Here is a 288,358-nt window from a genome sequence, read left to right on the forward strand (position 1 = left end):
AACAATGTACGTGTGTACCACTTTAGCCCTCTCAGCCGAATCATGTCAATATAGCACGCCTCGTAAAAAACTGCCTGCATATTGCTTCACCCCGATTGTGACGTATATCCCTTCAAGCCAATGAGAACTAACCCCTCCGGCCTCGGGTTGGGTGATCCGGCCATTCTCGGGGCAGGGGGGTCACCCCCCCCTCTCGGCCCACCCATTGCCTGAATGTTTCGTCATCTGGTCATCTGTCACGTAATACCTCTCTCTGAAGACCCTGCCACCCCTCTGTACGCCCCAATATGACGTTGTTAGTCGAAGTTTATCCCTCACCCAACCACGTGGCCCATTCCATTCCTCTCCAGCCCCCCCCCCACCTTCCCCCTCTACCTTGTATGCCCCTACCTACCCTACTCCCTCCCTCCCTTTCGGTCCCATACTACCCTCCTACCCCCAATAAACCATCGTGTGATAGCGAGCACGCAGCTTGGCTTGCTCTCCCCCCCCACGCCTCCCCTCCCCCCTCCCCCCACCCCCAACACATGTACACGTGCTTTATATGTATTGCCTCAATGTTTTTTTTTCCTGTGCCTTTTCGTACCAGAACATAATAAATGTTTCTCTGTATACTATTCTATACATGCAAACACGTGCAATCACAGGCATCTGAGCCTCAGCCCCCCCAAAACCACCCAGCCCCCTCCTCCCACCACCACCCCTCCACCTCGATATAGTAAAGACATTTACATTTTCCCTTTTCCCTTGCATGCATCTGCAACAATATTGAACAATATTCTATTTTCCTTCATGGCAGTATAAACATTTGGTGTTTCTGAAAGTTTCTGAAGTACTATGAGGCCCTGCAGGATTTATCTCCATACGTGAATTATCTCCCCACACCTGTAAACGCGCCTGCTTGCATGGTTGATATGCTAAATGACATAGATTTTGTTTGTTTCACTAGTCAAATTGGTTGTTACCGTAAATGATCTCCCAAGGTTCAATGTACTCGTTGTGGGCCTTCTCCCAGATCGAATTTTATCTCCCCACACATATATACACATCTGTTTTCATAGTAGTTGGTCAAGAACAAACTAAAGTGCTATACTTTGGTGAGAAAAGATGGTTTTATCCAACCTCCATACCTACAAACCTTCTCCCCACAGGGTACTTTTTCTCCCCAAAAGCAAGTAATCTCCCCACACCTCAAAACACCTGTTCTCGGGCTTGATGTGACATATGATATTGCAATGACCTATTTCAGTAATAGAAATAGTTAGTTATCAAAACTATGGGGGCTGTCGAAAAATTTTTGGGGTAACTAATTTTTTTTTTCAACTTTGACCCTCGATTGTGCGGTAACCATTAGGCCTAGGGGGGTGCCGATTGCTCTGTCAGGTTGTAAATTCTTCCTCTTTAGCCAGAACTTATTGATTTTCCCCTTGGTGAAAGTCAAAAAAACACCCCCTAAGGCTCCAGTGGCAGATAAGCCAGATCGAATTGCGGTATTTTGGGGTTAAATTTCCCGGAAGTAACACTAGAATACTGTGCAGAAAGCATTAAATATTTCTCACAATCTTACAGGTGCGGGCTCCAACTGGGTTCGTGGCTGAGAGGAAGGTTACACCAGGGAGCGAGGAAGACAAACTTACACCCAGTACACAGTCCTAGGTCTGTTGGATTAATATCTTCTATAGAGACGAATAGGACACTATATATTATGATTTGCTCAGCAACCAGCTTACTCCTGCATATTGCATACAAAATGTAGCATCATAGCCATATATTTTCTTGCCTGCTCATTCGTCCCGCGGTGTCGAAACATAGTAAATTTACGGTGGAGCGACAGAGAGCAAGGTGACAAGTTTAAATAAGTAGCCCCCTCACTCAAGTGTAAGGCAGACACACTCTGATTTACCACTTACACTAGCCCACCATGACCCCCCTAAAACTCTGCCATAGCCCCCTTGGGGTCCGTGACTCACTGTTTGGGAACCAGTGCCTTACACCCATAAAAACTGCCTAGCTGCAGACACACAGTTCCTTATTTGGTGTGGGTTATTTTTAATATGGAATTTTAATTCGGTAAAGGGTAAACAACCCTTTTACAATGTCTACCATAGAGTGCAGCCATAAAATCCTATAAGTCCCAAGGACAGTAAGTTATCATGGTTTGGTTCAGGTTAGGTAATGTGGGTTTGTGTTGGCTCAGAATAAAACACGGCATTTGTAATACCCCTCACTCAAAATAGTTGAATTTCCTCTAGACTTCCCTGAAAAATGGAGGCTGCTATACCGACCCTTTTATGAAGACGGTACGGTGATTGTTGTCACGGAAGCAGCTAATTTCCGAGGGAGTTTACAGATGAAAATATGTTTAGAACAATAGCTTTTATATTTTAGGCTTTTTTTCCATGAGTCTGGGGTAAAGGTAAAAATTTATCGACAAAACTATAGGTAGCAGCAACATTACTTGCAAAAGCATAATGAACAGAAACTCTGAACCTGACAGTAAAATATGTAGGACTATACTTTAGTGTTGCCCTCGGGAGAGCATGGTATAAAGACTAACATTTCCAACAAATTTTCTTTGTTGTGAGCAAAGCACACACACACACACACACACACACACACACACACACACACACACACAATAATTTAATGGTAGCAATGATCAGATGTCTCCATCTGTCTATCTATCTAAATATATTTTGTGTGTGTGTGTGTGTGTGTGTGTGTGTGTGTGTGTGTGTGTGATGGTTGTATTTTACATGGAGTTCATTTGCTTACTCTGAAATAAATCTGAAAAATATAAAGGTTAAAAAAAATAACACCTCATCCAAGAGAATGGCGACATGCTGTAAACTTTCTTTTCGAGGGAACTTTATTCACCATAGTATCGAGTATATGAAGAGCACGCCTTAATAGAATAACATGGTTACATAAAACTTGTTCCATATAAAAATCAAAATCGTCACTAGATCTTCACTAGAAAAGAGTACTACTGTAGATGCATAATGAAACACGTTGGAGTTCCAAAGTCACTGGCATCTCTTAACAGAAAAGCAAACAGCATCAACAAAAGATTCGAACCCTACTCACACACACACACACACACACACACATATATATATATATATATATATATATATATATATATATATATATATATATATATATATATATATAGGGGCGGGATCCCACTGCAACCTAGCACGTCCCCGGGTGGCTGACAGGGGAACGCCTCGTAGACATAAGAGGTACCGTTTTAGATGGCACGGATCATATTGCCCGTTATTGATATACACGCATATAGGGCTCCACCGAATATACTGAATACGGTGGCACAAAAAAATACATCCCACTAGAAACTACAAAGTGCTTAGAGAGAGCATACTTCCGCTAATGCCACTGCCATTAAAATGGAACAGGATCAGGATCCATGGATATAGAATCCAGATCCGGATCCCCCCAAAAAAATTTAATAATTTCTTTCTTGGTCCAAGGCCCACCTTCCAACAAAATTTATTGAAATTCGCTGAGAACTTTGGAGATATTTTGCGGGATATTCCGGATCCGGATCCGGATCTGCCCCAAAATTTAATAATTTCTTTCTTGCCCCATGGCCCATTCTTCCACAAAATTTCATCTAAATATGTTCATAACTTCTTGATTAATTTCGGATCCGGAACCGTGGATATAGGATCCGGATCCGCCCCCTAATTTAATCAATTCTCTCCTGGTCCAATGTGCACATTTCCACGAAATTTCATTGAAATTTATTGAAAACTTTTGGAGATATTGTGCGGGATACTCAAGTTCTGCATCCGGATCCGGCCCACATTTAATCATTTCTTCCTTGGCCCATGACCCACCCTTCCACAATATTTTCTCAAAATCCGCTTATAACTTTTTGAGTAATCCTGCTAACAGACAGACGGACAAACAGAAAAACCAACAAACAAACCAATGCCGGGTAAAACATAACCGCATTGGTGGAGATAATCATGTGGCTAGGAGGCTCCAGTAATTGTCACAGTCCCTCCAACGAAACATGATTTCCACTGATAATGATTTTGTGGGCGTTCCGGTTGGACAATCGTATATTAACGGTCCAACTGCACTGTCTTTTGAGCATAAAGCCAGTGTACCAAAGAAAGTAAGTAGGAAGTAAGTAGGCACTTTCTTGCCAAATAAGTGACCGGGGCATTAAACAAAATGAAATCCGTGATAATCTACACGTACAATGTAATAAGACTCACAAAAGATAAAACACTTGTTAGCTTAATGATTGCATTAGGAAACAGTAGTTTGGATATTACAGGTCTGAGTAAGAACCGGAGAAAAAAATTATTCAGCTACAAGACAGCAACCTCCTATTTTATTATAAATGAAAGAATGACAAGATTGTAATGTATGATTTCTAGTTAACAGAAATTATGCGGAGAACATTACCAAATTCTTTGGTGTGTCTGACATAATAATATACAGTGTTATCTGACTATACGAAATATACATCCTGGATAAACCACAGGTATATGCACCTACGCCTCAAATTACAAATGATGGAATAAAAACATTATATGACATCTGCAAGATTAAGAAAGTAGAACATTTGATATACTATACGCATGGGAAACTTCAGTGCATAATTTAGCAAATCGGACAATGGAGAAGCATGTATGGGATAATTCGGCGTAGGAAAGAGGTGAGACAGAAGTGAAATTGCGCTAAATTTTGCTGAAATGTATAACATGAAAAATGAACGCAGTCTTCCACAAAAAAAAAAAAAAAAAGAAAAAAAAAGAAACAGGGAGAAAATGAAGAAACAAAAAATAAAATCAATTTCGTTGTAGCAGAAACCAACATGATCATTAAGGTCACAGTTACCAACAAAGAATATATAAGAAATGACCATAAAATGGTGGCTTGCACAGCCAGATTATATTCTAGAGGTGAAAGAAAGAAACTGATTAAAAGTACAAAGATATGTCCAATAAAGGGTAATTGGCAAAAAGTTTCTATTTATTTTGAAATAAAGAACTGATTTCCGGCTCAAGTTTATGCTGAATGTCACACTGACGTGTTGAACGGAAGCAAAAAAAAAAAAAAAATAGTGTTAAGAGAATCAACGGTGGCAGGAGGGACAACTGATATAACCAAAGTCAACATGTAATAAAAAAAAAATGTCATCAAGCTCACGAAAAGAAGAAATGAGATGAAAACAGAAACAAAGAAAGATAAAACAGGAAGAGCAGAATTAAATATGCTTATCAACAAAAGACAGAGAGAAGAAAACAAAGGAGAAACATGGATCTAATCAAAGAAACCACCAGAAAAGGAATAAAGCCTGAAAGAGGTCCTATACACAATGGTAGGAGGAAAGCAACTAATTTTATATATATATATATATATATATATATATATATATATATATATATATATATATATATATATATATATATATATAATGAAATTGCTGAGTAAAGAGAGCTGGTGAAAAGTGTTTAAGAATCTTTCAAAGTACTGTATGCATCAAAGACAAGTGTTCCGATAGCTAACTCTTCAGATGACAAGTGAAATACCAGAGGTAACACAAGATTAAGTAAACTTTTCTAGTAATTGTCTGAGAACAGGGAAGAGCAGAAGAGAAGATGGAATAGTAGCAGAATTGCTGTTGGATGCAGCAGTAGAATTTCAAAACTGGTTTACCCATTTCTTTTTTACTCATTGTTTAAAGAAGGATAAAAATCCCAAAACATGAAATAATCCAATAATTTTATGTTTTATAAGAAAGGTTACTCAAAAGATGCTAGTAATATCGACCTATTAGCTTATGATAAGACATTTACAAATTCCTCACTAAAATCTTAACGAGCAGAAAGACAAAAAAAAAAAAAAAAAAAAAAATAGCCTCATGAGCAGCCAGGATTCCGAAGCGGGTATTCGGTTACTGACCATTTACATTCAATGAATCATTTGACTGAGAAAACAACAGAATATCAAAAAACGATACCGTGTTTAGGTTTTGGCTAACAATAAAAAGCTTTCGATTAAGTGGAGTACATAGCAATTAGAAATTCATTATGAGAACAAAGACTAAACAAGAACAATGTAAAAACATATACAGAGAGGGAACTGCTACAGTAAAGGTACACACAGACTCAGACAAAAAAAAAAAATAAAAATTGAGATAGAAGTGCATCAGGTACAAATTCACCAATATTGTTTACGGCATGCCTTGAAAGTAGTTTCTGAAAGACAGAATGAGAGAACAAAGGAATGGACATAGATGGAGAAAACTTACACCATTCTAACTGGCAGATGATTATAACAAAATCTCCGGAACAGGAAAGACTTTGCAAGATATATTGAATGACCTAAATAGGGAGTCTCAAAGTAGGGTACAGATCATTCAAAGTAAAACTAAAGTAATATTTAATCCAAATACACCAAAGAGCATTATCCAAATAAATGAAGAAGTCTTTGAAGATACGGAAGAATAAAGTTATTTGGCGCAAACACTTAAACTAATGAAATACTATGAAAAAAATAAAAAGAAACATGTCAGTTGGATGCAAAGTTTCCGGTAAACAATGGGATGTCATAAATAGTTGGTTACCAGTACGTATGAAACAAAAAATATATACCGAATGAAGAATCCCAGCAATAACATAGGGTTGTGAGACATGGAAACTGACAAATCAATGTTAAATAAATAATCCGTTCTCAACGAACAATGGGAAACTCAGAGTTGGAGATACCTTTAAGAGACAGGAAGAGATCAACTTGGGTGAGGGTGTTGACTATAGCCAGACGATATAGAAATTATAAAAGAACAGACATGGAGGTAGACAGGTCATGTAGCAAGAATAAGGAATAACCGATGGAGTAAGAGGCTGACTAACTGGACTCCAAGATATTTTAAGCATACTAGAAAGAGGCCAGACAGGGGGTGGAGACAAGAGATACAGAAGTTTGCAGGCAAAACGTGGCAGAGATTGGCTCAGGCAAGGAATTCGTGGAAAATGTTGGGGGAGACTTCCGTTCAGCAGTGAACTTACAATGGCTGATGATGGTGGTGATGATGATGATTATATCTATCTGCCTATCTGTCAATCTATCTATTTATTACTCTATCAATATACATACATACATACATAGAGAGAGAGAGAGAGAGAGAGAGAGAGAGAGTTTATATGTATCTGCCTATCCTTCTACTATCTATCTATCGGTCTATCCATTTGTCTTATACACTCCCCGCGAGCTGTCTCATCTTGCATTATTTAAGGTCATTAATTATACCCCACCTCACCCGTCAGTCCATATTATGTTTTCCCTGCCCCCCCCCCCTCTCTCTCTCTCTAATTCGGGTTTTAAGGCTACAGGGTTCGAAAACACAATTGTACCAGCCATCCAGTGAATCCCCTGTAGGCAGCGAGAATTAAAGGGAAAAGCAGAATGGAGTCCTTAAAGTGTATCGAAGTAATAAATCGTTCCGTATAAATTTCACGTTTGGTTTGCTAACATACGAATGTTTTTCTATATTGTGGCTGAAACAGCGTGATTTATTTTTTCCAGGTACGAGAAATTCCTGTGGTAAAATGGTTAAGACGGCAGAGAGAGAGAGAGAGAGAGAAAGAGAGAGAGAGAGAGAGAGAGAGAGAAGTGGTTTGGAAAGGGGGAGAAAAGAGAATACAGGTGGAAGAACAGAAAGGAGGATGAGAAAGAGTAGAGAGACTTCTTCCCTCATTCACTTTCACTCCCTCTGCTATCACTTTTCTTTCATTTATATTCTGCCTCCTTTCTCTTTCTCTTCCTTCTTTATTGGTTTTCAAGTCCTTCCATCTCTCAGTCTGTTCTATCCAATGTCTTCTTGTCTTCAGTTTGTTTTTTTTTTCTCTTCCTCATTTTTCATCGCTTCCTATTTCTTACTTTTCGCCAGTAATCATCTTTCCCACGTGTCTACACTCCTGTTTCTCACTTTTATCTCTTTCATGTGTTTCTTTACTCCCCTTTTTCCCTTCCTCCACCTAAATCTTTTGTAAGCCATCTGTCTTCTTCCTCCTCCTAAACCCTTTATTTTCCTTTTTTTTCCGACTTCCCTCTTCCCCTGCTTTCTCCTGTCCTCTCGCCTCCCCTCTGCAGTCTTATCGCTTTCCTCTCATCCACTCCTCCCTCTTCCCTCCACAGCTACGTCTACTCCATTACCAATATTCTCCTGAGAATGATCTGATTATCCGCCCCAGCGATTCGTCTCAGAGTTTAAGTTAGTCTATTGGTGGACTTGGGTGGCTCCCTATACCGCCTCTTGGATTTATATTTTATTTTTATTTACTGTATTTTTTTTTTTTTTTTTTACTCTTGATATGTAAGGATATTTTTTCTTCCTCATTTATTGATGCAAGTTTTCCCAAAATTAAACATTTAGTAATAACGTTCTAAAGGCTTTCTTAACATAAAAAATAATTATTAACATATATATAACGATTGCCAACCTATCCCTCAATTAGTTTCCCTTAAGCTGAATAATCTTGGTGAGTTGTTAGAATAATATGCAAGCAGATAATAGTTATCGTACTGAAGGGGTTTCTGGGAAATGTTTCTAGTAATATTATCAAGCCTCTCCCACACTATTAAAAAGACTTCACTCTCAGGAATATACTTTTGAAGCCATCAGATATAAGAGATAATGGAGGTTGTCTCTAACCCCTTCAATACGAGTCTCCCCTAAGTTGAACAAAAATGTCTAACGCTAGAGAGAATATCTATCTATCTATTTACCTAGGCTGCTTCCCCCAAGGAAAGGGAGGTAGCCGAGACAGGACGACACACTCCCCAATTACTCATCCATTCAAACACATTTATTCGCATCTTAGCCCCAAAGGGGAGAACGGACAGATCCTCACCGCACCACACTGCACAAGGGTCAACTGCGCAATGCAATCAGTCACATCCGCAGCAGGGCCCGACAGCAGAGCTGGTTTACCCCTGCCACATCATAACAGACTCATCCCCTTACCCGCAACTGACCTGAAATAGCTGATCAGACCAAATGAGGGAGAATATCCCCTCAGGGCTGCGTCATCACTTATTCATTCACAATTTCTCTCCACCCATTTCTGTCATGCACAGCCACTCTTCCTTGCTCAACACACATCCCTCTTTCATCCAGTGCTCTCTTCACACTGTCCATCCATCCTATTCGTGGTCTTCCTCTCAGCCTTACACCTCTCACATCAGATCTAGTTATCTTTTTCACCAATCGCTCATTATCCATTCTCTCCGTATGCCCAAACCATCGCAACACCCTCTGCTCAACTCTACCAGCCATCTCCCGAACAACTCCAGTTCTCCTTCGCACTTCATCATTCCGCACTCGATCCATACGCGTCACTCCACACATACTCCTCAGACACCTCATCTCCTTTACATTCAAACTTTTCCTCTCTGCTACACCCATATTCCATGTTTCAGCCCTATACAATGCAGTCGGTACCACAACACCTCATACAGCCTTCTCTTTACATCCATTCTAAGCAAGCGACATCTAAACACTTTTTTCATTCCTCCCAGCACCTTTCCTACTTCATTTATTCTAAACTTCACTTCTGCATCTTTTCTTCCATCCACAGCAACATGTGACCCTAGATATTTAAAACACTCTACCTCCTCAAGCAACTCGCCATTCAAAACTATATTCATCCCCCTACCATCTACCAACCTCGTACACTTCATCACTTTACTCTTATTCTCATTTACTTTCAATTTCCTCCTTTCACACACCCTTCCAAACTCCTCTACCAACTGTCTGAATCTCTCCTCTGAATCAGCCACCAGTGCGGTATCATCTGCAAACAGCAGCTGCTTCAGATTCCACTCTCCACCATCAACATTCACCAGACTCAGACCTCCACCTAAAACTCTTGCATTCACCTTCCTTACAACACCATCCATGTAAATATTAAACAACTAAGGCGACATCACACATCCCTGTCGCAGCCCCACTCTCACAGGAAACCAATCACTCACAGCATTTCCCACTCTTACACACGCTCTACTATTTACATAAAAACTGGTAATGATACCGGTAATGATACTGAAGATTTTTTACACCTTTTCAACCCAGAGGCTTCCCTACGCTGAATAGTATTATCATCCGGTAACAGTAATATTACAGAAGCAATGTCATGGCATGAACAGTTTAAAGGAAAATGATTATATTATTTCACTGCGGGAGGTTTACAGTATGCTGAACAAATTCAGTGGGCAATGGAAAGAGAAAATAATTATTATGTCCTGCTTCATCACAAGCAAAATTTTACTCAAGTTATATTTTGTCTTTTTACATGTACAGACGAACTACTGCTTAAGCGAACATTATTGTGAGGAAGGAGCTAAGGAAGGCTATATAACATCCCTCCATTTCAGAAAGAGTCTTCTGAGCTAAGCAAGTATCAGGAGGCAGAATATGTAAAGTGTACCGTAGTGTCCTCTGACTAAAGGGATAATCTGATACAAACTTCGTCATCGTACTGTCGTATGATGCGATATGTAAAACTGGTCTGACAAAAAGTGGGTGAAAATGAATCCCTCAGGGCTGCATCCCAGGCATCACAACAGACTTCGTAGCACCAAATTGCAGCTTCATTTTGACGTTGTTATGGTTGTTGTTATGGCCCAGGGCTCATCTGAAACGTGAACCGGTGAACTGGAAGCTTATGTTTCACCACCATCCTTGAGGGGGTAGGGAATTAGTACAGGAATCTTTGTGTAACCAAGTAGTGGAATAACTTTGTGATATCCGTGCCACCACGTCAAGGCAGCAGGTTTGTCTTTTTATTTGATCTGTATCCCTGAAATATTGGCACAGTTTACTCCAGACTCGTACAAGAGGTTAGAAAGATGAAACAGGCATATGGAATCGCTGAGGATGAGACGTTACGAACTCTCCAAAATAACTAGAAACACAATCCCTTTAGCCCAAGACAGTACGTGCTTAACCGACTCACTTTCCACCCCTAAATAATCTCCCTCCACGTTAACCTCTTCATTCCTTCTTATTTCTTTTTTTTCTTCTCAACTTTCCTCCACTTCCTTTCTTCCCTTTCCCTTTTACTTTCTTTTTCCATTGTTTCTTTCCTATTTGCTTTTTTATTTTATTTTATTTTCTCATTTCTTCGTTTCTTATCCTTTTTCGTTTTCTGTTATAATTTTCTTGTATTTTTGTTTTTTCGTTTTTTCTTCATTTTCCTTATTTCCATCGCTTCTCGTATCGCATTCACTATCCTCTTCCTTTCGTCTCTTACTCAACACCATCGTCATACTCCATTTTCCCTCAACCCCAATGTCTTTCCTCAGCCTTGTTTTTCGTTCTTTTCTCTCTTTTCTTTCATCTTGTCTTTTCAGACATCAGTCTCTACTTTCCTTCATTCCTCTTTTTTTTTTCTTCCCTCCTCCCTTTGCTATCCTCAATTTCTTCCTTCTCCTTTTGTTTCTTCCACCTTTTCTCTTTTTATTATTATCTCTTTAACTTTATTCCTTTTTTCTTTCTCCTTCCTTCACTGTTATCACTCTATTGTGCAATCCTTCACCTTTACTTTCTCCTTATTTTATCTTCTGAAACTTCTTTTTCTAATCAAGTTTCATGTGACCACTTTCCTCCACCCTGCATCATCATCCATCTCCTCGACTGGTTTTCAGCATTCATAAATATTCTCAGTAATCCAGTCAAGTTATGTACTCCAATGCGGAAGGGACAAGCAGTTAAAAATATAAAGCTCTATTAGTGGAATAAGAATATTAAGCATTGTGTGTCAGCTAAAAAAATATTACACAACAAGTATATTGACACAAGGAATCAAACTGATAAAAATACGTATGATAGCTCTTGTCAAACAGCAAAAAATGCATAAATAAATAAAATAAAATAATAAAGCTAAGCAAAAAAAAAAAAAAAAAAAAAAAATTGAAGCCCATGATGTTTTTATCAGTAAATCCAGCTCAAAGGAATTATTTAGCTATATCAGAAACTAGAAAGTAGTAACACCAACAACTGACCCACAACTCACAAATAATGTACAGCATACTGATGATGAAAAAAAAATGGCGAAAATTCTGAACACTTTCTTTGCATACGTATTTACAGCTAAAAATAGACTCCATTTCTTCAGTTTTTCCTGCTAGGGAGAACAAGATATGACTTGCCACTGGAAAACTTAAAGTGAATTTAACATTGGGGCACGATAAAATATCTCCATGCATTCTGAAGGAAGCAGTGCGTAAAATATGTAAGCCATTAGTCGACCGATTCAATGACTCTCGAAGAAATAGTAAGGTGCCTGATGAGTGCAAACTGGCAAATGGAACTCGTAGAATGGCAAAATTAGCTACAAACCGCAGCCAGAGATTATCAGCCAAGAAACTTATCTTCAGTGGTGTGCAAGTTATTGGAAACTATTTTCAGTGACAAGTTTGTTAAACACCCATGGGAAAAAAATCTCAAAAAAGATTCACAACACGTTTTCTGGAGTAATCACTCTAACCTTACAAATATCTTCGATTAAGCTATGATATGTTCAGCATTTACAATGAGACCAGCTCTATTAACTTTGTGTATCTTGATTTCAAAAAGATTTGATAAACTTCCCGATTAAAGCCCACTTCAGAAATTTAAGATGCATGGGTTCAGAGGCAGTGTGCCGTGGTGGATGGATAATTGGCTTATAGGACGTAAACAAAGAGTCATAATGCATGGTAAAGACTCACACTAGGAAGATGTTACAAGTGGAGAGCCACAAGGCCCAGTATTGGTACCTATTCTGTTTTTAGTGTATATGAATGGTATAGATCATGGCTTATTCTGTAAAATTTCCAGATTTGCTGATGATACTAAAACTGAAATAGAGCAAAAACATGTTTACAGAGGCAGGCAATTCAGACTGACCTCGACTGACTGTTTATTTTAGCCCAAACATGAGAGATGGGTTTTATTATTAGTAAACGCAAAATGCTGTGCATTGGAAATAGAAAGGAAAAAGCCTGGTATACTATGGACACTCCTCAACAAGATAATGTCAGTCGTGAAAAATCCCTAGGAATTATGGCTACAAATGATTTTAAACAACGCAAACAGTGTATGCAGGTTGTTAAAAAAGCTTGCAAATGTATGGGATTCATTGGTAGAACATTCGAATACAAATATAAAAATTTCATAATCTTTTATAATTCTCTAGCACATCCACACTCAGAGTACTGTGCTCAGTTCTTGTCTCCTGATTACAAAAATGATATCGAGAAACTTGAGATGGTGCAACGAAGCTTGACTAAGATGATTCCTAGACTGAGAAATAAACCATCTCATTACATTAACTAAATGCCTGTTACGAGAAGATTTAATTCAAGTATTGGAAATATTAAAATTACAGAGTAATATTATTGTCAATAAATATTTTACAATAGATCGCTAAAAATATTACTAGAGGCAATGGGTACAAAATTATCGTCAAACGGTTTCAGTCACATGAAACTAAACATTCATTCATTAATAGAGTTTATATGAAACAAACTGTCCTCCAGTAATACAGCACTGACCTTTAAAAATCACTTGAATAAATATCTGTCTTCAAACTCCCGGCTAAGTATGTTCACTCCAGAATAATACCTTTCTGCGCTATTTTCAACTTGCAGTTTATCTTCTCTCTTTCCAGATCCTGCAGGATACAACAGCAGAACAACATCAGTAAACACTCTTGACTTAATATTATTTTCCTTATCAGTTAGATATTGCATAACAATATTTCTTTCCCTCTTTCCTATAAATTTTCCATGGCAGCTTGCTTATGCCGCATGGTGGTCTTTCTCACTACTTCCTGCCGGTTTCAAATGGAGGGTTTGGTGGGTGGCGGGGAACTTTCCTGCTTTACAATCTTTGTTCTTAAATGGAAAGTAGTTTTGTTAGTTATAACTGTGCCAATACTAAACAGCCGTGAAATGACCAACAGATTTGTCGCTGCTTTCCTTTGTACCTCTTTGTACCATCCACCTCCTCTGCTCCCCTTCACTTTGCTTATTTGCCTCTCATCTCGTCTTCCTTTTCCTTATCTTTCCTCCTCCCTTCAGTAATTTTCTGTACTTTTTTTTTCTATGTTCTTTTTCTTCTACTGCATTCTCTGCTTATCCTCTTTTCTTTATAATTTCTATTACGATCCTCTACATATCACTTTGCTCCTACCTTATCTATCTTTTCTTTGGTCTGGTCTGTGCCTTTCCGGGTATCATCGCCTTTCCTCTTCATATACTCTGAACCTCTCTCCTTTTTTCTCTATCCAGGTTTTTCCTCTCTCATTTCCTCCAAAAAGAAATTTACCTCATAAAATATTGAAGCCCAAACCACACCACCTGATTAGATACGCTTCCAGAGAGAGAGAGAGAGAGAGAGAGAGAGAGAGAGAGAGAGAGAGAGGAGAGAGAGAGAGAGAGAGAGAGAGAGAGAGAGAGGAGAGAGAGAGAGAGAGAGAGAGAGAGAGAGAGAGAGAGAGAGAGAGATTGAGATTCCCCATTCTTCCCTCCAAGTTTGCCATCCCCTCCGTAGTTTTTAATCCACTCTTCCCTTATAAACCTTCTTTGATTTCTGCCCATCTTTTCCTGTCACAACATCTCTTCTTTAGGACTGAGGCAGGATGGGACCCTAAAGGCCACTTCACAGCTGCACGGTTTACTTAAACACTTGTACGATAATCTTGCTGCCCAGGTATGATGCCGTCATCACTCCACGATGCTCCCGTGCGCGCGCGCACACACGCACACACACACACACACACACACACACACACACACACACACACACACACACACACACACACACACACACACACACACACACACACGCTGGTTACTCGAAAAAAATTTCTTGTGATTTCACTTTAACTCCATCCTTTTGTTATATTTCGCTCTATTGTGTGTGTGTGTGTGTGTGTGTGTGTGTGTGTGTGTGTGTGTGTGTGTGTGGAGAAGCTGAGTGAAATATGTGTATCAGTGAGACAGACAGACAGAGAGGCAGACAGACAAACAGAGACAGACAGACAGAGAATGAGAGAGAGAGAGAGAGAAAGAGAGACAGACAGACAGACAGACAGACAGACAGACAGAGACAGAGACAGAGAGAGAGAGACAGACAGACAGAGAGGCAGACAGACAAACAGAGAGAGAGAGAGAGAGAGAGAGAGAGAGAGAGAGGAATTCTTAAGAGTAAACTGTGTTTTGTGGGGTGGGGGGATCTATATACATTAAATGGAAAGTATAATACGTAATTTGTGGCTGGAAGGATGGATGCCTGTAGGCTGTTTCTGTGTGTGTGTGTGTGTGTGTGTGTGTGTGTGTGTGTGTGTGTAAGTGTTTGGTCCGTGCTGCGTTTCTGCGTGCATATCTGATAGCCTGTGGTGTGTTTGTTTAGGCGCATAATCTCCCAGCGCATACAAGCAGCCTGGAAATGTTGTTTACCCCAGTGAGTAAGTGAACAGTCAGCAAGGAGACACCGAACGCAGAGAGGGGTTGGGAGGAACCAGCTAAAAATGAACTGCATCTGTACTCAGTATTTTAACGAGAAGCAGATTGGAAATAAACTAAGAAATTTTCAGATGAAAGAGGAGCATTCAACACATTTGAAAGAGCATTAGGGAGAGAAGTAAATGTAGGTTGTAGAGTGAGTAATAAGCAAGACATAGATCATGAGACAGCTAGGAAGAGTTGGAATAGGAAAGGAATCAGTAGAAGTGTATACATGGAGTTTGCAGTTGCTGTACTTGCCTCATGTGACGAACAGTTAGGTGGGAGAAAGTATATGAAGGAGAGGGAGTAACTGGGAAAATTAGGGAATATTACGCACTTTATGAAAGCAAAAAGTGCACAGACGGGGGAGACTGAAACAGTATGGAATATGCAAAATGCGACAGGTGGTAGTTGTAAAAAGCAGAGCGAGGAACAGGCAGCAAGGAGCAGCAGACTGGGAGTACAAGCAATAGTCGAAGGAGTAGAAACTAAAGAGACACAGATTCATTTTAGAGGAAACTGCAGGGAGCAGTATACATGCAGTGTACGACATAAGAGTCATAAAAGAACAGAAAGTGGCCCGAGCAAATGACATCTGCATTTCAAATCACCAGCGAAGGAAGGAAGAGGGAGGAGTGCAGACTATATATGTAAGCAACATCCATCAAGCACTACTGAAAATCAATTGAGACATACAGTAGCTAGAAGGGAGTACGGATAATATATGTTCTGAGACAAAATGGTGCTTGAAAGACATTTGGACCAAGAACATCTCTCTCTCTCTCTCTCTCTCTCTCTCTCTCTCTCTCTCTCTCACCCCTTAAGTGGTAAGACCGCTTACTTTCACGCCTTCATTACGATCACGCCATTATAGGTTTGCGTGGTTCAGTCAGTACGTCAGTCCGTCCGCAATTTTTTGTCCGCCCTGTAACTTCCACATGCATAGACAGATTTTGGTATAACTGCAAACAATTGTTCTCCATACCATGACGCTGGGTCGCGCCAAAAAATCAGCCATTTACTCTCAAGATCAAGGTCACACTAGGCGCTAAACTATGTCGGGTGCTGTCCGTCTGCAATTTTGTGTCAGCTCTGTAACTTTCACATGCACGGACAGATTTTTTTTTATAACTTCGTACAACTGTTCCCCATACCACGATGATGTGTCGCCCGCATCAACCAGCCATCTACTCCCAAGGTCAAGGTCATACTTGGGTCGCAAACAAGGTAGGGTGTTGTCATACTGAACAGCCATACCTACATTCGTGTCCGTGCAGTAACTTCCACATGCATGGACAGATTTTGATATAGCTTCATTGAATTTTTCCTCATACCATGACGGTGTGTCTCGAGGAACAAGCAGCCATCAGTCCCATGGTCAATTACATATGAATGGTTATCATCCGGAAGGGGGCTATTATTGCATGGCAATACTGAATGCACTCGTTATTTTTTCGTTTAATATACTTAGAATACTGACACCTATCGCTGTGATAGATTTTCAGTTGAATTTCATTAAATTATTCAGTAATTATTTTATACTTTGCTCCTGCCACTTCAAGACGATTTTTTTTAATAAGGAAAAAGTTTAGCTCTAAATCTTCAAAATATTTGCAAAACTATGTGAAAATAAGAAAAATAGAAATGCGGTTATGGTGGTGGAAAAATGATTTTCTGTGCTGTGAATATTTTTTTGGGCGAGTGCGAGATCGTGGAAAATATGAATCTGTAGTGTAAATCTGTCTAGTTTTATTCCGAGTACACACACACACACACACACACACACACACACACACACACACACACACACACACACACACACACACACACACACACACACACACACACACACTGAGACAAACTTTCGCCTCTGAATTTCACTAAAATACTCTCTCTCTCTCTCTCTCTCTCTCTCTCTCTCTCTCTCTCTCTCTCTCTCTCGTCCTCAGTACTATGGCTCAGAGCAAAGTATAAATCCAGGCTTCAGTTATAACCCGGAATTAAAAACGGGCTTCTATTATCGGGCGTCGAATACCAGGACGTGCAGAAAGAGAAGGTCAGATGAAGACAGGAGTAAGGTGGGTGGGAGGAAAGAAGGGACGAGAGAACTGAGGAATAATACATAGTAAAAAAGAAATACAGGATGGCAATGATGCAAGTGATGATGATGATGAAAAGACTCGAAAGATGGCATGTGGGGGAAAAAAATAAAATAGGAATAATAAGAGTTCATCATCTTCCCAGCATTATTACCCTTTTCCATATCGTCTTTCATGTATCCCATTTTTCTTTTCCTTCCACTAATATCATCTCCATCATTAATGTCGTCATCGTAAGCGTGTGAAAGAACATGGGAGGGGGAATAGAAATTACATTTTGGGAGGCTTTATTAATACCCAGTTCATGACACTGTAATTTTTCTTCTTGTGTGTGTGTGTGTGTGTGTGTGTGTGTGTGTGTGTGTGTGTGTGTGTGTGTGTGTGTGTGTGTTTTACCCTTTTTATAAAAGTAAGGAAGGGCAAATTTGATGATGATTAAGATTAGATAAAAGCTGAGAAACTAACTGGAAGAGGTGCAAGGCTGTGGGGACGGGGGGAATCCGAAAATGAAATCGAGTTCTGGGATGGAGAGAGAAAGAGAAAGTGGGTTATGAACTGGAGAGGGGAAACCTGATGGCGGAGGACAGCATGCCGGGAAGGCAATTCTTTTATGGCCACCCCTTTATATGTACAGTATATATATATAGATAGATAGATAGATATAGATAGATACATAGATAGATAGATATGTACACACACACACACACACACACACACACACACACACACACACACACACATACACACACACACACACACTAGCAGGGGTACCCGGAGTTGCCCGGGTTACAAAGGCGAACACTCTAATCCTATTTGTTCAAGTTCAATCCTTCTTTCTACTCCACAAAAACCATGTACCTCTTATGCTTTCGAAGAAGGATTATAAGAGGTCCAGGAACTTTCTATTTCAGCTTTCACAGACTAAAGCACTGTATATGTGCGCACTTTCTTACTATTACCTGTGACCTCAGATGACCTCCGACCGATGACCTCAAATGACCTCGGTCAACCTTACATATTCTAGGCCCGAACTAGAGGCTATGTGAGTCTTCATGTCAAAAATTGGGCTCCTGGGTCATATTGTTAGAGCGTGTAATACCGGTGACCTCAAATGATCTCCGACCAGTGACCTCAAACGACCTCGGAGGTCAACCTCACAAACCCTGTGCCCGAACTGCAAATCATGTGTGTCCTTATGCCAAAATTAGGCTGCGGGAATACCCGGCGTTGCCTGGGCCAAAAAGGAGAACACACTACCGGTAACCTTCAATGACCCTAATCTAAATTTTGATCCCCCCCTAAAACCATCCATGGGTCACCCTGATTCAGAATATATATGGGTCTGAGGGTCTCTGGCCCATGGTTTGGTGTAAGATGAAGACAGTTACTTACGATGATTATATTTTCTACTGGAATTACTGCAACAGCTACCAACGTTTCCATTACCACCACTGTCACGCTCCCCCACCATTAGCACAGTCACTACCACCACCACCATCACATCCACCTTCAACACCACAGCCATCACATCCACCTTCAACACCACAGCCATCACATCCATCTTCACTGTCATCACCATCAAATACACCTTCAACCACCACCACCAATACATCCACCTTTAACACCACCGCCAATTCATCCACCTTCACAACCTACACCAATACATCCACCTTCACCACCAAAAAAATTTATTTCCATTTTCACCATGGCCTGTCTCCTTCATCACCACCATCATCACAACCACTGTCAGCCTTAATCTATCAACAAGCAGTGTAACATTTCCATCAGTTACAGGTCACTGCACAGACAGCATTAAACTGCCATTGCCCTAATGCATCGTCACCTTCATAATCCTCTCTAACTATAATAACCAAAATTATTTCCATCATTATAAAAAACACTGTCACCATCACCGCAATCATAGCCATCGTTATCGATATCAATCACTACTGCAAGAACTGTTAGCATGATTATAACTTTCGACATAACCACCCACCTGCCTCATTACAACTGCTATGAAAATGATCAACATTAACATAAATTAACCAGTAGGACTATAAAAGTCACTGCAGTCTCTAAGTTGATATCTACCAACATTCGATCAACCACATGATGATAATAATGCATGTACGAACTGAAGTATCTTATCGGTTCCGTTTGTGTGTGTGTGTGTGTGTGTGTGTGTGTGTGTGTGTGTGTGCGTGCGTGCGTGCGCGTGCATGCGTGCGTGCGTGCTGGCATCGGTAGAGAATGCGAGGCGAGAACATCTGCCAGCAAATGGGAGAACATACGCCAGCAAATGGGAGAACATACAACAGCTTCCACTGTAAAAGACCGTCATTGCCAGAGATTCGAACCCGAGATCCTAATTACATGCACATCGCGAGACAAGCGCGATACTCCTGAGCTCCCGTACCTCATCCTCTGGTGATTATTTTGTTACTGCATAGTGTTGCTCCTTTATTTTGCCATATTAGGACTGTAGGGACCAGGGATAATAGACACTCTGTCCTGACACTTAAGGCGTCAGTGAACAGCCTGTCTTCCCTGATGCCATTTGCCAACAATTATTTTTTTTTTAATTTACTTACCCGACAAATATGTGGTTGGGAGGGGAGGGCGAGTTGTGGCCGACGTGGAGGTAAACAGAGACAAGGAAACATGAAATGGTGGAGGTTTGAGCGTGACAATAAGGAGGGAGGTGAACAGTTATTATGCTTCCCTGTTTCACTGTGTATCACTCACGGTAATTGAGTTTTTGTGGTGTGGTGCGGGTAATTATGCAATGATTCAGGATGCAGTGTTGGCTCATCTGGAAGAGCTTGTTTACACAAAACACTAATATAACAGGCTTTTGGTGTCTGTTTTTGTGCACAGACTTGGCACACCGTCCCCTGAGGTTCAGCAGCCCTCCTACTTAGCACACTCTTTGCTGTCAGTATACTAGCCGTTCATCTTGAATACGCAGTTCATTGAACTGTGATTGGATAGCCTACACTTAACACAGTTCACCGAATTTATGAAATTCAGTCGGATATGGAAAAAAAACTGTTATAAGTATTTCATATGTCATAAATTTAATTCCTTCTTCAAAAGCAAGATATTTTCTTGCTTCACATTAATAATTTTTTCTTCCTATTACCATTATCATACTTTATTGTTATAGGAAATCCTTGTTAAGAGTACAGTGGACAAGATCTGACCTTCACTTAAGCTGGCCTCCTAACTCTTGAATGGAACCGGGTTCAGACCACTTTTCGCTTCTAGACATAGCTACTGGATTAACTGAGCCACTAAAACAACAGAACATACTTCTGTTTTTCTTGTCCACTCCCTCCTACAGCAAATGTTAAGGTTACAAGTGATAAATAAGTGGTTATAGACAGTGTTATTTGATCGTGCTTTACATGGTAGCACTGTTCATTTATTGACTGATTTTTCTAAGGGAAACGCAGATTCATCGAACACATTTCATTTTGATTAAATTTATTTATGCATATCTACTGCACATGCGTCTACAAACCAGAAAAATATCAAGGGCTTTAGGGCTGAAGAGAGAAGATTCCACGACCTGTGCTCCCCTTCCTGTTCATTTCACTTCTTTTAATTACCTACAGATTTCTGGGCAAATGTGGACGCGTGCATGGAAAAGTTTGAGAGGAGTGAGAGTGTTTTAGATTGGAGATATGGATGGAGAAGTAGGGAATGTGAAAGTGGATTAAGCAGTTGGCGAGTGGGGTGTGCCAGCAGAAGTGAATGAGAATGGTAGTGCTCCAGTGGACATTTGTGCGGGAAAGGGGTTGGTGATAGCCAATACTCTCTTTAAAAACAAAACATTCTACAGGTGTATGTGGCGAGTGATGTGAAGCGTGGGTGGTGAACCAAATGAATGGAAGGCAATGACTGGTTATGTGCGTGGATGAGAAAATGAGAAGGTATGTTCTGGATGCAAGAGCATACAGAGGTTGAGTGAGTGGACTTTCTGACCACACATGGGTTTGGTGAAAGTCGAGGTACAAATGCGATGGAAGAAGAGAAGGAAAGTAGGGCAGGAGAAAGTATTCAGTACAAGGAGTGAAGAAAGGTTGCAAGAGAATTTTAAAAAAAATAAAAAAGCAGAATATAAGAGAGAAGTGGAGGAGCGATTGGGTAAATATGACTTAGCGCAGATGGGGGAGGTGGAAGGTGTGTGCAGGATATCCACAAAGCAAATATGTGCAGTATTTGAGGGTGTGTGGGGTGAGGAGAAAACGAAAGGGGTGAAAGGAACAGCATGGCGGAATGAAGAGGTGAAACAATCTGTAGCATAAAACAAGTAAGCATTAAGCGAGTTGATGGGGAGCAGAGGCATGGAGGAAGGTGGGAGACGGTAGAAAAGTTATATATTGAGAAGAGAGAGGTGAAAAGATCAGTACGTGGGAGTAAGAGGAAACTGGATGAGGAATTTGGAATGAAACTGAGTATAAAGTGGAGGGAATGTGAGAAAATGTTTGGGTGGAGGTAAAGGGGATTACAAAGGGTGATAAAGAAGGTAGTAAGGGGTTGAAAGATAAAACTGGGTAGATTGATAATGGGTAAGGGAGAAAAAGTGAGCAGATGGAGAGAACACTTTATGGATTGTTAAACATAAAGGAAATATGTAATGCGTGTATAATTGAATGGGGAATGGCTGAAAGAAGGAGGGAGATAAGAAGGGAGGAAGAAATCAGTAGAATGGAAGTAGTGAAAGCAATAATATGAGTCAAATGGGGGAAAGCCCCAGGAATTGATGGAGTACGTGGTGAAATGCTGAAGCATGAGGGAGAGAGTGTAGTAGAATGGACATGAACAAAGTGCAAAATGACCTGAGGAGAGTAGAGTTCCGGTCTATGAAAGTCAGGTATAATTATTCCCCTGCACGAAGGAAAAGGAGAAAAAGAAGTGCATGGCTATCATAGAGGCATTTGTCTTTTTAGTGTGATAGGAAAAGTATATGTTAGGATACATATTTACAGAGGGAGGGAAGTCACAGAGGAATAAAATAAAGATGGGCTGGGAGGATTAAAGAAGGGAAGAAGTTCTGTAGATCAGAAATCCATCCTAAGGTTTTTAGTGGAAAAGTTTCCACGGAAGGAAACGAAGGTGTATGTGTCTTTCATGGTTTTGAAGAAAGCATGACATATTGGATAGACAAGGCATGTGGAAAATATTAAGAATTTATGAACTAAATGGGAAGCTGTTGAATGCTGTGAAGAATATGTATGAGGGCACTGAGACTGCAGTGCCAGTGGATGATGAAATGAGTGAAGTTTTCTATCTGAAAAATTCACTTCAGTCATATAGAGACTGAACAACCATGTCTTCATGGTTGTTCAGTCTGTATATGAATGGAGTTATAAAAGAGATGCAAGGTAGGGCAGTGGATGATGGAGCAACCGTAACGAGAGAGGACAGAGTTTGCAAACATCCTGTTCTGTTGTTTGCAGATGATACTGTATTGTTAAGAGAAAACGAAGGGGAACGGCAAGGCTTGGCGAATGAGTCTGGGGGAGTGTGTGAGAAACGAAATCTAAAGGTGAATGCAGGGAAGAACAAAGTGGTGGTCTTCGTGAGACAGGAAGTCTCTGATTGCACAGTGAGGTTGGATGATGAGGAAATGGAAAATGTACGTGCAGTATTTGGGTAGTGTGATGAGTAAGGATGGAGGTTTGGAGGGTGAAGTGCTTGAAAGCGTACAACAGGGAAGAAAGGTTGCTGGTTCTTTCAAGACAGTGATAAGAAATTGGGAAGTATGCATGGAAGTAAAAACGTCGCTGCTTGGTAGTACAGATACCGTGATACCAGCTCTAACGTATGGAAGTTACACTTTGACCTTGTTGGAAGGACACAAGTCAAGAGTGAGAGCAGTGGAAATTGGTTACTTGAACGGAGCATGTGGAGTTACAGGGAGAGAGGAAATGAAGGAACGTTGAGGTGTGGATGTGATAGCATTAAAAGAAATGCGCTGAGGTAGTTTGACCATGTGGAAAGGATGGAAAGCGAGAGACTAACGAGGAGAGTGTATGTGAGTGCGTAGGATACAGGGAGGGGGAGACCGAGGATATGATGGAGAGATGAAGTAGACAGGCATATGAAGGAGCGGCGAGTGAGCTGGGGGGAGGTCATCGAAATGGCGCAGAACGGGGTGAAATGAAGACATTTTGTTTGTGGCCACCCCTCACGTGATTAAGGCGTTTGGCTAAAGATAGATAGATAGGCAGACAAACAGATAATATATTTATGCCTGTCATCTACAGTATGGTCATAAAGGCAGATAACTACAATGAGTTAAATATTTGAGGAGGGAAATTCTGCGACCTCCAGGCTCATTCAACTGTTCTGTTTTTTAGGGAGTTGGTTAAAAAGCGATTTAAGCCCATGGAGTAGATAGGGGTCAATATGGTAAATAATAGTGTTGCCATATCTGAACATTCAAAAAAAAAAAAAAAAAAAAAACGTTCCTGAAGACATCCTGGTCCATCTCGACACACAATTTGGCGCTATGTAACCTTACAGCAGCCTTGATAATTAATTTTGCATGTTTGCACAACATTTTATATATATATATATATATATATATATATATATATATATATATATATATATTTGTTTCCCAAGTCGAAATTACCTTAGTCTTGGCTTTGCAATAATGGGAAATTAGTTTAAATTAATAAAACAGCAATACGACAAAAAAATCAAACAATACACACACACACACACACGCACGCACACATAAATATAAATAAATAAAAAAATATAGACAGATAGATAGATAGATAGATACTCGTCTATGAACAGTTTCTTATCTGTTCTTTTTACAAATACCATGTTTGGAACACTGCAAGACAATTAGCTAAAAAAGTCCGGATTCTGGTTCTACTTCTTCAATAAATTTAATTTCTTTTATTAAGTTTTTAATTATAAGCTCAGATTGTAATTATCTGTCATCAAACAACGTTGTTACTTGCGAGGATTGAGTTACTGTAGAGTGATATTCGAATGTTTTGTCATGAGTGGCAAAAAGATTCCCACAGGCTGGAGTTTGAACACATAACCCAGAAGATCGAAGTCTACGCCCAACTATTCGTGTGCTTTATTCTACGTGCAGTTCGTCTCTTACGGAATAATTATTGCTTACAGGTGCTGTCTTCCATAACTGTGATTATCCCCTGGTCATGTATTGGTGTGGCAACACTAGGGCGACCTGAATGATGACCGCTGTCTGTTGTACCTTCATCCCGAAAGCGCCTAATCCACTTTTCTGTAATTCTGCTTACACAGAATGTTTGAACTATCTGTCCGGGATTCTTTCCTCCTAAACAGAGGTATATCATGTCCTCTCTCATCTTCCCGGTAGTTGGACGCATGCTGTTATGCCTTGTCCATACCAAGGTATACTGTATACTAGGTCTGCCTGACGTGTCGTAATATGCAACGGCGAAGCAGTCATCGCCTGACCGAACATAGTTCACATTTCGTCTCTCTGGCGCAGCAATACTCGCAAATGGATGTTAAGGCTTCGGAATTTCCTGGGCTCATTTATTATGTTATCTCATCAGCAGCAGATATGATGCTTGAGGAAAGTCAGGCTACCCAACTACGAGTAAGAAGCTGTGGTAGAGCTCTCATAATGTTCCCAGGTTACACTTCATCTTCGGGCAAAACAGGGACACGACTTTCGTCTTTCGTTGTAAGCGCAACAGCGTAAACCAAGGGAGTCGAAGACCCTTTTTGAGGTGAGATAGCTACATGAGAGGTGGAAGCCAAATGAAAAAAGTAACAAGATTACCGGACTAACATGTTTGGTTGCAGTCAGAAGAAATATCAAAAGCTCATCTGCAGTCCCCTACGTATTGTGAGCGTTATCTTGTGATATGTTTATAGGGGTACAGGAAATTGTATTTTTAATCCTCTGGCTGAGAACTGCCCATTTTGTAATTAATTCCACTAACGTCAGAAAAAAAAAAAGGGGGGGTACTAACAATGTTGATGCTAAACACCACGTTGTAATTGCACAACGAACACGTGAACCAGGGAAGTTTTGGCAAACAATCCACTTTCGCAAATGGAACTTTTCCGTACGAAGTGGTCAACATTATAAATGATTTTTATATACAATATATGTATATAGAGAGAGATAGATATCACCGATCATGATGATGATCGTGGTTACACTTGGAAAGCATTGAAATGGTAGTAAAGAAACGTTTTATGTGGACGGATAACTAAGCGCTCATCAGGGTCAACCCCACGCCCCACGAGGCGACAACTGTGAAGCTACAGAATGATTATCTGGGGCAGTCGGAAGGATAACATAGCACAGTTTATATAAAATTTAACTGAGAGTTTGCATTCATTATTAATAATTCCCGTTATTGCTGCTTATTACGATTTATGAATATTATTCTGGACAAAACTACTTATGGAACTTTGCTTACATAATTCATCCATTAATTTTCACACACATTTTAAACTGAATTAAGAAGAATGGATGTGATTGTGTACCAATCATGTTGTTTCCTTGCCAGAATAATATTGATTTTATAATTTTTTTTCCTTCTGTACAGTATTAGCATCACTTCTACTACTAGGAATGTGAGGTTGTTAATCTCTCATCAGACAACTGGACACCGATAATACAAAGCGTGTGAACAGGTAGACATTGCTTACCGACCGTGAAATGAAGGCTATACAGGCAAAATATTCAATGTCTACCGTGACACTGGATCAAATATATTCAAAAGGAGAGCGATTCCATGATCGAACTTGGACTTTCAACCGTGGCCCTCAGCTATGTTAGAGTTACATCAACATCTTCCCATGTCTACAAGCAATTATGTTCCCAGTTTCATTCATGAAATATTTTGTTTAAACACACACACACACACACACACACACACACACACACACACACATATATATATATATATATATATATATATATATATATATATATATATATATATATATCAAACTTCGCCTCAGTAGCCTACTTTTTCGTCGTCAGTAATTAAAATACACAAATAAAACATCAAGGAAATGAAACAGGCTCCAGAAGGCCAGTGAAAGGATGGATGTTGAGACAAAAGGAGACCGACTTCAGCGTGTTAACCTCAGACGTTGGGGGCTTCCCCTGGAAAGCAAAATTGTGTGTTGGTATCCACAAGAATGTAATTAAACTACACACACACACACACACACACACACACACACACACCGTACGTAGGAGAATAAGGCTTTTGAGTACAGTCAGAAACTCTAGTATAACAAAAGCCAAAGCATCCACCTACGAATGCGTATTGCTGGCCATGACTACAAAAATCATAAATACTCTGGCAAACTGGAGGCATGTCATAACAGCTTCGAAACAAGAAAGTCATAGGATTCCGCCGTTTACTCCTACTAGGTTAAATATCTCGCTAGCATTCAGAAACCTGGTCAGGAGTATTGTGATGGTGAAGATCATTGAGTATTATATGTCCTTGAAGAATTTCTAGTGGTTATCATTTAAGTAGCCGTTCTATTTGTTGAGAGTGTGACAGAAACTGGTGAGCAATGGAAAGGCAATGAAAAAGTTAGAGAGTACATTTTATTGCAAAATCCTTCTGCAACTTCACCAAAATTATTAACAAACAAGTCATATATCCTGGGATACTGCCCACAAAGTTTGGATACAGTTTGACCATTGGATTTTGTTATGTTTTGGGAAGAGAGAGACACACAAATGCACAGACACACACACAGACAGAGGTAATTACATTATCGCCTCTCTAGGTGGACAATACAGTACTTAGAAGTAAGTGGGAGAAGACTGCATGAGGTGCTTAGCTGCTGTGTCCTAGAAGCCTTCGGCGGGTTAGTCATCCACTATCCTGGGATACAAGGTCATTATGTCATCTAGTTTCCCATTGTTACCACCTGTGTACCTATTTTACCTACGAACCCACAGTTGATCGATAAAAATGTGGGTCGAACGGCACCAGCTGCCTGCACCGGGATTAGGACCCTGACACTATCCTGTAGACAACCTTGTGGCTAGCAATGATACCACTCACCTCAACTGCACATCTTTCTGTTAGCAAAATAACAGACTTCTACGAAGTTTCCTTCTTTCTGCAAAAGAAAAAAAAATGCTTAGCATTAGCACCGTAACTGAGACATATTTTGAAATTATAATTCATATTTTTGGTTCAACTGAAGGAAATTTACATAGTTGAAAGAATACGTTCCTCTGTGACACACCTCCACATCCACGCAACTTGTGCCAGTGTTTACCACCACCAGAGTGGAAGGGTGTGGCCTTGGCCAAATGGGTGAAAATTCAGGTCATATGCACAATTTCCGCCATGTCTCCATTCACTTGTATGTAAATGGTCTTTCTCAGCTAAGGTCATCTCTTTAATCTCTTTTTTTAAGGAACATTTAATGCCATCATTAGAGGACTCAGTTTCACTAGTGGGAAGCAAATGGTGGCCATAAGCTTAATGACTGGCACTTTTTTGTTTCTCAAATGGATCTTTCTTATTCAGAGGAGAAAGCAGGGCTAAGAGATTACAAATCTTCTTCCAATTACCTTTGAACAAAAAATAATTCCTAACTCAACATTCGTTTCTTTACTAGGTGTCTTGACACATAAAATTTTACAGGCTTGAAAGTATAGGCGGTAGAAATGACAAACTGGGGAAAATGGTTTTACAGTTAACCAGCTACATAATAATTATGGTACATGAAGGGCTGACTGTAATGGTCGACTCTTGTATAAGAGAGTCAGAGAGAAAAGCAGTGTGAATGGAAGACAGATAACGAAATAATATAAGGACACCAAGAACAAACGGAAGTGATGAAGGAAGGAGTTAAGTTTTGATGAAAGTGCGAGACTAATTAATCATGAAGAAGATTCTGCCGAGTTGAGAAATGGATGCATTGGATTTCTAAAGCAATAAAAGTGACAAGATTATTATTTTCATCTGGATTAATGTGTAACAGAGGAGTGATGATAACTAATGAATATGCATTTCATATTAGGCAGACCAGGCAAGGAAAAAAAAAAAAGAAGAGAGTTGGTGCGCACCAGATGAAATTCGACAAAAAATATTCTCGCTGCTGAATTAATTTCATTACACGGGGAATGTTCGTTACCTGATGAAAGGATTTAATTTAGGGAAATAGAATTTGGGGAGTTCAGGGTGAAAAGCGATTAAAAAAACGGATTAACCTCTTCCATACGGTGACATTTATTATGCCATATACTTGCTACCCTGGAACTGTTCCAGTCACGTGAAGTGAATTTCTTAAACTGGAAGGGTTGTATACAGTCGGTGTCTATCAACCTATCTATCTATTGCCAAACACCTTAATCCCATACTGTGTGGCCACAAACAAATCGCCTCCACGTCGCCCTGTCCCCTGCCATTTCACTGCCTTGCTCCCAACTCACATCCCCATCTCTTATATACCTCTCCACTCCATCCCTCCATCTCATCCTTGGCCTCCCCCTTCCCCTCTCCCCCCTCCACCTCACTCACATACAGTCTCCTCGTCAGTCTCTCACTCACCATCCTCTCCACCTGGCCAAACCATCTCATTGTGTTTCTCCTAATGCTTCCTATCACATCCACATCCACACCACGACGCTCCTTCACATCCTCATTTGTCAATCTATCTCTCCATGTGACTCCACATGCTCCTCTCAAATAACTCATTTCCACAGCTCTCACTCTTGACCTGTGTCCCTCCAACAACGTCCAAGCTTCATTTCCGTAAGTTAGAGTTGGCATCACAATACTGTCATGTAGTAACTTTTTCACTTCCATGCTCACTTCCCTGTTTTTTATTACTGCATTTAAGGAACCAGCAACCTCTCTTCCTTGCTGTACCTTTTCAAGCACTTCACCCTCCAAACTTCCATCCTTATTCATCAAACTACACAAGTACTTAAACGTACTCACATTTTCCATTTCCTCATCATCCAACCGCACTGTACATTAAATGACTTCACTTCTTTCGAAGATCGTAAATTTACTCTTTCCTACATTCACCTTTAAATTCCGTTTCTTACACACTCTCCCAAACTCATCCACCAAGCCTTGCAGCTCCCCTTCGTCTTCACTTAACAACAAAGTATTATCTGGAAACAACAGTACAGGGAGTTTCCAAACACTGCCCTCTCTCATTAGGGCCAGTCCAACATCCAGTGTCCTATTATGTATCTCTTTTATAACCTCAACCATATAAAGATTGAACAGCCATGGAGACATGACACATCCCTGTTTCAACCCAACCTTCAAATAGAAAAATTCACCCAGTTCACTATCCACACGCACTGCAACCTTAGTACCCTCATACATATTCTTCATAGCATTGAACATATTTCCCATCTACTCCATATATTCTTAATACTTACCATAATCCTTGTCTATCCAGCCTGTCATATGCTTTCTCCAAATCCATGAAGGCCACGTACAGTTTCTTTCCCATCTCTAGAAACGTTTCCACTAAGAATCTAAGAATGAATATCTGATCTACACAACCTCATCCCTTCCTAAAACCTCCCCGCTCTTCTCCAACTAATTCCTCTGTTATATCCCTAACTCTGTCAATAAGTATCCTACCATATACTTTTTCTATTACACTGACAAGACAAATATTCCTATGATTACCACACGCTTCTTTTTCCCCTTTTCCTTTATACAAGGGAATAATTATACCTGACTTCCAATCCTCTGGGACTCTACCTTTCTCCCTGGCCAATCCTCACATCTTCCACATCCATTCTACTACTCTCTCTCCCCATGCTTCAGCATTTCACCATATACTCCATCAATTCCTGGGGATTTCCCCATTTAGACTTTCTTCATTGCTTCCACAATTTCCATCCTACTGATTTCTTCCTGTCTTCTCACCACCGTCCTTCTCCCAGCCATTCCCCAGCCACTTATACGTGCATTAATTTCATCCTCTATGACCAACAATTCCTTAAAGTGTTCTCTCCATCTGCTCACTTTTTCTCCCTTCTCCACTAGTAATCTACCATTTTTATCTTTCTCTCCCCTACTAACATCATTGCCACCCTGTCTAACTCTCTTTACCTCTTTCCAGGACATTTTCTTACAGTCCCTCCACTTAACACTCAAATTCCTTCCAAATTCCTCATCCACTCTCTTTGTACTCTCTCTTATTAATCTTTTCACCTCTCTCTTCCTTTCTACATATAACTCTCTCTTCCGTCTCTCAACTTCTTCAACGCCCCTATTTCTCATCCATTCATTATATGGTTTCTTCTTTTCTGCCATAGGCTGTCTCACCTCTTCATTCCACCATGCTGTTCCTTACACCCCCTTTCGTCTTCTCATCACCCCACTCACCACCTCACATACTGCACATATTTCATCTGTGAATATCTTGCACACACCTTCCACGTCCCCCATCTGCTCCAATTCATATTTACCCAATCGTTCCTCCACTTCTCTCTTATATTCTGCCTTTTTCTCATCCTCTTGTAACCTTTCCACTCTCCTTGCATCTACTGCTTCCTTCCATCTTTCCCTTTTTTTATTTCTCCATATTACTTGGACCTTGATTCTGACCACCACTTGATGGTGGTCAGAAAGTCCACTCCCCCAGCCTCTATATGCTCTTGCATCCATTACACACCTTCGCATCCTTTCATCCACACACACACATAATCAGACATTGCCTTCCTTTCATTCAGTTCATCACCCACCTTTCTCATCACTTGCCATGTATACTTGAAGATCATTTTGGGCCTGAAGAGGGTATTGGCTATCACCAACCCCCTCCCAACACAAATGTCCATTAAACCATTCTCATCTATCTCAGCATGCACACCCTACTCTCCAACTACTCCACCCGCCTTCACATTCCCTACTTTACCATTCATATCACCAATCGAAAACACTCTATCATTCCTTTCAAACTTTTCCATGCTCACTTCTACATTTGTCCAGAACTCTTCTCTCACTCTGCTTGCACAATCATTGGGTTGGCGCATACACGCACACAATTGCCTGCATTTGTAGTCCAACTTTCAATCTTACCCACACAATCCTTGAGCCAACTGATCCATACTCTCTTATATTCTCCTTCCATCTGTTACTCACAACAATACACACTCCTTCTTTTGCCCTCTCACTCTCACCTACTGCTGCACATATACCCCATCCATACTCCCATTCTCTCACACTCTCACCTTGCCGTTTAGTTTCAGTTAATCCACATACATCCACTTTCACACTCTCAAGCACCTGGACAAACTCTCATTCACCTCATCGTTTGCACCCCTTACATTCCACGTCACCATCCGTATCATGTCCTTTGTTCGGTCCTCAGTCGCCATCTTTTGGTCAGTCCTGGTCCGAGGCTTCTTGATCATAATTTTAGTTAGTTGTTTTCTGGGGAGGGGCACTAACCCTCAGCCAACCCACTTGCTGTCACGTAGGGAACACGTGTCGTCTGTTTATAAGGTTACCACATTTTTTTTTTTTTTTTATGTGCTTGACTCTGGGCATAGGCTTCTCAGCCTGCTCCCAAGGCCCAGTAGTCCTCCTACATATCGTACACCTCTACATGCTTTCTACTCGATGAAGAGTTACCCTAAAACGAGGTTTCCGTTACATTAAGGTGAAAGGTGCTAACCTGACTGAAATCTAAAAGTAGATCAAATGTATTTACAAAGCCCAGCAACACTTCTCCCAAACTTTGTCAAGACATTAAAATATCAAACCAGCATAGATGTCAGTAGCTATTATGTGGTGTGTTATGATATTTTAGTGTTCTGACAACTTTAACCTTTACTCATTACCTTGATGTTTGGCCGATGTCCAGATCGGATCAGGTACTATTGAGATAACGCCACGTCCTCAAGGTTGACCATGACCCTTGATCTATCTCCTCCCCAACTGAATAACTTCCCACATCCACACACAATGTGTTTACTGTTTTATATCAAGATCATATTTAGTATTAATGATGTATTTTGCCAACATATAAAGCACAGATAAAAAGTTACCGATACAAAAGATAATCATACTCCACCTTCAATGGCTACGCTTTCAATTTCGCTAAAGATTTCATTGGTTTGAAATTGCTGTTGTTGTTGTTGTTAGATTTTTCCACCTGACAAAGTCAGAGTAGGAGCGGGCCTGTGGGCCCGCCAGGGAAAAAACTGCAGGTGAAAGGCAGAGGACTAGCTGGAGCTAGTCTGGACATTATGGTGTATCAGTATAGCTCAGACGACATAGTCAAGGACGGCTACGTCATCGGCGTGAGTCTGGTTCGTGGCAAGAAGGCAGTCAGCGTGGCGGTCGTGAAACTGATGGCGGAGAACGTGGAGGCGGTAGAGGGAGTTGGTGACGTCAGAGAAGTTGGCCTCTTATTAATGATCTTGATATTCGAAGATCTGGTCGATTGAGAATGACTCGAGATGGGTGTGAGTCTTCTCTGATGGTGGAGGGAGGTGGGCCAAGACGTCCTGATGGCGATCGGCAGGGGTGTTGGAGGCAGGCGGTGGAGACACGGGATGGTCTGTCTCCATCTCAACAGGTGGTGGAGGTCTGCCTTTCTTCCCCTTCTTTTCCCTCTTCTTCTTCGGCTCGCCGTCAGCAGCAGGTGGTGGAGTCGAGGGCGGGAGGTCCTCTTCTTCCGGGAGGTCCCCATCTTCCCGGTAGGTGGAGAGGATGGGAGAAGGATCCCTTTCCTTGGCTACTGATGGTGAATGGCGGGAATCTTCAGTGGGAGCTGGCTGGGCAGGCTTGGTGCGCATTGCAGTGGCGAGGATAGCAGTGGCAGCAGTTGCCCTGTTTAGGGGTGTCGACCTGCAGCCTGATCCACGGTGTTGTGCGGGGTCTGGGAGGCTGCAGCTTGAGGGTGCAACGCTCCTGACGAGGGGCAGCATGAGAATTGCGGGCAAAGCACTGCGGGGTGACAATGCGCGGAAGCCTGTTCTTCTCAAATATCTGTGTGAGAACGAGCATCGCCGCCTTGTCACCACCGCACAATGCTCGTGCCGTCGCGATGCACATGGTGACTATTGTGTCGATCTCCCCAGTGCACCGAGGATCCCTTGGCTGACGATTCCGAGCCGAGGGACGCTGCCGTGCATAAGCAGAGCCCTGCACAGCTGCACCTCCCTGTCCGGCAACGTTAATAGCCTTGGGACCCTTCGGTGCCTGTAGGAGATTGAACACAACAACCTCTCCCTCGCGTAACGGGCGTTTCCGGCCCCGTGAATTGGTGACATCGATCCCCAGGCGGTGCACAAATACATCGGCTCCGGTGTCCTGGAGCCGAATGAATCCGTACCCCGCCCTAGCGTTGTACCATTTCACTGTGCCAGAGATGGTGTGGGCCCGTAGGGGCTGGGAACCCCTAGCCCCCCTCAACGGATCGAAGGCTGGAGCAGGTGGAGAGGACGGAGATGTTGCTGCCATGGCTGCTGCACCGGAACTAAAATTGCTGACTTAATTGAGTTTACGTAGTGTAAGACTGAGTCATCATAACAGATGGTATAGAAACAATCTCCACTCATAGTTTCGTTCAAACAGACCTTCCCTAAACTACACAAAACTGTCCACGTGTGGTAAAAACTAAAGTAAAAACATGTCATCATATTGCAGGAGCTCAAATTTGTAAACAGAAATTTTATGGATAATTCGATGACTGGATAGTGTGCTACTGATTACACTGCTGAACAGGAACTTGTGTATATTTCATAGTTTTCACTGAGTAATTTCTAGTTTGAGGGATTAAACTAATTCATATTCCTGGAATAACTTATCAGGAAAAATGTATCTAAATCACACACACACACACACACACACACACACACACACACACACACACACACACACAGTTCAGTGATGGTTTCTATATATGCAGATAAATTGAGAGGGATTTTTCAAACAAGAAGTGTGTAATAACTCCGTCAGTGTGGTAACGTTCATTTATATTACATTCTTGTCATCACCATTCAGATAATATTATTCAGCTTTGTGCAGGGGTTAGAAAGAACCTCAAACTATGTCATAGCTATAATCGTCAACTCCACTCCATTTAAACTCAACAGGTGGCGGCAAGATTAAATTATAGAAGACATCATCGTAACAAGAGGGTTAACGAAACTGCCAATGGTATTTTACTGAAAAGGTGGGTGTACTGATGAATTAAAGGTTTGTTTGATCACATCACCATCAAAATATTCTTGTTAACTTCAGATGGTTTAATTCAAATTGAGGGAGTCTTTTCGAGATTCCAGGGTTTGGTAATACCTTCCCAAATTCATTTATTATCGGAAGTTTCCCCCCAAAGGGAACATGGTTGTTCGTAAACAAGAGGAATAAAATGATAAAAGACATTACCAGACTAAGTTGGTAAAGACGATTTTCAGCTAACTTCTCTTATCACTGAAGCAGAGAACTTCAGAACAGCAGAAGAGAGGATGATCGCCAAAGGACACGAAATAACGATTTTTGTATTATATGTGTTTTTGCATCCTTGATAAAATAACTAATGTGAGTGGGAGGAGGAGAAGGAAATCGAAAAAGAAGTGGAGAAAAAAGGTGCGAGGATATGTATACTAAGTCAGGATGTGTCGTGGGTAGAAGGGTCGATACTGAATAGGTCCTTTCGCTGAATACACCCCTCACAGGATACGCTGTCAAGCAATATGTAGATAAATAAATATTTATACACACACACACACACACACACACACACACACACACACACACACAGAGGGGGGGGTCGATGTGAGGACAGGAGGGTCAAATAATTGTTTTTCCCCTTAGAGTCCCTAGCTCTTCGTTGTTGCTGCGTCACTTTCCGTTTCAGTATTGCTGTTAGTCATTGTGTATGTTTATCCTTTCAGTCCGAACAAGTAATAAAATTCGTTCTCTTAAAGGTTTTGAATATGTGAGTCCTTCAGCCCGAGGACCTGTATTTCTTTTTTCTTTTTTTTCTTTTTTTTTTGACTATTTTTTGCCCTTCAGACCTACGTTTTTTACACTTTTTCAGTTTGAGGTTATGAATTTCACACCCCTTCAGTCCTAGGCCGTAATTTTTTCCTATGTTTCCAGTTATGATTATTTTGCCACTTCAGCCTTTGGACGTCATTGTTTTTCCTTTCTGTTTAGGTTATTCGTTTTGAACCACTTCACCTCGTGGATTTCATTTTGTTTTGATGCTGCCTTTCAGTCTCCTCACTACTGCATTCTGTTTATAATGCGGTTCAGTATTTTCTGTGGTGAGTCTTGCCATTAGTGGTTATGCATGTGTCATTGGCTTAGTAGTATCGCTGTTAACAATCAAGCCTTCAAACGAAAGGAGAAGGATGGTATCATTATTGTTCTTGTGTCACTGGATACATTACTGATTTATATCTGTCTCTCACCCGTCTAGCAGCAAACTCTCATTTGGTTTCTCTCCAGCTCTATAATGCCAGTGTTAATCATTACTCCCAGTCCTTCATGTATGCAACAGGTCTACTTTAGAGCTCTCTTCCTAATTTTCTACTGTATTTCCTACTGCCTATGACCTCCAGTCTTTCAAACGCAGTGTCCAGTAATCTCGGACGGATCTTGGCTCTCTGTAGTCTTGTTTATATTTTTTCTTGGAGGGAACAATATTGCGGGCTTCAAGCCTTTTGGTTCCTTCTTTGCATAAAAAATTGCTGGTAAAAATGAACTATTTAATAAATGCATTTCAGCAACATTCTTCAGAGAGTCATTCACTGATTTATAATTGAGTTGACAATATTGCATAAACGCATAAATAAAACGCATTTTGTTGGACACTGGTAAAAATTTTACCAAAGAATAACAAGCACATAAAGGCTAATAATAATACCAGCCAAATTGGTTGGTATATGAAAATCACTAAGTGAATGTAACACACACACACACACACACACACACACACACACACACACACACACACACACACACACGCATTATACACGTAGTTCCTATCCCCTACTCTCGTTTTTAAAGGCCCGACTGTCAACAATAATCTCCCTTATTCTTTTCTCTGTTTATATTCCCTCTTCACCGTCTCTTTTCTTACTCTTCATTATTATCCATTTATTGACTTCTTGATCACAGCTATAGTAGTCATAACAGAAGTTATGATGACCAGACCTGTACCGAATTAATGGTGATAATGGTGATCAACTTCTTCAGAAATCCTGTGTTCGAGGTTCTGAGAGTGTTTGCAGCATTATAAGATTTGTGTGTTGTTGCCCCACTACACTGAACGCTGCTGGACTACAAAACTAATCACCTTCATGCCTTACTTTTTAGGTTAGGCTTGAGATCTTCATTTGTCCTCAGGCCATGATCTCTTTCCCGCACACTTTCGCAATTTTCCATTAAACATATATTTTCTCACATTTTCATATATTTTTCAAACATTTCCATTACACTTTCCCAGGCTCATAATTTCCAAAACTCTCGTCTTTTCTTCATATTCATTCATTTTTTCACTTTTTTTCCTGTGCATAAAACTCAATCAACTTTCCTCCACTCACTCTTTACCGAACACACTCGCCTCTTTTCCCTTCAGTATTAGGTACAATAGTCAGCCAATAGCCTCTGTGATTCACGTTCTCAGTCGTCCTTGTTACAACCTTTCAATTCCACCGAATAAATCTATGAATATAACAGTTATTGGATTATGACTGGGGCACTCCTTCACTAATACTATTTGGATGTCGTCAGTTTCTCCGAAATTTGAGGCCTTAACCCGGTTTTTTTTAATACACACACACACACACACACACACACACACACACATATATATATATATATATATATATATATATATATATATATATATATATATATATATATATATATATATATATATATATATATATATATATATATATATATATATTACACACAAGATGAACAGAGGAAGGAAAAGCAATTCAGACAAAAAAAATATCTGTAGTTTGCTTGCAACGACCTCTGAAAATGACCATGAGGAAAACAAAAATGTAGAAGGAAGTTGGAATGATGAGGAGAAAATTAATAACACAGCATACAACAGCACACATGCAAACAGTTCATGAATGACTATGGAAACAGACTACCACTGACTAAGGAAGGACAAGAGCTGCACTAGAAGGATTGCTGCCACAAATTACCGTATACTGGAAACAGGGAAACAAGAAAAAAAAATAAACTAACAGTAATAAACTGGCATATCTTGTGGACAGGTAAATGCAATGGGAAACAAACGGTTAACCACAAATGTAGTATTAAATTAACATATTCGGTACAATGGAAAACTGGGAAACAAATGGTTATGTAAGAAGGCAGCTAAAGCTTACCATGTACTGTATACACGGAAACTAAGAAACAAATGGTTGAACAAATTATCATGTACTGTTCACAGGGAAGCTATGAAACAACTGATTACACAAGGAAAAGAAACACAGGGTAGTATAAATTAGCGCAAAGTATGTCCCAAGCTTAATTTTCCAGCGGCAAACAAACTGTGATACCCACAGATAATTAGCAACCCCTGCTACAGAGCATGTGTTATCTCCCCATGGTCAGTTACTCCACCCCTACCGGGAAATAGGAGCATGGCTTTATAGATCTTATCACAGACATGTAAAGGAGGGTGCTGGTTAACTGCAGGATCAGTTTAGACTTTTACTGATAGGGAAACGCTTTTTGTCTAATGGTCTGGTATGACATACTTGACTAGTATTGGTCTACTGATCTTTTAGATGCAAAGTTTCTTCGCCAAGGAAAGAAAGTGTTCCTTCGAAATTAAATGGAATAAAAAGCTCATTGTTATCAGAATGGCTAATTACACTGTCTCTTATTATCCTCTTACCTATTACCATGTTACTTATTACCAGCCTCACCATACTGCCAATACAAGTGGTGCTTCGAGCTTATTCTTGCATCAAGTTAAAGAATAATTGTAATTACGGCTTTAGTTTACTGACATCAGATTTCATTCCCATTTTCTCAAGATACATGCCGAGATAAAAGTAGGAGTAGAGAACGAAGGAGGGAAAGGAATGAGTTGGTAAGGTCGTGGAGATCGCGGTATACCTAATATCCCTGGTAAATATATAAAATTAAAACATTTAAATGCAGATGAGAGAGTACAACAGAAGGAATCTTGATGTAAAAATCTTATGTTCATTTTGAACGGAAATTTTTAAATAATGATTTCTTGTGCTCGTATTCCGGCAATTTAGTCTGTAAACAGAGTATCTATAACATAAATACAAATGAAGAGAAAATACTTTCTGCAAATATGTAAGTGATCCCAGTAGCAGCAGATTACAGTGAAATGGAGTGATGTTTCCTTTCAGAAATACAGGTACTCAAAGCTTACACATAAACTGCAATTATCAGTTTAGATACGATGCAAGGCAATATATTTCGGTAAGCCACAAACAAATCCCACTTTCACAGAGTATATTCTATTTAATAATCCTTTTATTACTTCTGTCCACAGGGAAAATGAGTTTTTAATCAGCAACGTGCACAAATACAGTTACCGGTATAAGTTACCAAAGTGGCAATTCATGAGTTACAATATTGAACAAAATAACTATCCACGTAGTCAGTAAATAACTGCTAGAGTTGGCTATGAATAATAATGGTAGTAAAATCATGAAACTCACTTATCATCCCTGTATGGGATATCAGCTTTTACCAGTGCATCACCACTAACATTTCCAACACGACATTACTCACCCATCATCAGTACCGTAATATTTTGCCCGTTCAGCCAGAGAACATATTTTTCTGTTCCTGTTAACGTCAGATAGTTGCATTATGACCTGGAGGCCCATTAGTAGTGAAGGGATTAATGGTGGATGTTATCTCAGTCCTTTACTTTGAGAAAGTCATTTTCTCTTAGAATGAAAAAGCATTCGCGAGCCAAATCCTAATCGCCCGCCGGAATATGCTGTTGGCCAAGTCCAAGATTTAGGCCATATCTTGATACCCTGAAGGCTTCATGTTGATAGCTTAAGCCGTACATGATTGTGCTAAAGGCGGTCGATAAAAAGTAGTTGACGTTTGGCAGCAATTTTGGTGACCTTGTCATTGAGCGCCAGTGTCCAATTTCGAACTTGTCCAAGATTATGGCCATATCATGATACCCTGATGGCTTCATGTTGATAGCTCAGGCCGTTCATGAGATATAATGGTGCTGAAGGCCGACGATGAAAACTAGTTGACCTTTAGCAGAAATTTTGGTGACCTTGACCTTGACCCAAAGTGCCCATTACCGAACTTCTCCAAGTTTTTGGCCACATCTTGATACCCTGAAGTTTTCTTGTTGATAGCTCAAGCCGTTCATGAGATATAATGATGTTAAAGGCGGTTGATAAAAACTAGTTGACCTTTTGCAACCAATTTGGTGACCTTGACCTTGACCCCGAGTACCCCTTTTCGAACTCGGCCAAGATTTTTGCCATATCTTGATACCTTGAAGGTTTCATGTTGATAGCTCAAGCCGTTCATGATATAATGGGAACACACACACACACACACACACACACACACACAGGCAGGCATAAACATCATCACTCCGCCTTCTAAAGGCGGGAGATAATAACTCTGCACAGAGACAGCATGGGTATACTGAAGTGACGGCATTGTAGGGAGAAGGTTAAATACTCCATCATGATAACAGATCAGTCCTTGTCTGTCTGATTAATTACAGCAGACAGGTAAAGAACATCTATTATGTGCGGCACGAAACATCTTCGACCACGGTCACAGCAGGTCTAAACACGTGGATCTGTCATATCATTCTGACGTTTTGCACTTCATATCCACAAATCCCACCTTACTGCAGTGTGGATGATAATGAATTAAAGTTATCCCGGCCACTGTGGTTGACAAGTTGCATTTTCTTTTTTTTATGCAAGGAAGAAGGAACCAAAGGCTAGGAGCCCGCAATAACAGTTCCTTCCAAGAAAAAACAAAAACAATACAAAGGAGAGCCACATTTAAGATCCGTTCATTTCCAGATGCCTGGACACACTGCGTTTGAAACATTGGAGGTCATAGGAAGTAGGAATTACAGACCCCGTTAAACCGAGGTTTGGCTATCGCTAGGAGGGGTATGGTGCAATTTCTACCCTGATCGTTAAGCTGGGTTATCGCATCTTTGGGTATCGTATATCGAGGTATTATTGTATATATATATATATATATATATATATATATATATATATATATATATATATATATATATATATATATATTGTTACGGAACAGAGAAAACTGTCCCACAAAGTTCCAGGTTCAAAACAAAAGAGTTAGGTAAAATTACAAGTTAAAGTTTCATGCTCAAACTAACAACTAAACATTCAGGACTCATAAGAATAATGTAATGGCTAAAAACACGTTAAATATATGGTTAACTGCAATAGCCTCTATTAACACGAAATTAGCAAGTGTAAATTTATCTAAGTCAGCCCTGATAAAATGAGAAAACCGGCTAATGCTCAGTGAATGCAAGATATATCATTACAGATACAAAATATTATTAATAATGGCTGACACCCAAAACACATGAATCACAAAAACCTTACTAGGCCTAAGAATTAACACCTTATGCTACACAGTACAAGAAAAAATGCAATAACAGTTATACTCAAATTACACAGCTGCTACATGGTTGGAGACTTCCTGAGCACTCACAATAATAAAAACTGTACAGGGGAGGACAGAGATGTGAGCAAAATGAGGAGTAGATCTAAGTGGCAATTAATGCAGAGACTGAGCTCATTATATAGGGGCCGGCAGAGCTTGATACAACTTGTAAGAAGGACGCACAAATGAAGCCATAGGGGACAAAGAGTTGACAGTCCTGCTCTGAACAACAGAAAGAACGACTTACTCTACTATAAGGGTAGAAGGGGGGAGTGAGGTAGAACACGCTCGTGATCAAACATGCAGCATACTGTACGTTAGAATTACACAAAGGATGATGAAATCATAGGCTATGTAACACCTCCCCACAAAGAAAAAAAATTTTATGAAGGAAATTTATTACTCTAAAACAATCTATAGTCTAGATAAGCAATCTGCAATAACATTTTCTTTCCCCTTGACAAGTTGTATGTCTAATGAATACTCCTGAAGAAGTAGACTCCATCTTGTCAATCTGTGATTTTTATCTTTAAACTTACTAAGGAATTTCAGTGGGTTATGATCGGTATAAATGACTATGGGGTCAAAACCAGAACACAAATAAAATGAAAAATGCTGTAAACCCAAAATCAAGGCCAAAAGCTCTTTCTCAATAGTTGAGTAGTTCTTTTGAGGTGGAGTGAACTTCTTATTGTAATAAGATACAGGGTGTTCAATACCCTGATCATCCTCTTGCAGCAAAACAGCCCTAGCTCCTGTATCACTTGCATCAACAGCCATCTTAAAAGGCTTAGCAAAATTTGGAGTAGCGAGCACTGGCTGACTTAATAGGATAGCTTTAAGTTTGCTGAAAGAGGATTCACAGTTATCGGTCCAGACAAATTTAACTCCCTTTTTCAGTAGGTCTGTAAGTGGTGATACAAGAATTGAAAAGTTAAGAACAAATCTCCTGTAATAACCTACCATTCCCAAAAATCTTTGTAGCTCTTTCCTACTTTTAGGTCTGGGAAGATCACTTATAACCTGAACCTTAGCTCCTGGTGGTGCAACATGTCCATCACCAATTACGTACCCAAGGTACTGAACTTTAGCTTGACCAAACTCACACTTTGATAAATTAGCTACAAGATTAGCCTGAACCAAACGCTCAAGAAATTTACTGACATGGCATAGGTGATCTTTCCAGTTGTCACTGAAGATTAATACATCATCAATATAAACAACACACCCTGCCAAACCCTCTGTTACAACATTCATGAGCTTCTGAAATGTGGCTGGTGCATTCTTCATACCATATGGCATTACAGAACATGCAAAAGTCTTTCCTAGTGTTACAAAACATGAGATCTCCCTAACACGTTCAGTCATAGGTACTTGCCAGTATCCCTTTAACAAATCAAACTTACTTATGTACCTAGCCTTTCCGATCATGTCTATGCAATCTTCCACGCGAGGGAGAGGATAAGTGTCTGTTTTGGTTATCTGATTAACACATCTGTAGTCGATGCAAAGCCGCTGTGACCCACCTGGCTTCGGGACTAGAGTGACAGGAAAACTCCACTCGCTCTGACAGGGCTCAATCATCTTGTGGTCCAACAGGTAGCCAAGCTCCTTCTGGATGAGAGGAACTTTCACTGGGTTCACACGGTAAGGAGGCAGTTTAATTGGCTTTGCGTCTCCAACATCGACATCATGCATCAACACAGTGGTTCTTCCTGGAGTGGCACGGAACACTTGCGGGTACTCCTGCAGTAATGCCGAAAACTCCTGCCTTTCCTCGGGAGCTAGATGAGAAAGCTTAGTCTGGAGATCAATCATGATATCAGGATTCTTCCCCAAACTATCACTCAGGCTCATGCTGCATGGGAGAACTTCACTTGCAGACTCGGGTGGAACAGCTACAGTGCAGACTGGGTTATTTTCATCCCGCCTGTGATATAATGTTAGCATGTTGATGTGACAAAGTTGCTTGTTCTTTCTACGATCTGGTGTGGCGATGACATAGTTGACATCACTGAGTTTCTTCTCCATGAAATAAGGACCACTAAACTTGGCTTGAAGAGGTTGCCCATGCACCGGTAGAAGAATCAAATCCTGATCTCCTGGCTGAAAGTGGCGTAACCTGGACTTCTTATCATACCAAGTCTTCATCTTCTCCTGAGCAGCTCCTAAATTCTCTCTCGCCAGCTGTAAAGCAGTGGACAGCCGTTCTTTGAACTTCATCACATACTCCAGCAGGTTGATGTCATCTTCCTCCGACAGCCAGCATTCCTTGAGTAGCTTAAGGGGTCTTCTTACCTCATAGCCAAACAGTAGTTCAAAGGGTGAGAAGCCCAGTGATTTATTTGGAGTTTCTCTTGCGGCAAATACAACGAATGGAAGACCTTTATCCCAGTCTTTCTGATGTTCCAAACAGTATTTCTTGAGCATCGATTTGAGTGTTTGATGATATCTCTCCAACGCTCCTTGGGTCTGGGGATGGTAAGCTGAAGAAGTGATCTGGCTGATGCCCAACTCTTTCAGAGACTGCTTGAATACATTTGACATGGAATTACTTCCCCGGTCTGACTGTACCTCCTTGGGCAGACCAAACTTTGTGAAGAACCCTAGCATTTCCTTAACCACGTTCTTTGCTGAGATATTTCTAAGTGGAATGGTTTCAGGATAACGAGTAGCCATATCAATCAGGGTCAACACATAAGAAAATCCTGAAGAAGTCTTAGGAAGAGGGCCCACAATATCCACCAACACACGGGTGAATGGCACCTCAAGAGGAGGAATGGGAACTAGAGGTGCAACCTTTTCGGTCTGATTACACTTCCCCACAACTTGACAGGTGTGACAAGACTTACAATACCAGGAAACATCCCTGAAGATACCTGGCCAGTAGAAGTGTTTCAAAATGCGTGCCACAGTCTTCCTCACTCCAAGGTGTCCTGCCAAACTGGAATCATGAGCCACTCTAATGATATCCTGCCTACAAACATGAGGGATGACAACTTGATGTACAACCTCCCATTCACAGCCGGCTGATGCTGTTGGGGGTCTCCACTTTCTCATAAGTACTCCTGACTTTATATAATAACAAGTAGAAGCACCGGCTGACTCTTCCTCACTGCAAGCAGAGTTAGCTAGACCTTTCAACTCAGGGTCAGCAACCTGCAACTCAACCAACTCTTGAGGAGACAAATTATCAACACTACGCGGTACTGACTCATCTGGTGAGTGGTCCAAATTAGCAAAAAAAGTGTCGGCTAGGATAACATCATCATCATCGTCATTATCCTCTAAGTCACCAGTAACTTTAGACTTAGCCCTAGTGACAGCACATGCAGGGAACACATCAGGGACATCACAATCCTGGGCCGCAGCCACTGGCTCACTAGGCAACTGAGGAGCTGGACACACTTGACTTCCACCAATATCATTTCCAAGTAAGAAAGTTACACCTGACATTGGGAGTGTCTCAACCAACCCAACCATAACGGAACCATTAACAAAACCAGACTCTAAATTCACTCTGCACAGAGGGACAGAGAAGTAATTATTCCCTACACCTTGTAAGATTACAGTTTCATCAGAGGAATTAACATTAGAGCCTAGAACACTGGTCAGCATAAGGGATTGGCAAGCACCTGTATCACGATATATTTTAACTGATTTTCTGTCATTATTGTCCAGAGGACTGACAAAACCATCAGACAGGAAATTAGCACATGAACTCTTGAGAGTGTCACCCACGTTACTGCTCAAAAGAGGAGCTCCATCATGAGAATTTAATTTACCCCTCAAAGCAGGTTCAGTTAACTCAGTTAAAGAATTCTGGGAACTCTCAAGGGTGGACACTAGACCAATTGACTGAATATTTAAAGACTCCTTTTTGTTCACATCACGCTGTCTCCTGAAACATTTCTCCGTAGTATGACCAAGCTTACTACAATATGTACATTTACTTTTCTGAAATCTAGAGGTGAAGCTGGTATTATACTTCCTGAGAAACATCATCTTTATTCTCTTTCCTGTTACCTGTACTCTGAGTAGAGGCAACGTACTTACTCTCAGCTTTCCTTTTTTCTTTAGAATATCTCTTGTGAGTGAGAACATATTCATCAGCTAAAACTGCAGCATCAGACAGATTATCTATTCTTTTCTGATCAAGATATAGGCTTACATCATTATTAATACACCTTTTGAAGTCCTCCAGCAAAATCATCTGCTTAAATTTACCAAAATCAGAATCCACATTCTTAGAATTTAACCACTGCTCTAACAGATCTTCTTTGATTTTTGCATACTCAACATGGGATTGCTTATCTTGCTTATGAGTTGTCCTAAATTTTACTCTATAGGCTTCAGGAACAAGTTCATAGGCCTTAAGAATCAAGCTCTTAACTACATCATAATTATCAGATTGATCCTGAGGCAAAGATGCATAAGTTACTTGAGCTTTACCGGTGAGAACAGTTTGAAGGAGTACTGGCCAATACTTTTTGGGCCAATTAAAACCTGTAGCTACCCTCTCAAACAACTGAAAATACTTTGTTAAATCAGATTCATTAAAAGGAGGGACAAGTTTAACATTTTTAGCCACATCAAAATCATCAGAGCTAGATGATCCAGTTCCACCTTGTTTCATGCGATACTCATGGTCTGCCTGAATCCTAGCAAGTTCAATTTGTGCCTGAGCCTGTACCTGTGCCTCCTGAATACGAGCCTGAGATTCAGCCTCCTTAGCGTTTGCCTGAAATTCAGCCTCCTGAATACGAGCCTGAGACTCCGCCTCCATAGCTTGAGACTCAGCCTCCTTAGCACGTGCCTGAAACTCAGCCTCCTTAGCACGTGCCTGAAACTCAGCCTCCTTAGCACGTGCCTGAAACTCAGCCTCCTTAACACGAGCCTCCTGCAAAGCTAGCTGTAACTTAGCTATTTCAATCTGCGTTTGCTCATTTGGAGGATTTACATTAAACAAGCTTTTATTAATCATGCCAACAATTTGATCTTTAGAATGATGAGAGTGAACTGTAAATCCCAATTGTTGAGCAACAAGCTTAAGTTCATTCTTTGTTCTGTTTTCTACATCACACACTGTTTGCACATTTGACAAAAAATCTTTGGCTTCATCAAGCGTAGTAATAGTAGACATCATGAATAAATCACAGTCACAAAATATCAAGCAATATCCTTATGAAAATATCCTGAATATCCTGATAAGAGGTTGCCAAATTTATGTTACGGAACAGAGAAAAGTGTCCCGCAAAGTTCCAGGTTCAAAACAAAAGAGTTAGGTAAAATTACAAGTTAAAGTTTAATGCTCAAACTAACAACTAAACACTCAGGACACATAAGAATAATGTAATGGCAAAAAACACGTTAAATATATGGTTAACTGCAATAGTCTCTATTAACACGAAATTAGCAAGTGTAAATTTATCTCAGCCTTGACAAAATGAGAAAACCGGCTAATGCTCAGTGAATGCAAGATATATTATTACAGATACAAAATATTATTAATAATGGCTGACACCCAAAACACATGAATCACAAAAACCTTACTAGGCCTAAGAATTAACACCTTATGCTACACAGTACAAGAAAAAATGCAATAACAGTTATACTCAAATTACACAGCTGCTAGATGGTTGGAGACTTCCTGAGCACTCACAATAATAACAACTGTACAGGGGAGGACAGAGATGTGAGCAAAATGAGGAGTAGATCTAAGTGGCAATTAATGCAGAGACTGAGCTCATTATATAGGGGCCGGCAGAGCTTGATACAACTTGTAAGAAGGACGCACAAATGAAGCCATAGGGGACAAAGAGTTGACAGTCCTGCTCTGAACAACAGAAAGAACGACTTACTCTACTATAAGGGTAGAAGGGGGGAGTGAGGTAGAACACGCTCGTGATCAAACATGCAGCATACTGTACGTTAGAATTACACAAAGGATGATGAAATCATAGGCTATGTAACAATATATATATATATATATATATATATATATATATATATATATATATATATATATATATATAATGCGAGGATGAAGGAAACAAAGGCCATGGGCCCGCTATTATTGTTCCTTCCAAGAGAAAAACATAATACAAGAGAGCCAAATTCAAGATCTGATCATTTCGAGATGCCTGGACACACTGCGTCTGAAAGACTGGAAATCATAGGAAGCAGGAAATGCAGACAGAGGAAGACAGTTCCATGGTTGACCTGTTGCATAAATGAAAGACTGGGAATAACGGTTAACTCTTGCATTAGAGAGTTGGACAGAAAAGGGATGAGAGTTTGTTGCTAGACGGGTGCCACGCACCCTTCGTAGAGGTGGAGGGATGCAAGCAGACAGTTCAAAAGAACAGTGGCCGTGGAAGTAACGATAGAAAAGCGATAAAGATGCAACACTGCGGTGAAATGACAGAGGTTGAAGGGAGCCAGTAGGAAGAGGAAAGTTAATTAGACGAAAAGCCTTTGACTCCACCCTATTGAGAAGCGCTGTATGTGGGGAGCCTCCCCACAAATGAGAGTTGCACTCTACACAGGGGCAAATAACACCCGTGTATCAACCACTGTGCAGGGGTATAGAAGGAATGGAGTCAACTTAGCACACCTAATAATCTTAGAAGCAGATTTTACAAGAGATGTGATATGATCTTTTCAAGATAAATCCCGAGTGAATGAAACTCCAAGCATGTTCAAGGATGATGCAGGATTGAGCTGGACATTATTAAACATTAGAGGGTACTCCTGTGGAAGATTTTGTCGGGTTGATAGGTGTAAGAACTGAATCTTTGATGCATTAAAAACAAGATTATTCTTACCCCAGTCAGAGATACGAGTCAAGTCTGATATTAGGTGTGCCATACCCTCATTCCTTGTTTGTTGAAGTAACTGCTGTGATGGACACTGCGGGAACCACGTGGAATAGGGTTAGATGCACACAGCTTAGAAGATCATTGATGAATATAAGTTAGAGAGTTGGTGATAGGACAGAGCCCTTAGGAACACCACTGTTGATAGGTCTAGAAGAAGAACGATGGCCTTCTATAACAGCGGCTGTAGAACGACCAGAATGGAAGTTGTAGATGAAGGCATAAATAGAAGGATAGAAACCGTAAGAGGGCAGTTTGGAAATTAAAGATTTATGCCATACTCGATCGAAAGCCTTTGAGATGTCAAGTGCAATGGGAAAGCATTCGTCAAAGTCCCAAAATGAGGATGACCAGGAGTCTGAAAGGTAGGTGGGAAGTTCGCCAGTGGAGTGTCCCTGACGGAACCCGTACTGACGATCAGAAAGAAGGTTGTGATAGGAAAGATGCTTTAAATTTTTTTCTGTTAAGAACAGGGTCGAAAATTTTTGAGACACAGGATGTTAAAACAATGGACGATAGTTAGAGGGTTGGGAATGGTCACCCTTCTTTGTGAATGGCTGAATGAGAGCAAACTTTCATCAAGAGGGAAAGGTACAAATTGAAAGACAAAGGCGGCATAGTCTACCTAGGCAGAGTGTAAGCACAGAAGCACAGTTCTTGAGGACAACAGGAGGGACTCCATCAGGCCCATATGCCTTGTTTGTATTGAGGCCAGAGATGGCAGAAAATACATCAACTGAAGACATTTTAATGTCAGCCATGAGGAAGTCAGAGGGGAGGGAGAAGTGATGGAGAAACAACACCAGAATCCTCTAAGGTGGAATTGGAGGAGAAAGTCTGAGCAAAGAGATCTGCCTTATCAGAAGAAGAAATAGCTACAGAGCCATCAGAGTAGAAAAGAGGAGGGAGGGATAATGAGGTAATGTTGTTAGACAGGCTTTTGGCAAGGTGCCAGGAGTGGGAAGAATTCGAGTTGGAGAGTTGAGAGCATTTAGTACGGATGAAATAATTTTTAGCAGAGCAAGGAACAGACTTTGCACAATTCCGGACAGAAACATAAACAAGATGTGATTCAGGGGTGGGTTGGCTCTGGTACCTTTTATAGGCTCTCTCCTTGTTGGGGACAGCATTAGAACAAGCGTGATTAACCCACCCCATCCCGACGTTTTCTGGGCAGTGGTACGCCCCAGTCCCGACATTTTTGGACTTTTTTTTTTTTGGCTCAAACATCCGCTTTTGGTGAGAAACATCGAAAATTCACAGAGAAATCGCTCACCTGAGGTTTAAAATACTCGATCCAGGTACGAGTTCCTCCTTACCTGACTGGGTTTTCTAACAGGCTGGCACCAAAGAAAACGAGCTCTATGGGAGGGTAACTATTTTAACCACTCATAAACAGTATTTATTTATTTACTTGGTATGAATTTATATGTAGTACAAGAGTATATTGGTTTTCAAACAGTAATATAGGCATTATAAGCATTGTTTCACTCACTAACTCATCACCATTCATGACCTTTTTTTCCCACATTGCCTGATCATCACTTTGTCCTCCACATTGTCATCGATTGGGGAATCACTCTGGCCCTGAATGTCTTTATTGGCCAGGTCACTGGTAACAGGTGAATTGCCGAGACAATGGCGTGCAGGGGGGGGAGAGGTTATGCAGTGTAAGGCACTGTCCCTGCTTGGCATCTTGTAGAGGAATAGAGGAAGGTGTCCCGTGTATACGGGCCAAAAATCACTCGCGAAATCATTTGCGAAAATTGAAAATTGTGCAAATTAGGGACCTTGCAATGTTGCCGCATTTATTTAAGTCTCCAGGATATGAGTGCACGTCATGTGAGGACGTGAATTCACGTCTCCGGGACGCGGCGGGTTAAACCAAGATTTTCTTGCATTAGTCAAAGGATATGAGAAAGGAATGTATGCTTCCATGCCCGAGAGAATAACCTCCGTAATGCGCAAGGCATGCTAAGATTCTTGGCCAGGGAAGCAAAAATCATTCCAGGAAAAATCAAAGACGTACTGCCTGAGGGCCTCCCAATCTGCAGCTCCAAAATGCTACAGACGACATTTTTTTAGAGGGTCCACAGCCCGTACCAGAGCGATAGGACAGGTTAAGGTAATAAGGTTGTGATCGGAGGATCCCAACAGAAAGAAAGGATTAACATTGCATACAGAAGGATTAGTTGTAAGGAAGGGGTCAAGTATGTTGGAGCTCTCTACAAGGCGGTCAGGCACGCAGGTAGGGTGCTGTACAAGCTGCTCTAGGACATTGAGGATAGAAAACGTCTAGGCTTGTTCACCAGGTGGATTGGTGAAAGGAAAGTAGAGCCAAAGGTGGTGGTGAACATTGAAATCTAGTCTGGAGATTTCAGGGAATGGAAAAATGGATAGAATGTGTTCCCTTATAGAAGTAAGATAGTCGAAGAATTTTTGATAGTCAGTAGAGTTAGGGGATAAGTAAATAGCACAGATATATTTAGTCAGAGAATGACAGGATAGCCGAAGCCAGAGAGTTGAGAATTTAAAATAACAGGTTGCAAAAACATTGTACATTTATATAAACTAGGAGTGGAGAGATACAAAGGTGGTGTCCATCCAGAAACTAGACCACCACACTCCCGCACCTCACTGTGACATGGCACTATCTACCACATGGGAATAATGGTTCACTGCAGGGTGGGTGTTTGTGTTTGATGGATTTGCGCGGCAAGACAGAACGAGGTTACCCAATAACAAGATAACTTTGATAGTCGTTTCCATACTATTTGTATTAGAGTAATATCGGCTCGGCTTGGACATGCAGAATGCCAGAGGTAAATAAACTGTAATACATAAAATTCATTCATTCATCCATTGCCAGACGCCATGTATCCCAGACGGGATGGCCAAGGGCTTAGAGTTAATTGTTTTATAGGGAGGGGCATTAATCCTCCACCAACCCCACTTCACACGTAGGGAGAACGTTATGCCAACAGCATCTGGTGTTCCCAGGCGGTCACCCATCCAAGTACTAACCAGAATACATAAAATGAATTGCTAAAATGCACCACGGATAAGGTTCATTGTCAGACAGCAAAAATGTGATTTATTGGCTTTCCATCGGTGCAAATGTATGACAATGTCGTGCATCTGTCTTTTATGCTGGTGTAACTGAAAATTATTCCATTACCTTCTTTACTGTTCATCTCCATCGTTATCATCAACCTGATCCACATCCAATTTCTCATGAATATAAAAACTGTGCTGTAGAAACATTTGTTCAGTATTTCATGATTTATGTGAAGACTCACATATTTCTGGACATTTCTGTTCTTTCACCAAAACAGATCAAGACAGTCAAATCTCAGAACAATGATTGTATCGTGTGTTTTCGGCTTTCCTGGTCAGTCAGCTGTCTCAATTAGGAAGTAAGAAAAATATTTCTTTCTCATTTTTTTTAAGTTACAGCTTATGAATAAAAAAAAAATTGGTATTATTATCAAATTCGAGCATCTACTGCATTCAGATGTGCAATTTTACCACTGTCAAAAGAGTGTATTAAGATTCTTAGAATAATTTTTATGTTTCATTGATAAGTGTGTGAAATTTAATTCAAAGCACTCTTATCGTTCTTGTTATTGCAGTTGTTGATGATGTTTTTAAAATCTGTTATTGATATTTTACTTAAACTTGTTACTGTTACTATAATTAAGTGATCAAATTTTAGTTTGAAATTAGTTTCACAACGAAATTGCAAACTGTTGTCTGTGATCATTATGTCTTCCTTAGTTATGCTATCTGCATCGTGGCAAAGTCCAGAAATGGAGTGAAATTACATACCATCACTCATTTTCCAAACTTAAGGTAAATTATCACTGATGTAAGTTTCCAAATACATTGATTTTTGTTTACACTGCCCTAGTTTCAAGAAATATTTTATCCCTGTTACATGACAGTATTCTCAACCCAGGGATAAAAGAAATTATGCATTCTTGTAATAATTTCACTAAGTTTCGTCTATAGCTCACCTGGCATGCTAGAATAATATTTAGAATATAGCAATAGTAATCTGTAGTAAATCTTTATCACTTACTGTGGAAAAAAGCATTAAGCTAGACAAAATTTTAGGCAATTAAATTACTGGAATTACATGGTTGCCTCAGAGTCAATAAACTTTAAAACTCGATTGCCTTCATGAAAATTAAGGTGGCTACCAAGGAGGTGTTTAGTATAGGAGTTATATTTATTACTGCTTACACTGTTAACAGTTATTATTCGTGCTTTTTGGTTAAGTACCATGACCAATCGCACACAAAGGGCAACAGAGCGGAAGAGCCTTCTTATTTCGCACCACCGAGTAACTGACCAATCGAATGGCTACCATGAACACATGTCACTACCTGGCCAAGTTGTCTCCTACGTCAGGCTATCTACTGCTGTTATTAGGCGTCATCAGAGTGATCTGAAATGTGATGCCAGTAGTTCCTGACTTACTGCTGCCACAATGTTGGGGCATTCTTCTCCAGTAATGCTGTTACCAAATGTAAACAATATATGAATACACATCGAAAGCAAAATTAGGTGTGCAACGCAAAAAATGGTGGTAATATTCCGACAAAAATATGTTGCAAATTTAGTAAGGTAATGTCAGTAACCTATAAAATTCATTCAGACCCATCCATTTATGTTTATGTCTCTCCCTCAGTACATACGGGATAACTGTAGTTAGAAGACATTTCTTTATTCCACGAAACCCATGAAAATCCAATTTAGATTGCGTGTATATCTGTGTTCAAAAACTGCAGTGAGTCTACACCTGACCCTAGCGCCTGTATGGTCGTACATTTTAGTAAGTTAAGTTTGTGCTAATGCCTCATGATTTTATCAGTTGAAACTCTCGACCGGTCTAATGACTTGTCATTCACCTGTTTTTCACGATGGAAAATTAATTACAGTAAGGAAAAACTAGAAATTGAAAAAAAAAAAAGCAAAAAGTAACAACAGAGTGTCTAGTTATGAGTATATTGGATTTGCATCCATTCATTCATCAATGAAGTATTCATCATTCTCGTGTTCATGCCACACATGAAACCATTTACCTAAAGAAGTAATTATCACATACTCGAAGACAGATCCACTTCGTCTTCCAACAGAGCAAAACATGCATGCAACTGTGATATCATATTTGATCATATGTCATGTGTTAAGCATCAGCTCTTATTGCTTCCTCATCGTCCGTGCCTCATTCTCTCACATATGCAAATAAAGAAATAAATTAAAAATATAGAATGGTAAATGTACTTACATGTATTTAACGAAACAGTTCCTACTGATGGTAACTGAAAAATAGTGAATAAATGTCCATATACCTGAAGAATCTTAACGATCCTATTAATTCTCATATTGCTAAAGCCGATGGTATGAGAATATGCCGGTCATGTTTTATTCTGTAAGCATGATAAGAAAAGCGAAGCCAACATGAAGAAGTGAGCACACGCCACTGCAGCTGAGTCACACTGATAACAACCTCACACAAAACAAGGCAGAGTTATGGTCGCACAGCTTTTACAGTTTGACGGGTTGAGAGCACTATCAGGTGATTCAGTGGCCCAGCATCCAGTCCTGCAGGGGAAAAAGTGATGGGTGTGATGGAGGCAGAAAAAGGAAAGGAGTGAAGGGGACCAGAGACCACCAATGTTCCTTGCATACACGTGGTGGCACGAAGCACACAGACAGGAGGGGTAGTCTTTTTTTATGTTAAAGGTTTGTATTCCATTTAAACATTTTAAAGCAATCTGGACACATATTTGCTACTGTATGTGTTTTTTTAAGAAAAATCAGGGGAGAGGGAGGAATACATTCTAAAATGCAATTAGCATTAAAGATATCTGAATGAAAATACCACTTATATATAACTGCTTATACATGAATTTAACAAATTTTTAAAGACAGCAAGAAGATTGGTCGTTACATGAAGAGGGGTTCCAGTGTGACCAGCATAGATAACAGGTTCATTCAATTACCTGTTATATATTCCATTTCTTAGAAAAGGGGAAATAAAAACGATCTTACGGCTGTCACTGATGGTAACTAAAGATCCAAGCTGATAATTTTTATGAGTATTATTGTCATAAAAGACTTTGTATGTTACTTGTAGAGAAGTTTTATATATTAGACTTGTGGACGAGCGGTTGTTATACTTGAGTAGCTTTGTAAGTAGATAATCTTCTTTCCCATTTGTCATGTAGTGACAGGAGAGGTAAAGAATAGTATGGGACTATTTTTATTTGTCTTGGAAATATTATCAAGTCTCTCACTCACGAGTGAGTATGAGCAGAGTCCCTGTCTCCCTGTCTCGCTCTCTCTCTCTCTTTTCTATGGCTAGCTTCCTTCTGAGTTCACTTTCCTAAATTCTGGTGAAACAGGAGACGTATCACGTGTGTTCCCTGTGATTGGAAAGTTCTAGAAGCCTGTGTGTGAGTATGTGTGTATGTGTGTGTATGGTCAACAAGGCTTTGTTCACCTCGTGAATTGCTGACAACTAACTGACTGGCTACTTCGTAATCTGTCGTCAGCTTTTCCTCAGTGTAACTTGCAAGATCATTTCCCATTCCCAGGCTCGCATAGAGCTGTCTATCTATCTATTTATCTATCTATCTATTATGATTTGTAATTATAATATGGACTCATAACATTATCAGTGTAACTGCAATAGTAAAGGATTATACATAACTGGAGAAACGAGTAAGAGCAACGAGTCTGCAAGTACAAGAAGTCTGATGAGATAAAAATCTTACATTTCTGTTTCAGACGCAAGGGCTTGTCCTCGGATGCCACTCCTGAGATGCTGCATCGTCCAACGTATGTAGAGAGGGAGAACATGTGGAGGGAAATAGGGAGGTGGGAAGAAGGGATGGTTGAAATAAGACTAAAGATAAAGTAAGTCGACCCCAAATGACGTTGAACGTTGACCCCTTGCCCTTGCTGACCTGATCAATTTATTGTCCTTTCATACTCTATCACCGACAAAAGTTTGGTTGAAATCCACTGAGGACTTCAGGAGATATAGTGCTCATACCCATATGACCTTTACCTTTGACTCCTTGACCTTGTCGACCAATTCATTTCATCGTCCCTTCATAATGGATCACTGACACATTTTTGGTCGAAATCAGTCGAGGGATTCATGGGACATCGTGCACACAATGATAAACTAAGTTGAATGAGCGTGATTTTTGTCTCCTTGACCCTGCTGACCTAATCAGATCATTGTTCCTTCATATTGCATGACTAACAAAGGTTTGGATGAAATCCGTCAAGGGTATCAGAAGATATTGCACTGACACTGATAAAGTAAGTCAACCACATTTGGTGCTGGCCTCTGACCCCTTGACGTAGCTGACCAAATCACTTTATCATCACATTCTGCATCGGGGACAATTGTTTGGTGGAAATCCGCTGATGGTTCAGGAAATATCACGCCCAGAAAAGTATTACGGATGCATGGACCCACGCACGCACACATGGATGGACGGACAGACTAGCCATTTAATGGCTTATCCACCATAGGTGGGCAGGGGCATAATAAACTGCAACTGGCATTGTTTTCTCACCGAAAATGCCTCCAAACCCAATCTGATACAGTGAATGACAATGAGCGTCCCTGGACAACTGGCATTCCCCAAACTTCGTAAGAGTAGTGTCCATCCGCAATATCAGCACCATTACGAACGGGAGAAATAGCTTCAGTTTGAATAAAACTTTTGCAACACTCGTATAACACGTATCGTATAAATAAACAAAAAAGTGTCTATCTATATGCAGTACTTTTCTGTATCTACACACACACACACACACACACACAATCGTATATATATATAGGTAGATAGATAGATAGATAGATAGATAGATAGATGATATATATATATATATATATATATATATATATATATATATATATATATATATATATATATATATATATATATATATATATATATATATATATATATATATATATATATATATATATATATATATATATATATATATATATATATATATATATATATATATATAGATGTGTGTGTGTGTGTGTGTGTGTGTGGAAAGAAAACAATTAACTGAAAATGAGAGATAAAAGAGAAAGTAATATACTACAAATTCTTCATGACTTCACAACCATGAAAGCTAGCATGGTATCAGATGTTGATGGATTTGCACAAAACAGCTGTTTCCAATAGATAATTTAGCTTGTGTTTTGAAAACTTCAAGCACAAAACAGTTGTTTCCAATGGATAATTTAGCTTATGTTTTGAGAACTTCAAATGTACAGTATGGCTGAAGTAATGTAGTTAATCATTAATGACACGACACATACTTTATCCTCATACTGTTGATTACTCTGAAGAATTTACACCTCTAGACTCTCAGCCAGGTTAAGTCTAGTAGGAGCTGTGTGATGAAAAACACACACAGGAACTCAAGAAGTAAGACTCCTCCAACGACGTTTTGACAATTTATTGATCGTTGGTGCAGTACGTGTTACTCCCTTTGTCTAGTTTTCTTAAAACTAAGTTGGTGGGAGAGAGAACCAAGGGACGATCACTTGTAGCAGGGAAGAGGCACATCATGCTGAGCTTGGAAATACTGATCAGTACACAGCAGGATCTTTCTCAGCATGTACAGTACGTCCGCATTCGCAAGAAAAACTCGCTCAGCAACTGTATCATGCAATAGCTATACTGTACATCTAGGCATAAACATCATCATACAGACTTACACACATTACAGTTTTTCCCCTGTAGAGAAAATGTCTCCCGACATGTCATACAAACAGAGATTGTTAAAAGACAATTGAAATATTAAAACAATAATGATAATACAAGTGAATAATAGGATACAGATATGGTAGTATGCATAGTTGGTGGCCACTTTACTAATAATACGCTTACACTAGTTAATAAAGAGATATCTAAGCTAATTTTGAGTCCACGTGGAATTCAATTACAAAATAAAAGAAATGTAATTGGTGTGCAAACAGAAAGTGAACTGTAAATAGATCAGTCAAAAATATGATGGCTCAGGAGTAAATAATTATAAACTTGGTGACAGAATTTATTAGTGAATATACAAAGATTAGAAGATGGTTATATAATTGGAAAATTATTGATATACCATAGTAAGCAACAATAAAACTTCATTAATATAACAATTGATTATGAAGGGATTCCAATGTCTTTTTGAGAGTTTAAGATCTCATAACAACTAGATAATAAGGAACACAATATGTTCAAAATGCAATGAGTCTTTGCAGCTTATTATCAAAAGTAAGTGAACTTTCTAATTTATTCATGGATTTTAAAATCACCATTTACATAACTGCGATGAATGTTAACTGGTTTGCACTCAAAACAACAATGAACAGGTAGAAGTGGTGGTCTGTCTTGATTCCATTAAAGTTTCCTCAATTTCTGGATCAGGCTGCGTATTCTTCACATGATTTGCAGGTTTAACAATTTCACTGTTATTCCTTATCTCATGAGTTTCTTTTCCTCAGTAATTTCATGAATTCTTTTTCTTCATACGACACAACAAAGAACGAAAACCATTATGTTCCAGAATCCAACTACAGTGAATGCAATAGGAGAATGCAAAATATGAAGGCTCAAAAAAGAATGATGAAGTTACACATCATAACACCCACAAAGTCAGAATTGTGGACATAATCCATCATGTCCAATAACGAGAGGCAAAATCTGAATTATCAGTGGGGAAGATAAAAGAGATTCTTATAGGTGCAAAGATTTCAGAGTTATGAGTATGGCTGGCATTATGTAGGTGTGTTGGGTATGTAGAGAGAGAGAATTTGACTTGATGGAGCAATGGTCTGGAGCAATAAGAAGACCAGATGCTTCGAGGGACTTGACATGGGTGTTCGGGCAAGTAATACTAAAAAAAGGACGATGTATGGAAATAGAAGCAGTGTACATGGTCCAGGTGAGTGTGGAAAATGGGTGTCAGGAATAGGTGCAAAGGGACATGCAGAAGAATTATTTTTTACTAAAAGGTTACGGACTAGAATGTTCTCACAGTGGGAGGCTGTAGTAGGGAAGCTACTAAGAAGAAATGCAGGACAAAGATAAAGGGATTGAGCATCAGATGAACACGAATGTAGATCAAACGGGACAAAAGCAACAGACTTATGACCGCGAGATGGAAGAAAGAATCCAGAGTACACAGATGCAGCAAACGAGAGCCATTGAAATGCAGAGGGAAGGGATTTATTTGGAATAGATCAAAGGTGATTATGAAACCAACAGGAATATGGACCATAATAGTCATGGAAAATGATGTATCTTCTAGTACAGGATAGTACAATTCTAGGCTTGAAAAAGTAAAAATAAGATAAAAATTAAAGTTTCTGCAAGATCACTGGACGACTAAACGATGATCGGACATCGAAACAAGATCTGGGGTAACATGACCTATGACAGCATCTCGTAAACAAGCCGGTAGGCGACGATGGCCAGCTCTAAGTGGGCTATTGTGGTTCAGCCTGTACACACAAAGGAGGACCCTTATCTGGTTAGAGTCTAATAATACCATCACCCGCCTCTCTTTGGACACAAACTAAACTACCCAGACTACAGAAATAACTTGATACTTGCATATAGACAATAAAAAATATATATATTTTTTAAAATGAAATATCCCATATTATGTAATAATTTTGTTCGTAATACACATATCTTGTTATTTTAAACCATTTCAGCAAATTTTTTTAGGGGGTGAAAATATGGAGTTTCTTAGTATAATTTTTTTTTTTTTTTTCGCTCCCCAGCTTAGTTTTCACTGGCGTGTATGTGGTCATTTTGAGAAAGTTTTCACGCTTCATTGCGAAGCACAATATGAGTTTAGAAAGCTATAAATTGCATTGCCAGGTGCGCCATAAGATTATCTTCAATTTGGTAAGAAAAAATCGATTTTCGAAACTTGAAACAATGGTGCCAGGCAGGATACTGGGTCCAGACAATATCTGGACCCATCACCACGAAGGGGCTAAGTTGGCTGTTGCTAGGCAAAGTGTAGCCTATTTGCCTAGCAACCAAAACCTTGCAGACACAACTAGGTCATAGGCTGATCACTGTGTCTAGGTTTGGTTGCAATCGGTTAATTCTGAAGGGTAGAAGTGCCAGCTACAATTAAACAAGACTGTTAGGGATGCTGACCCAATATTCGCAAGGTTGCCACTCAAACACTTGGGTAGAGAGGGGAAAAATGAATGACACACTTTCGTTAGGGAATGACCTCAAGATTACGCCTAAAGAAGTCAGAACTTTCTACCCCCGTTAACAATGCTTCTACAGTTCAAAACGTGCAAGGCTACGGGTGGTTGCCAAGCAATCAAAACTTTGCAGACACAACTGGGTCATAGGCTGGTCATTGTGTCCAGGTTTGGTCGGAATCGGTTAATTCTGAAGGGTAGAAGTGCCTACCACATTTAAACAAGAATACAAGACTACGAGAAAGAAAACGCGACCAACAATAAGGGCACTGTGGAGCTAGCCAACAAAATCCCCTACTTGCTACATGAATGAGAGAAACAGAGACAACTGTTTAACATGGAAGGTGATGTACGATATTTCTGGAACAACAATAAACTTCCGATTCAGCTTAGTATTTCTTGAACAACATTAATCTTCCGATTCAGGTTAGTATTTGTGGAACAACATTAGTTTTCCGATTCAGCTTAGCTATGGCATCCGAAAATTTGTTCAGTTGCATACCCATTTCATTCATGTGTGTGATAATATTACCTAGCAACAGAGATGACGTCCTCTATTAACATTACGCCCCGCCCTCGGAGATTTACCAGCGCCTGAGGGCTGAGGACCCCTTCTCTGTCCCCATCACCTAAAATCATCCAAAGACAGCAAGTGCATGAAAGAGTGTCCACATTTTCCACAACATCATACCTATAAAAGGAATTCATATTAATGTTCGGAAACACGTGAAACAGTGGGGCGAGTTGCTCAGTGAAGATTTTGTCTGTATTAATTAGCAGGTAGAACAGGTGATGAAGAAGTAGCAAAAGTGGAAGACGAAGGAGGAGGCTTGAGAGTAGTAGTGGGAGGTCATGTAGAAGGGGCTATGGAATATGCATTACAATATTTTCCTGGCCTTCCTTCTATTAAAAAAACCTTTGAGTTCTCTTAAGATCATCAGTGAGGACCCATTTACCGTCACATGACTGCAAGTCTTAAATCTCAGATTTGTTACCCTAACGAAATAAAACACGGTGCAGGCCCACAGAGTTGTCATCCAACTTATAGGTGCGAGGGTGCGAACAAGTGAACACTATACCTCCAACAATAATACTGACACAGGGTGTAGAGATACAGTATGCTGGCAGTGTGGCACGTCTTCTTTAGACTATGTTGGATTACTCTCTGTGTATTAGTATATGCTCTGGAAGTCTGTTTCACTTTCACATAATCATCCAGGCAACTGAGTGGACTAGACTTTGACAGTAACACTGAATGAGGCAGAAATATATCGAATCCGTATAAGACAAAGAATTTAGTTTTGCCAATAGATGTATTAATGAGGCTGTTGAAAGAAGCAACAACTTGTCATATTCACTCATTCCAACAGGTGCTCTAAGAACCTCAAGCACCCTGACACCTTACAATTTTGTTTCTCGACAAGGCCATTGGAAGCAGGATGGTCAGGTATGACATTACATTTGTTGATATTATACTGCTTACAAATCTCAACTGAAAGACTACTGTTGAACTCAGAACCATTATCAGCAGTATTGTTGATAGCACAGTAAATGGGCAAATGACATGATCAATGAAAGCACGTGCAACGCTCTTAGCAGTCTTGTCTTGAAGAGCCACGGGAACATAGTAAAGTGGGAAATGATCAACAGTCACAAACAAATAATCTACACCAGACTTCGTAAGAGTGTGTCCACACGTGTGCTTGAACAAGTGTTGGCAACATGTACGCAACACAGTAACGAACACGCTGCAAGCATGTTGGGAGCAGCAGCGTCCAGATCATGTTTGCAACATCATGATAAAGTCTCAGCTGTCTGGTATGGACACCCTTCTCCCATCGCCTCTGTGGCCAGTGTTCGAAGCTGCACTGAAACATGATTGCATACATATGTCAGAATACTGCTGCATACATGTACCCAAACATGTTGCCAGTTGTGTTCAAGGGCACGTGTGGACACGCCGTACTCAAGGAGATGAATTGAAATGGTTTCCCACTGATGTGATAGAACTAGATACTGCAAGAGTGGAACAGGTGATCTGGTTGACCCTTTATGATGATTACAGGAAACACAGGAATCACAGCGAATATTCAGGTCCTTACGCATAGTAGGCAAATAAAATGAAGCATGCACAGGTCTCAGACACTTGTCTTTCCCCAGATGGGATGCATGAGGTGAGTTATGAGCGATGTGGAGAACGGGATGTATCAAATCAGTGGAGAAAACGAGCTGATGTACCTCTCTATTAGGTATGTCCCTACCAGTAAGGGCTGTCGTCCTATACAAGATATCATTGTCCAACACAAGCTCATCTACTGGCACTGGCACAGTAGGTAAGGTTGAGACATCTGACTCTACTGCATGAAGTAAATAACTTTAGACCACAGTGGGTGTGCTGGCAACTATGGACAGCAAGTGAGGTTAGAGTAGTGTAAGCAATGGCAAGACTGCAGCAGCTACATGACGTGAAAGAGCATCTGCAACTACATTAGATGTACCAGGAACGTACTCAGTGGTTGGGGTCTTGGATGATAACTGACCATCGTGCTAGTTGCCCTGTGAGATTTCTTTCTTTGAATAGTCACAAAGTGGCGGATGATCTGCATAGAAATGAACAGGATATCCAGTGACTGTCTGAAATGTTTAAGAGACTAAACATCTGTTCCAGCTTCCCAATGAATGACATTCAAAGAGCACTGAGGGCACAACTAACATACAGTAATATACGTTTTATCTTTGGATAACCAACTTGGATTTATTGTGCATCTAGCCCTACAACAGATGTGTCTGTATAAAGAAGAGAATACATCTTGAAATCAGGAAATGCCAAGACTGGAGTGGTACTGAGTACTGTCTTTAGTGTTTCAACGGCAAATAAGTGGTCATTAGTTCAAAAAAATGCTTTTTTCTTAGTTTAGTAAGAGTGGAACATTCTGCGCATAACCTTCAATAAATCGCTGGTAGTTGACACTCAGTCCAAGGAAACTGGTTACTTTATCTGTACTGGTAGGTTTTGGGAAGATAGCCTGCTTTCTTATTCTTCTACAGCATCAGCGACATGTCCAAAAAATTTAATTTTCTTCTACAAGAAGTTGCATTTACTGGGCTTGACATTTAGACCTGCCATTTGGAGATCAAAAACTTGCTGCAATATGCCGAAATGTTCAGTAATTGATTCACTCACAACAATGATGTCGCCTAGATAAGTAAAAAGAAACTGTACAATCATACCACTGAATACAGAATGAATAAGCCTCATGAACACTGATGGAGCACATCAAAAACCAGAGAAGCCTTTTAAATTGATAGTGGCCAGAAGGTGTAATGAATGCAGTTATGGGGCGAGACGACGCTTCCATTTCTGTTTCCCAGTAACCACTTAATAGGTAGAGGGAAGTGAAAACAGTGATATTCTCACCAAGCGATTCCAGTAAATCTCTCAAGCCTGGTAATGGTAATCGATCGGAAACAATGACAGTCAACTACAGTTCTGAACTCACCTTCTTTGTGACAAGAAAGACCAGACTATTTCACAGGCAGTCTATACACTGGGTCATAAACTGGCTGAGTGCCGAAAACTAATTCATGGCTATTTTTTACAAGATTCGTCTTTCTCGTAGGTTCACTAGGTATGGCCACCGTCACGGGGGATGTGAATTTATCAATAAAAATTACTTTAAAATGTTGCTTGTAAGTAGGGGCAAAAATTGACTTGTGAAATCAAGCAGTGTTACTTTATGCCGGCTTACTTCGCCGATTCTCCAAGGACGAGAATTTATAAACTTTCTCAACAGTACACAACAGAGACTAATTACTCACGAGTGCTGTTTGTAGTACTGTTAGCCTCTCGAGAAAGTGACTCCACTCCTGACAATCAATAACTAATACTAAAAGTAATCAACAGGTTCTTACCGGTGCATTAACTCCTGGTTGGCACAACGGATTTAAGCTGAATAAAAAAGGACTGGCCTAAGTACCAGTTATGAGTAATGCAAAGTGTTTATGCAAACTAGGAGCGGCAACTAGAATAAGCTTAATGTGGAGAAATAAGACACGAGTTTAATTACACTAAGCTCAAGGAAAAAGAACTGTAAATTTATTTATTACAATGAAATACACTGAGATGGTTTGGCCATGTGGAGAGAATGGAGGGTGAAAGACTGACAAAGAGAGTGTATGAGAGTGAGGTGGAGGGGGGAAGAGGGAGTGGGAGGCCGAGGATGAGATGGAGGGATGGGGTGGAGAGGTATATGAGAGGGGGGGGTGAGTTGGGAGGGGGACAGTGAAATGGCAGGGGACAAGGCGACGTGGAGGCGATTTGTTTGTGGCCCCCCAAACGGGATTGAGGCGTCTGGCAATAGATAGATAGAAATAAATTTAAGTTACTTGAATCTCAAAATGACTTCAAAATAACAAGGAGAATACACTCACTCGCTCACTAAAAAGCTAAACTTAAACCTAGGAAAAATGAAAAGAAATACTGGTCAGTAGAGGGGGCTAAGCGGAATGACTGGGCGTCAGTGCGTAGGACGGATGCTGCAAACACGCTAAACCTTCTTCGCCGATTTACCGCTAGGTGGAGATTTCAGGAACCTTCTCTCATGACGATCCAAGCCTGACTGACTTCGAATTATGAAAGGGGGTGAGAGATGGCAGTGCTTCAACGGTCAACGGAAAGAAAGTGAGCGAAACACGCCCACAATAAATCACTCAGAGAAGGCATTAATGTCGCGCGCAAGGATGATCACTTATGAAACAGTGAAAAATGTTCTGAAAACCGTCCCAATCGAGTGAACGCTAGGACGGTTGGACTGAGTGATATTCAGTGAGAACTCCACTAGAATTCGCGGTTTTCACACTGAACAAAAAATTATGAACCTACAAATACGCTCACGCAAGTTCATGACATGATGCCCCATCAAAATCAAATTCTTCTTCTTCAGAAAAAAAAAAATCGATATACATACATATAAATCCTAACTCAGTCACACAAGACTCACACTGTGGTGTGTGTACTACCCTGCTACAGGAGAAAATCACAGTCGCCCATGAGCGTAAAAACCTCGTATTTGCATTAATTGAAGCAAGCTTGAGGAAAAAACTCCGAGACGACGGTGAAAAATCCTGTACTCAGGTCAAACTGACTGAAAAGTTCGCTACATTTACATTAACAACAAATTGTTATGTAGCGTGATGTATGTAATACACAGTGTAGGTGTGACAGTTGTGGTGTAACTGTGCCTATGTGTAAAATTATGTAATACAATAGTAAATAATGATAACGAGACAGAAGAGAAGAGGTGGCAGCATGCGTCAGGGACGATCAGCTGATCTGCACGACAGTGCTGCACCCGCCAGCTGCACCTGCAAAAGGAATCAAGGTGGAATATCAAAAGTGTCATTTCTCTCTCTCTCTCTGCCTAGCAATCAGTACTTATGTTTATTATTAACCAGGAAACGTAGTCTTTGGATTGCTCAAATCTCTCAGGACCCTTGTAGTTTACTGGTTAACCTAGCATTATTAACCAGGAAATGTGCCAGTTCCTGGATTGCTCAAATCTCTCAGAACGGGCAGTTTACTGGTTAACCTACATTATTAGCCAGGAAACGTGCCAGTTCTTGAATTCATCAAATCTCTCAGAACGGGCAGTTTACTGGTTAACCTAACATTATTAACCAGGAAACATGCCAGTTCTTGAATTGCTCAAATCTCTCAGAACGGGCAGTTTACTGGTTAACCTAACTCTACACTTACAATTAATGACAGGAAGCTAAGAATCCCTAAGTAATCTCAGGCAGGTCACATTTTAACGCCCATCATGGGTGTGAGCACTCATGTGGATAATGTTCATTCTCCGGGAGTCCTCAGAGAGGCCCACAGCTCGAGACGTTCCACAAGGTAATTCGCACACAGCCTCAGATTGTCCCTATGGGGTTCTCGAACTTTCCCCTTAACCTACGATACATATATAGGTACAGGCCCTGGACATGATGTGTCCTGTGAGGCCAACAGACGAGACGTCAGGTCTGCACCCACATTACCATTGCCCTGTCTCTCAACTGCTTCAGAGATTGTGGGTGTGGATTCACATGGCAGAGGAAGGACATGTCCATGATTAGTGGTACATTAACAAACATTGCAGGAACGCACAAAGCTATCTATTTCTTGTCCCATTCCCGGCCAGAAAAAGTCAGCACGGATACGGCCCTGGGATTTCCTGTTGCCCATGTGACCTCCTGAGGCTGAACAATGACCCCATTCTAACACTGCTTGGCGATACTTGGCGGGAAGGACAAACTGCAGTCGAACTTCGCCCTGGGGTGTTCATGACTCACAGTACAGCCGTCCTTGTTTACGAAGGAACTTGGCTTGACCTCCCTGTGAATACTTAATCACTCTACTCTTTTGTTTCTTCCGCACGGCAGCAAGTGTCGGGTCAGAATGTTGTTCTTGAACAACAACTTGGCTACACATCAGATCTTGCGGCGATGCAATGGTCACTGGGGTGACACAATTTGGAGCCTCAGCAATGGCTTGTGTTACTGCAGCCGAAGTCTGAGTAGTGTCATCTATGGTGCAACTATACTTGGCACCTGGAATATTGCCTATGATAAGGTCAAACAAAGGTTCTGGCATGACAACTGCGAGTGTTGTACTAGTGTAAAATGGAGATGCCACCTGGAAACGTGCCTCAGGGAACAATCTCACTGATCCATCATTAAGGTTAGCTTGGTTCTGTCGACCTGTGTACTCCTCAGGCAGAACTAGTCTCTGCCTGACAGAGCAACCTGAGGAGCCATTGTCTCTCAGGACCTTCACAGGAATGCCTCCCACAAACCCTGGCTGAACAAAGAGGGCACTGTCACCTGTGAGAGGGCCCGTGGAGGAAGCAGATAGCCACTGATTAGGCTGCTGAATAAATGATGCGGCAAACATGGTGCCCTGAGAATTAGATGCTTGAGGGGTCGTGCCCACCATCTGAGAAGCTGGAGAACTGACCACCTGAGATGGAGAGCTCACTGTCACTGGGGGACCAGTGAACTGTGGAGAAGTACCTGTACTGGTGGGGTTGGCACCACTGTGAACTTGTTGTGGAATGAAGGCTGCATTTGCATCCTGCCTCCGATACTCTAAAGTCGATTGTCCTGACTGAGGGTTACTTGGTTTGTCCTTGCCCTGCTGCTGCTTCAAATACCGGTACTGCTGCTGGTTAAGGTACTGCTTGTTGTACCGCCTCCACTCAGGTTTCTGGGTATTTTGTCCCTGTTCCTTCTTCTGCGGTTTTGGACCTTGGCCATTATTCTGGGAACAGCCTTGTTGCTGGGGCTCAGTCTGAGATGGTTTCCCAGATTTGTCAGCTTTCCTGTTCCAGGTGTGCTGCTTACGAGTTTGATACCCGTATGCAGTGAAGAATGCATCACCCTTGTTCACCATTTGGCTGGCATCCCTTACCTGGCAGATTTTAAGCTGAGCCATAAGTTCACCAGGCCACAACTTTTCTAGCTGCGTGCGCAGCATAAGGTTGATTATCCCCTCACGCGTGGAAGGAGTTTCATCTTTCTCCATTCACTCATCTAAGTAAGTAGTAAGATGATCAAGAAACTGAACAGCAGTCTCTTTTTCTTGTAATCACGCCTTCATAAACTGAATCTTGGCGTCATCAACTGTGAGACCGTATGCTTTGACGAGTGCGGCCTTCATCATGTCATACATGAGATTGTCTGCACGATTTCTTTGGAGAATATCAATGGCAGGGCCCTCAAACAGGCTAAGAAACTGAAGCCGCTTAGCTGCCTCATCCAGCTGGTACAGCTGAGCCATGTCTTCAAAACGAACTATGAATGGCTCAATTTGCTCGCCTTCCTTGTATGGAGTAAGCTTGATGTGTGAGGTAGCCAAGAACATGTGCAGGGAGAGCGCTCGTTTGCACCAGATGTGTCTGAAGCCAAGGAGTCTCGCTTGAGCCTTAGCATCTCAAGTTCTTTTTTTTAACGTGCCTCACGCTCGGCACGTTCGTGTTCTCGCGTTCTCTCTCGTTGTTCTCGCTCGTACTCTCGTTGTTCTCACTCATGTTCACGTTGAATTCTAGCTCTTCCCGAGCATCATTCTCACCTTGCTGTTCGTATCTAAACTGAGAGAGTACATACTCTCTGACTTTTTCGGGGTCGGTAAGCTCCATATCTTTAGCTTCCTGTACGTAGACGTTGGTAGTCATGATGCTAACTCAGTCTGACTGAACTAAAGATTAAGTACTGACTGCTATTTTGCAGAGAAATGCCAATAATCAAGAGAAAAGAATATAGACACAGGTTAGTGGTGACCAGTTTTATCTACCTAAACTGGTAAAGAAAGATAATTAAAAAAAGAAAAACAACTGACTGTGAAACTATAACATAAAATTAATAGAAATGAATCAATAATCACCAGTAATATAGTGCCTCTAGACTGTAATGATAAATACCAAAGTATGAGTGAGTATTATCTCGTTAGTAACTTTAAAGCTAGGAGTTAATACCCTGGAATGAGGTTGCCAGATATCACGGGGGGGGATGTGAATTTATCAATAAAAATTATTTTAAATTATTGCTGGTAAAATTTACTTGTGAAATCAAGCAGTTTTACTTTATGTCGGCTTACTTCGCTGATTCTCCAAGGATGAGAATTTATAAACTTTCTCAACAGTACACAGCAGAGACTAATTACTCACGAGTGATGTTTGTAGTACTGGTAGCCTCTCGAGAAAGTGACTCCACCCTTGACAATCAATAACTAATACTAATAGCAAAAAACAGGTTCTTGCCGGTGCATTAACTCCTGGTTGGCACGATGGATTTAAGCTTAATACAAAAGGACTGGCCTAAGTACCAGTTATGAATAATGCAAAGCGTTTATGCAAACTAGGAGCTGCAACTAGAATAAGCTTAATGTGGAGAAATAAAACGAGAGTTTAATTACAGTAAGCTCAAGGAAAAAGAACTGTAAATTTATTTATTACAATGAAATAAATTTACGTTAAATGAGTCTCAAAATGACTTTAAAATAACAAGGAGAATACACTCACTCGCTCACTCAAAAGCTAAACTTACGGGGAGATGTGAATTTATCAATTAAATTTACTTTAAAATGTTGCTTGTAAATAGGGGCAAAAATTGACCTGCGAAATCAAACAGTAAGTTTTACTTTATGCTGACTTACTTCACTGATTCTCTAAGGATGAGAATTTTAAACTTTCTCAACAGTACACAGCAGAGACTAATTACTCACGAGTGCTGTTTGTAGTACTGTTAGCCTCTCGAGAGAGTAACTCCACCCCTGGCAATCAATAACTAATGCTAATAATGATAAACAGGTTCTTGCCGATGCATTAACTCCTGGTTGGCACGATGGATTTAAGCTTAATACAAAAGGACTGGCCTAAGTACCAGCTATGAATAATGCAAAGCGTTAATGCAAACTAGGAGCGACAACTAGAATAAGCTTAATGTGGAGAAATAAAACACGAGTTTAACTATACATTAAGCTCAAAGGAAAAGAACTGTAAAATTTATTAATTACAATGAAATAAATTATGTTACATAAGTCTCAAAATGAACTCAAAATAAGAGGGAGAATACACCCACTTGCTCATTCAAACGCTAACACTTAAACCTAGGAAAAACGAAAGAAAATACTGGTCAGTGGAGAGGCTAAACGGAATGACTAGGCTTCAATACGTAGGACGGATGCTGCAAACACACTAAATGCTCTTCGCTGATTCACCGCAAGGTGGAGATTTCAGGAACTAACTGTAAACAAACCTGCTCTCACGACGATCCAATCCTGACTGACTTCGAATTATGAAAGGGGGCTAGAGATGGCCGTGCTTGGTTCAACGGTCAACAGAAAAAAAGTGAGCGATACACGCCCACAATAAATCACTCAGCAAAGGCGCTAATGTCGCATGCAAGGATAATCACTTGTGAAACAGTGAAAAATGTTCTGAAAACCACCCAATCGAGTGAATGCTAGGACGGCTTAATTGAGTGATACTCAATGAGATTCCATTAGAATTCGCGGTTTTCACACTGAAACAAAAACGTCACGAACTTATAAACACTCTCGGGCAAATTCGTGACATTACGCCTCATCAAAATAAAATTATTTTCTTAAAAGGAAAAAAAAATCAATATACATACATATAAATCCTAACTCACCAGATGTCACGGGGTTTTGTGAATTTAAAAATTAAATAAAGGTTTTATGTTTTGCTTGAAAATATGGACAAGGAACTGACTTGTGAAATCAAGCAGTAAGTTTTACTTTATCCCGGCTTACTTCGCCGATTCTCTAAGGATGAGATTTTATAAACTTTCTCAACAGTGCACAGCAGAGACTAATTACTCACGAGTGCTGTCTGTAGTACTGTTAGCCTCTCGAGAAAGTGACTCCACCCCTGACAATCAAAAACTAATGCTAATAATGGTAAACAAGTTCTTGTCGGTGCATTAACTCCTGATTGGCACAAAGGATTTAAGCTTAATAAAAAAAAGACTGGCCTAAGTACCAGTTATGAGTAATGCAAAGTGTTTATGCAAGCTAGGAGCGGCTATTAGAATAAGCTTAATGTGGAAAAATAGAACAGGAGTTTAATTACACTAAGCTCAAGGAAAAAGAACTGTAAATTTATTTATTACAATGAAATAAATTTATGCTACATGAGTCTCAAAATGACTTCAAAATAACAAGGAGAATACAATCACTCGCTCACTGAAAAGCTAAACTTAAACCTAGGAAAAACGAAAGAAATACTGGTCAGTAGAGGAGGCTAAATGGAATGACTGGGCATCGGTGCGCAGGACGGACGTTGCAAACACGCTAAACCTTCTTTGCCGGTTCAACACTAGGTGGAGATTTCAGGAACTCGCTGTACACGAACCTTCTCTCACGACGATCCAAGCCTGACTGGCTTCGAATTATGAAAGGGGGCAAGAGATGGCCGTGCTTGGTTCAACGGTCAATGGAAAGAAAGTGAGTGATACACGCCCACAATAAATCACTCAGCGAAGGCGCTAATGTCGCGCACAAGGATGATCACTTATGAAACAGTGAAAAATGTTCTGAAAACCGTCCCAGTCGAGTGAATGCTAGGACGGTTGGACTGAGTGATATAAAGTACGAATTCTACTAGAATTCGCACTGAGTGATATTCAGTGCAAATTCCACTAGAATTCGCGGTTTTCACACTGAACAAAATGTTACGAACCTACAAATACGCTCGCGCAAGTTCGTGACAGCCACAACATCTCTTCAGGTATGCAAAAGATCAAGTAATTGTGATTTATGATCAGCGAAATCACCAGGATCTACAGCATGTCAAAGGCAATGTCAAGTGGAGGAACTGTAGTAGAATCTGTAGAGTTTTCAGTGACTTATATACTATGTACTGTACATCATCATCATCGTCATCATCAACACCGTCAGCAGTTACAAAGAATGGTAATATAATGGCACATCTTTACGACCAATGGGTACACCAAGGAATTTACAATCTCTGTACCACTTTCAAGCTTTAGTGAAAAATTGGTGACAGTTAGTAGGTAAAGATAACATAAGCTATTTTCAGACATGCAACACAAGTCTGACTCATAAGTTAAACCATTCACACAACACGTCTCATGTAAGGTTAATGCATCCACTCCTTCTTTTGCACCCAGAACATGAAGAATGACACTCGTGAATTTGTGCAGCAACAAAACCGTGCACTGTTTTGTAAATGCCCTTTTCATATCTGTGTGTTGCATGGAAGGTGTGTGCAAGATATTCACAGAAGAAATATGTGCAGCATGTGATGTGGTGTGTGTGGGTAAAGAGATGACGGAAGGGGGTGCAAGGAACAGCATGATGGAATGAAGAGGTGTGACAGGCTATGGCACAAAAGAAGAAAGCATACAATGAATGGATGAGAAATAGGGGCGTGGAAGAAGTTGAGAGGCGGAAGAGAGAGTTATATGTAGAAAGAAAGAGAGAGGTGAAAATATTAGTAAGAGAGAGTAAGAATAGAGTGGATGAGGAATTTGGAAGGAATTTGAGTTTAAAGTGGAGGGACTGTAAAAAAATGTTCTGGAAAGATGTGAAAAGAGTAAGACAGGATGGCAGTGAAGTTAGTAAGAGAGTGAATGATATAAATGGTAGATTACTATTTGAGAAGGGAGAAAAAGTGAGCAGATGGAGAGAACACTTTAAGGAATTGTTGAACATAGAGAATGGAAGTAATGAGGGTATAAGTGGCTGGGGAATGGCTGGGACAGGGAGGGAAGTGAGAAGACAGGAAGAAATCAGTATGATAGAAGTTGTGGAAACAATGAAGGTCAAAAATGGGAAAGCCCCAGGAATTGATGGAGTGTGTGGTGAAATGCTGAAACATAGGGGAGAGATAGTAGTAGAATGGATGTGGAAGATGTGCAGAGTGGCCTGGGAGGAAAGTAGAGTTCCGGAGGATTGGAAGTCGGATATAATTTTTCCCTTGTACAAAGGAAAAGGAAAAAAAAAGAAGTGTGTGGTAATCATTGGGGCATTTGTCTTCTTAGTGTAATAGGAAAAGTGTATGGTAGGATACTTATTGACAAAGATAGGGATATAACAGAGGAATTAGTTGGAGAAGAACAGGGAGGCTTTAGGAAGGGAAGCGGTTGTGTAGATCAGATATTCATTCTTAGATATTTAGTGGAAAAGTATCTAGAGAAAGGAAAGAAGTCGTATGCGGCCTCATGGATTTGGAAAATATATATGACAGGGTGGATAGACAAGGATTGTGGAAAGTATTAAGAATATATGGAGTAGATGGGAAGCTGTTCAATGGTGTGAAGAGTATGAATGATGGTGCTAAGGCTGCAGTGCGTGTGCATGGTGAACTGAGTGAATTTTTCTCTTTGAAGGTTGGGTTGAAACAGGGATGTGTCATGTCTCCATGGTTGTTCAATCTGTACATGGATGGGGTAATAAAAGAGATACAAGGCAGGGCAGTGGATGTTGGAGTGGCCCTAGTGAGAGAGGGTAGTGTTTGGAAACTCTCTGTACTGTTGTTTGCAGATGATACTGTGATGTTAAGTGAAGACGATGAGGAGCTGCAAGGATTGGTGGATGAGTCTGGGAGAGTGTGTAAGAAACGGAATCTAAAGATGAATGTAGAGAGGAGTAAAGTGAAATCAGTGAATGTACAGTGAGGTTGGATGGTGAGGAAATGGAAAATGTAAGTACGCTTAAGTACTTGGGGAGTGTGAGGAGTTGGGATGGAAGTTTGGTGGGTGAAGTGCTTGAAAGGGACAACAAGGACGAAAAGTTGCTGGTTCTTTGAAAGCAATGATCAGGAATAGGAAGTGAAAAAGTTACTACGTGATAGTATTGTGATATCCGGTACCAGCTCTAACTTATGGAAGTGAAGCTTGGACGTTGTTGGAAGGACAGAGGTCAAGGGTGAGAGCAGTGGAAATGAGTTATTTAAGAGAAGCCTGTGGAATCACATGGAGAGACAGGCTATTAAATGAAGATATAAAGGAGCGTTGTGGTGTGGGTGTGGATGTGACAGGAAGCGTTAGGAGGAACACACTGAGGTGGTTTGGCCATGTGGAGAGGATGGAGGGTGAGAAACTGACGAGGAGAGTGTATGTGAGTGATTTGGAGGGGGGGAGAGGGAAGGGAACGCCGAGGATGAGGTGGAGGGATGGAGTGGAGAGGTATATGAGAGAGGGGGATGTGAGTTAGGAGCAGAGTAGTGATATGGCGGGGGACAGGGCGACTTGGAGGCTATTTGTTTGTGGCCACCCCGTATGGGATTAAGGCGTCTGGCAATAGACAGATAGACAGATAGTGTTGTCTAACATCATTCAGACTCACTGAGGTAGGTAAGTGGGTTGTGGTTGAGTCAACCATTGTGTCACTGCTGAAGATAGTCTCATACATTCTCTTCTTTAGTCTCAATTGGTGGCTGTGGAGTAGGAGTAATTGTGGACTGTGTCACCTAAGTTACCTGCGGAGGTAATCCATTCCTGATACATAAAATCCCTTTATTGTAGTACTACCACAAGCAAGCATCAGTTCGGTGGAATGTTGAGCCATGGTGTTGCTACCAATCAAAACATTTGCAGGATACCGAAGTTTGTATGTGACATAGAACTCATTTATGAAGGGATTTATTATTTCATCAAGTTGTGTTTGAAGATTTTCTTTGTCATTCACTTAAAATTCTGAGCCGTCAACGCCAAACAGGCGAATATCTGGCAACTCAAGGATCCAAACCCGCTTCATCTTCTTAATACTGTGTAGGGAAAATGAAGATATTAAGTTCACAAGAGACCCAGAATCCATAAAAAAAGGTCTAAGACCTACTTCACAATTTCGTAAGATAAACTACACCTAAGTGAGACAGAGGACCAATGTGGCATATGGAAAGCTCAGAATTTTGTGTTGTTATGGAGGATTTGGTTCTAGCACAGGGCTTCCCCTGACCGTGAGTTTGCAAGGGCACGAAACTCGCTGGTTGAATGGTGACGACTGTTGTGGAAGGTGCGCTACATGCTGCCGCGTGATCACGAGGATAAGTTGCTATTGCAGGCACCACTGGGGGATTGTGAAGGTGATCTGCTATCACGTCTTTCTGTGTCCTCGTCCATCTTCAAGTCTGTTGTAAAAGTGAGCTGCTCATTGGCCTGAGCATTTACATTTCCAGCAAATTGTTTCATTTCTGCTTTTAGATCTAGTACTACCACGAGAGAATCTATTTTGTGACGCGGTTCTTGCATGCGACGTGGATAGTGAAAATGGCGTTACATTTTGTTTGTTGGGTGAAAATGGAACGTGTCCTTGCCATTGAGACTGATAAGTGAGTACCGTACGGGAGTAGCAGCTCGCTCAATTACATGAACCGGTTGAATAGTATGATACCAAGTTTCTTTTCTGTCTATAGAGCTAACATGGTTATGTCATGCCAAGGAGAAAACTGAATCTCTAATGCAGCGTCAAATTATTACCAAGATAATTTTAGAACCTTAGATAACTAAAGAAGATAACGGCATTATCTAAGGTTAGAGTGGTTTTACACAAATAATCAGGTTCCACCCACTGACTGTTCCACATAACGTCAGTCTCAATACCTATGGCCGTGGCCACAGCTGCAATTTGCAGGAGTGTATTTTCTGTGAAAGGGGTGAACTTTCCCTGCCTCATACTTTGCAACAATGTGTAGATGTTCATCAAACATCCAACTGGGGGCAAAAAATTTATAAATTTGTCACAGTATTCATGAAATAGAGTCAAGATATCTACGAAGGAACTTAGATCTTATGAGAATATCCACTACGCTGCTTCTAAGGTATACACTCATAGCACGATCAGTTGTAAGTGTTTTAGCAGTAGCTTCAGACTGAACATCGCTAACGAAATCATAAACACCAAGAGCAGGATTCATACTTGTGAATTTTGGCCATGACTGTATCGCACAAGACGACAGTCTGAGGGAGAAGATCTGCGTTAGGCTGAGCTGTTATGGTGACTGAAGTAGAATGAGAAGGGGTGCTAAGAGCAGTAATTCCTGGTACAGCTACTACACAAGTATTGGGAATGGTAGGATAACATGATGAAAGTGAGTCTCTGTCATAAGATAAATGAGAAATATGTAAAGTTTTGGGGCTAGGGTACGAAATTCTACACTGGAGAAGAATTAGATTAAGCACGAGAGACAGACATTTGATCTGAATCGAAAGTTGGTGGCTTAGCTGATGAAACACTTTCTTACCTATAGACCTTACCATTTCTCAGTCATGAACGACTTCCACGAGATTGCCCAGCCTCATGGGAACCTGACTGTGTTCCATCTCCGGACGAAGGTGTATCATCTTCATCTACAGCATGTTTAACTTCTTAAAGTAAGGAAATGTCATGAAGAATTTTTGGGGGAGAAATAGGCACAGCGAAAAAATTATTGCAAAACAGTACAAGTAAACGGAAAATTTTCTTACCAAAAATAAACTTTATGTAGAATAACAACTAACAAAGGGGATATTTATATACAAAATAATAACAAATGAAGAGTTCGTATGAACGGAAAGGAAAGAAAAAGGAAATCGTGATTATGAGAAATGATATTAGAAAATTGTTATAAGTACAGTGATGCACTAAACTGTTTACACACAGCTTGATAATGAATCTATAAGCATTATTAGTCTCGAGATAAAATGCTCTGATGGTGAATAACATAAACTTTTGCACTGAATAGTTCTGGCTCACAACTTAATGTTTTTCAAGAAGGTATATTCCCATATGATAATAAATGAAATGCAGGGAATATACGGGTGAGTTCTTGGATAGATACGTCCACATGCTTATCTCACGAAAATAATAACCAGACATACTTTACACAACAACGGGCTACCTCGAAATGTCATCAGGCTGAAAGATGCACTGGGCTGATATCAAGCACTCATTCGCACACCACAGCTAGGCTAATCACCCTTGCTTGGGTAAAAGGGCAGGAGCAGGTCACTTGGGGTTAAAATCAAGGCTAAATGCAGCAGGCAGGCAGGGGGAGACGGTGGCCGAATCGGTAGAGAGGTGGCCTGCAGCGCTAATGGACCCAGGTTCGAATACCGCCTGGGGCAGGGAACAGTTTAAGGATTTGAATTTCATTAAAGCAGACTTTACTGATCTACTAGAAGTCCCGCCGACATTTCCTAAAATACCCCTGCTAATACCAGTACACCAATTCTGTGTGAGACAGCCCTAGCATGTATCCAATATGGACGGTGGGTGTTAGCGCCGAAGTGGTGAAATGTGGAGGTGGTTGGTATGTAGGAGGACTACTGGGTCTTGAGAACGGGATGTGAAGCCTATGCCCAGAGTCGGACACCTAATGAAAAAGAAAAGGCAGGTGGAGTGGTCTGCAGGCAGAGGCAACATCACAGCCTGTTCACTTCACACGTCATACTTCACATGCCACTAAGATTTGGTAAGGCAGCCAGGGAGGTTAACTGCGTTAAACTTGAATACAGCATTAATAAATATGACAGACTTCAGGCACAGAAGCCATGTTCTTCACCTTGCTGCCACCATTTAAGGGAGACTCTCATCCAGTTTAATGCTAGGAGTTGATTGGTAACAGACACACATACGAACTCGGGTTGAAAAATTTCTCCAATGACGTCTTGACAATTTATTGATCGATGGTACCGTACGTCCTACTCCCTTGGTCTCTGGTTTCTTTCTAACTGTTACTAAGTCGCTGGGAGAGAACCAACGGGTGATCACGCGTAGCAGGTGACAGGTTCGTTATCCTGAGCCTGCATATGCTCTGATCTGTACTGTACACAACAGAAACTCTTTCAGCAACTACGCTGTGTATTCGCAACAGGAACTCTCTCAACAACTGCATCATAAAATAGCTGTACATCTAAGCATATACATCTAGACATGTACATCATCATACAAATTAAAATCATACACTTATATACATTACACACCGCTCATAAATGCAAGTACAAAATTTTATACTTATTAGAGGAAAGTAATTTGAAAAAATAATACGTAATAGAAGGAAAATTCAGTTGCTTTGTTAGTATGAGTATTAATGCTGCTGATGATGAACAGTACATTATATAATAAATTCAAAACGAAATGCGTATGTTGTTCACAGTTCAGTCATTTCATTCTGTCAGTATCGAAAAATTACTTAGCCTCCGTAACGTCTTAACTCTCTCTTGTTCTTGTGACTCATTTTCAGCTGAATAATGATGTCCTGTGTTAGCTCTGTCATAACGTTAGAGTTATCTCTACCATGCGTGAGTTAATGGTGACAGTATTATTTACCGGCGTCGTATGACTCAATGAAATTCAACAGAATCATCAGCTATTAGCAACAGCTGAATATTACAGTTGTCAGGGTCATGAAAATTACAGCCATAAATCACTAAAGTTGATTGTTCTCTATAATCTCTAAATTAGTATACAGTACATAACCACGGATTTCCAGAAAAATTTGTAAAAATGGAAAACTGTTCTGGAACACACACACACACACACACACACACACACACACACACACACACACACACACACACACACACACACACACACACACACACACACACACACACACACACACACACACGCTTGCCATCTGGTAGACGGGAGTTCGCGCCTCGCTCAGGTTGCGAAAAGTTTCACTGAAGAAGTGGGTGGTTACTGTCCCCCTTGAGCAAGGGGACGGGTGTGTGGGTGTGTGAAGGTCACAGCCTTGCCCTTAGATCGGACTATATGAGCTCTCAGCTCCCTTCCGGGAGGGTAAAATGCTGGCGATCACGACCATCAAGTGATCCTGACCGACCCGGTGAATTACACACACACACACACACACACACACACACACACATATCTATTCGTCTACCTGTCTATATACAGTACATATAGCCACTCTCTCTCTCTCTCTCTCTCTCTCTCTCTACACACACACACACCTATCCGTCTACCTATATATATATATATATATATATATATATATATATATGTGTGTGTGTGTGTGTGTGTGTGTGTGTGTGTGTGTGTGTGTGTGTGTGTGTGTGTGTGTGTGTGTGTGTGTGTGTGTGTGTGTGTGTGTGTGTGTATCAGTCTACAATACAAATTTTACAGTTGCCCGTGACCCGCGTCTCTCTCGCAGACTGACACTACCATGATCTTGGCATGTAGATATAGACCATTCCCCATCCCGTGGTTTATTATACCTTAAAAATGAATTATTAATACGGTTTAGAATAATATTTATCGTCACACTTGGGTCATAAATAGTTTTACTCAGAGTATGTCGTTTGTATTTCAGTCTTCCTCTTACCAGACATTGTTAAGCTTAGGTGAGCCGTCAAAAGAAGAAATTGTTGATGAAACCTGTATTCAGCCCATCTAGGTTGAAAGGTTTTCCTTCGCTAAATAAATCGTCTGAAAATAAACTAAAAAATTCATCAAACTGTTTTTCTTAAAAAGAGACTGACTATGTTTGCTAAGTTTTAGTCCCTTCCTAGAATTCGACTCACACAGCCATCAATGTTATATCCAGATCACAGTTTCACTGCTGCGTAAACAAGCACACGTATGAATCAAAAACTGTCCACGAGTCTGACTGATATGCGAGAGGAGCTGCAGTCCTTCCAGTTCCAGGCAGGATGTGCTGACCAATGTATCACCGGCTCCAGTTTGTACATGAGGTTGTAGATACTGTACCTGTATATCCCACCCATCCACCCCGTCCATATACACACATTGGTCACCTAGTAGGTAGTTCAGCGTGATACGAGTGTACTGAGGATGGTTAATTGCCCTGCACATCGAGCAGAGTTCATGCCTGTCACACGGCTTTACACCTCCCGCTCCACCGTCTTCACCCCTCTACCTCCACCTCTCACAGTTTCACCCTGATTACCTCCACCTCTCTCACTCTGACCCCTTTATCTCCACCTCTCTCACTTTCTTCCTTCATATCTCCACCTCTTTCACTCTGACCCCTCTACCTCCACCTCTCTCTCTATCACCTCTCTTACCCCCACCTCTCCTACTTTGTCCCCTCTTATCTCTAGCACTCGCCTCCACCCCTCTCACTTTCACCCTTCCTACCTCTAACACTCACTCCAATACCTCACACCTCCACCCTTCTAACTTGAACCCCTCCAATCACCTCGATCCCTCTCACTTTCCCCTCTCTTATCTCTAACACTCACCTCCACCCCTCTTATCTTCTGCCCTCCCACTTCTACCCCTTTCACTTACACCACTCATACCTCTAACACTCATCACCCCTAACACTTTCACCCCTCTTACCTCTAACACTCATCTCCACCCCTCTCACTTTCACCTTTCTTACCTTTAACACTCACCTCCACCCCTCTCATTTTCACCTCTCATACCTCTAACACTCCCATCTCCATCACTCCACTTCACCTGTCATTCCCCTCACCGGTACCTCTTCCTCCTTGGACTTCCCGCTCTCCACTCCTCCTACCTCCACCTCTCTACCCAACTTATCTTCACTCCCTTTGCTTCTTCACTCCAGCAACCTCCATTTCTCCAGTCCAATTACTTCCAGTTCCTCTCCACTAACATGCCATCCGCCTCACCAACCCTTTTGAATTGACTCTATCTCCTTTACCTTTCAGCTCCCATAAATCCATCTCTAACTCTCTTACCTCCTCCGAATCGACATTTCAGTCCAATAGCTTCAACCTCTTCACCCCTCTTACATCCACATCCTTCACACTCCACTGTTGTTACCTCCACCTCCGCACCCTTTCATCGCCTGTCTCCACCTCTCCACTACCCTCGCCTCTCACCTCCCTCCTCTCATCTCTATTTCCTCCTTCACTCCACCTCTCCATTTCTGCTATGCCCAAAGCAATACAGTTTTGAACCAGGACTCGAACTTTGTTCACCAGCATAATTTTATCAACTCTTCCGTGGTCCACGACCCATATACCAAGAAAATTTCACAGAAATCCATCAAAAACTTTTTATATGTATCTTGTGGACAAACAAACACAGATAGAGGGATGAATACATAACCTCCTTTACAATTTCGTTGGCAAAATTGTTATGTCTGTTATATTACTTTATCAGGACGTTTTGATTTAGCTTGGGAGAAAATTATTAAACTATAGGAGTTAGATTGGCATTTCCTAACACCTTCAATATGAGAGGTATTTTAAAAGTGAATGAAGTCGAATAATGATAGGAGCTGAATAATGACAGGAGCTTAATAATTAATACGTCATCTTGTAAAAAAAAAGGTTTAGGCAGAAGATACAAACTTATTGCGGTATTCGGATAGCTGAATTCATTTCAGCATTAAAGGTCACATTCTCATCCAGTATTTTAAAATAATTTCTACTGAATGCATTCGGAAATTGATGGAAAGGAACATACCAGGGACAAAACACACACACACACACACACACACACACACACACACACAAACACACACACAGATTATGTACTGACTTAAAACAATATGAAAAACACCAGCGTTTTCTGCCGTCATGGGACTTTCATCAGACCGAATTATTCCACTCACAATCTCCTCTCTTCCTCTTTTCCTTCCCACATCGTTCAATTGTTCCTTTATTTTCCCGAATGATCTAACTGTAGATACTGTCATGCATCTTATATCATTTTTCTTTATTGACCTAGTTGAGGTAAAGAAGGCGTTTGACTGTCAATGATTGTACTCATTTTCACCCATCCAATATTAAAGATCTGTAAGTATTTTCCGTAATTTTTTACACACCATTAAACAATGCTAATTATTTTGATGGATTAGTTACACAAGTGATACATTCCACACACATCCATTCATGTCAGCTGCAGTTAGGAACAAGCAAATTTACAACCACAACAGTTTAACTGCTTGAATCTGATGATGTATTTGTTTATTCCTGCTACTTCTAGATGATTTTATTTTATCTAGGAGTGGCCTCTGGAAGTGTAAATCATAAGGATTCACACTAAGCCATTTATACTTAAGTCACTCTGAACGTAATTAATACATCCTCTACTTTTATGTCTCCCTAAAGCTAAAAAAATATGCCCTCTACGTATGAACGTCTCTCTGAAGCTAAGAAATACTTCTTGGTATAAGTAACAATAAAATATATATAGATGGCGTCGTTGAATTGGCGGGGGGGGGGGTAAGATTACAGAAATAGGAAATCTGCTATTTCCCGCACCACGTAAGGCCCATCATGCATAACTACCCTCTTTAACCCTCTCATGGCCGCCGTATTTTATTTAACTTTTGTAGTCTAGTTCACACAAAACAATTTTATTCAGTGTCATGTGTCAGTAGACCCTGAAAGTTCATGCTGTCAACAACAATTCTTTTACTGTCATATCTATCTATCTATTGCCAGACGCCTCAATCCCGTTTGGGGTGGCCACAAACAAATCGCCTCCAAGTCGCCCTGTCCCCCGCCATTTCACTGCCCTGCTTCCAACTCACACCCCTCTCCCTCATATACCTCTCCACCTCATCCCTCCATCTCATCCTCGGCCTCCCCCTCCCTCTTCTCCCCTCCACCTCACTCACATACACTCTCTTCTTCAGTCTTTCACCCTCCATCCTCTCCACATGGCCAAACCACCTCAGTGTGTTCCTCATAACGCTTCCTATCCACGGCTGGATTAAGCATGTGGGAGGCCCGGGGCCCGCTTGAAAGGGAGGCCCCCTTTCCAACTCCCCCAATGGCATATTATATTCTAGTATTATATTATATTATATCATATTATATAATATAATATATATTATATTATATATGTTATTATATTATATTATTATTATATTATATTCTGTATTATATTATATTATATTGTTATATTATATCTAGTATTATATTATATTATATTCTAGTATTATATTATATTATATTCTAGTATTATATTCATATATTCTAGTAGCCTTGGACGATACAAATATAAGTAGTGCTGCCAAGTTACTAAAAGACAAGTATTGATGAAAATGACAAGCATTGTAGTCTGTATTATGGTTTGTGCTTCTTCAGTTACGATTTAGAAATTGACTAACTTGTAATTATCATGATTTATCAACAGTTTGGTCATAGACATCAGAAAAACTAAGGTAAGTCTAAATAATTTATCATGACGATGTCAGTTCAATAAAAAATATTTTTCATAGAATATGTTTTATGTTCCAGATACAGTTTTGAATATTAGGGATACCTTTCTCCGCACAGGTGGGTGCCTGTGCTCAACTTTCTGCTGCTCTGGTGGGAGGCCCCCTCTTGGTGGATGGCCCAGGGCCCGGGCCCCTTGGGCCCCCCCCCTAATCCGGCGGTGTTCCTATCACATCCACATCCACACCACAATGCTTCTTTATATCCTCATTCGTCAGCCTGTCTCTCCATGTGACTCCACAGGCTCCTCTTAAATAACTCATTTCCACTGCTCTCTCTCTTGACTTGTGTCCTTCCAACAACGTCCAAGCTTCACTTCCATACGTTAGAGTTGGTATCACAATAATTTCATGTAGTAACTTTTTCACTTCCATGCTCACTTCCCTGTTTCTTATCACTGCTTCCAAAGAACCAGCAACCTTTCTTCCCTGCTGTACCCTTTCAAGCACTTCACCCTCTTAACCTCCATCCTTACTCATCGCACTACCCAAGTACTTAAACGTACTCACATTTTCCAATTCCTCACAATCCAACCTCGCTGTACATGCACTGACTTCACCTCTCTCAAAGACCATCACTTTACCCTTCCCTACATTCACCTTTAGATTCCGTTTTTTACACACCATCCGAAACTCATCCACCAAGCCTTGCAGCTCCCCTTAGTCTTCACTCAACAACACAGTATCATCTGCAAACAACAGTACAGGGAGTTTCCAAACACTATCCTCTCTCAGTAGGGCCACTCCAACATCCACTGCCCTACCTTGTACCTCTTTTATTACCCCATCCATGTACAGATTGAACAACCATGGAGACATGACACATCCCTGTTTCAACCCAACTTTCAAAGAGAAAAATTCACTTAGTTCACCATCCATACGCACTGCAGCCTTCGCACCATCGTACATACTCTTCACAGCATTCAACAACTTCCCATCTACTCCTTATATTCTTAACACTCTACACAATCCTTGTCTATCCACCCTGTCATATGCATTCTCCAAATCCATGAAAGCCGCATACAACTTCTTTCCCTTCTCTAGAAACTTTTCCACTAAAGATCTAAGAATGAATATCTGATCTACACAACCTCTTCCCTTCCTAAAACCTCCCTGTTCCTCTCCAGCTAATTTCTCTGTTCTTTCTCTAACTATGTCAATAAGTATCCTACCATACACTTTTCCTATTATACTAAGAAGACAAATGCCCCTATGATAACCACACACTTCTTTTTCCCCTTTTCCTTTGTACAAAGGAATAATTATACCTGACTTCCAATCCTCCGGTCCTCTACCTTCCTCCCAGGCCAATCTGCACATCTTCCACATCCATTCTACTACTATCTCTCCCCCATGCTTCAGCATCTCACGACACACTCCATCAATTCCTGGGGCTTTCCCCGATTTAACTTTTTTCATTGCTTCCACAACTTCTATCCTACTGATTTCTTCCTGTCTTCTCACCTCCTTCCTTCTCCCAGCCATTCCCCAGCCACTTATACTCGCATCACTTCCATCCTCTAAGTTCAACAATTCCTTAAAATGTTCTCTCCATCTGCTCATTTTTTCTCCCTTCTCCACTAATAATCTACCATTTTTATCTTTCACTCCCCTGCTAACTTCACTTCCACCCTGTCTTACTCTTTTCACCTCTTTCCAGAACATTTTCTTACAGTCCCTCCACTTTACACTCAAATTCCTTCCAAATTCCTCATCCACTCTCTTCTTACTCTCTCTTACTAATCTTTTCACTTCTCTCTTTCTTTCTACATATAACTCTCTCTTCCGCCTCTCAGCTTCTTCCACGCCCCCATTTTTCATCCATTCATTGTAAGCTTTCTTCTTTTGTGCCACAGCCTGTTTCACCTCTTCAGTCCACCACGCTGTTCCTTGCACCCCGCTCCGTCTTCTCTTCCTTCCACACACCACATCACAAGCTGCACATATTTCTTTTGTAAATATCCTACACACACTTTCCACGTCTCCCATCTGCTCCAATTCATATTTGCCCAATCGTACCTCCACTTCTCTCTTATACTCTGCCTTTTTCTCATCCTCTTGTAACCTTTCCACTCTCCTTGCAACTACTCCTTCCTCTCGTCTTTCCCTTCTTCTATTCCTCCATCTTACTTGAATCCTAATTCTGGCCACCACCAAGTAGTGGTCAGAAAGTCCACTCCCCCAACCTCTATAAGCTCTTGCATACATTACACATCTTCGCATCCTTTCATCCAAACACATATAATCAATCATTGCCTTACTTTCATTCAGTTCACCACCCACCCTTCTCATCACTCGCCATGTATACCTGTGGATCATTTTATGCTTGAAGAGGGTATTGGCTATCACCAACCCCCTCCCAGCACAAATGTCCACTAACGCACTCCCATTCTCATCTATCTCAGCAGGCACACCCCACCCACCAACTATTCCACCCACCTTCACGTTCCCAACTTTACCATTCATATCACCGATCAAAAACACTCTCTCATTCTGTCATAGCGATTCAGATATATTTCTCCACGTAATGTGATGCGATAGTATTCAGCTGTGGGTAAGTTATTAGAGCTTGAGAGAGTTAAACCACTTCAGCATCGCACTCGGAGGAATTTATCAGGATAATCGCTCCTACTATATTTGCCAGTAGCTTCAGTCTAAGCTTCTCCTGACACATTAATCAATAACCCGACCCAACCCATCCTTTCTTCGAAAATAAAAAGTGTCCATATTCGCTACAATTTAAATTCTTCGGCCGATATAAAGGGTAGCCACGTTCTTCGAGGTTTAGGTGCTTGTAAAAGATAATTTTCACATCTACTCGTGGCCTTACTCTCCAACAGTTAACATGAGTAATCGCGACTTAACATTTCCACTAACTTCATAAACTCTAATGGAATTTAGGTTGACATCTTTTCCGTTTGCTTTGATTATTAGGAACAAGCCGACCCAGAGCAAGTTCAGAATCCACTTTACATTTACGTATTCGCAAAATAGGTTGCTGGCGAGAGTGATGGGTGTGAATGGAGACCAGCTGAAAAACACGGTGAATATTTTCGCGAAAGCGGATTCAAGTTCAATAGTTAATCCAGCGTTTATTCTCAGAAAGGTCAGACAGTTATTGGTAGTTTGTAACCCCTTTTCGCCCCGCAGTGCAAAAGAACAACTGAATGTAAATTGTACTTTGAGAGTCTTGTTTCAAATGAAGATTAAATCTTAGCTAAGAATGATTTCCTGCTTCAGTGTTAATTTAATGCTTATAAAAAGAAAGAATAGAGGGTTTTCAAGGAAAATCTCCACTGGGAAACCAAACCAAATGGAGGAATGAAAAAAAAAAAAGGTGATGCAAGCAATTTCTTATTCTTTGAAACAGCGTATCGTTTTAGCCAACAAAAAAAAAAGGAGTAGTTACATAATTCTAAACATAAATCACACAAACTTGAAGGCCGGAGAAGGGTGATCTGGACTTAATATTGAAAGATTGATAGCCTTGCTCTGTTGAGAGAGAGAGAGAGAGAGAGAGAGAGAGAGAGAGAGAGAGAGAGAGAGAGAGAGACTGATAAACGAGATGTGCCTAAACGAATTCCCCTTTCCCCTTCTCCCACCCTCCGACACACACAGTCCAAGCACTGAGAATTGCAGTTTGGTAACAACAAAGCTCCGTACGTCCAATAATGTGACACCACACCACACCCACTGGGAGAATGGGAGGCATTCGGTATTCCAACACATTTACAAGAGTCAGTGATACCGGTAGCTTCTTGCTATCCTCAGGCGCTTACATATAGCTTACGGGAATATCATAATAGTGAAGGTGTTAATGAACGGTATTTTTAGCACCAATTGTTCGAAAAATCTCTCCAGACCTGAATAAATTTTCTTCATCGTAAAACAGAACATAAACGTCCTTTAACTGAAGGTGTTAAACCTGGTCGTGTGATGTGTCTTCCTTAAACTGAATAATATCTCTCGGTTTTGGCATATAAATGAATAAAAGAATAAATAATTCGTGCAGACAGACATCACACAGTCTGCAGCAGGAATGTAATCATGTGAAGCATCGCCACCTCTAGTTCACTTCGCTAACCTTAAGCAGGGGTGAATCCAGGGCCTGGACACTCAGTACATTTGAAGGCGTTTTTTGTGGCAAAGGCACATTTGCATGCCGCCATTTCCAGAGAAGTCCATACTCAAAAGGCCCACTGGATGTGGCCATCTTTGAAAACAGTCCCAGTTAGTGCCTCTGAGGAAAGGCGGGTCGGAGCTGCCCAATCGATAAATAGATGCATTTGATGCACAACAACAACTCGTTTGGAGCTGAATGGTTTGCACCAAAAGTAGTTATTGGGTAACAAGATACCAAGTACAGGCATAACACCGATATTTCGGCACCCTTGGTTCCAGAACCTTGCTGGATAAACCGTTTTGCTGGACTAACCGAGGCCACATATGTCACATTCAATATTTCAACAGGAACGAACAGAGGTCACGCACAATAATTCAACAATACACCTCTGACCCACCATCCTTCAAAGTAATCACAATCATGTTCTAATATAAGTTCTTTATTGATTAACTGAGCCTGGTTCGTTACCAAGCTACCTGACAAGTCCACTTCATCAAGTCGACGCTGTCGAAACCATTCCATCATCACTCATTCATGCTCAATATCCTTACCATCTTACATAGCTTTTCTAATGTTCATTTTGCTTCTTGGAGTCAGTGTCTGCACAGAATTTCATTATTTTTTTCTTATTGTTACTTTATATCATAAGCAATTGACTAATCAGTACCGTATGGCACACAACTTCCACACGTGAACACCAGGGCCCTTTTTTTTTTTTTTTTTACAGTTCTATCTTATGCTGCTTTATTTATTCATTTATTTATTTTGAAAATTTTGGGCATAAAAATGTCTTCTTGCATTAAATTTCCCCAAATAATTTAATACACCATTGTGATCAGACAAGTGATGAAAATATACAGGAAGATACAGGCGGCCAATGAGGTAGGTGACTGGGTACCTACATATTAACCACGACCACGGAGGCCTGACTGTACTGGTCTAGACTGGTGCTTACGCTTAACACCACCATTGACACTTGCATCTTTCTTAAAAGCCGTAGCTAGCTTAGATGTATGTAAAATGAACAAAAAATCTGACAAAATACAAGGATCACCACCAAGACATGCGTTGTAAGCGATGTAAGTGTTCGCACACTGCACGTCCCACTATACTGAATGTGGACTCGTAAACTAGTCTGGTTGGCGCCGGCATGTTAAATGCCCTCTCCTAATTCTGTACAAATTAAAAGAGGTGCTGGATCATCCGATTCCGGTAAACTGATGTTGTACCTGTACTAGTGATAATCAAGGAAATGGGAAAATATGTGTGGTATAATGGAGATAGTCAACTCTGCAGTAGAGGAACTCACAATTGAATGCCTCTTCTTAAATACATGTAACCATAATATGGTAATTCATTCTTCACCAATGTGTGTCTAAAGTTGGAGTTGACTGTTCAATAAATACTGGTATTCAGCGATATATGAACATATCAGTGTTATGTATGCAGGATCAGTTACACCTAGTATAAGCCTAACCAGGGTCAGATTAAGCTCACAGTGAGCCCTACGCCATCCGTAAATTGGGGGTTCATCATATCAAAATTATATGTGATTTTTCTTTAAGAAGGGGAAAAAAGGCTCAGAAATGACTGCAACTTAATTCTAATAAATGATTTTATATTACAACATAAGATGAATTATAATACTCGTAAAAATAATTACAACAAAGACTTTTTTCTGGACTTACTGTGTGAAAACCGTTCAAAGATGGTGTCAAATGTCACTGAGGAGGTGACACAATTTTCAATTGACATCACAGCTAAAGCATTCAATTGTTTCTTAGCCATTGTTGAACGAAATCGGTTTTTGAGCATAGACAGTTTGGAAAAAGAACGTTCACCTTCGCAGACTGTACCAGGCAATGTGCGGAATAGTCTCAGAGCAGTTGAAACATTGGCAATTGTTGACCTCACAGCTAGATTCATTCTCAAGTATTTCAGAAGGACTAATGGATCACGATCCAGCTTCAAATGGGCCACAGACTCTGAGAAACATACAAATTCATCCTCATGTGTTTTTGTCAGCAAGTTGGACACATCAACTTTCTGGTGTGAAGCATCATTCTCCTTCAACGATTTGATGGATGCAATTTCATCAGATATCTGGTGATAAGCATGTCGACTTTGAGCTAAACTAGCGAGTAATTTGTCAATGATGGCAGACAAAAAAAAAACTTTGTGCGGAATTTTTGTGCACCTTGAAGATCTGTATCTAGTTCAGCAAACTCATCAGCTTGATGTCTTCTTCTTTTATTTCGGACATTTTTATTTTATATATATATTCATGATGAACATCTTTCATGAGATTCTTTACTTCATTCTCCAGTTCCTCAAATTGTTCACGAAGTTCATTAACAAAATTTTCAAGTGATGAAAGCAATGTTACTGCAATGCTAATGTTTTCCCCAATGTGGTAACTCAGCTGATGTTTTTAGGATAGGTCAGGGTAGGTTGAGTTAGGTTTGTTTACGTGGATTTATGTAACTCAGCCTAAACAAACTTACCTTGTCGGTGAAGGGACCGCTGATTCACTGTGGTCCCTATTTTACATTTGATCCATTGTAAGTAGCTGTAGCCTTACAACAATGCCTCCATCTATGTTGCTTTTCATCTTACACAGGACCCCCAGATCTGATGGTTCATGATGTTGTTCACGAAGAGCATCAACATAGGACCCCCAGATCATGATGCTGTTCAGGAACAACATGCAGATTGAATGTTTCCATGCGGTACATACTACACAGGTTCTATAGATTCGGACACAATTAGGTATTTTAAAAATCTATAGAATACCTTTAAATGGATAATCACTAGTCAGTAACTTTTTTTTTTTAAAGTGATGCAAAATATTTCTTATATAAACTCGAAAACGTATCAACTGACCTGTGTCGTATGGCTGACGAAATTTAACAAAATGCGACGACGCATCCACCCGTGTTTAGGGTTCTGCAGCTACTGTTGCCAGGTCGTATTAGCAACCCTCAGTCCTCAGGCTTCAGAAGCACTTACTGATAGCGATCTATCTATCTATTTATTGCCAGACGCCTCAACCCCTTTCGGGGTGGCCACAAACAAATCGCCTCCACGTCGCCCTGTCCCCCACCATTTCACTGCATTGCTCCCAACTCACACACCCCTCTCTCATATACCTCTCCACCCCATCCCTCCATCTCATCCTCGGCCTTCCCCTCCCTCTCCCCCCCTCCACCTCACTCACATACACTCTCTTCGTCAGTCTTTCACCCTCCATCCTCTCCACATGGCCAAACCACCTCAGTGTATTCCTTCTGGCGCTTCCTATCACATCCACATCCACACCACACGCTTCTTTATATCCTCATTTATCAGCCTGTCTCTCCATGTGACTCCACAGGCTCCTCTTAAATAACTCATTTCCACTGCTCTCACTCTTGACTTGTGCCCTTCCAACATCCTCCAAGCTTTACTTCCATACGTTAGGGTTCGTATCACAATACTGTCATGTAGTACCTTTTTCACTTCCATGCTCACTTCCCTGTTTCTTATTACTGCTTTCAAGGAACCAGCAACCTTTCTTCCTTGCTGTATCCTTTCAAGCACTTCACCCTCCAAACCTCCATCCTTACTCATCACACTACCCAAGTACTTAAACGTACTCATATTTTCCAATTCCTCACCTTCCAATCTCGCTGTAAATTCACTGACTTCGCCTTTCTCAAAAACTATCACTTTACTCTTCCCTACATTCACCTTTAGATTCCGTTTCTTACACACCCTCCCAAACTCATCCACCAAGCCTTGCAGCTCCCCTTCGTCTTCACTCAACAACACAGTATCATCTGCAAACAACAGTACAGAGAGTTTCCAAACACTACCCTCTCTCACCAGGCACACTCCAACATCCACTATCCTACCTTGTACCTCTTTTATTACCCCATCCATGTACAGATTGAACAACCATGGAGACATGACACATCCCTGTTTCAATCCAACCTTCAAAGAGAAAAATTCACTCAGTTCACCATCCATACGCACTGCAGCCTTCGCACCATCATACATTCTCTTCACAGTATTCAGTAACATCCCATCTACTCCATATAGTCTTAATACTTTCCACAATCCTTGTCTATCCACCCTGTCATATGCTTTCTCCAAATCAATGAAGGCCACATACAACTTCATTCCCTTCTCTAGAAACTTTTCCACTAAAGATCTAAGAATGATTATCTGATCTACACAACCTCTTCCCTTCCTAAAGCCTCCCTGTTCTTCTCCAACTAATTCCTCTGTTATTTCCCTAACTCTGTCAATAAGTATCCTACCGTACACTTTTCCTATTATACTACGAAGACAAATGCCCCTATGATAACCACACACTTCTTTTTCCCCTTTGCCTTTGTACAAGGGAATTTTACCTGACTTCCAATCCTCCGGAACTCTACCTTCCTCCCAGGCCAATCTGCACATCTTCCACATCCATTCTACTACTATCTCTCCCCCATGATTTAGCATCTCACGACACACTCCATCAATTCCTGGGGCTTTTCCCAATTTAACTTTCTTCATTTCTTCCACAACTTCTATCCTATTGATTTCTTCCTGTCTTCTCACCTCCCTCCTTCTCCCAGCCATTCCCCAGCCACTTATAATCGCATCACTTCCATCCTCTATGGTCAACAATTCCTTAAAGTGTTCTCTCCATCTGCTCACTTTTTCTCCCTTCTCCACTAGTAATCTACCATTTTTATCTTTCACTCCCCTACTAACTTCACTTCCACCCTGTCTTACTCTCTTTACCTCTTTCCAGAACATTTTCTTACAATCTCTTCACTTTACACTCAGATTCCTTCCAAATTCCTCATCCACTCTCTTCTTACTCTCTTTTACTAATCTTTTCACCTCTCTCTTTCTTTCTACATATAACTCTCTCTTCCGCCTCCCAACTTCTTCCACGCCCCTTTCTCATCCATTCATTGTATGCTTTCTTCTTTTGTGCCACAGCCTGCCTCACCTCCTCATTCCACCATGCTGTTCCTTGCACCCCCCTCCGTCTTCTCTTCATCCCACACACCACACCACATGCTGCACATATTTCTGATAGAGTTGCTAACTAGAAATAAATAGCCATTTTTGTAGCGTTTGTGAACAACTGCATGAGAGAAAGGGTTGATATTGTTTGTGGGCCACTCAGTGCTAATTAACATTTTTTTTTGTGTGCGTGACCAAGTGTTTGAGAAAAAGCTTCAATATTGTTTGTGGGCCCCTCTCTGTCTTTGTCCCTATGGCATGGCATTGTTGGTGTATAGGATAATCTGGCCCTGAGTCTAATCCATCAGCTTCAGCTATGGGTATTGTACAATTTTTCAGTTAATAGTAATCATATATACTCAGTTTTAACCCACATAGTTACTGATATCCTTAAGTAAAGTACGTTGCCCACTCACAGGTTTATTTGTATATTACAAGGAATCTGTTAGATCTATAATTTTATGAAATACATAGTCAATTTGTGAAATGGAGCTTATTTAACACAGGTTGGGTTGGTCTTGGTTACAGTAGTATAATGAAGGTTGCAGTATGATAGGGGCGGTTAATACACAATAATCATTATTCAGGAGGGGTTCGTTCAGGTAATGTTAGTGTAATGTTAGCGAGTAAAAGTTTGTTTAATAACGGTTATGAATAGAATATGATGACTTAAACAAAACATAGTCTAAATTAATTCATTTTAATGAAACCCAGGCATAATTAACCAAACCTAATTTGAGTTTAACCTAAATCTAATCAAATCATCCCAATCCAAATATAATCCTTTTCACAGATTGACTAAGAATTTCACAAAACTAATGTTTTTACACATTTCTTGTAACATTATAAGTTATAGCCTACTGTTTCTTGTTGCTGTGGTTGCTACGTGAGTATTATAATGTATAAGGTTGGGAATGAAGATTATGACAGTCTGACTTTGGTTTGGTTAGCAGAGGTGATTTTTAATTTGGTCACTTTTCCACCTTAATATCCCTTCAGCTTCAAGGCAATTCCTCATTGTGGTAACAGCATGGCACCTAAACTGCAAGTGCGAAAGCCACCTACATACCAGCGAAAAATCCATCCACTTTGGGATTCCTCACCTTTACGCTTGAAGATTGTAGGTTAGATATGGGTAATCAAGATTATGAGAGGTCAAGTCAGTTTAGGATACTGGCAAGTATGGCTAGGATAGGTTAATTTAGAGTTTCTTATCCAAAACTACAAATTTACCCCCAAATATCCTCCTAGGTTATACCAACTGAATCCAGCCTAAACTGTCATAGCCTGCTTATTCTAAATCACTTAAGAAAGATAAGATAGATTATTAGGAAAATGTTGAGCATGTGTTGAAACAGATCTGCAATTGTAAGAATACAAATTTTAATCAAGGAAAATTTGGCCTGAAACTGAAATGCAGCAATACTGGTATTTCTCCCATCTTAAGCAAATTCGTCTCCCTTTGATTGCAGCTGCTGATTCACCTGGTACATCTCATATCTTAACCAAATTCCTCACCCTAAGACTGCAATTGCTTACCCTCCGGTAGGTATAGAAAATAAAGTAATACAAGTTTTTTGCTTAGAAATGTGGAATGGTGGTCAGAAAAATACTTTGTGTTTTATATACCAGTATATATATATATATATATATATATATATATATATATATATATATATATATATATATATATATATATATATATATATAATCATCAGCCGTTTGAATGTCCACTGCAGGACCGGCCTATCCCGACAAAAGTGGGGACGATACAGCCAGTGTGTCTCTACCAAGTGGCTTAGGCTGTCTGGTAGAGATTGTATGTAGGGTGAGACGTGCTTGTAATCATAATTGTAGTGTTGTAGTGGTTTTGGATGTGTGTGTAGTCTGTGAACCAAGTGTAATCGGCCCACGCAAGCCGACTGGGTGCAAGCATACTTTATAGTATGCGACACTGGTTCAACCACAGCACTCCTTATGTCCGCCAATGCAGTCCGTGGCCAGAAGAACGCTCCCAAAGTTTATTACCCTGGCGGGGCGCGAACCCTCGTTCTTCAGTGTACGAAAAAATCCACACTTTACCACTGTAACATAGAGGCTCATATATATATATATATATATATATATATATATATATATATATATATATATATATATACACCGTGGGAGAAGGTTGTGTGATGTCCCCATGGCTTCCAATATATATATATATATATATATATATATATATATATATATATATATATACAAATAGAGAGAGAGAGAGAGAAAGAGAGAGAGAGAGAGAGAGAGGAGTTGATGAGAGAAGTACAAACACGAGTACTGGAGAGAGGGTTAGCGCTGTTAATGAATGATGATGGATGGAATATCTCTAATTTGTTGTATGCTGATAATACAGAACTAATTGCAAATCCCGGACAAAAGCTTAGTAGAAGAGTGAAGAGTTTCGCTGATGTCTATAAACGTCGTGCCTTGATAGTAAATGTAAAAAAGAGTGAAGTGATGGTAATCGTGAGAGAAGGTGACTCCGAGAGTGATGGTACCATGAATGGAGAGAGACTGGAATTGCTGAGAGAATTCAAATACCCGGGTACTGTGATAGAACAGAGAGGAAAATGAGTAATTGAATGGACAGCAGAGTGACACAAGGAAGGAAGGTAGCTGGTGCAATAAAGTCCTACATAAGGAACAGAGGTTTGAGTGCTGCAGCTGCACGAGGCTTACATAATGGGGTGTTAGTGCCGACTTTCACATATGGATATGAGGCTACCGTGTGGAATGAAATTGAAAAGTCAAGAATGAGAGCAGTGGAGATGGGACTGCTGGGGAATGTATGTGGAATACAGAGAGTAGATAGGATACGAAATAATGTGATTCGTAAGAGACGCGGAGTGAGGAAGTCTGTGGACACCAGAATCGAAGAGAGTGTACTGAGATGGTATAGTCATGTGAAGAGAATGGATAACAATTGAGTGGTGAACCATGTATATCTGAGAGAATTTGAAGGAGGTAGGAGGCGAGGTAGGCCAAGGAGAAGGTGAAGGGATATGGTGGATAAGTGTGTGAGGAAGAGAGGTGTGAAAGTCGGTGAGTCTAGGGATAAGAGGTCTGGATGATATGGAGAGAGAGAGAGAGAGAGAGAGAGAGAGAGAGAGATTGATAGATAGATAGATGTGTGTGTGTGTGTGTGTGTGTGTGTACTAAATGTTTCAGGAAGGTGTTATTGAAGGCACACACATGAATACATCATTTCCTTAATTTGTGCAGTGAGTTATGGGTTGCGCATATAGCTTTGAAGTCAGTGGGATCGAATCTTAGCTCACGTTTATTCGCCATTTCCACAGTATATTATTACGGAAACCGAAGTATGTCGGGACTTCTGCGTTGCACCCTCACTTGACTTTTTTTTTTTTTTTTTTGTTACTTCCGTCACCTGGTGGGAAATGCTGCTTTGTGAGTGGCAAATACTTCCTAAGCATATTTTCATTAGGGCTGGTGTGATTGGTTGACATATAAGAAGGCGCCTACGGATAGAAAGTTGCCTTTCGGCGGAAAGGCACTCCAAAGGCGTCCCTAAAATAATCTAAGTATAGGAAATCGAGTTCCATCAAAGGCACCTTTGACCTGCCGTACAAAAAGGCGTCTGTCATCAACTGGCGCCGTGGCTAAAGATTTATTTTGAGTACCCGATCCCAGTAATATTTCTGAGCTGTTGCAAATATCACTGTCCAGAAATATGAGGGGTTTACATTCTTTTCACTTAGCCAACTAAGTAACGGTTGTCAGTCATGCATGGTTTGTGTCATATTTGTATGGGAGAAACAAACATTCTAGCCAGTGAAGATGGAGTCAATATTTTGCAAGGTACTGTATGCAGTACTACCTTCAGTGTGATAAGGCAGTGGTGGTGCCCAGGCATCATGGGTAGCACCTCCGGATCAGCCCAAGGAAAACGAATGAGACTAGAGACAGTTTCGATTTAATTTTTCACCAGGGTGGTATCATTCTTGCAACCCTCAGATTATCTTATATAGCTTAGGTAGAGCCTAACTTCCTAAAGTGTTAATGTTTGATTCGTGCAGTGTAACTAAAGAACTATTTGTCAGGAAAGATGTCAGACAAAGGCATGACATAAGTGGTATAAACAAAGTATGGCTGCACAAAATGAGTGACATGGCGAAAGGGGAACTCCGTAAAACGGTTATATTGTTGTAAAGTGCATTACCATAACAGCATTTGTTAGGTCAAAGGGTCATGCTTATGTATGAAGAACCCTCTGAGCGTCAAGTGCCAGTGCATCACTTTGTATCTAGATCAAAGCCTTCACATGTCCTGTATGTAGCAAAATATCTTGTAAAGTATTTTTTTTCCTCTTCAACGAAGAAGGTTTCCTTTTATTTGATAAAAATTGCCGGACATCAGCCGTAGCAAAATGCCTACACAAACCAAAATCAAAGTAAGGATTAATCATGTTCAGTTATCATCATGATAAAATCTGGCAAACAGTGTACTAGTATATCATACTGTAAGTCACCAACTTAGTACACTGAATTTCATAAGAATTTTCTCTTAGACAATCAAAATTCCTCCATCTCTCCACAGCCAAATATACCCTGTGACCAGCAGCAAGAGACATCAAATGTTTAACCTTCCATTGACATGAAGGCATATTTCAAGAAGTATTATATATATATATATATATATATATATATATATATATATATATATATATATATATATATATATATATATATATATATAGATAGATATATATATATATATATATATATATATATATATATATATATATATATATATATATATATATATATATATATATATATATATATATATATATATAAAGTATGTACTACATTTATATGCACGACATCTTCAGATGTAGCCTACATGAAAAGGCTGAATGAACCTTCATCAAATGTACCGTTGTATCTCACCGAGATAACTCGTTTTACATTCTCATTTACACATTCCACTGAAGCTGCCGGTTGTAGATGAACTTTGATATTAAAATTTCTGTGAACTGGTAGTACTGAAAGCGTTTTCATTACCATGCACATACTTATTAAACTACGGTATTAAACTATTAAACGGAGACGATTTTTACGTCACTGAATAAAAAGTTGAACATCTGACGCGACCACATTAGCCACCTTGTTCTTGTAGATAAGCGTACGTACTTTTTATCTGTTTAAGCTGGTAAGGTACCTAATGTTCTGAAGTCATGATTATGTCAGTGTTCGTAACACCTGACCTAACCTACTGTAAATATCATGCCATCCTCCTTGTTAAACCACTTCAAGCCAGAAAGGTTATGGCTGGACCATCAAAATTTGGCAAAAATTTTGTCCTTTCGCAAAGCATTTCTCGGAGATGAATAGCAAAGTAAGAACATTTTTAAAACTATGACTTGTCTATACTAGTTCTTCGTGACTAGCGTCATATTCTGGTAATAGCTACATCCCGCCGATTACGTACTTTTCATTTTATTCTTACCTAATAATAATAATAATAAAAATAATAATAATAATAATAATAATAATAATAATAATAATAATACATACATACATACTGTACATATACATTCATACATACATACATACATACTGTACATACATACATCTAATCCTGTGTTGCCCCATGAGGAGCGTTGAAGCCCGGGACTAGGCAAGTTGGTCCTGATATTAAAGATGAGAGTGACAGGCCTTACACATCCCTGAGTGGCATTACCTGAGCAATAAACCCCAACCATCCCCTCACTACTTAGTTACACATGCTAAATCCGGTTTGAGCGCCTTAATTACCCACTAAAACACCAGGCGTCATAGTTTGGTTATACGGTTACCACCCAGCGTATTAAATGGTTTCTTCGTGTGCAGGAAACCATTTGGCTTGTCACACCCATAGACAGAAAGAAGAGAAAAGAAAGAAGGAAGGAAGAGAGGACTACATCGAGTTGATGGTGAGCATCCCCACCTAGAATAATAATAATAATAATAATAATAATAATAATAATAATAATAATAATAATAATAACAACAACAATAATTAGAGAGAGAGAGAGAGAGAGAGAGAGAGAGAGAGAGAGAGAGAGAGAGAGAGAGAACAGTGCTGAGTGCCAAATATTGTAATTCTGCCAGTTATTCTATCCAGAGAGAGAGAGAGAGAGAGAGAGAGAGAGAGAGAATAGCGCTAAGTGCCAAATGTTGTAATTCTGCCAGTTATTCTATCCAGAGAGAGAGAGAGAGAGAGAGAGAGAGAGAGAGAGAGAGAGAAAGAGGATAGTCCTAAGTGCCAAATGTTGTAATTCTGCCAGTTATTCTATCCAGAGAGAGAGAGAGAGAGAGAGAGAGAGAGAGAGAATTTTCATGAACCGTTCATTATGAGTTCATACGAGATACCCGGACATACTGCCATTTAAAAGACTAGAGGTTATAGGTAAAGGGAAATAATGTCTGTGGAAAATAGTTTTAGGGTTGACTTGTTGCATATACGAAGGACGTAGGGTACTGGTTAACTGTTGCACTAGAGAACTGTATAAAAAATGGGATAAAGAAGTGTTCCCAGGCTTGTATAATGTGGTCGCCATTTAATAGCATTCTGTTCAGTAGAGCTGCATAGAGTAAGTGCACCAAAGCATTAGAGTTGTATTCCGGGCTGGGTCAAATAAGACTCTGGTATAAAATTAATTGATGTACAGGAGTAAGAAAGTACAGAGTCAGCTTTGCATACCTCGTCTCTTCGAAATATATTTTAAGGGAGATAATGTGATCTTTCACTGACATCCCAAAAGAAAGAGATTCCAAGGACACTGAGAGACTGAGTCTGCAGTTCCTTAATTTCAACAAGTATTTTTTTTTTACTCTAGTACTTCAGACAGTAGAAATAGCCGTCACAAACCAGGTTTATAATTGCCCCATCTCCTGATTCCTGAAGTAAATGTTATAAAGATAACTAGGGATCATCGGTTCATTGCTCGGAACGCCTCTGCTGAAGTTGCTTGCCTAATTAGTCTATTCGACCAGACAGACTGATGATGATAAATCACAACAACAACATATGTTACAGAAGAGGATTTTCTTTATCGGGTGACTGATGACCAAATAGATGGGTCAGATATTGCCTTCACCACACCCTTCCAAACCAAATGTTTTGCTGTGGTGCATAAAATCATCTAGAGGCAGGATGGATAGGCAACAAAATGCGTCATAACAGGGAAAGATTAAAACTGAAATACAGAATGTGTAGACAGCCCCATAGTTTTTCACGACAATGTCTGAAGCACCTGATGAAGATAGAATGATTCTCGTTATACTGTATTAAAACTGCATGCACTCTGCAGTGTGGAATGTAAGCCAATCAAATGCAGTAATCATAGCCATCCTTTAAATGGCTTTTAAAATTGTGAGGGGCTGCCATCTGCATCGCTGTTTGTTTTAACATTACGGTCGTCAGTCCTGTAGTGGATCACTTGTGGATGATTTTTTTGTTTTACAAAAACAGGAGAGGGCAAAGAAAAACATATGAAAACAAAAATCCATACACCAAAATACAAGTGCCCTGCATTCATTAAAAATCTGTAACAGTTGGTCTTGAACAGCCGCAGGTTGAAGTTTAGGGAGAACCCGTTCTGAGGAAGCAAGTTCCAAAGGGATGCAGTTCAGGGAATAAAAGAATTTTGACAGAAGTTCTGCACCATGGCAGTGTGTCAGTCCATTCACAAGTGCTACCAGATGCCCGTGTATCACGGGAGTGGAGAGGTGGACACTGTGGATGCAACTTTGTGCATTTGTGACAAAAGTATCTATAAAATAATATAAGGGAGGCAACATTCCTTCTTACTTGTAGGGGAGATAGGTCATTTGTAATAGTTGGGTTATTAATATTTATAACAGCTTTGTTCTGAATTTTGTCCAGATGATTTAGTGCAACGTCTCCACATCCATTCCACAAAGGGGAGCAATATGCCAGCTGAGAACGCACGTCTCTTGTAAATTGTAGCTAACTGCTCGTCAATGAAGAAGTTATAGACTGTGTACAATAATCCAAGTTTCTTTGAAGCAATTTTCACAGGTGATCTAACATGAGAGGTCCAGCTGAGGGCACTGTTAACTGAAACACCGATAATTTCAGTGCTTTTAGAGACAGGAATATTAGTAGCACTGAAGGTAATACAGGAATAAGGCAATATCTGCCTGTTAGTAAATTGTGTATAAGGTTGTGAGTAATTGAAACCACATGTTAACGCTTTTTGAGTTTTTTTCTTTACTTATTGATCAATTTCTACCATTCAAATGCCATTTTGTTTAGAATTTCAAGTAGAACAAATTGTTGGAAAGCTTTTTTCTTCTAACCCTATATTTTTTAGGTAAACTTAGGAAATCTGTAAAAGGGTAAACAACCAACATAATTATACAAATAGGGCAGAAAATATTGTTATTTATCCAAGAAACATTTCCAACAAAATATACAGTATAAAATTTTAAAGCAAATGTTTTTTTAAGGATCAAAATCGGTCCAGAAATAAGCGAAAAAATAATTTCCCCCCCAAATTTGTAATTGTTTACGGTACAGCACTTTGAAAGCTGGAATACTTTGCAGTACACTAACTCTTGATCCACTTGTCACAGGTATATATCTAATATTTTCTCAGGAATTTCAGTAACATATGACCAGGCTCTTCAGAAAGTTTGAAAGCTCTAAACACAGAATTACCCCAGGTTTTTGCTATTACTGAATAGACTGCTTCCCATATGTAGCTATTTTGAGTATTTGAACACTGGTACAGTACTGTAATTCATGATCCATTGATCACGGGCAGCTGAAATTTTGACAAATGTGATCAAAATGCATATAAATTCATAACATTCTGTTATTGCAGATATACAGTCTTTAGAAATTCCCTGCACCGCTGGTCATAGGCAGCTGAAATTTTTCATAAATTATAAAAATGCAAAAAGAAAAAAAAACTAACTCATTTGTTGACATACAATTTTCTCTGATTCATGTGTCAAGGAGAATGGCAAAAGGCTAGCTAAAGGAAATATAGCTAAAGCAAAAGACCTATTTCATTTTTTTCCCCCCAGTCACGTACGGCTCGATGCGTGCCTCCTGCAACTCAGGTGAGAAAATGGGCCAGAACACCTGCTTATAATTGAAATATATCTAATATATATCTAAATATGCGAAGCAGTCACAGACGAGTCACTTAGGCACAAAAAATAAAAATCTCCCCTATGAGATAAAGTTGTTTTGTCCCTAGTCAATGATCTTGGATATGTTTTAATTTATGGAGTTTGTTGTGAGTTAGAGGTATTAAAATTTGTGAATAGGTGTTTATGTGTAAATGAACTGTGCAGTGTTGACTTAACTGGAAATGAATGGATGGGAGTATGGGTGACACATAAGAGATAATTGATATGAATTAGGAATTCGGCTGGAGCCAGAACTGATCCTTGCGGGACGCTGGCACTAATCGTGTGGAAATTGGAATATAGGCCAAGGAGACCTTGGTCCAGTTGTGACATTTTATTTACTTTTCTCATTGCATCATAGGTTAATGGTATAATATAATGATTTTTTTTTTCTGGAAGCAGGAAAGTATGTCCTTTTCTTATAAATACAGACAGTATAAATTAAACCATTTGTTGTCATATGGTTATTTAAAGGTTTATGATGGCATGTCATTCGTCACATTTTACCCCACATATAGGGCAACTTGTTACGCACCCCGGGGTATATTGATATGCATGTTATAGAACCCAAATATGTCCATAATAATTGAGAAGTCGCACGTCTTAAGGTCCGAACTCACTATTAAAAAAAAAAAAAGCCAGATATCGTCTTTTTGGGATATGATTTCTGTTTTTTTTTTCTTTTTTTGCTGATGGCGCGACTAACGCATGCGACAGGGGTTGCATATCTCAAGGGCCGAATGCGCCATACACAAAAAACGCCTGAAATCACCTCCCTGGGAGGCAATTTCTGGCATTTTCTTTTTTTTTTTTTTTTAATGGTGCATTGGGACTTTAAGATTTGCGACCGCTCAGTTCTACTGTCATTAACATGTGAATATAGGCATGGTGGCATACTGGATGTAGTGTAAGTAAAATCGAACTATATCATTATCATGCATTCAGTCACTCATCACAACCTCTGTCAGTAACTGAATCATTCAGTTAAGCAATTGCTATCATTCAATTACTCCACAACTGTTATCAGCACTCACGGAATCACTCACTTGTTCCATTTTCACTATTTATAGATAGACAGAGAGAGACAGATAAATAATATAAATAGGTTGAGTATAAAGGCAGATTTATTCATTGATATATCTAGATAGAAGAAGGAATAAATAGATAGTCCGAGACAGACAGATAGATATAGACAGATATATTAGGTAGACAGATAGCTACACTGACAGATAAACTGACACATGAAAACAGATACCACCTAGATCAACATAAAGATTACCTTTCCCAACACCGTTCATTTAGCAATATGTTACTTTTACATTACACTGTACGGATATTACTTTTACCATACGCTGTACGGATCAGAAACACTTTAATATGATTATTATCCAAAACTCGCTTAACTGTTGCATCCATGACAGTTTGTTTTCCATGGGTAATTCCAGGTATGGTTGAAGTGATTAGCGGTGGCACAATCGGTAAAGAGGTGGCCTGCGCTCCTGCCGGACCCGGGTTCAAATCCTCGTTGGGGCAGGGAACAGTTTAAGGATTTGAATTCATGTAAAGCAGACTTTACCGATCTACCAGAAGACCCGCTTGCATGTCGTAAAAATACCCCAGCTGTTACCAATACACAAGTCTTGTATGAGACAGCCCTAGCATGTATTCAATATGGACTGTGGGTGTTAGCTCCGAAGTGGTGACATTGGGAGGTGTATGATATGTAGGAGGACTACTGTGCCTTGGGAAGAGGCTGTGAAGCCTATGCCCAGAGTCGAGCACTTAAAAAAAAAAAAAAAAAAAAAAAAGGTGACTCAGCAGCATCAACAGGTTACATTGATATATCAAAATAACTTTGAATATGAAAAAAAAAAATCTATCTATCTATTCCCAGAGGCCTTAATCCCTTATACAGGGTGGCCACAAACAAATCGCCTCCACATCACCATGTCCCCCGACATTTCACTGCCCTGCTTCCAGTTCACCCCCCCCCCTCTCTCATATACCTCTCCACTCCATCCCTCCATCTCATCCTTGGCCTTCCCCTCCCTCTCTCCTCCTCCACCTCACTCACATACACTCTCCTCGTCAGTCTCCCACTCTCCATCCTCTCCACATGGCCAAACCACCTCAACGTGTTTCTCCTAATGCTTCCTATCACATCCACATCCACACCACAACGCTCCTTCACATCCTCATTTGTCAGTCTGTCTCTCCATGTGACTCCACAGGCTCCTCCCAAATAACTAATTTCCACTGCACTCACTCTTGCCTTGTGTCCCTCCAACAACGTCCAAGCATCACTTCCATACGTCAGAGTTCGTATCACAATACTCTCATGTAATAACTTTTTCACTTCCATGCTCAGTTCCCTGTTTCTTATCACTGCCTTCAAGGAACCAGCAACCTTTCTGCCTTGTTGTACCCTTTCAAGCACTTCACCCTCCAAACTTCCATTCTTACTCATCACACTACCCAAGTACTTAAACGTACTCACATTTTCCATTTTCTCATCATCCAACCTCACTGTACATTCACTGACTTCACCTCTCTCGAAGACCATAACTTTACTCTTTCCTACATTCAGCTTTAAATTCCGTTTCTTACACAATCTCCCAAACTCATCCACCAAGCCTTGCAGCTCCCCTTCGTCTTCACTTAACAACGCAGTATCATCTGCAAACATGTTGTACAGGGAATTTCCAAACACTGCCCTCTCTCACTAGGGCCACTCCAACATCCACTGCCCTACCTTGTATCTCCTTTATAACCCCATGCATGTCTGTCTATCTATCTATAGCCCGAGGCTCTAATCCCGCAAAGGGTGGCCGCAGACAAAACGCCTCCAAGTTGTTCTCACCCACCATTTGACTACCCTCCCCCCAACTCACCCTCCCCTCCCTCATATACCTCTCAACTCCATCCCTCCACCTCATCCTCGGTCTGCCCCTCCCTCTCCCTCCCTACACCTCACTTACATACACCCTCTTAGTCAGTCTTTCATTCTCCATTCTCTCCACGTGTTCAATCCACCTCAGTATATTTCTCCTATTTTTCTCAACCACATCCACATCCACCCCACAAAGTTCCTTCACTTCTTCATTCGTCAACCTGTCCCTCCACGTCACTCCACATGCTCCTCTCAAGTAACTCATTTCCACTGCTCTCACTCTTGACTTGTTCCCCTCTTGCAAGGTCCACGCCTCGCTTCCATACGTCAGGGTAGGGATCACAGTACTATCATGCAGTGACTTCTTAACTTCGATACTCACCTCCCTATTCCTCATCACTGCTTTCAGTGAACCAACAACCTTCCTTCCCTGCTGTACCCTTTCACGCACTTCATCCCCCAAAGTTCCATCCTTACTCATCACACTACCCAAGTACTTGAATGCACTCACATTCTCCATATCCTCACCATCCAACCTCACTGTACATTCTGTGACTTCATTTCTCTCAAACACCATAACTTTACTTTTGTTTACATAACTTTCAGCTTCTTCCTCCTACACACTGTCCCAAATTCATTCACCAAACCTTGCAACTCCCATTCATCTTCACTCAACAATACTGTATCATCAGCAAACAGCAACACCGGAATCTTCCAAATCTCACCCTCATTCATTAGAGCCACCCCCACATCCACTGCCCTACCTTGCACCTCCTTCACAACCCCATCCATGTATATATTAAACAGCCATGGAAACATCACACAACCCTGTTTCAGTCCCACATTGAGATCAAAGAACTCACTCAGCTCACCATCCACTCGCACCGTAGCCCTAGCTCCTTCGTACATACTCTTCACGGCATTCAACAATTTCCCCTTCACCCCATATATTATTAACACCTTCCACATACCTTGCCTATCTATTCTGTCATAAGCTTTCTCCAAGTCCATGAAGGCAGCATACACTTTCTTTCCGTATTCTAGATACTTCTCCACTAAACATCTTAGAAAAAATATCTGATCTACACATTCTTTTCCCTTCCTAAATCCCCCTTGTTCTTCTCCAACTAGCTCCTTCGTCATATGCCTAACCCTATCAATGAGTATTCTACCATATATTTTACCAGTCACATTAAGAAGGCAAATACCCCTATGGTCACCACATATTTCTCTCTCCCCTTTTCCTTTGTATAAAGGAACAATTATACCTGATTTCCAGACCTCTGGAACCCTTCCCTCTTCCCAAGCCAATCTACACAACTTCCATATCCACTCCACAACAATCTCATCCCCATACCTAAGCATTTCACCACACGCTCTAACAATTCCCGGGGCCTTTCTCATCTTGATCTTCTTCACTGCTTCCACTACTTCCGCCCTACTGATCTCTTCCTCCCTTCTTTCATCTCTTCTTCTCCCACCCATTCCTCAACCACTTATACTCGCATTGCTCTCACTCTCTACATTCAACAAATCCTCAAAATGCTCTTTCCATCTTCTCATTTTCTCTCTCTTCTCCACCAACAATCAAATATTCCTATCTTTCACTCCCCTACTATATCCCCTTTCACACTGCCTTATTTTCTTTACCTCCTTCCAAAACGATTTCTTACTCTCCCTCCATTTCACACTCAGATTCCTCCCAAACTCTTCATCCACTTTCTTCTTACTCTCCTTCACCAGTCTCTTCACCTCCCTTCTCCTGCTGACATATACCTCTCTCTTCTCTCTCTCATCTTCTCCCCTACCTCTACTAGCTAACCATTCATTATATGCCTTCTTCTTTTGTTCCACAGCTCGTTTCATCTCATCATTCCACCATGCTGTCCCTTGCACACCCTTGCATCTCCTCCTCACTCCACAAACCACCTCACACGCTGCGCCTATCTCTTCTGTGAATATCTTACATACGTCTTCCACCCCTTCCATCTGCTCTAGCTCATACCTTCCCAATCTTTCTTCCACTATACTCTTATACTCTGCCATTTTCTCACTATCTTGCAAATTCTCCACTCTTCTCACAGGAGCTGTTTCCTCCTGTCTTCCCCTTCGTCTCCTTAACGATTTTCTTTGCAGCTTTATCTTGGCCATCACTAAGTGATGGTCCGAGACTCCATTCCTCCACCCTCTCCTCACTCTTGCATCCAACACTTGTCTTCTCATTCGCTCATCCACACACACGTAGTCTATCATTGCCTTTCGTTCAACAAGTTCACCATCCATCCTCCTCATTACTCTCCATGTATAACGGTGGATCATCTTATGCTGAAAGTAGGTGTTGGCTATTGTCAACCCCTTCCCAGCACAGACGTCCACCAAAGCACTACCATTCCCATCTACTTCAGCTGGCACATCCCACTGACCAACCACTCCATCCACTCGTACATTCCCAACTTTGCCATTCATGTCTCCAATCAAAAGCACTCTCTCACTCCTCTCAAATTTGTCCCCACATGCTTCTACTCTCGCCCAAAACTCATCTTTCACTCTTGCCACTCAGTCCTCTGTTGGGGCATACACACATACAATCGCCCACGCTTGTGTACCTACTTTCATCCTCACCCATAAAATGCTTGCACCCACTGTTCCATACTCCCTTATATTCTCCTTCCACTTCTTGCTTATCATCAGACATACTCCCTCTCTTAACCTCTCATTCTCATTAACCCTTTAACCGCGGGTGTCATTCCAGAATGACATTGCAAAAACTGGACCAAACCGCGGGTGTCATTCTCGAATGTTTGTGAATATTTTGAATACCCCGCGTTTTTTCCGTGCGCCAATTGTTTCAAGGGAGAGTAGCTATTAAGTTCTTTCACTCCAGCCGACCCCCACCTCCCTCTTCCCCCCCATGGGGCCCCACCTCCCACCCCCTGGGCCTCCCACCCCACCCCGGACCAAACACGCATCAGTATCTGTCCAGCTGTGTGAGTGACAACACTGCTGATGTGATAGTGAAGTGCAGGCAATTACAGTGCCTTTTACCTGCCTTAGTGAACACAGAGTGGGTGTTTATCGTATGTGCAGTGTTCATATATGTTTATAGTATTATTATCAGAATGAGGTTGGCATTTGGTAATGGTGTGTGAGCGAAAAATAGTGATTACAACACCGCTGATATGGCAGTGAAGTGCGGGCAATTACAGTGCCTTTTACCTGCCTCAGTGAACACAGAGTGGGTGTTTATCGTATGTGCAGTGTTCATATATGTTTATAGTATTATTATCAGAATGAGGTTGGCATTTGGTAATGGTGTGTGAGCGAAAAATAGTGATTACAACACCGCTGATGTGGCAGTGAAGTGCAGGTAATTACAGTGCCTTTTACCTGCCTCAGTGAACACAGAGTGGGTGTTTATCGTATGTGCAGTGTTCATATATGTTTATAGTATTATTATCAGAATGAGGTTGGCATTTAGTAATGGTGTATGAGCGAAGGTAATGGTGTGTGAGCGAAAAATAGTGATTTTACACCCCTCACGTCTAACGGCACTGCCCGTCCTGTGAAAGTCAACAAAGTCATGAAACCTACATCAATGGAAAGCTGAAGGTTAGTACTTTCTATTGGTACCTTATTTTTTTCTCTAGCTTTATTCTGTGCAGAGTTATTAAGGTTTAAAGGTTTGTTTACATTTGGCTGAAACCCCCACGGGAGAGGACAGTCAGGCCAAAACAATGCCCGCGGTTAAAGGGTTAACTCCCACACATATAACTAAACCATATTCTCATTCCCTCACACTTTCACCCAACCATTTAGTTTCAGTCAATCCACATATATCCACTTTTGCATCCTCAAGCACCTAAACAATCTCTCTCTCTTTCACTTCATCATTCACTCGTCTCACATTCCATGTCCCTGCCCTCAGAATGTCTCTTGTCCGTTCCTTAGTCGTCAACGTATGGTCCGTCCTGGTCCGAGGCGCTTTATTCGTTTGTTTAGTTAGTTCTTCTTACGGGGTGGGGCACTAACCCACTACCAACCCTTTTAGTCGCCTCATACGACAAGCAGGGATACTGAGGGACTATTCCTGAAACCCCTCTACCCCCAGGGGACATGACACATCCCTGTTTCAACCCAACCTTCAAATAGAAAAACTCTCTTAGTTCACCATCCACATGCACTGCAGCCTTAGCACCCTCACACATACTCTTCACGGCATTCGACAACTTCCCATCTACTCCATATATTCTTAATACTTTCCACAATCCTTGTCTATCCACCCTGTCATATGCTTTCTCCAAATCCATGAAGGCCACATACAACTTCTTTCCCTTCTCTTGACACGTGTCCACTAAAGATCTAAGAATGAATATCTGAGCTACACAACCTCTTCCCTTCCTAAAGCCTCCCTGTTCTTCTCCAACTAATTCCTCTGTTATTTCCCTAACTCTGTCAACAAGTATCCTACCGTATACTTTTCCTATTACACTAAGAAGACAAATGCCCGTATGATTACCACATACTTCTTTTTCCTCTTTCCCATTGTACAAGGGAATAATTATACCTGACTTCCAATCATCTGGGACTTTACCTTCCTCCCAGGCCAGTCTGCACATCTTCCACATCCATTATACTACTATCTCTCCCCCATGCTTCAGCATTTCACCACACACTCCATCAATTCCTGGGGCTTTCTCTGTTTTGACTTTTTTCATTGCTTCCACAACTTCCATCCTACTGAGTTCTTCCTGTCTTTTCACCTCCCTCCTTCTCCCAGCCATTTCCCTGCCACTTATAGTCGCATTACTTTTATACTCTATGGTCAACAGTTCATTAAAGTGTTCTCTCCATCTGCTCACTTTTTCTCCCTTCTCAAATAGTAATCTACCATTTTTTTCTTTCACTCCCCTACTAATTTCATTGCCACCCTGTCTGACTCTATTCACCTCTTTCCAGAACATTTTCTTACATTCCCTCCGCTTGACACTCAAACTCCTTCCAAATTCCTCATCCATTTTCTTACTCTCTCCTACTAATCTTTTCACCTCTCTTATCCTTTCTACATATAACTCTCTCTTCCCTCTCTCATCTTCTTCCACGCCGCTATTTCTCATCCATTCATTATATGCTTTCTTCTTTTGTGCCATAGCCTGTCTCACCTCTTCATTCCACCATGCTGTTCCTTGCATCCCCTTTCGTCTTCTCTTCACCCCACACATCACCTTACATGCATTATCCTGCATACACCTTCCACGTCCCCATCTGCTCCAATTCATATTTACCCAATCGTTCCTCCACTTGTCTCTAATATTCTGCTTTTTTCTCATCCTCTTGTAACCTTTCAACTCTCCCTACACCTACTCCTTCCTCCCGTCCTACCCTTCTTCTACTTCTCCATTTTACTTGGACCTTGATTCTGACCACCACCAAGTGGTAGTCAGAAAGTCCACTCCTCCAACCTCTATATGTTCTTGCATCCATTACACATCTTCGCATCCTTTCATCCACACACACATAATCAATCATTGCCTTCCTTTCATTCGGATCACCGTCTACCCTTCCCATCATTCGCCATGTATACCTGTGGATCATTTTGTGCCTGAAGAGGGTAGTAGCTATCACCAACCCCCTCCCAGCACAAATGTCCACTAAAGCACTGCCATTCTCATCTATCTCAGCAGGCACACCCCACTCACCAACTGCTCCATCCACCTTCACATTCCCTACTTTACCATTCATATCACCAATCAAAAACACTCTCTCATTCCTTTCAAATTTTTCCATGCACGCTTCCACATTTGTTCAGAACTCTTCTCTCACTCAGCTTGCACGATCTTGTGTTGGCACATACAAGCACACAATCTCCCACATTTGTAGTCCAACTTTCAGTCTTACTCACACAATCCTTGAACCAACTGATCCATACTCTCTTATATTCTCCTTCCATCTGTTACTCACAACAATACACAGTCTTTCTTTTGCCCTGACATAGGCACCTACTTCTGCACATATACCCCATCGATACGTCCATACTCTCACTCTCAAAAAATAGATAAATTAACTGTCAAAAATTTTGACAGTTAAATTATCTATTTTTTTCCCTTAGCTCTTACTCAAGAAATGCCTTAAAGTTGCCAATTCAGGCTTTACCTTTGCATGAAAGCTGCATAACATGGCGACGACCACTCCCTCATCTTTAATTATGGAGATATTGAGGGTGTAACAACTTGGACATTTTACAAGTAGACCCGGTCTCCCCATCATCTGCTTTTACTCTCATCTTTCTGTCACTAAAATATGAGGAAATCATAGGAACAAGAGATCATAGGCCACAGCAAGGGAGTTTTGGATAGCCATGAACGGTGCCACACTCTGTCAAAATCTTTAGAAATATCAAGGGCTACTGCATGAACTTCTCCATGTCAGGAATAGATCCAAGAGACAGGCTCATGGTCAGGATTATCTAGTATTCTGGTTGTTTGTTTTACTCATTACGTGAGATTAAACCAAGGGCTGGGAACTTTTTAGGGTGTTACCAAAAAATTCACTTGAGTAAAATGAAATAACCTCCCCCCCCCCCCCCGAAAAAAAAAGCCACGTCTATGTACACATCTGTCAATGGCACGGTGGCTAAGCAACAAATATCTCTAGAACTTACATCATTTATGTGAAAAATCAGTAATATACCTCACGCATCACCTCTCATACCGCACGCATTATCCCCCACTTTTTTATATTAACCCATTTGGGGTAATTTACCCCTGTTCCCCTATCCCTGGATGAAACTATTTTGCAAAGCTCACATTCTAATCCAGTATCGTCAATCCTGGCAAAATGCAATAAACATTCTACATTATGGGCATTAAAATAACCCCAAATGGTAATTTCAGTGGTTAGGGTGAGGTTAAGGTTTGTCAGCTGTGTGGATATGGAGTTCAAATAAGGTGGGTTCTGAAGAAGGACCGGGGGAGCGATGAATAACAAATGATAGCTGAAATGAACTTCAAAATAGCGTCAACTGCAGATTCAGATTTGATAAAAGAACAGGTGTCACCCTTGTTACGCAACTTTGGGAGGAGATGGTAACCAGGAAAACAAAATGAGGATAGGTCAGTAGAGGGAGAGATTTGGATTTCTGTGAGGAACAAGGCTAAAGGGATATATATACTGGAGGAAAAAGTGAATGGAATTCGGTACTAAGACCACGGGTACTATACATTAGGATGATGATGATAATGATGCCTTAGATCTTACTTTCTCAGCATACTAACATAACAAAGTTGAGCCAACCTTGGGATTTACTCCAGGGGTTGATACTCGTAGTGAAAATTAGGCAACGTACCAGATCATACAGGGGTGCTGCTGGTCAGTATATCAAACTGTAATTGTGTTTGGTGTCTTTAGGTGGTGTCTTTACGTCTTTGCAATAAGATGTTAGACCTCGCCATCCTGAGGCTTTATCGCAGAAAAAAATTGATGACTAAAATGACTTAAAGATTGCTTACATATATAAACGCTGTCTACGACTGACGGTGTTTTCGAATGAGCAACATCTTTCAGTTTTAATCAACAATTAACCATTTTCTCAGGTAATGATCTGTATTGGACTATGTTTTGCATACAGACTCTCCTAGTTGATAAGGAGAAAGTTACTGAAATTACACTGCCGTCAGTGGTAAGACTTGGGTTTCACAGTGGTAAGTGAAATTATCTGGGATTGATCGGAGTAAATTGTCAATCGAGAATGAAGTGGTAAACATCCAAAGTTATGACTGTATAAACTTAGGATTACAAATCCATTCATTACTGATATACATTTTATCTTATTCCTATTATCTTCAAACGCTTTATTCTGCTCAGTTTAGACTTTTCATATATAAGGGCAGCACACGCATATCATTACTCGCCCTTCTAAGTGTGCGTTTAATGATATTCTAAAATTTTCATTGGTGGTGATAATTAGGCGCATGACAGTTTTCCTGTCTCTCTTTCTCCCTCTTTACAATGTCGAATCTTTCAAATGCCATGCATCCATACATCGCGAAACATATGGGTCAATAAACCAATCTCTTTGAAGTTTTATTTATCTACTTATTTATACAAAATGCTAGGTATATATGCAGTTATTGAAGAAACTGTGGTTCCCTTGTCATGAAGTCAAACACAGAAGTAACTCTCTCCCCACACACACAACATACAAGGCACTCCTCCTTGCCAGCGGATGATGGCAACAGAAAAGATCATATTGGATTGATGGTATATGTAATGCAATAATGAGCTACTCTATGAAAAAAGAGTGAAATGCTATCCGTGTTCCCAGGCTACATATAATGCGATTATGCTCTTTTTTTCCTAGCCTTTCGTACATCTCTTCTATGCTGCATGTGTTTGGTCGTAAGAAATCATTAAGATTCACAACGCAGTTGGAAGACCGCTATGTCAGCAGATGGTTGTAGCACAAAGGGTTATTGGATGAACGATTCAAATGATAGAATAAAATGTTAGTCCAAGAGACACAAAAATGTATCAAGTTAAATCCACAAGAGGCACTTAAACACGATTTGTTAAAAGCATGCATAATTTTTCACTTGCAGTTTGAGGGCCCTCTCGTAGGCTGAGAAAGTCATAATTATATTAACAGCAACAATTATAATAATTGGACATAATCATAAAGGGTATACAAAAGGAGATAATGGACAGACAATGCATGTAATGAAGTTAAGTCTCAATCTTGCGTAAGCAGAAACGAATGAAGTCTAGGCCACAAGATTCCATAAAGATGAAGTGAATATAGTTGACTATATTAATTTTACCTACTTTAAATAAATATGACACTCTTAATGCTGGGTAAAGACGTCTGATCTTAACAAGAGTAATATCAACGACGCCATCGATGTTGTGTCAGTAAATGGATTGAAGAAGAGTAACATTGGACATGCCATATATATAAAGCAATTATATCTATTAATCTGGGAAATGATCTCCACAATTTCTCAAATACAGAAATGAGTTTAAAACTCAACTGTAAGACTTTTCTCCTGACAAAATACATATGTGAATGTGGTTCATTCTTACTGTACATGCCAGATTCCCACACAAGGCATATGGTGGATGTGTTTTTTGGGAGGGGGGAATGGGGACAGAAAGTTTAACAACACGTGGTATTAATGCCTGCTTTTGGGGAAAACGGATAGCGCAAGAATGATTAATTGGGCTCCCTTCTCTCTCTCTCACCTCAACCAGCATGAATCCTGCATACGCCATGCAATATACTCGGACTGTCAAACTAGAACTGTCAAACTTTACTCAACTTTTTAGTGACTTGTAATTTCCTTTTCATTATTTTGTTCAATTCTCTCTCTCTCTCTCTCTCTCTCTCTCTCTCTCTCTCTCTCTCTCTCATTTATCATCGAACTTCCTTTCAGTTATTGTGTATCTGTTTGAAAGTATTTCCCATCAATACTTCTCTTACTCCTGAAGTTTCAGTTTGACTAAACTAAGAGAGAGAGAGAGAGAGAGAGAGAGAGTCAAAATGCGAGCTCACAAGTTTTCCAGTAAGGAGTTGCCATTACCCGAACTGCCAACATTTCCATTTCCAGTGAATATTTTCCATTCCTGGGTCACCCGTTCCAGGAATAAGTAGGTTCTGATCAGAATTTTTATTTTTCTTCTTGATATATACAGGACAATATCTTAGACATTAGTTTACATACACTAACATTTGCGTAATGTGTAGTTTATAATGGGTAGTTTAATCATCTGTAGCACAATACTGAGTAAAAACAAATTGAAAAGAATTAGGTCGACACTGTTTTCAACTTAGACGATATCAATTCACAAATATACCTATATCTATCTATCTATCTATCTATCTACCTATCTATCTATCTATCTATCTATCTATATATATATATATATATATATATATATATATATATATATATATATATATATATAATCATCATCATGGGCAGCCTGAGTTAGTCCACTGCAGGACAAAGGCCTCTCCCAAACGCTTCCACTCTGCCCGGTCAGATGTTAGTCTGTTACAACCCAGACCAGCAAACTTTCGGATTTGGTCTCTCCGTCTGGTTATCGGTCTACCCCTTCCTTTAGCTCCGTCTCATTGTTCCCATTCTGTTGTTGTTTTTGTCCATCTGTTGTCATTTCTTCTGTATATATGACCCGCCCAGGCTCATTTCCTCTTTTTTATATTGCTAGGAATATCTTTTACTTGTGTTTGTTCTCTTATCCAAGAAGCTCTTTTCTTGTCTCTCTAGGTTATGCCCAACATTATCCTCTCCAATCGTCTTTGAGCACTTCTTAATTTTTGTTCCAGACATTTTGTTATACTCCAAGTTTCTGAACCATAAGTTATTACAGGGAGGACACATTGTTTGTACACTGTCCTTTTCAGTGAGAGGGGCATCTTGCTCTTCATAATAGAGTTTTGTTTACCGAACCCGCTCCATCCCATACCAATTCTTCGTTTAATTTCTCTGGCATGATCTTGGTTTGTCTTTATGATTTGGCCTGGGTATATATATATATATATATATTTTTCAACTGCTTCTATCACTTCGTCTTCTATCTTTGTTTGTTGTGGCTGCATAAACTGATAACACATAACCTTGGTTTAGTTTTCTATTCATTTTCTGTCCAACTTAAAGACTTTCTCTGTTTAGCTCTTAAATCATTAGTTGTACCCTTCCCATGAGTCGTTGAAAAGAACTATGTCATCTGCGAATCTGAGATTGCTTAGGTGTTTTCCATTAACATTTATTCACTTATTGTCCCATTCAAGGTTCCAAAAAAATCTCTTCCAAACACGCAGTGAAGAGTTTTGGTGATATTGTATCACCTTGTCTTACCCCCTTCTCCATTGGTATTTTCTTACTTTCTTTGTGGAGCTTTATTATTCCTGTATCATCGTTATATTAATTTTCTACGACCTGCACATAATTCTCTTCAATGCCTTGTTTTCTAATAGCCCTCATTACAAGAGAAATTTCAATCGAGTCAAATGCCTTTTTATAATCTATTAAAGCCATACACATTTTTTTTTTTCTTTTAACTCAACATTTTTCTCAATTACCTGGTTAACAACTTGCATATGGTCTATTGTAGAGTACCCAATCTGGAATCCTGCTTGTTCTATTGGTTGAATTGAATCTAGTGTTCTACCTATCCGGTTGGTGATAATTTTCGTAAAAAGTTTGTGAACAACAGAAAGCAAGCCAAGCTATATATGTACATATACTGTGTGTGTGTGTATATATATATATATATATATATATATATATATATATATATATATATATATATATATATATATATATATATAGTGGAGAGAGTGCAATGACGTGCTTGTTGGAGATATGTAAGAAGGCATGGATGAATGAAACTGTGCCTGCAGAGTGGAAAGGGGCTGTGATTGTGCCCCTGTATAATTATCAATGTGAGAGAAGTGAGTGCAAGAATTATCGTGGCATAAGTTTATTGAGTGTGGAAAGGAAGGAACATGGAAGAATTATTATAGAGAAAGTAAAAGAGGTATCAGAAGTCCTGGTGAGTGATGAATAGGGTTGCTTTAAGAGTGGCACAAGATGTGTGGATCAAATACTGTATTAGCAATGAGATAGTAGAGAATGCTTGTGAGAAGGACCATAAGGTGTTTATGGCATTCATGGATCTAGAAAAACCATACGACAAAGTGGACAGAGAAGGAGTGTGAAAAGTTTTGCGCATATACGGTGTAATACCCCCGCCAATACCAATACACCAATTCTGTATGAGACAGCTCTAGCATGTATTCAGTATGGACGGTGGGTGTTAGCGCCGAAGTGGTGACATGTAGAGGTGTATGGTATGTAGGAGGACTACTGGGCCTTGCAAGCAGGCTGTGAAGCCTATGCCCAGAGTCGGACACATAAAAAAAAATAAATGGTAAGCTGTTAGGTACTGTCAAGAGTTTTTATGACGGTAGTGAAGCATGTGTTAGGGTTAATGGGCATTTAAATGAATGGTTAACGATCGGTGTGGGTATGCCACAAGGTTGTGTGATGTCACCATGGTTGTTCAATATATATATGGATGGGGTGATGAGAGAAATAAAAACACGAGTAATGGAGAGAGGAATGGCGTTGGTAACGAATGGTGATGGATGAAATATCTCAAATTTATTGTATGCTGGTGATGCAGTACTGCTTGCAAGTACTGGACAGGACCTTGGTAGGCTGGTGCAGAGTTTTGTTGATGCCTGTGAGCGTCGTACCTTCAGAGTAAATGTAGAAGAGTATAGTGATGGTTATTGAGAGAGAAGGTGACTCCAAGTGCGATGTTACAGTGAATGGAGAGAGACTGGAATTGGTGAGAGAGTTCAAATACCTGGGTACAGTGATAGAAAAGAGAGGAAAATGTTCAAAAGAAGTTGAAAGTAGAGTGACACAAGGAAGAAAAGTAGCTGGTGCAATGAGGGCCTTGATAAGAAACAGAGGCTTGAGTGTTGCAGTTGCACGAGACTTACATGAAGGAGTGTTAGTGCAAACTTTAACATATGGATGTGAGACTATGGTGTGGCATGAAAATGAAAAGTCAAGAATAAGAGCAGTGGAGCTGGGACTGCTGAGGAATGTATGTGGAGTACAGAGGGTGGGTAGGATACGAAATAATGTGATTCGTGAAAGATGTGGAGTGAGGAAGTAGGTGGACACAAGAATCAAAGAGAGTGTACTGAGATGGTATGGTCATCTGGAGAGAATGGATAACAATGGAGTGGTGAAAAAGGTATATCTGAGCAAATTAGGAGGGAGGAGACGAGGTAGGTCAAGGAGAAGGTGGAGAGATATGGTGGATGAGTGTGTGAGGAAGAGATCTTTGGAAGTCGTTGAGGCTAGGGAACTGACAAGAGATCAAGCTGGCTGTTTGAAAGTTGAGAGAAGTGCATGATCAGGGATTTGGCACCCCTTTTTAACACGGCAGCTTCCGGATTGACTCAATCGGATACGTTTATGTGAAGCTACAGAACGTGGTGAATGTTTTTGGCGTATCCGATGGAGCCAGGATGCCGGGGGCTTGAATGATGAGTGAATGGAAGCGTACCCCACTGGACTGGGCAAATTTAGGCTGTCTGGACATTGCTACTCCTCACCCTGCCCTAGGGTGGGAAAGGATGTCCGAATGATGATTATATATATATATATATATATATATATATATATATATATATATATATATATATATATATATATACTCTCTGTCTATCTATCTATCTATCTATATATATCTATATATATATATATAGATAGATAGATAGATAGATAGATATATGTGTGTGTGTGTGTGTGTGTGTGTCTGTGTGTGTGTGTTTTATTGTAGAGCACCCCTTATGTCCGCCAATGCAGTGCGTGGCCAGAAGAATGCTGGCAAAGTTTATTACCATGACGGGGCATGAACCCTCGTTCTTCCATGTATGAAAACGCACACTTTACCACTGTACCACAGAGGCTATATATATATAATCTCATCGGAGCCTTTGTGGTACAGTGGAAAAGTGTGGGTCTCGCACGCTGGTGAACGCAGGTTCGCCTCCCGCCAGTGTTGTAAAAACTTTGGGAAGCGTTCACCAAGCCACTGACGGCATTGGTGGACATAAAGGGTGCTGTGGTTGAACCAGTGTCGCATACTAGTATGCTTGCACCCAGTCGGCTTAAGGCGGGCCGATTACACTTGGTTCACAGACTACACACACACACACACACACACACATATATATATATGCTTAGACCCACCATTTGTGTATGAATTAATTTGTAAAGTTAACCTCTCTCTTACTTGCCAGTCAGCTAGGGATGATGAGGAGGATGGTGACAGTGGTGATGATAGTGATATAACTTTGCTTTGTAGTGGTTACTCTTATGCAAAACCAAGCTTCTTGTGTCACATGAACAAGATCTGAAGACAAAGGTATCAAAGAACATATGTGTAAATTATACTTTTGTCTCAATAACTGGCTAAGCGTACTCTTAACTGTAACCAGATTCCTTCAGGTCATAAGAGGGACCACAGCCATATATCTGAAAACAAAGTCTACGACTTTAAAGCTTTGTGGTTTTCTCTAAAGCGTGTTGCATAGAAAACACGGAGCACATGTGATTTCGAGAATTTCCATTAGCCTAATGGAAAAATACTGAGTCAGAAGTATTCAGTATGCATTTCTATCTCAGGGTATTCAACCAAAGAGCTGTACTTCAATTAGTTACTGAGACATTTCAATTTCAAAAATGCAGTTTTAAGAATAAATATGAGTATATGACTTTCAAAGATGGGTCAAGGCCATTTAGTTTTGGTACAAGGACCTGGGTTACCCTAGGGTACCATTGTGTATGTCATCAAGACTTAAGAAAAAAAAGTGAAAAAAAAAAAGTTACCTATACTTACTAAGTACCCACAGTAAGGAAGCTTTGCCAGACTGGTAAAGGTATATAAGGTATGTGGAATATAAACTAGATCTGAACCCCCTAAAATGACTTCTTGTGTAACATCAACAAGGGATATTGCAGGCAAATGTTTCGAAGACCGCATGTGTAAATTTTATGTATGCCCCAATAACTGGCTAACTGTTTGCTTAAGAGTAAAAATATTCCTTTCAGATTATAAGAGGGACTACAGCTATGGATGGAAAATTACAGCTTTAAAGCTTATGTAGTTCTCTCTAAAAGTGTTGCAAATGAAAAACTGAGCATACTTTAATTCAGTACTTTCCAATAGGCTAAATGGCAAAATATTAAGCCAGAATTATTCAGCTAACATTTTTATCACAGGATTCTCAAATAAACAGATGTATTTCAATTAATATCTAAGATATTTCAATTCCAAAAATGCATTTTTAGAATAGTAATTTGTACATCACCTTAAAAAATTCAGCCCCATTTTCACGACATTAAAAGTCAAGATGTTTTGACTAATCTTGATACCCCATATTGGTTATCATGTTGATACCCTTTTTAGCGAGCACCAAAAGTCAGAACGATTTTGAATTTAGAGCATGACTAGTCAAGATTAGTCAATGTTCCTCGCGAGGTATTTTGGCCGATATTGATTTTCCATTTTGTAAACAAACCCAGCACTACCGAAGTCAAGCCAAACTCGATAGAGAAGAAGAGAGAGCTTAAGGCCTCTTGAGACAAGAAAGTGGTCTCATATACGTTTTTCTGACATGGTGAATCCAAATTTGCTGTCAGCTGACACCTGTGGTGGTGTCGTCTAGCAGCAGCTTCAGTAAAAGTTCATCATTTCAGTCCATTGAGACAAAAGTGGTCCCATAAATTATAAAGGCATTTGACATATGACATTGGTACAATTGCCCTTTCATTTGACTCTAAAATTTCAAGCAAAAGCCCCATCTGGTCAGTCACAAGACGATCAGTACCATTTAATTCCTCTACTTGCAAAAAATCTCCCTAGGCAGCCATATGGCGCACAAACAAATGTTTATAGACAGCGCTAAGGTACAGGCAATACAATCTTGTTGACCCGTTTTCACTACACTCACTTAAAACTCAATATCAGTCAAAATGGATAACAAGATGATCTTGACTTGAAAATGTTGCAATAACGCGAACTTGACTTGAAAATGTTGCAATAACGCGACTTAGGTCAGGTCATTTATCTTCGGCACAATGATTTGGGTTACGCTAGGGTGCCTTCATGTATCACATCATAAAGATCGAAGAAAACGAGTGCAAAGAAAAATAAAAGCTCTGAAGAAAAGAGGTTTCGCCATATATATGGTAAAGCTTAATAACAACTTACCCGTTCTTACTGTGACGCCACAATAAGGAAGCTTTGCTATATGATATATAAGGTATGTGTAAATGTAAACATGATATGAAGTCACTAAGGTAACCTCGTGTAACCAACAAGATCTGAAGAAAAAAGGTGTTGAAGAACTCACATGTAAATTTCATGTCTGTCAAAATAACTGGCTAGCTGAAGGCTTACTGTAACCAGAATCCTTTCAAATCGTAATAAGGACCACAGCTATATATGTAGAAAGTTATAGCTTTAAAGTTTTCATAGTTTTCTCTTAAACATGTTGCAAATACAACACTGAGGAGATTTGAATTCAGGATTGTCCTCTGGACTAAATGACAAAATAATTCAGCAAACATTTTTAACATACGGTTTTCAGTGGAAATGCTGTATCTCAGTCTCTAAAATATTTCAATTTCAAATATGCAATTTTTAAAAGAAATATTAGTATTTGACCTTCAAAACTAGGTCGTCGGTTATATTGGCACAAGGACTTTGGTTACCCAAGGGTTCCTTCACGTATAATCTCAAGAATAAAAGAAAAAAAAAGAACAAGAGAAAAAAAATAAAGCAACTTACTCTTACTGTGTAGCCACAATAGTGATGATTCAAATTGCAGTATAATTGAAAGGTATTTATAATATAAACAAGAGTTGAAGACCATAAGGTAACTTCTTGTATAACATCAACAAGAAATTTACGTTTTCTCAATAATTGGCTAATTGTAGGCTTAACAGTAACCATAGTCCTTTCGGATCATAAGAGGGACCACAGGTAAATCTGGAATGTTACAGCTTTAAAACTTCTGTGGTTTACTCTAAAATGAGTTGCAAAGGAAAAAAAATGGTAGATTTGAATTTGGGACTATCCACTTGGTTAAAAGGTAAAATATTAAGCCAAGATTATTTAGCAACCATTTTTATCATAGGATTTTCAACCAGATAGCTGTCTCTTTATTGATTCTGAGGTATTTCAATGTAAAATATGCAAGTTATACAATAAAAATGAGTATATCACCTTCAGAAATAGGTCATTGTCATTTATATTTGGCACAAGAACTTAGGTTACCCTAGGGTATCTTCATATATATATATATATATATATATATATATATATATATATATATCAAACAAAGTGTAGTGCAAAGAAGACAAATAATAATACTGATGCAATCAAGATGTTTCGCCATTTATGTGGCGAAGCTTAATAACTATGGCAGTTACCTATTTACTTATTGTGTAACTTCAATAAGGAAGCTATTTATGGTATATAAGATATGAAATTTAGGGGGTAGATCAATCGGTAGAGAGGTGGCCTGCAGTCCTACAGCACCCAGGTTCAAATCCCCGTTGGGGGGGAACAGTTTATGGATTTGATTTCATAAAATCAGACTTGATTGATCTACAAGAACCCCTAACATGTTGTAAAAAACTCCCATTAATGCCAATACACCAGTCTTGTATTCTCATACATGCTAGGGCTCTCTCGAGCCCTAGCATGTAAAAGTATGGATGGTGGGTGTTAGAGGTGAAGTGCTGACATGTAGAGATGTATGGTATGTAGGACTACTGGGCCTTGAGAGCAGGCTGTGAAATCTATGCCCAGAGTCGAACACACACACACACACACACACACACACACACACACTCACAAAGTGTGTGACCTTTAAAAGTAGTTCAAGGTCATTCATATTTTGGAACATGTACTTAGATTTACCTAGGGTAGTTTCTTGTATATTATCAACAAGATCTGAAGACAGAGATGTCAAAGAACGGATGAGTAAATTTATGTTTGTCTGAATAACTGGCTAACTGTATGCTGAAATGTAAACATATTGCTTTCAGATCAGAAGAGGGACCACAGAAATATTTCTGTAAAGTTTCAGCTTTACAGTCTTTTGTGGTTTTCTCTATAACGTATTAAAACAAGAAAAAAAAATGGGGAAATTTCATTTCAGAACTTTCCAGTGGGATAAATGGCAAAATATTAAACTGAAAGTATTCAGCAATCTTTCCTATCATAGGATTTTCAACCAGATGGCTGTTTCTGAATTAGTTTATGAAATACTTGACTTTCAAATACACAGTTTTTTGTATAAAACTGAGTGCATGCCCTTCAAAAATAGGTCAAGGCCATTAATATTTGGCACAAGGGCTTCGGTTACCCGAGGGTACCATAAAGTCAAATATCATCAAGATCGAAGAATAAAATGCAAACAAGGAAAATAATAACCAGTTACCTATTCAGGTTCACCATACGGTAATGTATGTGTAATTTAAATTGCATCAGAAAAGAAAGGTGTCGATGAACGCATGCGTAAGTTTTTCGTTTGTCTTAATAACTGAATAACAGTATGTTTAATTGTAACTTTATTCCTCTCAGATCATAAAAGGTATCACATATATTGTATTATTTTTTATGCGAGGAAGAACGAACCAAAGGCCATGAGCCCGCAATAAGAGTTCCCTCCAAGAGAAAAACAAAATACAAGAGAGAGCCATATTCAAGATCCATTCATTTCGAGATGCCTGGACACACTGCGTTTGAAAGACTGGAAATCATAGGCAGCAGGAAATACAGACAGAGGCAGACAATTCCAGAGTTGACCTGTTGCATAAATGAAGGACTGGGAGTAACGGTTAACTCTTGCATTAGAGAGTTGGGCAAAAAAGGGATGAGAGTTTGCTGCTACACAGGTGCTACACGCCCGCCGTAGAGGTGGAGAAATGCAAGCAGACAGTTCAGAGGAGCAGTGATCATTAAAGTAGCGATAAAAAAGAGATAAACATGCAACAGTGCAGCGAAGAGAAAGAGGTTGAAGGGAGTCAGTAAGAGGAGGAGAGTTATTGAGACGAAAAGCCTTTGACTCCACCCTATTGAGAAGAGCTGTATGTGAGGAGCCTTCCCACACATGAGAGTTGTACTCCACACAGGGGCGGATAAAACCCCTGTATAGAGTCAACAATTGTGCAGGGGTAAAGAAAGAACAGAGTCGGCTTAGCACACCCAATCTCTTGGAATCGGATTTTACAAGAGATGTAATATGATCTTTCCAAGATAAGTCCCGAGTAAATGAAACCCCAAGCATGTTCAAGGATGATGCAGGATTAAGCTGAGTATTATTAAACATTAGTGGGTATACCCGTGGAAGATTTTGACGGGTTGATAGGTGTAAGAACTGAGTCTTAGATGAATAAAAAACAACAAGATTATTTTGACTGGGATTATTTTTACCCCAGTCAGAGATACGTGCCAAGTCAGACATTAGGCGTGCCATAGCCTCATCCCTTGTTTGTTGAAGTAATTGCTGAGATGGGCGTTGCGTGAACTGAATGGAAAGGTGAGGGGTGGAGTCATCAGTGTATGAGTGGATAGGGTTAGATGTACAGCTTAGGAGGTCATTGATGAATAAAAGGAAGAGAGTTGATGATAGGACAGAGCCCTGAGGAACACCATTGTTGATAGATCTAGGAGAAGAGCGATGGCCGTCTACAACAGCGGCTATAGAACGGCCAGAAAGGAAGCTAGTGATGAAGGCACAGATAGAAGGATAGAAACTGTAAGAGGGCAGTTTGGAAATTAAAGATTTATGCCAGACTTGATCGAAAGCCTTTGAGATGTCAAGTACAATGGCAAAGCTTTCGCCAAAGTCCCGAAAGGAGGATGACCAGGAGTCTGAAAGGTAGGTGAGAAGATCGCCAGTGGAGCGTCCCTGACAGAACCCGTAATGACGATCAGAAAGAAGGTTGTGATAGGAAAGATGCCTTAAAATTTTTCTATTGAGAATTGACTCGAAAACTTTTGAAATACAGGACTTTAAAGCAATTGGACGATAGCTGGAGGGTTGGGAGTGGTCACCCTTCTTTGGGACTGGTTGAATGAGAGCAAACTTCCAGCAAGAAGGAAAGGTACTATTGACAAAGACGAAAGAGTTTGCTTAGGCAGGGTGTAAGCACAGAAGCACAGTTCTTGAGAACAATAGGAGGGACTCCATCAGGCCCATATGCCTTGTTAGTATTGAGGCCAGTGATGGCAGAAAATACATCAGCTGAAGAAATTTTAATGTCAGCCATGAGGAAGTCAGAGGGAGGAAGTAATGGAGGAACAGCACCGGAATCGTCTTAGGTGGAATTGGAGGAGAAAGTCTGTGCGAAGAGATCTGCTTTATCAGTAGACGAAATAGCTACAGAACCATCAGAGTAGAAAAGAGGAGGGAAGGATGACGAGGTATTGTTCTTAGAAAGGTTTTTTGCAAGGTTCCAGAAGGAGCGGGAAGAATTTGAGTTGGAAAGTTGAGAGCATTTAGTACGGATGAAATTATTTTTAGCAGAGCAAAGAACAGACTTAGCACGATTCTGGGCAGAAACGTAAAGATGATGTGATTCAGGGGTGGGTTGGCTCCGGTACCTTTTGTATGCCCTCTCCTTGTTGTGGACACCATTAAAACCGTGATTAAACCAAGGCTTTCTTGCGTTAGTTAAAGGATATGAGAAAGGAATGTATGCCTCCATGCCCGAAAGAATAACCTACCTAATGCGCAAGGCACACTCAGATGGCTCCCGGCCATGGAAGCAATAATCATCCTAGGGAAAATCAAAGAAGTACTGCCTGAGGGCCTCCCAATGCGCGGCTACAAAATGCCACAGGCGACGTTTCCTGGAGGGTCCACAGGCCGTACCGGAGTGATAGGACAGGTTAAGGTGATAAGGTTGTGATCGGAGGAGCCCAACTGAGAGAAATGATTAACAGTGAAAGCAGAAGGATTAGTTGTAAGGAAGAGGTCATGTATGTTGGAGCTCTCTCCAAGGCGGTCTGGGATACGGGTAGGGTGCTGTACAAGCTGCTGAGTAACCGTATGTTTAATTGTAACTTTATTGCTTTCAGATCATAAAAGGTATCTATCTATCTATCTATCTATATCTATATCTATCTATCTATCTATCTATCTATCTATCTATATATATATATATATATATATATATATATATATATATATATATATATATATATATATATATATATATATATATATATATATATATATATATATATGGTTTAAAGCTTTTGTGGTTTGCTGTAAAGCGTGTTGCAAAGATAAAATTGATCAGATTTGAATTCGGTGTTTTCCACTAGGATGGTAATGGCAAAATATTGAGCCGAAATAATTCAGGAAATTTTTATAACAGAGGATTCTCGACCAAATAGCTGCATCTCAGTTAGTCTCCAAGATATAACAGTTTGAAATAAGCAACTTTTGCAATAAGACGGAGGATATGACCAACAATATATCAAGGCCATTTATATCTGGCACAAAGACTTACGTTACCCTAGGGTACCTTTGTGTGAAATACAATCAAGATCGAAGATTAAAAATTCAAAGATTACAAATAACTAGATTTCAATTCATAGTGCTTAGCCACAGTAAGGAAGCTTCACCATAACTATCTATCTATCTATTGCCAGACGCCTTAATCCCGCAAGGGGAGGCCACAAACAAATCGCCTCCATGTCGCCCTGTCCAACATAATTTCACTGCCTTGCTCCCAGCTCACCACCCCTCCCTCTCTCCTATACCTCTCCACTCCATCCCTCCATCTCATCCATGGCCTTCTCCTCCCTCTCTCTCCTTCCATCCCACTCACATACATTCTCCTCGCCTGTTTCTCACTCTCTATCCTCTCCACATGACTACATGACCAAACCACCTCAGTGTGTTTCTCCTAACGCTTACCATCACATCCACATCCACACCACAAAGCTCCTTCACATCCTCATTTGTCAGTCTGTCTCTCCATGTGACTACACATGCTACTCTCAAATAACTCATTTCCACTGCTCACACTCTTGGCTTCTGTCCCTCCAACAAGGTCCAAGCTTCACTTCCATACATTAGAGCTGGTATCCCTATACTGTCATGTTGTAATTTTTTCACTTCCATGCTCACTTCCCTGTTTCTTATCACTGCTTTCAAGGAACCAGCAACCTTTTTTTTCCTTGTTGTACCTTTTCAAGCACTTCACCCTCTAAACTTCCATCCATACTCATCACACTACCCAAGTACTTAAACACACTCCCATTTTCCATTTCCTCACCATCTAACCTCACTGTACATTCACTGACTTCACTTCTCTCAAAAAACATAACTTTACTCTTCCCTACATTCACCTTTAGATTTCGTTTCATACACACTCTCCCAAACTTATCCACCAACCCTTGCAGCTCCCCTTCGTCTTCATTTAACAGCACAGTATCATCTGCAAACAACAGTACAGGGAGTTTCCAAACACTGCCCTCTCTCATTAGGGCTGCTTCAACATCCACTGCCCTACCTTGTATCTCTTTTATTACCCTATCCATGTACAGATTGAACAACCATGGAGACATGACACGTCCCTCTTTCAATGCAACCTTCAAATAGAAAAAATCATTAAGTTCACTATCCACACGCACTGCAGCCTTAGCACCCTCATACATACAGTACTTGTCGCGGCATTCAACAATTTCCCATCTACTCCATACAGTATATTCTTAATACTTTCCACAATCCTTGTCTATCCACCCTGTCATGTGCTTTATCGAAATCCATGACAGCCACATACACCTTCTTTCCCTTCTCTTGAAACTTTTCCACTAAAGATCTAAGAATGAATATCTGAACTACACAACATCTTCCCTTCCTAACCCTCCCTATTATTCTCCAACTAATTCGTCTGTTATTTCCCTAACTCTGTCAATAAGTATACTACCGTATACTTTCCTATTACACTAAGAAGACAAATGCTCCTATTATTACCAGACACTTCTTTTTCCCATTTTCCTTTGTACAAGGGAATAATTATACCTGACTTCCAATCCTCCGGGATTCTACCTTCCTCACAGGCCAATCTGCACATTACCACATCCATTCTACCACTATCTCTCCCCCATGCTTCAGCATTTCACCACACACTCCATCAATTCCTGGGGCCTTCGCCATTTTGACTTTCTTCATTGCTTCCACAACTTACAGACTACTGATTTCTTTTTTCTCTTCTCACTTAGCGTTTATCATTCTTTTCCTGTGCCTGCCCTTCTCTCTTCCTATTTCTCCCATCTTTCCTGTCACTACTTAATGCTTTTCTTTCCGTTACGGGTGGCTTTACATTGAGTGACAAGCCAAATGGTTTCCTGTAAGTCAAGAAACCATTTACAACGCTGGGTGGTAACCATATAACCAAACCATACCTGCTCCCTACGTGTCGAGTGGGTTGGTGGAAGGTTAGTGCCCCTCCCTGTAAAACAAATAACTCAGAGTCAAATGGCCACCCCGTACGGGATTATGGCGTCTGGCAATAGATAGATAGATAGAAATCCCTCCGTCTCCTAGCCATTCCCCAGCTACTTATACTCGCATCCCTGTGTTCAACAATTCCTTAAAGTGCTCTCTCCATCTGCTCACTTTTTCTCCCTTCTCCATTAGTAATTACCAGTTTTATCTTCCACTTCCCAATTAACTTCTTTGACACCCTGTCTAACTCTACCTTTTTCCAGAACATTTTCTTACATTCCCTCCACTTTATACTCAAATTCCTTTCAAACTCCTCATCTACTCTCATGTTACTCTCTCTTACTAATCTTTTCACCTCACTCTTCTTCTCCACAAACAACTCTTTCTTCCGTCTCTCAACTTCTTCCATGCCCGTTTCTCATCCACTCCCTATATGATTTCTTCTTTCGTACCACAGCCTGTCTCACCTCTTCATTCCACCATGCTATTCCATGCATCCCCTTTTATCTTCTCTTCACCCCCACACACCTCCCCACATGCTCCACAGATTTTCTGTGAATATCTTGCACACACCTTCCACATCCCCCATCAGCTCCAGTCCATATTTACCCAATCGCGCCTCCACTTCTCTCCTACATTCTGCCTTTTCTCCATCCTCTTGTAATCTTTCCATTCTCCTTATATGCACTACTTCCTCCTGTCCTTGCCTTCTTCTACTTCTCTATTTCATTTGGATCTTGAAACTCAGCACTACTAAGTGGTGATCAGAAAGTCCACTTCCCCAACCTCTATATGCTCTTGCACCAATTACACACCTTCTCATCCTTTCGTCCACACACACATAATTAGTCATTGCCTTCCTTTCATTCAGTTCATCACCCACCCTTCTCATCACTCGCCACGTATACCTATGACTCATTTTGTGCCTGAAGAGGGTATTTGCTATTACTAACCCCCTCCTAGCACAAATGTGTACTAAAGCACTGCCATTCTCATCCATCTCTGCAGGCACACCCCTCTCTCCAACTACTCCATCTACCTTTACATACCCTACTTTTCCATTCATATCTCCAGCCAAAAACACTCTCTCATTCCTTTCAAACTTTTCCTTGCACACTTCCACAGTTGTCCAGAGCTCTTCCCTCACTCTGCTTGCACGATCTTGCATTGGCACACATACGCACACAAGCGCCCACATTTGTAGTCCAACTTTCAATCTTACCCACACAATCCTTGTGCCAACTGATACATACTCTCCTCTAATCTTCTTCCATTTGTTACTCACAACAGCACACACTCCTTCTTTTGCCTTCTCATTCTCACCTACATCCGCGCATATACCCAATCCATAGTCCCATTCTCTCACACTCTCACCTCCCCATGTAGTTTCAGTTAATCCACATACATCCACTTTCGCACCCTCAAGCACCTGGACAATCTCTCTCTCTTTCACCTCATCATTTGCTCCCCTTACATTCCAAGTCGCGATCCGCACATAATTGCTTACGGAAAAAACAGTGTGATATAAATAATATTTGATGACCCTAAAGTAACTTCTGGTGTAACATCAACAAAGGATCTGAAAACAAAGGTGTTCATAAACACTGATAAACACATAAGTAAAGTTTACATTTGTTTCAATAACTGGCTAACTCCATATTCCTTTCAGATCATAAGAGGGACCACAGCTATACATCTGGAAAGTTACAACTTTAGAGCTTATGTGGTTTTCTCTAAAATGCGTTGCTAAGAAAAAACGGAGGAATTTTGAATTCGGTACTTTCCACTAGGCTAAATGCAAAATATTAAGCCATAATTTTTCAGTAAGCACTTTATCATGGGATTGTCAACCTAAAGGCTGTATCTGAATTAGTTTATGAGGTATTTCAATCTCAAATATGCAGTTTTTTTTTTTAGAATAAAAATAGTTATATCACTTTAAAGAATAGGCTAACTTGGTTTGTTTTTGGCAGAAGGACTACTGTTACCCTAGGATACCTACATATGTAATATCACCAAGATCAAAGAGAAAAAATGAAAAGAAGAAAAATAAGAATACTGACGAAAGCAAGAAGCTTCGCCATTTACGAGGGAAAGTCAATTATTATCCGCATTCTTGTTTCTGTAATTCATTAAAACAAAAGTAGGGGTTGAACAATTACGTCATTTTCTACAGTCTCCTTGCTTTTCGATGCACTTCCTGTGGTCCACAAGCTTGCTTATTTCATCGGAGAAGAAGGTTTTTTGCTGGTCGCGCAGCCATTTATGCACCACTTCCAGCACTTCTTTGCTCTTAGCAAATCGACGACCTTGTAAAGCATCTTAAAGCGGTCCAAAGAGGTGATAGTCGGAAGGGGCGAGATCTGGACAGTATGCAGGGTGTTCCAGCACCTCTAAACCCAATTTTTCAATGGTTTCAACGGTGTGGGGGGCCGTATGTGCGCGTGCATTGTCGTGCAACAACAACACTTGCTTTGACAATAGGCCTCGGCGTTTGGTGCGAATTGCTGGTTTCAGTTTGTCGGCCAGCATTTCACTGTAGCCTACACTGGTGACTGTAGACCCCTTTTCCAGGTAATGTTCCAGTATAGGCCCTTTTGAGTCCCCAAAAACGGTTAACATCATTTTTCCTGCAGAAGGTTGAGTCTTGAATTTCTTCGTCGTTGGCGATCCTGGGTGTTTCTACTTCATACTCTGTCTTTTGGATTCTGGCTCAAAGTGATGGACCCAGGTCTCATCTCCTGTGACTATTCTCTCCAAAAAAGCTTCGCCTTCAACGTTGTAGCGGTCGAGTGAGCGTTGACAGATCTCCACATGATTGCACTTATGCGCTTTGGTAAGCTCTTTTGGCACCCATCTCGCACAGACTTTATGGAAGCGAAGCTTGCCGTGGATGATTTCGTATGCAGAACCATGACTAATGTGCAGAGAACATGCCACCTCATCGATGGTCACTCGTCGGTTCGCCAGAATCATCTCTCTCGCTTGTTGAATCTTCACGTCAGTGGTGGAGGTTGATGGGCGTCCTACTCCCTCTACCTGCTTCACGCTTGTCCGGCCATTTTTGAACTTCTCGATCCACTGATACAAACTTCTACGCAGTAGAGCTCTCTCCCCGTATTGCACTGAAAGCCTGCGATGAATTTCAGCCCCTGACACCTTCAGACCACAGGAATCGATTCACTGATTTCTGTTCTTCCTTGGTGCACACTGCCAGCGGAGAGGCCATGTTTACTCTGTAACACAAAAAAGAAAAATGGAGCGATTAACATCAAACCTCGGTTACGTAACAACAAGAGTACCACCTTTTAGCATTCGAGCATTGAAGGCTACGCGGCCAGCCTAAAGGAACTTAAGGCGAAAGTGCGGAAAATTTTTTACTTTCCCTCGTACATGGAAAAGCTTGATATAGTTACCTATTCACTTATTCTGTAGCCACAACAAATAAGCTTCGCATAACTATTTATGGTATATAAGAAATGAAATTTAGGCATCATAAACAAGTCTGTGACCTTTAAGAGTAGTTCAAGGTAATTCACATTTGGAACATGTACTTAGAATTACCAAAGGTTGCTCCTTGTGCAATATCAACAAGATCTGAAGACAAATTCGTGGAAGTGAACATGGGTACATTTAACATTTGCCTGTGTAACTGGCTAACTGTATACTTAGCCGTAACCATATTCTTTTCAGATAATGTGGAGGACCACAGCTGTTTTTCGGTAAGGCTGCAGCTTTACAGCTTTTGTGCTTCTGTCTAAAACGTGTGACAGAAAACAGCTGATTTGAGTTCGGTACTTTCGAATAGGCTAAGTGACAAAATATTCAGCCAAAACTCTCAGCGAACTTTGTTATCACAGGATTTTCAAACAAATAACTATCTCAATTAGTTTCTTAAATATTTCAATTTCATATATGCAGTTTTTGCGCAAAAAATTAGTATATGAACGTGAAATATAAATCAAGGTCATTTATACGTGGCACAAGAGCTTGGGTTACCCTAGAGTACCTTCGTGTTTAACACCAAAATATAAGATTGAAAAAAAATGCAATTAAAAACAATAACTACTTACCTGCTCTTATTCTCTAGTCACTGCAAGAAAACTTTATCATAGGATATATAATGTACGTATAACATAAACAAGATCTGTGGCCGGATGCACTAACGCAGTTACGGTCCCGTAACTCGCTAAGGCGAGGGAAAAGGGAGCGGCGTCGAATGTTGGCATGCACTAAACACTTTCGGAGACCTTACGGGAGCCGGAGTTACGATCGCCGCTAAGGTTGGGCCCGACCACCCTTAACGTCTCCCGTATCTTCCAGACACCCGAAAATAAATTGAATTAAGCATTCTCTCTGTAAACGAATTATTTCACTAAACTGGGTAGTTAAAACAGGTGCTGTACAACAATATACAGTGCGCTGAATTGTACATTAGTGTAAATTGGTTTCAGTATGTGTTCATTAGTGTTCTAATGTATTATATGCTCTTCAGTGTTGTGTAGTACTATAAATTAGTGTTTTACAGTATTAACGTATGCTTTAGGTTGGTAGAAAATTATAGTGTGCTTTAATGTAGTTTATAGTAGTGTACAACAATGTTAGTGTGAAATAGTGTAAGGTGTAGTGCTGTAGAGTAGTATAATATGCTCTGTTGTGCAGTAGAGTACACCGTCAGGACAAGAACCTCTAGGAGAATAGCCTAATAGGTCAAGCCCTTAGGGGAAAAAAAATCCCTTTTCTAATATAGTTTCAAGATAGGTTAGGTTAATTTAAAATCAAGGTTAGGTTATTTTTGATTAGGTTAATTTTTGTTAGGTTAGGTTTGTTTATATGTGGAGTGGATTATTGTAAGGTTAGCTTAGTTTAATTTGGGCTCATGTAAGGTTAGGTTAGTACTGGGTTAAGGTAGGTTAATTTAAGAATTAGGTTAGGTTAGGGTGTTGGTTAGATTAGGTTTATTTTTGCTGGGTAAGATTTGTTTATTTTTGGATTGAGTATTGATAAAGTTAGCTATGTTAAACTAATGTTAGGCTAATTTAAGGTTAGGTGAGTTTAGGTTAGTTTAAGAATTGGGTTAAGCCTCGATTACTTTTAGTTTAAACCAGATTATTTTAAATTTAGGTTATTTAAGTTAGGGTAGTTTATTACTGGAATGGGGTGGGTTAAAATTATCTTAATTTATTAGGCTAGGATAATTTAAGTTTAGGGTTATGTTGAGTTAGCATAAGATAGTTGGGTGAAGAGGGCAAGGAGAATTTTGACATTTCAAGGGGGCAATTAATTAAAAAAAAAAAAAAACGGTCATAAAAGCCTATTATGTTGGTTAGATTTTATGTTTTTTGGCTTTTGTTTTGTGCCTTCTGAGAGTAAGGACAAAATTTGGATCCTCACATAATTGTTATGGCCACATAAAAGTACAAAATCTTAATATAAACAGATTATACCAAAATTTTCACTAAAACCACTAAATTCCATGCCATAAAAATTTAAGATTAACCCGAGTATATATTTATTCAAAACTTCAAAGGAGGGATGGAATCCCTCTTGGGACTTAGAAAGGAATTATTCAGTATTTTCTGGCAAAAGTGAGGAATGACTGAGAACAGTATATATGTGAATCTCAGAGCAAGGTTAGGGTTGGATAAATTTAGCTTGTTAGGTCGATTATTATTATTATTATTTTTTTTTTATTGCTGGCTTAGGTTAGCTTGTTCTATGTGGGTCTTACGTTTCTTAGCTAAGTTCTGTTAGGTTAGGTTATTTAGTTAGGTATTGTTAGGTAAGGTGAAATTGTTTGGTTAAGGTTTGGTTAGGTTAGGCTCGTTGGCTTAGCTTAGGCTGTTCAGTTACCTTTGGTCAGGTTACTTTAGGTTCTTAGGTCAGGTTACTGTTAAGCAAAAAATAAAATAAAAAAACTACACAAATATATTTTCTTTGCTGGAGCTTTTATCCCAGGGTGCTTTTTCTAGGGTGCTTTTGTTCGACATAAAATGTCAGGTACAGTACTGTACAGTGTACAGCGTGTCAGTTTAGTTTTGCAGAACGCACATTAATGTCGTAATAAGTGTTGTATGGCTGAAATGTTAAATATAAGAGCAATTCAGTCTGTACAGTATACTGAAGGCATTTTAATGTACTCGTACATTATTGTATAATAGTAATGTGCAGTACTGCTGCACAACATGCAGCAGTAGCTATGCTGGTAATATTGTGAGTAATGCTTTCTGCTTACTGCACTTCCCAAACTGGCAAACACTACATATATTTCATCCAAGCCTATCCTCTGTTTTGTTTTTGAGTTCTTCTCAGCAGAGAGTCAGTGTCACCAAACACGATGATTGGCTGACGCGTCTAGGCAGAGAAGCATCCTGCGTTGTGATTGGCCAAAGCGACCATCAGCTGAAATGGGAAAAATTCCCTCAAACACAGCGAGTTTTTCCCCGTCCTTAACCTTACGGTCACTGTACGATGGTGGGAAAAGTGTTAGTACATAGCAAAACACCGACCATCGTACGGGGACCGTAGCGGCGGCGCCCTTACGGGGATCTTACGGGGACGTGTTAGTGTATCCGCCCAGTGAAGATCCTAAGGTAACTTTTTGTGTAACATCAACAAAGTACCTGAAGACAAAGGTGTCCATGAATGCATGTATAAATTTCACGTTATCCCAATAACTGCCTAACTGTATGCTTAACTGTAACCATATTCCTTTCAGATCATAAGAGGGACAACAGATATATATCTTAAAAGATACAGCTATAGAGCATTTGTGGTTTTCTCTAAAACCACAAGGGAAACACTGGGCAGATTTGAATTCGGTACTTTCCCCTATGCTAAATAGCAAAATGTTGTGACAATTGTTCAGCAAACTATGATCTCCAGTCTTTCAAACGCAGTGTGTCCAGGCATCTCAAAATGATTGGATCTTGAATTTGGCTCTATATTGTATTTTGTTTTTCTCTTGGAGGGAACTGTTACTGCGGGCTCATGGCCTTTGGTTCCTTCTTCCTCGCATAAAAAAAAAAAAAAAAAAAAACATTTTTGTCATATGATTTTCAGTCAAATAGATGTATCTACGTACATTTGTTTATCAGGTATTTCAATTTCAACTAGCTTATAGTGTGCTTAATTGAAACCATATTCCTTTCAGACTATATAAGAGACCACAGCTATATATCTCTTAAGTTACAGCATTAAAGCTGTTGCAGAGATAAAACTGAACAGATTTGAATCCGGTACTTTGCAGTTGGCTATATGGCAAGATATTTTGCCAAAATTATTTAGCAAACATTTTCATCATAGGAAATTAACCAAATAGCTGTATCTCAATTAGTTTCGAAGATATTTCAATTTCACGTATGCAGTTTTTAGAGTGAAAATGAGTATATGTTGAAAAATAGGTCAAGGTCATTTATCTTTTGGCACAAAGACCGATGTTACCCTAGGGTACCTTCATGTATAATATCATCCAGATTGCCAATGCCTAGATGGGCTACAAGTGCTGAAGTTGAGGCAGCTGCTGACGAAGTTTGCTGATGTCGTTTCCACTGGAGACCTAGACCTGGGGTGCACTAAACTGGTGGAACATTGTACAGACACTGGGGATACTGCCCAATTAAACAGCCAGCATGGAGGATGGTGCCAGCCCAGTGGCAAGAAATAGAGGTGATGGGGAATCTCCAATAGCAAGGAGTGATAGAAAAGTCCAGCAGTCCATGGGCATCAGCGGTGGTTCTGGTGAGGAAGAAGAATGGCTCGGTAAGGTGCTGTGTGGATTATCAAGCCCTGAATGAAGTGACAATGAAGGATGCATACCCCTTGCCAAGAACTGATGACACCCTGGATGCTCTGTCAGGTGCCAAGTGGTTGTGCACCCTAGACATGAACATCAGGTCTAGGTTGCAGAGAAGGACAAGGAGAAAACAGCCTTTTCGTATGGGTGGGATTTATGGCAGCTTAAAGTGATGCCATTTGGCCTCTGCAATATCCTAGCTACTTTTGACAATCTCATGGATCTCATACTGGAAGGTCTGCACTAGCACACAGCTCTTATCTATCTGAACATTGTAACTGTGTTTGGACGGACTTTCGACAGGGAATTGGAAAGGCTGTAGCAGGTTTTTAACATAATCTGAGCGGCAAATCTCAATCTGAACCCCAAGAAGTGCAACTTGTTTTAGGAGGAAGTGAAGTACCTGGGACACATTGTACACGAGGGCTGCGTCTGTACTGATCCTGAGAAAGTATCAACTGTGGAAAACTGGCCAGTTCAACTTGGGTGATGGAGCTATGGAGTTTCGTGGCTTTGTGCGCTTACTACCGGCATTTTGTCAAGGATTTTGCAAGGAGAGCTGCACCTCTGTGGAAGTTGTTGGGGAAGAGGGAGAAGTTTGTGTGGAAAGCAGTGACTCAGAAGGCCTTCGATGAACTAAAGCAGGCATTGGCAAGCTCTCTGGTGTTACCATACCCAGACCAGACTTAGCCATTTATTTTGGACTGTGATGCTAGTGACCATGGTATTGGTGGAGTCCTGTCACAGAAGAAGGATGACAAGGAGTATGTGGTAGCATATTATAGCAAGAAGCTCAGTCCACCAGAGCAGAACTACTGTATGACCCGTAAGGAGCTCTTGGCAGGGATGAAGAGCCTTGATTTCTTCCACCCCTACTTGTATGGGTCCTACTTCACCATTAGGACAGACCATGTGGCACTCAAGTGGCTGAAAACGTTAAAGAATCCAGAAGGACAACTGGCACGCTGGCGCGAGAAGCTAGACCAGCACAACTACAAGGTGCAACATCGTCCTGGGCGGGTACATGGCAATGCTGACAGCCTGAGTCGTTGGCCTTGTGACCAAGGGTGCCAGCAGTGTATTAAAAAAGAAGATCATAGGAAGAAATGCAGCCGTACTGAAGTGACAGGGCCAGCATCAGATTAAGAAGACCTGAAGAGGATGCAGAAAGTGAATGCAGATTTACAATCAGTGCTAGAGTGGTTGCAGCAGAGTGCAGTGCGACAATCTTGGGAAGAGGTTGTCAGATTCAGCCATACGGCCAAGAGCTACTGGAGATAGTGGGACCTTCTTCATTTGAACAACGGACTACGGGAGCATCAATGGGAGACACCTGATCGCCTCAGCAATATTGACAGCCGGTGGTTCCAAAGAAAATGAAGTCTGGGATCTTGGATGAGTCTCATAACCAGATCACTAGTGGGCACCTGGGAGTGAAGAAACTCTAAGTCAGCTGCAGCAGAGGTTCTACTGGACTGGCATGAGTCAGGACGTTGAAGAGTGATGTTGGGCCGATGATGTATGTTGCACCAAGAAGGGACCCGAAAAACATGGTTGTGCCCCTCTCCATCTATACCAAGTGGGTGCACCAATGGCAAGAGTCGCAGTGGACATTGCTGGACCTCTGCCACTCACTGAAAGAGGAAACCAGTATGTATATGTTGCCTTGGACTACACAAAATGGCCAGAAGCCTATGCCATTCCTTATCAAGAGGCTGCAACTTTTTCTCAGTTGTCGGTTGACCAGTTCTTCTGTCGTTTCGGGATACCACAAGAGCTACACTCATACCCGGGTGGAAACTTCGAGTCTGCTGTGTTCCTTGAGTGCTGCAGGTTACTGGGGATGAAGAAGACCAGGAGGACCCCCTAAGGCCACAGTCAGATGGGAGTGGAGAAATTCAGCTAGATCCTTGGACAAGAACTGGTCAAGTACTGCATAGAGGGACAAAGGGAATGGGGCCAGAAATTATCTACTTGGTGATGGCGTATCTGTCTGTATCCCATGAGTCTACTGGCTACACACCTGAAAACTGATGTTGGGCCATGAGTTACTCATACCCATTGACTTGTTAGAGGGAAGACCACCTGGTGAAGAGCTGCCTACAGACACCTCCAGCTATGCGAAGCATCTTTGAGAAAGGCTGGCTGAGGTACATCATCGGGTGCAAGAAGCTGTAAAGTTTTGGGGCAAAGTGATGAAGTGCAAGTACTGTATGATGTCAAGGCAAGTGAGGTAACCTTCAATGATGGTGACCAAGTTTGATTATACAATCCTCAGTTAAGGAAGGGACAGTCACCGAAGCTGCAGAGGCTATGGAACCAGCCTAACACTGTGCTGGACCGCCACCCAGATGTAACGAATTGGATTTGGGGAGGCAGGAAGTCTTGCCCAAAGGTGGTACACGTGAATCATCTGTGGCAGTACTATGGACCAAGACAGTACAGCTGGGACATCTCCGAGGATTTGTGCTCAGCGGCGGCCAAAGATGTTGAGGAGGAGCAAGGACCTGAGGTAGAAGAGGATAGTGACAGTTTCCCAACGTAAGAAGCACATCTGAAGTGGATCAAGACCTTCCTGGAGGAGTGGACTGTGTGGAGGAGGAGGAGGGACGTTGTCGGAAGCGGCATAGGAGAAGATCTGATTAGTTGAAGAATTATTTTGTGTATAATTAAATGTTTATTTTGGATTTATGTTTGTATACACCATGTAGTTTTTTGCGGGACGACAAAAGGATTAGGGAGGGGACAGTGATGAGAAGTGGGATTTGCTAGTTACATTGTATTGGAGAATTCCTGATGATTAAACTAGTACTGTAACGTGTCAGAGTGGCCAGTTAGCTTGCTGTTTGTGAGCGTAGTTATTTTGTAAGTTGTGAATTAATCTTTGTGCTCTTTTTTTTTTTTTTAGCATTTATTTATGTCATCGTTTGTTAAATTAAGTAATTTCATTTAAGTATATATGCTAAATAATTTAGTGTTATGTACTGTAAAAAAACTCTAGCATATTTTGGATATCTCCAAGTTGGCAACTGTTGCCCATCAAGAATGTACTCGAAGGTTCAAGTATAATGCAAGCTTATATAAGGATGGGGAAGAGACTAAAGGAGTTTCAGTCAGTTTTCCGTTCAGTTTGAGTAGTTCTGTGTAACTGCAGTTAGCGAAGTTTGTATATCTTCGGTACTTGTGGATATAGCGAAGTGTTGTTGGCAAGCAGTTAGTGTCGGTGCAGTTAGAGAAATTTGTATATCTTGTGTAGATTGGCTTGGGAAGAGCGAAGGGTTCCAGAGGACTGGAAATCAGGTATAATTGTTCCTTTATATAAAGGAAAAGGTGAGAGAGAAGTATGTGGTAACCATAGGGGTATTTGCCTTCTTAGTGTGACTGGTAAAATATATGGTAGAATACTCATTGATAGGGTTAGGCATATGACAGAGGAGCTAGTTGGAGAAGAACAAGGGGGATTTAGGAAGGGAAAAGGGTATGTAGATCAGATATTTGTTCTAAGATGTTTAGTGGAGAAGTATCTAGAGAAGGGAAAGAAAGTGTATGCTGCCTTCATGGACTTGGTGAAAGCTTATGACAGAATAGATAGGCAAGGTATGTGGAAGGTATTAAGAATATATGGAGTGGATGGGAAATTGTTGAATGCTGTGAAGAGTATGCACGAAAGAGCTAGGGCTACGGTGCGAGTGACTGGTGAGCTGAGCGAATTTTTTTTATCTCAATGGGGGATTGAAACAGGGTTGTGTGATGTCTTCATGGCTGTTTAATATATACATGGATGGAGTTGTAAAGAAGATGCAGGGTAGGGCAGTGGATGTAGGGGTGGCTCTCATGAATGAGGGTAAGATTTGGAAGATGCCGGTGTTGCTGTTTGCTGATGATATAGTATTGTTGAGTGAAGATGAATGGGAGTTGCACGGTTTGGTGAATGAATTTGGGACAGTGTGTAGGAGGAGGAAGCTGAAAGTTAATGTAAACAAAAGTAAAGTTATAGTGTTTGAGAGGAATGAAGTCACAGAATGTACAGTCAGGTTGGATGGTGAGGATATGGAGAGTGTGAGTGCATTCAAGTACTTGGGTAGTGTGATGAGTAAGGATGAACTTTGGGGGATGAAGTGCGTGAAAGGGTACGCAGGGAAGGAAGGTTGTTGGTTCACTGAAAGCAATGATGAGGTGGAGGGATGGAGTTGAGAGGTATATGGGGGAGGGGGGAGTGAGTTGGGGGGAGGGTAGTCAAATGGTGGGTGACAGAGCGACTTGGAGGCGTTTTGTCTGCGGCCACCCTTTGCGGGATTAGGAAGTTGGGCTATAGATAGATAGGTAGATAGATAGTATATCTTCGGTACTTGTAAAAATAGTGATGTGAAGTTAGCAGGCATTAAGTGCAATTATTTGGAAAATAAAGACAGTGAACTTAAAAAGCCAATGGTTATTTACAATGTCTGTGCTGCTGTGTTGTTGTACACTGAAAGGCCGCCTCTAGGAAGAACAACTCACTAGGCTACGTCCGTCCTGTACTGATCTACTGCTATTGGAGCCTGTGGCAGTGTGGGGGAGGGACGTAACAGTATGATGATAACTATGTGGTGAATTGCAGAGAGAGAAAGGGAGGCAGAAGAACGACTTAAGAAACAGAGAAACAGACTTAGGCACAAGGGTTTCACTAAACACAAAACACAAGTGATGATATCTAGCCCTGGTGCCTGTACCTACAAAGTAGAGGGAGTGTGGCCACGTGCAGTTTGCCACAGAGTTGTGGGAAGTAATTGCATCGTGTGCAGTGTTTGTGATTAGTGGCTGCATAAGATATATAGTGGAATTAGAGGCAGGCTTCAAAATATTGCTGCAGTCGTATGCGTTGTGTGTTCAGAAGAGCATGTAGAGATTGAGAGGTAAGAAAAGGATTAATCTTGCTGGAGAGTCTCTTCAGTGTGTTATTTGGAGGACATAGTATGTGAGGTGGGGCTGGAACTAGCTCTGTATTTAGGATGAGAAGTGGATGAAGGAAATTCAGGAAACTGTTGCCTCTCCTAACAATGACAACGATCTCTCTCCAAGTTGAGGAATCTTTGTATGCAGCATGTGTAAGAGTGTATTGTTGTATGGTAGTGAGACTTGGGCAGTAAATGAAGAGAATATTTGTAGGCCCAAATGTACAGAAATGACAATGATTAGATGTATGTGTAGAGCTTTCTTTGAATGCGAGACTTAGGCAGGATGGAAGCTAGAATTACGATTGAAGAGCTGCGACGGTGGATGGTGCTTTAATATACTAGTACTTTGATGAGGAAGAGTAGATTAAGATGGGTTTTGAATGTTGAGAGGATGGAAGATGACAGTTGGGTGTGGATGATGAGGCACGAACGTCGAGGGTAGGATTGTGATAGGCAGACCAAAAAATACCTGGGATGAGGTCATACAGTGTGACTTTACGGATAACCAAATGGGGAGGCTGCCAGTGAAGGGCCAGCGTGGAGAGCCACCATTAGGTGTCCAAGGACGTCGCATGCAAACATGTTGGAGCCTTCATAAGCGAAACGAAACGATAATACACGATATGCACAAATAAAGGTGCATGATTGCCGCCAAGGACGGTCACGGTCATTAGTGCCGCTCTTTACCTCTCCGCTCATGTTGACCTATAGCACAAGAAAAAGGGAAGAATCTCCTCACTTTCAAGAGTGTTCAGATAATATTTGACCTTCTCGATTGTTTCACGTTATAAAGTTTCTCCTCAAGAGCCCAATTTCCCCCTCCCCTGACATGAACCCTTGTTCTACTTTAAGTTTTACACATTATAAAAACGTTCCATATTTTTGTTGATTTATTATTGTATTCCATGTACCTATAGTTTCCTGTAGTTCATGTTTTAAGGCTTCTCTGCAAATCCTCCTTCCTCCATTAGTTCCTCTTACTTAGAATAGTTTTAATATTCTGTTCCATATTGTCCTTTTCACCGAACAGTGCAAATGTGCCTCTGGAATTAATATTGTCTGCTGCAGGTCGTTTTTTAGGGAAAAATAAGCATCGCTCTTATCCTTCTTCTTTTTCCATCTTTTGAGGTAAAAAGCCGAACACGTGCTTGAGTCGCAAGTTTGCGTGTGGTTGCAGCGATTTACCAAAGCGACTCCATTGTCTGGTTATAGAAACTTCCCTTAAATCACTCTCTATTCCAAAAAATCGGAGGTTGTCGACTTCGATAGAAGGGTAGCTATAGCTTGCAGACCACTGGATTTACGTTAAGTCTGAGTTAACAACAACAACAACAATAATAATAATAATAGTAATGATAATAATAATAATAATAACAATAATAATAATAATAATAATAATAATAATAACAGTAACAGGTTTGTTATATGTCGATTACACAAACGATCATTCAACGGGTCTCCATGATGTCTCTTTTCCCCCTTAAGACGCTTCTGATTGAAAGTTTTTCATCTCAAAATTTAGTTTTAATAAATGGGTGTCACTGTACCGTATATATATGATTCCCATCTGCTTGTCTTCTTCTCCTTCCTCTCCCACACTTTCCCTGGCATTATTCTCCTAGTCTGACAAACACAACCTCCAGTCCTTGCCGTAATCTAGTGCGAGAGATGCGAGGGAGGCGCAGGTGCGAGTCGGGAATTATGGCGTGATAAATGTTATTGTCGCAGGAGAAATGGAAGGATGGAACTTAGAAGAAGAGGAGTAGGAAAAGAGGAATGAGGATAAGGGAAAATGAGTCACTACTATCGACTCATACATTATCATTATGCCCGAGTTTCCACCTGCGCCACCGCGTCACATGAAGACAGTTTCTTGTAGTGTGAACTGACAGACATAGTTCACAAATACCCCACACAAAATAATTCTGTTTGATATCCTCGTCAGTCAGCGTGACGTCTTTGTGGCTACACTTACAAAATGTTTGCATGCGAAGGACATTTTGCAAATTAGATATTTTTTCCGAATGCCTAGAAGAATGAGGAGTACAAAATACAAACATAACTGCCCTTGAACTATCCGAAAAAAAAAAAAAACATTAATCTGTAATAAACTGTTTGTTATTAGCACAGTGATGTCCATGTAATTGTCACACCTCTCCATCTCACTTATTACCCTTTTCTGCCCCGGAAAGGCTCGAGGACGGGTATCGTTTTCACTCTGTCTGTCTGTCTGTCTGGTTATTAACAACTTTACGCAAAAACTACCGGTGCCGTTTTCTATGACCTTCTGATCACCTGGTTGAATTTTGGGCAAAATTAGGCCAAGGGCCAGGCTGTAGGGCCAAGAAATGTAGAATAATGGGGACGGGTAAAAATCTTTTTTTTTCCGTCATAACTCATTGCAAACACGTCATATCGACATGAAACCAAAATATAATGGAGCATGTATCAAATCTGCATCCTAAAAACTGCCTCATTACATCAGGAGGGTCACCACCAAGTTAGAGGTAGGAGGGTGAATGTCAGGTGGGTCAGGCCTAAAATTTCAAATGGGCATTAAATCGTAAATTTTCACCCGATGTAGTCCAGATCTGATACGTGACATCTTTGACTAGATATCCTGTTGTGTTTATACGTCAGCACTGAAATGACTGCCAGGGACGGGTTTGCTGTGCCTTGGCGCCGCTCCTTGGTTCTGTTTCTTTAGACATAACTCGATCGCATCTTTTAACCCAAGTACACGAGCTCGCATCCAGGTTTTGAACAAGACACTGTCGTCACAGACCTACGGCGAAACTGTTGCTGCCAATTATTAAAACTTTCTTTGAAACTCATAGAATATGAGAAATTTTATTAAAATGATTCATTTTGGCCAAAACTGAAAATTGCCAAATAATCAGTTGATGCATAAGCTGATGCAACAGCTGACATGTCAAATCAACTCAGAGTTAAAGCTGAGCAACTTTGTATTTCTTAAGAAATTCGCTAAAATGCCTCCTTATAGCCGAAATTGGAAATGGCCTAACTGGCATCTAATGCATCAGGTGACGCAACTGCTGACACTGAATTAAAAAATTCAAGCTGAGCAACTTTGTATTTCATAAAATAATAAGCACAGAGCTCTCCAAGGGCAGAGGTTAGATCTTTCCTTGAAGAAGGAAAAAAAAAAAAAAATAGATCCCTCAGGTGTGCCTCTTACAGACCCTCAACTTGGCCACAGGTTAATAAAAATATTTTGATAGTCAACATCTACGTGACCTGAACCACCTTCTGCCGCCAGCAGTTAACGGGAAACGAGCCTGCAGTAATGGTAACAGATTAACTTCAAGAGACTTAGTTCCATCGTTTGGTCATCCTTCCATACCTGCTGTCTTTGGTAACGGAACCACTGTGAATGTCTCTCAGCTGTAGTTCTTGATTTCACAGATGGCTGTTAGAAACTGGGTCGCACAACCATCCGTCGTCAAATCTGTAATCAGTAATGGTTTTCTGCCTTAAAATCCCTTGACCAGTCGATAGGCCTAAATCTTCTTTACCAAAATTAAATCCTGATTTCCCTGTAGGATTGTCTTTTATTTTCTGCCACTCTTTCAGACAAGGCAATGTCACATATTTATCTATCTATCTATATACCTAGGCTGCTTCCCCCAAGGAAAGGGAGGTAGCCGAGACAGGACGGCACACTCCCCATTTACTCATCCATTCAAACACATTCATTCGCTTCTTAGCCCCAAAGGAGAGAAGGGACAGATCCTCACCGCACCACACCGCACGAGGGTCAACTGCGCAGTGCAGTCAGTGATATCCGCAGCAGGTCCCGACAGTAGAGCTGGTTTACCCCTGCCACATCATTATAGACCTATTCTCTTATCCGCACCTGACCTGATTAGCTCATCAGACCAAATGCAGGAGAATATCCCTTCAGGGCTGCATCATCATTAATTGATTCACAATTTCTCTCCATTTATTTCTGTCACGAAAAGTCACTCTTCCTTGCTCAACAGACATCTCTCTCACATCCAATGCTGTCTTCACACTGTCCATCCACCTTATTCGTGGTCTCCCTCTCAGCCTTACACCTCTCACATCAGATCTAGTTATCTTTTTCATCAATCGCTCATTATTCATTCTCTCCATATGCCTAAACCATCGCAACACCCTCTGCTCAACTCAATCAGCCATCTCCCGAACAATTCCTGTTCTCCTTCACACTTCATCATTTCGCACTCGATCCATACGCGTCACTCCACACATACTCCTCAGACACCTCATCTCCATTACATTCAAACTTTTCCTCTCTGCTACAACCATATTCCATGTTTCAGCCCCACATAATGCAGTCGGTACCACAACACCCTCATACAGCCTTCTCATTACATCCATTCTAAGCGAACGACATCTAAACACTTTTTTCATTCCTCCGAGCACCTTTCCTACTTCATTCATTCTAAACTTCACTTCTGCATCTATTCTTCCAACCACAGCAACATGTGACCCTAAATACTTAAAACACTCCTCAAGCAACTCACAATTCAAAACTATATTCACACCCCTACCACCTACTGACCTTGTACACTTCATCACTTTACTCTTGTTCTCACTTTCAATTTCCTCCTTTCACACACACTTCCAAACTCCTCTACCAACTGTCTCAATCTCTCCTCTGAATCAGGCACTAGTGCAGTATCATCTGCAAACTGCAGCTGTTTCAGATTCCACTCTCTACCCTCAACATTCACCAGACTCAGACCTCCACCTAAAACTCTTGCATTCACCTCTCTTAGAACACCATCCATATAAATATTAAAAACTAAGGCGACATCACACATCCCTGCCACATCCCCACTCTCACGGGAAACCAATCACTCACAGCATTTCCCAATCTTACACACGCTCTACTGTTTACATAAAAACTTTTCACCCCATTTAGTAACCTACCATCAAGGCCATACAATCTTAAAACATATTTATGAATACAGATATTCTCTCTCTCTCTCTCTCTCTCTCTCTCTCTCTCATACATGTTCTCATGTCATTCCTCGCTTCTTATTTTGCTTTCACTATTGTATATTATTGTTCTCAATTTCTCTCAGATGTTCAACTCTTTTCTCTTTTATGAATCCCAGTCATTAACCCTTGCACTAGAAATGTCAGCTCTGAACTGAGCCAATTCGAGAGGACGTTAAAAAAAAAAAAAAAAAAAATCTGCGACCGAAGGGATAAAATTTTTCAAGACATGAATCCAGCTTGGAAGTATTGCTCATCATTACTAAAGTGATGTAAAACATGGAGGTTCGGTGTCTCGACTGTACTTTGACTTGCATGTGTTCTTAGAGCCTGAGGATCATTTGTTTTATTTATGAGCTACCTATGCCAGCAAGGTAGGCCCAGCACTGGTGTCTAAGAGCCGTGTTTTGAATGACAGCCTGAAGTTGTAGACAGTCTCCCAGACTTTGGCAATTTCTGAAGTATGCAAAGTTGATAAAATATACCGGTATCTGACCTTTCTGTTTCATTGCTGACTACACCCTGTAATGTGGACTGTAGATTGATCGCATCTAACAGTTAAGGTACCTTATAAATGGCAAAAGTTCTGAAGTTTGCTTACACCTTCACTTACTCGGTTTTACTAAGCCCGAAGGGTCATAAAACTAAGAGTGGGAACATGTGAGCAAGCCCTTCCCCAAAAACATGACAATAATTTCTCAAGAATGTGGTGATTATAGAACATATTATGTAGCTTCCTCTGTCGATGCTGACTAAACTGTGTATTGTGGGATGCAGGCTGATCACGCCAAACAATTATAGATGTTTCATTAGTGACCACAAAATATTATGAAGTTGGTTAAATAATCCCTCATGCTGTATTAGTAATACGACGAAGGGTTTCTGAGAGCAGGATACTGTAAGTCTCGATTTAATTAGAAATTGTGATATGTGCTAAGGTTGCTAATGTTGCATTTTGTTTTGGCACATCATGGCTGAGAGGAAGACCACGAATAGGATGGATGGACAGTGTGAAGAGAGCGCTGGATGCGAGAGGGATGTCTGTTGAGCAAGGAAGAGTGGCTGTGCGTGACAGAAATAAATGAAGAGAAATTGTGAATGAATAAGTGATGACGCAGCCCTGAGGGGATATTCTCCCGCATTTGATCTGATCAGCTAGTCAGGTCAGGTGCGGGTAAGGGGATGGGTCTGTTATGATGTGGCAGGGGTAAACCAGTTCTGCTGTTGGGCCCTGCTGAGGATGTCACTGATTGCATTGTGCAGTTGACCCTTGTGCGGTGTGGTGCGGTGAGGATCTGTCCGTTCTCCCCTTTGGGGCTAAGATGCGAATGAATGTGTTTGAATGGATGAGTAAATGGGGAGTGTGTCGTCCTGTCTCGGCCACCTCCCTTTCCTTGGGGGAAGCAGCCTAGGTATATAGATAGACATCATGGTCATACAACTTCATAGGCTACAATTTACATGCGATGCCATTCCACGCCAAGTATTCCTTGCAGGTTGTTTGAAATCTGGTGCCAGACTCATACAATGTTCATATTCAGTAATTTCAAAAACAGAAGTGATGCCATGTTGCTGTTGAGCTATCCATACCGCCTAGATCGTACTGTTAAATTTGTGGACTATTGTCATATTTATTATTCTTTAAATGCGAGTTGTATAATGTTTTACATTACTGAAATGATGTATTGACATTGCTACATAGAAAATAGCCCAGGAGTATTATGAAATCAGTTCAATTAGTGATGTAAAAATGTTGATACAGATTATACACATGGGAGTACTTGTGCATCGTCATCAAGTGCAAATTTTATGGAGGTTAGTCACTTCCTTTGCATTTAATCATATTTTGAGCATAATCTGAGTCAGCCTTAGTTTTTAGATAAGGGGGATAATGTGGACATTATCCACAGTCAGTTTGTCGCATTTAAATATGCAGTATGGGGGGACGTCAGAAGCACGAGCTGAAAATTAAGTGTTAATGTCAGCATCCTGAGGATCAGTCAAAAGTAAAGTGGTATGCTGAGTTTCTCTAGTATCTCTTAATGATTTGGGATACTACTGTTACGTCCCCGTCCCACGCTGCCACATGCTTCAACAGCAGTAGTTCTGTGTAGGAAGGACGTTGCCCAGTGAGCTGTTCTTCCTATGGTCAGCCTTTCGGTGTGCATCAAAGAGATCAGCTGAGGCGTAAATGAACATTGGCTTCTTAAGTTCACTGTCTTCATTTTGCAAATAATTACAAGTAATGATTGCCAACTACACATTACTGTTTTCACAAGTACCGGAGCTACACAGTCTCCACTAACTGCACTGACACAGAACTAAACTCAAACTGAACTGAAACTCCTCTAGTCTCTTCCTCATCCTTATATAAACTTCCTATAGTCTGGAATGATCTACATTCTAGGAGAAGCAACAGCTACCAACTCGGAGATATCCAATATATCCAGAGTTTTCTAACACTACTTAACACTCTAAATTATTTATCATACAAACTGAAATAAATTTACAGAAATTAACAAACAGTCACATTAATAAAACATCGTAGAGAAAAACGAGCATACATTTTAAAGCATAACTTTACAAAATACCTCCGCTCACAAATAGCAGGGTAACTGACAAATCTGACACAGAGAAAAAAGTCGAGAATCGTCAAGAATACTCCAGCACTACCTATCTAGCAAATCCCGTATCTCAACACTGTTACACAGGTCTCCAAAATTAATGTCATTTTTTTCAGTCTTGAGTATATATATATATATTTTTTATAATACCTGTGAACAGAATAAAAATAGAGTTAGAGTGTTCGATTACATCACATTATTATACAAAATTAAAAATAAAATCTATTTGAAATGTAGAATATTTTAAATTTCAGTCGATATATACAATATTGCTCTAAACTGACTGAAAATGAGAAGATCTGGTCAGTGCAGCTTTTAAACACATGCATGTAGGAAACAACACGATATATTCCATGACTCACATATAACCTTGTCTAGCCTTGGCAACTCCTCATTTTTTTTTTTCTTTTTTTCTCCAAAACTTCGCTTGGTGGTCAGTCGTTTGTACGCCGTTTCTGGTGCGTCCCTATGAATCATCCAGCAATTGTCCGCTAGTATACTTACATACCAGCGTCCCTGGTAGCTTTTTTCCATGTCCTTGATTTCCTGATGGAATTTTTCACCGTTATTCACTCATTGCTCCAAGATTTTCGAGGAGTAATTCCTAATGCGAATCCAAAAAGTGACCTTTGAGACTCATCATTCAACCCAGCCCCATATGCTTGTCCAACAAATTTCTCACAGTTCCTTTGTAATTTGGATCCTTATTGTTACCTAAAACCTTAGAAATTACTTCTTTGAATGGTACCAAACATCTCTTTTCAGGTCATTCATCGCACCATCAAATTCTCAGAAATTCGTCCTTTGAATACGCTCTCTTTCAATTTAGCCTTAGACAAAACAGGAAACTTTTGGCACAAATACCTATAACAGGCTCCCTCTTATAATAGGGCTTTGAGAAACTACTTCATTAATTCAAACTTAATATGAAGCAGTGGTACCAGCCGTTTATCTGGATTCACCAAACTACATTTGATGATGTTTTTGGTACCAGTTACAGCTGTCGGTTTTTTCTGTTTGGCCATTCTTTCTGAACCCAATGAAAATCCTTGGCTTTGCTGTCCCACTCAAAAGAAAACTTGGGAATTTTGTATATCCTGACTGCTGACCCAGTACAATACGCAGAACTGTCCTCACATATTAACCAGCGGTGTGCATTGCAGTTGGTTTTCTCGAGCAGTTTTGCCAAATTCTGGTATGTTTCTTTTAAATGTATAGAATGAGCAACAAGTATTAATTATATTTATTACCATTTTGGACAAATACACCTTTCAGGCGTCTTTTAGACGAATATATAAAGTCTTCATTCTTCTGCACTGTAACCTCTGCCAAGTTTCTGCACTCGGCCGTCTGTGCAATAAACCAGGGATCAGTGCAATAAACCACTCTTTGCAGTAATATCACTGATAAGAAAAAAAAAAAAGAGTTCACTCAAAGAAATTTACAAGCACGCTCGTCAACTGAGTAACACTGCGATTCGTTTGGTGCACTCTAAGATTGGTATGACTCATCACTGCGTTGTGTTTCGGCTATATTCTGGCTTATTATCAGATAAAACAACTGTGTTGTTTTAAACACGAATCTTTAATATTAGAAAATACTAATTTCCAGGATATTATCATTGTAATAAAATATCCATTTGTATGTAATTATAAAATGGGAAAGGATTAGAAAAACTATAATTGAAAAACAAAAAGAAAGTGTTTTGTAGGAAAATGTTACATGATGGAGAATAACGGTTTTCAATACTGAATTCAGGAGCCTAAAATATATAAAGATCATATTACATAATTTAAAAAAAATAATCAATGTGTGTTACTGGTCAACAGCACAAGAGTATAACATTCCTGATTGTTTTTCGCTGTCAGTGGTTCCAAATTGACTGCAGAAAAATAAAAGGATTGCTGAATAAAACTGGCCAATAAGAGCGCAAATATTCAGAATAATTGCTAAATTTTGGACTAACATTGGTTCATTATTAATCTTGAAACTTTTCTTTGGAACTAATGAGACTGTATTTCATGACTAGCAGAACCAAAAACACCTTGGAAGCCCTCTTGACATAGCCTAATATGAAGGTTTTTCCAACCCTACACGTCTGGTGAGCAGCTGGAACTATGTTGTTGAGCTTTAGAATTCTGTGTAAGTGTATGAAACTCCATGACCATAATCAAGTACTGTATAACAAAATGCGGGATAAGATGTGTAGTAATGACTTTTGTTCGCATAATGGCGCCATGTAGTGTAAGCAGTATAGATGGGCAGTGTGGTGAAATCGAAAAGAGATTCTCGGTATGGTTTGTCTCATGGCGATGTTATGTACCATTGTCCTTATTCACCCAACAATATCTGCATGTAAACTCAGTTCTTGTGTGTCAAAGTCAAGGGGAATATTAGACCATAACGAAAACTGGTTATATCCTTTAAATGACTGATCGTGCAGTCTATGGGAATCTTAAGTCTTTTCGAATTTGGATCTACAAGCTGGCCCTGAAATAAATGGAATCGAACTTGTAGCCATCTAGCCTGACACCACCACTCTCTTCAGTCCACCACCTCCCCCACACAGCGCTGGTATGCTAACTTCCCGGAATCTGCAAACTAATAACAGCAGTAACCGAACAAACTTCATCTCCATATCGTCCTCCCAATTTATCTTTGTTCTAATTGTCTCTCGGAAAATTAGAAATCCAAACTTCTGGCTGTCGTTCAGGGAGAATATTAATAAGAGAGAGAGAGAGGGAGGGAGGGAGAGAGAGAGATCCGCCAAAGTTAATTTAGAATCTGAGAGAGTATTTTTCTTTTATCATGCCACTGGCTGGTGATATTCAGTTTAGGAGAGCCATGTGACAGTGATGGCTATAATATAAATTATGGCGTGAAAAAGACAAAGGATTAGAACTACATGAAACCAGACATTAACTGGAGACAGAAGAGAGGAACAGCAGAAGTCACACGTTCAACAAATTTTGGCAAAGTACACAATTTCAGGGGTCTCTGCATTTATGTATCTTTTAAAAAGCCCCCCCCCCACTCTCTCTCTCTCTCTCTCTCTCTCTCTCTCTCTCTCTCTCTCTCTCTCTCTCTCTCTCCAAAGCAGAACATATAAATGCTAATACATGGTTAGGGATTTTGTTTATACATGCTTAGAATGAAGTACAACAAAATATAATTTGTGGTGTAACGAAGGCATGAGGTTTACATTGATCATAAAATTTTAACAGTCCGTTCATCTCCACAACCCTTCCCTCCCTCCTGATTGATTTCCCTTCCATTCATCTTTCTATCTGTTATTTCTCACTGTTCTTTCCTGTTTATTACCGTTCCATCCATGCTTCTATGTCCCTCTCCCTCGTGTCTCTCCCTCTCCAAAAACTTTCCAAGTCACACAGTGTTAACATTCGACTGTGTACTCAGTTTTTATCTCAGTCTTTGTTGACGTTCTCTTCGCCCAGACTAATCGAGTTCTATATACTCTCATTATCCAATTGTGTCCTCCAGTCCTCAGTCAAAGTTTCCCTCACACTTTCATGCGCCACCCTTATCTCTCTCAGCCATTCTCTTACTCCCACTGACGCATCCTGTAATAATTCAATACGATGACATCTGTTTTATATTTCATTTGCCCTGCTTTTAGACTACTGCATTTACCTTTTTGCAAACCCATTCCAGTTACGGAGGTTACCGACAGTCTTCAGTAAGGTGGTAATTTTTTTAAGTTTGCATACACCCACTGCCAGACGATTCTATGCAGTTAAGGTGAAACCCCCTCGTAGTGGAGGAGTTAGAAACTTCTTTATAGTAATGGAAGCATGATAACTATGCTCGCATAACCCTTTTACAGACCTCTCTGCCTCTCTCTCTCTCTCTCTCTCTCTTAGAGCCTTAGTAATCTTTTCTCTTCCCACTCAAATTTAGGCTCTCATTGCCATTCTTACACCGACTCTTCCCTTTACACCCCCTCCACCGGCCCCTTCTGTGCCTTCCCGCACATCCAGATTCTCCATTCCACTCCCTACCCCATTCTCAGCTTTTCCATTACTGCCCTTCCTCCAACCCCCACCCCCCAGCCACTAGCCTTCCTTCTGCACATTCTCTGACTCCCTTTCCTTCTCAGAAAACATCACACTCGCCACTTCCTTCACAATCCATTAGCTGTTACATCTTCCTACCACCCGACTCCTCTCCCCCTCATTTTCTGTCAGTATTCCCATTTGTTCCCTTTTTTCACCTTTCCTCCCCTTAAACACACACACACACACACACACACACACACACACACACACACACACACACACACACACACACACACACACACACACACACACACACGCAGTCTTTTCCTCACACTACTTCAGTTTCCTCCTTTCCCACCCGCACACTCCCTCACGACTCCCCTTCCTCTCCTTTCTCACATCTCAGAATCATTTCTTCCTTTACAGTCAATCATCCATCGCCACGCACACACCTATCTCATGTCCCACACACTTTTCTCGCACTCCCTCATTCCTCCTGTAAACATTTTCCAGTCTACGTGCAGATCTTCTCTTACACTACCTCAGTCTCGTGGTACTTCCTCTTCATCCGTTTTCCCTCACTCTCTTCCTGATTTCCTCTTTCCTTCACCTTCACAGTCTTTCACCTTCCCTCTCCTTCTTATCTAACCCCCATCCTTCCACACTTCATCAGCCTTACAGTACATTCTTTCTTTCACCATATTCACAACCCTCCCATCCTCCTCCTTCATTGTCGCTCCCTGACCTTCATCCTATACCCAGGTCTACCCTTATCCTCCCTCCTTTAGCCTTTCCATCCCCTTCACCTAGCACTCCAGGTTGTTCTCGCTCCTATTTCTCAAAACCCACACTAACTTCCCCTCGGTTGCAGGCACAATTTCACTTTCCTCTCTGTCCTGTCACATGCTTACTCACGCTTCGTTCCCACACCTCCTTTCTCTCTCCTTTCATTTATTTCCCTCTCCCTCCCCTTCATCCATCTCTCCCGTCCTCTGTTTCCTTATCCGCCCCTCCCTCCATCTGTCAGGCTTATCCCCTTACCTGTTGACAAGGGGAAGGGGGAAAAAGAATTTGGTATGGACGATATTATTTTCTGTGGACCCGTTCGACCGTCCAGACTCACTGGTATTTTTATATTTGTGTTATCTTTTCACTCTCTTATTATTAGTTTATTACCATACTTCGTTGAGTTATTAAAGCAGAGTAGCAGCCTGCCCCACGTTAATCTCTTAGAGATGTTGGGGCTCGAGCTAAAATTAACATAATTCAGTTTCTTTGAATGCAGATTCCCAAACTTCATTACTTGATGACACTACAAGATCGAAAAACCTCTCCCTCAGAAAGGTGAATGTCTGTTAAATATTTATATAGCAAATGGTTGAGGCAAAGGCTGCCATGCTTTAGTTTTTGCTCTTGTTCTTTTTGTTCAACACCTTTCTCTCCCTGTTCTTCAAGGGATTATTAACTTATGTGAAGCATAGATATCATCATCATCATCATCATCATTATCATCCGGACCTCCCTTCCCATCCAAGGGCAGGGCAAGGAGCAGCAATGTCCAGACAGCCCAAACTTGCCCAGTGCAATGGCCACGCTTCCACTCACTCATCATTCAAGCCCCCGGAATCCTGTCTCCATCGGATACGCCAAAAACATTCATCACATTCTGTAGCTTCATACAAAAGTATCCGATTGAGTCAATTCGGACGCTGCCACGTTAAAAAGGGTGCCAAAATTCCCTGATCAAGCACTACTCCTCACAACATTCATTCAGCCAGCTCGATATCTTGTCAGTTCCCTAGCCTCACCGACTTCCAAACCTCTCTTCCTCACACACTCAAGGGAGTGTGGCTTACAATATATATATATATATATATATATATATATATATATATATATATATATATATATATATATATATATATATATATATATATATATATATATATATATATATATATATTGGCTGAGCCAATCTTTGCCACGTTTTCCCTGCAAATTTCTCTATCTCATCTCTTCACCTCCTGCCTGGCCTTTTTCTGCTACTCTTACAATCTCTTGGTGTCCAGTTAGTCAACATCTTGCTCCATCGGTTATCCCTTATTCTTGCTACATGGCCTTCCCACCTTCATTTCTGTTCTTTTATAACTTCTACAATATCTTTGACTTTTGTCTGCTCTCTCACCCAAGTTGATCTCCTGTCTCTTAAAGATAGTCCCAATATATATATATATATATATATATATATATATATATATATATATATATATATATATATATATATATATATATATATATATATATATATATATATATATATATATATATATATATATATATATATTGTAAGCCACACTCCCAGTGAGAGATAACGGCTGGAGGCAGTACGAATATCATGTCCATTGCGAGCTTAGTGTGTACTGTTTCTAACTTGTAGGAGGATAAGACCTTGTGAAAATTAAATAATTTTTTGTGTTGCCTGTAAAAAACAAATACTCCGGATTTGTTTCATGGTCAGAAACTTGGTGGAACAATAAACCTCTCTTGAAAATGCTCAGATTATAAAGCAAATGGAGACACTTTTTTTTTTTTTTTTTTTTTTAGCATAAGTACTTTTTTAGGATTAATAAAATCATATGACGGAAGCAATACAATATTTCAAGGTTCGTTTCGTTGTTAAAGTTTTGTGAGTTCATTTTACTCACTCTTTCTAACCTTTAGAAGAGATGAATTCATTACTATTTTGAGTGAAGTCATCTTGTGGCACCAAAATCAAATATGCTACATTGTATTAATGTTGTAAAATAACGTGCAGTTAAACTATCCATCAATGTATGAGCGACTTATTCTTTCCGTTTCCAGATAGTTTTGTTCATTTTAGAGGAAATACTTTGGACTGAAGTAGTCATCCTAAAACAGGAGCGTTCAGAGAGCTTATACTTTCTCCAAGGCAACACGATCCCCCCTTTCCAGAGTTATCATGGCTTTGTCCTTGCCATCGTAACGTTTGCGATGAAAATTTAATCATGTGTTTCTCCGATTGTGCGTTATCGTTGTTCCAAAACTGGGACAATTAAATCCAATAGTTTTTCTACCAAGATGTTAGCATACAGGGAGGCTGACAGAAACACAGAAATTCAGAACGAGTCGAAACATAGCCCTTAGACGGAGGTAATAACCTTTCTCTATTAAAGATTTTTGCTCAGCAGAATGAAATCCGAGAGTAAATCTGTCTATGTATCTGCTTATCTTTCTGCCTGTCTATCTGTGAGCTAGTACCTTTTTGCACGATCATGGGAGTAAAGGCGTGAGACGACTCTTCTCAGTCTCAACGGGTACGGCAAGGGCAACCATCACTGCTTGCTTCTGTGCTGCATTATGAGAGCAGTAAACTCCAACCACCCTTCAAATAGAACCACTAACGTGCCCCATCCTGCTGAAGCACCTTAACCTTCAAGATTAGTAGACATCAATTTGGCTATATACCTACCACCCAACACATTATATAGTTTCCAGGATTACAGAAAATCAGTAGGCTTGTCACTTTGGGTCGAGTCACCTAAGGATTTCGATACTGTACATCAAGTGACTGTATGGCAGGCGCTCCCTTTCCATGTACATCAAAGTGACTGTATGGTAGGCTCTCCCTTTCCACGTACATCAAAGGACTCTATGATAGGCGCTCCTTTTCATTACAAGAAGGAAGTAATATTAAAACGTTTAGTGAGTGGCTAACGGTATAAAGAGAAACAGTTCTTAACCCTCTGACTATGACAGCTCACCCATACGTTCAGCAGAGTCGCCTACGGATCGTATAAAGGTAGGACAGAAAAAGGATTGGTATAGTGCCTGTAACATTCCTCCCTCATACCTCTCTCTCTCTCTCTCTCTCTCTCTCTCTCTCTCTCTCTCTCTCTCTCACACACACACACACACACACACACACACACACACACACACACACACACACACACACACAAAAACGCGTATGAAGAGAGAGAGAGAGAGAGAGAGAGAGAGAGAGAGAGAGAGAGAGAGAGAGAGAGAGATTATCAGGTTTTTCTTTTTTAACTGGGTGAGATATTACAAGTGAATATTATTTCCGCACAAACACGTTCAAGTCTGGAACGGCCCGTTATTCGATTATGGCATTTGGATTCAAATTGACCTTGTAGGTTTTTCAGTACCGCGCACACACACACACACACACACACACACACACACACACACACACACACTTTTAGCTTGCTAATAAACACAACCCTTTACCTACAGATGTAGCTGGTGCTAAATTCGCTGGAGAGTTTGAGGAATAGGATAGCAATAGTGGAATTTTTGATCCCAAATAAAGTATAATAATATGTTTCTCATTGTTCTTCCCATTAAGTAATATATATATATATACCAACTGCTCCACGGTATACTGATTTTCTTATAAATTTTTCTTGCTAGTTTTGGCTAGAGGGTTTTATGGCTGGTTGAAGGCGTTCTTCCTTGATGTTCTTGGTTTATTCCTGTACCTACTTTGCAACTATTCTCTTGGTTGCGTTCCAAATATAAAGAGTCGTACCCTTAATGGTACCTGAGCGCCACCAAAAGCTAATCCATTTTCTTTATGGATAGCACTATTTTCACCCTTCCACTGTTTCGCGGTTTGGGTATAAGACCTTTATAAAACAATTGTTATGGGTGAATACTTTAATTTAGAATCACTGTTTTTGCCTCTTTTCTATCGAATTATTATCTGTTGTGTGATGAGATCTGAGGCAGTTTTGTGAAGTGATATTTTTTCATTTTCTTTTAGGAAACACTTCTACGATAAGTTATTCACTTTATCCTGGCTCAGATTTTCGTCCTTTTGTGGCTTATTCTTCGTAGTTCAGTAGCAGAAAAAGACAATGCTGTGGGTCTACATCAGTTCAGCAGCACTTTTCGTGACTAGAATCATATTCTGGTGATAATCTATTTCTGTATCTCAGCATTCATGGTGGAGGGATGGCAGTTTTAGGCTAGGATAAAATGAACAAAGTATACAGTATATCCAGTGACCCCCACTATTGCGTTCCATAATTCTCGTGCCAATATAAGTCAAGAGTTTCTAAAATTTTGTTGTGCGAATACTTTTGGTGTCTTTTTTCATGAAAAATCTATCTTGAGGACGTGGTTTACTATGGGATGTCTAAAATATCTCAATACACCGAAATTTGTTTTCCTTTATGTGACATGTAGAAGTGTACGGTACGCAGGAGGACTACTGGTCCTTGAATGCAGGTTGTGAAGCCTATGCCCAGAGTCGAACACATTAAAAAAAAAAATGGTGGAAGGGATAGAACAACAGTGCGTGGGGTTTACTGCGATTGGGAATGTAGACGGTGATGAGATGCAAAAGCTATATAACAAGATGCTCATTAGATTGTCTACAATACTGGAAGGAAAGACAAACAAAACATGATTCAATGATGGTACCTCGTAGAGGCTGCCAGAAGCAGGTGGATGCCATGTGGCCGGCCAGTTTAAGTAGAATACTTGTATAATACTAGGTTTTCACACAGCTATTTTAGTTAGTTTGATTTTCATCCACTGACTAAGGTTTTAATCTACTGATCAAAGATTATGTGTAGATATTCACAGGATTCTCAGTTTCAGAGGATATGGTGACTTGTAACCAACACGATGAATGCAGGATTGACTGATAACACTGTTAAAGCCTCACAGCTCCAACACATCTACAAGAAACTACCCGGTGTAGTCCCACTTGTTACGTAATCAAAAAGAAAGTTCCTCTTGTGTTAGAAGTATATTGGTAGGTCTATCCCGACGAGTTATCAAATCTGATTCACGATGATCACCTGTATATCAACATATACATATAGCCATCGATCCCTATGTTCGGTATGGTGGCCGGCTGTGGCAAGCGTCGTACAAACTCACACGTGTCTTAAGGAAATTTTTACGTGCAGTGGCAAACAAACGTACCCCTACCACAAATGTTGATGATATGAACGTGTTACGAGGACCACCATAACCAAGTTGGATGTAGAGGAGACCAGAAATGTACTTTACTTCAGGTTGTCAACGATACTTCCATTTTCTTAAGGGCCTTATATCCTAAACCACATGAGAGAGAGATTTGCACCCACGATAAGGATGAATTCCGGGGAAAAAGTCTGGTAACTATTATTTCTAACGTTTAGGTACCGTAAGTCGCATGATTCCTAATATGTATTTACTAAAATAATAATCGTTTTGCCCTTCTGCCTCAGTTGAGCTTTAAGGCTTTACCCATGTTATTATGAATTGCTGCATTACTTATTCTTGGATCTATCTCTCTCTCTCTCTCACTCTCTCTAATCCAGCTCACCATCACATCCACATTTTCGCTGACCCTATCTTCTGTTCACTTATTCCTCTCTCCTTCCTATACTCTTTCTCCTCCTACACCACCTCAACGCTGCCCTTCATCTGCCTCACACCGGCACTCACCTCTACTTGTTTTACATATATATTGCTTTAATCCAATTTTAGCTTTTTCAGAAGTTGCAATGCCTCTTCATCTCCCCTCCCCCCCCTCTCTCTCTCTCTCTCTCTCTCTCTCTCTCTCACACACACACACACACACACACACACACACACACACACACACACACACACACACACACACACACACACACACACACACACACACACACACACACACACACACACACTCATTTGTTCTTGAACCAGCTTGTTATGGGACTTTTATTAATTGCTTCAACAGCTCTTCTATTATTGGCTGAGCAGTTTAATACACTGCCATTAAGCAGGTTTTATATGCGTAGTATATTACTAGAAACTTGATGAGCTGAAAAATTCTTCTCCCCAAAGGCGAAGTTGAGAACCATAAGGCTCTGACTTTCCTAAGTGTCACTGACCTATTTTTTTTTTCCCAATACATCAACCTCTTGACTGACTCTTAACACTGCCGCAGCAACTGCACCAAGATCAAAACTATTTGGTTTATTTTACGACACGTATAAGTGGTGAAATTTGACATTGTCCTGAGTTCTTCACCTCTGACTGATTTTTCTCTAAATTGAATTTCTTCCTAGGTGCATTACCCCCAAACCTTGTCAGGTTTGGTCAAAACGGTTTGAAACTGTTGAAGTTGGCGTTTATGTCTAGTGTCCTTTTCCATTGCTCTGTCGTTCTAAAGGAATGTAGGTCCGTCTAGTCCCCCTCCTAATTTGTGTAAAAATGGATGAAAACTAGTTCCGATATTGTGTTCATTCACTCTTGCCCTCCAACCACACACATAGCCTACTCGTACAGTACATACTCGTAATAATAAAGACAGGCAAAAAGGAAGTCGCCCACACGTCGAACAAAGCATATCATCATAGCGAGCATATGTGCAATATGAAATGTGACAGTATCAACGAAAGTTTTCAAAAGTTGCATAAAAATATGTTTCAGTTCGTCTCTCTCTCTCTCTCTCTCTCTCTCTCTCTCTCTCTCAGATCAATCATACTTTTCATTTGACACGACTCTCAATCCCATTCCTCCCTTCCTATCCCGCCTCGACTTTCCTCCGTCCCAAACTATTATCTATGTCTTCAATCGAATCCTGGGCAAACGGATCCCAGTACAACTTGACTCACTCACTGCACAGGAATTAAAACCATCTTGCCTATAACACTGAGAGAGAGAGAGAGAGAGAGAGAGAGAGAGAGAGAGAGAGAGAGAGAGAGAGAGAGAGAGCCTGGAAGAGTGGCAGAGTGAGAGTGACATGAGAGTATTTAATGGATGGGGCATGTGTGAGATAAGGTACCCTTACAAGATGATTCAAGGCTAAATTCTCGAGAGTATGGGAGGATCTTTTTTTTCTTTTTGTGCCTCAACCAGTGGGGCTGAAGCCCCTGGTCATTAAGGCAAAAGTATATACGTACACACACACATACATAAATATTAATACACACACACACACACACACACACACACACACACACACACACACACACACACACACACACACACACACACACACACACACATACACACACACACACACACACACACAAACACACACACACACACACACACACACACACACATATCTAAAGATAGACAGATAGATAGATAGATTATATTTTTTTTATTTCTTCTTTTTCTTATTCTAAAACTTATTGTAAGGAAAAAAAACTAAACTTTTATTTTTCATGCTAGGAAGACGGAACCAAAGGCCACGAGCCCGCAATAACTGTTCCTTCCAAGAAAAAAACAAAGTACAAGAGAGAGCCAAATTCAACATCCGATCATTTCGAGATGCCTGGAAACACTGCGTTTGAACGACTGGAGATCAAAGCTAGCAGGAAATACAGATAGAGGGAGACAGTTCCAGAGTTGACATGTTGTATAAGCAAAGGACTAGGAGTAACGGTTAATTCTTGCATTAGAGAGTTGGAGAGAACCGGGATGAGAGTTTGCTGCTAGACGGGTGCTACACGCCCGTCGTAGAGGTGGAGGAATGCAAGGAGACAGTTCAGAGGAGCAGTGACCATTGAAGTAGCGATAGAAAAGAGATAAAGATGCAACAGTGCGGGAAAGAGACAAGGGATGAAGGGATCCAGTAAGAGGAGGAGAGTTAATGAGACCAAAAGCCTTTGACTACACCCTATTGAGAAGAGCTGTATGTGGGGAGCCTCCCCACACATGAGAGTTATACTCAACACAGGGGAGGATAAAACCCCTGTATAGGGTCAACAATTGTGCAGGGATAAAGAAGGAACGGAATCGGCTTAGCACACCTAATCTCTTGGAAGCAGATTTTACAAGAGATGTAAAATGATCTTTCCAAGATAAATCCCGACTGAATGAAACCCCAAGCATATTCAAGGATGATGCAGGATTAAGCTGCATATTATTAAACATTAGTGGGTACACCTGTGAAAGATTTTGTCGGGTTGATAGGTGTAGAAACCGAGTCTTTGATGCATTAAAAACAACAAGATTATTTTCACCCCAGTCAGAGATACGAGCCAAGTCAGACATTAGGTGTGCCATAGCCTCATCCCTTGTTTGTAGAAGTAACTACTGAGGTGGACGTTGCGGGAACTGAATGGAAAGGTGAAGGGTGGAGCCATCAGCGTACGAGTGGATAGGGTTAGATGGACAGCTTAGAAGTTCATTGATGAATAAAAGGAAGAGAGTTGGTGATAGGATAGAGCCCTGAGGAACACCACTGTTGATAGATCTAGGAGAAGAACGATGGCCGTCTATAACAGCGGCTATAGAACGACCAGAAAGGACGCTAGAGATGAAGGCACAGACAGAAGGATAGAAACCGTAAGAGGGCAGTTTCGAAATTAAAGATTTATGCCAGATTCGATCGAAAGCCTTTGAGACATATTTGCACTCATCACCTGGTGACTGTCGATCGAGGCAAATGGTTTAATAGAAGGGACATCAATACATGAAAGAGAACCGGAGTGGTATAGAACTGTTCCGTATACGGCTCCTCCGGCGAGGCACGAAGTGGGGGACATCAATATAAGAAATAGATCAGTCAGAAGGTGGAATGATTTCAAATTTGTCAACTGTCAACACCAATTAGATAATGTGATTATATACAGTATATATATATATATATATATATATATATATATATATATATATATATATATATATATATATATATATATATATATATATATATATATATATATATATATATATATATATATATATATATATATATATATATATATATATAATGGAGCCTCTGTGGTACAGTGGTAGATTGTGTGCTTCGCACGCTGGTGAGCGCGAGTTCGCCTCCCGCCAGAGTTGTAAATTTTTGGGAAGCGTTCACCAACCACTTGCTACTTTGGGGAACACAAGGGGTGCTGTGGTTGAACCAGTGTCGCATACTAGTATGCTTGCACCCAATCGGCTTAAGGCGGGCCGATTATACTTGGTTCACAGACTACACACATGTCCAAAGCCACTACAACACTACAATCACACTCAGAAGCACTTCTCACCCTACATACAATCTCTACCAGACAGTCTAAGCCACTGGGTAGAGATACATTGGCTGTATCGTCCCTGCTTCGGTAGGGATAGGCCGGTCCTGCAGTGGACCTCAACGGCTGCTGTTGCTGCTGCTGATGATATATATATATATATATATATATATATATATATATATATATATATATATATATATATATATATAATATGCGAGGAAGAAGGAACCAAACGCCAGGAGCCCGCAAATCGTTCCTTCCAAAATAAAAACAAAAACATTACAACCAAGAGCCAAATTCAAAATCCGTTCATTTCGAGATGCCTGTACACACTGCATTTGAAAGACTGGAGATCATAGGAAGTAGGAAATATAGACGGAGGGAGACAGTTGCATAAATAAAGGACTGAGTGTAATGGTTAACTTTCCATTAGAGAGTTGGACAGAAAAGGGATGAGAGTTTGTTGCTAGACGGGTGCTACGTGCCTATCCTAGAGGTGGAAGGATGCAATCAGACAGTTCAGAGGAGCAGTGACCATTGAAGTAGCAATAGAAAAGAAATAAAGATGAGACAGTGCGGAGAAGAGACGGAAGTTGAAGGGAGCCAGTAAGAGGAGGACAGCCAATGAGACAAAAAGCCTTTGACTCCACCTTGTTCAAAAGAACTGTATACGGGGAGACTCCCCACACATGAGAGTTGTATTCTACACAGGAGCAAATCAAACCTGTGTATGAAGTCAACAATTATGCAGGGGTAAAGAATGTACGGAGTCGGCTTGGCAGACTTAATTGCATGGAAGGAGATTTTACAAGAGATGTAATATGAACTTTTCAAGATAAATCCCGACTGAATGAAACCCCATATATTTTTAAGGATGATGCAGAATTGAGCTGGATATTATTATACATTAGTGGCTTCTCCAGTGAAAGATTTTGTTAAGTTGATAGGTGTAAGAACTGAGCCTTTGATGCGTTAAAAACAGTAAGATTACTTTTACCTCAGTCAGAGATACGACTCAAGTCAGACATTAGGTGTGCCATAGCCTCATCCGTTGTTTGTTGAAGTAACTACTGAGATGGACGTTGTGGGAGCCGAATGGAAAGGTGAAGAGTAGAATCATCAGCAAATGAGTGGATAGAGTTAGATGTACAGCTTAGAAGGTCACTGATGAATAAAAGGAAGAGAGTTGGTGATAGGACAGAGCCCTGAGAAACACCACTGTTGATAGATCTAGGAGAAGACCGGTGGCCATCTTCCGCAGCGGCTATAGAATGACCATAAAGGCAGCTGTAGATGAAGGCACAGATAGAAGGATAGAAACCATCAGAGGGCAGTCTGGACATTAATGATTTATGCCAGTCTCGATCGAGCCTTTGAGATGTCAAGTGCAATGGCAAAGCTTTCGCCAAAGTCCAGAAAGAAGGATGACCAGGAGTCTGAAAGGTAGGTGAGATCACCAGTGGGGTGTCCCTGATGGATCTCATACTGAAGATCAGAAAGATGATTGTGATAGGAAAGATACTTTACAATTTTTCTGAGTCACGGGGTTTTTGGAGAATAGGACAAAGAATTGACTTGTGAAAATCAAGCAATGATTACTTTATGCCGGCTTACATCGCCGATTCTCTATGGACAAGAATTAATAAACTTTCTCAACAGTACACAGCAGAGACTAATTACTCACATGTGCTGTTTATTGGTACTGTTAGCCTCTGGAGAAAGTGACTCCACCCCTGACAATCAATATCTAACGCTATTAATGATAAACAGGTTCTTGCTGGTGCAATTAACTCCTGGTTGCACAACGGATTTAAGTTAATACAAAAGGACTGGCCTAAGTACCAGTTATGAATAATGCAAAGCGTTTATGCAAACTAGGAGCTATAAGTGAAATAAGCTTGTGGAGAAATAAAACACGAGTTTACATTATATTAAGCTCAAAAGAAAAGAACTGTAAATTTATTGATTACAATGAAATAAATTTACGTTACATGCGTCTCAAATGACTTCAAAATAACAAAGGGAACACACTCACTCGCCCACTCAAAAGCTAAACTCTTAGACCCAGGAAAATACGAAAGAAAAATACTGGTCAGAGAGTGGGCTAAGCAGGAACTGGGTGTCGTTGCTGAGAAAGGACGCTGCCTCGCTGAACCTCTCACCAATTCATGCTAGGTGAGAATTCAGGAACTGGATAACTGCTGCAGCGGGAACTGGGCATCGGCTGAGGAAGGATGCTGCCACACACGCTGCTCCAGCCCAATCAAACCTGCTTCCAGAGAGAGAGAGAGAGAGAGAGAGAGAGAGAGAGAGAGAGAGAGAGAGAGGCGAGAGCAGGCCGCACTTGGTAACGGCTTAACGAATTTAGTGTGAGTGATACACACTCGCAATAAATCACTCAGCGGAGGTGCTAATGTCGTGCACTAAGGTGATCACTTATGAAACAGTGAAAGATGTTATGAAAACACTCCCGATCAGGTGAATATGTGTCGGTTGACTGAGTGATACATACTGGGATTCCACTAGAATTCGCGGTTTCCCACCAAGTTCAATGTCACGAGTTTATTTAAATAGAAAATCGCGCCGACTCGTGACTTTACGCCCCATCAAAATGATTTTTTTTTCCCTCAGCGAAAAAAAAATTCAATATACATACATATAAATCCTATTCAGTCACACAAGATTCACACTGTGGTGTGTGTGTGCTATCCTGCTACAGGAGAAAGTCACAGTCGCCAGTGAGCGAAAAATCCTTGTATTTACGTTAATAGATGCAAGCTTGAGGAAAAAACTTTGTGACGACGGTGAAAAATCCTGTACTCAGGTCAAACTGAGCGAAAAATTCGCTACATTTACATTAACAACTAATTGTTATGTAGCGTGATGTATGTAATACATGGTGTAGGTGTGACAGCTGTGGTGTAACTGTACCTACATGTAAAATCATGTAATACAAATTTATAGTAAACAATGACGACGAGGCGGAATAGAAGAGGCGGCAGCATGTGGCAGGGACGGCCAGTTGATCTGCACGACAATGCTGCACCCGCCATCTGCACCTGTGAAAGGAATCAAGGTGGAGCATCAAAAGTGTCATTCTCTCTCTCTGCCTAGCAATCAGTACTTATGTCATTATTAACCAGGAAACATAGTCTTAGGATTTATAAATCTCTCAGGACGCTTGTAGTTTACTGGTTAACCTAACATTATTAACCAGGAAACGTGTCAGTTCTTGAATTGCTCAAATCTCTTAGAAAGAGCAGTTTACTGGTTAACCTAATTCTACACTTACAATTAATGACAGGAAGCTGAGAATCCCTATGCAGTCTCAGGCAGGTCACATTTTAACACCCACCGTGGGTGTGAACACTGATGTGGATAATGTGCATTCTCCGGGAATCCTCAGAGAGGCCCACAGCTCGAGACGTTCCACAAGGTAATTCATACACAGCCTCGGATTGTCTCTGCGGGGTTCTCGAACTTCCCCCTTAACTTATGGTACATATGAATGTACAGGCCCTGGACATACTGTATCCTGTGGGGCCAAAGGGTGAGACTTCAGGTCTGCATCCACATCACCACTGCCCTCTCTTTCAACTGCTTCAGAGATTGTGGGTGTGGGTTCAAACGGCACAGGAAGGACATGTCCCTGATTAGTGGTACGTGGACACACATTGCAGGAACACACAAAACTATCTATTTCTCGTCCCATCCCTGGCCAGAAAAAGTCAGCTCGAATACGGCCCTGGGTCTTCCTTTTGCCCATGTGACCTCCTGAGGCTTAACAATGACCCCATTCTAACACTGCTTGGCGGTACTTGGTGGGAACAACAAACTGCAGTCGAACCTCGCCCTGGGGTGTTCGTGACTCATGGTAGAGCCGTCCGTGTTTGTGAAGGAACTTGGCTTGACCTCCCCATGAATACTTTATCACTCTACCTTTTTGTTTCTTTCGCACGGCAGCAAGTGTTGGGTCGGAATGTTGTTCTTGAACAACATCTTGGCTACACATCAGATCTTGTGGCGATGCAGTGGTCACAGAGGTGACACAATTTGGAGCCTCAGCGATGGCTCGTGTTACTGCAGCCGAAGTTTAAGTAGCGTCATCTTCGGTGCAACTTTGCTTGGGACCGGGAATATTGCCTATGATCTATCTATCTATCTATAGCCCGAGGCCCTAATCCCGCAAAGGGTGGCTGCAGACAAAACGCCTCTAAGTCGCTCTGTCACCCACCATTTGACTACCCTCCCCCCAACTCACCCCCCCTCCCTCATATACCTCTCAACTCCATCTCTCCACCTCATCCTCGGTCTACCTCTCCCTCTCCATCCCTCCACCTCACCTACATACACCCTCTTAGTCAGTCTTTCATTCTCCATTCTCTTCACATGTCCAAACCACCTCAGTGTATTTCTCCTAATCTTCTCAACCACATCCACATCCACCCCACAGCGTTCCTTCACTTCTTCATTTGTCAACCTGTCCCTCCACGTCACTCCACATGCTCCTCTCAAGTAACTCATTTCCACTGCTCTCACTCTTGACTTGTTTCCCTCTTGCAAGGTCCATGCCTCGCTTCCATACGTCAGGTTAGGGATCACAATACTATCATGCAGTGACTTCTTAACTTCCATACTCACCTCCCTATTTCTCATCACTGCTTTCAGTGTACCAACAACCTTCCTTCCCTGCTGTACCCTTTCACGCACTTCATCCCCCAAAGTTCCATCCTTACTCATCACACTACCCAAGTACTTGAATGTACTCACATTCTCCATATCCTCACCATCCAACCTCACTGCACACTCTGTGACTTCATTCCTCTCAAACACCATAACTTTACTTTTGTTTACATTAACTTTCAGATTCCTCCTCCTACACACTGTCCCAAATTCATTCACCAAACCTTGCAACTCCCATTCATCTTCACTCAACAGTACTGTATCATCAGCAAACAGCAACACCGGAAGCTTCCAAATCTCACCCTCATTCATTAGAGCCACCCCCACATCCACTGCCCTACCCTGCACCTCCTTTACAACCCCATCCATGTATATATTAAACAGCCATGGAGACATCACACAACCCTGTTTCAGTCCCACATTGAGATCAAAGAACTCACTCAGCTCACCATCCACTCGCACCGTAACCCTAGCTCCCTCGTACATACTCTTCACAGCACTCAACATTTTCCCCTCCACTCCATATATTCTTAAAACCTTCCACATACCTTGCCTATCTATTCAGTCATAAGCTTTCTCCAAGTCCATGAAGGCAGCATACTCTTTCCTTCCCTTCTCTAGATACTTTTCCACTAAACATCTTAGAACAAATATCTGATCTACACACCCTTTTCCCTTCCTTATTCCCCCTTGTTCTTCTCCAACTAGCTTCTCTGTCATATGCCTAACCCTATCAATGAGTATTCTACCATATATTTTACCAGTCACACTAAGAAGGCAAATACCCCAATGGTTACCACATACTTCTCTCTCTCCTTTTCCTTTGTATAAAGGAACAATTATACCTGATTTCCAGTCCTCTGGAACCCTTCCCTCTTCCCAAGCCAATCTACACAACATCCATATCCACTCCACAACAATCTCACCCCCATACCTAAGCATTTCACCACACACTCCATCAATTCCTGGGGCCTTTCGCAACTTAATATTCTTCATCGTTTCCACTACTTCCGCCCTACTGAACTCTTCCTCCCTCCTCTCATCTCTTCTTCTCCCAGCCATTCCCCAACCACTTATACTCGCACTGCTCTCACTCTCCACATTCAACAAATCCTCAAAGTGCTCCTTTCATCTCCTCAGTTTCTCTCTCTTCTCCACCAACAATCTATTATTCCTATCTTTCACTCCCCTACTATTTCCCCTTTCACACTGCCTTACTCTCTTTACCTCCTTCCAAAACAATTTCTTACTCTTCCTCCATTTCACACTGAGATTCCTCCCAAACTCCTCATCCACTTTCTTTTTACTCTCCTTCACCAGTCTCTTAACCTCCCTTCTCCTGCTCACATATACCTCTCTCTTCTCTCTCTCATCTTCTCCCCTACCTCTACTCGCTAACCATTCACTATATGCCTTCTTCTTTTGTTCCACAGCTCGTTTCACCTCATCATTCCACCATGCTGTCCCTTGCACACCCTTGCATCTCCTCTTCACTCCACAAACCGACTCACATGCTGCGCCTATCTCTTCCGTGAATATCTTATATACGTCTTCCACCCCTTTCATCTGCTCTAGCTCATACCTTCCTAGTCTTTCTTCCACTATGCTCTTATACTCTTTCATTTTCTCACTATCTTGCAATTTCTCCACTCTTCTCACAGGAGTTGCTTCCTTCTGTCTTCCCCTTCGTCTCCTCAACCACTTTCTTTGCAGCTCTACCTTGGCCATCACTAAGTGATGGTCCGAGACTCCATTCCCCCACCCTCTCCACACTCTTGCATCCAACACTTGTCTTCTCATTCGCTCATCCACACACACGTAGTCTATCATTGCCTTTCGTTCAACAAGTTCACCATCCATCCTTCTCATTACTCTCCATGTATACCGGTGGATCATCTCATGCCGAAAGTAGGTGTTGGCTATTGCCAACCCCTTACAAGCACAGATGTCCACCAAAGCACTTCCATTCCCATCTACGTCTATGCCTATGATAAGGTCAAATAAAGGTTCTGGCATGACAACTGCGAGTGTCGTACCAGTGTAAAATGGAGATGCCACCTGGATACGTGCCTCAGTGAACAATCTCACTGATCCATCAATAAGGTTAGCTTGGATCTGTCGACCTGTATACTGCTCAGGCCGAACTAAACTCTGCTTGACAGAGCAACCTGAGGAACCATTATCTCTCAGGACCTTCACAGGAATGTCTCCCACAAACCCTGGCTGAACAAGAAAAGCACTGTCACCTGTGGGAGGACCTGTGGAGGAAGCAGCTAGCCACTGATTAGGATGCTGAATAAATGATGCGGCAAACATGGTGTCCTGAGAACTAGATGCCCGAGGGGTCGTACTCACTGCCTGGGGAGATGGAGCATTGGCCATCTGTGGAGGGGGGTTCACTGTCGCTGTGGAACTAGTGAACTGTGGGGAAGTACCCATACTGCGAGGGACAAACCACTGTGCTGCTGCTGAGGAATGAAGGCTGCGTTCGCCTCCAGCCTCTGATACACTGGGGCGGGTGCTGAAAAGGATAGTCCCGACCGTCGGTTGCGTGGCTGATACTGCTGCTGGTTAGGGTACTTATTGTACCACTTCCACTCAGGTTTCTGAGTGTTTTGCCCCTGGTCCTTCTGCGGTTTTGGACCTTGGCCATTATTCTGAGAACGGCCTTGTTGGTTGGGTTCAGTCTGAGACGGTTTCCCAGATTTATCATGTTTCCTGTTCCAGGTATGCTGCTTGCGAGTTTGATACCCGTATGGAGTGAAGAATGCATCAGCCTTCTTCACCATTTGGCTCGCATCTCTTACCTGGCAGATCTTAAGCTGAGCCATAAGTTCAGTAGGCCACGACTTTTCTAGCTGCATGCGCAGCATAAGGTCAATTATCCCCTCACACGTGGAAGGAGTTTCATCTTTCTCCATCCACTCACCTAAGTAAGCAGTAAGCCGGTCAAGAAACTGAATGGCAGTCTCTTTTTCCTGTAAACGCACCCTCATGAACTGACCCTTGGCATCGTCAACTGTGAGACTGTACACTTTGACGAGTGCGGACTTCATTATTTCATACGTGAGATTGTCTCCACGAATTCTGTGGAGAATATCGAGGGCAGGGCCCTCAAACAAGCTAAGAAACTGAAGCCGCTTAGCTGCCTCATCCAGCTGGTAAAGTTGAGCCATGTCTTCAAAACGAGCTATGTGTAGCTCGATTCGCTCGCCTTCCTTGTATGGAGGAAGCTTGATGTGTGGGGTCGCCATAATATGTGCAGGGATAGCGCTCGTGGAGCTTGGGCCAACTGCACCAGATGTGTCTGAAGCCAAGGAATCTCGCTTGAGCTTCAGCACTTCAAGTTCATGTTTTTCACGTGCCTCACGCTCGGCACATTTGTGTTCTCGTTCTCTGTCTCGTTGTTCACGCTCGTATTCGCGTTGTTCTCGCTCGCGTTGTTTTCGCTCGTGTTCACGTTCTCTCTCACGTTCCTCACGAGCATCTTTCTCACGTTGTTGCTCGTAATTAAACCGTGAGAGGACGTAGTTTTGAATTTTTTCGGGGTCGCTAAGCCCCAAATCTCTAGCTTCCTGTACAGAGACGTTGGAAGCCATGATGCTAAGTCAATCGAAGTGAACTAGAGACCAAGTACTGACTGCTATTTTGCAGAGAAAGATGCCAATAATCGAGAATAAAGAATATAGGCACAGGTTAGTGGTGACCAGTTTTATCTAATTAAACTGGTAAAGAGAGAAAATTAAACAAACAACTGACTGTGAAAACTATTACGTAAATTAACAGAACTGAATCAATAATCACCAGTAAGATAGTGCCTATAGACTTTAATGATAAATACCTAAGTATGAGTGAGTGAGTATTATCTCGTGAATAACTTTAGAGCTAGGAGTTAATATCCTGGAATGAGGTCGCCAAATGTCACGGGGTTTTTGAGAATATGCAATATTAAAGAATAATATTCAATAATACTTGAGAACAAGGACAAAGAATTGACTTGTGAAAATTAAGCAATGATTACTTTATACTCGCCGATTCTCTAAGGACGAGAATTTATAAACTTTCTCAACAGTACACAGCAGACTAATGACTCACACGTGCTGTTTATTGGTACTGTTAGCCTCTGGAGAAAGTGACTCCACCCCTGACAATCAATATCTAATGCTGACAATCAATATCTAATGACCATAATTGGCTGAGCTACTTACATGAGAAAAACTCTGGGCTTGGATGTTAACTACGTCCACGGGGTCGTCATAGATGTTATTGTCCACCTGCAAAGTGGTCGCAAGGATGGAAGGACGTTTATTTTTTAGTATTTTGATAGTGGACCAGACTTTACTTAATGGTGTAAAATGATTCTCCGTGGACACAAAAAACTGCCAGGAGTCACGTCTCGCCCTTTTAATTTTCCTTGCCTCAGACCGGGCCTCTTTGTATGCAATAAAGTTTTCCTCAGTAGGCTGACTATCAAAACTCCTGTATCTTCTATTGCGTGTCCTTATTGCTTGTTGGCAATCCGGCGTCCACCAATAAGCTCTATGCTTCGCATAAACTGTAACAGTCTTGGGAATAGTTGCCTCAGCCACATGTGATATGGTGCTGGTAAAATCTGTGACCTTTACTTCTATGGTTTCCCCAGACATGTGCTAATTGGTGAACCTTGAGAAACATCACCGGTCTGGTTTCTTATAGTTAAATTTTGGAGGTGGAGAGTCCTTGTAGCATGCATATGGAAGACGGTTGCTAAATGGGCCAGAGATAAGTCAGTAGCTGAAAAGTTGCTAGTACGATCATCTACACAAGTCGATATACAATACCATCGTTGGACTGCAGTAATCAGCTACTTGCTCTCCCCACGACCATCGATTCCCAAGCTATCCCACTGATAGTGATGGGCGATAAAGTCGCCCAACACCAACTTACTTCCAGATAGATGGTCAAAAAGTGAATTCAAAGCATCACTATCAATGAGGCCATGTGGTGGACAAAAGAGAGATAACTGACAGATACATTTTATTAAATTTTAGTCTTCACACAACAGATTCCAGAGTAGAATTTAGAACCACTTCTGTTTGTGGGTGTAATTTGTGTATGCAAAAAAAATAAAAAAATAAATAGTATGTGGCAACTCCTTGACCATCATTTCTTCTGCACAAGTGGTAGTGCTTGATCTGTGGATGATCAGGGTGATCCACCAGGTGCGCACCTTGTAAACAAATAACATCTGGCTTGTGTGTAGACAGCAAGATTGCTATATTGTGTAATTTATTCCAAAGAATCCTACGACTCCATTGTAACACAGTGAATGCGACGATTTATGATTTACGGGGGGTGGGGGGCAGTGTGCTTATTGTTTTATGCCACCCACCAAAAGGCGAGCGATTGCTGGGAGACCTATCCCAGTGCTTGCTGTTGGAAACCTCCGTATTATCGTTAATTTACAAGGCTCCCCAACTCTCCCGAGGGAGCGCTAATCCTTCTCTCCCTCGTTGGAGAAGGAGCTGGAAGAATATGAGGTTGTGACTGTTTTGTAAGGATGGTCTGATTTATCTTACCAGACTTGCTGTACTTCGGTTTAGGTCTTACTGACTGAGAGGTAACAGAAGCCTGAGAGTATGAAGTAGTTCTATCATCAGAGAACTGGATCATACATGAGGCTGAGATGAAGAGGTGGAGTGAGTGGCATGAGTTACAGGGGCAGGGGCAGTCTGTGTTTCAACACTGCACAAAGCAGGACGGGACAACACCACGGAAGCACAGGAGGTATTTGGTAAGGGAGTTGAATCCAATGCTTTCACTTTCTTCCCAGCCGTGTACCATGAGATGCCGTCAGTTGCCTTCACCGTGAAGACCATTTTCTGCTCCTTCCATATGGGGCAATCCCCGGAGGGAGTGGAGTGAGCACCTTTGCAGTGAAAGCAGCATACTGTCTCGGATGTGGTTTTCAGCATCATGACCCCGAGCTGCACACTTGTCACACATTTAATGGAGAAGCCCAGCAAGACATGTCACTATGTTCAGACATTGGATTTTAAACAGCAAAGAGGGTTAGGGATATATGGCCATACATTAACAATTTCATAAGCAAGTTTGACATGATCAGGAAGAGAAACTGCCAAAAGTCAAGATGATGGTTGCAGTATTTGTCCTTATGCCTTCCGAAAATCTGGTAATGAATCTAGCATCAATATCTTGCCAAGTGAATTCCTGTATGGTCTCGTCTTCATTCATCACTATAAAATCCCTGCAAGCGATAACACTCATGCGGAAATTGATGGAAACCAGGATCTTCGGCTCAACATCACAGCAGTGAAACTTGCGCAGCTTTAACAAGTCCTATACTTGAGAAGCAGTGGCAGTCTTTACAAGTAGGTCTCCATTAGCAAGTTTCTTCACCTGTTTCACTTCACCAGCATAGCCATCAATCACCTTCTTAATAATGAAAGGACTAAGACTAGCCAGAGTAGTGGAACCAACAGCATAAGGTATCACAAATGATGCACTGTTTACAGGGATGTCGAGGGGTGTACAAGACTGGGACCAGTCAGCCTGGAGGCAGTCAGTCCATGTAACAGTCGGGGGTCTGTCAGGACCACCTCCCCCCCACCCTCTAAGAGGCGGCAGGAGCGTCCGCCATAACAACCACCTCCCCTTTATGGAGGAAGTGGAACAAAAGAGTTAAAATGAGTAAAGGAAGATATACCCAAGGCAAAACACCCGAATCTGAGATTGCCCCCTCAAACCACTCTCAAGAGACTGTGCCTGTGTCTGTTCAAATCCCAGAGCAATCAGTGGGAGGAACACTCCAGAGGTGAGCAGGCAAAGCCAATCTCATTTTAGATGTACAGACACCTACTGTACCAAACTCTCAGGGAAGAAAGGAAAATGAGAAACTAGCTAAGCCTAGACATCACCAGAAGGGTGAACAAAATCAATGCCGGTGAGGTAGCACTAAAGAGCTAGAAGAGAGGGCACAAGCAAACTCGTCTCCACTTTCTACGACCATGCATGAAAGTCCTCTCCTAGGAGGGGATCTTCAGTATCTCTTCCTAAATATGACTAATTTTTGTGTATTACCCTGCTGCATGTTATTTGCAATGAGGTCTTACTGATCTTTTTTTTTTTTTTCATTCGGATGAACTTGTTTGTTAATAATAACCAAAGACATCGATATTTCCTATTCTGAGTCCATAGATATATACATAATTAACTCATTCTCAGGAGTCTATCTATCTTTTGCCAGACACCTCAATCCCATGGAGTGGCGCATGTCGCCTCCATGCCTTCCTCTTCCCTCCCTTTTCACTACCCTCCTCACAGCCCACACCCCTTTCTCTCATATACCTCTCCACTCCGTCCCTCCATTTCATTCTCGGCCTCCCCCTTCCTCTCCTCCCCCCTTCTACCTCACTCACATAAACTCTCCTCGTTAGTCTCTCGCTTTCCACCCTCTCCACATGGCCAAAACAACTCAATGTATTTCTCCTAGTGCTTTCCATCACATATGCATCCACACCACAACACACTCTCACTTCCTCATTTGTCAGTCTGTCTCTCCATGTAAGTCCACATGCTCTTCTTAAAAAACTTATTTCCACTGCTCTCACTCTTGACCTGTGTCCTTCCAAATAGGCTCAAGCTTAGCTAATATACTTCAGAGTTGGTATCACAATACTGTCATACAGCTAGTTTCTTACTTCCATGCTGACTTCCATATTCGTTATCACTGCACTCAAAGAACCAGCAACCTTTATTCCCTGTTGTACCTTTTCAAGCAATTCTTCTTCTAATCTTCCATCCTTACTCATCACACTACCCAAGTACTTAAATGAACTCACTTTTTCCATTTCCTCATCATCCAACTTTACTGTTCATTAAGAGACTTCATTTCTCTCGGAGACCATATCTTTACTGTTCCCTACATTCACCCTTTGATTCAGTTTCTTACACACTCTCCCAAACTCATTCTTCTAGCTTTGCAGTTCCCCTTCGTCTTCATTTTACAGTACAATATCATCTACAAACAACAGTACAGGAAGTTTCCAAACGCTGTCTCTAACATTAGGGCCGCTCCGATATCCACTGCCCTACTTTGTATCTCATAACCCCCTCCATATACAGATTAAACAACCCAGGAGACATAACACATCCCTGTTTCAAATAAGCATTCAGATAGAGGAAATCACTCAGTTCACCATCCACACGCACTGCAATCTCAGACATATTCTTCACGGCATTCAACAGCTTCCCATTTACTCCATAACTTATATTCTAAATATTTTCCACATTCCTTGTCTATCCACTCTGTCATATGCTTTCTCCAAATCCATGAAAGCCGAATACAACTTCCATCCATCTCTCCAGAATCACTGACAAATAAGAGAGTATTCTTCTTGCTTATATTCCCCATCACTCTTAAAACATAATTTAGTTTTAAAGTTGAGGATTTTAAAGGGAGACTAGTCCATGTCTTTTCCATTAAATGTGATGCATTGGTGCTCCAGTTTTCTAGTGGTAAATCTGCATTCTTGCATTCATTACTGGGTGCATGATTAATAATTTAGAGCCCCTTTCAGAATTCTTGCAACACTGTATTATCTGTAATGCAAATCTGACCTGTCGTTGGAATATTGAAGTTCTGAACGTCATATTTTTATGTGCCTTCAAATGAGATTTTGTTGAAAGAAAGCTCTAAATAGAGGCTGCTGTCAGTGACGTCAATCAGGTGTGTTTGTGCCGAAAAGAGTGTGAGGACTGACCAGGAGGGGGGGACGTGTTCAAGAAACAGGAAGCCGAAGGAAAGATCACGAATTTTGCTGAAACTGGCAGTAAATGATCCACATATTTGTACAAAAGACGTCCAGTGGTCGACACCAGGAGAGGGGACAAAGATGGAGACAGAATGTTGTCCTGTCTAATGGGTAATTCAAAGATGACATTGGGTGCAAGTGCTGCACTGAGTGTCTTTTCTTGTAATGTATTAATTTTATTCATAGAAAATACATAGAAATTAACAGAAACAGCTAACGTCATGAAAATCAATGCCAAAACATTTTCTTCACCATCAAATCTAAGATTGCCGTGTAAAATATATTCTGTATAACGAGACACGTTATCATGTACTATAATCGATAATAATATGCAGGCAAAAAGTATTATTTGTTAAATAACAGAACAGAAGAAGGAAAAACAAATGGAGAAATAAAATAATCCATACACCATAATACTAGCGTCCTCCATTCATAAAATATCTGTAACAGTTGGACTTGAACAGCTGTAGGTTGAAGTTTGGAGGGAAACAACTCTGGAGAAGCAAGTTCCAGAGAGACACATTTCGGTGAAGGAAAGAATTTTGATAAGCAGAAGTTCTGCAATATGGTTGAGTGACATTCCAGTCATGTGCGCTACCAGATGCCCGTGTAGCACGAAGGAAGGCATGGAGAGATGGCACAATGGACGCAACTTCGTCTGAGCACTTGCCATAAAAATATCTGTAAAATAATGCAAAGGAGGCTACATTCCTTCTTACTTGTAGGGGAGGTAGTTTATTTATAATAGAACAGGTTGTTAATAATTCCAACAGCTTTGTTCTGAATTTTTTCTAATTGTTTAATGTAGCCTCTCCACATCCATTCCACAAGGGCGAGCAATATTCAAGCTGAGAGCGCACACTACTCTTATAAATTATAGCTAACTGTTCGTCAGTGAAGAAGTTACAAACTCTGTACAATAATCCAAGTTTCTTTGGGGCAGTTTTAGCAAGTGATCTGACATGAGAGGTCCAGCTGAGGGCATTGTTAAGTGAGACACCGAGAATTTCAATACCTTTGGAGATGGTAATATTGGTAGCAATGAAGGTAACATACTAATCTAGCAATATCTGTCTATTAGTAAATTGAATAAATTTTTGGTTTTGCTAGCATTAAATGAGACAAGGTTGTTTTGTCCCTATTCATTGATCGTACAGTAGATAAGTCTTGATTTATGGAGATGGCTGTACTGAGCTGAAAGTTAGAGATAGCAGAAATGGGTGTCTGAGTGTGCATGAACTGTGAAGTGTTGAGTCATCTGCATATGAATGGATGGGATTGTGGGTGACAGAGAAGAGATCATTAATATGAACCAGGAACAGGGTTGGCACCAGAACTGATCCTTGTGGCACGCCGGTATTAACTAAATATACATCATCTACTTTTCATCTTATTTTTCTGTTGCTGAGATATGAGGAAAGCAGAGGAACAACAGACGTTAGTCCATAGCAAGGGAGTTTGGACGGAAGGAAGCGGTGCCATACTCTGTCGAAAGCTTTAGAAATATCAAGGGCTACTGTATGAGTTTCTCCATGTAGGTCGATTAATTGATGGATGGTATGAGCCAGGAGTTTATGTCAATGCTGGATCTTTTGTGGCGAAAACCATATTGTCTGTCACCATTTAGGTTGTTGGATTCGAGATGTTTGAATGTGTGCTTGTTAATCAAATACTTTACCAAGAGAAGATACTGGACTGTAATTAGAGGGGTCAGAGGAACTTCCTTTCTTTGGAATTGGGTGGATATTGGCTTCTTTCCATGAATCAGGGAATGAAAAAGTACGTAGGCATAGTCTGAATAATTTAGCTAGAACAGAGTCAATAAAATACATAATGAAATCTTTCCTATGTTTTACTTGTTGGAAAGAATCACCTTACTACAAGCTGGATATATTAAGTGGACTATGTTGACGAATATCTCCAAATTTCTTATATTCAAGTAATATTCTATTATTTGATTCAAAAGGTAGGAAACTGTTGTGATAGAGGGGATATGCGGGGATTAAGGGACTGAAACAGTCTCGCAGTGAATGGGCAGGGTGGAAGAGAAGATTGGCTCGCAGTGGTTAAAGTGTTACAGAGGGTGTAAGCAGGGTGTAGACAGGGGAACTGTTAAATTCGGGATCAGTGAGCAGGAAGAGATCTAGAATTTGAAGGATAATAAGGCTGGTGTGTATGGAGGGGTTAAGGAATGAGGCACTGTGGGAATTATGATTTGTTCAAAAGGAAAATTGTAGAAAACAATAATTTGTCATGCAATACTGCTAATGCAATGATAGATTTCTAAACATTTGTGTAACTGACGGCAACAATTTTGCAATCCGCATGCTTTTTATATTTCGTAAAGTGCATTGAGGTTCAAAACTCTTCAGTTTTTCAAAGAACCTAGTCTTAATAATAATAATAATAATGATAATACTATAATTCATTTTCCCATGAAATCTCGCACAGTTCAATTTTCCTTCTTTTTCTCCCTTATTCTCCGTTTTTTATTTTTTCTATCCCACTGCCGCTTATGTAACAGTGTGCACGTGGGAAGCCCTGGTAATTCTCTTCATCTTGACTTAGACATCCATTTGCATATAATAACATTAGTACAGGCAGCAAGTACCTTAGTGAGTAGCATTTGCAAAACCTCAGAAATTAAGCTTTGCTACAGTTTCACAAGTATTAAAAATAATGTATCACAGTTCCTCATTGTTAAAGAGAGAGAGAGAGAGAGAGAGAGAGAGAGAGAGAGAGAGAGAGAGAGAGAGAGAGAGGGAGAAGTAACTCCACTATGTCGGATCACTAATTGTAGTGCCGCTACTCCCAACACTTTTAATTTAACCAATTTAATTCTTTATACTTTATTCCCGGAATGCCTGTTAACATCAGATGACATTGTTTTTGCTATCGTCAGTAAATCAAAGTACATTTTTTGTCTCGTCAGATAATGTTATACTTACTACATAAAGATTATTTTATTCTTACTGTCGTCAAATTTTTTTTTTTTTCCTTGCTACTGTCGGTCGATGTTATTCTTGCTGCTTTTGCGATCTTATTTTTGATATAATCAGACGCTTTAATTCATTATAACGAATGACTTTTCGTTGTCGTGTAACTATAAAAAAATAAAGAATGGTATTTTCAGTCCTACTTTCGGACCGTACTCAGTTGTGAAACACTTCAGACTCTTTTTCCCTTCTTTTATTTTCTTTCTTTCTCTCTCTCTCTCTCTCTCTCTGCATATGAATTGCACTAAGATGGAAAATGTTCAAGCATCTCTAAATCAGTGCATTTTTACTTTGGCTGTCACTTTAATGACTATTTGAGGAGAAAGATTTTGTTGACTCTGACCATTTCGCCTCTGATGATTTTCATTACAAAAACACGTGATGCCTTCTCCGCCATTAATTTCGATGATAACAGTGAATATATAATGATTTCCTTATTTCGATGATAACAGTGAAAATATAATGATTTCCTTCATTTACCAGTAAATATTAGCCGTGGCTGACCTAGGTAGATTTTGGCAATTACCACCCTAAGGACATATGTATCTTTGCTAAATTTGCTATTTATTATAATAAGAAACCAGTGCTTTACTTTCAAGCGACTTAAAAGATGGTAATTGGTGTCAGTGATAGGATCCACCGTACTGTTTTTTTTTTATGCTCGTCCGTATTTCTCCTGAGGGTTTTGACACCGTAGCCTTGTGGAGAGTTCCCTCCCCTGATTAAAAATGTTTCTTGTGGCTGAATACAGGCGCAATTTGGCACTTTATAGGGAGAAACAAAAACCTGGCTAACCTCTGATATTCTTATTCAGAAGGAAACTCGTGCCGTCTGATGTATCAGTCGAGATACTGTAATGAATTAGTCGTTAGTTCCTTTTTCGGCTTGATAAACTTAAATTGCTACAATAAAACATCCAAGGTGAAGGGTTTAGTCGTACAAGTATTTCTTCCCGCGGATCTTCAAAAAATCATTACATGCGCATTTCCTAGCCCGACTAGCTGCGTCTGGCCATGGTGTTGCAGCCTAAGTAACTCCTGCCGCCATTCGATAAGGTCAATGCTTTTTTTTTTTTTTTTTTTTTTAATGTGACCAAGTCTGGGCATAGGCTTCACACACTGCTTCAAGGCCCAGTAGTCCTCCAATGTACCGCACACCTCTACATGTCACCATTTCGGCGCTAACACCCACCGTCCATATTGAATAGATGTTAGGGTTATCTCATATAGGACTGGTGAATTGGTAATAGAGGGGGTATTTTTACAACATGTCGGCGGGTCTTCTGGTAGATCAGTAAAGTCTGATATTTATGAAATTCAAATCCTTAAACTGTTCCCTGCCCCAGCGAGATTTGAACCCTGGACTGCAGGCCAACTCTCTACCGATTGAGCCACCGCCTGCCCTTGTTTTAGGGAGTATTGTCGCCTATACTTACTCCTGGCTCGGAACGAGTGGATGCTAATTTGCTTGTAACTGAGGTGGTTCTGGGAGCTTGAAGAAGTTAGGACAGGTTAGTCACATTACTGTAATGCAGACTGATCTTCGTCATTATTGCTCCCGTATTACCACGCAATTAAATTGTATAATGGATTGCGAAAAGCCGTTATTTTTCTTATTCCATACGAAGAGAGTTTATTTTTGTTTTTTCTGCTGCCATCAAGTGAACTGTTCAGCTGAAGAATTAGGTAATTAGAATAACAGATCAGAAGCAACCTCGACCACCAGGTTTACTATGATTATGATTTTACTGCTTCAATTCTTGTTAACACTGATACCTCTTCCTTAATTCTACCAAGTATACAAATTTCTTTGACTGTGTCCTTTTAATGGAGAAGGCTTTCCACTTCTTTCTGTTTGAAAACGCCATTACAGAATGAAGATTTTTACTTTCACCATCACTTTTGGCTTTCCATTTTCTTAAAAATCCACTTTGCGAACAGGAATTATGCAAGTATATCTATCTATCTATCTATCTACCTACTTACCTACGTATCTATCTATCTACCTACTTACCTACGTATCTATCTATCTATCTATCTATCTATCTATCTATCTATCTATCTATATATATATATATATATATATATATATATATATATATATATATATATATATACTGACAGTATATAGTCATAAATTACTTAGAGCAGTTTGTGCAAACTAATCCCCCAAAAGAACAAAAACCTTCATCATGTAGAAAGCTATAGACCCATATCACTCCTAGAAGTTCCTGGGATGATCCTAGAACGTATACTCAATAAAAGACTTATAATTCATCTAGAAACGAACAATCTATATAACGAGAATCAATATGGGTTCCGCTACCATAGAGGCACCACTCACGCAATTGCTACAGAGCATATTGCCATCGACATATCCAACAAGTGTCTATGTCACGTAGTCCTCCGTGATATCACTTAGGCCTTTGACAAGGTATGGCATCTCGGCCTAAAATATAAATTTCTCAGTCTTGATTTTCCAGTTATAACGGAAAACTTACTCTGCGATTTTTTAGACGACAGAAGAGGAAAAATCAAGATCAATAACTATTCCGGTGCCAGCTCTGGCCTGGGCTGTGGTGTCCCTCAGGGAAGTGTTCATTCTCCAACACTTTTCACCATCTACACAAGGGATACCCCACAAGCTACCCACGGCATCAACATCAGTTATGCCGATTGCATCACTCAACTCATGATATATCCCAGCCCTTCTAGAAATATCATGAACAGCAGAACCAAACACGATGTTGAAAAAATCAGTTCCCAGGAAATTACATGGAAAATACAAACAGACATTAATAAATTTTCCGTAATTCAGCTGGCCAACACTAGACGAGAACCACTAATAATCGACGAAAACCTAATTGAATTTAAAGATGAGGAAAAAATCCTTGGGTTAAAAATCAATACGTGGGGCCATCTCGCCAGCGTAAATGACAGAAAACAAAAGGCAACAGGAGTGCTATGCCGACTATACAGGTTTAAAAATGTGCCAACAAAAATAAAAACCCACTTGGTCAAAAGCTCTAGTTCTCCCCATACTTGAATATACCCCCATTCCTAAACACACCTTCAGTCATAAACAATTAAAGAAACTTCAAATAGTACAAAACAAAGCCCTTAGATTCCATACAAATCAGCACCACCCCTACACATTAATCACCGAACAGGTTCACGAACACACCAAAACTAAAGCCCTTAATATTAGACTACACAACCAAGCAAAAAAGATATGGGGAAAAATCGATGCCCAAAACAACGAAACGTTTACCAGACTCAAAAACATTATCGATGGGGGGAACCTCAACTTCCATAACCTTAAAGTCATCGAAACTAACCCCGACTCTATCTTTTAAATCTTACCTATCACCGTACCTTCTTCCTAAACTAGGAACACTATACACCAATCAAATGCTTCGCTAAGTGGGACCACCAAACACCAACTCAACTAGCTAGCTAGCTAGATGAACCCCCCAAAAAATAAATAAATAAAATAACTAAATAATAAAATAAATAAATAAAATTAAACGTTAACAAAAAGAAAAACAAATAAAAAATAAAATACAATATATAAAGTAAATAACTAAAGAAATAAATAAAAGCAGGGTGGTCAGCCCACCATCTATCTTCTCCCCCTTCCTTCTTCCTTTCGAACTTTCTTCTTCCTCTCTCTTCTCTTCTTTCACGACCTTCCTTAAAAAAAAAAAAAAAAAAAAACTTCCCGCATTCCTGTCTTGGAGAGAGATATCTACTTACCTAACCCATTTCGTACAAATTCTTCTTTGTCATTCAACTATGTTCACTGCAATGGAATTTTCTGATCACAGTCTTAGCTCAGCAAACCCCTTTGTCTCTCCATTGCGGCGTTGTTGTCATTTTAGTTCTTGGTTCAAGTCTTTCAACCCTTCTAAGATCGGCTCTGTAGCGCATTGGTGCCACTCGTACGATTGGGGGACCCTGAAGTAATACTACCTTGACTTTTCTTGAATAAAATTCACGGTCGAGATTCACTACATTGTCTTATCCATTTTGAAGGTTATCAAGTCATGAAAGGAAGCACACGTTCCTCTCTTCCTACACTCTGGCTTGCTTTATATAATCGTGGTTTAATGACACTTATGCTAATGTCGTCCAGAATATTGTGATGAATTTCAACGAGTATGGATGTCTACTTGCTCCGGAATCCCATGCGCTTTATTATCTGTCTGGGTTCACTCGAAAGCTGTTTCATCTTGAATTGTTAAAAAAACGGTTTCTTCCTTTCTAAGGGCAATCAAGTTTTTATCTTATTCTAGAATAACGCTATGAGGATATTTGGAATCAATATTGCTGCCACAGTTATCTATAGCTTATTTTTAAAAGTGTTCTTTATAGTGACTTGAAGGGCAAGGTGAAGTTCATATAATCAGAGAAGCACATGCATGAGTAAACATACACCATGAGTTTATTAATGAAAGCAAATAGAGCAGCACGAGGAAGCCATAAATAAAAATGGAATTTCCAGTCACCCAAGGAAAAATCGAATGGAAAATAAAACAGCCCAAGCCTGTTTGTGAAAAAGGCAAACCAAATCTCGAAAAAGGATTAATATAACTCTGTAGAGGAAAAGTGTTGCCCAGGGAAGAGGGAGTGAGAGGAGAGCAGTAGGAGAGTGGGGTGACAAGGGTGTGTAGCAGAGTGAGAGTAGGATATCAGTAGAGTGGATGGGGTGGGTGAGCAGAGTGAGTGAGAGTGGGATGGACTGATTGATTAGAACCACTGCTATTTTAAGGGAGAGAGGCAGGACCGTTTGGCGAAAGGTGTGTGAAGAGAACTAGGTAAGAGAGAGAGTATGGGGAGAATGAAAGAAGAGCAGGGTGAGAGAGGGAGAGTGTGGAGAGCATGGCCTCTGGGTGTGTGACTTGTGTGCGTGAATATTACTCTGTGAACTTAGTGAGTTAGTGGAGAATAGTGTAATGGATGGGAGAACAGTCTGAGTTTGAGAATGTGAGATGTGTTTATATGACTACTGTCAGTTTTTGCAGATTCTTAAAAGCTTCTGACTGGTTAACAAATTGTATTGACAATGTATCTAGCTCTTTAGCTGAAGTATGAATGTTGATTTGATTCCGCATTTTTTTTTTTTTTTTTTTTTGCGTACCTCCTTTGCTCAGACGCTTGTAAGGACGTGAACGCTGATACCCTGCACAACACCAAAACTGTGTTAAGTTGGACAGTGTTAAGGCTACAGGGATCTATGAACACCGTTGAAGAAACCTTAGAAATGTGACAGGTTATTTAACTCGCTACCAAACAGCGCCAAATTGAACACCAACACTTGGTGACCGTAGGAAGTATTAATATTACAACTGCCTTACGTTCATCACGGGAACGCTTTTCCGTGGATGTCTATCAAAATAGTCTATCATAGTTTTGATAAGAACTAAAAAAAACAAAAATGGGCACAAATATTGAATTGTGTATATCCCACCATGCTTTAGTATGAGAGTAACATAATGCAAGAGTATTCATTTCAAAATGTGTATTAATATTAGGTAAGTGGGATGATGCACCTCTTTAAGTCGCACAAACACGTTCCACACTTTGATGTGTCAGTGCCTCTGACTTCATTAAAAAGACAAAATATAAATCATTAAACACATTTTGATACCTTTTGCCATGACTGGACAAAAAAAAAAAAATGATAAGATATTAGACAGACTACTTCTTTATACGAACACTTTGGTCACCACCCTTCCCTTCATCATCACCACTTCGACTACAGCCACCACCAAAGTATTATCAGACTTCCTGTAAAATAATATATATCCACTTTTACTTTTCCATACCATACTTGCCAGCACTATCACCACCACCACCATCACTCCAGCCATCATCAAAACTTCTTTATGATATTTGTAAAACCGTCAATTATTCCGTTTGCTTTCTCAAACCACCATCATCCCTGCAACCACAATGTCCCGCGCAACCCCCACCAGCAGCACTACTACAATCAATTTACTGTACACATTGAAAATTAATCACAGGCTCAATGACAGTGGAACAAAACGTCCGAGATTATCACAGACTGTTTACTGAACTCTGCAGACCAACGTACCTGGAACAATAATGAAGCAAAAGTTAAGCCACAAACCAAGCCAACATGGTGTAATGAAATAAGTTTCCTGTTGACTCACAGCTTCACGATAAAACCGTAATTAAGACACAGACTTTGTGGCCACAGTTGAAGTTTGTAGACGGCAAAAATTATTGTTACAATTATGCAGGCTTTACGGTACAGGAATGGGGAAGGGTGAGGATGGATGAGGGCGTGGAGTGAATGTATAAGAACGTAAGTGGTTGGGTTGGGAAGAAGATGAAGTTGATGGTGATGGTGAAGCTGATAAAACCTTATGTTGCATTTTTGTTATAAAACTGTCGTTCGAGGAAATGGTGCGAGGAGGACGAAGGGAGGGATGGACATAGGGAGATAAAACATGGGTGGTAGTGAAGGAGTTACAGTGATTATTTAACATACGGAATAGAGTTTATGGTGTAATTCATTCATTAACTGACTGAATGATTGGGGAAGACAGACCTTCACGGAAAACATCTGCCTTCACTGCCGATGACTGAGCAATGTTGTGCTACTAAGAGAGCTTAATATGCGAATATTGTTTTTTTCTATCTTTACTGTCATTTGCCAGAAGCCGAAACCCACGGTTTATAATGGAATGAATGAATTAAAACGAAAAAAAATATTTAGAAAAAAGCAGCACTTTGAAACTGTAACACTAGAATATTTTATTTTACCCTGTCACGCAGGCCGACAGATAATTCCCATAATCAGTTATTTCTTATCGTGTACCCCTTAACGCTTTCAGTAACTTTGGATGAAATCAAATGAAGTTTTTTTCAACTGACTTTCCTCATTCACCTTTACATTTCAATTGTGCCTGTAACTTTGGCATTAATTTGACTGAATGCTCCCAAGCCATTCTCTTTCATCCTGTCTGAACCTAAACCTTTCCACAAGGTTTAGTCTCCACTAAATAACAGTTTAAATCGGCATTATGGCCTTGACTTTTGACTTGTTGTTCTAAAAAACAAACCCAGCACGTCACCCTTCTGAGTGATCCTCATCTCATCCACCAAGATAGATTAAAATTTTATTTAAGATTTTTGGTATATTCTTCACATATAGGCACATGAGTCACAATTTAATTTTGGCTTGTGACCAAGACTTTTTAATTATTTTTCTCAAAAATTAATATTTTTTCTTATCTGACCCTTACTGCTTCCACAAAGTTTGGTTCAAATCCGATAAAAAATTGTTTAAGTTGACTTTTGCCAAGTAGTTCTCTCTTAAACACACACACACACACACACACACACACACACACACACACACACACACACACACACACACACACACACACACACACACACACACGTGAGGACGAGCACAGGTCAACATTCAACTTTGCCTATTTACTTACTGTTCTAGAAAGTCAGTCACTACATTCTACACTTACTCTCAGCTTTTCACCCAAGTTAGATCAAATTTGGACCAAAAATTAATTTTTCTGCCTCCAGAACTGACCTAGCCCTGAGAGCTTGACCTTTGACTTAGTGTTCTAAAAAACAATAGCTAAATATCTTAACTAACATTCAAACTTTGCACCAAGTTAGGTTAGAAAAAAAAAAAAGTGTATTTTGTTCATGCACACACACACACACACACACACACACACACACACACACACACACACACACACACACACACACACACACACACACACACACACACACACACACACACAATGTGGACCATAACACCTGCTCTCAATTTTCCGAGGAATGGGTAAAATGGGGTGAAATGGCAATAGACAAAATAATGAGGATGGTGGAAGTGAGTGTGACAATTACTTCCGATAAATAGTAAAAATAATAGTAATAATAATAATAATAATAATAATAATAATTATTATTATTATTATTATTATCCGGTGAGAGTGGGGCTGCGACAGGGATGAGTGATGTCGCCTTGGTTGTTTAATATATATATGGATGGTGTTGCAAGGGAGGTAAATGCAAGAGTTTTAGGTGGAGGTCTGAGTCTGGTGAATGTTGATGGTGGAGAGTGGAATCTGAAGCAGCTGCTGTTTGCAGATAATACTGCACTGGTGGCTGATTCAGAAAGATTGAGACAGTTGGTAGAGGAGTTTGGAAGGGTGTGTGAAAGGAGGAAATTGAAAGTAAATGAGAAAAAGAGTAAAGTGATGAAGTGTATGAGGATGGTAGATGGTAGGGGGATGAATATAGTTTTGAATGGTGAGTTGCTTGAGGAGGTAGAGTGTTTTAAATATTTAGGGTCACATGTTGCTGTGGATGGAAGAATAGATGTAGAAGTGAAGTTTAGAATGAATGAAATAGGTAAGGTGCTGGGAGGAATGAAAAAAGTGTTTAGATGTCGTTCACTTAGAATGGATGTAAAGAGAAGGCTGTATGAGGGGTTGTGGTACCGACTGCGTTATATGGGACTGAAACATGGAATATGGGTGTAGCAGAGAGGAAAAGTTTGAATGTAATGGAGATGAGGTGTCTGAGGAGTATGTGTGGAGTGACGCGTATGGATCGAGTGCGAAATGATGAAGTGTGAAGGAGAACTGGAGTTGTTCGGGAGATGGCTGGTAGAGTTGAGCAGAGGGTGTTGCGATGGTTTGGGCATATGGAGAGAATGGATAATGAGCAATTGGTGAAAAAGATAACCAGATCTGATGTGAGAGGTGTAAGGCTCAGAGGGAGACCACGAATAGGATGGATGGACAGTGTGAAGAGAGTGCTGGATGTGAGAGGGATGTCTGTTGAGCAAGGAAGAGTGGCTGTGCGTGACAGATATAAATGGAGAGAAATTGTGAATGAATAAATAATGACGCAGCCCTGAGGGGATATTCTCCTGCATTTGGTCTGATCAGTTAGTCAGGTCAGGTGTGGGTAAGGGGATGGGTCTTTTATGATGTGGCAGGAGTAAACCAGCTCTGCTGTCGGACCCTGCTGTGGATGTCACTGGTTGCACTGCGCAGTTGACCCTTGTGCGGTGTGATGCGGTGAGGATCTGTTCCTTCTCCCCTTTGGGGCTAAGATGCGAATGAATGTGTTTGAATGGATGAGTAATGGGGAGTGTGTCGTCCTGTCTCGGCTACCTCCCTTTCCTTGGGGGAAGCAGCCTAGGTATATAGATAGATAGATAGATTATTATTATTATTATTATTATTATTATTATTATAGAGGTTGGGGGAGTGGACTTTCTGACCACTACTTGGTGGTGGCCAGAATTAGAATGCAAGTAAGATGGAGGAATAGAAGAAGGGAAAGACGAGAGGAAGGAGTAGTTGCAAGGAGAATGGAAAGGTTACAAGAGGATGAGAAAAAGGCAGAATATAAGAGAGAAGTGGAGGAACGATTGGGCAAATATGAATTGGAGCAGATGGGAGACGTGGAAGGTGTGTGTAAGATATTTACAGAAGAAATATGTGCAGCAGGTGATGTGGTGTGTGGAAGGAAGAGAAGACGGAGGGGGGTGCAAGGAACAGCGTGGTGGACTGAAGAGGTGAGACAGGCTGTGGCACAAAAGAAGAAAGCATACAATGAATGGATGAGAAATAGGGGCGTGGAAGAAGTTGAGAGGCGGAAGAGAGAGTTATATGTAGAAAGAAAGAGAGGTGAAAAGATTAGTAAGAGAGAGTAAGAAGAGAGTGGATGAGGAATTTGGAAGGAATTTGAGTGTAAAGTGGAGGGACTGTAAGAAAATGTTCTGGAGAGAAGTGAAAAGAGTAAGACAGGGTGGAAGTGAAGTTAGCAGGGGAGTGAAAGATAAAAATGGTAGATTACGAGTGGAGAAAGGAGAAAAAGTGAGCAGATGGAGAGAACACTTCAAGGAATTGTTGAACGTAGAGGATGGAAGTAATGCGAGTATAAGTGGCTGGGGAATGGCTGGGAGAAGGAGGGAGGTGAGAAGACAGGAAGAAATCAGTAGGATAGAAGTTGTGGAAAAAATGAAGAAAGTTAAATCGGGGAAAGCCCCAGGAATTGATGGAGTGTGTGGTGAAATGCTGAAGCATGGGGGAGAGATAGTAGTAGAATGGATGTGGAAGATGTGCAGATTGGCCTGGGAGGAAGGTAGAGTCCCGGAGGATTGGAAGTCAGGTATAATTATTCCCTTGTACAAAGGAAAAGGGGAAAAAGAAGTGTGTGGTAATCATAGGGGCATTTGTCTTCTTAGTATAATAGGAAAAGTGTATGGTAGGATACTTATAGACAGAGTTAGAGAAAGAACAGAGAAATTAGTTGGAGAAGAACAGGGAGGCTTTAGGAAGGGAAGAGGTTGTGTAGATCAGATATTCGTTCTTAGATCTTTAGTGGAAAAGTTTCTAGAGAAGGGAAAGAAGTTGTATGCGGCTTTCATGGATTTGGAGAAAGCATATGACAGGGTGGATAGACAAGGATTGTGGAAAGTGTTAAGAATATATGGAGTAGATGGGAAGTTGTTGAATGCTGTGAAGAGTATGTACGATGGTGCGAAGGCTGCAGTGCGTGTGGATGGTGAACTAAGTGAATTTTTCTCTTTGAAAGTTGGTTTGAAACAGGGATGTGTCATGTCTCCATGGTTGTTCAATCTGTACATGGATGGGGTAATATAAGAGGTACAAGGTAGGGTAGTGGATGTTGGAGTGGCCCTGGTGAGAGAGGACAGTTTTTGGAAACTCCCTGTACTGTTGTTTGCAGATGATACTGTGTTGTTGAGTGAAGACGAAGGGGAGCTGCAGGGCTTGGTGGATGAGTTTGAGAGAGTGTGTAAGAAACGGAATCTAAAGGTGAATGTAGGGAAGAGTAAAGTGATGGTCTTTGAGAGAGGTGAAGTTAGTGAATGTACAGCGAGGTTGGATGGTGAGGAATTGGAAAATGTGAGTACGTTTAAGTACTTGGGTAGTGTGATGAGTAAGGATGGAGGTTTGGAGGGTGAAGTGCTTGAAAGGGTGCAGCAGGGAAGAAAGGTTGCTGGTTCTTTGAAAGCAGTGATAAGAAACAGGGAAGTGAGCATGGAAGTGAAAAAGTTACTACATGGCAGTATTGTGATACCAACTCTAACGTACGGAAGTGAAGCTTGGACATTGTTGGAAGGACACAAGTGAAGAGTGAGAGCAGTGGAGATGAGTTATTTCAGAGGAGCCTGTGGAGTCACGTGGAGAGACAGGCTGACGAATGAGGATATAAAGGAGCGTTGTGGTGTGGATGTGGATGTGATAGGAAGCGTTATGAGGAACACACTGAGGTGGTTTGGCCATGTGGAGAGGATGGAGGGTGAAAGACTGACGAAGAGAGTGTATGTGAGTGAGGTGGAGGGGGGAAGAGGGAGGGGGAGGCCGAGGATGAGATGGAGGGATGGGGTGGAGAGGTATATGAGAGAGGGGGGTGTGAGTTGGGAGCAGGGCAGTGAAATGTCGGGGGACAGGGCGACTTGGAGGCGATTTGTTTGTGGCCACCCCAAACGGGATTGAGGCGTCTGGCAATAGATAGATAGATAGATTATTATTATTATAACTCTCCACACCAGAGTTGATTTATTTTATTCTTCTCAATATTATTTTTATAACTCACAACACAGGTGGTGAGTTATGTTGTTCTCGTTATTATTATTATTATGATTATTATTATTATTATTATTATTATTATTATTATTACTATTATTATTATTATTATTTTTATTATTGTCATTATCATTATTTTATTTCTTACTAAGAAGTTAATTGCTCGTTTTTGCTCAGTTTCAAAGCTACGGCCATCAAACTTGGCTATTTGAGTACCCCAGCTGACGGCTTCATATGACGCAGTATCATCCAGTTCCCAGAGCTGGTTGCCCTGTTGCATCCAAAAATCTATAAAAATAGTCTCTTCACAGATTCTCAGAAACCGCTACAGGTTGCCTACAGACTTGAAAATTTTGTGGGGCATAGCCAAGGACAAGGTCTGGGAGCAGGTCTGAAATGACTATGGGCCCATTTGGGTCAGTAGTTTCTGAGATTTTCCAGGGGTCAATGGAAAGTAGTTTTGGGTCACTGAGTGCACAGTGTAATGAACCAAGATAGAACTGAGCTACAGTCATCAAACTCGTTACATTTATAGAGCTTGATATGCTATGCATGGCTTCCAAGTATAAGTGACCTTGACCAAAAATTCAAAGCCACACCCAGGGTCAAAGTATCCGCAGGACAGGAGGAATTACTTATTTCGATCACTTTCTGCTGAAGATTCCAGAAGTTTATGAACCTGATTTTGTTGTTTTTGTTGTTATTATAACTAAGGTACTGTCATGAACACTGTTAAGAGGACAGGGTGATCTACCACTAGAGGTCAAATTAATTGCACTTTTATACCCCCAGCTCTCCTTCCTTAGCCCCTCTGAGGCACTGATTTGTTTGGTGGATGGATAGAAAATATGAAGTTTTGCACACTCTCAGGTCTTGCTGCAAGTAATGTTACATTCATTTATCCTACTGTTCGGTGCATTATCATCTGCATAGACTTTAATTTCCATGAGAAGTAACTATATTGAAGTATTATTAGAGTTCAATAGAGTAACCCTGATTAATAGAGTTTAATTTCCAAAAATGTATTTAACGTGTTCTAAACGACACACTAAAATTAGACTGACAGCAAAAAGTTATAGCTTCTAACCACATAAATCCCTCTTCTGCCCTGTCATCTGGAGAGGCACATATCCACCCACCCACTCATCCACCTACTCACTCAACACATCCAACACAACCCACCGACCTCACCCTGGCTACTCACCCTGCCCAGCCACCTGGGGGACCGTCCCTACCCGCCGCTTTCGGCCAATCACCCTGCTAACCCAGGAATGTCACCCACGTAGTTCATCAAACAGTGCCACTCAGTACACTCACCCATTCACCAGTCAACCCTAAACCCATCCAGCCACCCAACCCACCTACCCAATCACCACCCAGATCACCCCAGCCACGCAATCTTCTGTCACCCTGCAAACCCACCGTGCACTCTCACTCTTGCGACCCACCGTGCCCACTCACCCTGGCGACCCACTCTGCCCACGCATTCCCACGACCCATCTTACCCACAGGCCCCTACCACCCACCCTTCCACCCACAAATTCCACCCGCCCTGCTCAACCGAAAATTCCCATCCATCACATCAACCCACACAACCCTTCCACCAGAGCCACCCACTTCTTCTTGAAAGCTCACCCACCGTACCCATCCACCCCACCCTAGGAACCCACCCATCCTATTCACCCACTCCTCCCACCCACTCATCCGCCCATTCAGATGCCCAACCACACTTCATACCAAACCTCATTCACTTTCCCCTCCCATTCACCCATTCGAACCCGATTCATCTACCAAACGCATCCCATCTAAATCTAACTTACTGAACCCTCCCCGACCTCCCACATAACCAATCACTCACACACCCATCCCACCCCACCCACCCACTCACTATCCCACCTACCCCTACAACTCACCCCAAGCCACTCCCCATACCTCATCCAACCAAAGCATCCCCTTACCAACCATCCTTGGTGATGCACCGAACTACCACACCCACCAATTACACCTCACTCACCCCACCCACCCAATCAACTGACTTCAAAACACACACAAACACACACACACACACACACACACACACACACACACACACACACACACACACACACACACACACACACACACACACACACACACACACACAGAAGGAGAGAGAGAGAGTGGGAGAGAGAGAGGACAGTAAGATACAAATGCTAAGAATAACGCATAAACAGACACACGCACGCACATACAGACACACACATACACAGAGACACACACACATAAAGATGTGCACACACATAGATACGTGCACACACAAAGACTCGCACACAAAGTCACACAGGCACACAGACATTTATGCGCACACACACACACACACACACACACACACACACACACACACACACACACACACACACACACACACACACACACACAGGTGGGGACAATAAGACACAGCGACAGTATGATAATTATTAAGGGAAGAGAACGTAAAGAGATAAGAGAATTAATGAAAGAACACGTTAGTATGTTGAGGAGAAGAAAGAAAGTTATCAGAACACCAGAGAAAAAAAAAACGTGAAGGAAAGACGACATAAGAAAAAAGGCATGAAAGGAATATGAGAGCAAAAAAGAGGAATAGAGAAGAACATAAGAGGAGAGGCAAGGAGAATAATGTGGGAAGAGGAGAGAAAATGAAGGCAGGGAAGGGCACTGATGGCTGACACTTGATCTGCCCTACTTTTGTCCAGGACATAGAGACAGAAGCCATCACTCAAGGATTATCATGGTTTAGAGGGAGGCTGCACAGCGGGCGGGGAGAGACGGGGTGAATAAAATTAGCATAATATGTGAAAGAAAAAGGGAAGGGAGGAGAGAGAAAGGAAACCGTTCCATACATAACTTATTCTATTATCACATTAATAATATATACCGGTATATATCCTTGTATCGGCTTAGCATTTCACTGGAATACTGTTTCCCAGTGTGACGTCAGGTACCAAATTCACTTCAGTTTATAAGGCTCTAAAGGCCATCTTCCTAACCAGATTATTTATGCATTTGTCAGGCTAGTATCATCGTCTGTAATGTTTCAGATATTTAACCCGCCTGATCCCGGCAAATTTTTCACCACTAACCCCTCCCCCACCTCAATCCTTGCAGATTTTGGATTATTCTTTTGGCTCAAACCCCCACTTTTTGTGGAAAACGATGGCAGTTCAGAGAGAAAATGCTCACCTGAGCCTAGAAGTGGTCTAAACAGGTGACCCTCTGCACACCTGGTACCGAGTTCTCTGGAGCCTTGCTCCGGGTGTTGCATTTTCTGTGGTAACGGTACCTATTGCGAAGCACTCAGAATAGGTAGATATTTGTTCATTTGGTACGAATTTATGTGTAGTACAAGAATATATTGGTTTTCACACAATAATATAGGCGATATAAGTGTTGTTTCATTCACTGAACACATCAACATACCGCACCTTCCTTGGTGACGTTACCTCCTCATCACTTCTGCTCGTTTCTTCCTCTGGCACCACATAATCTTTGTCCTCCACATTGTCATGAATTGAGGAATCACTCTCTCCTTGAATTTTGTACCGTGGCGTGACATGTCTTTACTGGCCATGTCACTGCTAACAGGTGAGTTACCGAGACAATGCCATGCGGGAGGGGAGGGGGAGGTAACGCGGGATAAGGTAGTGTCCGCACCTGGCAGCAGATAGAGGAAGGTGTCCCGCATCTACGGACCAAATGTCACGTACGAAATTTGGAAATGATGGACCTTGCAACTGCAAAACGTATGGATACGTTATCGGGATTCACCATGGCAAAATGTTACAACGTATCTAAATGTTATCGGGACACCTAGAAAATCGAGAGTACTATAGTGCAATATGCATGATACAACGCCAAGGAAGGGGTGCTGGATTTTTTTTTTAATCACGACATACAGAATACAGCCTCAGATCTGTTAGGTCAGAGGTCAGTTTATTAAAACTGATAGAGCGAAGGGGAAGGTACTGTAAACTCTCACGTACTGCCCTTTCAACTATAGAAACCCATACCAATGCAAAAACTATATATGTTCTTTCTGTCTCTGTTCAGTGTGCTCTGTAACGTAACATGAAGACTAATTGTATTTCATGCTTACAGTTATTGCATAAATGAACCACAGGAATAAGGAGTTTCAATACACTTTCTTCGTCTAAGGTTTAATAACATGAATAGTACACAAAAAATTTGAGTAATCTCATCATTGTGACATGAGACAATTTGCTTTACTTTGATTCCAGCTGACGACATACAAGCAGTTTACCTAATATATTACGTACCCCTCAACCTACTTACAGTCTAAACTTTCCTTCTCTCTTTGTCATATACTACATCCAGAAAGGCAACTTTTAATTTAACACCATATTATTTCCCAGGAAAAAGGAAACATAAATCTCCCAGTGCATATAATTCAAGACAACTGCAGAAACAACTCAGCAATCTCACATCTTACTTTCTTATTTTGTTTGCTCTTATTTCATCGTCAAGAGAGTTTGGCGTCACAGATCAGCCTCATTTCAGGATTTCATCTATAGAGGTTTTCAACCTTAATGACACACCTGATACGCATAAATCCTTTTTTAAGTAATCAATGTCATTGCACCCTGAAATAAAATAAGGACAAGGACTGTGTAGAGCCATAGTTGTGTCCTAATTTGCAAGAATATGTGTTGGATTCTTGATTTGTTAGTTATGTGCTTATTTTATGAGGGGATCCGGTGTTACATGATTTACCACGATTCATTCTCAGCTAGATGTACTCGAGTTTGATTCTCTGCCTGCATGATTTTTTTGTTTTGTTTTATGCTTGATCACTCAGCAGTATTAATGCGGACATGTATGTAGCAACGACTCTTGCCAGTCATATTCTAGCCTTACCGGCACTATTGTAGTTCAGAGCATTAAAATGTCCCTTCTGACAATATTTCATTTTTCTAGTCTTGTGTTTCTCCTCCACCAACTAGGGTTAAATAATGATCCAGCAATAATGAAACATTTACTCGCAGCAGAAAAAAAAAAAAAAAAAAAAAAAGCTCTTTGTTATTTGAAGAAAAGAAAAAGAAGGAGGACGGGACAAGAGTTGAGTTTTTCTGTTGTTTTATATTGTTTTAACATATCTATGTTAAGGAACCAGTAAAACGCCTATGTCAGCAAGGTACAAGCGAAGCCATTTAAATCCAAAAGCATTGAAATGTCACACTGCACCCCGAGGATACCTAGAGTATATTGATGTCTATCTACCTACCAGGTTTCATGCCTTTACGACAAACTGTTTGGCTTGTGGCCCTCTTTTGAAAGTTTTCGACATGTTGCACATGGCACATGTCATGTGCCACGTGCAACGCCTGGTTGTGATGAAACCTGTTGAAAACAAATCTGAAAGGACTGGGCGATCATACTGTGCAAACCACGCAGTGATCAGTCTTGTGATTGCTGAGACATCTATCTATCGATATACCTAGGCTGCTTCCTCTAAAGAAAGTGGGGTAGCAGAGACAGGACGACACACTCCCAATGTGCTCATCCACACACACAGTTATTCGTAGCTTAGACCCAAGGGGAGAAGGGACAGATCCTCACAGCACCACACTGCACGAGGGTCAACTGCTCAGTGCACTCAGCGACATCCGCAGCAGGGCTTGACAGCAAAGCTGGTTTACCCCTGCCACATCATAATGGACCCATCCCCTTACCCACACCTGACCTGATCAACTGATATAGGCTTCTCAAAAGCGTTACGATCGGGGCGGGTTGGGCCGGACCAAGCTGGGCCACTCATGTGTGAGAAAAGGCCACTACTTGGCGAGACTTGTGAGGGCTTCGTCCTCGCTGGTAATGAGGCTGCAGCAAACGTAGAACACGGCAGTGCTGCTGAAGTTGATGGGAAGATTCTAACAAGGAGAGTTGGGGCTCCAGTTTCATTAGCTGTCAGGATCCAACTTATCACTTCCCTCCCCCTATATTTCCCTGTTACACTGTTTTTGTTACACATCGATTGTCTTCATCTATCCATAACAAAAGTCTCGCATATTACACAGTGCACCTTTTTCTATTATTATTAAATTTTTGTCTTAATAAGATTCAAACTCCCTAAGGAAAAGGACCACATCAAATCTCTACCTTTGTCATCTGTTCCGGTACCGACGATTTGACATTTTTGGAACAATAAGTGAATAATTTTCCGTCAGTTTCACCAACATTCTTGGACTTTCCTTCAAATTCCATGGTACTGAACATTTCCTCTCCTCTTCTAATCTTCATGTATACTTCAAATCAAAGCTGATTGATGCAACTGACAGCAGCCTTTATTTTCAAATATTCTCCTATTTTTACTCTGGTACCTAATCCAAAAGTGGCTGTAATGAGTGTTTGCACAGTAGAAAAAAAAAAATCGTTCCCAGAATGGCAGTAGTCCACAGACTGGTCAGATTTCTGACTTACTATATTGATAATATTCAGAATTTAGCAAATAGTGTAAATTTGGCTACATGCGTTTATAAAGCAGTCATTTGTGAAAGCAGGAATGATTATTTATCACTGTAATGCTGAAACACCAATTCATTACTTAAGCAAACCCCTGTCAACCAAATATGTTAGGATGCACCTAGGATTTGGAATCCAACGAATCTGAAACCCTTAGAATTCCATGAAGTGGCACTGACTTATTCATTTTCTTTCTCCGTAAGTTAGGTTTCCTTTTTATTTCGCCCATTATAAAGGCCAAGTCCATTATAATGCCCTTCTCGGTCTCATCTGACCTAAGACGAGGTCTTAGTAAAGATCTACCACTGTAGAAAATTTCATGATATTAGGTAAATAAACTATAGCGTGGGGTCACAAATCTCAATGTCCGTTAACAGTGATCATCGTGGTTTCTGCAGTTCCTAAAATGTGGCCACGGTATACACATAACAGTGTGAAAAATGTTTTATTCCTAGTTAAAATGAAAAAAAAATAACTATGGCTGTGTATAATGAATAGGCTTCGTAAAGGGCGACCCTCAGTGGTTACACTCTTACCAATACGTGGTCAGCATGAACATCCATTAAATGCATAGTTTTGTCTTCACTGGTTAAAAACTTTGGCTGTGCATAACAACTCTGGCAAACAGGTGGCCTTTGTGGGTTCCAGCATTTTTATAACCTGGCGCAAGTGAAACTATTACTGTACAAAACTTCCGTTTCCAAGGTAAAAAAAAAAAAAATGGTCAGGTTTAAAGCTTTTGGGTAGGACTCCCTGGAAACACAGTCCTAGTTGGGGGCAGCTCTCGCGGATTCCACCTTTCCTGAAACCTGGTTTCTGGGTAGGTTTGTCATTGTACAATATTTCACTTTTCTAATTTTCGTTCCTTAAAGATAAGACCCCTTTCTTTAGATAAAGTACAATAACTCAGTGAGTGAGTGAAGAAGTGACACAGCATTAGACAAATACAGTATTCGGCCACCCTGGTGTGTGGGGCGATATTGAAGAATAGGCACAAATCACACATATTTCTTGATGCTACACAAATGATATGTTACTAAAGCCTACTGTTTAATTTTTTTGTAGTTGGATGACAAAGTCCAAGTTGGGTTAATAAAAACTACAAAACTACCAAAGGGGAAATGGATGAACAGGCTGCGATAGAATTATGAGATAAACTAGCTATGCATGTGCCCACCATAGAGTAGACTCTATTAAGATGCACAGAAATGGGCACTGAATATGACTCGTTTAGGTAATGAAGGTAGATTGTCAACTTTCTTTATTATGAAGAAGGTCAAGGCAGGTGCGGACACAACGGGGTGCTTATCTGCAGTTCTCATCACCATAACTTTAGCCATGAAGATTGTGGCTGGATAACAGCCTTTTATCCTTGGGTAAAAACCAATGCAGTATCCTAGTTGTTGTTGTATCCTCCCTTACTCGTTACTCTAGGGATTCATTTTACCTACAAACTCACACAGGGTGGATGAACATCTGAGTCAAGGGATTGCCTGTTACACACACCAAGACACGAACTCTGGTGCTAATGGACTGAGAGCTCCATATATAGCAACATAATCAATCTGTTATCGTGACGACAACTTAGGCAAATAAAATGTGGCTCCTTGTATATAATACACGACAAGTGAGTGACTGAAATACTGAATATGCCTTTGTGTTAATGTTTTGCATCTTACACTTTTCATATCTTGTTGTAAGCTACTAAGACAAATTATGTCAGTACTAGGGACATATATATAACATGAAAGATAATTCTACTTTGTAACTGAGAAAAAAATTTGAGAAAAAGATAATAGGAAGGCTATATATTCACAATAAATACTGCCCCAGAAGTCTGCAAGTCTTTAGAGTTAAATTATTCAGAAATTTTCCGTGTACAAATCGCAAACAAACTGTTTCTGGATTAAGGATTCATAAACAAACCTGAAGGCTAATAAGGAAAAAAATCTAGCAGAAAACTTCACCTTACCGATGAAGCTATTAAGTAATATGCAGACATAAATCACCGAGGAAAAAGTATTAACCAGTTAGTTCCAAGAATTTCATAAGGTAAGTACATTTAACGTGCTCATAGTTGTGTGATAAACTTATTTTTCTATATATCACTTATTCTTTTTTCTTTCTCTGTGAAAATCACGGAAGAAGAGACACTTATTTTCTCTCCATGCTTAATTCATTACTGATGAAAGTACTTTTTTTCTTCAGAGGCACATATGTAAACCTTATTTTTCTTTAAAATATAACTACTTACAATTTCTATGCACAGGCATCACCGTCGTAAAATATAAACACGTCCGCACAGCACTTTATTTTAGCACGTCACTGTCGTTATTTACACGTCAAATTCGCACACCATCTTCACACGTCACTTTCGTAAGCTACTTGGACGCCACTTGTGCACAGTATATTCTAACATCTATCTCGTAAACTATTTACATACGTTACTATCTTACCCTATAACCTCCAGAAAATGCATTGTGGGAGAGAAAGGGAGCGAGGGTGGCATGTTCTCATTATGGTTCCGCTGATGTCGACGACTTAGGGCTCGACAGAAGAGAGATTGCCACGTCCAGTTCACGTCCAGTGGCTCTGTCGGTAAGCCCCTCCCTTGGACACTTTGATGGAGGAGGAAGGTGGTGCTGTCACTGGTGGGCAGGTGACCAATTGGGCAACACATATACCTCGTATTGTCTCTACAACGTGAGGCGGGTGACTGACGGGGTACCTAACTCACGAAGCTGACAGAGATGAGATGAGAGAGGCAACTTTGAACTTAATTTACCCGTAAAGTGCGCACTGTAGGCGCGTGACGAGCGAGCGAACCTTGGAACATACGCCTACCATCATAAGTTCATCTTGGCGTAAACTTTCAGCACCTCTGATGAGAACTGCGTCGGTAAACGCATGTTATTGATCAAATGATAAAACCTAGAAACTGGGCTTTTACCTTGCTGATTTCACCCCTCAAAAACAGAAAAAACTTTCATGTAAAATTATTAGCATAATATCCGATATTTAACTGATAAAGGTCATGCAAGAAAATATAGTGTTACGACAGGAAATCTATGTTAAATCAATTTCATGGTGGGACTATGTCAAGTCCAGCCCTCAGTATATTCCCTTGGAAGGCTAGGATTCCAAGCGATTTCTATGGTCTCATGAGTGAATATATATCTGAAAACAAATTTATTGAATGTCTCTACTACCTGCTGAAAGAATCTCTTCTCCATCTCACATAGTAGAAAAGTTATCAGCCTCTGAAAACCATCCCGTTCGGGCCTTGTCTTGCTGGTCCACTCTTTTCTCAGCTGAACGTAGGGGAAATATCGCTTCGTTATGCCTCTTCGCTTCTCTCGCTGTGCTCACTCATTTCTCCTGCTGCGCTCGCTCGCTCGTAATTAGTATGCTCTTCACTACTGTGAATTTACTCATGACCACCCAGAGAGACTTGAACCCTTCCGAGATGAGAAAAATCAGGACCCAGAAGGTCAGTGTTAAATAATGCAGCACCACAGTTAATGGGTTCATCTAATAGGGAGAATAAACATTATCTAAAAAAAAAATGCTGCTTTGTTCTCCACGATCTGCAAGAAAGGGCAGTCAGTCAGTCGGTTAATTACTTAGCCATGAACGTGTTAACTGAGGATTCGAGGTCAGGTACATGTCAATTTGGCTTTTAAGCATTATTAATGTATTACAGTTTACGACGTTTGTCGACAGTTTGTTCCGTATTTTGACAACTCTGCTGATGAAAAAGTGGCGAGTTCCATTAGACTGGAAACGTTTGATGACGATTTTATAACAGTTGTCTGTAGTGTAAGTTGATTGGTCTGTTGTGCAGTACTTGTTAACAACCATATTGTCATGTTCATTATATATTTTGTGTACTGTACTTGAATCCTTAATCTGGGTAACATGTTTGTGACTTTGCAGCTCTCCTTCTAGTTTCTCCATATCCGTCTAATAAAATAGTGGGAAACATTTAACATAGCACCCCAAATGAGGCTGTACAAAATAACTGTACGCTGTGTGTATGATATTCTCTGATTTGAGTTCAAAAGTATAGCCTATAGACTTGACTAGTTTATTAACTTTATTTATTGCATCTGTTCACTGTTGACATGGTTTCAGATCATTTATTATTATTTCTATTTTTTTTTCTTAGCTAACATTCTGGAGTTGAGTATTAGTCATAAAGTACCGTTTTTTTTTTTTTTTTTTTTATTTTTACACCCAATATTTAAACTCCGCATGTGTCAATATTAACCCGCCCCGTCCCGGCCACTTTTCGACCACTGGTACCCCCCAATCCCGGGCAATTTTGGACCTTTTTTTTTTTTTTTTGCTAAAACTTTCGCTTTTGGTGAGAAACATCGAAAATTCATAGAGAAATCGCTCACCTGAGGTTTAAAATACTCATTACAGGTAGGAGAGCCTCCTTACCTTACTGGGTTTTCTATCAGGCTGGCACCAAAGAAAACGAGTTCTATGGGAGGATAACTATTTCACACCACTCATAAACGGTATTTATTTATTTACTGTTACGAATTTATATGTAGTACAAGAGTATATTGGTTTTCAAGCAGTAATATAGGCATTATAAGGATTGGTTCACTCACTAATACCTGACCTTTTTTTGCCACATTACCTGATCATCATTTCTAACTGTTTCTTCCTCTAATGCTATGTAAAGTTTGTCCTCCACATTGTCATTGATTGGGGAATCACTCTGGCCCTGAATTTCGTACCGTGGCATGACATGGCTATACTGGCCAGGTCACTGATAACAGGTGAATTGCTGAGAAAAGGGCATGCAGGGGGGGGAGGAGGTCATGCTGGGTAAGGCATTGTCTCTGCCTGGCATCTTGTTGAGGAAGGTGTCCCGTGTATACGTACCAAAAATGACTCGCGAAAATTGAAAATTGTGGAAATTATGAACCTTGCAATTGCAGGACGTTGAAGTACGTCCTCGGGATTAGCTGTGACAAAACGTGAGGACGTGGAAGTACGTCCTCGGGACGGCGCGGGTTAAAATCTATTTGCCACATTAGAGCCTAGTTAAATAACTTATCATATCCCTTAATCATGACCTAATGTTCTGATGAATCCACTCTGTTACCAATTTTCGTAACATCAGCAGATTTGGAGATTTTGCAACACATATCTTCATCAATATTGTCAATAAAAAGGAATAACAGAACAGGGCCCAAAACTGAACCCTGTGTTACTTAGCTTCTGATGTTCATTCAGTCTGATACTTTCCCATTAAGTATACGTCTCTGTTTACCTTCTATAAACCGACTTTCAGTCCATTTTTGTACATTTTCTCTGATTCCATAGAATTTAAGAGTCTCAAGAAGACATTTATGAGGAACTGTATCAAATACCTTTTGCAAATCAAGATATATTACATCAATAGATATGCTGTGTTGAAAAGTCAGAGATAGTAAGACATTAGCTCTTGTTCCAGAATCCATGTTGTGAGTCTTAAATAAGAATATTTACTACTAACATTCAGTTAACAGGACGATTATTATACAGGTTTTGATTTGTTGCCTTTTTAAAATACTAGAGCTACATTCACTAGTTTCCAGTCCTGTGATACAGACCAACTTCCTTAATTATATATTGAGAATTAAAGGTAGAGCTGTAGGTTCCAAATTTCCTTTTTTACGTGTTTGAAGACTCTTGAAGATTTTTTTTTTTTTATGTGAGGAAGAAGGAGCCAAAGGCGCCCGCAAACCGTTCCATTCAAGAAAAAAAAACAAAAACAATACAAAAGAGAGCCAAATTCAAGATCCGTTCGAGATGCCTGGACACTGCGTTTGAAAGACTGGAGACCATAGGAAGTAGGAAATACAGACAGAGGGAGACAGTTTCAAAGCTGACCTGTTGCATAAATGAAGGACTGGGAGTAACGGTTAACTCTTGCATTAGAGAGATGGACAGAAAAGGGATGAAAGTTTGTTGCTAGACAGGTGTTACGCATCCGTCGTAGAGTTCGAGGGATGCAAGCACACAGTTCAGAGGAGCAGTGACTATTGAAGTAGCGATAGAAAAGAGATAAAGATGCAACAATGCGGCGAAGAGACAGAGGTTGAAGGGAGCCAGTAAGAGGAGGAGAGTTAATGAGACTCCACCCTATTAAGAAGAGCTGTATGTGGGAAACCTCCCCACACATGAGAGTTGTACTCCATACAGGGGCGAATAAAACCCTTGTATAAAGCCAACAACTGTGCAGGAGTAAAAAGTGTACAGAGTCGGCTTAGCACACCTAATCTCTTGGAAGCAGATTTTACAAGAGATGCAAGATGATCTTTCCAAGATAAGTCCCGAGTGAATGAAACCCCAAGCATGTACAGGTGTTTTGTTGATCTTAAGTTTATTTATCACAAACAGTACATCGCTTCTATTAATCATTATCATTAAATGCTCTGTCTTCATCTGCATGTAGGGAGGATAGTCGAGGCAACGAACATGGTTTTTCTTATGTAATTACTAATGCAAACAAAAGTGTTAAGAATTTTGGCCATGTGAGTTTCAGAGTTTGCTTGCTCACCATTAGCCGAGACTAGCGACCATATTATTATTGTCAGCATCTTCTTATTTCTGATGTAATTTAAAAATCTTTCGGATTTGATTTACTGAATGTGCTTCAGGTTTTTCTTACATTCATTTCTTAAACTTTTATCATTTCTGGCAAGTGTGTTCGCGTCTTGACACTGAAGGAAGGTTATGTAAATAAGTAAATCTGAAAAAAGAATAACTAAATTAGCACAGCTAGAGGGAGAAGAAGTTAATGAGTAATACTGAAGGATAAAAAAGTAAATGATTCAGGCTAATGGAAGGATGAGTAAATGAGTAAGGCTGAAAGAATGATGAATATACGAGTAAGCTAAAATATAGATGAGTCAAGAGGAAAGAAAGAAGATTACAACTAGAAATGAATGAGTGAATGAGTGAGGCTGGTGAAGGTATGAGCAACTGTATATACCTGAAGGAAGAAGAGCAAGCCTGAGGGGAGAAAGAGAGAGAATGATGGATGGACGTGTAAAGATGGATGAAGCGTCAGGAAGTGAGGAAGGTTGCAGGCAAAATAAACAGGAATTAAAATAAAAATGAACATAGACAAAGAGAAAATTAAAAGATAAACTACGATTGAGAAAAGCAAAACGAAGAATGGATATGGAAGAAAGAAACTGCGTAAACGTGGAGGAGGGATGAGAAAGGATAACGAGAAGATGAATAAGAATGAAAAGAGGAGGGTAAAGACTGAAGGAAGAATGAGTAGCTTAGGACCAAAGAAAAAGGAAGAGAAAGGAAGTATAAGGGAAAGGTGAATATTGCTGGAGGAAGGTTGGATAATGCCGAGGGAAGGGTGATTATGGCTACAGGAAGAGGGAGTACGGCAGTAGAAAGGATGAGTATGGTAGGGGAAGTAAGATTGCCGGAAGGGTGAGTACGGCTGAAGGAGTGGTGAGAAAGACTGTAGAAACGATGAATAATGCAGGAGGAAGGATGGTAGATTGAAAGAAGGATGAGTAAGGCTGGAGAAAAGATGAGTAAGGATGGAGAAATGATGAGTAAGACTGGAGAGAGGATGAGTAGAGCTGAATGAAAGCTGAGTAAGGCTGGAGAAAGAATGAGTAGGACTGTATAAAGGATGCGTAATCCTATAAGAAGGATGGGAAGAAACTGGAGAAAAGATGAGTAAGGCTGAAAGAAGAATGAGTACGACTGGAGAAAGGATGGATATGACTGGGACAAGGAGGAGTAAGACTTGATGAAGGATGAATAAGGTTGGAGAAAGGATGAGTAAGACTGGAGGAAGGATGGATGAGACTGGAGGAGGGATGGGTAATTGTGGAAGATGGTTGGGTAAGACTGGAGGAAGGATGGGTGAGCCTAGAGAAAGGATGGGTAAGGCTGAAGAAGGGATGAGTAAGACTTAAGGAAGAAGAGGTGAGATTGGAGGAAGGATTGGAAAGGTTGGCAAAGGGATGGGTAAGACTTGAGGAAGGAGAGATAAGACTGGAGGAAGAAGGGGTTAGACTGAAGGAAAATGAGTAAGGCTTGAGGCAGGATAGTCAAGGCTGGAAGAAGGATGGGTAAGACTTGAGGAATGGTGGGTAAGACTGGAGGAAGAATGAATAAATATGGAACGCATAGACGAAGCAGGAGAGGCGGGGAGGAACACAGGCAACTTATAAGCTGCCGTGTGTGAGTTAAGGGAGGCTCTTATATATCAGGATGACGTCGGGCCCAGATGCTGTGGAGACTGGAGAGGTAGGAGGTGGGGAAGGAAGGAGGAGAGAGGAGAAGCGAGAGGGGGAGAGGAAAGCAGATGAATGGAGATGAAAGGATGTGGAGCGGAAAGGAGGATTAGAGAGGTAAGAGATGGAGAAGAAAGGAGGAGAGCGGAGGAAAAGCAGGCCAAGTAGAAATGAGAGTGGAAAGGAAAGGAGGCACGTGGAGAGGAGCATGTTTGATAGTAAGGGTTGAGATTTGGAGAGAAAATGGTTATAAGTTGGAAGGTCGTGAGTGAAGTGAAAGAATATGAGTATTATAAAAGGTGAGAGGATAAAGTAATAGGTAGGAAGAAGGGAGGTGGAGGAGAAAAGTGAAAAAGATGAAAGTCGAGAGGAAATTCTGAGGGTGGAGAGAAACGAGTTGGAGAGAACATGCGGAAGTTGGTGAAAGGTGGGTAGAAAGTGGAAGAAACTAGGAGAGTAGGAGTTGGAGAGGAACTGATATTAATTGGAGAAGAAATCGACAGAAGGAAGCATTTGCGCAGAGAGATAGTTGAGATGAGAATGTAACCTTGACAGAAAGAGGGATGGTGGAGTATAGAGGGGGGACAAAGGAGAAAGGTGAGTTAAGAGTTGGAGAGAAAAGGAGAGAGATGAAGAGAACAGTTATTAGAAAATGACAACAGAATAAAAGGATCACCATATGTTACATATAAGAGGAACAGACAGCAGAGAGAGAAATTCGCAGTCAGCAGCTGGATGGAGCTATATTTTGAGAGAGAGAGAGAGAGAGAGAGAGAGAGAGAGAGAGAGAGTAATGCCAAGCTAAGATCATTGCAAACTTTGGCAATGAGGTGTAAAAAGAGACTAAAAGAAAAAAAGGAAGAAGAATGGATAGAGATAATACTGGAGTGAGATGCCGTGTAGGCTAATTACGAGCGAGCGAAGCGAGCAAAGCAATGTTTACGTTCAGCTGAGAAATGAGCGGCCCAACACGATCCTGCCCGGTCCGACACGACAGGGCATGACTGCGATGGTTTTCAAAAGTTATTAACTTTTCTACTCTGTGTGGTATGGAAAAGATTATTTCAGGCTGTAGTAAAGACACTCAATAAAATTGGTATTTATCCACTTATTTACTCATAAGACCAAATAAACCCCTTGGAATCCTACCTTTCCAAAGGAATGTGCCGAGGGCTTCAGTTGACAGGCTCTGCAGTGAAATCGAATTTAAAAACATTTCCTATCGTAACACTATGTTTTCTTGAATGAACTCTAACAATTAATTATCGGATATTACGCTCATAATTTTACATGAATGTTTTTTCTATGTTTAAGATGAACTCAGCAAGGTTAATCGCCTCATTTCTGGGTTTTATCATTCCAAGCGTATACCGAAGCAGTTCGTTGACACGGCAAGTCGGGAGCAGAGAAATGAACATTGCGCGTGTTATAAGTGCTACGGCTCCTCATTATATGTACAGCAACAGACAAAACGCGTGAGAGAGCAAACGTGAGAAAGGAAATATTTTAGCCTAATTAATTCTTCTGGTATTGTGCCAGAAATGCTGAAAGTTTACACCAAGATGAAATTATGATGATGGACGTATTTACAAACGCTCGCTCACTCGTCACGCGCTCACAAAGCTCATTTTACTAACTTAGGGGGTGAGAGATCAAATTAAATTTGCCAAGAAAGTGAATTTTCAAAAATGAAATCAACATGACTGGAATGATATTCAGTGGGGAAGAAGAATAGAGAAGAAATATTATAGAGAAAGAAAAACAGAAATGCAAAGAATGGCAAGAAGACGAGATACAAATATGAGGAACAGAAGGACAAATACTTCAGTGGAGAAAGTAAAACAGAGCGCTATAAATAAATGTAAATACCACTCAGAAAAAAACAAGTACGAACAATAAGATGAAGGTAATATATAAGAGGGACGGGAAGAAGTGAGAGTTCAGTGTCGATGTGCAGGAGAAATGACAAGGAAAAGCTATTTGACCGGAGAAACAGGAGCGAGGAAGAATGTTGATTTCCATGAAAAAAAAAAAAAATAATAATCTTTTTTGTGGATGAATATGTATGAAACGTGCAGATTATCTTAAGTGTATGCATGTAACAGTATTTTCGTTTTCATTCAGATCTCACAGAAACACTGTGTATTATAGCTACTTTCCCATTTTATCAGAATAAATATAATGGTTATTTACTGGCAATGATCCCAGATGCCACTGATCTGCTATACTTTCTCAGATTTGATGCTTAGATTATGACTTTCTGTACATAAAAAAAAAAAAAAAAACTTTTATTACTTGTGACCAATGGTGACAAAAATAAGAGGAGACCGAGATGTTTATTAGCAAATTTAAAAAAATAGCTGGACAAATGTAAGAACAAAAACATAACACGAGCCTGAATCAGATTCTGGATATTACAAGTAAAAAAAGCATAATTAGATAGATAGATAGGTAGATATTGATAGACAGATAGATATGGATATAGATAGATAGATAGATCGTATATATATATTGTTACATAGCCTATGATTTCATCATCCCTTGTATAATTCTAACTTATGATACAGTTTTGTTCATGATTGCATCATCCTCGTATGATCCTGATGTACAGTATGCTGCATGTTTGTTCACGATTCGCCACGTGGCTTCCATAGTGACCAGGCTTGCGTGTTCTACCTCACTCCCCCCTTCTCCCCCTTATAATAGAGTAAGTCGTTCTTTCTGTTGTTCAGAGCAGGATTGTTAACTCTTCGTCCTCTATGCCTTCATTTGCGCGTCCTTCTTACAAGTTGAATCAAGCTCTGCCGGCCCCTATATAATGAGCTCAGTCTCTGCATTAGTTGCCACTTAGATCTACTCCTCATTCTGTTCACGTCTCTGTCCTCCCCTGTACAGTATATTATTATTTTTGTGAGTGCTCAGGAAGTCTCCAGCCATCTAGCTGCTGTATAATTTGAGTATAAGTGTTATTACCATTTTTCTTGTACTGTATAGCCTAAGGCGTTAATTCGTAAACCTGGTAACCTTTTTATGATTCATATTGGTTCCATGCTGTCAGCCAATATTAGTAATATTTTGTTTGTTGTTTTGATTCTCTCCTCATTAGAGGAGACCGGGAATATTTTGTATCTGTAATAATATTATATCTTGCTTTAACTGAGCATTATCCGGTTTTCTCATTTTATCAGGGCTGACTTAGATAAATTTGTTCTTGCTAATTTCGTGTTAATAGAGGCTATTGCAGTTAACCATATATGTAACCTGTTTTGCCTTTACATTATCCTTATGAGTCCTGAATGTTTAGTTGTTAGTTTGAGCATTAAACTTTAACTTGTAATTTTACCTAAGTCTTTTGTTTTGAACCTGGAACTTTGCGGGACAGTAATGATTTTAGTATTCTCACTTGAAGTGTTCATTATCTCTCTCTGTTCGGTAACAATATATATATATATATATATATATATATATATATATATATATATATATATATATATATATATATATATATATATATATATATATATATATGCCGTTTCTTCTTTCTTTCCTTCCATCCTCTTCTGCCTTTCTCTCCTCCATTTTTCCTCTTCCTTATGCCTAGGGGTTACTCTACAGTCCCTCTTCTGTCTTTCTTTCCCTTCATTCTTTCCTCTTCCTTCTGCCTATGGGCGACTCTACAGTACAGTGAGTAACAAGCCAACTGGTGTCCTGTACACCAAGAAACCATTTACTACGCTGTTTGGAAACCATATAACCAAATTATGGCGCCAATTAGTTTAGTGGGTTTGTGAGGAGCTCCAGTCAGACTGAGCCTGTGTTTGTTTATAATACAAAGGCCGGTTAGGGTTTAATGCTCATGTAGTGCCTCTCACGAATGAATGAGGCTGGTCACTCATCTTAAATGTCAGGACCAACTTGCCTAGCCCCGGGCTCCTACGCTCCTCATGAGGCAACACAGGATTATATGATTTTATATAGATAGATAGAGATAGAGATAGAGATAGAGATATATATAAAGTTTGGTATGTATCAGACATTGACCTAAGTAGGTTCCGTGTTTTGATATTTAAATGCCGCTTACAGTAGGCATACATAACGAAATAATGGCAGATTTACATTGCTCTCATTAATGCTGTGTGTGTGTGTGTGTGTGAGAGAGAGAGAGGGGGGGGGATGGAGATCAGCTTTTGTGATTTTGCAGTGATTCCTCTTACATTATCATAATGCTTGAACACCGGCTCTCGTTATTTCTGTCAGCAAGTAAAAAACAAAGTGTGTGATGTTAGTTACAAGGGTGTCACTTAATCTCGTTTAAGTATGTCTGAAAATATGAAAATGAAAACTCTTAAATGAAGGGAAATACTATGAAGGAATCGGCTTTTAAATTATACAACACCTTTTCTAGCATTACCATAGTCGTAGGGACACCAACGACCATAATATTTTGCAAAAGATAATTAGTCCTAAAGTTATTACATAAAGAACCAGTATTGCGTTACTTTCACAAACTGATCATACAAGAGTAAACAAACAAATAGCCAATTTGATATATACAATAATTATACATGGCAAGAAAGGAAGTAAAAGAGAATCCCCTTTATGTGTCTCATGGCACTTGAGAGCAGCCATTCCTAATCATTCTACGTCAAATTCACTAAAATGATTCCACCGTTATTATGATTGGTCTCCCATTCACAACGAGTCTTCATTTATTTACTATTACATCATGTTTATTTCCCCCTCGCTGTTATTCTTCTCTGCAGCATATTTTATTTATTTTATTTTTTCTCTCTAGTACTCTTTCTCATCCTCTCAGTTTCAGACTGTATTCAATTCACCACAAACATTATTCTTTTCCTTTCAATTCCTTGTCATTTTCTTCTTTCGTACGTAGACACCATTTTTTTTTTTTTTTAACCTCGTCCACAGTATTCCTTCGCTTTATTTTTTTTTTTACTAAGTCATTTTTTTCCATCTGAATATTATATTTATTTAGAAAACTGTTTTTGATGTTTATTTGCAAGTCATTTTACGAAGATTTTACCCAGGTTTGTATTTTGTCAAGTTGATATTTACGTTGCAACATTCTGACAACGTTATTTGTGCTAATCGTATATATATATATATATATATATATATATATATATATATATATATATATATATATATATATATATATATATATATATATATATATATATATATACTGTACAATGATTTCAGACAGAGAGAGAGTACATTTATTGAGACATGAAATACAAAACTTTGGTCATAATTTCAAGTCCCCTTGAACTGTTCAAAAGTACGAAATTAGACCAGCATATAGAAACACTGTTTATTGTTATGATACAATGCTTTCGGCCCAAGTATGATCCTCTTAAGAAAAAAAAAAAAAGAAAGAAAAAGAAAAGTGAAGCTATGGAACGCAACAGTAAAAGTGAGTTGAAACCTACCAGTGACGGGAGAGGTATGAGTGACAATGTGGGTGCCAGCAGTAAATGAAAAAAGTTTGGATGACTCGGGCTGGGAACAATGTGACAGAATGAAGAAGGGAAAAAAATCGGCGAAGTGTGTTATAAAGCGAAACCACAGGGGAAAAAATATGTGATGGTGGGGGGGGGGAGGGATGAAGTGCGGGAAAGTGAGTGTGGAAGAGAGGATGTAAAAAGTGGAATCTGAGTATTTACAGCAGTAGAGAATAAAGAGTAGTGTAAAAACAGGCCGAAAAAAAATAATGATGGGCTTTGAAGGAAATGTACCCATTAACGCTTTCAGTTACGCTTCATTCTCCCTAATGCCAGGTGATATTACTCGGTTTTTCATTTTCGAACTGAGTGGGTTAGACACCTTTATGTTTCGCTTTCACTGCTGGTGAACTCTCGTAAGGAACTTAACTGAATTTGTTCAGCATTTGTAGTGGTACATAGAAAGGACGGGATTCTAGTAAAAGGCTTAACCCTTTCACTAAGATATCTGTGTGAAGCTGAATAACATTCTTAAGATAGCTGAGACAAAAAAAATCGTAGTGAGTGGCTATAGTTCTTAGTGCTTAACCTCCATAGTCCAAGAACTCCTTCCTGTTCTGAATGTAATCGTCTAGAGACAGTTATTCTAAATTTAAGAAATGCATCATACTGAAAGGATTAACAAAGTGCACTAACGTGGCAGAACAGAGGTGTCATTATTGCTACAGCACTATGGTTATGGAGGGCTTTTCTGAAAGAAAAGCGACCGTTCAAACCTAAGGGGGGATGAAAAAAATATACTTTGTACCGTATATTTTTTTCTTTACCCGCTCCAACGGAGTGGTGTAGGAAAAATGGATAGTGCAACCTTTTTCACAAAATCCATTCTTTCATTGTTCGTATGTTACAATCTAAACAAAGCAGGGATACTAATCGATGGGCAAGTTTCACTGATTTACACATCATCACAGTCGCTCTCTTCGCTGCTTTTCATAGATCGGAAGGAATTGTAAATGAATTACAAAATAATAACTTAGCGCAGCAACAACCGAAGTTGGAGATGGATGGATGTTATCATCCCTGAAAGGTACTACCGTAATTATGATGTCTGTACAGACCTGGTAACCGTCCTTGTACACCATTCGAAAGTCAAATCGCAGGCGTAGAATAATGATCATTCTGTGCACACTGCATCTCTTTACATATCAACAAATTATTTTCTGGTGACCAGGCACAAACACTACTGCTCACATAGTCCATGTGTGTCGTCGAGGCACCTAGCTACCACCATTACAGTACAATCACAGTCATCACTAGCTTCACCATCATCAGTCAACAATTACCAATATCACTACAACCATTACAACACACTCATTTTCATAAACACTTGAAAATTATTAGTCCACCAATACTTTTTACTTAAATCACAGAAGAGAGTAAGGGAAAACAGATGAACAAAAAAAAAAATCCATACACCAGACTACGGGTGTCCTCAGTTCATAAAAAATCTTAAACATTTGGACTTGAACAGCTGTAGGTTGAAATTTAGGGGATTCAAGATGCATTTCGGGGAATAAAAGATTTCTGATAGGCAGTTCTGCAATATGGCAGTGCGACATTCCATTCATGAGCTCTACCAGATGCCCGTGTGGCACAAGGATGGCATGGAAAGGTGGCACAATGGATGTAACTTTGTCTGAGCATTTGCCGTTATAGTATCTGTAAGTTGATCCGAGAGGCAACATTCTTTCTTACCTGTAGGGGAGGTAGTTTCTTTGTAATAGCAGGGATATTAATAATTCTAACAGCTTTGTTCTGAATTTTGGCTAGGCGTTTTAGTGCAACCTCTCTACATCCACTCCTCAAGGGTGAGCAATATTCCAGCTGAGAGCACACATGACTCTTATAAACTATAGCCAGCTGCTTATCAGTGATGAAGCTACGAACTCTGTACGATAATCCAAACTTCTTTGAGGTGGTTTTAGCAAGTGATCTGCCAAGAGAGGTCCAGCTGAGGTCACTGTTATGTGAAACACCGAGAATTTCAATACTTTTGGAGACAAGAATATTAGTAGCATTGAAAGTAACATAGGAATCAGGCAAGATCTGTCTACTGCTAAATTGCTTATATTTGGTTTTACTATCATGGAATGAGATGATGTTATTTTGTCCCCATTCAGTCTTGATTTATGGAGGTGGCTGTAATGAGTTGTGAATTAAAGATATTAAACTTTGTGAAAGGATGTTTAAGTGTGAATGAACTGTGAAGTGATGAGTTATCTGCATATGAAGGGTTGGGATTATGGGTGAAAGATAAGAAATCATTAATATGAATTAGGAATAGGGTTTGAGCCAGAACTGGTCATTGTGAAATGCTCTGCGTGGAAACAGGAGTATACTTCATCTGCTTTTACCCTGATCTTTTTGTCACTGAGATATGAGGAAATTTGAGGAACAAAAGTCGTTTGTCCATTGCAAGGGAGTTTGCACCGCAGGGAACGGTGCCACACTCTGTCAAAAGCTTTAGAAATATCAAGGGCTACTGCATGAGTTTCTCCATGTTGGTCAGTTGATTAATGAATGGTGTGAGCCAGGAGTTTAAGTATACCAATGGTGGATCTTTCGTGGCGAAAACCATATTGTCTATCACTAATTAAGTTATTGGATTCAAGATGTTTAACTATATGGTTATTCATTATGATTTCAATTACTTTACCAAGAGAAGACGTGATAGCTTTTGGTCTGTAATCAGAGGGGTTAGAAGAATTTCCTTTCTTCGGAACTGGATGGATATTGGCTTCTTTCGAAGAATTACGGAATGAAGAAGTACTTATGCATAATCTGAATAATTTGGCTAAAACAGAAGCAAGTTCGGGGGAGCACTTTTTCAAAACAATTTGAGGAATTCCATCTGGGGCTGGAGCTTTGTTGCTTGGTAAATTGTCTAGGATGGATTTACATATCTAGTCTGTATTTTAAGTGGAGAAATTCGGGAGAGTCAAGTTCTAGTACTGGGACGTTGGTGCTGACTTCCTGTAAGGTAGAATTTCTGACAAATGTACTGGTAAGGATATTAGCTTTACCACATGGATGATTAGTAATGTTATCATCTGAAGATTTTAGTGGAGGAATGGGTGATGACTTGTTAAAGTTATTCTTGAAAGAACTGAGAGTTGACCAGAATATTCTATTGTCATTAGGACTGTTTAGCAGTTTGGATGTTTGATTGTGAAAAAAGTTTGACAGCGAGATTTATTGCTGCTTTTGCATGGTTTCTAGCAAATTCAAATGGACTGAGTGATTAAGATGTTTTCTATTTTAGCTATGAGTTAAATGCTAATGACTTTTGGGCTGTTGCTCTGGCACAATTGATATTAAAACCATTTCGGGGAGTCCGATCTTTTATTTAACTGATCTTTTATTTAACTGTTGACTTAATATTAAAATTCTATACCAACCTGTTTTAAGTCATTAATGAGGATCTGGACAGAATAATATTTGTGTCAGCAGAGAAGAAAGACTGCTAGGGAATGTCAGCAAGATAATTTCTGAATCCATCCCATTTTGCCCTATCAAAGTGCCATCGGGTCACCCCGACAGGTTCAGAACAGGGAGGTTTGGATAACTGACTAATGCGACTTTTAAGTGATTGTGGTCGGAAGATCCAAGGTGTGATAATACTTCTATCCTGTGTTGATCTTGATTATTTGTCAGGAATAGAGCCAAGAGACAGGCGTTATGGTCAGGATTGTCTGGTATTCTGGTTGGTTGTTTTACCAATTGCGTGAGATTAAACGATTCTGCAAACAGCTCGCATTCTAGACGGTCCTGGCAGAATGCAATAACCATTCCACATTATGGACGTTAAAATCACCCAAAACGGTAATTTCAGCGGTTTACGGGTGAGATTAAGGTTTGTCATCTGTGTGGATATGGAGTCAAATGTACTGGGTTCTGAAGAAGCACTGGGGGAGTGGTAGACAACACAGATATATTTGGTAATACAATAATTAGAAATTTAGTTTATACAGTGAATAATCAAAAGTAGTTGAAGCGAAGTTCAAAACATTGTCAACTACTGATTCAGATTTGATATAACTACAGGTGCCACCCTTGTTATGGAAGTTTGTGAGGAGATGGTAACCAGGAAAAGAAAATGGAGATATTTCAGTAGAGGGGGGATTCTGTGAGGACTAGGGCTATAGGGGATACTGATTGAAGAAAAAAGTGAACTGAATTAATAATGGTACTAAGACCACGGATGTCGGTGATGTATAGTGCCGAACCTGTGCTTCTTCGTGGACGAACATGAACTGTGTTTGCAATAGTCGTTGTCGGTACAGTCGCTTGATAGCGATTGGGAGGACCCTTTGCTGCTAGCCCTACCCTGCCTGTGGTGGCAATCCGCGATACCACCGGATTTGCAGATATTAATGCTGCGGCCATTGCTAAAGCTGAATGGAAATAAGTGTGGTAACTAACGTGCATGTAGTGTGGTGTAGACAGTTGAAGGTAGGAGCATTATGAGAGTATACTTGCCCACTCTCTGTGTAAGTGAAAGCACAGACAATGTTCAGCAAAGGAAGATGGTCAGGACCAGGTCTTGAGGGCTAGGGAAACGGGAGCTCCAGCTCTCCCTGTCACCAGCTTGCCATCCACGTCGGGAGTACCACCCTGTTCGACTAGTGCCACAGTCTACTCCCTCATAGCACTATCACCATTACCTCACCCATACTATCATCACTACATTTAGTATGACTAATTTACCTTCACCAATACAATTTCCACTAATACTCCATGATCATTTCATCACTACGTCCACCAAAACCGGTCCAACGTTACCAACAACAATATCATTATTACGACACCATCACTGCCTTCGTTACTTTCATTGCCATCAGGAGCCATGAAGACAACGTCAGTATCTTCAGTGCTTACATTCTGTTATCACCATCATTCATCATATACATTCGCTGTCGTCAATCCACCATTGACTGTGCCACTAACACCATTACAATACATTCACTAGCATCACAAATTTCATTATATCCAGCACACCATTACCATTACCACTACTACCATTACAACACCATCACCATCATCACAATACGCACAACCATCGGACGACCAAGACCAATACTATTACCAACATTAAAACAGCATCACTATTGCCACAACTTCTCTCAAAACCATTTCATCTTTGATGCGTACATTACTTTTTCATGTTTTTTTCTTTCTTTCAAATTGGACTTTAGTTTTGCGTGATACAGCGTTTTAGTGTATTGTTGTGTGTTATGCAGTAGTAGATTTTTGTTTAGGAGTTTGGCAGTTTGTGGCGGTCTTGTGTGGCTGGGGGTTGACGCCTCTGTGTTCATGGACGTAAACAGTTGCAGCTTTTGGTACATTATATCTGGTGTATTTGATGTTAAGCATTCCCCTGTGCACAGTGCTACAAGTGAGTGAGTACCGTTTCCTTTATTTTCTCCACTGGCTTCACCAGTTGAATCAGTTTATATCCAGTGTAGAATTTTGTAAGTAGAAGTTTGTATGCTTTTACTGCACTTTAGCGGCACAAGCCTACCTTTTGGGGGGTTATTTGGTTGACCCTTTTTTTTTTTTTTATCTCATGGTAAGTTAGAATATATTAGTAGGTAATTTACCCCTTGCTTCACCTGAAAAGACACCTGGTATCTCAACATTTGTTTAACCTTGGCTGCAAGATAACTCCTTGTTTCCTTGTTTTAAAGTTAACCATACAGTTTATTTTTTTTTTCAGGTAACACTTTTTTCGGTTACCGTTTAATGTTTCTCTTCTCTGTTTACAGGCACTGATTATCTGGTGTATTATCATTTCTATGCCCTTCCATTCCAGGAATTCGCTAATATTTGGTACCTTCATTCCAGGTGGCACGAAATTCTTCATTTTTGAATGCATGTTATATATTAGTACCATTGTAATTTGCAGTTATTATTTATATTGAGTGTGTAGTGTGACTTTCCCATGTCCTCTTTTTCCCAGTACATAGATACAATTCTGTTTAATTATTCCAGATCTCGGTTAACTTTACATACTTTGCAGCAGTTGTAAGCAAAATAAATAACACATCTCGACCCCGGTAGTTATAGCAATTCCTCCACATTTCATTTACAGTACAGTAATATCCACCTGTTGCTAGCAAAGACCTATTGAAATTATTAACATTTCTGCTTTGTGATTCTGGAAAGCTAACTTGATGAATAACAGCAACTTTATCTTTTATTACTTTTATTTCCGAGGTTTTCTCGAAACTCCCAAACTTCATAATGCCCCGGAACATATTGTACACAGCCTACTCCAGTAGGTTCACCTGATTTTTAAAAAAGTTACTGTTCTTTTGTTTGCAATATCTGCAAACTCCGCCATGACGTTGGCGAAATTTGTCCGAAGCTATTACCAAAATTATCATCCTTAATTGCAAAGCTGATACTTTGGAGGATTTTGTTGCTAGCAATGCCGGGAGCAGTGTAGAAGAGAGCAACACTCTTCGATCAAGGACCAGTGCTGCCCTATGTGACATTGGCTTTGTCCCCCCTCCTGCTACTGAAACAAATCATCCTATGTTATGAACAGGACATTTTCCTGCCAGTGCAAAAAGGTGAGAGGGTGACAAGGATGAAATTCATCTTACCGGTCACCACTCACAATAAATTCAAGAATTTAGCTGACGCTGAGGAAGAGGTTCATGAGGCTCGACTGGTGGGGGACTCGATCATCTGCGGATAGCTTGTGGTGTTTTCCGGCAGATCCAACTAAGAGAAAGCCTTACTGTATTCCAGGTGCCAGACTTGATGATAAATACTGTTACAGAGGTTACAACTAATGAGGGTCACTTAGTCATTCAAACAGGAACCAGCGATGTAACTCGAACCCAGTCTGATGAGCTCCTGAACAAGTTCAAGTCGATGATCTAGCATTACAAGGAAAAGTAACTGGAATAATAGTATTAAGTCACTTTGTTTACAGCAGGGTATTTAGTTCGTCAACACCTGGAATCACTTTTTTTACTTCTTCAGTTTACTGTTATCGCTCACTGTTCTTGTGCCATGATCCACACAAAAATCACATTACAGACAGACACAACAAAGGGTTAGCTATATAAATATATGTATTATTTTTTGTCCTGGCTCTGTGTCATATTTGCAGGTACTGCATTATGGTATAAAAGAGGTGTACGGTAAAACATTGGGTTTCCAAAATTGCTCTTAGTCTATTAGCAGGGGCGTACCTAGAGATATGGGAGCCCGGGGGGCTAGGTTCTTTGCGAGGACCCCCTTCTGGAGGGGGGGCCCCGCAAAGAACCTATACCTCATATCAATTAATCTGGCCAGGCATGTATGGCAACAGTGTTCCTGCCGAGATTCTGATTGGCTGGAGGTGGTTGTTCGATTTCGTTGTTGCTTAAAGCGATACTCTCTTTATTATCAGATGTGATACTTAGTTTGTCGACAGTACAATCGTCAAAAGCAATATATACTTAACAACAACGAAATTTTCGTAGGAGGATAAAGATATGAGTCAACAAAGTATTATAACAGTCCAAGTCAAGGTCAGCATTCGAACAATTCCTTAAAATATCCGACACTGCTTAATATAACAGAAATTTAAGGAAACCTGTAAATCTAAGCATTGCTATAGCACACATTTAAATTATAAGATCAGTCCTCACCATTAAATCGTACCACAACTCTGAATAATTAAAAATTCTAATGAAAAAACAAGTTCTGCGGGGAGGGATGTTTGAAAAAATCGCGAAATTCAAAGTAGGCTAAAGGAAAACTATATCATTATATCTCCTCTATTATCATAGTAAGGACTGATCTCAAAATTTAAATGTGTTATACCAACGCCTAGATTTAGCAGGTTTCCTTAATTTTCTGTTATAATTAGGAGTGCCGGAGATTTAAAGGAATTGTTCAAATGCTGACCTTGACTCAGGACTGTTATAATACTTTGTTGACTCATATTTATACCTTCCTACGAAAATTTCGTTGTTGCAAAGTATATAACGGATATTTTATTGCTTTTGACGATTGTACTGTCGACAAACTCAGTATCACATCTGATAATAAAGAGAGTATAGGTTTAAGCAACAACGAAATCGATCAACCACCTCCAGCCAATCAGAATCTCGGCAGGAACACTGTTGCCATACATGCCTGGCCAGATTAATTGGTATGAGGAATAGCCCCCCTCATTCTCAAAACTTATCTAAGCCGTGATTGTCGGGATGATAAATATAAATATTTTTAAATATTAATAAAAAAGCTTATAAATTTTTAAGGCTTTGGGCCCCCCCCCCTCAACTGGGGGCCCGGGGGGCAGTTTCAAACAGCCCCCTTCCGCCCCCCCTCCCTCAGGTACGCCACTGCCTGGTAGCATATAGCATAGGCTACTTACCAACATTTACTTTTAAAATTTGTTCATACACTGTCTCTTCCCCTTTGTATGCGCTGCTCTTCTCATATTTATGGGTTTCCTGGCACTTCGTAGGTACGCTGTGGAATTCTCTTGATTTGTTTTTTCTTTTGGCTAAGAGCAAACAGGAAAGATTCCACAACAGATATTGCTTATATGACTGGCTGATATCTATTACTGCTTTTACGTGATGCTCCGAACATCTGCTATTCTGGCACGATGCAGCAATACACTCGACTCCTCATTTTTTTCCTCTTGGCCTATAGCACACTTCAAAGGGGTGTTAACTTTTTTTTTTTTTTTCCGAAATCTGTTACTATTTTTGCGTGCTCCTCCACACAATCTTTTTTTTTTTTTTTGTAAGAAAGAAGGAAGCAAAGGCTAGGAGCCCGCCAAACTGTTGCGTGAAAGAAAAAAATAAAAGCAAACTAACAGAGAGACAAATTCAAGGTCCGTTCATCTTGAGATGCCTGGACACACTGCCTATGAAGGACTGGAGGTCATAGGCAGGAGGAAATACGGACAGGAAGACAGGTCCAGAGCTGACCTGTTGTATACGTGAAGGACTAGGAGTAGAGATTAAATCTTTGCATTAGAGATTTGGACAGAAAAGAGATGAGAGTTTGCCTCTAGAAGGGTGATAAGCACCCACCGTAATGGTGGATGGATGCAAGAAGGCAGTTCAGATGAGCATGACTATTGAAGCAGAGATAGAAAAGAGATAACGATGCACTGAATACTCATATAAATACCGACACTGTCTTAGTAATATTGCGTCAGATGAAAATGTCTGTATGCAATGATTAGCCCTGCCCCTCAGTGTTTTACTTTTCTATGCAAGGAAGAAGGAACCAAAGGCCAGGAGCCCACAAACTGTTCCCTCCAAGAAAAATTAAAAAGAAGATATAGTGCCATTTTCAAGATCCGTTATTTCGAGATGCCTGGACACACTGCGTTCGAAAGACTGGAGCTCATAAGTAGTTGGAAATACAAACAGAGGGAGACAATTCCAAAGTTGACCAGTTGCATACCTCGTACATGAATGACTGGGAGTAACAGCTAACTCTTGCATCTGAGAGTTGGGCAGACAAGGAATGAGAGTTGTTGCAAGACGGGTGCTATACTCCCGCCGAAGTGGTAGAAGGATGCAGGCAGACAGTTCAGAGGAGCAGTGACCATCGAAGTAGAGATAGAAAAGAGATAAAGACAATGCGGCGATGATACAGTGGTTGGAGGGAGCCAGTACGGGATGAGAGGTAATGAGACGAAAAGCCTTTGACTTACGGCTATTCAGTTATTACACAAGTACCTAATTAATTTTTCCTTTTTTTTTGTTTTTTACCTTAAGGTAAATATAAAGGCTCCTTTACCAACTTTCGCTTTTAGTGTTTTTTGTTACCTTTTGCCGTTTGCTCATTATGGTCCATGCAACAGTTATTCTGGTCGACGGTTCTGCTTGATCAAGCAGCCCGTGATTAAGCAACAAAAGCATACGCGGTCAACCTTTCAGGATTTTCTCTTGGCCTACAGCACACCAAAGCTTCCTTAACAACTTAGAGAGAGAGAGAGAGAGAAAGAAAGAGAGAGAGAGAGGAGGGGGGGAGAATAGTATACTTCATTACTGCAACAGAGTGCAAGAGTCTGCCATTGCTTTTGACCCCTGGTCGAACATTCTAGAGTGCTGTGCAACGTCTTTTTATTCATTATTGTTCACACCGTGTTGAGATTTTCCTCTGTGACATTACGCAGACTCTCTCTCTCTCTCTCTCTCTCTCTCTCTCTCTCTCTCTCTCTCTCTCTCTCTCTCAAACACAGCAACTTTACAATATCCTCATAAACCTCTTCCCTGTCTCTTCAGATTCCTTCCACATTTACAGTATGCCCGTGAAAAAAGCGCTGGGCGGATACAAACCACTTCTTTAATAACGGGATAAAATGATATCCTCTGCTCAGCTTATCAGTTATCGTTAAAGATCCGTAAAACAAAGCATCAGTATTTACGAGTATATTAGTACTGTCCACCCGTGTTAGGGTTAGGCCGTTGAAATACATACATGCCTTTCATCAGTCTCTCTTATCCTGCTCCATCCCCTTTCCACTCCTTCCTTCCTTTCCCTCATCCATCTCCCTGTTCCTCCATATCCTTCCTCCCTTATCCTTTTTCCTCCCTTTCCATCTTTTTCCTTTACCTCTTTCCTCTTCTGCATTCTTCCTTCCCTTTGTGCATTTTTTCTCCTTTTTTCACGTGTGATCTTCCTTCTTCTCATATTTTCCTTAAACATTTGTGACAGGAGAATGTCCGAAAAGGATGTCTGATGAGAATTCCACTCACGTCCGTCGTTCTCTCTCTCTCTCTCTCTCTCTCTCTCCCACACACACACACACACACACACACACACACACACACACATAACGCTTGACTTGGACATTTCTCTTCAGTTTCTCATTCTGTGAAAGTTGGAGGAAATCAAAAGAAAATGTTCAGGGATCCGGAATGAAAAGACGAGGAAGGAAGCAGCTATAAGGGACCAGATATACATAGTGCGAATTTGTTCCCCCTCCCCCCCTTTGTTTTACAAGAGCAAGATACACGTGAATATTATCTTTAAATAAAAATAGCAACCATATGTTAGGGTACTCATAATTGTTTTTGTTTTTGCGAAAAAAAAAAAAAAAGCAAACGATTTGGAATCAATATGTACAGTACACTTCTTTCATTTTCCTTCTGACAAAAAGCAGGTCACAGCTTCGATGAGGAAGAACTCGCGAATATGGTTGCGAATCCAGTCTGATCTGAGCTTATTTATACTGTATACACGGGTCAATTTCGCGGCAGAGTAGCGGATGTGTCGCTGCCTGTCATATTCGATTCCCCGTCGGGAAGTCATTGTGTTCGCGCCGACAAGGGGCCTACACTAGTTGTGCTGTACGGCCTGGCTGGAACTGCTGCGACATCCACCGGAGAACCAAACCTACTCATGTTTCTCTGCATCTTGTCGCGAGAAAGGACCCAGTTGTGACGCTGTCTAACGTAGAGGTGCTAGATTCCTACATGGTGCATGTAAAATATTATAACTGTAGCTCTGCAGTGATTGCTTACCTAAGGTCGACGGTTCTACTTGATCAAGCAGCCCGTGATTAAGCAACAAAAGCAATAACATCAAGGGCTAAACTGTTTTTGAAAGAGGAGAGGGAAGGGAAAACAAAAGATAGAAGAAAGAAAGTTGTTATTTCCATCATTATCAACTACTAAACCTTTCCTCTTTTTGAACTTCACTTTCCCCAGACGATGACTCTCCTCTCCTATAATCGACCCCTCTTTCTCGTTCGGACATCCGCCCACCACAACCCCATCATGCTCTCACCATACCACTCCCGGTTTGCGAGGTCATAAAATTCGAGCACCACTGCTGATGACGAGGAAAAATTCCAAGATTTTCTTTTAGTCAACAGCATTCAAGACTGCCCGAATTTTGCCTTTCCACATTAATTTTTACCAGAAACATCATTCGCTGCCTTGAAACGTTATTAAATTAGAGATTTATAAACGTGATATTTCTCTTTCGAGAATCTTGCAACAACGTGGGACATATTATTGTTCTAAAGAAAATAACAGTTTTACACTTGGTTGCACCTTCACAATCCTACCAAATCCACACGCCCAGATTTCTTTTCTAGCATCAAGGCGAGAGGTAGCAAGATGAATAAGACTCATGCAATTATATTCAGGGGGATAAGCTGTACCAGGCAAAATACATCGCCAAACAAAACAAAACAAAAACTGTCATGAAGTCTAAGCCAACACGATTACAATCCTTTGTGTGCAGGAGTGTACAAAAAAATGAACAACCTACAGTGTGTGTCAAATGGCGACACGATATCCCTCGAAGTAGGTGTTTTTATTTGATTAAATGGGGTAAAATTATGGAGGGATTTAACTGGAATGACATTGTAATATCATCACAATAAACATATTTCCAGTATGTCGGTATATTCATCCATATTTCTTTCACTTTCTCTTCGCATTTACACATGCAATATACAACGCTTACTAACCATTTTACCATTTTTATTTTTCTCTTATAAAACTACAAAGTATTTCCGAGACATGTGAGAGTAAGAGCACATCCAGCAATAATTCTCAATGTTCAAGGCGAAAAATTAAATCTTAACAAAATACTCAAGATGATTTCATCGGCATAAAAAATGTTAGGCTGACAAAAAATAAAAAAATAAATAAAAATGTTGCTGTATATGACCTGGTTACGAGTTGGTGTCTCAGTAATTCTTTGTTGGTTAAGTAATATTTAGAAACTAGCACAGGTAAGTATACATACGGAGTCAGAGTTTGCTAATCCTTCAGCAATATAACACCTTGTACATCTAAGAATTTGTGTAAGGGGTTGTACACTGCACAAGAATCTGGATGGTTTAGCATTGGCCATTATTATGACACTAACAGACTTACAGTGCGAACAACTCCATCCCATAGCCTAGAAAGGTCTCTGTTGGACAGAAAAGGAAAGCATAGAATTATCCCATTTGACTTGTTCATGCTATAAAAGTCAGTCATAAATACCACAGGAAATAAAAATAAGGCTTTGTGTGTCATAAATACACGAAATAAAAATAAAGCTTTGTGTGTGTGTGTGTGTGTGTGTGTGTGTGTGTGTGTGTGTGTGTGTGTGTGTGTGTGTGTGTGTGTGTGTGTGTGTGTGTGTGTGTGTGTGTGTGTGTGTGTGTGCGTGCGTGCGCGCGCGCGCTCTAGTATGAGTATGAGAAGGATATGAGAGTGCAGAAATTTCCCATCCCTCTTATTCTTCCTCCAGAACAAAATCTTAGTTATGAGAAGGGAAGTACTATGATCTCTTTACTTCATTTTTTATTTGCTATTTCCAGTCATTTATCTTCAGCTAAAGAGAAGTATTTATTAGCTAAGGAGTTAAAGAAGGCTATATCTAACTTTTCAATTCCCAAAAGTCTCTCCTAAGCAAAAACCTACTGAAAAGAAAATCGAAAAGAACACGTCTCCATGTTCAAGGGTGTTAAAATAATTTTTGTTATTATTTATTTATTTATTTATTAATCTGTTATTGAATCTAGTCACTGGTAGGGTGCTCGTCCACACTGTCTTCGGGTCATGTGTTCGTTGTCTTAGTGGGCTTTCTACCATCGCTGTCTGAGCTGTACAAAATTGCATTCTACACCCTGGTATACTCTCGTGTGATACACACACACACACATTATATATATATATATATATATATATATATATATATATATATATATATATATATATATATATATATATATATATATATTGTTAAGAAGCGAAATTTGCCAGTTACTGTAGGTAGCCGAGATTTTTCTCGACGTTTCTACTTGTTTACGTTACCTGGTTTCGGTACGATTCGGAGTTGCAAGTTTGCCTACTGTTTGTGAGCGTAGTTATTACGTAAGTAATGCATTAACTTTCGTGCTCTTCTTTATAATGTTTTATTTAAGTAATTGCTTGTTAAATTATGTAGTTTTAGTTTGTATGGTAAACGATTTAGAGTGTTAGGTAATGTAAGACAACTCTGGCATGTTTTGGTGTGTCCTAGTGGGTAATTGTTGTTGCTAGGGGCAGGTACAAGACCAGCACGTCCGAGAATGTTGGAGAAGTATCAAGTAGATCTTTCTAGTAATGCAGGCTTAGATTAAGATAGGGAAAACCTAGAACAGGTTCAGTCGGGTTTCAGTTCAGTTTGAGTAAAGTTTAGTCGGTTTTCAGTTTGAGTGTAGCGCAGTGCTGTTAGTGAAGTTTGTGAAGTGTTGCTGGCAAGCATTAAGTACAACTGCAGTAGGTGAAGATTATTTTCGGTACTTGTGAAAACAGTGAAGAGTTGTCAAGCATTAAGTGTAATATCAGTGAAGTGTTGTTAAGCAATAAGTGTAATAGCAGTTAGTAAAGTTTGCAGGGGCGTAGCCAGAAATATAGTTCGGGGGGGGGGGGGCATAAACCTAGGCTCCCCCCCCACATCTCGCACTGAAGGACGCAGTGCACTATACATGTTCCGTAGTTAAAGAGTTCCGCTAAGTTGCCTGTGACTAGTTATGCTGAAAAAAAAAAAAAAAAAAATCACTGAGAAATATGCTGTTTGATAATCAGGAAAGCCTTTGTCCACCTCTTGCACCATAAAGTGAACAGTTCCTGTAAATAATACAGGTCCACCAATGAAATGTTGTCGAAAATCATCATCAGTATACAGTATATCGTCATAAACTGAGCAGTTGCATTTCTCATTTCCTCTCCTTTCCAAAAATTTCATTGTACCACTCTTTTTCCCTACTTCTAACACTATATCAATATAAGCTTTTTTGCCATAATCCACATCACAGTATTTTCTCTCTTTAGGGCATTCATGCAACTTGAAAATGAGAAATATCTACCGGTACTTGTTGACTAGGAGGGTTAGGTGTGGCAAGGAGGTTTTGAAAGTGAGTGAGTTGGATAAAAGAGAGAAAAAGATAGAGTATCAGGAGAAATTGAAAGATGAGTGGAACGCAGTGAAAGATCGGGAAAATGGCAGCGTGGAGGAGGAATGGCAGTTGTTTAAGAGTGCTGTGGTGGAGCATGCAGAAGAGGTGTGTGGTGTGAGACGTGTGGGTGGTGGTGTAAGAAAAGGAAGTGAATGGTGGTGCGAGGAAGTAAGTATGGCTGTGGCTGAGAAGAGACGGGCATATGAAGTGTGGCTGCAGAGGAAGGATGAGATGTCATATGAAAGGTATAAGGAAAAGAGGAATAGAGCGAGAAGGGCTGTGCGTGATGCTAAAGTGGCAGCAGATGAGAGGTGGGGTAGGCGGCTGACAGAGAATTTTCAACAGAATAAGAAAATGTTTTGGAAGGAGGTGAAAAGGGTGCGAAAGGGAGAGTCTGGGAAGGAAGAACGAGTAAAAGCAGAGGATGGAAGGATGTTAATTGAGATGGATGCAGTAAGGAAGAGATGGGCAGAGTATTTTGAAAGATTGTTAAATGTAGAGGAGGAAAGGGTGGCTGAGATTGTGGCGGATGGAAGGGTGCAAGGAATAAATGTGTTGGGAGAGTTGAATGATTCTTTGATCACGAAGGAGGAAGTGGAGAAGGCAGTAAAGGAGATGAAAACAGGGAAGCTGCAGGATGGATGGGTGTGCTGTGGAATGCCTGAAGGGTGGTGGAGTGACTATTGTTGACTGGTTAGTAAGATTGTTGATGTGTGCTTTGAGAAAGGTATGGTGCCAATTGACTGGGCAAGTGCTTGTGTGGTCCCGTTGTATAAAGGCAAGGGTGATAAGTATGAATGTACTAGCTTTAGGGGTATAAGTCTGTTGAGTATTGTAGGTAAAGTGTATGGTAGAGTGTTAATTATGAGAGTTAGAGAGGGTACAGAGGGAGTGATTAGTGATGAGCAGTGTGGCTTTAGGAGAGGGAGGGGATGCGTTGATCAGGTGTTTGCTGTGAGACAAGTGTGTGAAAAGTATTTAGCGAAAGGCAAGGATGTGTTTTGGGCATTTATGGATTTAGAGAAAGCGTATGATAGAATTGATAGGGAGGCTTTGTGGACTGTTTTAAGATTGTATGGACTTGATGGTAGGTTAGTAAAAGGGGTGAAAAGTTTTTATGTAAATAGTAGAGCGTGTGTAAGAGTGGGAAATGCTGTGAGTGATTGGTTTCCCGTGAGAGTGGGGCTGCGACAGGGATGTGTGATGTCGCCTTGGTTGTTTAATATTTACATGGATGGTGTTGTAAAGGGAGGTGAATGCAAGAGTTTTAGGTGGTCTGAGTCTGGTAAATGTTGATGGAGGAGAGTGGAATCTGAAGCAGCTGCTGTTTGCAGATGATACTGCACTGGTGACTGATTCAGAGGAGAGATTGAGACAGTTGGTAGAGGAGTTTGGAAGGGTGTGTGAAAGGAGGAAATTGAAAGTAAATGAGAATAAGAGTAAAGTGATGAAGTGTACGAGGTTGATAGATGGTAGGGGGATGAATATAGTTTTGAATGGTGAGTTGCTTGAGGAGGTAGATTGTTTTAAATATCTAGGGTCACATGTTGCTGTGGATGGAAGAATAGATGCAGAAGTGAAGTTTAGAATAAATGAAGTAGGAAAGGTGCTGGGAGGAATGAAAAAAGTGTTTAAATGTCGTTCGCTTAGAATGGATGTAAAGAGAAGGCTGTATGAGGGTGTTGTGGTACCGACTGCATTATATGGGGCTGAAACATGGAATGTGGGTGTAGCAGAGAGGAAAAGTTTGAATGTAATGGAGATGAGATGTCTGAGGAGTATGTGTGGAGTGACGCGTATGGATCGAGTGCGAAATGATGAAGTGCGAAGGAGAACTGGAGTTGTTCGGGAGATGGCTGGTAGAGTTGAGCAGAGGGTGTTGCAATGGTTTGGGCATATGGAGAGAATGGATAATGAAAGATTGGTGAAAAAGATAACTAGATCTGATGTGAGAGGTGTAAGGCTGAGAGGGAGACCATGAATAGGATGGATGGACAGTGTGAAGAGAGCGCTGGATGCGAGAGGGATGTCTGTTGAGCAAGGAAGAGTGGTTGTGCATGACAGAAATAAATGGAGAGAAATTGTGAATGAATAAGTGATGACGCAGCCCTGAGGGGATATTCTCCCGCATTTGGTCTGATCAGCTAAGCAGGTCATGTGCGGGTAAGGGGATGGGTCTGTTATGATGTGGCAGGGGTAAACTAGTTCTGCTGTCGGGCCCTGCTGCGGATGTCACTGATTGCATTGCGCAGTTGACCCTTGTGCGGTGTGATGCGGTGAGGATCTGTTCCTTCTCCCCTTTGGGGCTAAGATGCGAATGAATGTGTTTGAATGGATGAGTAAATGGAGAGTGAGTCGTCCTGTCTCGGCTACCTCCCTTTCCTTGGGGGAAGCAGCCTAGGTATATAGATAGATAGATAGACTTGTTGACACCCAAAACCACCATAAATACAGCAAACTTTAAAATATAGTGGCATATAATGCATGAAAAGTAGGTTTTTCCTTGCGAAAATCACAAATGAAATTGTTGTTCCAACTCACCCTGTGTTAAAATAAAAAATGATGGGTGCGTCGGGACAATTGTCTATTAATCCTTCAGCACTGCTCTGTTGTAAAAATGCATTTGCTGGTAATTCACAAAAAACTATGGTCATTGAAGATTTCACCCACCAAAAAGTAGACCTTTAGCTCTAAAACTGACTGGGAGAGGAAAATTAGCAAAATATGTGTATTTTCAAAAATGAAATTTTACAAAGGTCAAAATGCTACCCTTTCATATTGCACATTTTTCATGCATTATTCGTGGTTATGTAGAAAACTGGTATTAACAACATTTGTAAAGTTGAGGCAGGGCTATTGAATGGGCACCATAAAATGGAAATGTCTGGGCATCTGGCATTGCAGTGGCCACTGTTCCAACTCACCCCATGACCACGCACTCTCCCAGCTCACCACCCTCAACGCTAATGTCTGTGAAAATCCATCATCTGTTAAATACTTCACTTAGTTCGGTGATGATTAGTTTACTTCAGTGATGGTTGTCACACAGGGCACGGGTAGCTAAAACTTGAAATATATCACAAGGAAAATCTTGAGCAATCATTTGGCTTCCAGTTTCTGCTTGCACCTACACTTATGTAGAGCTCATGGCATGACATTAGCTTTTGTTATTATTACTGGCAGTAATAATATCCTCTACAATTTAATGCATTTGCGAAACATAAACTGACCTTTTAAAACTTGAACTCATGAAGTTCAATATACTTGATTGCTGCGGCTGCTTCCGTTTCATAATAAAGTGATCCAGGGAAACCCACGGAATACTCTTTTCGCTTCTTGTCACAGTACAGTGTGCAAGTAGGGTGATTAGCAAGTTGTATGGACTGGTCTCCAGTGCAACACGATCTGATGTGAGTTGACTGATGACTGATGGCACAGGCAGATGATGAGTGACACTCAGCTGATGGCAAGGAAACGTTGCCAAGATAGTTTATTTTTCTTGCCAGTTCTGCAACATGAAGGCCCACATGCCCACAGGAACTCGAACTAATTAATTACATAAACCTATTAGCAGTGGAGTTTCTCGTTTTGAAGATAATATGTCATAAGGTACATAAAGAAATAAACATTTCGCAGAGCAGCATACATTTCTTGCTTCCTTTCCTGCCTTTTCTCCTCACCCATCTGGGCACCAACGGGTCCCCGTGCGTAAATTTGAATATCTGTCTCGCACCTAAAGTAAGTCTTAAAAATTATATGTGTATACAACACTATTTACTCAAAATTGCATATTTTTTCAGTTCTCCAAATATGTGACATACCGGGTATTACACCCTTGATTAAACAAGAATTCGATATTTAAGATTCACAGTCTATTCTCAAACACATGTAGAAATTTCGGGGAGGGGGACCCGGGCTCCCGTGGCCCTCCCCCGGCTGCACCACTTGAAGTTTGTATAGCTCCAGTGCTTGTGAGAACATTGAAGTTGTAAAGCATTAAGTGGAATTATTTGGAGAATGAAGACAGTGAACTTTAAGAAGCCTCAGCTGATCTTGTGTGCTGTACACCTAAACTCTGATCATAGGAAGAACAAGTCACTGGGCAACGTCCATCCTATACTGTACTACTGCTGTTGAAGCCTGTGGCAGTGTGGGATGGGGACGTAACACTGGTGTCAGGAGTGTGGATTAAGGGTTGCAGTGGGTCTAACCTTCGACATGGAAGCAGAGGGTGTGAAGACAAGGTCCCAAGCTGGGCAGGAGGTGGAAATTTCCCTGGCAACAATCATGGAGCTAATACAGGCACAAACTAAAGAACTTAAAGAACAATTTCAGGCCCGAATCGAAGAACAGAAAGAGTTCAGGAACAAAATCAAAGAACAACTACAGGCACATTATAAAGAACTCAAAGAAGTAGTACAGGCACGAGGTGTACTATTGAAGGCAAAAAGAGACCAACTAGAGGCACAAAGTGAAGAACAAAGACAAGGAGATAAACAACTTCACGAGGCATCAGAGGAGCAACAGTGTGAAGTACAGGTGAGGGTGCAAGGACAGCTAGATGCATTCATGGGGGAAATGGAGGAGAAAGTAGATGCCAAGCTAGAGCAGCAGAAGTAAAAGGTAAGCAATAACGTGATGGAGTTCAGACAGCATCTAGACGACCTGGTGAAGCATGTAGACAACCAGCTGACGACTAGCAAGGGAATAATGACGGAGTGCAGACAGCATGTAGATAACCAGTTGAAGCATGTAGTCGACCATGTGAAGATAATTAGTGAGAAAATGGAGGCTGTAGAGAAATATTGCACTGCTGAGACTCAGTTGAGTGTACAGGGAGCATATGATAAGACTGGACAGCGTATAGTGAATCTTGGCGAATCCCAAGCATCTAAAGGTAGCATTACAGGGTTGAATAACCAGAATGTAGGAGATTTAAGTCCTGGCCTTAATTGAGGCCCCTATTCACAGAGTTGGTCAAGCGCCACTTTTCTCAAAATTGAGTTAAATACATCATGACCAAGCGACACCATCCTAGTATCCTGTGGTACAAAGTTTGACTGAATATGCAGCCAGCAGATTGTCAAAAATAGCATTTCTATAAAGGTAGTGGTGGTCCGTATTGCGACCTCACCCCCTTTTTTTTTATACACTCTGCTAAAGTCGCCCAATGAATGGCATGGTTGCTAAGCTAGTGGGACATTTTCAGCAGGCAGTCTCCATCGTCGAGACAGAAGGCTAGGCTAATTATGCCTACGGCCAGGACGTCGAAAATCCAATACAGGTACATTTTCTAGTGTCATTACTGCCTCGCCACTCCCCAGTGTTCCAATTGTTGGCCACAGATTTGGCTAAGCGCCTTGACGTCAGCGGCCACCATGACTGGCTGAGGGACCCAGTGGCGTGCCACGTTGTGTACTGTGTAGGCTGCTCTCAACCAATCACAGGCTGCATGAAACGGCGCGCTCTTCAGTTCCATGTTTACATCTTGTCCTTGATGTACTCACAGCTTCGCTCCCTTGATTATGAGTGATATTTTCGTAGGAAATCGGCATTCCCCGTTATTATGGCAAATACAAGTAGTGCAGTGATGATGCAGAACCATCCAGAGGGAGGAAGACAGGCCGCCATCCTGAGAAGTGGAAGCAGAATGTTGCCAAAATGAGGAGGAATCGCGACCTGGAGTACACGAGCAGGAGTAATGGGCATCAGGTGCCTACTAAAGTTATGGGCCCACCTTGCTCTGATGGCTGCTACGACAAGATTCCTGCACCTGTACGTCAAGCCATTCACAAGGAATTATGGGAACTTGGTGATTTTGTGCTGCAGAACACTTTCATCCAGAAATACGTCATAAAAATGCCAGTTAACTGTCACAGAAAAACGAAAACCCCTGACAATCCCGGCAAGGCACATTCGTACACCCTTCAGTGTCAGTTGACATATACCAGTACATTGTATCCTGTATGTAAGCAGGGGTTCCTTAATGTACTGGCTATCAAGAAGGGACGTATAGATACAGCTCTCAAGGTTACAACAGGAGCTGGAACCTCTACAGGGTTATAACAGGAGCTGGAACCTCCACAGGTGACCAACGTGGCAGACATCCCCAAGCAAGACGGATCACTGGAGACAAACTTGCATATGTGAAGGAGCACATAGCATAATTTCTGACTGATTCAAGCCACTACACACGGGCGAAGAGTCCTCACCGGCGGTACCTCGATACCAATCTGAGTGTGAACAAGGTGTATGGGATATATGTCTCGTGGATGAAGCGTGAACACCCACAGGAAGAATGTGTTAAGGAAAGTTATTACCGCAAGGTCTTCAGTAGTGACTTTAACCTGTCTTTAGACCACCCAAGACAGATACGTGCTCAAAGTGTGATCATCTTACTACAGCTGTTAAAGCAGCTAAGGATCAGGGTGATGACGCCTGTCGTGCACTGCAGGAAGAGCTCCAGACCCACAAGCATCAAGCAGGAAGAGGACAGGCATTAATGAAGGAAGTAGCTCAGCATGGAGACAACGACATGCATGTAGTTTGCATGGACTTGCAACAGACACTCCCTGTTCCTAGGCTTGCAACTATTGTAGCTCACTACAAGAGAAAAATGTGGATGTATAACTTATGCATTTTTGACATGAAAGCTGGTAAGCCTACATTCTATGTCTGGGATGAGGTGACTGGGAAGCGTGGTGCATGTGAGATTGCAACATGCTTGAGGAAGTGGGTTGAGGTGGAGTATACAAAAGGTGATTTCGGGAAATTAGTGGTGTTCAGTGATAATTGCTGGGGACAAAATAAAAATCCTAATGTGGTGTTAAATTACCTTTATGAGTTGCACAGCGGCCGTTTGCAACACACTGACCATTTCTATCTCATTCCTGTCCATAGTTTCATGGCATGTGATCGTGCCTTTGGAAACACTAAAAAAGCGATCCGCAGTGAGGGTGAAATTTATCATTTTGATGGCTATTGTGATGTGACTGAAGCAGCTGTGCATGCTGGGAATGAGGCTATACGCATGGAACAGAAAGACTTCCTTGACTTTCAGGTGCTGCAGCAGTACATTACCCACCGTAAGCCTCGTGCCCCTGCCAAGTTTGTTGAAGCCAGACATTTTGCTTTCCGTCTGACTTTCTTAGATGGCTACCTCCTCGGCATGGACTATCAAGACCCCGCTTTCTGTTGTCAGACTGTTGCCGGGTCTGGTGACTACAGGAAGTCCAAGTTTAACCTGTCAAAAGTGCCGCTTGCTCGAAGTATCCACACCCCTTGAAGCTTAAGCAAGACAAGATTGCTGGCCTGAAATCTCTCATGACATTCATCCCAGTGGATGACAGGCAGTACTTTCAGAATATTTTTCGTGCTCAAAGTGAATCTGTGGAACCTATTGAGGCTGAGGGAGAGGATGATGATGTCCACAACGACCTCCTTGATTATGATGAAGCCTGACTATCACTTAAGTGAGGGAAGTTTTTTTTCTTTCATCCTCTTACTATTCCTTTTTTGTTATTTTCTACCATTATCCCCCAGTGTGCTTCATTATTATTTTATATTTTTCATGTACTGGTATCATGACTGGTTTTACCTAGCCCACAGTGAAATATGATTGTCTTTACAAAGTTATGATGTACTGGCACTCATGTATATGTCTTTAATTTAAACATACATGAAAATAATAGGGATATCACTAACACTGTAGGTGTTATTAACCATTTTAGTACAGTATGGTGTCGTTGTTTGAGACAGGGGTCGACAAAAAACGCAATCACTGTTCCAGCTTTCAATATGCCATTATATGGCTATAATGACATTAAAGTACATACATAAAGCTACAAAACAAAACAAAAATCACATAGATACCTTTGCTGGTTACCGAGATATGGCATTTTGAAAGTCGCGATTCTCCATTTTTTATTTTCGGCGCTTTACCAACTCTGTTAATAGGGGCCTCAATTATGATGCCCCAGTTTTTAGGCCCCAAACCAGTGAAGTGCAATGCTATAATGGGGGTCCAATTAAAAAGAAACCTCAGGAATTTGTTGGTAGAGTATCTTGGAAAGCTTAATGTGCACAGGTTGAGTTACCTGCGGATCAGAATGGTTGGGATAATAATAAGAAAGCTGCAGAAGACCCACCACTGAAGAAATGCAGGAGAACCTTGATGAACAGTGTGCAAGAAGACAGAAGAACAGATGGCAAGGAGTGTAGTAGGAATGGGAATCATAGGAAGAAATGCCGCCATACTGTTGTGACAGGGCCAGTGTCAGATGGAGAAGACCTGAAGAGGACGCAGATGGAGGATGCAGATTTACAGTCAGTGCTAGAGTGGCTGCAGCACAGTGCAGTGTGGCCATCTTGGGAAGAAGTTTCCAGGTTAAGCCCTGAGACCAAGATGTCACAAATTAATTCGCGATATTGTGTTAGTATTATGTAGGAAATGTCTGAAGAATTTTGAAATGCGTAAACTTTCGCTCAGTTCATTCACTGTCTCGCTTTTGCACTTAGATGGAAATGAGTTTTCATAACCTTGTAACTGTTTTCATAAGTGGCTATCTTTCTGTATAAGCAGAGCGTTTCACTGAGCGAAATTTTTTGTTTAATTGTCGTCCCCACGCATTGCTTCTCCGACCGTTAAGTTGAACCACACTCATCTCTCGTGCTTTGTGCCCCAGCTTGCTTACTTGAGTTAGTCAGTTCTGACTACCACAGGAGAAGGTACTCGTCGTGCCCAGCACTGAGAGCAGAATCTCCAGTTGTACAAAGAATTTCCCGCATCTCCCCATCGAGTTGGTGATCGGCGTAGTGGGCTTAGCAGCGAGCAGCGCCTGCCGTAGCAGTTAGAGATGCCCAGCTTTTCACAGCTAGCTTCATTCCCTCCACTGACCAGTATTTCCGTTCATTTTCCTAGGCTTAGACTAGTTTTTGAATGAGAGTGAGTGAGTGTATTTCCTTTGAGAATTGAATTCATTTTTGAGATTCTTGTAACATAAATTTTTCTTGTAGTTAATAAATTTACAGTTCTTTTCTTGAACTTAATGTAAATGTAGAATCGTGTTTGATTTCTCCACACTGAGCTTACTTTAGTGTGCTACTCCCAGTTCGCACAAACTTTTTATATTAATCACAATTGGTATTCAAGCCAGTTTCTTGGCATTAATAATTAAATCCCTTGTGCCAGCAAGGAGTTAAGCATCAGCAAGAACTTGTCTCAATTATTATTATTATTGATTGTCAGGGGGTAAGGACACTTTCTCAGAGGCCAACAGTACTAACAATACAGCATTCGTGAGTGATTAGTCTCTGCTGTGTACTGTTGAGAAAGTGTATAAAATTCTCGTCTTAAGAGAATCGACGAAGTAAGCTGGCATAAAGTAAAATATACTACTTGACATCACAAGTCAATTCCTTGTGTTTACTTTCGATTATTAGTATTATTTTATTCGTAGCATTCATTTATCCCACCGTGACACAAGAGCTACTGGAGTCACTGGGACCTTCTTCATCTGAACAACGGACTATTGGAGCGTCAGTGGGAGACACCCGATGGCTGCAGCAAGTACTGGCAACTGGTGGCTCTGAAGAAGATGAGGTCCAAGATCTTGGATGAGTCCCTAGTGGGCACCTAGGCGTGAAGAAAAGTCTAAGCCGGCTGCTACAAAGGTTCTACTGGATTGGCATGCGTCAGGATGTTGAAGAGTGGTGTCGGGCTTGTGATGTATGCTGTGCCAAGAAGGGACCCAAGAAACATGGTTGTGCCTCTCTCCAGCTGTACCAAGTGGGTGCGCCAATGGAAAGAGATGCAGTGGACATTGCTGGATCTTTGTCACTCACTGAAAGAGGAAACCAGTATATATGTGTTGCCATGAACTACTTCTCAAAGTGGCTAGAAGCCTATGCTATCCCTGATCAAGAGGCTATGAATGTTGCTCAGGTGTTGTTTGACCAGCATTTCTGCCGTTTTGGGATGCCACAAGAGCTACATTCAGACCAGGGTAGAAACTTCGAGTCTGCTGTGTTCCATGAGTGCTGCAAGTTATTGGGGATCAAGAAGACCAGGACGACCCCCCTAAAACCACAGTCAGATAGGATGGTGGAGGAATTCAACTGGACCCTGGGACAAGAACTGGCCAAGTACTGTGTAGATGGAGAAACAGAATGGGACCAGAAATTACCTACAGTGTTGATGGCATATTGGTCTGCATCCCATAAGTCTACTGGCTACACTCAAGCAAAACTGATGCTGGGCCACGAGTTACGTTTACCCGTTAACTTGTTAATGGGAAGACCACCTGGTGAAGAGCTGCCTAGAGACACCACCGGCTATGCGAAGCACCTTCATGAAAAGCTGGCTGAGGTGCATCATCAAGTGCGAGGAGCCCTCAAGTTTTCAGGAGAGGTGATGAAGTGCAAGTATGATGCCGAGGCAAGTGAGGTGAGCTTCAAGGATGGTGACCAAGTTTGGTTATACAATCCTCAGCGAAAGAAGGGACACTCACCGAAGCTGCAAAGCCCATGAGACAGGCCTTACACTGTGTTGGACCTCCTATCAGACGTAACATATCGGATTCGAGGAGGTAGTAGGTCTCGCCTAAAGGTGGTACACATGAATTGTCTGTGGCAGTACCATGGGCCAGGAAAGTACAGCTGCAATGTCTCCGAGGAATTGTGCTCACCTGCAGCCGAGGATGCTGAGGAGGACCAAGGAAATGAAGTGCAAGAGGATAGTGACAGTTCCCCAAGAGAGGAAACGAATCAAGAAGAGGACCAAGACCTTCCTTGAGGAGTGGACTGTGAAGAGGAGCAAGGACATCGTCAGAAGCGGCATAGAAGAAGACCTGATAAGTTGAAGGATAATTTTGTGTATAGTTAGATGTTTCATTAGGGTTAAGGTTTATGCTTGTATAAATTGCGTAGTTCTGTCGGGACGACAAAGAACTAGGGAGGGGGTAGTGTTAAGAAGCAAGATTTCCAGTTGGGTAGCCAAGATTTTTCTCGACGTTTCCAGTTGTTTACGGTAGCTAGTTTCGGTACGAGTCAGAGTTGCCGGTTTGCCTGCGATTTGTGAGCGTAGTTATTAAGTAATGCATTAACTTTTGTGCCCTTTTTCTTTATGATGTTTTATTTAAGTGACTGCTCGTTAAATTATTTAAGTGACTGCTAGTTAAATTATATAGATTTAGAGTTTTATGTGATGTAAGACAACTCTGGCATGTTTTGATGTGTCCTAGTTGGTAACTGTTGTTGCTAAAGGCAGGTACAAGACCAGCACGTCTGAGAATGTTGGAGAAGTAGATCTTTCTAGTAATGCAAGCTTAGATAAAGATGGGGAGAGACTAGAACAGGTTCAGTCAGGTTTCAGTTCAGTTTGAGTGAAGTTTAGTTGGGTTTCAGTTTGAGTGTTGTGAAGTTTGTGAAGTGTTGCTGGCAAGCATTAAGTACAATAGCAGTTAGTGAAGATTATTTTCGGTACTTGTGAAAACAGTGAAGAGTTGTCACGCATTAAGTGTAATATCAATGAAGTGTTGTTAAGCAATAAGTGTAATAGCAGTTGGTAAAGTTTGTATAACTCCAGTGCTTGTGAGCACAGTGAAGTTGGAAAGCATTAAGTGGAATTATTTGGAAAATAAAGACAGTGAACTTTAAGGAGCCATTGTTTATTTTCGCCTCAGCTGATCTTGTATACTGTACACCTAAAGGCTGACCATAGGAAGAACAACTCACTGGGCAATGTCCGTCCTATACTTTACTACTGCTGTTGGAGCCTGTAGCAGTGTGGGGTCGGCATGTAACAATATACTGTATATATATATATATATATATATATATATATATATATATATATATATATATATATATATATATATATATATATATAAAACACATACTCAATTCCATTAATTCGGAATCTGATGGTTTGGAAAGCTTGATGGTTCTGAATTTTTACTCCGAGCTAACAAGGGAAAAAATATAATGGTTCAGTAGAGTCAAACTGTTCTTTTTCGTACCCACGCCACCATCACAAAGCCCCGGATGTAGCCCGATTTGTAGTCTGCCATTGTACTGTACAGTACCTTTCCCAGTGTGGTTTACTCCCGGTATTTTCACGGAATTCTCGTGTATTGTGACTCGTGAAGCTCCCACAACCGTAGGATTAACTTGGATTTCTACACAACTGAATCCTTGGATTTATCTGTAATTCACCTGCAACACAACAACAACCGCACTACACTTAATGGGTAGGTTGAAGAAAAAAAACATAATCGTATTACTGTAATCTTATTTATTCTATTGTGGTTTGGGGTGTGTTTTGGGTCTTTTCAGAGGGCCTGTCCACCAGTCCAGAATTTTCGATAATCTAGAACTCCCAGTGTCCCCTGCATTCTAAATTAAAAGACTTTCACTGAATATATATATATATATATATATATATATATATATATATATATATATATATATTTCTCCTCTTTCGTATATATATATATATATATATATATATATATATATATATATATATATATATATATATATATATATATACTTTGCAGAAATGTGTAACATGAGAATAATGAACACATTCTTTCACAAAAGAACAAGGAGAAAGTGGACCTGGAGAAGCCCAAATGGAGAAACAAAGAATGAAATCGACTTCATTATAGCAAATAAGAATAACACAATCACAAATGTCACAATTGTCAACATAGTAAATATTGGAAGTCACCATAGAATGGTGGGTTGCACAGCAAGATTCAATTTCAAAAGTGAAAGAAAGAAGATGATTAAAAACAAAAAGATATGCCCAATAAAAGTCAGCGAAAACAAAGCAGCTTTTCAGTTGGAAATAAGGAACAGATTTCAGGCTCTCAGTAATGCTGAATGTGACATTGATGAGCTGAATGACAAACTAACAAAAGTGCTAAAAGAATCAGCGGAGGTAGTAGGAAAACCTAATACAACCAAAGCCGGGAAGTATTCAGAGAAGACACTTGAGCTTATGAAAATAAGAAAGGTAATGAAAGTAAAAACAAAGACAGATGAAGTAGAGCGAGTGGAATTAAACAAGCTTATCAACAAAAGACAAAGGGAAGAAAAAAGAAAGAGAAACATGGATCAAATCAAAGAAATCATCAAAAAAGGAAAAAGTCTGAAACAGGTTCGAAATAAAATGGCACTTGGAAAGCAACAATTGACATCACTAAAAGACAAAAACGGTGAAGCCATTAAATGCAGAGATATGATTTTGAAGCGAGTTGAAGAATTTTACAAAGAACTGTATGCATGAAAGACAGGAGTACCAATGGCTAACTTTTCTGTTGACACAAGTGAAATACTTGAGGTAACACCAGACGAAGTAAATATTTCTCTTAAAAATATGAAAAGAGGGAAGGCTCCGGGAGAAGATGGAATAGTAGCAGATTTACTGTTGGATGCAGGAGCAGAAGTACAAAATAGGCTTGCTCACTTATTTACCCAATGTATAAAACAGAGGAAAATTCCCAAAACATGGTGTAATACAATTGTTATTCTACTTTATAAAAAAGGCGACTCAAAAAACCTTAGTAACTATCGACCCATTAGCTTGCTATCAGTCGTTTACAAACTTTTCACTAAAGTCCTTACAAACAGAATAGCTACAAATTTGGAGGAAATCCAACCTCGTGAACAGGTAGGATTCCGAAGGGGGTACTCGACTACTGATCATCTGCACACAATGAATCAGCTAATTGAGAAAACTACAGAATATAATAAACCACTGTGCTTAGGTTTCGTTGATTACGAAAAGGCTTTCTACTCAGTGGAGCACATAGCAATTATAAATTCATTGCGAGAACAAGGAGTGAATGAGAACATTGTAAAACTGCTCGAAAACATATATAAAGAGGGAACTGCTACAGTCATAAGGACTCAGAGAAAATTAAGACTGAGAAGGGCGTGCGTCAGTGCGATACAATTTCACCAAAGTTATTTACAGCATGCCTAGAAAGTATTTTCAGAAAGCTAGACTGGGAAAACAAAGGAGTAAACATAGATGGAGAAAGCTAAACCATTTAAGATTTCCAGATGACATTGTCCTAATCTCAGAAAAAGCAGAGACGTTGCAAGAAATGTTAAATGACCTGAACAGAAAAAGTCTCAAAGTAGGGCTAAAGCTGAACCGAAGTAAAACTAAAGTAATGTTTAATCCTCAAACACCAAAGAGCGTCATAAGAATAAGTGGAGAAATTCTTGAAGAAGTTTAGAAGTACAATTACTTGGGACAAATACTAAAATTCACGAAAGATAATGATAGCGAAATAAAAAGACGCATTACAATTGGATGGAAAACTTTCGGTAAACATAGAGACATTATGAAAAATACAGTAGCTTGCCAGTTTGTATGAAAAGAAAAGTATATAACGAATGTATAATTCCAGCTATGACGTATGGTTGTGAGACTTGGAAACTGACAAAATCGATGGAAAATAAATTAATTCGTTCTCAGAGAGCAATGGAAAGGTCAATGTTGGGAATATCTTTAAGAGACAGGAAAAGATCAACTTGGGTGAGACAGCAGACTAAAGTCAAAGATATTATAGAAGTTATAAAAGAACAGAAATGGAGGTGGGCAGGCCATGTAGCAAGAACAAGGGATAATCGATGGAGCAAGAGGTTGACAAACTGGACACCAAGAGATGGTAAGCGTAGCAGAAAAAGGCCAGACAGGAGGTGGAGAGATGAGAGAGAGAAATTTGCAGGGAAAACGTGGCAAAAATTGGCTCAGTCAAGGAAGTCGTGGAGAATGTTGGGGGAGGCCTTTGTTCAGTAGTGGGCTTGTAATGGCTGATGATATATATATATATATATATATATATATATATATATATATATATATATATATATATATATATATATATATATATATATATATACTAGTTGGAGTACCCAGCATTGCCAGGCCAAAAAGGCAAACACACTATAATCGGGGCTCCTCGAAGGTTGTTATTATTGTACCCTGGCAACCTAATTGTCAACAGTGTGTCCGATTTGGTATCATATTATACACAAATCACATTATTGTACACAAGAATATTATACATGAATATTATCATATTATACACAAATCACAGGTGTATCATCTTTTACACGATATTGGACGCACTGTTGACGGGTACGTTGCCAGAGCAGGATAATAACAACCTCAGAGTGGCGCACCGTGACTATAATGCTATTTGTTCTGGTTCAATCTTTCTTTCTACTCCAGAAAGATCATGTACCTCTTATGCTTTTGAAGAGGACTTATAAGAGGTCCAGAAAATTTTATTTCAGATTTCGCAGACTAACGCATACTATTTATGGATATTTGTTTATTATTTCTGGTGTCCTCAAATTACCTCCGACCAATTACCCCATATCACCTCGGAGGTCAACCTCACATAGCTTATGTCCGACCTGGAGGTCATGTGAGTCTCCATGCCAAGAATTGGGCTGCTGGGTCCAGTATTACGAGAGTGTATTACCGGTGACCTCACCAGATGTCAGGATTATGCGGCCCATATGTTTTGTTCAGGAGAGATAAAATGTACTATCTTGTCTGGTTGATTGAAGAGACCCAAGTAGGCATTGTAGGAGCTATCATTGTAGGTCGTCTCTGTTCCATAAGTGAAGTGAGGTGATAAAATAGACGAACTACGAGACAGTTGCTTGACTGAGAAAAATAAAGAGTTTGGCGTGATCGTGGCTTCTTTGTATTCTCAGGAGCACTTTGTGCTGGCTGAGGTTCTCCTTTACTCTCACTCTCCCACTCCCTAACGCTCTCTGGGAATCTCTCTTCTCCGCTCGCAATCCCTGGCCCTCTCTGGTTCTCTAACTCCTTATATATATATATAGATAGATAGATAGATAGATAGATAGATAGATGGATAGATAGATAGATATAGATGGATATAGATATAGATATATATACATTATATATATTGCATTTTATTTCCAAATGCGTCTGAGATTTCAAAATTCCTGTAAACAGTGTAAGTGCATAGAGTCAGGTAAATAAACTGTGTATTCAATTTGAACAGCTAATGTTAGCAACGAAGAGTGTGCTACGTAGGATTGCTGAGCAGCAGGGGATGGGACACAGGCTGTGCCCCAAAACGGACTCCCAAAGCATGTAATATGACAGTGTTTTGTGTACACAAGTTCTGCCAGATAAGCAAACACGGCATTCTGAATTAATGCATAATTACCCATCCCACCACAGAAACTCAACTACTGTGAGTGATACAGTGGGACAGGAGGAGATTAGAACTGCTCACCCCGCTCCTTCACCCCACACTCACACATCCCGCCCTTTCACGTCTTCCTGCCTTTCTGTTTACCTCTGTGTCATCGGCCACTCCTCCCTCCCCCTCCCCCGGCCACCACATGTATGTCGGGTAAATAAACAAACATTAACAAAAACAATCGTTGTCATATACCCTTATGGAATAGGGACTGGTAACTGTCGCCTTAAGCGTCAGGACTGCGTAGCCTAATCCTTGCTCCCTACAATCCTAGTATGAAAAAATATGGAGTAAAATAATGCTACAACAAAATAATCAGTAGATCATTAGCTACGGGGGCTCAGGGGCATCGCGCTTCTCTGGTGGTTCTTTTATAGTGGAAACTGTTGTATGTCCTTTCAATTTCTGGCAGATGTTCGTGCTCTGCATTTTCTACCGATGTGAGCTCGCTCACACACACACACACACACACACACACACACACACACACACACACACACACACACAACCGATACAACACCTTATTTTATCGTGAATTAATATCGCCAGAGACAGATACCATTTCTCTATTTGTTGATTGGTTGGTATTGCTGGATCGGTGATGGTTATGTTAGTAGTTATCTCTTTGATGAGTTGTAGTGATATTGATTGGTACTGTTGATAAATTGATGTTAATGCTGATAATTCTCATAACAGTTGTGATGAGGTAGGTAGGTGGTTACTCGTAAGACGAAAGTTGATAATACTGGTAATTTTTGCAGCACTAAATAGATGATTCTATGATGGTGATGGTGTTACTTCTAACCGTTGAAATAACCTTGTTAACGATGGTTAGAGAGTTTGATGACGATGGTGACGATGTTCCCGTGTACTGACCGGTAGCTGATGGTACTGCTATGTTGACTGCTGATAGGTTAGGGGTGACTGTGCAAGTCGTGCTTGTGAAGAAGACAGACTGTGATGATATTGGAAATGCTGGGTAGTGGTGAAGATGGCTGTGATGGTAATTAGGGTGAAGTTGGGTGTGATAGTGGTGGCGAATACATAGGTGACGAAGGTGAATGTGATGGTGCTAATGGCGAAGGTGCATGTGATTGTGGTAGTGGTGGTGGTGAAGATGGATGCATTGATGGTGGTGGTGAAAGTGGAGGAATTGGTGGTGGTGGTGAAGGTGGATGTGATGGATCATGGTGAAGGTGCATGAGATGGTGGTGGTGGTGAAGATGGATGTGATTGCTGTGGTGTTGAAGGTGGAGGTATTTGGTGGTGGTAGTGGCGAAGGAGGATGTGATAGTCGTTATACTGATGGTGCATGTGACTGTGCTGGTGGCAAAGAAGAGTGAATTGGTGGTGGTGTTGGTGAATATGATGGTGCTTATGGTGGGGGTGCATGTGACTGTGGAGGCGGTGGTGAAGATGGATGTGATTATGGTGGTGATGAAGGCGGATGCATTTGTGGTTGTGGTGAAGATGGATGTGATGGTGGTGGTGGTTGTGACTGTGGTGATGGGTATGAAGAATAACAACAATGGTAATGGAAATGTTGGCAGCTGTTGCAGTAATCCTGATGGAAAACAACTATGTACCATGAACTACTTTCCTTAGCTTATTTAATTCAAAACATTCTTCCCTAATCCTGGAATTTACAAGTATCCTTCTCTGATATGGTATGATGAGGAACTAACATCTGGTGATGGAAACAGATCAGAGACAGATAGACAGACAGACAGAGACCCCGGCACCGCTTTAATACGTAATTGCAGGAGGCTATCATTTCTGCTTGAATGCATATTAGCGGCGTGGGGAAATGAATATAAAGGTTCTCACATTGAATTTATTATATTCTGTGGTGCTTTTGGATGGTTGAGTAATATTTATGGGAAAGGTAGAGGAAAAAATGAGGGACAAAAATGTTATTTAATATAAACGAATAGCATGGCAGAATGGAATGACACTGTGTCAATCAGTGTGCCGCGGAACACAGGTGTGCCCTGACAATCAGACAGATAGCCGGCAGAACCAGATACATTATTAGCGAACGTGTTATGAAGGCAGGCATTTAGTTGCCAGTTGTAAAAGAGATATGCTTCTTAAGCTAACACAAAAGGAAAAACAAAGATAACTAAATACTAGACTAGTGATAAATAGCTAATCATATTGTCGATCTATATTCTTTCTGTCTATCACACAAATACTAGACTAGTGATAAATAGCTAATCATATTGTCGATCTATATTCTTTCTGTCTATCACACATCTGTCTCACACACACACACACATATATATATATATATATATATATATATATATATATATATATATATATATATATATATATATATATATATATATATATATATATGCCGGTATATGTATTTATATGACCAGATACCATATCCCGAAAAGGGTGGCATTAACCGAATTGCGTCATGTCTTGCTGTCCTCCGTCATCAGGCTTCCCCTCACCATTTCATAACTCCTTTCTTCCTTTCTTTCCCATCCAAGTCTTCAGTTTCATTCCCAGCCTTCCCCTCCTAGATAGTTTCTTAGCTTTCACCTACTGTAGGTAGGAAACTGAGCATATAAATAAATCTATAAATCTATCTATCTACCTTTTAATTTATCCATCTGTCTGTCTACCTATCCGATTGTCTATCTGTATATCTATCTATATCCTAATATATATATATATATATATATATATATATATATATATATATATATATATATATATATATATATATATATATTGTTACATAGCCTATGATTTCATCATCCTTTGTGTAATTTTAACGCACAGTTGCTGCATGTTTGATCACGAGCGTGTTCTGCCTCAGTCCCCCCCTTCTACCGTTATAGTAGAGTAAGTCGTTCTCTCTGTTATTCAGAGTGGGATTTTCAGCTCTTTGTCCCCATGGCTTCATTTGCGCGTCCTTCTTACAAGTTGTATCAAGCTCTCCTGGCCCCTATATAATGAGCTCAGTCTCTGCATCATTGCCACTTAGATCTGCTCCTCATTTTGTTCACATCTCTGTCCTCCCCTGTACAGATATTAATATTGTGAGTGCTCAAGAAATCTCCAAACACCTAGCAGCTGTGTGTAATTTGAGTATAAGTGTTGTTACATTTTTTCTTGTACTGTGTAGCATAAGGTTAATTCTTAGGCCTAGTGAGGTTTTTGATTAATGTTGGGTCTTATGTCAGTCATTTTTGATAATAGTTTGTATCTGTAATAATTTATCTGGCATTCACTGAGTATTATCTGGTATCTCATTTTATCAGGGCTGACTTAGATAAATTTACTCTTGCTAATTTCGTGTTAATAGAGGCTATTGCAGTTAACCATATATTTAACCTGTTTATTTGCCATTACATTATCCTTATGAGTCCTGAATGTTTTGTTGTTAGTTTGAGCATTAAACTTTAACTTGTAATTTTACCTAACTCTTTTTGTTTTGAACCTGGAACTTTACGGGACAGTAGTGACTCTTAGTATTCTCACTTAAAGTGTACGTTATCTTTCTCTGTTCCGTAACAATATATATATATATATATATATATATATATATATATATATATATATATATATATATATATATATCAGTCATCATCATCGTCAGCCATTGCAAGTCCACAAGTCCACTTTTGAACAAAGGCTTCCCTCAACCTTCACGATTCCTTCACTGAGCCAGTTTCTGTCACGTTTTGCCCGAAAACTTTTTTATCTCATCTCTCAACCTCCTATTTGACCTATTTCTGTTACGCTTACACTCTCTTGGAATCCCGTCAGTAAGCCCCTTGCTTCATCAGGTATCCCTTTTTATTGTAGTATGACCTGCCTACCTCCATTTCTGTTTGTAATAACTTGTACAGTATAATGTCTATGACTTTGGTCTGCTGTCTCATGCAGTTTGATCTTTTCCTGGCTCTTAGAGATATGCCCAACACTGACCTTTCTATTTATCTTTGAGAACAGATTTGTTGATTTACAGTATATGTTGCCAATTTCCAGTTCTCACAACCTTACGTCATAGCTGGGATTGTACATTCGTTATATACTTTTCACTTCATACGTATCAACAAGCTGCTTTTCATGGTGTCTTTGTGTTTGTCAAAAGTGTTTCATAAAATTGCCATGTGTTGTTTTATTACGCTATCATGGTGTTTCGTTAGTTTTGCTATTTGCCCCAGGTAACTGCACTTTTCGACCTGCTCAAGAATTTTTCCGCTTATTCTGATGACGCTGTTTGGTGTATTTGGATTAAATATTAGCTTTACTCCTGTTCATCCTTTGCCCTACTTTTATACTTTATCGGTACTGGTCATTTTACATTTCTTGCAATGTCTCTGCTGTTTCTGAGATTAGGATAACGTCATCTGCAAGTCTGAAATGGTTTAAGTTCACTCCATCAACGTTTACTCTTATGGTTTCCCAGTCTAGGCATTCTGTAAATAATTTTGGTAAAATTGTTTCACCCTGATGCATGCCCTTCTCAATCTAAATTTTTTCCAAGCCTTTATGAAATTTTTAAACTAGTGTTTATGAAATTTAACTCTTTATACATGTACTCAAGAAGCTTTGCAAAATATATATATATATATATATATATATATATATATATATATATATATATATATATACACACACAGGGTGTCCGAAAAGTTACTGTGCAGTGAGAAATTTGTAATGACCCAACACATCGAACAGATAACTCCCGCCAGCCTTCAGAATGTGTTCGACAACATGTAGCGTCATGTGCAGACATGTCTTCAGGCCTCGGGGGACATTTCCAGCATTTGCTGGAACACATTCTGAAGGGTGGCGGGAGTTATCTGTTCGATGTGTTGGGTCATTAAAATCTTCTTACTACACAGTAACTTTTCGGACACCCTGTGTGTGTGTGTGTGTGTGTGTATATATATATATATATATATATAAATATATATATATATATATATATATATATATATATATATATATATATATATATATATGTACAGTATATACAGGATCTTTGTCATTATCATCATCACATTTGCATAATTTTATCTGAACATAATCATCACTATCATCGTTTTCAAGTTGTTCGTCACTTTCATAAAATGCATAAAGCACACACACACACACACACACACACACACACACACACACACACACACACACACAGAAATGCGTGCGGGCAAGAAAGATTAGTTATAAGAAGTCGGAATTAATTAAACCTTCAAAACATGTACTTTATATTCTTCATTACCCTGCCCATGTGTCTTAACACGTTACGATATTGATGACGGAGATGATGATGTTGATGATGAAGGGAAAAGAAACATGAGATGGGGGAACGTCGAAAAACCTATTAACGAGGAATGACGCTGGGAAGATGATTTGGCAGCACTATTTCTATTTCCTTTAATTTCATATTTCCCGCATCCCATCTCTCAGTTCCTATAATCATCATCAACATCATCATCATCATTGTCACAATCATCCTCAGTTTGTTCTTCACTCTGTATTATTCGCCGGTTCTTCTCTCTTTCTGTGTGTCCTGTCCCCCACATTACTGCTCCCTCCATCTCACCTCCGTCTCTCTCAACACTTCCAGGTACTCGACGCCCGACGATGGAATCCGGTTTTAAATTCCAGAATATAACAGAGGACTGGATTTATATGCTGGTCTGAGCCATAGTATCAAGGAGAGAGAGAGAGAGAGAGAGAGAGAGAGAGAGAGAGAGAGAGAAAGAAAGAGCGAGAGAGAGAGAGAGAGAGAGAGAGAGAGAGAGAGAGAGAGAGAGAGAGTTTTTTGTTAATGAAACTGTGAGATGCATATTTGATTATCTGTGTGTGTGTGTGTGTGTGTGTGTGTGTGTGTGTGTGTGCTTGGAGAGAACTAAACAGCGCTACATTGAGGTTGGGCGTAGGAGAATGAAAGATTGTGTGTGTGTGTGTGCTGGGAGAGAACTAAACAGCGCTATATTATCTTTTATGTTCCCCGATCTTGCACTCGGCTAAAAATGGATTCACAGCACCGGTGAACATTTTTCCACCACCGTAGCCTCACTTAACAATAATAATAATAATAATAATAATAATATTACATATAGATTCCCAAACAGTCTTTAAGAATTTATAGCATCGTTTCCTCATTAAAAAAAAAAAAAAAACGCTTGGAAGCAGCGGGAGAAAATATAAAATAATTGCTAAATCATTTAATGAATTTTAATACATAATCCACCACAGCGCAAGGTTCTACAGTGCTAAGTATATTAGTCAAATAATAATAATAATAATAATAATAATAATAATAACATTGACGCAATCGAAATGAAGGCATGAAATTAAGCTTATCATTTAAGGGGAGATGAGATAGATCATAAAAAATGGGAAATAATGGAAGACAGACAAACAGACAGACAGAGAGCTTCCAAGTTGGTTCACGGAACAGACTGATGATTTGGTATTAAATCTGTCTGTCTATTGCCGGACGCCTCAATCCTGTAAGGGGTGGCCACAAACAAATCGTCTTCATATCGCCCTGTACCCCGCCATTTCACTGCCCTGCCACAAAATCACACCCCTCTCTCTCATATACATCTCCACTCCATCTCTCAATCTCATCCTTGGCCTCCCCCTCCCTTCTCCCCCCACCACCTCACTCACATACACTCTTCTCGTCGGTCTCTAGCTCTCCATCCTCTCCACGTGGCCAGACCACCTCAGTGTGTTTCTCCTAACACTTCCTATCACATCCACATCCAGACCACAACGCACTTCACTTCCTCATTTGTCAGTTTGTCTCTCCATGTGACACCACATGCTCCTCTCAAATTCCTCATTTCACTGCCCTCACTCTTGACTTGTGTCCCTCCAACAAGGCCCAAGCTTCACTTCCGTACGTTAGAGTTGGTATCAGAGTAGTCATGCAGTAGCTTTTTCACTTCAATGCTCAGTTCCCTGTTTCTTATCATTGCTTTCAAAGAACCAACAACAATTCTTCCTTGTTGTACCCTTTCAAGCACTTCACCTTCTAAACTTCCATCACACTTTATTAACGCACAACGATAATGCCTCTTTTTGTTTTATTGTTGCTGCCTTCAGATGACTTAGTTCAGCATGTGGGACTCTTCTTTTGTCGATACCTACCACAGGATGACCGTGTCCATGCACAGCACACTCATTACTATTATTATTATTTTTTTTTTCTTTTTACTTGAGGCGAAGATGCACTTGACAGGTTGGTGATGATTGGCTGAATGCAACATTACCTCACAATCTTTTTCCTCGTTTGCATTATTAATTGACATAACATATGTCAGAGGGAGAAATTTGGGTTCTGAAACAAGTTATTCGGACATGTTGCATTCAGCCAATCATCACCTACCTGTCAAGCACATCTTCGCCTTGATTTAAAAAAAAAAAATGAGTATAGTGACTGATAAAGCCTGACATCATGTAAGGATGAAATACTTTCCAAGGTACAAAAATCCTGCACAACCAAATGTGCTTAGTCTGTAGCAAGAGGTGAAGGTGTGAAAGTGTGATACAAGGGTGCACTCCAATCCATCATCTTCCAATGGTTGTCCTTCATATACGCGAAAATAACAGGCCAGTTTTGTATCGAGTGAAAGACCTACTGTACTGTACGGGCGGCAGTGAATCTAAAAGATTAATAGAATTTAATTTGCAATATTCCGTTTCGGACTGAATGTCTCCAAGCTGATTTTATCATTCTATTGACCCATTCTAATTTTATGGCTATGAGTTTAACGTCTTGATGTCCTCCATCAACAGCAACATAATTTAGTCCATTATCTCTCACCTGCCACGAAAAAACGCACCTATGCCCAATGAATTATTTGATGGTAGCAAGAGTAAAGGATATACACCCACTGGCCTAAATGTGTTAATGAACATTGTTGAGTACAAAAGAGATCTCCTCAGCTAATTAAAATAATCTGTTCGATATGAAGAAAACAGGGTACGATAAACAGAAACAAGAGCTTTGCGGCCCTTTCAGGCCGCTCAGCACTTGTCCGAATTCTAGCAATTGTTTTGTGGCACGTGCTTTGCTACCCTGTCGTCCCTCAAATTACCTACCCAAATGACAGCCGTTTCTGAACAACTACCACCACGACAGCTACAACCATCAACATCGTCACAAGTGTGGTACCGCCACAACCAGTACCATCACCAATACCACAACACAGCCACCTCCATCACCACCACCATCACAGCTTCCACCACCACAACCAGCACAGTTTCCACCGCCACCACTGTCAATATCACAGTTACTACCATAACCACAACAGTTACCATCACCATCATCATCTAGGCAACTACCACCAACACTACTATCATCACCATCATCGTCCCAGCTACAACACGGCCACCGCAACTACCATCATTTTTGCAAAATAAATCGTCTTTTCGTAGAATCAGTGAAGTAATAGATCTCTCACTCTCTCTCTCTCTCTCTCTCTCTCTCTCTCTATCCAGAGACGGACACACACACAAAAATGTTGCTCAGGCACCATCTGTGTCTATGCATATATTTTCCTTGCTCCCTCCCAGCTGTGTCTCGGTCAATTAAATACTTGATGAACGATGTTTCCTTTGATAGTCTGCACTCCACCCTCCTTCCCTCGCCGGTTATTTGAAATGCAGATGTCATTTTCTCAGGCTACGTGCTGTTCTTCCATGTGTCTTATGCCGTAAGCTGCTGGGATATTGCTCCCTGAAGCATCTTCTAAACCAAGTCTGCTTCTGTTTAGTTTCTCCTGCTTCCAATACTGCGCGAATTCCATGTCTTCTTCCCTGACGGTTTATTCCTCGCTGCAGCTTCATACAACCTCCTATACTACTTGTGGCATTTTACATACTCCCTACTGATCCTTACTTGTCTTTCTGCACCCTTTTTGCTTTCATTTTGTACCTATTCTTATTCCCTTCCTCGCCCTATTGCTCCCTCTCCTACATGTACTCTCTCCCAACTGACTTTTTTCTGCAACAAATGAGGTAAATGCAACAAATGAAGTCTCCTTCCATACACCTTTAGTAATTCCACTTTTGTTTCTGCTCTTGTTTGCTGTCTGATGATCCATGTCTCGCTTCTTATTCGCTCTGCTACCTACATTAATTCTCCCTACTGCTTACTCCAAAGTGTAGGCTGCTTCTCCCACATCTTAATATTTTTTACTTTACTTTAAATTTACTCCATATTAATATACTGCCTACACCTCCATCATCTTCTTTTGCCTTTCCCTGATCACTTCTACCCCCTCTCTGCGCCTGCCGTCTCCTTGCAGACTGTTCACTTACTCAATGGGGTAAACACAACATTTCCAGGCTGCTTGTATACACTGCCTGATTAGCGCCTCCACAAACACTACCGGCTTTGAGATTTGCAGGTAGAAAAGCACCACAAACCAAACACATGATATCACACACACACACACACACACACACACACACACACACACACACACCAGCAAACTTTTGAACTTAGAACTTTTCTCTCTCTCTCTCTCTCTCTCTCTCTCTCTCTCTCAACCAGTTCGGTACAACGGCATCATTAATGGTTTCATATCTAGCACACAGCTTTGTTGATTTAAGGAAAGGCCTCTGACAATGAGGTAATTAATCCATCCAGGGTGTGTCAACTCTTGTATAACGCAGTTAATTCTTGTAATTATCACTAGATCAGTCTCGGTTTCAAGAAGATTCTTTGAACTAATAACATGAATAACTTCGATACAAAAAGTCTCTCTTTGGTTGTAGAAGACTGTAACTGTCAGTGACAGTTACTGATCTCCTCTTCTGAGATTATTATATATATATATATATATATATATATATATATATATATATATATATATATATATATATATAAAACCCTAAAGCCATTGATCAAACTGCAACCAAAAAGTATACAGACCTGGTCTATGACCTGACAAAACTTCTAGGGCAAAGAAGTGGCTCATTTATGTTTAGTTTTTCTTCCTGTATAGAAAAGCAATTGAAAATTGTTGCAAAATAGCGTGTCTCTAATATCATAATGTCACACTTGAATGGTTTTCAAAAGTTTTCCCATACAAATCGTTGGAAAAAAATTATGAGATTCCATTCCATGTTCATGGATCTATTTTTTTTTTTTTTTTTTTTTAAATAAACTATGGTTGAAAATCTCTGATTTTTTACATATTTTGGCCTGTGACCCTGAAAAGTAGGTGAGTCAGTGTAATAGGGCCATGGTGCTGTACATCCTCAATCAGTATGATGAAAATCGGCGACAAAAAGTGACGGAATAATAATAATAATAATAATAATAATAATAATAATAATAATAATGATAATAATAATATGACGAAAAGAAAGATCACCAACCATGGTAATAGGAGGCCATTAAATAACGTTGTAGTAGTCAGGGAAATTAAATCTTGTCCTGACACAGAAGACTCCGTGCTTGTGGAAGGAAAAAAAAAAGAAGTGGCTGTATTAAGTGAAATGGAGGAATAATATATGAGGCTGTCAGAAAGACGTGTCGTGAGAAATAGCCATATGAGTAAGAAAGTGAATGAAGATGTGTGACAGTGATAACTAATAAGAAATCGAGGGAGATGTGGGTAACTGGCTAATATTAAGTGAAAAAATGTATATAACAATGTGACAGGCTTCATTAAGTTACTAAAATATGTTGGTAAAAAATTAAGCACGTAGAAGTAATGTGGGAATGTGGATACAGATGTGAGTGCATGAATAATAAAATGTAACAAAGGAGATAAAAATCTAAGAAATAGTGGCTAAGTAAATGAGAATGAAAGGTATGAAAACGAAGGATGAAATGAAGACTGAATGTGAAACTGGGTAAGAAGGGAGGACTAATGTGTCTGAGAGCTTGCTTACGATTAAAGAAAGGCTATATTTGAACTATATTTAATTTAGGAAGGCGTTATCGCAGTCACCACGTTGCATTTCGGTATGTCTTTTAAGAGAATATTTTAAGCAGCTAAAACGATATCTGTCAATGTAAGAGACAGTCTGATACATAGATAGATAGATAGACGGATAGACAGACAGACAGACAGACAGATACTGATCGCAAAACAGACAGACAGATAGACAGATTGACAGACAGATGGATAGATAGATAGACAGAGACAAATATTGATCGTGAAATAGGCAGAAAGACAGGCAGATAGACAAAAGCAATTCACAGCCAATCAAGGACTCTCAGGACAAATCTGATGTGGAAAAATATCCCCACGTATCTCTCTCTCTCTCTCTCTCTCTCTCTCTCTCTCTGGAAGCGTACCGTTTCCAATTAGGAGATGTGGGTAGGATTGCAGTATTTATTCTGATTGGAGTAAATGAGAGAGAAATAACCTAGAGAGAAAAAAAGAAGAGAGATCCAGAGTATATGAAGAGGAAAGGCGATGAAACCAAAATATACAGAGAAACCAAGAAATGAGAGACAAGAGAGGATCAAAGTGATGCGTGAGAGACAATATAAGAAATTATAAAGAAATGAAGAAAGACAGAGAATACAGTAGAAGACACTCTGGAAAGAAAATGAATGTCAGATAATTACTGAAGAGAGGAAAGAAATGATGCATAATGAAGAACGAAATGAGAGGCAAACAAGGAGGGTCAGAGGGAGTAGAGGAGATGGATGGTGAGGAACAGCTGGGAAAATAAGAGCGAGAACGATGTAACAGCGAGAAGGAAGGAAAAAAGGAGGAAACTGAAATACTGAAGGCTGATAAACGATCGTGAAGATGGATGATGACGAAGAGGGGAGGAAAGTGGACAGAGGAAACGCTAAGAGAAATAGAAGTGGTACAGAAGATAAAATGAAGGGAGGGAAGAAAAAAGAAACAAGTAAGGGTGAAGAATTGCAGAATAGACTAAGATTGGTAAAGAGAGGAGAAGGAGGGAAGAGAGAAGAAAGATTAGAAATTGGCAATGAAGAGAGAGAGAGAGAGAGAGAGAGAGAGAGAGAGAGAGAGAGAGAGAGAGAGAGAGAGAGAGAGAGAGAGAGAGAGATGAGGTAAAGTGGAAGGAACGAAATAAGGAATGAGTGGGTAGAAGTGGAGAGGGAAGAAACAAAAGGTAGAGACCGATGATTGAAATGACAGGGTGTAAAGAAGGGGAGAGAGAAAAAAAAGAGAAAAATCAAGAGAGAGAGAGAGAGAGAGAGAGAGAGAGAGGTGGGGGTACTGGATTGAGGAAAGTCATAGGGGCTGAGGAAATATATAGTAGGGCGATATTTCTGAATAAAGGATGCAAGGAAGAAGATGGCGTACGCGGCAGATGAGACGATGGAAGTAGGAAAAAAGGAAGAACCAAGGAAAAACAAAGGAAAATAAAATGAGAATGAGGACAGAAAGAAAGGGAGATAGGTTTGGAGACGAAAATGCAAGAGAAAAAAGAAAGCCGAGAAGCAAGTTGAAAGAGAAAACCAAGGAAAATGAAGACAAGGAAAAGAAAAAGAAAAAAGAGAGGAGATGCAGTATATACTTCCTTAGCTAAGGAGAGACTTTCCGAAATAGAGGGATATGATATAGCCTTCTTTAACGCCTTCCTTACAAGAGTGTTTTCCTAAGCACAAGCACTCGTAGATTATCTGTAGATATAAAGCCTTGGAAAGATTATAAACTGCATAAAATTATGCATGTGATGTAGCAGGAGTAAATATTTATTCTTTCCACCGTCCACTGACATTGTTTAGATTAGTGTAAAGCTCCCGAAGTGAAAGGGATATAACTAGTTTCCATAAAACTGTGTATGCCATGACATTACTTTCATTATATTTATGTTACCTGTAGATAATATTATTCAGAGCAGGAAAGCCTCTGTAATGAAAAGAGTGTAAAATGTCTTCAGTTCCCTCAACACTATGACAGTATTTTATGATTTATATTCTTGTTACCGTTAGACAATTTTGTTCAACTTTGTGGAGATTCTAGTAGTGAAAGGGTTGGAGACAACCTCTGTTACCTTCGAAGTTTTATAACTGAAATAAGTACAGTCTTGATAGAGCAAAGTGTTTTTATTTTGGGAAGACACATTATAATATTGCCAGAAGCATTTTCGTTAAACCCCTTCAATACGATAACTTACATCCTTGTCTTTTATTTTTAACTACCCAACAAGATTCTTCAGCTTAAGGAATACTAGTCGTGGGGATAGGTTTCATGTTGGGATAGCTTTTAGAATGTTATTACAACACGTTTCATATTGAGAGGACTTGCATTAATAAAAGGAAAAGAAAAATAATTGTACGTCCCACAAGTAGGGAAAAAAAAACAAAAAAGGCAAGGAAGAGGTAGTACAGGGAGCCACCCAAGTCCACCAGTAGACGAACCTTCAACTCTGACATGAATCGCTGGGGCGGAAAATCAAATACTTCTCAGAAGAATATTGGTAGTGGAGTAAACGTAGATGGGGGGGGGTGATAGGGTAGGAGTGGTTGAGAAGGTGATAACATTGTAGAGGGAAGACGAGAGGATAGGAGAAAGTGGAAAAGGGAAGTTGGAAATCTGAGAGGTTGCTTCCCACTGAAAAAGGATATATCTATCTATCTATCTATTGCCAGACGCCTCAATCCCATTTGGGGTGGCTACAAACAAATCACCTCCAAGTCGCCCTGTCCCCAGCCATCTCACTGCCCTGCTCCCAGCTCACACCCCCCTCTCTCATATACCTCTCCACCCCATCCCTCCATCTCATCCTCGGCCTCCTCCTCCCTCTTCCCCCCCTCCACCTCACTCACATACACTCTCTTCGTCAGTCTTTCACCCTCCATCCTCTCCACATGGCCAAACCATCTCAGTGTGTTCCTCATAACGCTTCCTATCACATCCACATCCACACCACAACGCTCCTTTACATCCTCATTCGTCAGCCTGTCTCTCCATGTGACTCCACAGGCTCCTCTTAAATAACTCATTTCCACTGCTCTCACTCTTGACTTGTGTCCTTCGGGAGGAGTAGACTGTAGCACCAGTCGAACAGGGCAGTACTCCCGAGGTTGATGGCAAGCTGGTGATAGGGAGAGCTGGAGCTCCCGTTTCACCAGCCCTCAGGACTTGATCCTGACCATCTCCCTTTTCTGAACATTTTCAGTGCATTCATTTACACAGAGAGTAGACCAGCATGCTCTCATAATACCTCTACCTTCAATTGTCTACACCACACTACATGCGAATAACATATCACACTTTCTATTCACATCTTTAGTAATGGCCGCTGCAATCTTACAATCAAATGAGGTGGTACCTCGGATTGCCACCACCGGCAGGGTAGGGCTGGAGGCACAGGGTCCTCCCGGTCGCCATCAAGCGACTGTGCCGGCAGCGACTGTTGCTATTTCCGGGAATGCTCGTCGGCGAAGAGGTGACGGTGTGGCCTAATTCTTTACCAACATCCGCGGCCTTACCACAAATTTAAACTCAGTTCATTTTTTCCTTCAGTCCATATCCCCTTTGGCCCTTTTCCTCACAGAACCACAAATCTCACCCTCTGCCGATATATCTCCATTTTGTTTTCCCGGTTACCATCTCCTTACAAACTTTCGAAACAAGGGCGGCACCTGTTGTTATATCAAATCCCAATATGCAGTTGACACTATTTTAAACTTCACTTCATCCAGTTTTGATTACTCATTATATAAATTACATTGCCAAAACATTACCAGATATATCTGTGTAGTTTATCGTTCCCCCAGTGCTTCTTCGGAACCCAGTGTATTTGATTCCATATCCACTCAGTTGAGTAACCTTGACCTTGCCCTTGGCAATGAAATTACCATTTTGGGTGATTTTAACATACACAATGTTGAATGGTTATCGCATTCTGCCCGGACTGACGACGCTGGTCTAGAATGCGAGCTGTTTGCAGAATCATTTAATCTCACGCAGTTGGTAAAGCAACCAACCAGAATACCTGATAATCCTGACCATAATGTCCATCTCTTGGATTTATTCTTGACAAATAATCCAGATCAATACAGGATAGAGGTACTGTCACCACTTGGATCCTCTGACCACAATCTCATCAAAGCCTCATTAGTTAACCCTCCTACACCTCCCCATTCCGAACCTGTCAGGGTGACCCGATGGCACTTTGACAGGGCAGACTGGGATGGATTTAGAAATTATCTTGCTGATGTTCCATGGCAGTCTTTCTTCTCTAGTGATCCCAATTCTACCCAGTCCCACATTTGCGACTTAATACTAGCTGGTATAGATTTATTCATACCAAGTCAACAATTCACTAAAAGATCAAACTCTCCAAAATGGTTTGATGGCAATTGTGCCAGAGCAACAGCCTAAAAGTCATTAGCATATAACTCTTACTTAAAATCAAAAACATCTGAATCACTCTCCCAATTTAAAATTGCTAGAAATCATGCAAAAGCTGTATTATCTATCTATCTATCTATCTATTGCCAGACGCCTCAATCCCGTTTGGGGTGGCCAGAAACAAATCGCCTCCAAGTCGCCCTGTCCCCCGCCATTTCACTGCCCTGCTCCCAACTCACACCCCCCTCTCTCATATACCTCTCCACCCCATCCCTCCATCTCATCCTCGGTCTCCCCCTCCCTCTTCCACCCTCCACCTCACTCACATACACTCTCTTCGTCAATCTTTCACCCTCCATCCTCTCCACATGGCCAAACCACCTCAGTGTGTTCCTCACAACGCTTCCTATCACATCCACATCCACACCACAACGCTCCTTTATATCCTTATTCGTCAGCCTGTCTCTCCACGTGACTCCACAGGCTCCTCTTAAATAACTCATTTCCACTGCTCTCACTCTTGACTTGTGTCCTTCCAACAATGTCCAAGCTTCACTTCCGTACGTTAGAGTTGGTATCACAATACTGTCATGTAGTAACTTTTTTACTTCCATGCTCACTTCCCTGTTTCTTATCACTGCTTTTAAGGAGCCAGCAACCTTTCTTCCCTGCTGTACCCTTTCAAGCACTTCACCCTCCAAACCTCCATCCTTACTCATCACACTACCCAAATACTTAAACGTACTCACATTTTCCAATTCCTCACCATCCAACCTCGCTGTACATTCACTGACTTCACCTCTCTCAAAGACCATCACTTTACTCTTCCCTACATTCACCTTTAGGTTCCGTTTCTTACACACTCTCTCAAACTCATCCACCAAGCCTTGCAGCTCCCCTTCGTCTTCACTCAACAACACAGTATCATCTGCAAACAATAGTACAAGGAGTTTCCAAACACTATCCTCTCTCACCAGGGCCACTCCAACATCCACTACCCTACCTTGTACCTCTTTTATTACCCCATCCATGTACAGATTGAACAACCATGGAGACATGACACATCCCTGTTTCAAACCAACTTTCAAAGAGAAAAATTCACTTAGTTCACCATCCACACGCACTGCAGCCTTCGCACCATCGTACATACTCTTCACAGCATTCAACAACTTCCCATCTACTCCATATATTCTTAACACTTTCCACAATCCTTGTCTATCCACCCTGTCATATGCTTTCTCCAAATCCATGAAAGCCGCATACAACTTCTTTCCCTTCTCTAGAAACTTTTCCACTAAAGATCTAAGAATGAATATCTGATCTACACAACCTCTTCCCTTCCTAAAGCTGTATTAAATCTATCTAAATCAAACTTTCTTCAAAAGCAAGCATCAAAACTACTTAACAACCCTAATGACAATAGAATATTCTGGTCAACTCTTAATTCTTTCAATAATAACTTTAACAAGTCATCTTCCATTCCCCCACTAAAATCTTCAGATGGCAATATTACAAATGACCCACGTGGGAAAGCAGATATCTTTGCTAGTACCTTTGCAAGAAACTCTACCATAGATGATACCAGCCAGAATGTCTCAGTACTGGAACTTGATTCTCCCGAAATTGCCCCACTTAAAATACAGACAAGATTCGTAAAATCCATCCTAGACAATTTACCTACCAACAAAGCTCCAGGCCCAGATGGAATTCCACCAATTGTTTTGAAAAAGTGTTCCCCTGAACTTGCCTCTGTCCTAGCCAAATTATTCAGACTATGCATACGTACTTCTTTATTCCCAAATTCATGGAAAGAAGCCAATATCCACCCAGTTCCGAAGAAAGGAAGTTCGTCTGACCCCTCCAATTACAGACCAATAGCTGTCACATCTTCTCTTGGTAAGGTATTTGAAACTTTAATTAATAAGCATATTGTTAAACATCTTGAATCCAACAACTTAATTAGTGATAGACAATACGGTTTTCGCCACGAAAGATCCACCATTGACATACTCAATCTCTTAACTCATACCATCCATCAATCAATTGATCTTTTTGGAGAAACTCATGCAGTAGCTCTTTATATCTCTAAAGCTTTCGACAGAGTATGGCACCGTTCCCTGCTGTCCAAACTCCCTTGCTATGGACTAACGTCTTTTGTTTCTTTGATTTCTTCTTATCTTAGTGACAGGAAAATAAGAGTAAAAGTAGATGATGTATACTCGAATTTCCACTCAATTAACGCCGGCGTGCCGCAGGGATCAGTTCTGGCGCCAACCCTATTTCTGGTTCATATTAATGATCTCTTATCTGTCACTCACAATCCCGTTCACTCATATGCAGATGATTCAACACTACATAGTTCATTCACACTCAGACATCCATATACAAAGTCTAATATCTCTACCTCTCAACTCGGTACAGCCATCTCCATAAATCAAGATCTAGCCACAATCAGTGAATGGGGACAAAACAACCTTGTCTCTTTTAATGCTAGTAAAACTAAATATATACAGTTTACTAATAGACAGATATTGCCAGATTCGTACATTACCTTCAGTGCTACTAATATTCCCATCTCCAAAAGTATTGAAATTCTTGGTGTCTCACTTAACAGTGCCCTCAGCTGGACCTCTCATGTCAGATCACTTGCTAAAACCGCCTCAAAGAAACTTGGATTATTGTACAGAGTCAGTAACTTCTTCGCCGATGAGCAGTTAGCTATAATTTATAAGAGTCATGTGTGCTCTCAGCTTGGATATTGCTCACCCTTGTGGAAGGGTTGTGGAGAGGTTGCATTAAGACAACTAGACAAAATTCAGAATAAAGCTGTTAGAATCATTAACAACCCTGCCATTACATATAAACTACCTCCCCTGCAAGTAAGAAGGAATGTTGCCTCCCTTGCATTATTTTACAGATATTTTTTTGGCAAATGCTCAGACGAAGTTGCGTCCATGGTGCCACCTCTCCATGCCTTCCCTCGTGCTGCACGGGTATCTGGTAGCGCTCATGACTGGAATTTCACTCAACCATATTGCAGACCTTCTGCCTATCAGAATTCTTTCATTCCCCGAACTGCATCTCTCTGGAACTCGCTTCCCCAGAGTTGTTTTCCTCCAAATTTCAACCCACAACTGTTAAAGTCTAACTGTTACAGATATTTTATGAATAGAGGAAACATGTAATCTGGTGTATGGATTATTTTTTTTTTCCCATTTGTTTTTCCTTCCTCCGTTCTGTTATTAAAAAAAAAAAAAAAAACAACGTCCAAGCTTCACTTCCGTACGTTAGAGTTGGTATCACAATACTGTCATGTAGTAACTTTTTCACTTCCATGCTCACTTCCCTGTTTCTTATCACTGCTTTCAAAGAACCAGCAACCTTTCTTCCCTGCTGTACCCTTTCACGCACTTCACCCTCCAAACCTCCATCCTTACTCATCACACTACCCAAGTACTTAAACATACTCACATTTTCCAATTCCTCACTATCCAACCTCGCTGTACATTCACTGACTTCACCTCTCTCAGAGACCATCACTTTACTCTTCCCTACATTCATCTTTAGATTCCGTTTCTTACACACTCTCCCAAACTCATCCACCAAGCCTTGCAGCTCCCCTTCGTCTTCACTCAACAACACAGTATCATCTGCAAACAACAGTACAGGGAGTTTCCAAACACTATCCTCTCTCACCAGGGCCACTCCAACATCCACTACCCTACCTTGTACCTCTTTTATTACCCCATCCATGTACAGATTGAACAACCATGGAGACATGACACATCCCTGTTTCAACCCAACTTTCAAAGAGAAAAATTCACTTAGTTCACCATCCACACGCACTGCAGCCTTCGCACCATCATACATATTCTTCACAGCATTCAACAAGTTCCCATCTACTCCATATATTCTTAACACTTTCCACAATCCTTGTCTATCCACCCTGTCATATGCTTTCTCCAAATCCATGAAAGCCGCATACAACTTTCCCTTCTCTAGAAACTTTTCCACTAAAGATCTGAGAATGAATATCTGATCTACACAACCTCTTCCCTTCCTAAAGCCTCCCTGTTCTTCTCCAACTAATTTCTCTGTTCTTTCTCTAACTCTGTCAATAAGTATCCTACCATACACTTTTCCTATTATACTAAGAAAACAAATGCCCTTATGATTACCACACACTTCTTTTTCCCCTTTTCCTTTGTACATGGGAATAATTATACCTGACTTCCAATCCTCCGGGACTCTACCTTCCTCCCAGGCCAATCTGCACATCTTCCACATCCATTCTACTACTATCTCTCCCCCATACTTCAGCATTTCACCACACACTCCATCAATTCCTGGGGCTTTCCCCGATTTAATTTTCTTCATTGCTTCCACTACTTCTATCCTACTGATTTTTTCCTGTCTTCTCACCTCCCTCCTTCTCCCAGCCATTCCCCAGCCACTTATACTCGCATCACTTCCATCCTTTATGTTCAACAATTCCTTAAAGTGTTCTCTCCATCTGCTCACTTTTTCTTCCTTCTCCACTAGTAATATACCATTTTTATCTTTCATTCCCATGCTAACTTCACTTCCACCCTGTCTTACTCTGTTCACCTCTTTCCAGAACATTTTCTTACAGTCCTCCCACTTCCAAATTCCTCATCCACTCTCTTCTTACTCTGTCTTACTAATCTTTTCACCTCTCTCTTTCTTTCTACATATAACTCTCTCTTCCGCCTCTCAACTTCTTCCACGCCCCTATTTCTCATCCATTCATTTGATGCTTTCTTCTTTTGTGCCACAGCCTGTCTCACCTCTTCAGTCCACCACGCTGTTCCTTGCACCCCCCTCCGTCTTCTCTTCCTTCCACACATCACATCACATGCTGCACATATTTCTTCTGCAAATATCCTGCACACACCTTCCACGTCTCCCATCTGCTCCAATTCATATTTGCCCAATCGTTCCTCCACTTCTCTCTTATACTTTGCCTTTTTCTCATCCTCTTGTAACCTTTCCACTCTCCTTGCAACTACTCCTTCCTCTTGTCTTTCCCTTCTTCTATTCCTTCATCTTACTTGAATTCTAATTCTGGCCACCACCAAGTAGTGGTCAGAAAGTACACTCCCCCAACCTCTATGAGCTCTTGCATCCATTACACAACTTCGCATCCTTTCATCCACACACACATAATCAATCATTGCCTTCCTTTCATTCAGTTCACCACCCACCCTTCTCATCACTCGCCATGTATACCTGTGGATCATTTTATGCCTGAAGATGGTATTGGCTATCACCAACCCCCTCCCAGCACAAATGTCCACTAACGCACTCCCATTCTTATCTATCTCAGCAGGCACACCCCACTCACCAACTATTCCATCCACTTTCACATTCCCAACTTTACCATTCATATCACCAATCAAAAACACTCTCTCATTCCTTCCAAACTTTTCCATGCACACTTCTACATTTGTCCAGAACTCTTCTCTCACTCTTCTAGCACGATCTTGCGTTGGCGCATACGCACACACAATCGCCCATATTTGTATTCTAACTTTCAACTTTACCCACACAATCCTTGACCCAACTGATCCATACTGTCTTATGCTCTTCTTCCATCTTTTACTCACAACTATACATACCGCTTCCTTTGCCCTCTCATTCTCACCTACTCCTGCACATATACCCCATCCATACTCCCATTCTCTCACACTTTCTCCTCTCCATTTTGTTTCAATTATTCCACATACATCCATTTTCGCACCCTCAAGCACCTGGACAATCTCTCTCTCTTTCACCTCATCATTCGCTCCCCTTACATTCCACGTTCCGATAACCATGTCCTTTGTCCGGTCCTTGGTCGTCATCGCTTAGTCAGTCCTTGTCCGAGGCTTATTGTTTGTTTTTTTAGTTAGTTGTTTTCCGGGGAGGGGCACTAACCCTCCACCAACCCTTTTAGTCGCCTTTTACGACAAGCAGGGATACTGGGGGAGTATTCTTGAAAAAAAAAAAACCTACCCCCAGGGGGTAGGATATATATGAACTATATATATAGGAAGGCGTTCACGCAGCGACCACGTTGCATTTCGGTATGTCTTTTTCCAAAAGTTTCTAAATAGCTAGGAGGATATCTGTCAATGTGAGAGCCAGACTGATACATACATAGAGAGACAGACAGATAGATAGACAGACATACAAAAATTTATCGTGAAATAGGCAGATAGATAGATAGATAGAAAGATAGACAGACAGACAGACAGACAGACAAACAGATTGGTAGATAGACAGACATAACGACAAAAGCAATGCACATCCACTCTAGTGCTCTCAGGACAACTCTGATGCAAAATATTCCCTAGTCTCTCTCTCTCTCTCTCTCTGGACGCGTATCTAATCAGGTGGTGTGGGAAGGATTGCAATATTTTTGGGTCTTAATTCTGCTTGGAGTAAATGAGAGAGAAATAACCTAGAGAGAAAAAAAAAGAAGAGAGCTGCAGAGTATATGAGGAGGAAAGGCGATGAAACCAGAATATACAGAGAAACCAAGAAATGAGAGACAAGAGAGGATCAAAGTGATACGTGAGAGACAATATAAGAAATTATAAAGAAATGAAGAAAGACAGAGAATACAGTAGAAGAAACTCTGGAAAGAAAATGAATGTCAGATAATTACTGAAGAGAGGAAAGAAATGATGAATAATGAAGAACGAAATGAGAGGCAAACAAGGAGGGTCAGAGGGAGTAGAGGAGATGGATGGTGAGGAACAGCTGGGAAAATAAGAGCGAGAACGATGTAACAGCGAGAAGGAAGGAAAAAAGGAGGAAACTGAAATACTGAAGGCTGATAAACGATCGTGAAGATGGATGATGACGAAGAGGGGAGGAAAGTGGACAGAGGAAACGCTAAGAGAAATAGAAGTGGTACAGAAGATAAAATGAAGGGAGGGAAGAAAAAAGAAACAAGTAAGGGTGAAGAATTGCAGAACAGACTAAGACTGGTAAAGAGAGGAGAAGGAGGGAAGTGAGAAGAAAGATTAGAAATTGGCAATGAAGAGAGAGAGAGAGAGAGAGAGAGAGAGAGAGACAGACAGACAGACAGACAGACAGACAGACAGACAAAGACAGAGACAGAGACAGACAGAGAGAGAGAAAGGTTACTGAATTGAGGCATATCATCGGGGCTGATAGCAAATAGAGTAAGGCGGTGTTTAATAAAGGATGAAAGGAAGAAGATAGCGTATGCGGTAGAAGAAACGGTGGAAATAGGAAAAACGAAAAAGAAACAAAGAAAAACAGGATATTATATGAGAACGAGGACAGAAAGTGAAGGAAATAGGATTAAGGACGAAAAAGCAAGAGAAAAAGAAAACCAAGAAGCAAATAGAATGAGAAAACCAAGGAAAAGGAAAATAAAGGAAAGAAAAAAAACATAAAGGGAGGAGAGGCAGTATACAGTTTACTTAGCTCAGGAGAGACTTTCCAAATTGGGGAGATATGATATAGCCATCTTTGGCTCCTTCCTGACTAAAGTGTTCGTGTAAGCACAAGCACTCGTAGTTCGTCTGTAGATATAAAGGGAAAAATTAATATATTGCATATAATTTTGCCACTGATGTACAGGAGGAAGTATTTTTTATTACCACCTCCCACTAACTTTGTTTAGATTAGTGTAAAGCTCCCGCAGTGAGAGGGATATAAACAATTTCCATTAAACTGTGTATGCCATGACATTACTTTCATTATATTAATGTTACCGGTAGATAGTATTAATCAGCGCAGGGAAGCCTCTGTAATGAAAAGGGTGTAAAATGTCTTCAGTTCCCTCAACAGAATGATAATATTTTATGATTTATATTCTTCCTACCGTCAGACGTTTTGGTTCAACTTTGGGAAGATTCACGTAGTGAAAGGGTCGGAGACAACCTCCAGTACCTCCGAAGTTAACTTGAATAACTATGGTCTGGATAGAGCAAAGTTTTTTTTTTTTTTTGGGGGGGGAAGACGCATTATAATATAGGTAGAAGCATTTTCATTAAACCCCTTCCGTACGATAACTTACATTTTTGCATTTTATTCTTTTAATTTCTCGACAAGATTCTTAAGCTTAAGGAAAACTAATTGTGGGGATAGGTTAAAATTATTTATGTATGTAAATAATTATTTTTTTATGTTAGGAAAGCTTTTACAATGTTATTACAACACATTTGATATTGAGAGAACTTGCATCAATAAAAGAAAAAGAAAAAATTTTCTACGTGGACGAGTAGAAAATAAAAACTAGCAAGGAAGAGGTAGTGTAGGGAGCCACCCAAGTCCACCAGTAGACGAACCTTAAACTGTGACACGAATTGCTGGGGCGGAAATTCAAATCATTCTCAGGGGAATATTGGTAACGGAATAGACGTAGATGTGGGGAAAGGGGAGGAGTGGATGAGAGGAAGGCGATAAGATTGTAGAGGGGAGACGAGACGATAGGAGAAAGTGGAAAAAGGAAGTTGGAAAAAGGGGGAAAAAAAAAAGAAGGTGGTTAGGAGGAGGTAGAGTACAGATGGTTTACAAGATATTTAGGTAAGAGAACGGGAAGGGAGGAGAAGGGAGCCATGTGAAAGAGATAAAAGTAGGAAAGAGAGTATTGACACGTAGGAGATAGGAAAGTTATCGGAGAGGAAGCAATAGGAAGCAATGGAAATTGAGGAAGAGAAGAAAGATTGAACACAAGAACACTGGATAAAACAGATGGACAGATGGAGAGACGTGAAAACTAAAAATGCAGAAAGATAGAAGAATAAGGGAAAGGAGACGGAATGAAAGTGAATGAAGACTGACAGCAGAGAAAGCAAAAGTTAATGAGGAAAGAGGGAAGGGAGAGGAGGAGAAGTGGCTTGGGAAGCCGGAGAAAAGAGAGTACGGGTGGAAGGACAGGAAGGAGGATGAGAGAGAGACGTGTAAAGCAAGGAAAGGAGAAAGGTTGAAAAGAGACAACGAGGAAAGTACGGATAAAGGAAGGCGAGGAATTAATCAAAACAGAGAAGATGAACAGAGCAGAAGAGGAGACGGCGGGAGAGGTAAGGATTTGCAGTCAGGGAGATGAGACGAGACAGAAGGAAGTTAAGAATGAAACTTGGGAAGACTGTAAGATTGCGGGAGGAAATAAGAAAAAGAAAAGGGAAGAATATGAAGCACATGAAGAGAAAATATGGGGGAAGGAAAAGAGAGCTAAATACGAGAGTTGCGTAGATGTAGAGTACATAGCTAGATTTTCATATCGTTGCACTTTATATCCTTATGTCCATTTGTCTTCCTTAATTTTAAATCTCTCATTTTTATTCAGTATGTTTAAAACTTATGGTTACACTGAGTATTTTACGTTTCAGAAAAACTACATGCCTGCAGCCAGGAATGGAAGTAAAAGAAATTGTCTATCCGACACGGTTATGATTCTTTTTACGGAATGCGAAAACTAAAAAATGGAATATAATTGTAAATATTATAATAATTCTTTCTGTCTGTCTGTCTGTCTGTCTGTCTCTGTCTCTGTCTGTCTGTCTGTCTGTCTGGCTGTCTCTCTCTCTCTCTCTCTCTCTCTCTCTCTCTCTCTCTCTGCTGTCTTCATAATTTTGCCACAGGAAATTTCTCTCACCTGGAAAAAATATTTCACTCTGTGTTAGCCAAAATATACAAAAATATTCCTATAACAGCAAACCAAGTGTTAAATTTTAACAGACCAATTTCTTCCTTCCATACATTTCAAAGATCCCAGTCGACTTCTTCCTTTAATTCGCTCTGCCTACAAGGAATTCATTTGAAGGCTGGTATCACCTCTCTTAAGAAAGGCGTTAATAAATTTGTACTCGAACCCCTACAACCCAACAATTTCTCTCTCTCTCTCTCTCTCTCTCTCTCTCTAAATTCCTCTCGTTTCAAATGTTTTTCAGGCACCATCTATCTCTAAGCATATATTTTCTTTGCTCCCTCCCAGCTGTGTCTCGGTTAATTAAGTACTTGATGAACGATGTTTCCTTTGATAGTCTGCACTCCACCCTCCCTCTCTCTCTGGTTATTTGAAATACAGATGTCATTTTCTCAGGCTACGTGCTGTTCTTCCATGGGTCTTGTGTCGTAAGCTGCTTGTATACTGCTCCCTGAAGCTTCCTCTAAAGCAAGTCTGTTTCTGTATCGTTTCTCCCTCTCCTAATACTGTTTCAGCTCCTTGCCTGTTTCTCTTTAATGCATATTCCTCGTTGCAGCTTCAGTCAACCTCCTCTACCACCTGTAACATTTTGCATACTCCCTACTGTTTCTTACTTCTCCTGCTACTCCTTTTTTGCTTTCATTTTGTACATATTATTATTCCCTTCTTCGCCAATTTGCTCCCTCACCTCCATGTACTCTCTCTCAACAGACTGTTTACTTTAGCAACTGAGGTAAATGTAACAACTGAAATCTCCCTCTATATACATTTATTGATTCCACTCCTGATTCTGATCCTCCTTGCTGTCTGATATTCCATGTCTCGCGTATAATTAACTCTACTACCTACATTTACTTAATCTCTCTACTACTTACTTCAAAGTGTAGACTGCGTCTCCCTCATCTTACTATTTTTTGCTTTAATTTCTATATACTTCTTATTAATATACTGCCTATAGCTCCATCTTCTTTTGCCTTTCCGTTGTCCCTCCTACCCCCTGTCTGCGCTTGCTGTCTCCTTGCAGACTGTTCATTCACTGGGGTAAACACAACATTTCCAGGCTGCTTGTATACATTGCCTGTTTAGCGCCTCCACAAACATACCACAGGCTTCCAGATATGCAGGCAGAAAAGCATTACAAACCAAGCACGTGATTACACACACACACACACACACACACACACACACACACACACACACACACACACACACACACACACACACACACACACACACACACACACACACCTTTTTGAACTTAAGACCTTCTCTCTCCCTCTCTCTCTCTCTCTCTCTCTCTCTCTCTCTCTCTCTCTCTCTCCGACATATCGTTGATAAACATACTGTAGTCCACGCAGCTTCTTCACACAAACACGTTGTAAACACTGGAGCAAAATGTGTCAAAGACAGGGATTTGGAATGAGATCTCGAAACTTACATCAGGTAATCTGTGTGTGTGTGTGTGTGTGTGTGTGTGTGTGTGTGTGTGTGTGTGTGTGTGTGTGTGTGGAATCATGATTGTTCATCACTCACACTCCCTGCGTCATACTCCAAGTTAAGCCATTCACCACGAAGACTCACTGGATATAAAATATATAATATTCCTACGATCTCCGGACGTAAATAATCAGTTGAAGAAATAATTCTGTAGCTGGATGAAAGCGAAATAACATTAATACCATTCACTAATAAGGAATGTCCTAAAGAGGATAAAATCTTTAGGGAAGAGGAATGGTAATATACAAGTGGCAAAGCAAAACTGTGTAGCTGCACTAACAGCAGGAGATCCCAGGGTGTTGTCTCTCAGTGTGAGACGCCCTTTGGGGTCCAATCCTGCCTAAATCCTGAAACAGAGATATGGTGACACGAAAAAAGAAATAGGAAGAGCGTGAGCAGAAATGAATATATATATATATATATATATATATATATATATATATATATATATATATATATATATATATATATATATATATATATATATATATATATATATATATATATATATATATATATATATATATATATATATATATATATATATATAAGAGAGAGAGAGAGAGACAGACAGACAAAGAGGATGGAGAACTTGGAGTGAAGACTTGGGAATCTCTCTCTCTCTCTCTCTCTCTCTCTCTCTCTCTAAACCAGTTCGGTAGAACAGGATCATTAATGGTTTCATATTTAGCACACAGCTTTGTTGATTTAAGGAAAGGCCTCTCACAATGAGGTAGTTAATCCATCTAGGGTGTGTGAACTCTTGTATAACGCAGGTAATTCTTGTAATTATCACTAGAAGATCAATTTCGGCTTCAACAAGATTCTTTGAACTGATAACAAGAACAACTTCGGTACAAAAAGTCTCTGTCAGATTTGATAAAACCGTCCACCTGATGGACGAATGGAATATTAATAGTAGAAGACTGTAACTGTAAGAGACAGTTTCTGATCTAATTCTATGAGATTATTATTTTTTCTGTTATATCTCCAAAACCATTGCTCAAACTGCAAGCAGATAGTGTACAGACCTGGTCCATGACCAGACAAAATATCTAGGGCAAGGAATTGTCGCATTTATGTTTAGTTTTTCCCATACAGAAAAGCAACTGAAAATTGTTGCTAAATGGGGTGTTCCTAATATCATTTTGTCACGCATGATTGGCTTTCAAATGTTTTCCCATACAAATCATTGGAAAAAAAAAAATCATTAGATTTCATTCCATTATATTATTTATGGAATAAACTTTGGCTGAAAGTTGGTCCTTTTTTACGTATTTTGGCCTGTGACCTTGAGTAGTAGGTGAAGGTCACTGACACTGATTCAGTGTAACAGGGCCATGGTGCTGTACATCCTCAATAAGTATGATGAAAATCGGCGACAAAATGTGACGAAGTAACCTATCTATCTATCTATCTATTGCCAGACGCCTTAATCCCGTACGGGGTGGCCACAAACAAATCGCCTCCATGTCGCCCTGTCCCCCGCCATTTCATTGTGGTGGAGTAATAATAATTATAATCATCATCATCGTCATCATCATCGTCATCATCCGGACCTCCTTTTCTACCCATGGGCAGGGTGAGGAGTAGCAATGTCCAGACCGCCCAAATTTGCCCAGTCCAATTGGCCACGTCTCCATTCACTCATCATTGATGCCCACGGAATCCAATAATAATAATAATAATAATAATAATAATAGTAATAAGAATGACGGAACAAAGATCTTTAACTATGATAATAGAAGGACATCAGTTAACGTTGTTGTAATGAAGGAAATTAAATCTTGTGCTGACACAGGAGACTGGCTATTTGTGAAAAGGGGGAAAAAAAAAGGGAGAAGTGACTTTATGTGAAATGAGGAATAATATATGAGACTGTATAAAAGAAATAGCTATATGAGTAAGAAAGTGGATGAAAATGTGTGACAGTGATAACTAATGTTAAGAAATCAAGAGAGATGTGATCGAGTGGCAAATACTGAGTAAGTGAACATACAGTAATATGTAAATAAAAATGTGACAAACTTCACAAAGCGATTAAAATATGTGGGTAAAAAAAAATGAACAAGTAGACAGTCATGTGAGAATGTGGACACAGATGTAAGTACATGGATAAAAAAAAAAAATACCAAAGAAGAGAAAAGTGTTAAAAAAAAATCTATAAATGAGAAAAGGTATGAAAACGGAGGATGGATTTGAGAATGAATATGAAGCTGGGTTAGAAGGAAGGACTAATGTGTCTGAGAGGTTGCTTCTCTCTGAAGAAAGGATATATAGGAATATATATGAAGGATATATATATATTTATTTTTGTGTTTCCCGCATCCCATCTCTCAGTTCATTTAATCGTCGTCATCAACATCATCATCATCATCATCATCATTGTCACAATCATCCTCAGTTTGTTCTTCTCTCTGTATTATTCGTCGGTCCTTCTCTTGTTCCGTGTTTCCTGTCCCCCACATTACTGCTCCCTCCATCTCACCTCCGTCTCTCTCAACACTTTCAGGTATTCGACGCCCGACGATGGAACCCGGTTTTAAATTCCAGAATATAACAGAGGACTGGATTTATATGCTGGTCTGAGCCATAGTATCAAGGAGAGAGAGAGAGAGAGAGAGAGAGAGAGAGAGAGAGAGAGGAGGGGGTTGTTAATGAAACTGTTAGATGAATATTTGATTATGTGTGTGTGTGTGTGTGTGTGTGTGTGTGTGTGTGTGTGTGTGTGTGTGTGCTGGGAGAGAACTAAAGAGCGCTATATTATCTTTTATGTTCCCCGATCTTTCACTCGCCTAAAAATGGATTCACAGCACCGGTGAACATTTTTCCACCACCGTAGCCTCACTTATCTATAATAATAATAATAATACTAATAATAATAATAATAATAATAATAATTACATATAGATTCCCAAACAGTCTTTAAGAATTTACAACGTCGTTTCCTTATTATAAAAAAAAAAATCGCCTGGAAGCAGCGGGAGAAAAAATAAAATAATTGCTAAATGAGTTAATGAATTTTAATATATAATCCACCACAGCGCAAGGTTCTACAGCGCTAAATATATTAGTCAAATAATAATAATAATAATAATAATAATAACATTGACGTGATCGTAATGAAGGCATGAAATTAAGCTTATCATTTAAGGGGAGGGGCAACAGATCATAAAAAAATGGAAAATAACGAGAGAGAGAGAGAGAGAGAGAGAGGGAGGGAGAGATTCCATGTTGGTCCAGGGACCAGACTGAGGATTAGGTGTTAATTCTATCTCTCTATCCATCTATGAGAGAGAGAGAGAGAGAGAGAGAGAGGTTTTTTTTTTTTTTTTTTTTTTTTTTTGCCTATCGACCATTGAGGCCGAAGCCTCTGGTCATTAAGGCAAATATATATATATGTATATATATTGACACATATATACATATATATACAAACATATATATATACATACATACATACATACACACATCCATGCATATGAACATACATACTTTCATGCACACGTACATATATATATATAATAATTTTTATTTTATAATTTTTTTGTAGTTTTATTTTTATTATTTTTATTTATTTTTTATATTTTTAACCTTATATTACTTATAAACAAAATACCTAATCTAAAGACCCTAAAACTAACCACCTAACAGACAAATCGCTAACCTATACTAAATCCTAAGAGACAAATAACTAGGCCTACACTAATATTCAAAAAGCCTCGACCAAGAGAACACCATCGACTGCAGATATGTAATGCCTTTCTACATTACATACCTGCACTCATCACCTGGTGACTGTCAGTCGAGGCACAACTTAATATAGGGGACATCAATATATGAAAGGGAACCAGACGAGTCAGGAACATTTCCATATACGTCAGCTGTCGTCCCTAATTAGAATAACTTAAGCAAGATAATATAATGTATTTACATAATTTATACAAAAATTGAAGAACCTCGCCCAGCAGACTACCATCGACTGCAAGTGCCCAATACCTTCCTATATTGCACACTTGCACTCATCAGCTGGTGACTGTCAGGCAAGGAACTTGGCTTAATGTAGGGGACATCTATATTAAAAAATAGATCGGTGGGAGGAGGAACTATTTAAAATATGTCAACTGTCAACCCTAATTAATATTACAATATATACATATTTATTGTTCATAAAAACCATAACCACACAGTAAAAAAGTCACATCACTCTGATCAGTCCGGTCTCTCTCAAGAAAGCCATCAATTTATCAGTCATAACAATGTCCCCATCACCCAGGATGGTGGAAAGGGTGAAGGGGACGTCTACTGCGCCGCAGTAATTCATAAGTGAAGCGCGTTCACGAATAAATCGCCGACAGCGCAGGATGATATGACTGATAGATAACACCGCATTACAGATGTCACAGTGCGGTGGGAAGCGTCTTTCCATATATGGTTTTATGTGGGTTAAAACGGTGGCATTCAGCCGTAGCCGTGCCAACACTTTTTCTTCTAGGCGACTGGGACGGTTGGCAGTGTCCCAGTCGCCCAGGTACGGCTTACAAGTTGGAATATTTAGTCTGGTCCACTGACCTTGCCACAGAAGATTTATTGATTTCTTTCCGAGAGATAGACTCGACCGTAGATCACGAGGAACGTCCCAAGTCTCCTCGAGCTCCACAGCCGACTTTGCAAGTAAGTCAGCCTGCTCATTGCCGTAGATACGACAATGACCAGGCACCCAGATCAGCGTGAATGACTTGTTGCATGAATGCAACTTATTAACGATGCGGCCCTGGATCTCATGAGAGTCCGTAGTGCAAGATGCAATTGCCTGAAGGGCTGATTTTGAATCTGAAAATATGACAAATGAGTCATGTCTAGAATTAAGAGCATAGTCTATGGCTTTGTCAATAGCAAAAAGTTCTGAAGTAAACACAGATGTATGAGTCGGCAACCGATACCTGAGGGCACATTCAGTCGACCACACACTTGCACCCACACATTCACTCGACTTGGAGCCGTCGGTGTACAATTGATGGGACCCCAAGTGACGAACAATGATGTTACGAAACAAGTGGTGGACCTCCGCCTCCGGCGCCTTGGCCTTTGGTGCTGGGAGCCATGTAACATCGACTGTAAAGCCGGGTGGCTCCCAAGGCGCTATATTTTTAAGCACCAACTTGTCACGGTCACTGGGGTCCACATCAAGCTCCTGAGTCAGTAAGTGGAGGCGAGCGGCAAGTGGCCGACGCACCCCCCGCAGAAGGTGGTGGTATTGACGCAGGGGGTACAGGCCACATTGCCGATATTACTTTTTCTTAATGTCCTTATGCCGTAGGACAAGGCCAGGTGGTCACGGCGAATACGGAGGGGAGGCACATTCGCCTCCACTTCCATACGAGCCACACGGGTACACCGTACAGCTCCAAGACACATTCGCAAGCATTTATTCTGTAACACATCCAATCCTTTCAGCGTGGCATCAGATGCCGAGCCATACACCTGTGCGCCATAGTCTAGCTTTGATCGAATAAGGGACTTATACACCATTAATAAAGATTTTCTGTCGGCACCCCAGGTAGTACCCGCTAGGTACTTGAGGACATTTAACGGTTTATCACAACGAGCAAGCAAAGTATTAACGTGAAGTTTAAAATTCATTCTACGATCAAAATGTATTCCTAAAAATTTTACAGAATTTTGAAAAGGTACCGCCTGATTATCCAAAGTTAAGCACAAATTAGGTACGTTACGATTAGTGAAAACTATAGCGGCACACTTACGTACGGAAAACTTAAATCCCCACTGCAAGGCCCATTGGTGGACGGAGTCAAGGGCTGCTTGAATCCGCCCAGCCGAAAATTGTGCATTACAGGAAGAGTGCCATATTGCACAATCGTCAGCGTAGAGTGAGTATTTAAGATTCCTCGGGATGGGAGCTGATGACAGAATATCATTGATCATAATACTAAATAAAGTAGGACTAAGCACACTTCCCTGCGGCACCCCGTTTTCCTGGATAAATATATCCGATGTTACGTTACGGGGCAATTTGACAGAGAAAGTTCTGTCCCTTAAGAAATTTGAAATAAAAACAGGTAAATTTCCTCTTAAACCATAAGCATAGAGCTTCATTAATATACCGTGTCGCCATGTCATGTCATAGGCTTTATGGATGTCCAAGAACACCCCTATCATGAATTCTTTATTGGCAAATGCCTCTGCAATACAATGCTCCAAATTCATTAAATGGTCTAGTGAACTTCTGTATTTACGGAAGCCACATTGTTGATCATTTAACAAATTCTTCGACTCTAAAACAAAAAGAAGCCTATTGTTAACCATACGTTCCATGACCTTACATAGACAAGAAGTCAACACAATAGGACGAAATGAAGTGGGATTCATAAGACGACCAGCCTCTTTGGGTATCGGTATGACGTGCGCAAAGTGCCATGAGTTTGGGAACGTTCGAGACGCCCAAATCTCATTGTACAATGCTAACATCTTAATCAGGTTGTCCTGATTAAGATGCTGGATCATACCATACGTGATGGTGTCTGGTCCAGGGCTGGTGTCTTTACAGGATTTAAGGGCAAGGAGCAGTTCATCTAGCGTAAACTCTTGGTTGTACGGGGAGTCTACGTCTTCTGTGGCAAAGTCTAATATCTGTAGCTCAGCCGTGCGTTTATGATGTTGGAAACGCGGGTCATAATTGGCTGAGCTACTTACATGAGAAAAACTCTTGGCGAGGATGTTAGCAACGTCCACGGGCTCGTCATAGATGTTATTATTAACCTGCAAGGTCGTGACAGGGAAGTATGGGCGTTTATTATTTAATAATCTGATAGTGGACCAGACTTTATGTAATGGTGTTGTACGAGTCACCGTGGACACAAAGGACCGCCAGGAGTCACGTTTAGCCCTTCTTATTATTCTCCTTGCCTCAGCCCGTGCCTGTTTGTATGCAATAAAATTTTCCTCAGTGGGCTGACTATCAAAAATCCTGTATCTCCTATTGCGTTTTCTTAAAGCTTGTCGGCAATCCGGCGTCCACCAATGTGCTCTATGCTTCGCATGAACTGTAGAAGTCTTGGGAATAGCAGCCTCAGCTGCGTGTAATATGGATTGGGTTATATTTTCGACCTTAACATCTATGGTCTCCCCAGATATATCTAAATTGGCGATCCTTGAGAAGGATCCCCAATCTGCTTTCTTATAGTTAAATTTTGGAGGTGGAGGGTCCGAAATGATGTCGCGTGTATAAGAAAGACAGATGGGTAAATGATCACTTCCCAAGGAGTCGTCGTAAGGATCCCATGAGAGATCTTGATGTATACCAGGGAGGCCAAAGATAAGTCAATGGCCGAAAAGTTACCAGTACGATCATCTACACGAGTCGCTCTACCATCGTTCAGAAGACAGAGGTTGGACTGTAGTATTAGGTCGGCTACTTGCTCCCCACGACCATCAATCCTCAAGCTACCCCATTGATAGTGATGAGCGTTAAAATCGCCCAACACTAACTTATTTCCAGGCAGATGTTCCACTAGTGAATTTAAAGCATCACTATCAATGGGGCCATGTGGAGGACAGTACAGAGAGCAAATAGACAGATACGTGTTATTAAATTTTACTCTGCACGCGACCGCTTCCAGAGTAGAATTTAGAATCACTTCCGTTTGTGGGTGTGATTTGTGGGTGTAAATGGCAACTCCGTGACCTTCATATCTTCTATACGAGTGGTAGTGTTTGAACTGTGGAGGATCAGGGTGATCCTCCAGGTGCGTCTCCTGTAAACAAACAACGTCTGGCCTGTGTATAGAAAGCAAGATTGCTATATTGTGTAACTTATTCCCAATACCTCTACAATTCCACTGTAATACAGTGAAAGCGACGGTTTAAGATTTTCGTTGGGGGCCAGTGTGCTTTGTCTTTTTTTGTCTCCCGCCGGCAGGCGAGCGACTCCCGGGGGACCTATCCCGGTGCTTGTTCACGGAAACCTCCATATTATCGTCAATTACGAGGTTCCCTGACCCCCCCGAGGAAGAGCTAACCTTCCTCTCCCTCGCTGGAGTGGGAACTGGAAGAACGTGAGGACGAGACTTTGTGAGGGTGGTCATGTTACTTTTACTAGACTTGTCGGGTTTCGCTTTAGGCAGTACTGATGGAGAGGCAGCAGCAGCCTGAGAGTACGTTGAAGCCTTAGGGATGTCAGTGAGAGAGTTGGAGCGGACAGGAGGTCGAGATGGAGATGCACTGTGAGTGGCAGGAGGGAGAAAGACAGGGTCAGTCTGCGTCTCTACAGAGCACATCACAGGACGGGACATTACCGCCGAAGCATAGGACCTATTCGGCGTGGGAGTTGCATGCAACTCCTTCACCTTTTTCCTAGCTTCGTAGTAGGAAATGCCCTCCGTTGCCTTCACTGTGCAGACCTCCTTCTCCTCCTTCCACTTGGGACAATCCCTAGAGGAAGTGGAGTGAGCGCCCTTGCAGTGGAAGCAACAGACCGTCTCAGATGTGCAATGCTCCGCCTCATGACCTTGGCTTGCACACTTGCCACACACTGGCTGGGAAGCCCAACAAGTCTTGGCACCATGCCCATATAACTGGCATTTCAAACAACGGAAAGGGTTGGGAATGTATGGCCGCACATGAACAATTTCGTAACCAATTTTTACATTGCTAGGAAGTGATACTTTACCGAATGTCAAAACAATGGTCGCTGTCTTTGTCCTGACACCTTCCGAGTAGCGAGTTATGAATTTAGCATCAATGACATCTTGCTGAGCGAGTTCATCTATGATCTCTTCCTCACTCATCACCATGAGATCCCTGCAAGTGATAACCCCCTTGCAGGAATTCATGGATGTTGGGATCTTGGTTTCGACATCATAGCAATGAAACTTGCGCAGCTTCAACAAGTCCTTAATTTGAGATGAGGTACAAGTTTTTATGAGGAGGTCTCCGTTCCCAAGATTTGACTTGTTCCACCTCCCCAGCACAGCCATCAATAACCTTCTTGATCATGAAGGGATTGAGACTGCTCAAGGGAGTGGAACCTAGAGCAGTGATGATCACATATTCGGCATTATTTACAGGGACATCACGGGGCAAACGAGTCTGGGGCCGTTCTGTCTGGGGGCTATCAGTCCGTGTAGAAGTCGGGGGTCGGTCAGGACTACCTCCCCCCCTGAGGGGGGGGGAGGCAGTAGGGGCGTCCTCCATAGTACCACTCCCCCCTAGCGGGGGAAGTGGGAAGAAGGGGAGAAAACAAGCAAGGGACAAACAACCGGGGACCACACACCTAAGTCTGAGGTTGCCCTCTCAAACCACTCCAGGGAGGCCCGACCGTGTTTCTTCACGCCCCAGAGCGATCAGTGGGGGGGACCCTCCGTGGGCGATAAGCAAAGGTAAACTCAGTTTATTTGAACAGACACCTACTGTTCAAGACTAACAGGGAGAGGAGGTAACTGAGTACTAGCTAAACCTAAACGTCACCAGAAGGGTGAAAAAAAAGAAGCTAATGCCGGTAAGGCAGCCCTGAAAACTAGAGAAGAGCGCAGAGAAAAACACGTCTACCCTCTTCACGACCATGCATCAAAGTCCCCAGAGAGAGAGAGAGATTCCAAGTTGGTTCAGGGAACAGACTGAGGATTAGGTGTTAATTCTACATATCTATCCACCTATGACAGAGAGAGAGAGAGAGAGAGAGAGAGAGAGAGAGATTCCAAGTTGGTTCAGGGAGCAGACTGAGGATTTGGTGTTAAATCTATTTATTGCCGGTCGCCTCAATCCCTTAAGGGGTGACCAATAACAAAATAATCACCTCCATATCACCCTGTCCCCCGCCATTTCACTGACCTGCTCCCAGTTCACACACCCCTCTTTCAAATACCTCTCCACTCCATCTCTCCATCTCATCTCTGGCCTCCCCCTCCCTCTCCCCCCTCCACCTCACTCACATACACTCTTCTCGTCAGTCTCTCGTTCTCCATCCTCTCCACGTGGCCAAACCACCTCAGTGTGTTTCTCCTAACGCTTCCTATCACATCCACATCTACACCACAACGCTCCTTCACTTCCTCATTTGTCAGTCTGTCTCTCCATGTGATTCCACATGCTTCCCTCAAATATCTCATTTCCACTGCTCTCACTCTTGACTTGTGTCCCTCCAACAAGGCCCAAGCTTTACTTCTATATGTTAGAGTTGGTACCACAATACTGTCATGCAGTACGTCTTTTACTTCCATGCTCACTTCCCTGTTTCTTATAACTGCTTTCAAAGAACCAGCAACCTTTCTTCCTTGTTGTACCCTTTCAAGCACTTCACCCTCTAAACTTCTATAATACTATTAATGCACAACGGTAGTGCCATTTTTTTTATTTTTAAATTGTTGCCGCCTTCAGATGACTTGGTTCAGCGTATGGGACTCTTCTTTTGTCGATACGTACCACAGGATGACCGTGTCCATGCACCGGACACTTATTTATTTATTTATTTTTTTTAATGAGGCGAAGAATGCACTTGACAGGTTGGTGAGGGTTGGCTGAATGCAAGGTTACCTCACAAACTCTTTGCTCGTTAGCATTATCAACTGACATAACATAAATCTAAGAGAGAGATTTGGGTTAATGAATAAGTTACTCAGACATGTTGCATTCAGCCAATCATCAGCAACCTGTCAAGTGCATCTTCGCCTCGATAATAATAAAAAAAAAAATGAGTATAGTGACTAATAAAGCCTGACAGCACGTACATAAGGGTGCACTCCAATCCATCATTTTCAATGGTTGTCCTTCATATATGCGAAAATAATAGTCCAGTTTATATCCAATACAAGACCTAGTGTACAGTAGGAGCGGCAGTAAATCTAAAAGATTAATCGAATTAATTTTTGCATTATTCCGTTTCAGGCTGAATGTCTTCAGGTTGATATTACCATTTTATTGACCCATAATAATTTTACGGCTACGAGTTTAACGCCTTAATTGCTTCCATCAACACCAATGTAATTTAGTCCATTATCATTCACCAGCTACGAAAAAAACACACCTGTGCCCAATGAATTATTTGATGGTAGCAAGGGTAAAGGATATACACCCACTGGACTGAAGGTGTTAATGGACATTGTTTTCAGCCGTTCAGTACAAATGAGATCTCATCAGCCGATTAAAATAATCTGTTCGAAAAAAGAGGGGAGGGGGACAATAGATAGAAACAAGTCTTGCGGCTCTATCAGACCGCTCAGCATTTGTCCGAATTTTAGCAATTGTTTTCGAGCAAGTGCTTTGCTACACTGTCGGCGCGCGTAACACTTACCCAAATGATAGCCGATTCGGAACAGCCACCACCACGACAGCTACGATCATCAGCATCATCGTCACAGGTACGGTACCACCACAACCACTACCAACATCACCAATATCACAACACAACTACCACCATCACGGTTTCCACCAGCACCACCATCACAGTTTCCACCAGCACCACCATCACAGTTTCCATCACCATCATCGTCAATGTCACAGCTACTACCACAGCCATCACAGTTACCATCCCCATCATCATCAAGGCTACCACAACCACAACTGCCACCATCACCAGCTACAACACCGCCACCGGAACCACCACAGCTACCACCATTTTCTGTAAAATAAATTGTCTTCTCGTAGCATCAATGAAGTGATAGTTATCAGTCTCTCTCTCTCTCTCTCTCTCTCTCTCTCTCTCTCTCTCTCTCTGCAAAGATGTATGATCAGCCCCACGGAAATGTCCCGCCGCCTCTTCCACGTGAGTAAAGTAACATCAAAGGAAACGTTAATTGGGTACAAAACACTCCCTCAGAAAATATCAATCGAAATGAAATTGAAACTGTCCCGTCTGGGGAAAAATACCAACCATCCTGCCAAATTTCATTAATATCCTTGTCTAGTTTTGTTTGCACTACACACACACACACACACACACACACACACACACACACACACACACACAAAGTTCAAAGGGCCGCTACAAGATGGATACCAAGCTTAAGGGACCTAAGCTACGAAGAAAGACTAAATAAACTGAATCTACCAACACTACAGGAGAGAAAGAAAAGAGGTGACATGATAATGCTATATAAATGCATATCAGGGAAGGAGAAAATAGACATATATGATTACTTAACATATGGGGAAGGATCAGCAAGAGGACACTGCAAAACACTGAATAAGAAGAGAGGTGATAAAGACGTGAGGAAATTCAGTTTCCCAAACAGAGCAATTGATCAGTGGAATGCACTACCGAATGAAATAGTGTGTGCTAAAACAATTCACAATTTTAAGGATATGTACGATAAATATGGTTTAAGACACGGGACAGTACGAGCTTGACTCATTCCTGTAATGATACAATTAGGTAAGAAGAGACACACACACACACACACACCAATACAGCTACCACCATTACCACAACCACAACCACCACCATGATCACAGCTTTAGCCATCACGACCACCACTATTACCAGCACAGCTTCCACCACCACCACCACCACCACCATCACCAGAGGTACAACCATACATATCACAGCTACAACCACCATCATCACCACCACCACTTCAGCTCCAACCATTTTCTGCTTGTTTGGAATGCCTGATTATGCACCTCCAGAAACACACCACCGGCATTTAGATATGCAGGCAAGAACGCAACACACACACACACACACACACACACACATATATATATATATATATATATATATATATATATATATATATATATATATATATATATATATATATATATATATATATATAAAACCCTAAAGCCATTGATCAAACTGCAACCAAAAAGTATACAGACCTGGTCTATGACCTGACAAAACTTCTAGGGCAAAGAAGTGTCTCATTAATGTTTAGTTTTTCTTCCTGTATAGAAAAGCAATTGAAAATTGTTGCAAAATAGGGTGTCCCTAATATCATAAGGTCACGCATGAATGGTTTTCAAAAGCTTTCCCGCACAAATCATTGGAAAAGAAAAATATAAGATTCCATTCCATGTTCATGGATCTTTTTTTTTTTTTTTTTTTTTTAATCAACTATGGTTGAAAATCAGTGATTTTTGTATATATTTTGGCCCGTGATCTTGAAAAGTAGGTGATAGTCACTTGAAGTGAATCAGTGTAATAGGGCCATGGTGCTGTACATCCTCAATAGTATGATGAAAATCGGCGACAAAAAGTGACAAAATAATAATAATAATAATAATAATAATAATAATAATAATAATAATAAAATGACGGAAAGAAAGATCACCAACCATGGTAATAGGAGGACATTAATTGACGTTGTAGTAGTCAGGGAAATTAAATTTTGTCCTGACACAGACGACTACGTGCTTGTGGAAGGAAAAAAAACAAAAACAAAGTGGCTGTATTAAGTGAAATGGAGGAATAATGTATGAGGCTGTCAGAAAGACGTGTCGTGAGAAATACCCATATGAGTAAGATAGTGAATGAAGATGTGTGACAGTGATAACTAATGTTAAGAAATCGAGGAAAATGTGGGTAAGTGGCAAATATTAAGTGAGCAAAAATATATATAATAATCTGACAAACTTCATTAAATTTTTAAAATCTGTTGGTAAAAAATTAAGCACGTAGACAGTACTGTGGGAATGTGGACTCAGATGTGAGTGCATGAATAATAAAATTTAACAAAGGAGATAAAAATGTAAGAAATAGTGGCTAAGTAAATGAGAATGAAAGGTATGAAAACGAAGGATGAAATGAAGACTGAATGTGAAACTGGGTAAGAAGGGAGGACTAATGTGTCTGAGAGCTTGCTTACGATTAAAGAAAGGCTATACTTGAAATATATTTAATTTAGGAAGGCATTATCGCAGTCACCACGTTGCATTTCGGTATGTCTTTTAAGAGAAGATTTTAAGCAGCTAAAAGGATATCTGTCAATGTAAGAGACAGACTGATACATAGATAGATAGATAGGTGGATAGACAGATAGACAGACAGACAGATACTGATCGCAAAACAGACAGACCGACAAAGAGACAGACTGACAGACAGATAGATAGATAGACAGATAAACAGAGAGAGAAATATTGATCGTGAAATAGGCAGAAAGACAGGCAGATAGGCAAAAGCAGTTCAGAGCCAATCAAGGACACTCAGGACAAATCTGATGTGGAAAAATATCCCCATGTCTCTCTCTCTCTCTCTCTCTCTGGAAGCGTACCGTATCTAATTAGGAGATGTGGGTAGGATTGCAATATTTATTCTGGTTGGAGGAAATGAGAGAGAAATAACCTAGAGAGAAAAAGAAGAGAGGTAGGGAGTATATGAGGAGGAAAGGCGATGAAACCAGAATATACAGAGAAACCAAGAAATGAGAGACAAGAGAGGATCAAAGTGATACGTGAGAGACAATATAAGAAATTATAAAGAAATGAAGAAAGACAGAGAATACAGTAGAAGAAACTCTGGAAAGAAAATGAATGTCAGATAATTACTGAAGAGAGGAAAGAAATGATGCATAATGAAGAACGAAATGAGAGGCAAACAAGGAGGGTCAGAGGGAGTAGAGGAGATGGATGGTGAGGAACGGCTGGGAAAATAAGAGCGAGAACGATGTAAGAGCGAGAAGGAAGGAAAAAAGGAGGAAACTGAAATACTGAAGGCTGATAAACGATCGTGAAGATGGATGATGACGAAGAGGGGAGGAAAGTGGACAGAGGAAACGCTAAGAGAAATAGAAGTGGTACAGAAGATAAAATGAAGGGAGGGAAGAAAAAAGAAACAAGTAAGGATGAAGAATTGCAGAATAAACTACGATTGGTAAAGAGAGGAGAAGGAGGGAAGAGAGAAGAAAGATTAAAAAGAGACAATGGAGAGAGAGAGAGAGAGAGAGAGAGAGAGAGAGAGAGAGAGAGAGAGAGAGAGAGAGAGAGAGAGAGAGATGAGGTAAAGTGGAAGGAACGAAATAAGGAATGAGTGGGTAGAAGTGGAGAGGGAGGAAACAAAAGGTAGAGACGCAAGGTAGAGACGGATGATTGAAATGAGAGGGTGTAAAGAAGGGGAGAGAGAAAAAAAAGAGAAAAATCAAGAGAGAGAGAGAGAGAGAGAGAGAGAGAGAGAGGTGGGGGTACTGGATTGAGGAAAGTCATGGGGGTTGAGGAAATATATAGTAGGGCGATATTTCTGAATAAAGGATGCAAGGAAGAAGATGGCGTATGCGGCAGATGAGACGATGGAAGTAGGAAAAAAGGAAGAACCAAGGAAAAACAAAGGAAAATAAAATGAGAATGAGAACAGAAAGAAAAGGAGATAGGTTTTGAGACGAAAATGCAAGAGAAAAAAGAAAGCCGAGAAGGAAGTTGAAAGAGAAAACCAAGGAAAATGAAGACAAGGAAAAGAAAAAGAAAAAAGAGAGGAGATGCAGTATATACTTCCTTAGCTAAGGAGAGACTTTCCGAAATAGAGGGATATGATATAGCCTTCTTTAACGCCTTCCTTACAAGAGTGTTTTCCTAAGCACAAGCACTCGTAGATTATCTGTAGATATAAAGCCTTGGAAAGATTATAAACTGCATAAAATTATGCATGTGATGTAGCAGGAGTAAATATTTATTCTTTCCACCGTCCACTGACATTGTTTAGATTAGTGTAAAGCTCCCGAAGTGAAAGGGATATAACTAGTTTCCATAAAACTGTGTATGCCATGACATTACTTTCATTATATTTATGTTACCTGTAGATGATATTATTCAGCGCAGGGAAGCCTCTGTAATGAAAACAGTGTAAAATGTCTTCAGTTCCCTCAACACTATGACAGTATTTTATGATTTATATTCTTGTTACCGTTAGACAATTTTGTTCAACTTTGTGGAGATTCTAGTAGTGAAAGGGTTGGAGACAACCTCTGTTACCTTCGAAGTTTTATAACTGAAATAAGTACAGTCTTGATAGAGCAAAGTGTTTTTATTTTGGGAAGACACATTATAATATTGCCAGAAGCATTTTCGTTAAACCCCTTCAGTACGATAACTTACATTCTTGTCTTTTATTCTTTTAACCACCCAACAAGATTATTCAGCTTAAGGAAAACTAGTCGTGGGGAAAGGTTATTTTTTTTTTTTATGTATGTAAATAATTATTTTTTCATGATGGGAAAGCTTTAGAATGTTATTACATAGCGTTTGATATTGACAGGACTTGCATCAAAAAAAGGAAAAGAAAAATAATTGTACGTCCCACAAGTAGGGAAAAAAAAACAAAAAAGGCAAGGAAGAGGTAGTACAGGGAGCCACCCAAGTCCACCAGTAGACGAACCTTCAACTCTGACACGGATCGCTGGGGCGGAAAATCAAATACTTCTCAGAAGAATATTGGTAATGGAGTAAACGTAGATGGGGGGGGGGGTGATAGGGTAGGAGTGGTTGAGAAGGTGATAACATTGTAGAGGGAAGACGAGAGGATAGGAGAAAGTGGAAAAGGGAAGTTGGAAATCTGAGAGGTTGCTTCCCACTGAAAAAGGATATATCTATCTATCTATCTATTGCCAGACGCCTCAATCCCATTTGGGGTGGCTACAAACAAATCACCTCCAAGTCGCCCTGTCCCCAGCCATCTCACTGCCCTGCTCCCAGCTCACACCCCCCTCTCTCATATACCTCTCCACCCCATCCCTCCATCTCATCCTCGGCCTCCCCCTCCCTCTTCCCCCCTCCACCTCACTCACATACACTCTCTTCGTCAGTCTTTCACCCTCCATCCTCTCCACATGGCCAAACCATCTCAGTGTGTTCCTCATAACGCTTCCTATCACATCCACATCCACACCACAACGCTCCTTTATATCCTCATTCGTCAGCCTGTCTCTCCATGTGACTCCACAGGCTCCTCTTAAATAACTCATTTCCACTGCTCTCACTCTTGACTTGTGTCCTTCGGGAGGAGTAGACTGTAGCACCAGTCGAACAGGGCAGTACTCCCGAGGTTGATGGCAAGCTGGTGATAGGGAGAGCTGGAGCTCCCGTTTCACCAGCCCTCAGGACTTGATCCTGACCATCTCCCTTTTCTGAACATTTTCAGTGCATTCATTTACACAGAGAGTAGGCCAGCATGCTCTCATAATACCTCTACCTTCAATTGTCTACACCACACTACATGCGAATAACATATCACACTTTCTATTCACATCTTTAATAATGGCCGCTGCAATCTTACAATCAAATGAGGTGGTACCTCGGATTGCCACCACCGGCAGGGTAGGGCTGGAGGCACAGGGTCCTCCCGGTCGCCATCAAGCGACTGTGCCGGCAGCGACTGTTGCTATTTCCGGGAATGCTCGTCGGCGAAGAGGTGACGGTGTGGCCTAATTCTTTACCAACATCCGCGGCCTTACCACAAACTTAAACTCAGTTCATTTTTTCCTTCAGTCCATATCCCCTTTGGCCCTTTTCCTCACAGAACCACAAATCTCACCCTCTACCGATATATCTCCATTTTGTTTTCCCGGTTACCATCTCCTTACAAACTTTCGAAACAAGGGCGGCACCTGTTGTTATATCAAATCCCAATATGCAGTTGACACTATTTTAAACTTCACTTCATCCAGTTTTGATTACTCATTATATAAATTACATTGCCAAAACATTACCAGATATATCTGTGTAGTTTATCGTTCCCCCAGTGCTTCTTCGGAACCCAGTGTATTTGATTCCATATCCACTCAGTTGAGTAACCTTGACCTTGCCCTTGGCAATGAAATTACCATTTTGGGTGATTTTAACATACACAATGTTGAATGGTTATCGCATTCTGCCCGGACTGACGACGCTGGTCTAGAATGCGAGCTGTTTGCAGAATCATTTAATCTCACGCAGTTGGTAAAGCAACCAACCAGAATACCTGATAATCCTGACCATAATGCCCATCTCTTGGATTTATTCTTGACAAATAATCCAGATCAATACAGGATAGAGGTACTGTCACCACTTGGATCCTCTGACTACAATCTCATCAAAGCCTCATTAGTTAACCCTCCTACACCTCCCCATTCCGAACCTGTCAGGGTGACCCGATGGCACTTTGACAGGGCAGACTGGGATGGATTTAGAAATTATCTTGCTGATGTTCCATGGCAGTCTTTCTTCTCTAGTGATCCCAATTCTACCCAGTCCCACATTTGCGACTTAATACTAGCTGGTATAGATTTATTCATACCAAGTCAACAATTCACTAAAAGATCAAACTCTCCAAAATGGTTTGATGGCAATTGTGCCAGAGCAACAGCCTAAAAGTCATTAGCATATAACTCTTACTTAAAATCAAAAACATCTGAATCACTCGCCCAATTTAAAATTGCTAGAAATCATGCAAAAGCTGTATTATCTATCTATCTATCTATCTATTGCCAGACGCCTCAATCCCGTTTGGGGTGGCCACAAACAAATCGCCTCCAAGTCGCCCTGTCCCCGGCCATTTCACTGCCCTGCTCCCAACTCACACCCCCCTCTCTCATATACCTCTCCACCCCATCCCTCCATCTCATCCTCGGTCTCCCCCTCCCTCTTCCACCCTCCACCTCACTCACATACACTCTCTTCGTCAATCTTTCACCCTTCATCCTCTCCACATTGCCAAACCACCTCAGTGTGTTCCTCACAACGCTTCCTATCACATCCACATCCACACCACAACGCTCCTTTATATCCTTATTCGTCAGCTTGTCTCTCCACGTGACTCCACAGGCTCCTCTTAAATAACTCATTTCCACTGCTCTCACTCTTGACTTGTGTCCTTCCAACAATGTCCAAGCTTCACTTCCGTACGTTAGAGTTGGTATCACAATACTGTCATGTAGTAACTTTTTTACTTCCATGCTCACTTCCCTGTTTCTTATCACTGCTTTTAAGGAGCCAGCAACCTTTCTTCCCTGCTGTACCCTTTCAAGCACTTCACCCTCCAAACCTCCATCCTTACTCATCACACTACCCAAATACTTAAACGTACTCACATTTTCAAATTCCTCACCATCCAACCTCGCTGTACATTCACTGACTTCACCTCTCTCAAAGACCATCACTTTACTCTTCCCTACATTCACCTTTAGGTTCCGTTTCTTACACACTCTCTCAAACTCATCCACCAAGCCTTGCAGCTCCCCTTCGTCTTCACCCAACAACACAGTATCATCTGCAAACAACAGTACAGGGAGTTTCCAAACACTATCCTCTCTCACCAGGGCCACTCCAACATCCACTACCCTACCTTGTACCTCTTTTATTACCCCATCCATGTACAGATTGAACAACCATGGAGACATGACACAACCCTGTTTCAAACCAACTTTCAAAGAGAAAAATTCACTTAGTTCACCATCCACACGCACTGCAGCCTTCGCACCATCGTACATACTCTTCACAGCATTCAACAACTTCCCATCTACTCCATATATTCTTAACACTTTCCACAATCCTTGTCTATCCACCCTGTCATATGCTTTCTCCAAATCCATGAAAGCCGCATACAACTTCTTTCCCTTCTCTAGAAACTTTTCCACTAAAGATCTAAGAATGAATATCTGATCTACACAACCTCTTCCCTTCCTAAAGCTGTATTAAATCTATCTAAATCAAACTTTCTTCAAAAGCAAGCATCAAAACTACTTAACAACCCTAATGACAATAGAATATTCTGGTCAACTCTTAATTCTTTCAATAATAACTTTAACAAGTCATCTTCCATTCCCCCACTAAAATCTTCAGATGGCAATATTACAAATGACCCACGTGGGAAAGCAGATATCTTTGCTAGTACCTTTGCAAGAAACTCTACCATAGATGATACCAGCCAGAATGTCTCAGTACTGGAACTTGATTCTCCCGAAATTGCCCCACTTAAAATACAGACAAGATTCGTAAAATCCATCCTAGACAATTTACCTACCAACAAAGCTCCAGGCCCAGATGGAATTCCACAAATTGTTTTGAAAAAGTGTTCCCCTGAACTTGCCTCTGTCCTAGCCAAATTATTCAGACTATGCATACGTACTTCTTTATTCCCAAATTCATGGAAAGAAGCCAATATCCACCCAGTTCCGAAGAAAGGAAGTTCGTCTGACCCCTCCAATTACAGACCAATAGCTGTCACATCTTCTCTTGGTAAGGTATTTGAATCTTTAATTAATAAGCATATTGTTAAAGATCTTGAATCCAACAACTTAATTAGTGATAGACAATACGGTTTTCGCCACGAAAGATCCACCATTGACATACTCGATCTCTTAACTCATACCATCCATCAATCAATTGATCTTTTTGGAGAAACTCATGCAGTAGCTCTTTATATCTCTAAAGCTTTCGACAGAGTATGGCACCGTTCCCTGCTGTCCAAACTCCCTTGCTATGGACTAACGTCTTTTGTTTCTTTGATTTCTTCTTATCTTAGTGACAGGAAAATAAGAGTAAAAGTAGATGATGTATACTCGAATTTCCATTCAATTAACGCCGGCGTGCCGCAGGGATCAGTTCTGGCGCCAACCCTATTTCTGGTTCATATTAATGATCTCTTATCTGTCACTCACAATCCCGTTCACTCATATGCAGATGATTCAACACTACATAGTTCATTCACACTCAGACATCCATTTACAAAGTCTAATATCTCTACCTCTCAACTCGGTACAGCCATCTCCATAAATCAAGATCTAGCTACAATCAGTGAATGGGGACAAAACAACCTTGTCTCTTTTAATGCTAGTAAAACTAAATATATACAGTTTACTAATAGACAGATATTGCCAGATTCGTACATTACCTTCAGTGCTACTAATATTCCCATCTCCAAAAGTATTGAAATTCTTGGTGTCTCACTTAACAGTGCCCTCAGCTGGACCTCTCATGTCAGATCACTTGCTAAAACCGCCTCAAAGAAACTTGGATTATTGTACAGAGTCAGTAACTTCTTCGCCGATGAGCAGTTAGCTATAATTTATAAGAGTCATGTGTGCTCTCAGCTTGAATATTGCTCACCCTTGTGGAAGGGTTGTGGAGAGGTTGCATTAAGACAACTAGACAAAATTCAGAATAAAGCTGTTAGAATCATTAACAACCCTGCCATTACATATAAACTACCTCCCCTGCAAGTAAGAAGGAATGTTGCTTCCCTTGCATTATTTTACAGATATTTTTTTGGCAAATGCTCAGACGAAGTTGCGTCCATGGTGCCACCTCTCCATGCCTTCCCTCGTGCTGCACGGGTATCTGGTAGCGCTCATGACTGGAATGTCACTCAACCATATTGCAGACCTTCTGCCTATCAGAATTCTTTCATTCCCCGAACTGCATCTCTCTGGAACTCGCTTCCCCAGAGTTGTTTTCCTCCTAATTTCAACCCACAACTGTTAAAGTCT

Source organism: Coenobita brevimanus, chromosome 70, assembly GCF_032717465.1.
Source record: "Coenobita brevimanus isolate Jiangsu-jjx chromosome 70, ASM3271746v2, whole genome shotgun sequence".
NCBI classification, from domain to species: domain Eukaryota; kingdom Metazoa; phylum Arthropoda; class Malacostraca; order Decapoda; family Coenobitidae; genus Coenobita; species Coenobita brevimanus.